Genomic DNA, 211,197 nt, shown 5'->3' on the forward strand with positions numbered 1-211,197 from the left:
TTTTCCAAGAAACATTAACATTTCTGAGTTTCAACATTGGATATGTTGTCTTTGTACTATTTTTCCATTGAATATAGGGATTAATTTATTTGCACATCATTGCATTGTTTTTCTTTACATTTTACCCAGCATCCCAACTTCTTTGGAAACAAGATTGTATACGTTGCTGGCTGAAGGAACTGGAATCTAGCGATTATTCCAGCTGGTCTAAACCGAGAATCTTTTAGGCAAAGTGTTTTGGTCTACTAGAAGTTCATTACTATGCAGAAAATGTTGACAAAGGAAATAACATTGTCACATTTTGGTCAGCAAATGAGCTTAGGGCACATATCATTTTATGCTTTTGGCACATGTTCCATTAGTCATGTGTGAACATGTTTTTAAATGGCAAAACCAACCAATCTGCCTTAAATCCAAGAACTCTGCCTTATGCTTCCTCATAAGTTACTTTATGCGTTATTTGATAGTTATATACTCACTCCTCGCGGAGCGGTGGGCCTATATACGTAGATAAGAGCATTCCAAAAACTAATCTGTCGTAATTAAAAGGCTGTTTGTGCTAAAATGCTTGTAGTAGAGTATGTGCAAAATAATTCACTACAAGGCTGAATATTAGAACTAAAATGTTTTAAACCAAGTTGAAGCAGTGTAAAGTTTTTGTTAACATTTTTGTTTTAAACCTTAAAAATATAACGAAGTATCCTTTCCTGCCAAATGAAAGTAAATGATATGCTGAGCTGCTATGCTGACCAAATTGACACCCATAATTTGGCTTCCATTCAAACAAGGATTATTTTGAGCATTGTACCTTTGGACTCCACAGCAAAACATTATACCACAATTTCCTCTGTATAATTCTTCTGTCCAGTTCTGTTAGCCAGCTAGATTAACTCTGGGTGCATATATAAATGCGCACATGTGTACAGTCATGGCCAAAAGTTTTGAGAATGACAAATATTAATTTTCACAAAGTCTGCTGCCTCAGTTTTTATGATGGCAATTTGCACGCACAGGGGGGCATCTGCACGCACAGGGGGGCAAAGACTTTTAGAATATGGCCTGGTGTCAAGAAGTGCAGCAAAGAAGCCGCTTCTCTCCAGGAAAAACATCAGGGACAGACTGCTATTCTGATTGTTTGGGGCAAGCTTATCCAGAGAAGACAAGGTGAGCGTTACCATCAGTCCTGTGTCATGCCAACAGTAAAGCATCCTGAGACCATTCATGTATGGGGTTGCTTCTTAGCCAAGGGAGTGGGCTCACTCACAATTTTGCCTAAGAACACAGCCATGAATAAAGAATGGTACCAAAACATCCTCCGCGAGCAACTTCTCCCAAGCATTGATTATGCAAGAAAGGGCTGCTATCAGTCAGGATGTGGCCCAGAAGTTAATTGACAGCATGCCAGGGCGGATTGCAGAGGCCTTTGAAAAAGAAGGATCAACACTGCAAATATTAACTCTTTGCATAAACTTAATATGATTGTCAATAAAAGCCTTTGACACTTGCTTGACATATCTAAAAACACTGAAGCAGCAGACTTTGTGGAAATTAATTTGTCATTCTCAAAACTTTTGGCCACGACTGTACACCACATTATAGAGATGTTATATTAAATATATGGTTATAAAACAGTATAGATAAAAATGTCAAATATGATATTAATTATATTATAATGTGATGGCCTAAGCTGAGGAAGCTCCTGCACTTTTCAAATATGAAATGGATATTCCATTAAAAGGTTATTTAATACTGAGCTAGCTCATAAATACATGACTTAAGAAGCTGTTTTTTTTCAGCAATATTGAAGATGACAACGGAGTGTTTCTGAATGTCATACTTGTGACATAGGTTATCCTTATCTTTCTTGTGTAGAGTGGATGAGAAAACGTGAGGTAAATAATGCTTCGCCCAACATTAGTAATCATCCAGAGCTAAACATTTGATAAAATTCCATTTGTTACCTGCATTATTTTGTCTATAATGTGGATCATGAATATTTCTGTCACTATAGTTGTTTTTGTTGAAGGGCAGGTTACACAAATATGAACGAACATTGTGCACAGCATGTTATTAATAAAGGTTTTCATGTTTAGATTTTGTTAACCAATATTTAACCAGCTTAGTCACTTAAACAATTCTGACTTGAGGACGACCTGGTCGAAGTTACTGGACTGAAAAACAACAATAAAAAAAACATGAAATAAATATATGAATGCAAGCAGCAGACTGAAAATATGAACCAAAGAAATAATAGGCTTTAGGAATTACTATTGGTCTTATAAATGATGTCTTTGTATAGTTTGTCTTAACCCCTCATTTCCAGTGTTGTATGTGTTTTTATTGTTGTTATACAGGTCTTTCTTGATTTCGGTTGCAGTTGAGTTCTCTGTGTAAATGAAGGTGACTAAAACCTAGAGACAACATTTACCTAAAAGTAATGTATGAATGAAGTTGATGCCACTGAGTCTGGTGTCAAGTGTGACGGGAGGGCCAATTAACCAGATTGTAAAGATCACTGTGATGAGTGTTCAAATAGGCGGAGATTACTAAAATAGTGGTAAATTAGCAGCAAATCTAAAGGTTACTTTGCTGTGGTCATTTTTAGAAATGTATACTTAGCATGTGTGAAGGATGCCTTATTCCTGTACAGGAAACCAATTCAGAATTTTGGAATGCATGTGGGTATTGAATGAGAGTGAGCAGTCAAGCCAAATTCTAATATATTTATAGGTATGCATATAAGTAACTGGGTCCCAACCAGCGCAAATATGATTTTGGGGCAAGTATATAGCAGGTAGATTTTTGTATTAAGGAATAGTTTGAGGCTAGTGCCTGCATCTTAGATGGACAGATGAAATGTTTGAACAAGGAACATGAACAGGCCATGCATCTACATCCCTTTAAGCACTTGTGTTTAGGTAAATCCTATATCGTACATTGTCTATACCTTAATGCATTATAATGTTGTTTTTTAATGAAATAAAGCAATAAAACAGAGTCAGGTCAGTCTGACTTGATGTACCTCATTCAGTTTGTCAAAGATTGTACATCCTTGAAAAAGATGAACACAAAGTGACTGTGCAAAATAAGTAATTGCAATACTAAGATTCACTATGCAAAGAAGTTGTGAGATTATTTTAAAGTTATTGAATTTCTCAGAATGTTTAGAAATTCTGTTCCAAAGGTATCTCAGACTGCACATTCACTGAGTTGTTCTTTTATGGACTGGATTCCTGGCTAAATCTAGGTATTTGCATTCACAAAGATTTAACATAAAACATGCAGAGGAACTAATGAAGAAGCTGAGATTCATGGTAATGTTGCCTCTTTGTTGAAGAAGTTTACTCTTTTACAACGGAGTGGTTCATCAACATGAAAGTGGTCAACCATGTAACCAGGGTTTAGTTCTTTAAGCAGCCATTACAATCTTAAGTTAAACTTTTCTCAGACAGGTAAACATCTGTGCAAGTGATGGGGACATCGGAGCATGTTTTAAATGTTTCTAACATTGTTTTAACGTTTGTTGAGTGCCTGAGATATTCCCTATTTAAACCTTCTCACCGGTCGGTCAATCACTTTGCATTGGCTTTTAGTCTCCACATAGTCCTGCTAACATCTGAAGTGAGTATCTAATAGCTGGATTAGCTAATATGATTACGGTCTTTATTGGTAAGAGAAGTGGAGGAAACAAGCCATGTTTAAATTGTCTTGTAGACGCAGGCTTCAACAGTGGCCCCTTAGGTAACATTTGTGTGATAAAATATAATAATGGACCAGGGTTTTCCATGGTGGCAGTGGCTCTGGGTTCACATGGATCACATGGATGTCACCTCTATCACATGGATCCTCCCAATAGAATAATTTTCTTTAGTGTTTAGTTTATTGGCCTGCTAAGTACACACAGCAAGAGTAGAGCATCTTTGTACCACTTAAACATAGCAATTGTGCTATGCCATTATATCAGCATTGCCCAAAATCTCTGTATTAATCCCTGTAACATTTCTGAATCCTTGAAGAAGCCATGCACTGAAGAATTCAGCCTGTTATTCCTTTAAAAAAAGAATAATAATAAAGGCCACTGACTGCAGCATTTAATTATGTTCCTTGTATAGCGGCATTGACTGTTTTTGGATTTCGCACTGTGGTCAAGAAATAATTATTTTCTACTCTAATTGGTAACTAAATCAAATACATTTCTTATTTCATATCTTAATTTTAAATCCAACATTCATTCAAAGCTGACAAAGTTGCAAAATATTCAGTGAGAATTCAGGAAAAAAATATTGAAGACATTAAAAAACCCTTATTGCACAACACTAGTTTCTACAAAACAATGCAGGATAGGCAGGATATGTGCAATAGGTGATGTAACTCCTTAGTTTAGATGTAACTTCCTTAGAAGGTTTAACACAATCCATTTTTTTATTTCATTTTGTCAGCAATAGGTGACAGCTGTGTAATGGATGTACAGACCTTCACTATCCTCTCTGTTAAAATGAACCCTTTCTAGAAACATTATTTGCGCCATTTTCTAAGTGCTGACAAAAAAGTAATACAGTCTTGTCTTCCTACCCAATGACTAGCTGGGTGTCTTCTCAGGGCTGCAATGACCACCACAGGACAGTTGCATCCATTTCTGAAAACTGGCATCATACTGTCAGTGTACAACAGCAATAACGTCAGTCACATTCATTAAACATGGGATTAAAAAGGAAAGTTTGTGGAAAGTAGCAACAAATTTGAGCTTTTTTAGTAGTGAAATCTGTACGACTGAGTGCAGCCATGCTCCCTCCCTCCAGAGCATTTACTTTAAAGACTTATACACGTCCTCATTTCTTCAATCACAACATCACAAATGTGATTGTACAACATAAAAAACGTGGAGGAATATACAACCCCGTTTCAAAAAAGGATGGGATGCTGTGTAAAATGTAAAGATCATTTCATTCTGTTTATGTGCAAATAATTTAAACCCTATGTCCAATAGAAAATATTACAAAGGCAACATATCAAATGTTGAAACTGAGACACTTTGTTTTTTGAAAGATATATGTCCACTTTGAATTTGATGCCAGCAGAAGTGAGGATGGGCGGGTCAGAAGTGAGAATTTTACCACTGTGAAAGACTGCATGGGCAAACAATTGGGAGATTTTGCAACAATTGGGAGATTTTTCTCAATGTAAAATTGCAAAGAGTTTATAGAGCTCATCTAAAGTACATCATATAATTTCTCCAGATTCTCTGAATCTTTTAATCTCTTTAGGCAAGGGACTAGGGTGAAAATCAATATTGGATGTCCATGATCTTCAGGCCCTCAAGTGGCACTGCATTAAAAATAGAAACAATTCTGTAGTGGACATCACTGCATGGGCTCAAGAACACTTCTGAAAACCACTGTCTGTGAACACAGTATGTCACTGCATCCACAAATGCAAGTTAAAATACTACCATGCAAAGAAGAAACCATATAAAAAAAGATCCAGAACCACCACCACCTTTTCAGGGCCCAAGCTCATTTTAGATGAACTAAGGCGAAGTTGGAAACTGTCCTGTAGTCTGAAGAATGTTTAACTATTTTCAGTAGTCTGAAGAATGTTTAACTATTTTCAGGAATCATGGACGCCGTCTCCTCCAGACTAAAGAGGAGAGTGACCATCCGGCTTCTTATCAGCACACAGTTCAAAAGCCAGCACCAATGATGGTATGGGTGTGCATTAGTGCACATGGCAAGGCCTTGCTTATTTCTGCACAACACTGCCAAACCACATTCTGCACATATTACAACAGCATGGCTCCGTAGTAAGAGTCTGGGTGCTAAACTGGCCTGCCTGCGGTCCTAATCTGTCACCAATTGAAAACATTTGGTGCAATATGAAACCAAAAATACAACCCCAAACAGCCGAAATCCTATATCAAACAAGAATGGGAATACATTTCACCTTCAAAACTACAGCAATTGGTCTCTTCAGTTCCCAAACGCATAGTGTTGTTAAAAGAAGAAACTTAACGTGTTGCTGGCCTCAAATTTAAAATGTGTTTTTTTCCAAAAACAATAATATTTCTCAGTTTCAACATTTGATAGATTGTCTCTGTACTATTTTCAAATACATATAGGGATTAATTATTTGCACATCATTGCATTCTGTTTTTATTTCCATTTTACACAGCATCCCAACTTTTTTGGAAACTGAGTTCTATTATATATATATATAAACACTTGACTTAAAAACCACAGACAACACACACAAGAAATATCGGTTGATCAACCGTCCATCTCTTCTTGCAGTGAACACATTTTCTTTTGAAGTCATCAACCATGTCTCTTTAGTTCATTGATTGGAAACATGATGGTTATAACCAGTGAACACATTTTCTTTTGAAGTCATCAACCATGTCTCTTTAGTCCATTGATTGGAAACATGATGGTTATAACCTGTGAATGTCACTTCCCCCTAAACTGGCAGAATTCCCCATGAGTGTATCTTCACCTTGAAGGCAATTTACCCTGCAGGCATTACCTTCACAAATGACATTTGAGAGCACTGTAAAATTGCTGTTTCAATTGCCTCTGTGTGTGTAACTCCCACATGTCTTTGGCGATTAGTGATGTCTCATGTACTACACTGTGAGCAGCTAAACACATTGAGTGCCAGTCTGATCTGCTCGTAATGAAGATCTTGTTGGTGCATCAACAACTTAAGGGTTTCTCCAGATTACACTGCCTCGGGTGTTCAGGGTTTCCCATTGTTGGAGGTGGTGCTCTTGGTGCGGCCCAGCCAGGAGAGGAGGTTGCGCGGGCGGGGAGGGCGGGTGTTTGTCTGAGCCATGCGGACCATGCGTGGTGAGCGCCACACCTTGATGGTAGAGTCATCGCTGGCGGAGAGCAGCAGCTCCTGGTCAGATGAACTAAAAGCCACCGAGTTGACCACGTCGTCGTGCTGCAGCTTCGCCAGGCAGATGTTGTAGTGGCGGTCCCAGATGTAACCGTGTTTGTCCTCTGCACCACTAGGGGGAGGCAGAGAGAGCTCTGCTGAATTAATAGCAAATCAGGTCTATTGTTTCTCTTTAAATAGATATTAAAAAATATATTTTTGTTGGTATTTCTACCCCCTTTTCCTCCCTGATTTAATGATATACAATGTAATGAATGCCTTGATTCATCGACATATTCATGTGGTCAATCTAAGCGTCTCCCAAAGCACATCTGATGGCGTTCTGGTTCTGAGAAAACTAACCCCTCATAACCGGATTGTACTGGCCTCGTACTGCCCTCATGAGACCCCAGGGCTAATCTGCAAGAAGGCAATTACTTTACTGCTGTGCCATTCACTGGTCCTTATCAACATTTTTATGATTTGAAATGTGTGACTACAGACTCTTTGCAGCAACTCTCAGTGGGCTGAGGAGAGTAGAACATCAGGACATCCTCACAGACACATTCCGTCAAAACCAGGCCGCTGCTTATCACGCTGCTCACTAAGGATGCAATGGTACAGTGGGCTCACGGTTCGATACGTACTTCGGTTTGTGGGTCACGGTAACGGTACGGTTTCGGTATGAATAACGTCATCAAGTTACAAGTGTTTCCACTTGAGTAGGTGACAATGGAAAAGCAATGCTTGCAGACAGTATTATATTTTTTTTTTTTACAGTCTTCTTACCCTAGTCATCATATTGAACGCTGAATCCAAAATGTTCCCACATAGCAACACGAAATACAGTGGTGCCTCTTCAAATTTGCTTCGCTCTGTCTCGCTAGCGCTCATCCCTGGCACGTTGGAGCTGAGAGAATAATTGTTTCCCCTCTCTTCAGGGGGCCAGGATGTACGCAGGTCCTTAGTGTCTTAAATTAATGTGTCTAAATAAAAGGCCCTGAAAAGTCTTACGGTCTTATTTAATCTTTTTAAAGGTCTTAAAGTACTGTTAGTATTGTGAAGAGGCGATGCAAAAGATAATGTGTGGTTTGTTAGCGCGTTGTAGTTCTGGTCACACACAGTGAGAAACCATGATGTCAGCCAGACACTCGTGACAGTTGGCTGCTTTTCTCCCAACTTGGCTGTTCATGAGGTAGATAGCTAGCTAGTACCACGCTAGGTCATTTAGCTAGCTACACAAAGGACATTGGCAGTTAAACTTCCCGCAGGTACCATGGGAAAGTGCAAATTCAATCCGAAGTTTAAGACAACAGCAACTTTGTCCTTGTTTGAGGTGTTGTTATGAAATTGGTCTTAAATTTAATTTGTAATGGCATTCAAAAAAAAAAAAAGTCTTACATTTAACTTCCTGAAACCTGCAGATACACTTTGGGGTGATTTTAGGGAGGTTTCCTACATCCATTGGTTGTTTAAGGGGGAGCAGGTTTGCGATCACTGCAACTGCCACTTTTGAGACTGCAGTGGAGTAAAGTTTGTCAGCCCTCAGGAGCCCCCTAACGGCATGGGGCCTCAACCAGTAGTGCCTTACCTGTTCACAAGCTACGTGTCTAGTTCTGTGGATCTGAATCTGTAGTATGTATGTAGTCTGCAGCGCGATAAGTATGACCGGCATATCGTAACTCTGCAGTTCACGTGTGCGTATTGTTCCGAAGGGCGTAGCGAACGATGCGATAACATACCGTGTACTGTTGCATCCCTAATGCTCACTCAGTTAGGTCAGCGTGGACCTACAGCTGAAGACAATCACCGCCTAGAACCCAACCTACAACAAGGAGTGACTATAGCGAGACATCACAAGGCAATCCTTCTTGGCCATTCCTCCCTCCAACACAAGTTTCTAGTACATTTTGCTCATCAAAATTGTATGCTGAACAGGATTAGGGTATTATAAAATCTGAGATCTGCATAATAGAATAACATGCCTATTAGCATCTGCCTAATAACATTTCACAGACAAGGGTTTGGGATTCATTCAAAAGGAATCCAAAATTCTTTATGAGTAACATAACCAGAGTAGTGCCATATTGCCTGTATTTGTTAGGATTCATCTTTTATAAAATGAAGTGCTGTGATGTTTTGGATGAAGGACTGTTGACATACAGTGAGCTCTGTTATTATTGGGAAAGTGTTTTCTTTGGCTGTATACTATAAACGTTTGTACTTGAAATCTAACATTTACTATAAGGTTAAAGTATAGATTCTCAGCTTTTTTACATCATCACCATTAAGAAACAACAATTGTTCTATATTTTCCCCTTATTTCAGGGTACCAAATGTATTGGGATAGATTAATATTTTTATCACAGGCATTGCATGAAATAACCCATTGACTCCACTAGATTATCTTTTCTGAGGATGTTCTGACAGACGTACTGCGGCAATCGTCTGTTTTAATTTGTTTTGAGGTATTTTCTTCCTTACATTTTATCTTGCACAAATTGAAGGCATGTTCAATTGGATTATAAACATTACACATTTTAGTCCAGAAAAATGTGCTAGTTGCTATGGCAGTATGTTTGTTGTTTATTCTCCCCCCCCCCATTTGATTGTACTTTAACAGACAAGATGTTTCTGTTTATTTCAGAATTTGTTCTGCTACAGCTGTCAGCAGTTCTATCATCAATAAAGAAAAAGGGTAAAGTTGACAGCCATGTGCCCAACCCATAATGACCCCTCCACCATATTTCACAGATGAGGCATTATGCTGCAGATCTTGTGCCGTTCCATCATTATGGCACAATCTCTGTCTCATCCAAAATGGGGAAGTATGAATACGTTGATTAATTACTTTACAAAAGTGCTTTCAGATACAACTGTCAACAACTTTCCTCCAAATCACTGTTATGTGGATTGTATTTCATGATAATCCAAGACATCACTGTCCTATTTGGTTGGGAATTAAAACAAAAATCCCCCTCCAAGTACCTGGCCACAAAGTCTCTGCTGACATCCAGGAAGATAAAGAAGCACTCGTCGTTGGGTGTGAAAGCTCGGTGGGCCCTGAGACTACGCCTCTCCTCCCGTAGAGTCTTCAGATCAATGACATGCAGGTCGATCTCCTCTGCAATGGGGGGCGGGGACATGGGGTCGGAGATCACGCAGCCAGCTGGCCACGCCCGACTGTTTACATACAGATACCTGGACAGACAGATAGACAGACAGACAGAGAGGAATGGGGGTCTTCAACATTTTTTGTGCACGAGAGCAACTTAAAAAAAAGAAATTTTGCTAACTACTTTTCTAGTGCTTTGCACACTAAATGTGCATACTTCTTTCCCTGGAAACTATTCCCTAGGTCCTCACTGTACAAGAGAAAGTACTGCATCTGAAGTACATTTCTCAGATCCATGTGTAAACACAATAGAAACTACCAGGAATAATAGATTTAAAAGGTTTTTATGAACGCTAAAAACATTCACTTAGCTTTGTACAACATTCACTTAGCTTTGAAATGCTGTAACAGTAGCATTAGCAGAAGTTCCAGGCTTCTTGTCAAGAAAATGTTTTAGCCTATTCCTCATACTGAATTTGTTTAGCATGCAAAGTACATACAGATATCCAGCTTAATTATTTGACTACATCCCCTCACCTATATTCGCAAGTCGATAGAATTTGACTACCCTACCAGCAGATAGAATTGCTAAGCTGAGGTAAGCACACACAAGCCCGGTGTGTATCCTATCTGCTGATAATGAAACAAACACACCACACAGACGGGGCAACATTCAGAAAATGATTTGTCCAGGTACTCAGTGAAGAGGGGTGGCATTATTCAAGTTTGGAGTTTTTGCCAGGGAACACGTGAAAACTGTGTATACTTCAGAATTGCTTCACAAGCTACCAGTAGCTCGCGATCACAGAAGAGCTAGCAGAGGCAGTCAATGCAACCAAGTTATCCAGCCACTTCACAATGCAGGCCCTCACCTGTGATCTGGAGAAAGGCCCATCCCGATGATGTGGCCGTGGATGTCGATCACATGGTCCAGAGAATCAAAGAATTCGTCTGCGCTGCGCTCCTCCCCTAGAACAGGCCCGGATGTGGTCATCTGGTCAGGCATGATCCGCTTAATACCTATCTGGTGGGGGGAGTAGGTAAGGCTACCGGTGGTAAAGAGCAGGTAGGTCTTGTCCTCTTCTTCCCCAGGGGCAGAAGAGAGCACGTTGGGGTCTGGGGCCTTTGTGTGGGCTCTGCCCATGTGCTGTGCCCATCTGGTCTCCAGCTTCCTGGCCTCTGATTCTACACTATGCCAACCCTGAGGGCACCAGAGGGAGGAAGTCTCTTCATTTCATGCCAGCTTCCTCCACTGTATCAAACCATTTGTCAGAGTGCTCACCTGTATGACGTGCTCCAGCCCAGTGGTGAGGTGAGGCGGGTGAGCTGCCAACAGGCCTTGTGGTCTAACCTCCCTCCGACACTCTTCCTCCTCCTCCTCTTCCTCGTCACTATCAGTAGTGCCCAGGTCAAACAGTAAGGGCTGGTGGCTCTGAGACTGGGCCCTGGCCTGGGACTGGGCCTCATAGTCTAGCAGCAGGTCTGGGGAGTCGTGGCGCCGGCAATGGGCCACCATCACTGTACGAATAGTGCTGGCATTAATGTTCTGGATCTTAAAGAGTCGTTTGACCACGTTAACGTTCTCCGACTCCACGTCCTGGAGAGGAGAGAGGATTTGTGTCATGCGTGAACACACAGCAGAGTAAATGGCTTGTGATGAGCTCCATTTTGAAAACCACTGGTCTGAAAATATACAAAAGCTCAGAAGAAGTCATCTTCAAAGGACACAACCAGCCCATTCTAGTCAGCACTCAGTGTCACTCATTTAGTCACATCAGTTATGGTTCTGTGCTTTGGAATGAGTTAATGGGGATACAAATAAATAAACGAAATTACAGTGCAGCAAAAACATAATAATTCAGTCAGTAAAAACATTTTGCTTCAACACTTCAACGCTATTTGGTAAACAAATAACCCAAATAATAAAAGTAATTATTAGGCTTTGCTTCATGGCAGCCTATGTTCTCTCACTCCTCCACAAGGCTACTGGCTTTACTTCCTAGGGTAGTGTAAAACCTGCCCGTACACCAGCACGTCGACCGGCGTCAACCAAAACCTGCCCGTACACCAGCACGTCGACCGGCGTCAACCAAAACCTGCCCGTACACCAGCACGTCGACCGGCGTCAACCAAAACCTGCCCGTACACCAGCACGTCGACCGGCGTCAACCAAAACCTGCCCGTACACCAGCGCGTCGACCGGCGTCAACCAAAACCTGCCCGTACACCAGCGCGTCGACCGGCGTCAACCAAAACCTACCCGTACACCAGCGCGTCGACCGGCGTCAACCAAAACCTACCCTTACACCAGCGCGTCGACCGGCGTCAACCAAAACCTACCCGTACACTAGCGCGTCGACCGGCGTCAACCAAAACCTACCCGTACACCAGCGCGTCGACCGGCGTCAACCAAAACCTACCCTTACACCAGCGCGTCGACCGGCGTCAACCAAAACCTACCCGTACACTAGCGCGTCGACCGGCGTCAACCAAAACATACCCGTACACCAGCGCGTCGACCGGCGTCAACCAAAACCTACCCGTACACCAGCACGTCGACCGGCGTCAACCAAAACCTACCCATACACTAGCGCGTCGACCGGCGTCAACCAAAACCTACCCGTACACCAGCGCGTCGACCGGCGTCAACCAAAACCTACCCGTACACCAGCGCGTCGACCGGCGTCAACCAAAACCAAAAAAAGGCAAAGCAACCAAGAATTGGGACAAAAATCGAAAATTACATCTTTCAACTGACCAATTCAGTTAAAGGCAAATATTTTGTCCTCAACTATCCACACTAAGTATAATCGTGTATGGCACCAACCTGAAAGGCTTTGTTAAGCCAAAGCACAGAGCAGGAGGTCATGTTCCCAATCCAGTGCAGGTTGCCAGAGATGAGGTGGGTTTCATTAAGCCAGCAGCCAAATACATCGTAGGGCTTGTTCCTTACACGGGACAGAAGGCTGTAGTTCTCTATGGGAGAGAGCACATGCATGGTAATCTATGCTAGCCACATCCAATACTGATCAATTAGAATATGGCACAAGCAAATATGATTGTTAGGTCTTAAAAAACCTATTAAAGAAAATATAGATAATGTTTCATTAATACAGGTAGTCCTACTTTATATGATGTTGCAGCAGTTCTGTAATGTGTTGTGGTGATATTTGTATTTTTACCAATGCAATTAGAGCAAATTAGTCATTTTTAAAGGCAGATTTTGAGCTAAGAAAAAGATAACAGCTTTAAACTGGTATGGTAAGGTATGAACATTCATGTCATTTTTTTTAAACAAAAATCTGAAAATAAATGGATGAAATAGATATTTTACTACAGAAGTTAAATGTTTTACAATTTCTTTTCGAAAGATTATCCTTTCAAAATGATGGATACTAGGACTGCAACTAACAACTATCTTTATAATCGATTAATCTGTCGTTTACTTAAATTAATCGGATTGAAAAAAATACATCATTAACAGAATTAAATGTGTTTTATTTAAAATAATTTCAGTGTTTTTCTCATCCTTTTACAATGTCTTCATTAAAACAACTGTAGGCAGTAGCTATAAAACAAATAAAAACATGCAAAAACTAAAAGGTTTGTCATAATACTTTCAAGACTGTTGGAAAAACATTCCAGGGTACTACATGAAGCTTTTTACTTTTTTATTTTTGATACTGTAAATGTTAATGCAAATTGTAATGCTTTCAAATACCTCAACCTTTCTCTTGTGAAGAAATGCAGAACTCACCAAATTTGAAACTAATGGGTTAATTAATCAGTAACGTTGTGAATGCTATGCTAGCTGGAGCTGCTCAACTATACATAAACTCATGCTCAAGTGTTTCATGGGTTTGGTGAAACACTTGAGCATGAGGTTGAGTTAACTTTAATGTTAACTCAGCCATGCATTCAAGATGATCTATTTCTCAATTAAAAAAAATTGACTCCATGAATACAAACTACTATTAATGACGAATTTGTATTAACTTACCGTACTGAGCCCTCTTCATCTTTAGTCAAAGGCTACAACGTGTTTTCTCCTTAAATGTTCATGCATTACGGTTGTGCTCCCGTGCCATGAGAGCTCTGCTTTGCAATTTTTGCAATAAAGATTGACAAATTTTTCAACTTCCCTTCGGTGTGTCCTCCGCCATCTCAGCCTCTGCTATCTTTCAAAATGTTTTTCCTGCGCCTTATCGATGACATTCGTTGCCAACAACTTTTATTATCGACATTATCGACTTTTATCGATTAGTTGTTGCAGCCCTAATGGAAACAAATACTGCGTCAGATACTATAGGGCTCCCATGCTCTGTCTCCCTTTTCTTAGATTCTGGTTTTCCTATTTTATTGCCAGTGGTCTGAAATGGACTTGAGTTCCGTCATTAGCTTACCTTCATTAAACATTCGATGAAAGTGGCCAATGAAAATACACAGGAAAGAATAATAGAAGGATGACAAAGATTTAAAGAAAAGTGAGAAACAAAGTGTGTGTCCTACCAAGGCTGATGACGGCGATCTCCCCAGAGGAGGCGTTATGAGGGCCCATGTAAACTCCAGACACCAGCAGCAGGGTGTCATCAGCGTTGAACTGGGAAAACTGAGTGTAACCCCAGTTGAAATGGCGCATACTGGAGCTATGCACCATGGCAATGGTGCCATCGGGTCGCTCTGTGTCCCAAAGCTGACCACCGCAAGAATGACAGAATTAGAACATAAAAATGGGAGATTAAATGTCAAGTTAAGAGCTATAATGAACATGTAGAATTGTGATCATATAAACCGATATCCAACAAAAAGTCTGTAGAGTAATGCACAATAAAAAATACATTAGAGCCATCATATTTATGAACTTTTACTATAACATTTTATAATATTGTAAAAACTATAAATACCCATTTTCTGTCCATTAAAATAAGATCAATTTGATCAGAAACAGTGTAGAGATGTTAATGTTGTAAATGACTAGCTGGAAACAGCAGATTTTTTATGGAATATCTACATAGGCGTACAGAGGCCCCTTTTCAACAAGTATCAGTCCTATGTTCCAATGGCATGTTGTGTTTGCTAAAGAGGCGACTCCGGGGTGCCATATCTCAGACTGGCCAATAAAAAGAAAAGACTTAGATGGGCAAAAGTTCACAGACACTGTACAGGGGAAGTTTGGAGTAAAAAAAGGTCAGCATCCCGGAGTTGCCTCTTGACTGTTCACATTGAGACTGGTGTTTTGCAGGAACTATTTAATGAAGCTGCCAGCTGACAACTTGCGAGACGTCTGTTTCTCAAGCTAGACACTAACTCCTCTTGCTCAGTTGTGCACCGGGGCCTCCCACACCTCTTTGTATTCTGGTTAGAGCCAGTTTGCACTGTTCTGTTTAGCTCGTGTGTGTTTGCGTGTTTTTGTGAATAGGCGTCTATGCCTTTGATGACTAACAATGTTTATGTAGTGTGTGGCTTTGTCTCGGTCTGTGTGCATAAACAGGTTGAAGAAAAAGAAAGGGTGTGGGAACATACTAATACTATGACGACATCAACATAGACTTCAGGGTGGTGCACTGAGAGCATGACCAGGTGAATGCAAGTGAATGGTTTTACTTATTTCACTTTATCTTACAACTCCACACCTGCCCCTCTGGACAACAGGTGGGTCTAGATCCTCTCACATAGCCCAATTTAAGATGAACTCCTGAAAATTAAGCATTTTCTGGAACTAAAATAAAATGTCACATATTGACTCTGATATTGATAGTATTTCTAACATAGAATATGTATCCAAGCTGAAATTAGATCTTACCAGAAATGTTAGGTCTTACTGGTTTGAAAATGTTCTGCAGAAACGCTTACTGGTTCCTTGGAGTAACTGATATCTTAACGAAATATCAATTACATGTAGACATCAACTAGAAGCATTCACTAACGATTTGACAACATTAGGCTAAACAAGGATTTGTTTAGCTTAGTCTCTTAATCTCAGCAGGAATTAAAGTGATTTTATAAGGGCAGAAACATTATTTGAAGGGTGTTAGGCCTAACTATCAACTATTGCATGATGTTAGATTTGGCTTGTTTTAATATAAAGAGTATAATTATGCTGCTTAAAGCAAGAATAGCTTTGCAGACGTTCTGCTTTTTTTTTGCAGTGTAGGATGTCTCATTGGTCAGCTGCTCACATTATGGAGACATCACAGCATTGGTCTAGTTTAGCTCAAGTGTGAAGTTATCTGAACAGTACCGATGGTTAGTGTTTTCATTACATATTAGGACAGGTTTAACAGGTCTTTGAATCAACAGAGGCAGTTCTTTTTCCTACATACATTTATAAGAGAGAGTTGGTCTACTTTAACAAGGTCGATACAAAAGCTGTTGTCTTCCCCAGTCATATAATGAGGCAGACCTTGACAGTGCAGTCTTTGGAACAGGAGGAGAAGCGGTGCCCGTGGTGGGAGAAGGCCAGGTGGAGGACTTGGTCATGGTGCTCTCTCAGGGTCTGGACCTCCACACAGGGAATACAGTCAAAAAGACGCTTGAACTCCCTGTACCATGACACAGCAGCTGAAGAAAAATGTGAGGAAAAAGTCAAATATATATCCTCTAACTCAGTGATGATAAGCCTCTAAGCAAAAAATATGAAACTGTTAAGATAAGTCATTTGTAATAATGTATACAACATTAAGCATATTCTTCAGATGAAAGAGACAATTGCATCATTCCATGTTGAACACTCAATTTGCATTCAAATCAACTATGGCAAAATTTGCTTAGCTGAAAGCCAGCTATTTAAAACCAACCTCTAGGCTGGTAAAAACATGTTCATCCAGTCATTTCATGAGACATTGTTTTTAGAGAGCAGAGGCTCTGGACAGCAATAACTGTTACTTTATACATTTAAATGTGTCCACCTATTGTTGCGCAGCTACCCTGGCCGTGACTTCAGTGTTGAGCTGGCGCTGCCACAAAGGTAGGTTCAAGGCCCAGTAGAGTGCACACAGGAAACCGTCTCTCAAGGACAGAGGGGACATGAAGGCAGCTGTCCTTTTTAGGTCCATGGATAAAAGGAGCCCAACGGGAGGTGAGAGGAGATATAGAAACTGAGGCTAACCGTGTGTGTGGTTCAAGCAACCACACAACAGGAGAGAGAAAAGGCCTACGGTGGAGACATCCTTAGGACAGCCGGCCTGCCAGCCTCTTTTTAATTGGGTTTCAATTAACGCCATTGGGCAACGTTTTCCCTTTTAGCTCCATATCTTATGTTCTCCACACACTACACTAAAATACAATTATTCAACAGTTATTTGAATCTCTATATCCTCTGAGTTAACGTTTTAAAATGGAATTAACAACCCTGTGGCTTGTTGTTATAGGTGACCTACCAGGGTGTCTGGGTACAGCACGGGGGATGCGGTAGTAGCTGTAGAACAGCTCCCTCCACAGGAACTCATCTCTGGACACTGCTAGCCACTGTCTGCAGGCTAGACCAGCGCTCAGCACTGCATCATGGGGGAGACACAGGAAGATCTCCAGCACCAGGGTATCTGGTAGGGATGGGCCTTCGTCCATCCTGACATCCTGAATAAGGATAGCAAAGGGAAAGACTAGCGCTAAATACTTTAGATAAATCTAATGTACATTACATACCCAAGTTATTTAGCAGACACTTATCCAGAGTAAAGTTGGTGCTTTCCTCTTAGCTAGATGAGACCCACATCACCTTCATAAGGAATAAAATATTCCCTTAAAAAAGTCATTAAAGTCAGTGCTTTTACTTGCAAGTGTTTGTGCAAGAAAGACAAGGCTGTTTGTTTGATAACAAGAGCTTGGACTAGGTCCTAGTTATCCTGCTTCAAGTGAGGAAAGATCGTACAGATAATGTACAGCATGAAAGTGCATAACGAGACCGTACTGTAACACATGACTTACCCTAAAAAAATAAAAATAACCATCTCTCACTCTCTCGTTCTATTTTAAGCATGACAGCTGAGATTTTGTCACATCACCACACACTACCATGGATGGCATGGTTTACCCACTGAGGTCCATCAACCTCTTCACTGACACCAGTTAAGTTTATAGAAGTTGAATTTAACCAGACTGTTTATTATGAAAATATATGGGCAAATTGAACAACAAGGAAAAGCCTGTGGTACAAATCAGAAAAATCTAGTAACGCATATGACTAAGATGTTGTCACGCTAATCTTCTGAATAAGTACTGTACATAGCTAACGTTAATCTCGCACTGCAGCCGCTTTTCTGAAAACGTTAACTCGCTAGGTTGTAACGTTACAACAATCTGCTAACACAATGTTCTACGTAGCTACCTTTCCTTCAATTGAAAATATTTCACATAGTTAAAACTGACCATATTCGTAAGCTATTGTGTGATTCATATCTTGAAAACTAACTAAACGATTTAGCTAGTTCAGATTAACAGTTGGTTACAGTACTAGCTAGCTAAAAGCTAGCAAACGTTTTTGGCTAAAGTGAAGTTAGCTGGCATTTGTTCCATGGCTAAATGCAGTGTTGCTATGTAGTTACTGTACTGTAGCTAGCTTAACTAGTTAACTGACGTTATGACAGTATGTATACCTTCCATAACAACATCATTAGCTACATCAATTTAAATATATATATATATTCCCTAACATAACTTAAAACAATATAAAATAGCGACCGACCTGCCCTTTCGTCAATCTTTAAGGATACAACCAAAATAGCTAGCCGAGGAGGTTACGAAAAATAACAACTGTAAATTTCAGGCAGAGACACTTTTGAGGAGATGGGTAATAACCACTGACGGGTACGTTATCAATGAACCGTGCGGTGCATTGTGGGTGATCAATTGACAAAATTAGAAGCTACCTGCTAAACAAAATGCACCGCATTGTAAATACTGTCGGATATATGTTAACATACTTTTTGCATAAGTTTTGGGAAAAATGTAGCAGTTTGTCGACTCCCTGACTTCTGATGAGAGCATGCCTATCCGGGTACTTTTCCTTTGGTCATGCTACCGCCCCTTTTGCGGGGTAAGCAGCCCATTTAATTTGACTTGCGGTGAATACAAAATCCGACGTCTTTGCCAATTCATTCATACAAAATAAGAAAACCATATTGCCTTTTAGCTATTAGGAGCACAAACACTATGCTCAGTAAGGCAAAAAAAATAAAATTATGTCATTATTTTTGAGAAAATAAGAGAGACAACTCAAGAAATAGGGGTGTCCATTCAGTCTGCCTCCATCAAAGTGGACGAACGAACCAACCCAGTGGCCGTAGCTGTCATATCCTGATATATACAACTATGATATAACTACCTTGAATCTCAGAGGAATGTATTTAAGACATCTGTCACTTTTTTTGCTGTTTTGGTAGTTTGTCTAATGTGACGTTACTGTAAACTAATTAAATCACTAACATGTTTAGCACGCGAACTAGCTAGCACTCTGCAATAAGGGAAGTTAATTTTCTGATTGTTCTATGTACTGCCTTTTCAATGCACTTGGTTTGAACTCTGCTGGCAATACTCTGCCCTCATTTCAGGGTGGTTGCGGTTGGTGGGTGTCCCTTTGGTTGATGCTTGATGTATGTGGATTGATTTCCTGCCTGTTGGGCCCTGTCAGTGGCCTCCCCAGGATAGGGCCACAGTGTCACTGGACCCCCTGTCTCAGCCCCAGGGTCTTATGCTGCTATATTATTGTGCCGGGGGAGTAGTGTCTGAAGAGGACTGGTCACCCATCTGAGCCTGGTTCCTCTCAAAGTTTCTTCCTAAATTTCAGTCTTCTTAGGGAGTTTTTCCTCTTAAAGGAGTAAGAACAGAGACAAAATTCAATTGGCACAATTTAACCATTTATTAATTATTTGCAAATAAGAGAGACGCGTCAAACACTTACAAACATAATCATCCGAGGAGTCTCTGACTTAATACATGAACAGTCCGTTCAAAAACAATTACTCGATTCACTGAAAAGTCCTCTCCATGGTTCCAATCAAATGTTCTGCTCCTCCAAACGTCCGACAGTCAGTTATGAACCATTTCTTGGCAGGCCGGTGCAACAGAACGTAAAGGTCAGATGTATATTCCAAGGTGTTGTCCTTCATAGCTCAAATGCAGGTTACCATGACACAGGTCAGGAGAATCTGTGTGCTCTCCTTTGTGAATGCCAAGATGACCAGTTTTATCTAAGGGCTCTATAGCTGCAGGCAAGTGATGGTTACTAGCACCAGAAAATTCATTTTTCCCTCAATGACTTCAATTTACTGTGCCTAACCTTTAAACACTGAAGCCCTCCTGTACAGTGTGTCGTCAACCCCAGGTTCCCCTCTCAGCAACCTGGACAGCAGATGAGATGTACCTGGTATGGACCCAATCAGCGTGGCATGATGTCCTGCAGTTGGTCTTTCCGCGCCCCCATAAACGTTGTCCAGAACCGGAGCTTTCCTTTGCCTCCATCCTCTCGGTTGGAGGTTGCCTTCTCCATCTCATAGCAGAATCGTCAGGACTAGAATTAGTCCAGCTCAGGAACCAGGCATTACTGTAGACGTGCGGCACCCCAGGGTAGAGTCTGCTCGTAACTGTAGGACAGTCTGTGTGTGTGTCTGTGAGATCCATCTCATCTCAGCCCATCTCACAGTTGTCCTTTAAGCCAAACTCAGTCTCTCTGGTTCTCCAACCAGTCCTTTATCGCTGAATTGCTTTCAAGTGTCCTGTACCTGTCAATTAATTCTCCTTGAGAAGATTAGTTGCAACTGCACAGTACACAATCAGAAATATGTCCATTACATTAGCTTGCTGAATCTTGCTAATGCATTAGAACCCAGACCTACCAAATACTCAAAACCCTATATTTCCAATGTCTTTCTACTTCCATTGTCTAAATAGATTAGAACAGTTGTAAACAGTAACAGTATCGTTAAAACATTTCTGGTGCTTCTGTTCTGTTAGTGTAGCAAAATAATTCCACTCTTTCCTATAGTTGGTTTAACAACCAACAAATAACAAACCAACACAAAGAACAGAAGAACACAATTTCCCATTACTGTTCCAATTACTCAACAGTTAAGACAGTTTGCTTACATTGAAGTCTCACTCTCAAAGAGTAGTTCATGAACAATTCTCAGTTCACCATCTAACCAGATCACAGTTGCTAAATAATTTACATCTGATTGTGTTGTCTCGGAACAACAATCAAATTCCCCATTGTTTAACATAAATGATCAAATACCGTATTGCCTCTCAAACTACATTCCCTTTGGGGGCATGGCATGTTTAACTAGTAACCCATTTATACATGTATAGGACCAAGTATACATCAGTTCAAGAATTTCCACAACACTTTGGGGTTTCAGGCTGGGTCTTTTGTAAAAGCACTTTGACAAGGGCTTTTAACATTATAATTGTTGACCTTAGCATCACTGTGATTAAGTGTTTGCCACAGACGTAAACGAGTTGACTGGACGGGTCCCATATAACAATTACCCTCTGTGGATGGCCAGAAGAAACAAATCTCTTCTTTTGCTGTCCTTCGCTTTTTTGAGAAATAAAGAAAGCCTAAACTAGGTTTTTTTCTCTTATTCGACGCTCAAAATATTCCAATATATTTCCAATTCTGCGCCGTTGTCTTCTACAATTTCACAGCGCTAGCGTTCGTCCAATAGGGGCGTGGTCGTTCGGACGAGAGGAAAGTGACGTAGAACTGCTCTCATCTATAGAGTTTGTGATGGTGACCACCATAGATAATGGCCACTATCTGATTAACTGCGTTACGCGGCATGACCAACTGAACGCGACTGGTTATCCGTTTCCTGGGCGGCAACGTTATGCACATAGATATAAAATGTGATACACCTATAGATATTCACTACTATTCTTAAATCGTCTCTCTGTAATATTTTCGTTTTGGAACATTCGCTGTCTCTTCAGAAGGCTAAACCATTCAGTTTACAAAGCAGCAATAAGTCCCTATAACAGAGTTTATAATCACAAAATAACAGTAAATAAAAACATTTAGCAGTGTATGTTCAGGAAAGGAGGGAATACTATTTCTTCTTGGGTACATGAAATTGGAATGGTCAAAATCATGGATTTGTTGACCGTAGTTGAGAGAATTTGATGACAGTCTAGTAGTGTCATCTGAATTATTCATCCCAAACTGCTGGTGCTGGCATCTATGATTAATGTAAGATCTCTCTTTGGATTGTCTGTGCAGTCTACCACCTCCGATAATTCACTGAGCACTTTTCTCCAGCTCGTTGGACTACAAGCTACCCACGCTGTCATGTTCTGACTGATTTTCACTGGTAAGAATATTTCTTAATTGTACTGTAAATCAAACAATAAAGCACAGTTGAAGCGTTTTAAAAATAGAGAATTTGAATAAACTATTGTGCAAATGCAATACACTGCCACTGTCTTAAGAGTAATGTTTCATTTTCATAATAATAAAACACAGATAAAGGAGTGATGGTTTTTAGTTTCTTCATTGTGCAACATATTTCCAACCTGAGAAGTAATGGGGAGATATGGTTTTACCAGTACTCCACATAAGTATTTTTCTCCTGTGTTGTTAATCATCTCAATTTTAAACTATTGTAAAGGTCTACAAAAGTTTGACAAGGCACATTAAAACATAGAAGAGGTGATTATAGATGGTGAAAGATTGTCAGACAATTTGTGCTCACTATCAAGGTAAATTAAGCATATTTGCTCTAGTGAACAGCCCTAATATGCATGTTAAAACAATGCGAATAATTTAAAGATAATGAGCTGACAGAAAAGCATTGAGACAACATTTAATAATGCAGGTAAAAAAAAAACTGTTCCCCTTCTTAGTGCTGTCTTATGTGGGTGACAGCATGTTTGCCTGCTGCTGCTCCACAAAGACCAAATCAGCTATATGACAATACCAGGATAACCGTAAGTGTTTTGACTTGCTAAAATGTGTATGGTTTGTGTAGTTTCATGGGTTTAGTTATCTTGAAGCTGTAGGCATGTGGAGGTACAGTGTTCATGTTCAAACCTTTTTATTTTTTGCAGGGCAGGAAGTATGGACAATCTCCAATGGGACAGTATCCATTCAGAACCAACTATGCAATAACATTATCACTTAGATGGCTTTCACATGGTTACCCAATACTATCTGTCTGTGCTAATAATGAAGACCTGTCTGTAAACTCCTTGTTTGGGAGGTGGATATGTCTGACAGAAAGTTGATGATCAGCGCAGTTAAGTTTTGGCTAACTGCAACACCTACTGCCTGTACTATAATAACTGAAATCTAATTAAAATCTAAAATGACTTAATGAAGTATATTTCAGACTTGATTATATCTTTAGTACTGCCATCAGACGACTATCTCCTCTCTTGGACAGGGGATTTTACCTGTCCAAGAGAAGACAGCTCTTACAACAACTATTAAATGTCCATAACCAACTCAAGAGATGTTATTACAAATATTTAAAACATGAAGTCTATGGATACAGAAGTCAAATAAAGGCCCATAATTCATCCATAATTATTTTAATAGTAACGATAAAAGAAATGCTTGTTAAAGCTAATGATATTTACCGAAGTGTTTACTACAGTAGCTATAACACTGAGTTAGTGATCATTTATGGTTGATGCACATAAAGGGCAGAAAGAGAATCCTATTATATGAAGTTACAATACTATATTGAAAAAAAATTATGTAAATGAATGCATGAACATTCATTGCATCATGTCAGTCTGGATTGAGTAGACTTGGTTCATTTTATCAGTTCCTCTGCAACTGCAAAATAATTTTTTGAAAACAATCTATATTAACCTCATTTATTGATTTCCTGCTCATTTCATTTGTCCATAAAAATCACAATTTTATTGCATAAAACTGACATACTGAAGTAGAAGAACTACAAAGAGGGGTTGCATTTTCTATGAATCAAACATTTTACCCTGTAGGCACATTTGAGCCATGCAAAATATAATTGCTGCAGAAAACACTGCCTTTTTCCCCCTTGATATCACAAACAATCTCAGCAGAGTCCTGGAGGGACTGGTCAGTGTAGCTCAGCCTTGTTAGGTAAAAAGGAATTGACCACAAGATCCATCTCTATGCCTATTCGTAGGTCCATCCAGTTACTCTTTCAGCCAATTGAGAAGTTCAGGAGTGTAGTAGGTGATGATGATGTCAGCCCCTAGAGAAGAAAGAAGAATACGTAGCTAGTGCAGTATTTTCTTTATAGAGAACTGAGTGCTGTTCACAGGAAACCTCTCGTCTCACCTGCCCTGCGGAAGGCAGTCATAGACTCCAGTACAGCAGTGCGCAAGTCAAAGGCTCCAGCCTGGGCCGCATGCCATAACATTGCAAACTCCCCCGACACGTTATACACCGCCAATGGGTGTGTTGGGTGCTGAAAGGGAAAGGAGAAGAATGGTAAGAAAACGTTTGACTGTGAATACTGATGTTTTCAGAACAGAAGTTTAATAGGCAGGTTTTTACCTTAAATAACTTAAAATTCAAGAACCCCTTAGAAATAAACTTAATATTGCTTGGTTATTTAGCTCATACTGTCCGTCCAACTCCTGAGCCTGAAACTCGGTGAACAGAAAGGGAAAATTAGGGAGAACACACAGACCTTGTCTTTAACCTCCCTCACAATGTCCAGATAGGGCAGTCCTGGTTTCACCATCAGCATATCTGCCCCCTCCTTCACATCCCTGTCCTGAGGCCATGACAAAACAAAAACTCAGTGACTGGGTAAACAAACACTCGGTCTTCCTATCCTATTGCCACATCAGAGAAACGTTCTTACCACTGCTCGCAGTGCCAGGCCCCTTGCACCAGGGGGCAGCTGATAACAACGTCTGTCTCCAAATGCTGGCTTGGACTGTGCTGCATCCCTACACAAATATAAGAATCTAGCTTAGAATAACTTATTAAATGGTAACTTGTATCCTATGTATTGCATTTTACATACATTTTAAGTTTAATAGTCAATAGGTACCTAAATGGACCATAATAACAGGAAGCAAATTTGGCACTGTAGCTGAGCACCGACACCTGAAAAGGAAGAAATGCCATATCACAAATAGGGTTTCCTCATAGCAAACGCTTCCCTTTCTTGGAACATCATTTTTTTGTTCAAATTAAGAATACACAGAACTGGTTAAAAAGTGTCAGACAGCGCATACACAGATGTGCATGTGCTTGGCCAGTGAGCGTGTTTCCTAAAGGTAAGCCATTGGCTAGTGAGAGGATGCACTAGTAAGTACAGTACACTTGTATAGGACATTAACCTGATTCATTAATGTGTAAACCTGCTCTTCTATTGATCCCCAATAATGATGCTCGAGCGGTTGAACAAAAATAGGAATTTAGTAACTGCAACCTTTTTCATACAGTCCCATTATTTCAGGGGCTCAAATGTAATTGGACAAATTAACACAATCATAAATAAAATGTTAATTTTGAATACTGTTGAGAATCTTTTGCATGCAATGACTGCTTGAAGTCAGGAACGCAAGGACATCACCAAACACTGGGTTTTCTCCTTTGTGATGCTTTGCCAGGCCTTTACTGCAGCGGTCTTCAGTTGTTCGTTCATGTGTCTTTCTGCCTCAGTTGTCTTCAGCAAGTGAAATGCATACTCATTCCGGTTGAGATCAGGTGGTTGACTCAGCCATTGCTTTCGCAGTATGTTTTGGGTCATTGTCCATTTGTAAGTGAAGCTCCTTCCAATCAATTCGCTGAAGTTGGCGGAATCTGAGCAGACAATATATCCTTACACACTTCAGAATTCATCTGGCTGCTTTTGTCTTCTGTCACATCATCAATAAACACTAGTGACCCAGTGCCATTGGAAGCCATATACATGCTCATGCCATCACACTGCCTCCACAGTGTTTTAAAGATGATGTGGTATGCTTCAGACCATGAGCCATTCCAAATCTTCTCAATACTTTTTTCTTCTAATCATTCTGGTGCAGGTTGATCTTAGTTTCATCTGTGCAATGAATGTTGTTCCAGAACTCGGCTGGCTTTTATAGATGTTTTTTGGCAATGTCTAAACTGGCCTTTCTATTCTTGAGGCTTATGAATGGTTTGCACCTTGTGGTGAACCCCCTATATTTGCTCTTGTGAAGTTTCTCTAAATGGTAGACTTGGATAATGATATGCCTACCTCCTGGAGAGTGTTCTTCACTTGCCTGCATGTTGTGAAGGGGTTTTCGTTACCATGGAGAGGATCCTATGATCATTCAACACAGTTGTCTTCTGTGGACATCCAGGCCTTTTTGTGTTGCAGAGCTCACCAGTGCATTCTTTTTTTCTCAGAATGTTCCAAACTGTTGATTTGGCCACTCTTAATGTTCCTGTTATCTCACTGATGTATATATATATATATATTTTTTGCAGCCTAAGGATGGCCTGTTTCAATTGCATTGAGAGCTCATTTGACCGCAATAGCCCACACCTGTCCATGAAACAGCTTTTGAGTCAATTGCCCAATTACCTTTGGTCCCTTAAAAAAGAGGTGGCTACATGTTCAAGAGCTGTAATTCCTAAACCCTTCCTCCAATTTGGATGTGAACACCCACAAATTAAAGCAGAGAGACTGCACTTTCAGCCCATATTCATCAATGGGTACATTCTTAACAAAAGTGACCACTATACCTAATTGATGATATCTTACAGCCTACAATAGCAATGCATATTCACCAACTGGTAAAACATGGGAAATTCCTTACAATGATAACATCTGAAATGCTTAACTTGGTTTTTGACAGTATTACACATTTAGAAATTTGACAATGGCCTTTTCAATAGCCTACACTGTATAAACATTATATCATTATATATTTTCATTATAAATTAAATAAACTGCACTTCCCTAACAAGAACAATAGCCCTATAACCCTACTACCATACCTTGTTTCCCATTTCATTGGACATTAGTGACTGTTTGATGGCTCCCACTCGCCCATCCATCATATCAGAAGGTGCAATAATGTGACAGCCTGTAAAGAACAACATTATTAGACTATTGACACAAGAGTGACACCCCATTAACAGCATTAACCCTGGTGTTGATTTCAGAAAAGACTAGATAACCGTGGGATGACCAGACTCACCAGCGCGGGCGTAGGCCAGTGCCACTTCAGCCAGACGCTGGCAACTAGCACCATTGTCCAGAGTCCCGTCCTCCTGCAAGATTCCTGAGGAAGAATCAGGGGCTTTAATACTGTAATGTCAATAGACAGTAGGTAAGCGTCAGTTGAGACCTAAAGAAATGTGATGGAGTGACTGACCACAGTGTCCATGGGAGGTGTAGGGGCAAAGACAGACATCACAGGCCATCAGCAAGCCGGGAAAAAGAGACTTTATCTTCTTGACAGCTAACACTGCCGGAGTATCGTCTGTGTCTGCACCCGAACCCCTCTCATCCTGAGAGGATGACAAGGAGAGCAAGAAAGCTGGCATCAGCCTTTATAATACATACTGAGGAAATACAGCCGAGTGCATATCTTACTCTACCTTAGCAATTTTTGCAGGCACTCCAAAAATCAGTACACACTTCAAGCCGTTTTCTACAAGGGGTCGTAGCATGCCTTCCAGTTTATTGACTCCATACCTGAGGAAAGAAAGAAATTGATGGGGACACAGAGAACTACACTGTTCAAAATAACAAAAATAATTACATGGTGGCACTTAATTGGCAATACATTATAATTGATTGAATCTCAATAGTCGAAATGTGTTTTAATAAGTGACATAACTATTGACAAAGTAAGTTTAATACTGATACACAATAGTAGTCATAGCCAAATGGTGTTTTAAGGAGTGATGATTGTGAAGGACAGAACTAACGGATTCTCCTTATCTTGGCCCAGTCTTGGCTCTGGATCCACCCTGCTCCACAGTATTTATCTGGAGGTCACAGCCTTGCTCTCAATGGATACCATCCCCCTCTTATTATCACTCAACCAGATAACAATGCGAATTTTCATTCTATGTCCTTTTGTTTCAAAGACATTTAAAAACAAAAAACACACTGTGGGTATTCAACTACTCTATCCAATGTACAGTGGATAAGTTGTTACTATACACTGCAGTCTATAAGTAGTTAGTGATACAAGTGTTATTTTTTTGTCTCTGTGCTCCAGCACTTAAATTATACAATGACGATGTTGTAAAAGTACAGGCTGTCAGCTTTAATTTGAGGGCATTTTCATCCATATCAGATACAGTATTTAGACAGAACATAAAGTTTTGTACATAATCCCCCGATTCAAGCGGACCAGAATTATTTGGAAAAATGTCATCATAAAAGCATGCACACAAGAGCAATTAAGGTCTCTGCATTTGGAGTTGGTTGTTGGTGTCTGACAACACTAGGACCAAAAAAGTGTCAATGCAAGTAAAGCTGGTTCATCGTGATGCAGAGTAAAACAATAAGACACATGGCCAAAATATTAGGTGATCCACACTTAGGTACATTTAGGAGAAATAAGAAAAAAAACACTAGTAAACTCAACAATGGTAACAGAAAGGACCTGCTAGACCAAGTAAGACCTCTACAGTGGATGACCAACAAACGCTCACCATAATGAAGAAAAAACACCAAAGAACTGACCAACAGGTCAGGAACACACTTCAGTAGGTATGTGTGCACCTGAAACCTATGTAGCCCAACTAGACTGGACTGCAAGGCTGGACTGCAAGGTGCAAAACACAAAAAATTGCCTGAAAGAGCCTGCAGACTTCTGGGAAAAAAGGTATTGTGGACAGATGAAACAAAGATCAATATGTACCAGAGAGAAGGTATGGAGAGAAAAAAAGCACTTGGCATACCAAATTATACGTAACATATTGAACGTTCTTGACTGGCCAAGTGAATGGCATGTGTTTTACTTGCTAAAAACAAGATTGAAGGCAAAAATGCCCTGAAACAAACAAGAACTGAAGGTGGCTGCAGTAGAGGCTTGGCAGAGCACCTGGTGATGTCTATGGGTCACAGACTTAAGGCAGTCAAATGCAGAGGATTAGCAACAAAGTATTATATATTATGTTTATTGGTCTAATTACTGTTGAACCCCTAAAATGGCAGGAGACCATGTATGTGAGATATTTTCAAAATAGAAATCCTCTTAGATAATTTCTACATAGCTGTTACAAACTGTTTTTTCTAATCATATATTCATTCCTGGATTATGGCTGTAAATACCCTAAAATTAAAGATATACTTTATCCACTTCGCTTTTTGTTTAATTTCAAATCCAGTTTACTTCTAGTACAAAGCCAAAACAACAAAACACGCATCCTTGTTGAAATAGGTATGGACTGCACTGTAGATGAGATTATCAACCACATGAATAGGTAGTCTCAAATGATTACCTGGCCTGGCGTGGTAGGCTAGCAATTGGCTCCACAGCATCAGGACTGTCACTGTTGGAGAAAATAACTGTTGTATCACAAAAATACATAACCACCCAAATAAACGTCTGACTTAGACAAAGATACATCTGTCGTTTGTATCACAACATCCATAAGTACTTCTGTCTGTATGGTAGAGGAGAGCAGAGACATTACGTGACAAAAATAGGGTAGATGAGGTTCTCAGGTCTCAAGTCGGAGGCACAGGTCTGCCAGTATCTGAGTGTTGGATGGAAATAACCACTGTGAAGGAGAGACTCTGGCTGCATCTTGACCCTTTGGGAAAGAGAAAAAGAAAATAAGAGGTTAGACAATTGCACCTTCATTCACCCCCACATTTCTTAGATGCACTGAATTGAATTAATGATTTACTCATTCATCCACATTACCTGACCAAGCATGCGTGAAACCTGACTTAACTAAACAATAGAATGATCCTGACTGAAGTGATAATGCTGGTTCCCACACAGCTGGAGCAAGAGTAATTGCTCACATTAATGAAAGCACATCCCAACATTTTCTAAAATTTGAACACTTCAAGATTATTTACATGAAATGTCTACGTATAGGGCCTATATTAAAATGACATTTTATTCTGGTAAGATAATTATATTTGAATCAAACCGGTGATTAAAGACAGATGAACGCAAAAGCATGCTTAGACAATACCGAACCTCCAAGCTGGACACATACAGAGCTAAATATTACCTGACAAACTCGTTTTATAGGCTATTTGGCTGATTGTCAAAAAGACAAAAGCTTGTTGGCTTAAACAACTAACACCGATAATAGTATGTATGATTATTATTTTAAGCACCATGTTAAGCATTATGACTTGTAAAACGTTTTTTATAACTGTGTCATAAAAACAGAAAGCAGCAAGAATCGTGGTCAAATTTACTAATACTTCATGTCTGCGACGTGCGTTACCCGACTAAAGCACCCTTGCAACATACATACACTCAGATGTAAAGTCGACTTGATAACTTTGAAACATTCCAAACATTTCAGCATAAAATAACATTTACAAAGGTACATTTTACCCAAATAAATGAATGACAGTATTCTTGCCTTTCAGATAGACTACTTCCGTCCGCGTTCCTTCGCTGGCGATTGCACTCAAAACATTATCTTACCAGCCACCGTACACATTCTGTATTGTGAAGCTAGCGACAATATGGTCACGTGTGTATGTGAGATATTTTCAAAATAAAAATCCTCTTAGATAACTTCTACTCATCTGTTACAAACAGTTTTTAGCTGTTTTTTAGCCGTTTTTTTCTAATCATATATTGAATTTACGTCAACATCATACTGAAAACCCAAACACTATGTTATGGAAATTTTAATATTATTTTAAACAAATAACACATCACCAATCATACTCCACATCATCATACAGTTACAGTGGTTATTAATGGTGTCGAATTCAATTCAACTGTCCAAGAGGCTTTCCGGATTTCTGGGTGCTGCTGGTTCTAAAACATAAGCAAAATGGGTTGGCGAAAATATGTCATAACAGCAATGTCATGTATGTGCTCATATGTGGCCAATGTCATCAAAATCACCTGCTTTCATAATTGGAATTTCATGTCTAAGTGGATTATGATAAGTGATTGTACATATGGAATATGTACATATAAACAGCATATTACACATATAGACCAATTTAAAAAACATTGTTAGTCAATAGTCATGGACTGTATATTGAACATGTTTTAAAAATTTCAGCCCTGGTTAGATTATTGCTTAAAAACAACTTAACTGGATTCTTGTAGTGTTTGAAGATTTTTATTGTTTCAAATGTAAAATAAAATGCAGTAGCTATAGTATTGTAATTAGGGAAGCCTTTTGGGCAGTAGACTGAAATGTATCCAAGTCTGAGTGATACATCCAGAATCAAGTAAAGATTGTAATGTTCCTCCAAACACTTTACCAAGGGTTCAGTGAAAGAAAAAAAAATCAGAGATGACTTGAAGAAACATCTCTGATTGTAAAATGACTAACAACTTCAACAGGACCACTGTAACCAACATATACATGCTGTTGCTTAATCAATCAACCAAATGTATTTTATAAAACCCTTTTTACAGCAGCAGTTGTCACAAAGTGCTTTCATAGGCATCCATCCTAAAACCCCAAAGAGCAAGCAACAAGAGTTCATGTGCATTGGCTAGGAAAAACTCCCTTGTAGGGTCCAAAATAATGAAGAATTGACATGGCCAGTACTCTTCTGACTGTACTGGGTGAAGATAATAAGAGTACATAACTTTATGGGCCAAGTCAATGATTTTGCATAATCAGAAGACTAGCAGATCAATAAATGCATGTGTGCTGTGATCAGAGTCCTTAAACAGAATCCAAGTCCACAGCATAACCAAGTGGACAGGACTGGAACAGTCAGGTAGGGTGAGGACAGGCCACAGGAGTCATCCAGCAGCAACCTGATAGGCAATTACAATCAGGAGAACTTCGGGCAGGGACAGCTTCAAGTAATTTATGCCAAGTAGATCTGAGGCATGATCCAAGTCTTCATTTCCTCCTTAGGTCAAACAGGACACTAGGAAAGTTAGAGAGAGCATTCTTAAACTCAAACACTCCTTGGCCTGACTACACTTAATCTTATGATCGATTACATTACGTAGTTTGTCAGACTCCTGGAATTTACATTTGACTGGAGAAACATACCTTATTTCTATATCTCATTTCTATTGGCTATTCGATTAGTCCCTCTTTGTGCTTGGTGTATCCAGATAGTGGATATAAGTGCAATATATAGTGAGAAAAAGCTAAATAAATACATTAAAAAAAGCCTTTCGGAAGGACCACAAACATGAAGTATGTTCTCTACTCAAGAATTTAGGAGTTTCTTTGCAGTCTCCGTTCACTGTAGATTGTCTTGAAATATTCAGTGCACTTTCAGAGTGGAAGGGAAACAAGTGAGTGGAACGAATCGTGTGTTAGAGGAGTTGCTGATACCGAATATTGCGAACAGTCCATGTAGATTGGTTAGACTATCAGTATGCCTTGGGTTTGTTTGGCTCATTTTGTCAATGTCATGAAAGGGACTGGTTTTGTGACTGGTTTTTCTGATCTCACCAGAGTGGCTCGATGATATTGAAGTCAGGAGACTAGGATGGCCACTCCAGAACCTTCAACTTTTTCTGCTGTAACCACTGGAGGGTCAACTTGGCCTTGTGTGCTTGGGGTCATTGGCCAGCTCAGTGTTGCTTTTTTCCAAGGCAGTTTTCTCTGCCACCCTTCTCCCTTCGGCTTCTGCAAGCTCATTCATGAGCTGGTTGCAGAAAGTCTTCTTGGCCATCATCTCTTCATCCAAGGCAGCCATCTTTCCTTCCAGCTCAGCCGTGAGCTGGTCAAACAAAGTTGTCTTTGCCTGCAACTCCTCCATTTTGGACACATTGGCCTGGTTCTCCTGTCGCAGATGGTCGCAGTCAGTCCTTACGCTCTCCAAATCGAGCTTTGCCCTGGCCAGGTGGTTTTCTAGCTCCATCTTCTGTAGTATCATTTTTACCAGATTACTTATTGTCTGGTCGTGGGCATTCTTCCTTTCCATAGCACTGGCTAACTGAGTGGCCCTGCATTCATCACGGTCCACTCTGTTCTTGGCATTGTCAAAAACATCTCTGGTCTCAGCCTCCTCTTTGCTAAGCTTTGACTCCATCTGTTTTATGGAACAGTTCATCTGGGAGGCCGTGGACTGCTCTTCTCTCAGCAGGTGGCATTTTTCTGCCAAGTCGCTCTTCAGCCTAGAGACTTGGACCTCCAACACCTTCACTTTTTTCTGCCAGTTTAGAATCTCCCTCTGCTGCTGTGCTGCAAGCAACCAGGCTGTTTCTATGAAGGGCCTTGATGTTTTCCGATTGTCCGCTCAGAACAGAAACCTGAATCTTTTGAGACTTGAAGACACAGAAGTCTAAAGTACCTAAGGTACGTTTAAATGATTTTGCCTCCAAAACGGAATGAGGTCGGTGTCAAAATGGTACCCCATTCTCTTCATAGGGCATTACTTTGGAACAGGACAAATGGTCAAACGTAGTGAAATACTTTTCTGCATAAGTCCTAGTCCACGTGTACACGGGTGTTTTTCTCCTTTGTTTTTAAAAATCCCTTCCATACATGCACTCTTTTAAAAAAATAGGGGTTTCTGTCAGCCAATCAGTCAGTCAGGCACTCAATCACTCACTCAGTAAGAGACATTCGCTCTTCTTAACCGGCTCCCTTGTCGCGGTCCGGCAAATACCCGTATGAGGGTGGATACTAATTGAAGATCATATAATGTCTTATCAGAGAGGAGCATCTAATCTTGAATTAACAAAAGCATGGATGTGCTTTTCTAAATAATCTTTTGATAAACATTTTTTAAATGTTCCAAAGATGGAAAAAAGCTGCTCTTGAAAGATATTTTATATGTTCATCGATAAAGAGATCAGGGTCAAGGGGAATGTCAAGGTTTTTCAAAGTTTTTTGGTATGTTACCGTCGACATTTACTGTGAGATCAGACAAAATATATTTATCTGATGCCATTAAAACGTCTTTAACCATTTTCACGAGAGCAGTCTCAGTGAAAGCGGTTAACGACCTTATTTCTCAGTGAAATAAAAATTATTTGTCTTCAAGAAGGCATTTTTCTACAATGTTTGTGAGTAACAGGAGGTTCGATATTGGCCGGTAATTGTCTATTTTATCCGGATCGAGATTCGATTTTTTTTTTTTGAAAATACTTTATTTCTGCCACTATTGGTATGTACGGTACACATCTGGAGGATAGGGAGAATTTATTATGGTCAAAATAGGTGGACCAAGCGCAGGATGTAGCTCCTTAAGTAATTTAAATTGTATAGAGTCAAGTTGACAAATGGTGGGTTTAGAGCTCAACTGTTTTAATGAACGTCAGCTATTCAGGATTTCTTACAGTTAAGCTTCCGCTGTCAGTACGCCTGGGCCCCCACTTAGACCAAACTTGTGGTCCTCTGGTTTGTCTTTGGAATCAATCGCCGGACAGTAGGACTTGGTTACATGTAGAACATTTCTGATTTATACAATAAAGTGTAGTTATGTTGTGTAAAGTGACCACGACCATCTGTGTTATGTAATTGTTTTAAATGTATGTAAATGTATTCAGAAAGATAGACTGGGAGGGGAAACAACAATATTCAGAATAAAGTGGCTGGTGCATCCGCAAAATCGTAGTGGTGTTTGATATATATTTTAACAAAATAATATTCTAAAGTAACAGTGAAGTGTAATTAGGTTATAACAATGACTTTTATTTTGAAGGTATTTGCTGAGACCCAATATAATAATATTGCTGTTTTCACGGAGGTACAAATTATTCCGTGAACATACAAGATCTCGCGTTAGATCACTGTATATTTGGGAGAATTAAGGAAAACACTAAAACGTTATCTGACAGTTGAAGTGTTTCAATGAATTAAGGTAAACCAGAGATTGTTGTTAAAATCCTCTCATGTGCTACAATTACCTATATTTACTGACACCTGCACAGCAGGAATAGTTCTGCGCAGTATTGATGGTAAGTTTTAGCTAACTAGCTAGCATTAGTGTACTGTGCGATCTGTTGTGAGATGGAAAAGAGCTACGAACAGATGGCTAGCTAGCTAACGTGTTAGCTGACTGATACTAGCCTAATTATCTGAAAACACAGTTTTCTACAATGCAATAAAAATATCTATAATAATTTTATAATTGTGAGACCTTGCAGTTGTCATTAACAATAATGTGTAGCCAGCTAACTAGCTACGATTTAATGTCACTACGCTAGCCCATAATCATATACATGTAATGTAGATACAGTACTTGCTAGCTTTCGAAATCTCCCTTGCTATACTGAAAGTATATTTAACACAAGCATGTGAATTGTTGGTGTTATGTTTCATAAGCTAAAATAAAATATCCAATTTAATGTTCCATTCATACAAAAATATTATTTTGTATTACTTTTACCTCTGTTAGTGGTTAGCATTGACGTGTGTCATATGAAGCAGCTGATTAAACAGTAAAGATAATTACACAGGACAGGTGCACCTTGTGCTTCCAAATGAAAAAAGCAACTCTAAAATGTGCAGTTTTCGAAACAACCAATCTATTTAACAGTACAACCATTGATTAAGTGTTAATATATTGAGAGAAGATGCTCAGTTCAATAACGTTGAGATCACATAGTAGGGTTAGTGTTATCAAAAGGCTATATCTCCATGTTTAAGTGCTTGTTTACCTTTGCTGAACAACAGTAATCTAATGGAAACCTAATTAAAATCTTAATACTTAAATCATAAGCTTAACTGGGGCAGATGTATAGTTTTTCTGTTGACTTGATGCACACTTCCTATAGATCTGTGGAAATATGCTACAGTATTAGTGTATCTTCTCTTTACAATATTTGTTCATGCTAACATGAATGATAATGTCAATATGTTCAAAAAAGTAGCTAATTTTGATCATTGACATTCCTATATGTTGAAGAGTGTCAGTATTATAGTTCACATGGAGCCAGGTGTTTGTGATGCAAAACCCTAAGCAGAAGTCTGAATGCCAACTTGCTTTTTTGAGAGCTACACTATTGTTAATACATTGTATTTGTGACCATTATCAATTTAATCTGGTTTTAGTGTAAATGTTACTGTACAGAATGAGAATGCAACTGTTTGGGCATCTTTCAAATAACTTCAGTCTTGTCACAATGTAGTCTAGTAAAAGGGACGTAAAGTAAACAACGTTAATGCCACATTTAGATGTTTACTGTAAGTGTAGAGTCAGTTCAATAAATGCAAGTAAAATGTTATTGGCCTGCTCTGAATAAAATGTCTCTGTTTCTAAATAAAGGCCAGACTCCTTGAAGACATCCACTACATGTGAAACTGTTCACTGGCCCACACTATTCCGTCTGCTCTCTCTTCAATGATGTAGGTGAGCTTGATCATCGGTGCAGCAGTTCCTTGTAGAGGACCAGGCATTCCCTATCGCCTTTGGTGGATTCCTGTCCAGAGATCCATGTCTCTCTTCCTTCACTCTTTACCACCCTGACTTAATACGCCTCTCCTCAGTAACCAGTGACTTTAGTGTGTCCCTGGCTGAACAGTCCTCCTGCCCATTCTCCATTCACCCTAAGGCCATGCTGTTCTCTCTGCGAGAGCTGGTCCAATGGCTTGGCTTTGCCACATTCGAGCTCTTCCTCCACCTTGGGGCGTTGTTGGTCTTCAGCGTGCTGGTAGCGCTGCGGGCAGATCTCTTTGTCCCCGGGATGAGCTGGTGGCTGGTCTTCGTCCCCCTGTTCGCTGCCGACGGCCTCAGCACCTACTTCACCGCCATCGTGTCCATCCGGCTGTACCAGGAGAATGAGAAGCGGCTGGCGGTGCTGAGGCTGCTGTGGGTGCTGACAGTGCTCAGCCTCAAGCTTGTGTGTGAGGTGCTGCTGTGCCAGAAGCTGGCTGAGCAGGAGCAGGCGCGCGACCTGTGGTTCGGTCTGATCGTCTCGCCGCTCTTCATCCTCCTTCAGCTGCTGATGATCCGTGCTTGCCGCGTCAACTGAGGCCAGGGTCCGCTGTGACATTGAGAGCATGAGTCGGTTATCGACCATAAAAGGTCCGGGCTCATTAATGCTAAGTTACTGTTTTAATGAACTGACTGTTGGGAAGCCGTTGATGGACTTGATGACTGGTGACGTGAGGGTCATGAGCTTCCATTCCGTTTCTGACCGTGTCTGGACAATGTGACCGTTTGTTTCCCATGATCTTTGTCTGCATGGCTCTCGGCTAAACACTGCTGCCTCTGTGGATAAAATGTATCATTATTTGATGTATGTATTCATGACATTTTATCCTGCAATGTGTCATCTTATTCCCACCTTGAAATGTCATTCTAGGGAGGAACATTTGGCACGTTAAGTTGTTTTTCTTTTGAATTTGGTAAGACTGTTGCCAGCTTCATTGATGATTTGCCCAATTTCCTATTTGCTTTTTGGTACCATTGTTGTATGTGTTGATTGTGTATGTAAATAACCCTTAAACCTTTAAGATGGTTAAGTTCATAATGTAATATTCTTAATAAAAAAACCTGATATGTAACATTAATTCTGAAGACAATAGTGCTATGGTAGACTAAGATTTTTAGTTTTCTTAATACCTGTGATGATGATGTTTTTCCACAAGGTGTTGCTGTTTTATGGAAGTTGGGTGTTGTGACCCACTGCTTTCTTTCCAATACCGAAGGCAATATGGGAAGACTGTTGAAATGAGAACAGTTCACAAGCGAGTGAATTAATATAATTATAACTAAAATGAATCTTTAAGGTTGCAGGAGCTTCATTTTGTGATATGTTAGATTATTTTGCGTCCATCAAGCACTAATCTCATTTTATTTTCCCGTTGTTATGTTAACGACTGGATCCAACATCATTCACTCACCAATAATATCACAAGATTCTATGTTTTCCTTAAATGATGTGTAGAAATGATAGACCACTTGACCAAACTAAGAATATTCCACTGTATTCCACCATTTTCTCTGCTGGAAAGGCAACCGCAAAAACTTTTATTTTAGGCCCATGGCTGCAGATATGATTTTTCTTTTTTGCCTGACCTGTAGAGAAGTTCCAGAGAATCAACACTACATGGGCTAATTGTGACTGTCTGATCTACAAATACTATTCTGCTGTATTTTATGATGCAAGGTGATCTATAGATCATCAATTGTCAGTCAGCTTAAGTCTTTTGACCCTGTTGAACACAGACTATGGGCTTATTTGAGTGGTAACCCACAAGCAGCTGAAATCAGGGGTGGGGCTTCTGTAACAGACTAAAACACTACTGCTTTAAATAAGGCTCAGGTCAACATGGTGGCGTTGCCGAATGTTAGTGTTTCTCTATAAATTGTTGAAATAAGTCTAACTCATATCACACATTAAACTTTGTTTATTTGTAAACATCCGTTGGTGAGAGTTCTGATGTATGTACTGTTTACATGAATCATGAAAAAGTTGGTTGTAGTTTCACATCTTTGGTCTCACAAATAGTGCCTCCTATAAAACAGGCGAATGTTGCATTGTGCCATTGGCAAAAATAAACTTCAGTCAAAACATAATGTCAATTGAACTTATATGGTGTTTGGAATATTAATCCAAAAGGCGCACACTTTTTATCAACAGGATTGAAAGCCGCAACCAACATTGGTCAATTACCAAACAATTATTTTGAACATGAACATGCCTTATTTCTTGTTAAATATCCAGAGGTTTCTATAAGTGTCTATCACGTTCTGTACATGCATTTATTTTCTATGCACTTTCAGTGATGATGGAAGTGGGTTCTAAGTGTTTGATTGATATAACATGCCTGACATCTGCCAGAGTTCCATTTCTGTCCATCCACTCTTTAGCCATTGTTACCAAGAGTTTGACAGCTGGCATGTTGAGTCCTGCTATAAACTATATCCAACAAATGTTTGACTGCATCAAACTGACTGTCAATTGACTAAATCCAACAGCTTGCATCATAAATAACAACTCATTAATATTTGTAGATCAGTCAGTCACAATTGACCTATGATACATGATAGTTTGACACTGAATCCTAAATTCAGTGACACTGAATCCTGCTGCAGCGTCCGAGGAAATCTATTTGTAATAACATCAGTGGACGTGAGCAGAACCATTTGTATTCTTGACATGTTAAGGGCAGAAAAAAGTTGGATCTGCAGCCACTCCTCTCTTTTATGGGTCTTAGACATTGCTCTCTTTCTCCATGCATCCGTCCCCCAGAGGCACAACCTAGAAACAAAACATCATTTCCTTATAGGGTGAATTTTACTAATAACTCCTTCACAGGATGTTGTTGTCTCCTTCGGTGTTTGTATTTCAAGTGGTTCATTATGATTAATCACTTGTAGGGATAGTGCAGTGATAAATGTTTGATGAGCGCAATAGTAATTTCTGTCTTGTACTCAGAATAGGATCACTAATGTGTGTCCTAATGTATGTATCTCAGCTGGGCAATTTGTCTAGTGGTATCATCGACCTTCCTGCTCAGTAAATATGTGTAGCTCTGTTTCCTCTTCATGGGTCAATATTCCATAGGGTGCTTCAGTACCTCTGCCTCTCACTATACTGTGCGGGTCCCCAATAAGTGGAAGGTCCATGGGAAAATGGAAAGGGAGCAGGTGACTTCCACTTTTGGACATGGAGTTAATTTGACACTAATATCTTTGAGATGTATCATATATATTACAAATGTTGTTTGTGTATTGATTTACTTATGTATAGGTTCACAAGAAGTTAAAGAAAAGCTATTGTTTCAACTACTTATCCTGCAGCTTAGTTTTGCTTGCTTGAAAATGTATTCTCAAGCTGGGGATTCAGCGGTTGATAATAACCAGTTGATTACAGTCAGTTTAATTTATTTGTATATCTTCATTCTTTTATTCTTTCTCAGTTTTTTTCCACAACATATCTCCTACCAGCATGTGTGGTGGGAGATATGTAGTCATCTTTGTAGTTCTAATGAACTGTGGAAGAATAGGCTAACTGTGAACATTTCTACTAACTGTGGAAACGTTGCAGCTTCCTGCTTATTGTTGGCCTCATCTTTCTTGAACTCCACAGATTACTTTTTAGTGAAGACCAGTATGTGGAAATGTAGTTTCACTTTTATCAACGTGACATCAAACACGACACTTATTGGAGACAATTGCTTCGCCCTGCACCCGTACATACACAGGCAGTAATTGAAAGGATTAACATCAAAATATGTCATGGAATAATTTTGATATGAAGATCTACGAATAATAAGGAGTCGTTATTCATGAGTATATTTCAGCTGCAGTTACCTGTGACTTTTCGAACTCAAACCTTTCATCTTTTAAAATATTGGTAACCTACGTCCATGTATAACTCATGATTTCAAATGAAATACATGTTATTTTAAAACAAATTGAGCGGACCATAACGGGTTTCAAGGAGGAAATAACATTCACTGAAAGGGTTAAACAGCCAAAAGGGGCTGAGCGCTGTTTCTTGACTGACAGTTCCTTCTTCCTTACTCAACAATAGAAAGAGGAGGGATTTCCTTTGCTAATTGGAGATCTGTTTGGAAAAGGGGGTGTATTCTAAATCGATATGACCAAATGGGGTTGCTTCTTGGGCGTAGCTGTGAAGACTGAAGTATGACGTTGTAGGTTTACAGGTGCGGAGGGCGGGCCAGGAGTCGCTGGCAGGAGATTAGCATAGCAGGGAGGGAGGAGGAAGAACGTAAAAAGACAGAAAGAGATCGTGGGGATGAATGTATATATGCGATAATCGGCGCTGCAGGTACAGCGAAAGACAAGTGGATACAGCTTTCCGTCCCAGAAGGGGAACCCCATCTCCCAAGCCCCGGAGAAATTACATTTCTCCCCACAATGTCTGGTGGAGGAGAAGTTCGTGTACTCCGCCAGGAGGCTGGGCAGGAGAGCCCAATGATGCCGGCCTGGAAACGAGAGATACTCGAACGGAGGAAAGCAAAGGGCGGCGGGTCTGGAGCAGGTGCAGCAGAGCCTTGCTCTAGTGCGAGCTCGTCGCGGGTTAATGGCGAAGTAACGGGAAATAGCAGCGCCTCCAACAAAGACAATGGAATCAACGCTAATTCAGGTCGTAACTACACCATCACTCCAGCGAGCCAGCACTTCGCAAGCAAGCGTGGCAGCTCCCCCACCTCCCCAGAGCTCTCGCCGGTGAAAACAAACAAAGACCCCTGGACTGCCACCGATCCTTATGACTTAGAAAAAACGGTAAGGGATGACGAGGAACATGAAAGCCTGGTTCTGCAGGACAGTCTAGGCCCGTTACAGGAAAACCCCTTCATTAAACTGGAGAAGGAGCGAAAGAAACGTCAGGACAGGGAGAGTACCACTCGTCCTGTTCAACACATATTGGAATTGTATGGCAGTGTTCCTGGAATTCGGACTATACGCGCTGAAAATATCATTATCATAGAATCCGATCCGGATTACTTTCCGGAGGCCAGTGGAATTAAAAGCGGGTCTTATTTGCAGCAGAATGGGGTGAGCAGTTACAGCTCCCTCAACGACCTCTTGGACCGGAGAGGCAGTGGGGTTACGGAGATACGGGCTAAGGAGGTGGTAATTTATGACACCGCATTAAGCAGGAGCGAGGAGAACTTGAGCACTCTGGGTCGTCCTGGTCACGAGGGTGCATTTGAGACAGGAGAGGGTCAGGGCAGGGTAAGCCGCATGCTGCAGAAATTCGACAGCAACTACGGAAAACTGCAACCAAAGTCTCGCAGCACAGAGAACCTGCTGGACTTGGAGGCCAGTTCAAGCAGGCCAAGACATCGGCCCAAGCCACAACCTGATCTGGTGCCAAAATACAAGTCATCCGCACAGCCTAGCTCACCAGTCCGCACCCTAAGCAACACACAGTTGTCATCCTCCGTCTTCCAGAGCTCCCAGTCTTCCAAAACAAAGCCACAGCCCTCTCCCTGTGAACCTGACAGCAGCCCGTGCTCTGACGGACCCCCTCAGTCGGTGTCTTCCTATCGCAAGCGTTTTGAGGTGAGTGGGGGTCTCAATGTGGTGGTCAGTTCCAGAGAAGAGGCAGCGGGGCCCCAGACCAAGCCCTTCAGAGAGAGAGACTGGGATAGCACAGAGGTGCCCCCCAAACCCAAGGTGCCATGCTCTCCGGATACCCGCAGGCCCTCCGCCGATTCTCCCGCCGGTCCCTCCACACCACCTGTTTCTCCCCCTTCTGGATTTGAGATCCGGCCCTCACCCCAGCCTGACCTCTCCCTGCTGCCCGCTGGGGACATCCAGGCCCGTGCCCTTGCCAACCTTCGCCTCCAGTCCCGCAACTCGTTCACTGTCATCCCCAAACGCCATGAAACCGCCGCCTCCCCGGGCAGCACAGGCCCGCCTAGCCCTGTCAAGTCTCCTCCCTCCCAGAGAGTGGCAGAAATGCCCATCCTAGGAGTGCCAACACCCATCACCCCTCCACCCACTCCAGCAGCCTCTGAAAGGAAAGAAAAGGAGTGGGTAGAGGTGAGAGTAGCCAGGCTAACCCAACCAGACCCCCCCCCACCGACTGGCACCAAGACCCCTGTGCCTTCCCCTCCATCCCCAGTGCCCTCTGTCCAGTCGCCATTTCCAGAGGAGCCACCCAGTGACCTACCGGTTACCAATATAGATGACATAGACGTGGACCCCTCTCAGCCCGTCAGCCCCAGCCCCACTCCTGCAGTCCTGAGGCGGAAGGGGAACACCTTCACTGTGGTACCGAAACGAAAGTCCGAGCCACAGCCTGGCTCCCCGGAGCCCCAGGAGCCCTCGGCAAGGTCTGGTCCCCCCTCCACGCCACCACAGGCCCCCTATGCCCAGCTGGGCTCCCTGCTGAAGAAACGTTATCCTGCAGCGGAGGATATCGAGGTGATTGGTGGGTACCAGTCCCTGGGACGCTCCTGCCTCACGAAGATGGGCTCCACTGGCAAGAAGGTGAGACATGATGCTGAGAGAATGTCAACAGAACCTCTATTGTAACGGTTCCTTTTCTATTCGTGCTTTGTTTTGCGGAGTAACTAGTGGACTGTGCTAAGTTTCTGATTTTTGCGTGGCTTTTCTTCCCCTCTCATCACACCTTCCCTGCTGGATTAAATTGTTTAGGTGGGCACTTGCATTTAGCTCTGCTTTAGTTATTAATTTCTTTGTTGGGTTAGTCCCAGACACCCACCTCTCTCAACTATGGGACTGAATTGGCCTTCTAAGTAGGCTAAGTAGGCCTGTCTAATCCTGGCCTTTCAGTATACACATGTTCATAGAAGGCCTTGTTCTAAGTAACCCTTTTTCTGTCCGACCGAAGCGAGGGACAAAACAATAGTACTCTGGTCCCTGTTGTGAATGATAGAGTTTTTAACATTAAGTTCAACCTGCAAAAAGACAATCCAGTCGTTGTGACTTTGAGCAAGGCTCTTAATCCTAATTGCCCCTGTAAATGACTAAATGGCTCCGGGTTAAGGATGTCTGCTAAATGATTAAAATCCATAACCCAGCCCACAGATTAATGTGTATCAGCATTTCCCTGATATCTAGGCTATATATTTAGCAATGCAGCACTGTCTCTGTCATAACCTAATCCTCTACCAGTCTCAAGCCCCTTTCAACCACAGCTCCAGTCACCCCCACGCAAGCTGTGTGTGTGTGTGTGTGTGTGTGTCTGTGTCTGTGTGTGTGTCACTGTGGTTGTCCCTGGCCAGAGGACAGAGAACACAGGCAGTAACGAGGCCAGGCCCCTCAGAAGCATTCACTGTTTTTGTCCCCGGGAACGCTACTAAATTCATTAGGAACGCTATGTTTGAGCTCACCAAATTCCTCCGCCTTTGTTGTTTGTACATGCATGCTTTTCTTGGCCATCATTTCACCACGGGGCCAAGTTTTCCCTGGTTTAACTACAAAGGCAGGGCCACCCTTACAAAAGCATCATGGGTTGACTTGGTTAGGCTGAGTCCTATGGCATTTTCCTGAAATTCTTCGGCTAGGGTTCTGTGTGAGACTAGCCTGGCTGAGTTTAGTTTCCTTTTCAGCAACTGGGTTGGGTTTTTCGAATGTTCTTTTCCGTTTTTAAATCCTTATAATATGAACTGAGCTTGTCATGTGCGGCGTTTTCAAAGGCATGAATCTGACTTTAATCTTCAACCGAGTATTGCCAACTATTGGGCTCTTATGATTCTGAAATTAACGTATGCTTCCTTACTCGTTGGCCATGGTTTCTTGTTCAGTTGTGATAGTTGTATTTCCGGCATTTTGACCCAGTATGTTGGATTAAAACCTCTGCATTTCTGTCACTGACTCTCTGAAATGATACTTCATGTACAGGTTTTCCACCCAGCCCTTGTATCCCTGTATTTACCAGGTTTCTTTATCAAGATTGTCCTTTGCTCCTTCGCTGTTTGCTTGTGATCTTCAAGGAGGAATAGCTGGATATATATAGGTCAAGTGGAGCTCTTGTGCGGCACAAGCCTTGATTTGCATAAGGCAAAATCTTGGAAGGACTTCAAGTATTATGTATGCCGAAATGTAATGTATTATATGGTTGGCCTACATTCTCTCTGAATAATAATAGATGTGACAAAATGTGTAATAACATGGTTTATATACTACCTTGAGAACATCTTTTGGTGTATGTCTCTGTTGTGGTACCTGGTACTTCTGTCGTGGTATTCATTTTATTGTATTTGACCAGGATGTCATTAGGAACACTTTCTTGTTACAATAACGACCAATCCAGATTTATTACTGTGCGGCAAAGCAGAGAGGTGACGACAATACAGACAGTGTTTTTATAAAAACTCCACACAGTAACACAAAAGGCTTAATACGTATTTATAACACATTATTAAAACACAGAGGACAGAAGAAATGGCAATTTATTCTCTAAATACAGTCACAGAGCTAGTGAAACTTGGGAGGGAGTTGTGGCTGAGTTTTAAATCATGTTGGAGTTTAGATTTAGATTGATCTCACAGGACAGACCAGGGTGGAGTAGTTGGTTGTTGTTTTTTTTTTTAGGTTTGTGACTAGTTATTACAGGAAACAGTAGACGGCCCATGTGCTTGTGACAGAACTACCAGGGACCCGTCCTGCTATTTGTGTTCTTCCTGCACTTCCTGCGCGTGTTTGCTTAGAGTGAGGCATCCAGACTCCGCTGAGTACTTCTTCATTCAAGCTGATGATTTAAAGGTTTGGTTACTATTAGGTTGTTCACTCAAGTACAGTAGTTTTGTAATAGTAAGTCCTGATCATTCAAGACTAAAAATAGTGCACTCAATCTTTAATTAACCTTCATTCTGTTGTAAAAGTTTATAATACCCCCAGTGGAAATCATGGAAGTATACTCCTGGCTTACATCACTGACTGGTGACGTTCTGGGCATAGTCCATGGTCTTCATTTGTTTTCAAATGTGCTTCCTTCTCATCGTGAAGAAACGTATACATTTTTCAAAAACCTCCAGCAGATAACATAATGCCTAAACTATTTATTTAAAATGTTATGACCCTCACACATTCTTAGCACATTCATGGGTCCTCCCGTTTGTCAGGAAATCATAATTATTCCTCTCTGTCATGTCGTAACCAGGAACTGAGTGGAACGGCCTCATTTTTGACTGGCTGTACATTCATAACTTCGGTTTGTATTTCGGGCTGATCCAGCAGCAGCAGCTCTCTGTCAGTTCATTGTGTGTTTTGGGCCTGTTATCCGGCGACGGGACTTTTGATGATGAGTATTTGGGCTGCTGTAGTTTGGGCCAGCATGTTAAACTGATCGGCCGAAATGAAGTGTTTCAACAAAAATAATCCCAACTCCTCACCTGCGTAGACTATCTAGACATAATTCCAAGAACGGGGTCAAGATCTGAATTTTACTACTGTATTTTACAGAGGTTGTTGTAGCATAACAAACGATATCACGCTGCAAAATCTCAAACTGAATCCTGGCAGCTGTCATAGTTTACAAAGTGACATTCCTCTGTCTAATATTTGAAGAAACGTCACTTTTTTTTTTTATTGGTCATGAGAATGTCATCCGCAAGGGATGATAAAAATATCCAGACTTAACTAAGGCCCAAGCACCATGTCTGTCACACAGGAAGGCCAATCAAAGGACACTCCTAGTCTTATTGTGTTGCAGGTGTGAAAGTCCATTGTGTTCAATTATTTACTAACAGCCATCATTCCCCATCCCTCATCATGGCACTTTCTGTAACCACACCTTCCCTCCCTGTCTGTCTGTCTGTACATGTAGGATCTGTTTGTCATGTTTCTGATTCTCAATGCAGTTTAGATGAATCATAAGCCACTCAGCGTCTTGAAACGTTCATCCTGACTGTGATGTGACCATTGTCACATGCTTCTGTAGGTTTTAGTATGTCTTTGGTGTCTACCGCAACAGCATAGACCAGAGTGATTCCCCTCGGTCCTGTTGCCAGATGAAAATATCCTGTTGGTTCTGGGCCTGGAGCTTAGTTAGAGCTTGTTTGCAGCACATTGGCTTGTGAGTGTCATCGGGCTGTTTGGTTCTGACTGGGGAGAGAAACAAGGACCATTTGAACAGGGCGGTGCCAGTTGATGATGGCAGACATGCATGCTGACAGACCAGACACTACACAGGGAGGGGAGAACAGATTTAAGGGTACGATTGATTGAATTATGCTGGGTGGTTTCAGAGGGGTGTGAAAAGGTCACGTGATGGAAATGTGCCTATTAATATCACCATTCGCCGTCTGTCTGAGTGCTGCTGTAGGACGTTGTGTAGGCCTCGGCAGCATAACACCATGGGAGGTTTGACTGTCTATTTATATACAAACAAATTGTATTTAAATGTTCCTCCCGCCTGTCATTGTGACTGTCATTGCAGCAGACACATGTAGGAAGTATTTCTCACTGATCCGTTTCGTGTAGGTGGGAGCTGCTGACATGGTTTGCTGTGGTTGGTTTATTCTGCTCTGTTCTATTTGTTTCCTGTGGTCCGTACCTGAGTTTATGACCAGACTTCATTCTCTCTCACACAACGCCATAGTTCCCCACTTTATAAGCGTATAGAACAGGATCGGTGTGTCTGTTAGCATGTCTGCCTCTCCCCCTCTCAGCACGGCCTGTTTCACTTCCGCTCTCCCACTTCTCTCACTCCCTCACATATATCCATGGCGCCTGTCGCCCCAGCAACACAAGCAGCAGCCTTTCTATCCTGCCATTAGGATTCCAGAGTAAAGGAGAGTTCCACACTCATGCTTTTCCCTCTCGCTCCGTTTTATTCCACTCAGCTTGGACATTGAGTGAAAAGTAATAGATAATTAATCTATAGACACATTGTAGCATATAATTACTCTTTATTAAGGCTGGGTTTCTGGGCACAGCATCTCATTATTTTTCATTTGACAGGTCTCACCGGTACACATTACTCAGATTCTCTGTTGGACTGTATCTAAGAAACGGCTCACAATGTAGCAAACAAACACTTGGCCTGTTATCTCGGTCTGACTCACTCAGTTCAGCTTCATAACTCTGTAATCCTTCTCCGATAGCATGAAGAGTAACACCTTACTACTGGCCCAACAAGTGTACACACACACACACACGCTCAGTCCCACACGCTGAGAAAAAGGGCACACTGTGGAGGACTCACCTGACATACAATGTAAACAGATTTCACATGTTGTCTCGCTCCCCCACGCGGCCATGTGAAACTGTAAGAGATTGTGCCCACATGTTTGACCCTGTGTGAAGAGTCTTCACCTGTAGTGTAAGACCTGTCAGTGAGTCAGTTCACAAGCCAGTGTTTCCTGCTGCTGTGTTGTACTGCTACTTCGGTAGAGCTGCAACTGCTTTGATGCTTGCGTAACATTAGCAGTGAACATTTTAGGTTGGCGTTGGTGGAATATTTCCAATTCTTCTGACGGTGTACATGATAGTGGCTGCTCCAGTCTAGTGGCATTCTATTATTAACTGGCTGGCAGGAGATTAGCTTTAATCAGGCATCAGCTCTTTGTGTCCCACACCTCAATGACAGCATTACCAAGACTCTCCCTCCATCCCTCCCTGTCCTACTGTCACAATACACAGCCATGGGACGGGAAACTACACAGACAGGTATACACAAAACACTGCAATTTGTGTTTGGGAGTGTGTGGTTTTGTTTCGCAGATGATTTAGGACCAAAGGTCTAGTAAAGCATCAGAATGTGGCCTTATTAGGAGCTTATGTCTAAAGGACGTGTGGCCACTAGAAAAAGTACATTTCCGGCACAGGGTTTCAGTTTAGCGTAAAGCTTACAACTGTATTAGAGTCTGGGTTACTTTTAGGTTTTGGGTTAGGCTTTTGTGTCTAGGTTTAGGGCATAAGTGTATATCGAGGTTATGGTAATGGTTGTGGAACACATATATATTTTTTAATTTCTCATGGTCCCCCCATTGATATAAATAAAAGGCTATGTGTGTGTGTCGTTCAGTCTCTTACTCATTCTGTGCACACCATGTCTGGACCCCCAACTGAACTAGGACAGAGCATGCTGGGTGGAGTTTTTCAATTCAGGCTGGCTTCCCAGCTCGCCTATTTGCAGGGGCACATTCACACAGACACGACACTCTGGCTCGGGGTTTGAGCCTTCTCTCACTTTCCCACTCTATTGTAATAGTGTATACCACACACACCGCGGGGAGAAATCAGGCAGCACCAACAGCAGACACACTCGGATGTGCCAGTCATTTCTGTTTCATTGTGTCAATTACTGGAATTCAAGAGAGTCCTCAAACCACCCGGTCCTGTGGTATCTGTTCTGCTTAAGTGTGCGGTGGTGAATGGGAAGAGCCCGGGGCCTGAATCAGCCCTCTGTTGGCCTGTCTCCGTGCCCGGGGAGAGGAGAGCAATCACTTCTCCTTTCATAATACAGGCCTTCATAGCCCTGGGTTGACATGGCGGAGGGAGAGGGGGGCGACGCTGAGGTCTCAGCCCAGATTGACACACACAGAGGAAGTCAAGCCAGCGGCGTGTCCGTTTTGTAGGCATGGAGCTCCTAACGCAGGAAATGGGTCACGTGGGGGAGATCTTCTCTGAGATGATGTTGACGAGGGCAGTGGGAGAGGCTTCTACACTTACAGTACCACTCACATGTAGGGATGTGTCTGTGGAATGAAAAAGGAATTGACCTTTGCACCCCAATATAGTATTTGTTCTCCCCTTTTCGTGCTAGTCACTGAAAGGCCACCGCTGTCACATAAGATCAGCCATGACCAGGCCGAGCGCAAAGTGACTTTGACAGGATTTAGGAACAACTTTCTTAGGCTTCGGAATAATTTGTACCGAGAAAGCTGTTAAAGGGGTTTGTGATGGGAACTGTAATTGTAGTGCTTAGACTAATGGAGTCCTCTTTCACACTTTCCCCTCGCTTAAATCACGTGTCAGGATGATGAGCAGAAAATGCACCACAAGTGAAAATGAAAGCCCTGTCTAAATCAGCGATGACCTCTAAGGCAGTAAGCTTCAATGGATTTTTGTTTCATCAAAGTATACAGTATCATCAAGGTTGAAATCAGTCTTGAGAAAGTATTGAGTTATTGGATGGATGACAAATTACCAGGCCATTTTCATTTTGATTAGACTTGATTATAACATTGATCTAGGAGAGGAATGTTTTTGAGCGCATTCTGGAATTTTATCTAGCAGAGAATATTTGAAATCTCTTGTGATTGCATTGACACAATGCTTTGCCATAGATGCCTGTGCATTTAGATTTATCTGGTAGCCCAAGGACTTTGATCCTCTCTGGACATCTAACATCTATAGGCCAGACTGGAGCTGGGCTAAGGGCTGAGGCTGGGCCTTGTAATGAAGATTAGGGCAGATTTAGAGTAGGGCCTCCTGGGGGACTTAAAGCCAAGAGGTGAGTGGTACATCAGCCCCCCCAGACTGACAGCAGCGAACCTTGGGAGGCAGGTGCGTGTGTGCGTGCGTGCGTGCGTGTGGTGACAGTCATGGTTATGAGGTTGACGGTTGTGTTCCAAAACATGTAGCAACAATGTCTCACAAGGAAATAAAACTCAAAGGTCAAGCTCAGGTCCTTATAAACTACAAGTTACTTTACGGTAACCCCAATAAAGATAATGTGTCACAGAAAAGTTCAGTTTGGTTCACATACTGTAATGCAATCAAAGGCCAGCCGGAAATTGTGATAAGCCAATTTGCATTTAATGATACTGAAATGAGGAAACATAATGCTTTGTTAATGTTTCTATGTCTAGGGGATTCATGTACAATAAAGTGCTTGCAGGTCTGAATCGTTTATGCCATTAGCAGTAATTTCATAGTTAACTGGTGCTGCGTTCCTGACCAAGAAAATTTATATTGTGGCAATTATAGCTAGGTGAAATCCCAAGCATTAGGTTAGCCTTATCATTTCTACAGAACTTGAGGCTTTGTACAATAATTAAACCGGAGGCCATTTTCCCCCTGGCACATGTTGTAATTGAAAGTGCTGAACTGACCTAGATAAATTCAATTAACTTCATAGCACTCAATCATTAAGAAAATCACAGAATACAACTTCCCTACCATTTTACCACTGAGCCTCATATTTTAGTGTTCAATAATGGATTTCTCCTGTTACCCCTCTTTACAGCTGAAGATCTCGTTTAACGAGTTGAGCCTCCAGAGCACATACGAATACCCCTCAGAGAGCAGCGTGTGGGACAGCGGAGATGAGGAAGAGGAGGAGGATGGGAATGGAGGAAGAGAGGAGCACGATCAGCCTAGCATGGTGGGACGCATCCACATCCCTCGTCCAAGCTACACCACCTCCTCCAGCCACACAAGCAACAGCACCGGTGAGAAAATGACAGGGAACGGGGGAGGGGAACGAAAACAGGAAATGAACAGAATGAAAGGAAGAGAGGGGATGAAATTGGAGAAATGTGAAAAGGGCCAACAGTTAAACTGAAACCAAAATGAAACCCATTCAAATGGTAAGTGGTGGATGATAAAGATCCGTCCAAGCTATTAGCAATGTGGAAATGACTGAATAGTGTTTGGGGTTGACCCCGGCAACTGGGAATGATGTAGCATGGGAGACACCTGCTGGTTGCTTTTAGCATTGACTCTACTGGTGGTGATCAGTTAAGCTGATGAGATCAATCTTTCAGTAACTGTTGTTGGTGTGTAGAGAGGAGCCAAGCAAAATTTATCACAAATGTTTAAGCAATCTGGACATGAGCTCATGCTTATGTTCTTGCAAAAAAAATTGCATTCACAATAAATAACCAATGTGCCCTTCTGCTTTCAGATCTGTCCACCTATATTCCCAAACACACTGTGGATTTTAACACCTGGCAGGAACATAAGCTCGATGACCCTGTTTACCAGGGGGACACCAATTCCCAGCACACACAGATGTCAGAGGAAGTTATGGTGTGTCTGCTTTTCAGTTTGCGACACATTCATGTATTAACCTCAACTGGTGTGGGGCTTATTAGAATGATGGGACAACAGTTGATTTATTTTGCTCCACTGACCCTTCTCTTTATTTCCTGTCTTTCTCAGCTCACCCCAGCAGACACCTCCTCCCTGTCAGACTTCAGCAGTGAACCTGCTCTGTACTTCTGACCACCCTGGACCCAACATGAACCACTGCTGCCCTGTAGTTCCAGTACTACGAACGACAATAACACAACCCCCCGGCCCAGACCAGACTAGTACCAGAGCCCGTTGTGACTTAACGGAACTGGATGTCATGTCACACTCAAACACATTCAAGCAGTCCTTTTTATTTTTTTATTTTTTTACACATTCTTTAGTTTGACATCTGTACATCATCCTACTAACCAACCGCCCGCCACAGAACCCAAGCAGCTGGACTGTCATCACTTGTAGGGTTGATGTCTTCCCTAACCCATCCACCATTTCCTCTCACTGACAGCCAATGAGCAGTGAAATAAACACCCAATCTGACTGACTGAATTTGATTGTTAAAAGAAATCCAAGCTTTGAAAACGACATTATAATTCGGTTTTCCAGGCGTACAGTCTAGGCCAGAAGCCAGTATGGCACCCCTCTGTCTGCTTTGATGTGTCTGTGTCTCCATCAACGATGTCATGTTAAACATCACGTGTATTTATGCTGTCTGTGTTCTATGGTCCATGTGTCCTTGTAAAGGTGATGTACGTAGTGGTGGATCACCTTCTCATAATAAGTGACCAAATTCCTTAAAAACAAGGATGCCATTAGTGCCCGTCCCTGTAATGGCTCAGTGTTATTGTGTTCTGGAGTCCCGAACTGTAGGCCGAGGACTCCACACAGGGAATGGCAGACTTAAAAAATGAACATAAAATGTAAATAGTGAAAGGGTGCCACAATCCTAGTTCTGTGTGTTGTTTTTGTACTTGCACGTTCTGATTTCTACTGACTTGGTTCTCCTTTACTGTATGCTTCTTCTGTATGCCTTCAGTTTTTGTGTTTACAGACAACAGTGCTGTATTGGAGACTTTGCCTGAAGAGTCTAAGAGCATGCAAACATCAACAATTCTTCTGCTCTGTAGAACTGCTCAGCTTAGTGTTGTCATCATCTAAGATCTGTGATGTACTGCTAATAAGATTGCCTTGGCAGCTCATGAACATTTGACTATTTGAAAATGTTCTACTAGAAGCTTAAAGATGCATTCTGTGACTTCTGGTCGCTAGTTGTAAAAACAGCTTTGACCGGTCCCTGAAAATGGTATAGCGTGTATGTGCCGATATGTGCGCCATGTCATCAAAACCCCTTTCAGACTTGGAATGGCATGGGTAACTGATGTATTATAGTGATTCTACTTAAACAGTATGCACATATAAACAATGTTTTATTAATGTAGCCCAAAATGTAAAGTTAAAGTCTTGAATGCATCTTTAATATCAAGGGCATATTATAGAGTATACATGCCTTGGTATAGCCTGGACTTAGACCATTGGCTAAAATACTATTAGAACAATTGCCCATTTTCAATGTCCATATTTGAACACGTACAAGTGGTAAAAATAACATCAACCACAAACTTTAATATAGAGTGAAACCATTCACCAGCATGTGTGTTCCTGAAAGGTTGAGTTTTCTTCCCTTAAAGTTCAAGTTTGCTCCTGGCAAGCTTGTCCATGTGTGTATTGTATGGATCAGATAGCTGGCATAGACAGGGAGGCGGTCCTCTAGGCCATGCCTGTTTGTTTCCTTTAACATGGATCAGACTGAATATTTTCTGACCTTTACAGCCAGACCTCATAAACTTTGACATTCCATAGAGAGCGAGCTGGCCCATTGTAGTAATGATAACATTTGATTCTATTATGTATGAGTGGGTGTGTGCACAAGGGTGTGTGAATCTGAAGCCAGTGGTGCAAGAAATCAAATATTTTTTTCTTCATCTTTTCAACAAGGATACTTTGTTTTTCTAATATTTTTACTCATAATGCCAATTGACTCTTGCTGGGGTGGCCACCCATCTCATCATTCTCTAATGTATTTCGGCCAGTATTGATGTACAGTTTCTATACTTCATGTTTTCATAAGAATAATTTATTACTTGCATCTTTTATTGCTTATACAGGAAGGATAGGACTTGCAATTGGGAGGCATAAAATGTTCCTGTATACTGTAACTATCATGATTTGAGAGACTTGGATTGTTTTATGTAAGATTTTTATCTAAATTTGCACTGTCATTGTATTAGCTGTTTTGCACTTCATAAGAAATACAGGCAAGATAGAGGAAAGGGGGGGGGGGTACTCATCAATCTTTTATTGGGTAGATGAGAAACAAGAGATGGGTGAAAATGAAGCAAACACTGCCCAATTACACCATTATTGTAACATTTTGCCACAACCATGTAATGCTTTTCTTTGCCCAGAGAATGAGCACTGGTTTGTGTCGGCTGTGGATTTATTCCATGCCACAGACAGAGCCCAACTGCTATTCATCTGCTAACAGCTGTCTTTCAGGACCAAGTCCCTAAAGGGGCTAACCGCTCTTCCTGGGAATTGTGTACTTTTAATGGTAGCTTTTATTGAAGTGGGGGACCAACAGCCAGGACTTTACACAGGACGGTCCACTGTTCCATCATACTGAATGGCCATAATCAGGATAGACTGATTCACTTGAAAGAATATTAAGCCTGGGAACATTGTATTTTCTTATCTGTCTTGTCTACCATACTGTAGCTAGAAGTTCCGTCTTGTTCTTTTTTTTCCCTTCCATTTGTCTATTAAGATCCAACATCAAAGATGTTTACTGTACAATTTGTACTCGTCAATAATTTGAAGAAAAAAAAAGATGTCAGACCTGTACAAACAAAAGCTCAATAAATAGATGACATTTAGGACAGCATGAAATGTCTCTTAAGAGTGTGACTTCTCCCCATCCCTAATGCAGATCTCTCAACTAGATTGTTAAACCCGACTCAACTGAACTTCCTCAAAGCAGACAAAAAGCTGCTTTGTGGAGGGGATTTACCAGCAAATAGAAGGTATTCACCTAAACCAGCATTGAGTTACTTATTATGGATTTACATATCAAATGTGCATGTGTGTAACATTTTTGAAAGACACAGCATACAAACAAATGGAATTACATGTGCATGTCCCTATACTGCAACTGTAATAGGGAAATGAAGTGAATCTTCACAGAACCTTTATTAAAATCATTAAATTCATATAAAATGTGTATGCCAGTAATGAGCAGAATTAGACAACATAATATATACACGCAAATATATAAATAGTCCACAGTTCTAGATAAGATGGTAAGGGGAGGAAGTTGAGACGTCAGTGGTCTTTCCCTCTGGGTTCGGTGGCTTTGCCCAGGTTTCCTGCCTCCTTCTTTAGCACACTGAGTAATGTCTGAGAGCTCTCCAGAATCTGAAACGGAAGACTCGTACTATGAAATACCACAGACAGGCCTATGCGAACAAGATCATGGCAATGTGTTGTGCAAAAACATGAAAGGAAGAGTGACCCTGAGCCCACTGTTGTTTTTAAATTAAAACTTGCAGGCCTTTATTTTCTCTGAAATGAAGGTCTTCGCAACACCAACAGAGTTGTATATACAGACAACAGATGGGATATATGCGGTCTAGAATATTAGAAAATGATTTTCAGAGAATACATAAAAAAAAAGTGCAACATTCTATCTGTGGTGAAATTAACATGAGGTTTCGTAAGACCCATATAGCAGTGAACCCCCTAAACGTATAGTACAGCAAATGTAAGATTATCATTGTACTTCTAGCATACCTACAAGCATAAAAGAAGTTAAAGATTCAAATATGTTTCTACATAATTGTTCAGAGTGCCCGAGGTATTCCCCATATAAACTTTCTTGCTGACCGGTCTATCAGTTTGCATTGACTGCATTCTGGCTTTAGTCACTCGCAGTACTATCCCCCCACTCTAAACCACCCTGGACTAATAGGATTCCAGTCTCGTTCAGAAAAGGAGACAAGGCATGTTCTTTTTTTTAATTCAGTCTTAAACATTTGAGGGAGGAAGCTACACAGTGACCCTTTAAGCAAAACATTTGTAATAAAACAGAAACATATACCCTGTGCTCACCTTCATATAGGCAGCTTCTGTCTCTGCGATGGTGCGGTCAAAGTCAGCACGGGCAGCGAGTCGCCGGGCCAGGCTCTCGTTGACACGGCTTAGCTTCTCGGTGAGGATACGGATATCATGCTGCAGACGACTCTTTTCCTCCTCCTCCTGCTGGATCTGACGGTTCAGCTCATCCCTCTTAAAACACAGCTCCTCAATACCTGGGAAGAATTAAACACTGCTTAGGAAATATGACTGGTGTTCATTCTACATTGTTTTCAAAAGAAAAATGTAAAACAGTAATATGAACCTTAAAGCTCAGTTGTAACCAATTATCTTTAAAATCACCCACAGTGTTCAAGTTAACTGGCCTCCACCAATCAGTTGGATAGTGAATTACAAAGCTTTTAAAAAGCTAAGGGGCAAGGTTGTGGACAGACATAGATCAGGGCATGGGTATAAAAATATTTCAAAGGCCTATTAAGATCAGGCCGTCCCTCCAAGCCGGGTGCCAAGCAAGTAGGAGTCTAATCAGAGAAGCGATAACGAGGCCACAGGCTCTTATAGCCAAGACTGGTCAGTGTGCATAGGACAACAGGTACTGTATTCTGAAGAGAAAACAATCAGCCAGAACTCTTAAATATAATTGTTAAACCTCCTGTTCACTATGCAACAACAGGAATACATTTTTCCATTAATTGGCACCACCCTGACAGCAGGGTTAAAAGGAAAAGAGCAGGTGTCAGCTGAGGTCTCCCACACTGAACTGCCTTTTCCTGCTGAATCATCCCGTTCCAGCCTGTGATGGATAAAGGAGGTTAGTGTGTGACAGGGAGTCAATCCTACATTCATTAAATCCCACTGCCCAAGGACTCGTCTAAATTAAACCAAGCAACCGCCTAACATCTTCACAGTTTAAGAGAGGCTTCATTCACACCAACACTCGATCAAACTAGCTCCATTACCCTAGCATAGGCTATATTTTAAAAGCCAGTCAAAACAAACTATAAAACAGATTAAGAACCAAGGATTCAATTTATCTTTCAGACAATGTCAATTATTGTTGAGACGTTACGATCAGGATTCTCATCGCTATTCACAATTCATTCTGGATTATTAAGTGTTTTTTTATTATTTTAAATAAATGACTTCAAGATGACACTGTACATTATTTAAGTTGCCTGACTGCAAAATAACAAAAATGTGAAAAAGATTGAAGAATAATTTCTATACAAAATAATCTAAAAAACATTAGGTGTCAAGGCATCCAACAACTATGGGGTCACACACTTCGAGTCCTTGTGTGCTATATCAGACCAAATACTAGATTTTGACTATACACACGCGAATTTGTTCCAGTACTTTTGCCCCATACAGTGGTTCCCAACCTTTTTCCAGTACCACTGACAAAATTTTGCTCTGCTTGGAGCACCCCCCCCCCCCCATGTTAATTCCACCCCCACGTTAATTACACTAGCAAGCCTATGGTGAGTGTTTTCAAGTACCCCCGGTGGAGAAGCCTTGTACCCCCAGGGGTCCTAGTACCCCTGGTTGGGAACCACTGTTAAATACAGGGAATGCAGTGAATGACAGTCTGCAATTTATTCTCAGATTCATTTTTATAATTTCAGATCCAAAGTGCTGGAGTACAGATTAAATGTAAAAATACTTGTGGACCCTATAATGCCATGAGTTATTATAATGGGCTCCTAGTAAAAATACACTTATTAGCGAGATAGATGTACTAAATTGTTTAAAGCAAATGTTTGAAAGAAAATGTACTTCAAACTAAATATAAGTTAAGTCAAACAAATGTCCAGAGGGCCCATTTACAAATACAATGTAAGGAGGGCCTTGATTGTGCCTTATGTAATTCCCCTTCCTATCCTTTCAACGAATTTATATCACAGACAGTAATGTGTAGCGAATGGAATGGGAAACAATAACACCGTATGCACGTATACCTATACAGTATAGGGAATTAATCTGTTCCTACTGGAAGAAAATCTACACAGCATCAGAGACAGCGTAGTATAGTAGAAGATGAGGCTGAATTCAAAGCAGGGAATAGAAGCACCATAATCTTTCTAGGTTAAATCAGATTCACTGTCACACGTGCCTACGTAGCAAACTACCGTACAGAAGCTAGCTAGTTAACTGCTGTCAAAAACTGAATATGGAACATGCCCGTTAGCACAACAGTATTTGTACAGCTGTGTTATATACAGTACAGCATTAGTTAGTTAGCTATATAATTAGTAGTTTCTAACTACTGCTGCTGTCTTAAGTTGTGGTACTGTAGCTTTTTTTTTTTTTATCACAACTGTGTCAAAATACATTGTTAGCAGAAAAATAAACGAAAATATAAGAAATGTCACCATCGCTTACACTTAACAAGCTCATTATTGTAGGTTTGTAGCGCTGCTCCCTGTTGGGTCATGATGCTTCCTCCTCGCCAAATTCTGAAGCAAAGGAGTCGTAAACTAAAGGAGTTTATTGCAATAGCCTTAGTCTTTGCTCAAAACAAACACTCTGTCAAGTAACGTTAGTTAAATCTGGCAAGAAAGAAAGTTAGCTTTAGCAATAACTAAGCTTACAACTACAAAGTTACCATTGAGTTGCTAACTTAGCTAGCTAGCTAGCTAACGTTAGTTGATTGGCTGTGCCTGCGCGGGCAATAATACTGAAGACAGCTAGTCGTTTCCACGACAACTAAAGAATACTGTCTTGCATACTTCCGCCACAAATTTATAACTTCCTCAACTGTGTATACGTCATTACTATGCGCCAGCGGTTTCAGCGAGAGCGCGATTACTTCAAATGTCAACTACAATTTTAGATATATATTTTAGTATTTTCTGAGCTACACTACATACACTTTAATATGTGTAAACGATAGCTTTTGCACAGACGACAACTTTGTCAATGCACAATCAATCAAATGGTAATTTAGTTAAACCGGGATGATGATGGAATCCGCTGAGATATTTGTCTCAGTACCACAGGGTCTACCTTCTGCTTGGGACACTGTAACTGCAGCCCTGGTGAGTGGTCTAACTTGCCTACGCCACGGTAGCTTGCGTTGTTAAAATGGCCTGCCTACACTGTATGTGAGAATTAGATCAATTTAAACACTGGGGTTGACTGGGCTTTAAGCTAAAGTTATGGTTCATCACATGTTAGTCAACTGTAACGCCAATGTACATACACTATGTAGTCTTTATCTTTTCATAAGAAAATGTTCTTCTGTCTGTAGGTGTCTCCAATGTCCAATGACGTCACCATGTCTGATGAATCTCTCTCTGAGGGGCTTAGTCTGCTGTGCTCTAACGGCCTGGGTCAGTTTCTAGAGGGGTGGCTAATGGAGACTCTGCAGGTGCGTCTGACCACTGCTATGGCCCCTGAGTTCTGGGCTGGACTAAAGCAGCCAGAAAATGAGCTTGAAGAGAAGGACAGGGCCAGAATCCTACTCATGGCCTTCCGTACTCTTTTGGACAGACTGGAACCTTTTCTAGGTGGGTTAGGAGATACAGGTTACAGTTGATTGCATTCCTTTATTCTGACCGTTTCACTGAACAGAATGCTGTCAATGTGCTTAAAAAAATCCCTCTTTCCCCCAGGAGGGTTGGAGAAGTTGGGTACCTGGCAGGATGAGGGTCGGGGAGGTCTGTGTGGCCCCGGAACTGGGGGTCTCCGGGAGAGGGCTTTTTCCATCATCAGGGCCATCCTGCTGTTCTCCCCCTCTGCTGTGCTTCAGGAGAGAATACTGGAGTTCTACAGCAGAACGTTCTCTGTGCACATGAGCCAGGAAGGTGAGGCAGGGGAGGCTGAAGAGGGTGGTGGGGGGCCTGAAGTAGGCATCTGTCAGGGCTGCACAGTCCCCACCCATCAGTGCTGGTGTCAGGAAGCCCTGGAGCAGCTGCAAGAGCTCAGCCACATACTGTGAGTGTATCCGATATATATTCCACATGATTGTGAGGATATTGTTTACTTTGCTTGCTGTTTATGAAACGCATACTTGTGGTTGTTTGTAGGTTTGCACAGGTGTCAAGCTCATTCCTTGGGAGTCTGAGTGTCTGTTATTCTTTCTTCTCCATTTTATTTGATTGATTTATTCATTTCTTTTAATAATTACTTTGGAACTCCCCACATCTGGTTGTCTAGGTCTTAATTGAAAGAAAAAAAACTACCACCAGCAGACATTAGGCCCACCATGGAATATGTTTTCCACCCACATGCTAAAATGTTTTCCCTCCCCAAGGTCAAGGTTGCAGCTGTTGGAGCGGGTCAGCTCAGAGGCAGTGACGTCCATCTTGCACAAGCTGATTGAACAGCGGATGGAGCAGCACTGCAGAGGGGAGTACGAGAGCTCTTTCCTATTCGACTTCCAGGAGGTAGATTTAAGGGCCTGTGTGTGGGAGGACCACCTCACATAGTAAAGTGGCATGAATTATCAACAAGTTCTGCTTTTCTCACTTGTCTAACTCCAAAGAATTTGCTGAATACTTTTTTTCTGAGAAATATATTTGTCTGGTTAACTCTGTTCTTTAGCCTAAAAATGGCCTCTCATTGTGTTCTCTCTCTTTATCCAGTGGCTGGAGCTGGTGTTGGGCTGGCTGAGCAGGGTGTTTGCCAGTGAGGTCGGTGGAATGGGCATGGTGCCCAATGGCACCAGCAGTGGGGGCGGAGTGATGGGCCAGCCAGCCAATGCTGTGCTGCAGCGCTGGAGGTGTCACATGCATCAGTTTTTCTGTAGGATCTACGTCAACATGAGGATTGAGGAACTCTTCAGCATCATCAGAGGTGAGCAGTAGGGAAATGGAAAACGCAAAATCAAGATCAGGAGCTGATGAACAATACAGGCAATGAGAAGACTAAGCATCCATTTTTGAGTGCTTCACAGGGAAGAGATTTGGTGTGAAGAGAATGAAATCACCTCTTAACATTATTAAACCTCACATGCTATGGTTGGTTGTAACCCGGTCAGATTTCCCAGAGTCAAAGCCTGCCATTGAGGACCTCAAGTTCTGCTTAGAGAGAACCAATCAGAGGCAGCAGCTCCTCACCTCCCTTAAGACAGCTTTTGAGACACGTCTACTTCACCCAGGTCAGTGAACACATGATGGGTTAGGAATAATGATGGTCTCTTTGTTTGTAACACATTTGAAGTGAAGACTTAACCTGATCTTTTGCCTGTAAGTGAATATTGAGATAAATTATGTTGCTAGCAAATCTGACCTAGAGATTAATACAACTTTGTTATTTATTACCTAAAATGCATAAAGGGGATTTCTTTATACTGGATATTAATAGAATGTTGACTCCGAGTTATACTAAATCATGTTTCTCTATCACAAGTAGAAACCAAGATAGCGTTCACTATCTATCTCTGAATAACCCCTCCTCGTAAGTTTTTCAGTGGCCAATGAGGGTTACAATGCCTGTGAGACCAATTAATGAAAGGGAGAGGTGGGACTTGCAGCTTGTCAATGTCAACTTTATTTATAAAACACATTTAAAACAACTGCCGTTGACCAAAGTGCTGTACAAGACAAAATATCAAAGTATACAAAATATATGAAATTTACAGGTAAAAAATTACATAGATAAACATAACAAGATACAGACAAAATAGCAGCACAGACATTTAATGCCAACTCAGCTAAATTAAAAGCCAGAGTAAAAAGGTGCGTCTTTAACAATGACTTAAAAGTGTGTATAGTCTGGGCATTTCGAATATGCACTGGTAGGCTATTCCAGAGGATGGGACCACCCACCGCGAAAGCTCGATCCCCTCTAGTTTTTAGCTTGGATTTTGGGACAACTAGAAATAACTGGTTAGCTGACCTCAGTGTTATGTGCTCCCATTTTCTTATACCGGTTAAAAGTAGAGCGGCTGCATTTTGTACTAACTGGAGCTGGTTTTCTGATCTACCCCCTGGTACAAGGAATTACAGTAATCCAGCCGAGGCATAATAAATGCATTGGTAACTTTCTCAAAATCCCTCGGAGGAAGATAGACCTTAACCTTTGCCAAAGCTCTTTGCTGAAAGAAGCTAGATTTCACTACTAGACTTATTTGCTTATCGAGTTTGAAGGAGATATCAAAGATAAAACCGAGATTCTTAACAAACGGTCTACTATAAGAGGCTAGAGGGCCTAGGGTACCAAGAGGATCACCCAGCAAGTTACCTTGTCCACTCATAAGAATCTCTGTCTTACTTTCATTTAAAGTAAGAAAGTTTAGCATCAACCAAATTTTGATGTCCTTTAAGCAATCTAAGATGTTGTTTTTATCTGCATGTAAATTTGTACATCGTCTGCAAAGCAATGAAAGGAGATATTGTCTTTCTTAAAAATTGACTCCAAGGGGAACATATATAGTGAAACAAGGAACCAGGCAAGCCTAGTTCAGCCGGCCCGCAATAGAAAGTGTGGCCATCTTGAGATTTGAACCTGGGTCTCCAATGTGAAAGGCTGTGTTGTGAACCACTACACCACAGAGCTGTAAATTTGCTGGATGTCAGTATAGCCTTTATCCTGAACAAATCCTTTTTTGCCACTGGCTGTTTTAATAGTTAATTGACCATTCGTGACTAACATTGATACAGTTAAACTGACTTACATTTCTTACTAGGTTTACCGCCACCACAAATGGCGGTAATGTATGACGTTTTCCACCAGCCGCTTTAACAGTGTTTTAGCCAGTAATAAGCTTTATCGGTATCTACTAACTTACTGGAATAGTCATTAGAATTGAGCATTTGCTAGTGACTCTGCCAAAGCTATTTCATTTCATGGCATAGGAACGTATTTTTGTATTTCATGGCAAAACAACGCACCTTTCCTTTCATTCGTGAATTATATTTATACAATAACTATCAATAAAGGTAACGATTAGTAACTTTTTCATCAAGTGAAAAGACGAGAGAATCGTGGAATCTACCAGAAATAATTAATAAACGTTGTTTCTCTCAGTAGATTCGAGCTTAGGTCTTCCACATGAGAGGCACGGTCTTTAACCACTACGCCATGGCATTACATGTTTCAGCAGTCGCTAGACTCCATTGAGGATTATGTTAAAATGACTAATGTTTCTTAAGTTTACCTCCAGAAATTGCTTCTATGAACTGTATTGCTTTTGCCACTGGCCGTTTTAACAGCTTATTAGCCAGTAATAGGCTTACTAGTATCTACTAACTTCCTATGAATAATCATAAAAATTTTGCAATTGCTAGCGAGACTGAAGATTAACTATTCCATGCCAGAAACAGTCGAAATATAACCGTATACAGTTTCAGGTTTTAGCCAGCAAAGTTTTCGTCTATACGAATTAATTCATAATGCATACTTCACTTCGCCTGCGAGGAGATACAAACTCGGGACCTATAGTTCACAAGTCCGCTTCTCTAACCACTACGCTATTTAACAAGGGGTAATAAGTCACTCACTCCAGTCAGTCAGTCAGTAAGAGACATTCGCTCTTCTTAGCCGGCTCCGCTTACGTGGTCCGACAAAAAGGATGGGGCGTAAAATGGAGACTTGGGGGACCCCACAAGTGAGAGGTACCGTGGTCGGCTAGGTGGACCGAAAAACCCCTATCAGTCAGGTATGACTGGAACCATTTTAGGACAGTTCCTTTGATGCCAATGGACTGTTCAAGGCATTTCAAGAGAATCCTATGACCCACCATATCAAAGGCAGCAGACAGGTCCAGAAGAACCAGAATAGCAGGGTTCCCTGAGTCAACAGTTTCAAGGAGATCATTAAAAACTCTTAAGAGTGCCGTTTCAGTACTATGAAGTTGCTTGAAGCCAGACTAACTTTTCCTGGATATCATGATTTTCTAAAAACATTGTCAGTTGGTTAAGAACTACTTTCTCTAGTACTTTAGAGAGAAAATGTAGCTTAGAGATGATCAAATTTGAAAGAACATTATAATCCAGGTTTATTTTTTTAATAAGGGGCTTTACTGCAGCAAGTTTTAAAGTAGCTGGAACACACCCAGAAATACGGCAAGTATTAATCAGAATAAGAATACTGGGCCCAACCGTATCAAAAACATATTTTAAAAGACGAGCGGGAATGGTATCCAGGGGACAGTTTGTGTGGCGCATTGTACAAACAGCTGAGAAAGTAGCTTGTCTAGATTCTCAAATGGAACTACTTTTATTTTGCCCTAATTCTCCCCATTTTCTTCAAATTCTGTGGTAACCAATTTGTAACTATGGCCTTGCCTAATTGCAACAATTCATCACACTGCTTGACCGACCGGGATGTCAGCCAGAACCAATGCGCTTGGAGGGTCACTGTTCCTCAGGCTAACAGCCACAATTAGCTGGCAGGCACCCGACCACCACAAAGTATTGCAACAGAGTGAGATGAAGGAAGGAATCCATGGCTGGCCATGCCGGAAGTTTGTTAATCCCTTTTCATCAACATCCTTCTCTTTCCCAAGGAGTCCATACCTCTGACATCATCACAGTGTACATCTCGGCCATAAAGGCCCTGCGGGAGCTGGACCCGTCCATGGTCATCCTGCAGGTTGCCTGCCAACCAATCCGCAAGTACCTCAGGTGGGTGCAAATGGTGACGTTGTTGTTCTACATGAATGACCTAAACGCCACAGAAAGTGGCTGTTGAGTTGCTGTGATGGGAAGTCTGTGGTGACTTGACAGGACGCGGGAGGACACCGTGCGACAGATAGTGGCCAGCCTGACTGGCGACGCCGAGGGATGCAGCGATCTGGCCAATGAGCTGTCCCGTGCCGACCCCGTGACCCTGGAGACTCAGGATAGCGAGGACGAGGGCAGCGATCCAGAGGAATGGACCCCAGACCCTACGGATGCAGTCACAGGTCCGAAACCCTGGTGGTCCTGTCTAACACACACTGCGATCTCTAACTCAGTGGAGATTTGGTGTATGAGTATCAATCAAAAAGGCAATGTGTGGTCGACATCACAATAGACTAGACAGACTATGTCAGTGTGTCTGTTGCTTTTTCCTGTTTCTGCTGTATGGAACTAGAATTGCTTGAAAACAACAGTTAATGTATCTATTAAGTCTCTTTAACTAATAAATTTTTCTTCAGACAAGACGGGTTCAAAGCGCCGTTCGTCTGACATCATCAGTCTTCTGGTCAGCATATATGGCAGTAAAGAGATTTTCATTGACGAGTACAGAACGGTCCTGGCAGACCGACTACTCCATCAATTCAACTACAACACAGCCAGGTATGAAGAAGTCATTTATACTGGCTGATACTAACCCCAGAAAACATTTCCCACTCCTTCCCCACATCCAGAGGCAAATCACACTTGTCTGTTGGCACTCAAATTGGGGAAAGAAACAAGTCCAACACATAGTTGGCCTTTTTTGTTCTTTTAAATGCTCTGAACATGTTCACTAATAGGGGACAGTGGTTCCCCACTGGGGATGCTAATCACTCCAGGGGCTGCAGGGGATACATGAGAAGACTAAAGGCCTGCTGGTTAAATAACTGGCTGATAGGATGATATATGTGCCCACCTTTCTAATTATTCATGAACCATTGTGAACGGGTCAACTTCATTGATCCAATTCCAAATGTTCCATCCAACCTGAACAGATTGAAACTCTACGAATTTGTTCAAATGGCTCCTGCTCAAATAAAGCAATATCATCAGAGTATTATTTCCAACTCTTAGGATAGAAATCAAGAAAACAAGGAAATTATGTAATGACTGCACTGGGTCTTTAAAGAGAACTTTTCTCATGTACTTTCAGGGAGATCCGTAACGTGGAGTTGTTGAAATTAAGATTCGGAGAGTCCCATATGCACTACTGTGAGGTGATGCTGAAGGTAAAGGATATTCAGTATTTTATTACTTAATTCAGGAAACCAATTCAGCACTTCAGGACCTCCCATCTCTCCTCCTCTATCCACCCACCCACCCACCCACCCATCCCCAACCCCCCCCCCCCCCAGGATGTGGCCGACTCACGGAGAATCAACACCAACATCCGCGAGGAGGAGTCCAGGCTTGCTAAGGAGGAACAGCCACCCCTGGCCCTGTCAGCCATGATCCTGTCCTCAGAGTTTTGGCCCACGCTGAAGGAGGAGAAGATGGAGCTGCCGCCTCTGGCCTCCCAGGCCATGGAGGCCTACACACACCGCTATGAGAAACTCAAGGTACCTGAAGGGGGCGCTGTATCCTAAGTGCAAATATTCCTTCCATCACAGTTTCATGAAATCCAAATTGTTGCAGCAAGCCCTGGCAGGCTCAGGAGAGTTCTGATTTAAAATGTCTGTCAGCCGAAGCACATCTCACCGAAGCACTTATGCTTCCTATCACGCTGTTCGCACAACCAGGCAAATTGGCCATAGTGTTTGAACAAAATGGCCCCGTAGCATAGATATGAAATTTGCATATTTGTAAAGATGTTTGCAAACTTGTCATTAAATTTGTAGTTGGAAGATAGTTTTGCATACTTTTATCTAACTTGATATTTGGAATCATGCAGCTAATTAATTACACTGGCGCTGCATGGTCCAGAATCTACTGGATTGGTTATAATGAGAAAATGTGATGCGCTTACCGTGCACTCATTGGTCAGAAATAGCTATGCTGTGTCAGATTGCTCATGGGTATATCCACTTGCAAACGTTTTATAACCTACCACTGCAGATTGTGATTTATAAGTACAAATAGTTTTGTCACAGGTCTAGCGAATTTTTTGTGACAAAACCTGTGCGTGTTTTTTACATTGGCAAGAGTAATTTGAGTTGCATTATTCCCAAATATCAAATTAGTATGCAAAACCTTTTTCAACTACAAAATTCATGATATGTTTGCAAAATCATTTTTACAACGTATAATATCAAACATGAAAGTACTTATTTAGACGTTGATCTAAAATGGCTGCATTGAGCCTTTATAGTTCAACCACAGTGGATGTGTTATTTGTAAGGGTGTGTTGTTTCTCTCTCTCCCCAGGCGATGAGGACCTTGAGCTGGAAGTCTCATCTCGGCTCAGTGACCCTGGACGTGGAGCTTGAGGACAGGACTCTCACCAACCTAACTGTGTCCCCCATCCATGCTGCCATCATCCTGCACTTCCAGGACAAAAGTTGGTATTCTGGCCATCACAGGCAGCTTTATGTACTACATAACAATGCATACAAATATTATGAGCTAAGATGTATCACCTCAACTAACCTGGTTCTTGGCATCCTCTCTCCCTCGCCTAACTGAAGGCTTATGGACTCTAGAAGATCTGAGTGTGGCCCTGGGTGTGCCCCAGGAGATGTTGAGGAGGAAGCTGACACTTTGGCAGCAGCAGGGGGTTCTGAAGGAGGAGGCAGGGGGACGTTACTCGGTCCTGGAGACTGGCTCATCCCGGGAAAGACCTGAGAGAGGGGTGATGCTGATCGACAGCGACGAGGAGGGAGACTCCAACACCACAACTCAGTCAGAGCAAAGGGAGGAGAAATTACAGGTGTGGTGCCAACACATGTACACACCTGCACGTACACACCTGCGCACACACACCTCCACACACACACACCTACACACACACACACACACACACACACACACACACACCTACACACACACCCACACACACATACCTACACCCACACACACCTACACCCACACACACACATACACACCTACACACACAGAGAGCAAGTAAAACAGTCCCAGTTATGTCTGTGTAACCCCACTTTTGAATTGGTCAGTAGGGTGCCAATATTACTGCATACATTTTTGGTCCACTGTTGGCTTCTTCAAACAGTGAGCAAATTTGCATTTGGACAAAAATAAACCATATGAAAATTCATGTTCCTGTTTAGCATGAAAGTACATGTTCCACTGTCACTCTGTTTACCTACCGTGTCTACTGCCATGTGTATGGAGGAGAGGATGATGTGTTCCCGTAAGCCCATGACTGTTGACCAAAATGCGATCACGGGTTTTAAATGCAACTACTAGATTCTGTGATTATATCATTTACTTCTCAACCGTTTAACCGTTCGTTCGTGGCACCACTTTACAACTGGAGAGTTAGCTGGGCTGTAGTATATAGTTTTGATGTAGAGTGCGTAATTTGTAGTGAAGGTTGTTGTATATAGCATTTATATAGCATTTACTGATATGAATTCACTACCCTACATGACAGTTTAGCAACAAGGTACATGAGAGGTAGGAACCTAGCTAAGCTGTTTTGAGTTACCACTTCTTCTGGTCAATAATATAGACTTGGCAAATTTATACAAAGATATCCCAATATATTACGGTCCTATTTTTGACAGATAAACAAAAGATTTATCACTAATGAATTCCCTTAATATTTTGGATGAAATAATGCACATATGTAAACCAAAGCTATTTGGTACTGGAAAAATACTACATATATTTAGCTATCTAAATGGGTAACATCCTATTTTGAAAGCAATCTAGATATGAAAGGCTTACTTTACAAACACAAATGTCTGACCTTAAGAGAACAAGTATTAATTTTGCTTAAGATCCAGAAGCTTCAACACGTGCAGATCAGATTCTGTAAATCAGGTTCCAGTTGAACTGCCTTTGTAGGCCTGTCGGTATGCGGCTAACTGGCCTCAACAAGGTCAGTTACGGGGTAGAGCTGAAATTGAACGCTAAGGAAGTGTAGCGAAATCAATGTAACAAAATGTGAGTCAGGGGCCTCGTAACAGAAATGTCCTCTCTGCCTGTGCTTGTGCAGTTGTTCTGGGCCTACATTCAAGCCATGCTGACCAACCTGGAGACCATGACTCTGGAGCGCATCCACTCCATGCTCCGGATGTTTGTTGCCACAGGGCCTGTTGTCACAGAGATGGATGTGAACGAGCTGCAGGCCTTCCTGCAGAGGAAAGTGCGAGACCATCAGCTCATTGTGTCAGCGGGTGTCTACAGGCTTCCCAAATCCACCAACTGAGGATGAGGAGAAGACAGCAGGAAAAAGGAAGAGGCGCAACTTACAAGCGTAGGTGTCTGATTAGTGTCCGGACGTTCACATGATGCAGAATTGCAGTCAGAGACAGTCACAGTCTCTCCGGGGCAGAGTTTTCCAAGGCCACTGAAAGTACAAAGCTTCGTGCTGAATTACTATGTTTTTCAATACCCAGTGGCTATAAACAGCATGAACCTCTCATTTTGACATTGTTTTTGACCAACCAGGTTGTTTTTATTTGTCGTGAGTATTGGAGGCCTTTACAATTCTTCTGCCATTGCGTTTCAGTACCCATTGTTCTGCTGTCTTTCATTTTTTTCAAACACATTTAATGTTTTTACACATTGCATAAAGACATGGTTGGAATGTATATTAAATTGGATAAGATGCTGATTGTTTAAGTTAATAAAAATATATAAATATGTCATTTTATTGTGTTTTCAGCTGACAGTGGCCTAGGATGGGCACTACATTATTCATGTTCATATTACTTATTTTATTTCTCAAGTCAGAAAAGGTTTAGGTGAAGAAGACGATTAAGGGCAGTTTTGTCTCCCTTTGATTGTATTCTGCATCATTACAGGCTTTAGAGTGAAGTCCGTGCTCAACTTTTTTAAATTCACAATGCTTGGAACTCTCACACTGATCTCTGAACCTGGAGGCTAGTACCACTCCATGTTGTTTATTGCAACCATCTAGCCAGGGACTTATTTAGACTTGGGAAACCAGATGGGTGCAATTAATGATGAGGTAGAACAGAAAACCAACAGATTCTGTACCTAGTAGTGTACGTGTTGGATACCCCTGGTTAAAATATGTTTGCTGTTGGGCTGCCAGTATGTCAAATTGTGAAGTGCCAACATTGGTTTTGTTTTGAGCACACGGGTCTACATACAAACATTAGGTAGACCTGTGATCAAGAATGAAACCTACAGACAGCGTTAAGCCTAAGATAAGTAAACAGATAATTGTATGCAGACGTTTTTTTGGAGGAAGACAATTGCTGTATGAAGGATAATGGCACATTTGTTTAAATTTAAATCAGTGTCTTCGTTTGGCATGTGTATCTTAAAATGCTTGGATTTCTTTTAATTCAACTCTTACGTAGTTTAAGGCTTTCCGCACCACACCTGAAATTGCTTCATTCGGATTATTGTTAAAGCTAGTTTTCTTTAGCTCCGTTGGTAGAGAATGGTGCCTGCGTTGCCATGAAAAATTATTTCGATCACCGGGATGACCCATAACATTTAATTAACACCTTTATTTGTGTTAGTGGTACAGCTGAAAAATAAAGTTTTTGCACTCCCTGTGGGTCTTAGGACCAGCGGACAGGGGGCGCCACTTTTCCATCTATCAAGGACGGACGGACCTGCAGTGATATGACGTGTGGGGGCAGGTCCGCTACTGAAGGTTGCTGTGATTTAAGTTTAAGTCATTTGGATGGATGTTATCACACTCAGGGAGTCAAGGCAATCAGTGAACACGGCAACGGAATCACGCTGCTGGATAACATAAAGCAACGTTATAGAGAATGGATGACACATGGATTACCTAAACATATATTCTATTGACTGAAGTTGAATTTCAGCAGAAACCCCTATGGTTTGGTTTCAGTGCAGTAAGTCGTTTTACCAGTCCAGGTGAACTCGATCCGTCTTCTTCGATTTCTTTTAAACTTCAAATTGAAGCAATGGGATCAAAAACGGAGCTTGGATACTGTTTCTTTGTAGTATTCATATATTCTCTCATAACCAGGTGTCGAACGAATACGGGAAATAATATCACAGTTGCGGTAATGCTTCCCGACAATTACCACACGTATCCCTGGGCTTTGCCTCGGGTTTTCCCTGCAATTCTCATGGCGAATGAGAATCTCCAGAAGAAGCACGGACTTCTCCAAGGCCACTCTATTCAACTCTTGAATTTCAGTACGGAGGATTCAACCGGTGTTTGCGCTGAAAATAAGGCACAGATTATCGCTGTAGATACCAAACTTTATAATAACCCAGATGCTTTCTTTGGACCTGGGTGTGTGTATTCAGTCGCCTCAGTTGGAAGATTTGCATCCCACTGGAAACTCCCATTGATTACTGCGGGAGGACCAGCATATGGGTTTGATAACGGGGATGAGTACAAAACGATTGTGCGCACCGGACCCTCCACCACGAAACTGGGAGAATTTGCTTACATTATTCACACGCACTTTAATTGGACCACTCGTGCCATTCTGATTTTCCACGACTTGAAAAAAGATGACCGACCACACTACTTCCTCTCTGAAGGAATTTACGTTGTTTTGAAGGAGGAAAATATCACAGTTTATTCATTGCCATATCAAGATTCACCAACGTATAATTATAAAGAAATAATTAATTCCATGAAAGACCACGGAAGAAGTAAGTCCATGATATGGCTAGTTCCACGTGTTGAATATGAAATGTGGACATTGTCATAATTATATAGGCTTACGAATCTTATCAGATACTGTAGTTGTTGTCAATCCTCTCCTCCGAGATCCCCACACATGTGATCATTTTGTTTTAGCTCTGAACCTCCTCAACGATTCACCCATTTAAGGGCTTAATTACTATTTAACATGTTGAATCTGGTTTGCAAGCTATGTAATAGATCTTATACATGTAACGGTTGCGGTCCCGGAAGAGAGTTAAGAACCTGTAGCCTAAATAAATGATAAATCATTGATTTAATAAAATCACATATTAGCACGCGTTATTAATCGATCATTAATTCCACAAAATGTGTTAGCCTACTGGTTTCCATGGCTCTACAGTGGATTTAAATCAGATTTTAACCTTTTTATCATATGAGCACACCTTTAGAGCATATGCCTAGAATATATATTCAACGGTATACCTTCAGAATACACTTTGGATACACAGGTTTATTGCTGTGGACCAGGTGCGAATTTGGGTAATACTTTTTGAATGGATTATTTTGGGATTATTTTAGATTGTCTGCAGGTGCTACATAACTAACATTGTTGTCATATGACGCTTTCTACTTGGTCTTTAATTTAGACTTTTTAAGGAAGCGTTCTTCAACAAATGTAATTAATTTAGAAAAATTCAAACTTGAGTTCAACCTGACTATTGAAAATGTCAGAACTGTAAAAGTAGTTCTGATGTAATTTATGTCATTACAAACGTCGGTATTGAAATTGATTTAAAATCACCTGTGCTCTTCTACAGATTTGTAGAAGACAATGATACAAATAAAAGTTGGGCTGTGATTGGGTACACTGCCTACTATGCCAGTTTCTCTGTATAAAATGGGCCTTGATTCCAAAAGTAGCAGAGACCCCATTCTGGAGCTTTCATATGCCAAAGAAGGATATATTTTGTTTAACAATCTAAAAAAGTTAAATGAAAAGGGTATACTTTCCATAACCATTTTATGCTATACGTTTTCAACTTTAGTAAATAAATGTAAGAACATTGTTATTCAAATATAAAAAATACTTACATTACAGAGCATGTGGTAAAGATTCATATGGCACCAATGTTAGCCTTGTAGTATTAAAGGAGGCCAAAATGTCATAAATATGCCAACTTTTATTATTGACCACTCAGTTATACCTATAAATACAAATTCTTATATATAATGACCCTTCCTTTTTTGTTTCTTGTTTAAAAAGTAATCACCTATTCACTGTGTGTGTGCTCTTGCTTTGGTTCTTTTTCTTTTCCAGTCATTTTTACTTCAGCCTTGAATTGTCTTGTAAACATTTAGTTTGACCTATAATGAATAATTGACTAGCTTCCAATGGCCCCAATGTTCTCCATTTCAATCTAAGTATTGCGTTCACAAAGCATTAGGTTTGTATCTCTTTCTATTTAACATTTAGCCAGCCATGTCCACATTATAGCAGTATATTTCTTATCTCAGAACAATGTATAAAACATATTTATCATTAAGAAATTATACATCCACCTACTGTATATAAAAAAGCAGACATTTTTATGAAACCTTAAAAGTTTGATAAATAGTTTATTAACCCACACTTGAACTTTGTTGAAAAAAAGCATATTGAATGAATCTGTACAAAATCATCACATCCTACACACTCAAAGTAAAGTGCACAATTTCTGAAGTTTTTGATAAATGGCAAGATATTCTTGTTATTCTTGAGAAAGACATGAGGCTTGTAGAGACATTAACACAAGACAGCGGATAACATGTACTTTGTTGTGTTGATCGAAGTAAATACCAGTTCATTATTTGTTTGCCGTAAGTAATCTCTCACATCAGGAACAGCTCACAGTTGTTCTTCTGGTTGTTAGCCTTATCCACGAAATCAAGTGACATCAATCAATATGGTTTGAGAACAAAAAATATTGTTACCATTTGAACTTAATATATTTTAAATTGATGGTTGAATATCAGTAATATTTGTCTTTAACAATGATGTTAACATAAACTTCACTGACATGTTTGCATCAGCTAAACAATCGCCTTGGACAAGAGCATTATAAAGTCAGAACAAAATATTTATAAAATACCAGAAGATGCCAAATGCAAGTCCAACAGAGAAACATCCTTACTTTTAAATCGATGTTCTGAAGCAGGCAGCCAGAAATGTGCTCTTTGTAGGAAACATCAAATTCTCTATGCTGATTAGAGTGTGTCTGGAAGGAGTAAGGCATTGAACTCACCCAGGGTCTGGTAAAAGATATTGGCCTTTCTCATTAACCCTAAAACATTATAACCATGTTGAAAAATGTTACTGATCATCCACTTTAAAGTTATTGTCAGGTACTAATTACAATTACAGTAAGTGGATCAGAACATGATCACATTTACTGTAGTGACTTGGTACTAACCAAAATAGTGTGGATGGATTTGCTGCCAATGAGTGACATATATAATTATTTCCCCTGCAGTAAGATTAACAAATAATGCAATAAACATTGTAAATGGTTCTCAACCGGTTGTATCAAGAAAAGCCATTTAAAAGCTGCCAAACCTCTTAGCTGAATTATGGTTCTACCATGGTGAGGTTAGGGTCATAGAAGCTAATGGTTTTGTCAGGGCTTGTCAAGGAATGGAGTTCAGATTTGACATTCCATTCACTTCTCTCCCTATGAGACCCCAGCAGATAACCCCCTGGGCTGTCAAACTGTTCCTCAACTCTGTGGACTTTCAGTTTGGTTGCAGTTTTGGCAATAATGTTTAGTGTTGAGTTACATTGTTTTTCAAGCAATTGTTGTCAGTTACATATGTGCAGTTTAGAATTTGCTGAGAAAATCTATCATATACTGTGTGCTGCAGAGAAAATCTTATAACTTTATTGTATAATTGTTTACCTACTCTCAAAATTGAGATGTGTAAAAACACAGATGTGTTTAAACAAAGGTCAATGGTCATTATATGTAATACCTACGAAAACCATTACCTTAATATGGACAAACATAAACTATGAATTTGAAGCAACTTATTTTTCTAAATCCTACTACGATTGCTTCTGAAAAGCATTTTAACGTATACATAAGAAAAAGAAAAAACACTAAAGGGTTAAAAGGTAGACAACATCAAGCAGTTGTTGTTTGTATGAAGGTACATACATACAGAATGTCGATTTCACGGAAGGGCCATATAGGCCCCTCAGTACGCATCACAGTTGTTTGTTACACATTACAAAAAACGCAATTGAAGTTAATGGAATTTACAATGTTATTGGTCTTCTTTCAAAGGCCACACCAAAAATTCAAGATAAATTAATTTAAATGTCTATGATTTGGCTATGATTTGTACTCAGGCACATAATATTTAACATAATCGGATTCATTCAAAAGACAGCATTTAGCTTGTCTGCGTGTAGATGTTTTGTGAGTCAGGGGGAGATAATGCAGCCTTGTACTAGAAATAAATAAAAAAAATCATCCAGTCTGCCACTAAGTAAAATAAAATCTACCAAACAATTTGATTTGCTTTGTTTTAAGTTAAGCCCAGGGAGATCTTTATGATTTCTACAACACAGGAGGACTATTTCTCTGCCTTTTTGTACATTTGTTTTGGACCAAGCCCAGGAGACAGCAGGACTACTTGGCATGACTCGTTGTGAGCTATGTTGGAAGAGATGAGAGTTGGGGTCTGAGCGGCGGTCTGTGCCGACTTTGGTCTAACACTTGAGGAAATGTCTGCTAACTAGGAGTACTGCCTTGGAGTTGGCAGCGGTCACTCTGACATATGTGGTGGATGGAAATAATGCCTACAGACATGCTGTCCATGGAGCAGACGGCATGTAAACAGAATAAGATTGTGTCCTGTAGGCAGGCACCGACAGCTTGACACGCTGTTACCACACACACAGACGTCCCCCAAACAGCAAACACTTTCCGCAGGCCTACCTGCACGTAACTGAATCTCTGACGAGTTACTGATTTTAATTATTTGATATCTGTAGATCTCTCCAGATCTTTACTAATAGCGATAAGAGGAGCAATCCAGGGAATATTGATATGTCACAAGGAAAGGTCTGACAGCTGAACAGTTTTAGGTTGTTTTTAAATGCCCCATAGATGACCGTTAACCAGTGATACGTAGATAAACCTCTCTGCTGTGTTTCTTGTCCTCCCTACAGTTGTGTATATATGCGGCCCTCTGGACACGTTTCTGAGTATCATGAAGATTTTTCAGAGTGACATTCCAGATCCTGAGAACTACGCCATCTTCTATCTCGACGTGTTTGCTGAAAGCCTAACAGAGCGCAAACCCTGGCAGAACAATGATAGCCTTTGGGTTGATCCAATCAAGGTTTTCAAGGTACATTTCTCTGACAAACAGACAGACAGGCACAGACTGACAGACAGACAGTGAGGGACAGAGATATAAATATTCCTTCTGTTTATCCCTTTCATAAATTATTTTTGATTTATTTAATTCATTGCAGTAACCTTTTTGAGGAAATATGTCCAAATACTCTGTCAATTAGTTTAGTGGTGAACTGTCAATGTTTTTCCCTCTACGGTAATTGAAACCAGACAGGGTTATGAGACTAATACTGCCATTTGGCTTGTGAAATGGATGCCTCTTTCTGAGGAAATTCAATTTAAAGCCTTTTCTTTGTGTGTGTGACACCGGACTGTCCATTTACAGAGTATTTGCACACCCCTCTGTTCCAACTGAAACTATATCAAACAGAGCACAAGGTTCACCCATTTGCCTTAGCTGACCTATGTGTAGTCTGCTTGCATGACTGAGACATTTCAGATGTTGCACAGTAAACGATTACAAATTATATGCGGTACAATGTATATTTTTGTTTCTCAGAGGAATAGATGTTTACCAGACTTATTTTTCACCAGTCATTGAGAAACATCTTGGGGACAATTTTGGTTCACTGACCCATAACGTAATGGCAGTTAAGCAAGCTTACCCCACCCAGCCCTCCATGGTAGTCTGTCATAGCTACAGCACATTTATCTAACCCAACCCAACCTCAAAGCATTGCCTAAAACATATCAAATTTACTGCATACAACTAAGAACTGACCTGTGTTTATGATAATTTGTAAAATTGCTAACATGCAGAAAGACACTTCAGTGTGAAGGGCCGTGTTTCTTCTCGGATAAGGAGATACCTAAGCACACATCATGTTGGTTACAAATTGGTTGGCAGTAATCTGTAGGAAGGGAAGCATTTCCTCCCTGCCTTCCCTATATTTCTGCTCTGACTTTAATTATTGAATGGGTTTAATGAAGGAGAGCTTGGGTTTTCAGTTTTACAGCCACTTAGTCCTGCATATTGATATGTTAAGAAATGAGTGAGTTACAAATGCTTCTCTGGTCCGGTCTTTTATGTTACTGATTAAAATACAGTTACTGTAGTCACATTGCATTGGACATTTCGATTCTGGCGTTGAATTCCAAATGAAAGACACAAAAACATTTTTACATTTGAGTTGATAAAATCATGTGTAGCATGCGTTTGTACATACACATACAAATATTTTGTAATGTTGGCCTATTGATTTCTGCAACAGCACACACATTCTACCTAGTTACAGTGCATCAGAGACATGACTGACATCACTGATGTTCTTTATTGACCCAAATCATTTTTTAGTTATCTGGGTTTTCCTTGATCTGCCCAAAGTTGACTGGCAAAAGTTTCCATTTTGTTTCTGAAGTTTCTTTTCTATTTAAGAGCTAAGTGCATACAAAAATATGAGAGAATGTCAGGTCAGGGGGAACATTCTATAATGAGAAAATATTGAATGTTATCTTGAGTGTAGAACTGTAGCTAGGTAACTAGATGTTGCTTTATAGGAAGTAATGGGTGCTTGTCAACGTATTTAGGGTTTTCTAATCACCTGAAATTCACTCCGTATTTATTTTGATGGTAACCAAAGCTGATTTGGCACTAAAAACATGGTCAAATTTTTTTCAAACAGTTTTTCTTTATTTTTGTTCTTATTTAATATGTTTCTAGAAACTTGTATTGCACTGTTATGTCCAACTATTGATAGAAATCAGGATGTTGGCCCAATTTAAATTTTTCACAGTTCAAGGTCAAACTCAAGTGATGACCAAAGATTTATGTCAGAAATTGAGATTTCCCTCAAGACATAAGTGTGCATTTAAAGGCAATTAGAAACAAACATTTGTATTCTTGACCATATATAATGTTGTTATTGTTTACAAAAAGGCTTTTAATAAGAGTGTTTATATTATTACAAAGGAAGAATCTTCACAACTTATCCTACTACTGTTGTTCACAACATGCTTTAAATGTAATATTACTCACTGACATTTTCACACACTAGGAAATCATTCTGCATGCCATTCAGTAATTCATCATAGTTGGTAGCGACATGTTTATGACTCTCTCTGTGTGTAATTTCCCAGTAATTATCCTATTCATTATTGTATCTCTTTTTCCCACAGTCTGTGTTTGTTATGACATACAGGGAGCCTGATAATCCAGAATACAAAGACTTTCAAGATGAGCTTCACATTAGAGCTCAAAAGGACTTTGATGTGAACATAGAACCTTCACTGGTAAGTTGGTTGTAACCCTGTCACAGATCAGATCACTATGTTTATGAAATAACTAAAATAACAAATATTTGAAAGGACCTGAGCAATTTCAGACTTGCGTCAGTATTATATGCAACTAAGTAAATCTTAGACTGCCATAAAATCTGTGAATTATACAAATGATTATTGACTGTATTTGATTAATAAAAAAACGCCTTATTTCAAAAAATATTAAGGCAAAAAATCTGTTCAAGAAAATCAATAATGCAAGTCTTGGAGATCTGCTCCTATAGGGTAGATCACTGCCACTAAAAACCACCAGTATATTAAAAAAAACGACAGGCATTGAGTGCAGTTAGTTATATCTGCAGGTAAACAGAAGTTGACAGGTTGAAGCAGAGGTGGTGGCGGGAGGGAGAAGGAAGAATGCTAGTAAGATATAACATCGACTGTCAGCAGATGTGCGAGCAGAAACTGTCATCTAAAATAGACCTCCATATTTATGGTTGTTTTCATCTGATTGGCAGCCCACTTTTTCTTTCTGAGCTGGCTTTGCTATTCTTCAGAATGAAATATACAAAAATATCTAAAGAATATTAAATGACCTGTGAGCATGGCAAGCTTAGCCAATACCCCAAAACCAAGAGCCAGACGGTTATGTGTAGCTACAAAAGAAGTGTTGTTAAAGATAATAACAATCGATTGTTATGTACCCTGCTTGAGACAAGATGATTAGTCGACTTGTTGCATTGGAAGTGTTCCACCTATTGGCTACACTCTCAAAAGAAAATGTGATTGGAGGATCCTTTAAGGGTTCTTCACAATGAAACTGTAAGGGAACCTATACAGTGAGGGAAAACAATATTTGATCCCCTGCTGATTTTGTACATTTGCCCACTGACAAAGAAATGATTAGTCTATCATTTTAATGGTAGGTTTATTTGAACAGTGTGAGACAGAATAACAACAATAAAATCCAGAAAAACGCATGTCAAGAATCAGCCCAGAACTACACAGGAGGATCTTGTCAATGATCTCAAGGCAGCTGGGACCATAGTCACCAAGAAAACAATTGGTAATTACGCCGTGTAGGACTGAAATCCTGCAGCGCCTGCAAGGTCCCCCTGCTCAAGAAATGTACAGGCCTGTCTGAAGTTTGCCAATGAACATCTGAATGATTCAAAGGAGAACTGGGTGAAAGTGTTGTGGTCAGATGAGACCAAAATCGAGCTCTTTGGCATCAACTCAACTCGCCGTGTTTGGAGAAGGAATGCAGCCTATGACCCCAAGAACACCATCCTCACCGTCAAACATGGAGGTGGAAACATTATGCTTTGGGGGTGTTTTTCTGCTTAGGGGACAGGACAACATCACCGCATCAAAGGGACGATGGACGGGGCCAAATCTTGGGGAGAACCTCAGCCAGGGCATTGAAAATGGGTCATAGATGGGTATTCCAGCATGACAATGACCCAAAACACACGGCCAAGGCAACAAAGGAGTGGCTCAAGAAGACGCACATTACGGTCCTGCATTGGCCTAGCCAGTTTCCAGACCTTTATCCCATAGAAAATCTGTGGAGGGAGCTGAAGGTTAGAGTTGCCAAACGTCAGCCTCGAAACCTTAATGACTTGGAGAAGATCTGCAAAAAGGAGTGGGACAAAATCCCTCCTGAGATGTGTGCAAACCTGGTGGCCAACTAAAAGAAACGTCTGACCTCTGTGATTGCCAACAAGGGTTTTGCCACCAAGTACTAAGTCATGTTTTACTTATTTCACTAATTTAAATGCAAATTAAATTATAACATTTTTTACATGCGTTTTTCTGGATTTCTTTATTGTTATTCTGTCTCTCAGTTTTCAGATAAACCTACCATTAAAATTATTATTTATTTGTCATTGGGCAAAAGTACAAAATTAGCAGGGGATCAAATATTATTTCCACTCACTGTATAAGGCACACACTTTGTTTTTTGAAAATAATATTTGAAACATTAACCTTAAGCTATTAATTTCAGATGTCTTCTTGTAATTTATGCTTGTTCTTATGCTATTAGTACAGTAAAAATCCTACATATACTATCTGAAGAACCATTTGAAGTAAAAAGTATAGATAGGTCTTGAAAGTCTGACATGCTTTGACATTTTTACTTGAAGAGATTATAGGGGTACCATCTGATTTTAAAGTAAAGGATACCCGAAGAAACTTTTCTTTTTATTGTAAGAATCTTAAACAGTATGGACTGTCGCCCTAGACACAGGGTGCTACCGCATAAACATAAGTATTCATGTGGCAGGCCTAAACTACAACATGTAGGCTATTGAACATGGCTAAAACAATCATAGAATACTAATATTGAGGCATATTGTTTAATTGGCTGGTACCTCTTTGGCTTTTAAGCCTCTCAATTGACCAATAAATGTAATTCTAACATTGCAAGATGCCTACTTGGGTATGTTTGTAAAACAATGAAGCAATGAGGCCTGTAATCTTGGCATAAAGAAAATGTTATACCTATAGTACTGTAACCATGCAACTATGAGTAACTTTAACTGCCTGTTGTGCACCTAGCCAACCGCCTGCAATCCGGTTGTGCCCTGGGGTGCATTGCTGAGGGGAGATAAGAATATGAGGTTATTGTTCTTATGCAACATAGCTACTGCACCACAAGGCTAACACAAATTACGATCATATTAGAAATTCAAATAGCTCCATAATATCAGAATAAACTAAATGTAACTTTAGGTAAAGGACCATGGCTCATGTACTTGAGGGTGAAGCAGGTACCGGCAGTGCTGTCGAAGGAACCAGAATTGTAGCTTATAGTATCTTGCATTGGTTGCCAGCTTCATTGTAAAGACTCAGCAGGTGCTCCCCATGCTCAGCATGCATGAATGAGGGGACTGGCCAGTGTAAGTTCTGGCGATGACCACTGATGTTCCTCACAATCTCATTTAGTGTCAGTGTGTTATTTAACCTTTAGTCTGAGTGTCAGTGTGTTACTTAACCTTTAATCTGAGTTGTGTCCCATGTCCCCAATGCTCGAGTCCCTATGCCAGTCTCAATGAAGTCACCAATGATTGAGTCCCATTGCCAAGTCTCAATGAAGTCACCAATGGTTGAGTCCCTATGCCAGTCTCAATGAAGTCACCAATGGTTGAGTCCCATTGCCAAGTCTTGAGTCTCTATGGCTGAAGAGTCTGGGAGCTCGAGACCTGGTCCACATTAACTCAAAATATTTTTATTTGCCCAGTCAAAAAGTGTAACAGCAAGTGGAATGGAATAATTCAATATTTTTCTATTCCTTTTCCTTCCTGCACTTCTAAATGTTTACAATGCTCCAGGCAGTGAGAATTTTACTAAGCGTGTGTTCTTTATGCTAAAGAAAATGTTTTAGCTGCAAAATTTACACTGAGAAAAGTTCTAATAACAAAAATTGTAAAATGTTCTAGTTGTAAAAATAATAATGAATGTTTTATGTTTTAGATGCAAAATAGTGCTTATTTGGCAGTATGAATAAAAACCCAAGCCAACTTAGCCCTAAACTTTTGATGATGTCTATAACCGCAGTTCCCTTAAGAAGAATAGAATGAGGCGCAAAACATAATGGGGTCATGCACTCTCAACACTTACACATCTGAACTCTGTATACAATCACGTCTTTCAAGGCCACTGAAACCCCACAACTTCCATGTCACATAATTACAGCGGATCCCTCACACACTGTGCAGGTCCATGCTTTATCGTGGCTTGACTCCCTTCCTCAGGAAACTGTTGTTATAGACATATCCTGAAGTTTATTTTCCGTCTGTAATTATGGCACACATTATGGGGTAATACAACAGCCCAAGCCAGGCGGAGCACTGCACGAGACAGCCCATGGCACCGCACCCAAAGGAAACGTGTGAACATAGATCCTGTCCCAGCCGACTGCACACTATGTGCTAACCTGGGAGCTGTGCCAACAAGGCAATTAACCGAAACGTGTGAGGTCCTTCCCAACTCGTCGCAGCACAGATATCAGCCACAGTCAACCCTTTGACTAGTGCCCAGGATGCCGCGACACCCCATGTGAAATGAGAGTGCACCCTGTTAGGCAACCCTTGCCCTTTTGTGTCGTATTATGAGCTGGCATGACCATGTATGTGGGCATATACATTACTTTAGTCGCAAAGGCTGCGTTCAGGCTCAGCACCGCTCAGTAAAGGAGGGGTCAAAGGATAGCATGTGATCACCCGTGCGCTGAACTGAAACTAAAAGCATGGGTAGGGTGGTTTTGGTTGGAGAGGATCCTGTGATCCACAGTCTCAAAGAGTTCCCCGCACGGTGTGTAGAACCAGAGCCAAGTCCCAACCTCGCTGCAACAGTTAACTGGATTTTGGAATTGTTCTCACCGTCCAGGGCAACACTGCACATTCACACCGAGTGTTACAATGGACAGCCAGCCATGAAGAATGTTTAGTCAGGATCCCGTTCTTGTTGGGTCAAGGAACACGGAACCATTTTGACGTTGTTTGTGGCATATCATTTTTTTTCTCTCGACAACAATGTGCCACTGCTGTTTACCAAGCTCACATGGCAAGTGAACAGGGACCTGAGCTCTTGCCCCCACCCGAAACTCCACGTTAGGTACGTTGGTTTCCCAGTCACCTCCTTGCGGCAGAGGAAACCAGTGTCACCCCCCGCTGGATGAGGCAAACTGCACCTGTTGAGCATGACAGCCTTAGTGCCGGTAAAGAAGGGAGAAGGCAAAATGCACATGGGCTCCATTGGTCCAGATGGCACCCTCTAAAGGGAGACAATCTTGAAGTCCTTTCTCCCTATTCTGCCTGTCCTCAAACAGATCCTGCAGGAGTGACGAACCATATAGTGCATGGGGGGAAATCAGCTCGTCTCGCTCTGGTTTCCTGCTTTTTCCGATTTTCAGTGCTAAACCTCGGAACATATGAAGGGTAAAGTTGGCCTGGCACAAACGTCTCCCAGGACTTCCATATAAGAGCCACTGGCACTTAGAACGCTGTTGAATTTGGTCAACAGCTCTGTTCGGTAGACCTGGTGATAGTATTGAGGGAATGCACCATTCCTTTTGTGCTACATGTCACCGGCCTACCCAGAAAAAACTGTTTGATAAGGAAGGGGGGCTGCGACTAACCTTGTGATTTGCCTTTGGCGCTAGGTAGCTAGCTAGCCTCTCATCTATTGGAGAAACACAGACCAAACCAGCCTACTCTATACTAGTTGAGTAGTTTAGCTGAGTTAGGCTACTACCAGGAACCTCTCAGTTGGTCCATGAAGTCAGGAAACATGGGAAGACACCTTTTGGCTGAGGTCAAGACCACTGGCAGGAAAAGCCAGCTAATTCCTGGGCTGCTTTTGTTGAGGGGGATATTGCCAGTCCACCGATAAATGCCCTTCAGAAATTGTATGGCTTCCTTAGAGGTATCACCTCCAATTATTGTATTTACTGTTGATACTGAAGAGAAGCATGATATCCTTCCTACCTTGCTTGTAAACATTGAAAAAGCCATAACGGCCAGGCAGTGAAAGAAATAAACACACTGAGAAAAAGTAGAAGTAATCTAAAATAGATCGCCATATTAACAGTGCCTTGTTAGCGTCTGATTAATGCTGATGTGTCATCTAAGGCTACACACTCGGGTTTCCTTTGTCAACTGCCTTCTCGTTATCAAAAACAATGTTGCATGTGTACATGAAGGTCATGAAGTGGTCTCGGGCTGGCTGATGTATATGTATATGCCTTTCCTTACAGATGGATTTCATTGCTGGCTGTTTCTATGATGGCTTTGTGATGTACGCTCAAGCCTTGGAAGAGACGCTGGCCGAGGGTGGCTCCCAGAATGATGGGATCAACATCAAACAGAGGATGAAAAACTTCAGATACTGGGGTAAATATTTTGAGATGATCAGTGTGTTGCTTATGGTTGACTTTGCATAATCCCTTGCCAGTTGTAAAGAGAATACTTTCTTGCATTGGTTAAAGTCATTTTTGCATTATAACTCAAATAACTAAATGTTTATGTTTGCTGTGTTTAAGGGGTTACAGGACTTGTGACCATGGACAAAAACAATGCCAGGAACACTGATTTCAATCTCTGGGCAATGACAAACCAGGAATCTGGAGAATATGGGGTAAGTTATATGTCTGAATGTAGATCCATTTAAGCAAGATAGCAAAAGCGTTGCTATTTATGAAGTGACTTAAAGATGAACAAAACTCAGTTAAACCTTTTTCTTTATTTTTTCCTGGCAAATCAAATATACAGTTATGTTAAAGTCATGTCAGTATTCCTTAAATAACTGATGATTATAAACATTACCCAATACAGTACATGTGGCACAAATTTAGGGACAGTTCACAATGTACCCAATTTCACAAACATTGCAAATATTTCTCTCCCTTGTTGTGGAAATTACATACACACTCCACTCACAAAATTTACCCACAACTAATAACAGCAAATAACAGTAAATGTGGCTACACAATTTTTCTGAATGTGGATATTGACTAAACCACATCAGTATAGTTTTGTGGCAGAGTCAGTGCCAAATAGGATTATGTGTGACTAAAATATTCATATTAAAAATAAGTATTTATGGATTTATAAATTAAAACATCTCATATTTTGAATTTCAGTAGTCAAAATAAATCATTTTTATAAGTGAGAGCAGTTCTTTACAGTCATGTTAAAACATGTCAGGTATTCCTATTCTAAAAATGACTGATCATTAATAAACATTACACAATAGATGCAACGCAAATATGTACCCAATATTACAACATTGCAAATGTTTACACATGACTCTGCCCCTTGTCCTGAAAATAAATTTACACAGACACACACAGACACACAGACACACACACACACACACCCTAATAAAATGTACTTACAAATAATGATAACAAGAAATAACAAGAAATGTTGCATCACTGTTTTCCTAAATGTGGATATGGATTTAACAACATGGCACAGTCATTGCCATATAGGGTTAAGGGCCAGAAGGTGGAAGGTTTGCATCATCGACGAGCTCACTCTCTTGCCTGTCTCATTACTTTGTGATCGGAGCCAGCTATAAACAATGATAAGCTAGACAAATATCAAAACACTTCCAGGGCTTGAGGCTAAATTCCAATTTCAACCATCCAAATGAATAATAAGTCATTGCAAATTACAATACTGGCTGTAAAAAGTTGTAATGTAATTAACATTACATCTGAAGGCATGATGCTGTCAAAATGCTCAATTCATGGTTCATTCTGATTAAATGGCCTGAGCGAATGTCCACTGCCTGTTCAGCGCTGTACACGTCAGCCACCTTATAGTGTGCGCATAGACATTTTGAATCTATTTAATAATACAATTTTTAAAACCTATTTGTGTTATCTCCTTTTATGACGCATATCTACATTGACACATACAAGTAGTCTAGGTAAAATCCACCCAGAGAATTATGGGAATTATTTTATGAACACATCCTTGGTAATGGCATTTACCAGCCTTCTTTTTTCTCAGATTATATTTGTTTAATATTTGTTTAGGCACAATCCTAGACAAATTAGCATCCCATGCTAGACTGTTGCATCAACAGCTTAGTGTATGTTTTATTACCATTTTCTACGTGTTTTCATTGTTGTAATACAGGGCTCAGCTGTAAAAGAGACTCTCAGTTGATTTCTCTTTATAAAAAAAGGTAAAGGGCTAAATAAAAATAGATCACCCTTCTTTCAAAATATCCAACAGATGTATTTATCCAAAGTCATATTTAACTACTCAGATGTGTGTTGAGTTTTGACAATGCTGTTTTACCACCACATGCATTGTGGAACATATAGTACATGCATAGCCTTCTCTGTGTTCATTGCTTTCCTTAAATGCACATAAAGACAACAGTTCTTCATTTTTAGAAATGTATATTATAGAGCTAATTCCCAAAGCAATAGAGCCCTTCCCAAAGCAGAAATAAAGTTTATCCACCATTTTAATGCATTGTTTAGGCATAAGAGTCTAGCCAACATTTCCTGACAAAATACATTTCTTAACTGCAAAAATATTTATAGTCCAAAGATACATTTGTACACTATGATTTGTAAATAAGAACATGTCATGATATATTTTGGATTTCAATAGTAAAAATAAATCATTGTAATGAGTGAGAGCAGTGCTTTCAGAGACTGGTCTAATCCATTCCACATGTTGCAGTTGCTGTAATTATTGTAAAAAGAATTTCCCTTGAAATTCCTCTCTGCATAGTGAATTATGTGGAGCTGAAAACCCAATGCTTTGCTTGTGTAGTGCCAATATGCCTTAGATTTAATTAAAAGCAAATGTTCAACATCATGCAATGGCTAAAGTCTATTACTGTTTGGGAAATTTTGGGGTCCTGATTTTGTGTAAAACCTCAAATGTTCATGAAATTCAGTGATTTATGTAGATTGTGCTTTACAAACACTTCCATGACTCTCTGGACTGTTCCAGAGTTCTTCTCTAGGGGACAAAAATGTGCCAGATCAATCAGAGTTAACACTAACTAAAATAAATCTCAGTAATGTAGATAAATCTCTGATTAGAAAGACAAGTTTGTATAGAAACCAACAGCTAGTGAAGCCATTAATGACTGGTTGAGTAGCTTCACAACAAACTGTTACAACCTGTAGTGTTTTCCGGCATCTCAGTGGGGCGGCCTTTTCCCTTTATATTCTGGCGAGCAGGGAGGGCCCAACCCGACATGCCTGTCTGACCCTCTACTATGGAGGCAGGCTAAATTGACATTCTCCAGCGGCTGGTAAGAGACGGGGAGAGTCATGTTTCACAATGGCCTTCTGTGACAACAGAAGGTTTTGACAGGGGATGGGAAATGCTATAGCATGAAAGAATATAGGTCTCGTCACAAGAGCTGAAAGGCCACCATTTCTTGACAACCTTTCCCAAACTGCTAATTGTCTGAGAAGTGCAGTTGTGTTACATATGCCCTGTCTTGCTTTACACATTAGTAGATGTTAATGTTCAATATTTTAGTACATGTATTTTGTTATGGGCATTAAATATCCGTCCAATCTTATGCTTTATTTGCTGATGGGCTATGTATATTTTAAAGGACATTAATGGAGAGTGGGTACTATTTTGATATGAAGGTTAAATGATGCTGTGGATTTTAAACGGTCTCCAATTGCTATAAAGCTGTGCTGTGTGGTCTTTATTTGAAGTAGGAGGGTAAAAGGCTAATTTTGATTAGGTAACATGCTTTATGTTCATCCCTCTGAGTGTATCCTTTGGCCATGGGAATTTTCTTGGTGTTTTGCAGCTTGTGGCCCATTACAATGGAACTAACAAAGAGATAATTTGGTCTTCAACGGAGAGGATTCATTGGCCCAAAGGGAGCCCACCTCTGGATAACCCACCGTGCATTTTCTCTTCTGATGACCCCAGCTGTGCTGACAGTAGGTTAAGTATGCTGGCTCAAGTCATTCATGTTGGATAGGAGTACAGCACTACCTCTGTTATATCTTGTACCCTGTCTGTTGATACTGTCTCACATTTAACATTATTTATTTTATGGAAATAATTTTTAAGCACACTTATGGCGTAGAAATTTACATGGATTAGCTAATGAATAATAATTAGGTAGGCCACCGCAATGAGGGGAGATGGTATCTGTTGATAATTAATGAGTGGGAAGGCCATGACGGGTAAGAATCTCTACAATAACTTGTGCGTTGTAAGTCTGGCTGTTTGTTTCCACTGATAAAAGTGGAAGCCAGACACTTTGATATACTGTGAATTGTGGCTGGTGAACAAGGTTAAGGGACTAAAAGGATCCTGCATTATCTAGAAATGCCCTTCTGACTCAGTTAGCATGAGTTTAACAGAATGGTACCTGTAATGGAGCCAAACAGAATTCTAGAAGATTTTGTATTTTCTAGAATTTTATGATTGTGTTACTGGTGAATTATAGCATACCCAAATAGAGAATATATACATTTCAGGGATGGCTTTTTCAAATGTCATACTATTGATTTTTGAAAGCTTTATTTGGTTTTTGGAATAATATACAGTATGCATGAAATTGTAGGGCCATGAGATGTTAACAGAAATATGTATATTGATATGCTTCCCTGTATTTTCCAGCTCTTCCAGTGCTGGGGACTTGTAGCTGTTGGGTCCTGGTTTAGCCCTCATCATTTTTGGAATATCCAGCTTCCTTATTTACAGGTCAGTTGTTTTGTTCACTCAGGCTAATGCTCTGAAGACGGAACGAGGGACAGTCACATTTTATATTGGAGGAAGGGAAAAATTGTGAAGGGGGAGGGAGGACGGGAGTTTGAGAGAGAGCAGTGGAATCATTGCTTTTACTAGAATTTCTTTGTTATTTTTATTGTTGTTATTTTTATTATTTGTAAATGATACCATGTTATTTCATTGTTAATATTGTATTCTTTCAATAAAAGTAATGTATATGGTATAGTAGATCTGGGGAGTAGTCAACCAAAGGTATTTCAACTAGTCATTTTTCTGCATACTTGCAGCTCGGCGTGCTGAGCTAAATTTTAATCCAGGTAGTAGTTCAGTAGTTATCCAAGTAGTTGTTCAGCTAGTTTAATCCAGGTGGTAGTTCAGTAGAAGATCCAGGTAGTAGTTCGATAGTTAATCTAGGTCATAGTTTGCAGTTAATTACTTGGTTACATAGGCCTAATTACTGTACTAGGTTTGTTGTCATATGTTCCAGTAACTGGTGAATATGGAAAAAAATATTTACCCAAAAAATGTGGTTGTAATGAACTACTTTCTTGAAAGAAATTTAAACAATTTGCATTTTATATTTTCCTTATATTTCGTAAGGGTAGCTTTAGTGTTGTTTAACTTGTTTAAATATGAGGTAATTAGCAGCTTGATAAACTCTCTTTTGAAATAGCATCACCAGCACTGATGTATACACTGATGCTTTGGGAATATTGACACAATGTTTCTAATAGCAATGAAGCAAATTGATGTGAAGTGACAAAGAAAAAGAGAAAGAGAGACATAGAGACAGACAGACAGAGAAAGAAAGAGAGAGAGAAAAAAAGAGAGAAAGAAACTCCAGTTGATACAGTGGGAGAACCAGTATTTGATACACTGCTGATTTTGCAGGTTTTTTGGTTTTTTATCATAGGTACACTTCAACTGTGAGAGACGGAATCTAAAACAAAAATCCAGAAAATCACATTGTATGATTTTTAAATAATTAATTAGCATTTTATTGCATGACATAAGTATTTGATCACCTACCAACCAGTAAGAATTCCGGCTCTCACAGACCTATTCGTTTTTCTTTAAGAAGCCCTCCTGTTCTCCACTCATTACCTGTATTAACTGCAACTGTTTGAACTAGTTACCTGTATAAATGACACCTGTCCACACACTCAATCAAACAGACTCCAACCTCTCCTCAATGGCCAAGACCAGAGAGCTGTGTAAGGACATCAGGGATAAAATTGTAGACCTGCACAAGGCTGGGATGGGCTACAGGACAATAGGCAAGCAGCTGGGTGAGAAGGCAACAACTGTTGGCTCAATTATTAGAAAATGGAAGAAGTTCACGATGATGGTCAATCTCCCTCGGTCTGGGGCTCCATGCAAGATCTCACCTCGTGGGGCATCAATGATCATGAGGAAGGTGAGGGATCAGCCCAGAGCTGCACAGCAGGCCCTGGTCAATGACCTGAAGAGAGCTGGGACCACAGTCTCAAATAAAACCATTAGTATAACACTACGCCATCATGGATTAAAATCCTGCAGTGCATGCAAGGTCCCCCTGCTCAAGCCAGTGCAAGTCCAGGGCCGTCGGAAGTTTGCCAATGACAATCTGGATGATCCAGAGGAAGAATGGGAGAAGGTCATGTGGTCTGATGAGACAAAAATAAAGCTTTTTGGACTAAACTCCACTCACCGTGTTTGGAGGAAGAAGAAGGATGAGTACAACCCCAAGAACACCATCCCAACTGTGAAGCATGGAGGTGGAAACATCATTCTTTGGGGATGCAGGACGACTGCACCGTATTGAGGGGAGGATGGATGGATGGGGACATGTATCGCAAGATCTTGGCCAACAACCCTCAGTAAGATCATTGAAGATGGGTCGTGGCTGGGTCTTCCAGCATGACAACGAAACACACAGCCAGGGCAACTAAGGAGTGGCTCCGTAAGAAGCATCTCAAGGTCCTGGAGTGGCCTAGCCAGTCTCCAGACCTGAACCCAATAGAAAATCTTTGGAGGGAGCTAAAAGTTCATATTGCCCAGCGACAGCCCCGAAACCTGAAGGATCTGGAGAAGGTGTGTATGGAGGAGTGGGCCAAAATCCCTGCTGCAGTGTGTGCAAACCTGGTCAAGAACTACAGGAAACGTATGATATCTGTAATTGCAAACAAATGTTTCTGTACCAAATATTAAGTGTTGCTTTTCTGATGTATCAAATACTTACGTCATGCAATAAAATGGCAAATTAATTACTTAAAAATCATACTATGTGATTTTCTGGATTTTTGTTTAAGATTCCGTCTCTCACAGTTGAAGTGAGATAAAAATTAGATAAAATATGATAAAAATTACAGACTTCTACATGCTTTCTAAATGGGAAAACCTGCACAATCGGCAGTGTATCAAATATTTGTTCTCCCCACTGTATGTTCCAGTATGGAATTTACATGATTGTTGCCAGGAGCAACCACTCAGCAGGTAATGGTGGAGAGTTATGAATCACAGAAGCATGTCAGTTGCCAAGGCAAACTTGGTTACACGACACTGCCAAAATAGCAGAACACCTGCATAGTTACACTCACATAATTATCTTTAACATTTTACTTTTATATTATTTTTTCACACCGAATGTAGACAAGACACATTTGGTCATTTTCCACTCACATTTCTATTTACTTTCTATGAACATATTTGTATACTGATATCATGTTTGGTTAGTGAGCTTTTGGAAATTCTTTCTATTTTTTTGTAACTGCTTTTTTAATTGTGATATTTAAAAAAAACGAATGTGCATCTACTGAAAAAATTATTGCTTTTAGTTTCTTTTAGAAATCAATTGATGCATCTACTGTTACCCCGAATATTGATGTTACTGTTGCCAGTCCCAGCTGGAACATTGATATTTCATATTATGTTTAATAACAAAAAATGTATTGGTCTCCCTCGATATTCTAGGACTTACATTTTACTTAATGTTATTACTTCTCACACTTAATTACTGTAAAACATAAAAATAGCATTGTTGAAAAGTTAAGCAGAAACAAATGCATATAGACATATCTTTAAGGTGTTGGATCTAAAAGAAACTCCATGGTTTTATTGTAGGAGTTCTCTCAAAGGGGTTGTGAGCAAACAATCTCAGAGGCATTACGATTTATTGTGTTTTAAACAACATTCAAGAGGTTCACTTTGGCCTTCTAAGACTGACTGTGGTTTAAATGAGTGTCAGTGTGTGAGGGATGTTGAGCAGAACCTACAAGGCTCTGTAGTTTAGTTGCGGGTTGGTCCAGCAAAGTTCTTCACAAATTCGTTGAAACAATAGAGCTCCTGTGGTGCCCGGTACTTGCTGTGGCTGTGGCTGCCAGAGGCCTGCAAACAAATGCCTTTAAATAGAAAAACACTTTTCGGGGCAGAGATAATTGTTTTAATGGTGATTCCCGCTCTAAAAATTCAGTGCTGCGCCAGGCACTGATGTGACCTCATTCCATTCTCCCACATGGGCTTGACTCAGAGAGTTGATGGACAAATTACATTACACAAAGTTTTTGTCTGTCTTTTGTTTTACTAGCAGATCAGATGGTAACTTAGCTACCCCAGAACTTAAACTATGTATATGCAATACACTACATTCACTCTCTATTACTCTCCCTGCATTTAGATGTATTATACTGATACATGTAAATGTATACTCTACGTTAACTGTGAAGCCATGTATAAGCCATGTAAGTCCACTGCTCATTATTTCATTATATTGTAGCACTATGCTCACCACTCAATTGTAAGCCTATGGGTACCAGTCTATTTAGCAAACATTCCAGTTTTTGCCACAACTCGTCATGTAGTACAGAGAGTGGAATGGAAGCTAAACAGACCTTTACTCAAACTTCTTTGTATATAATGTGTTTAAACTTTGTGTAAACTCTGTGTATTCTGTCTCTAAAATTGTCTGCTTCTAGCAGGACCATTTCATTTCATATGCAAATGAACTCTAACGAATAAAATTGATTCTGATTTTGAGTAAGATGAGGTTTATATTTTATATGTTCAGGACAGCTTTTACCTTTTTTTGAAGTTTCTTAATTTTTATAACATTATTGAACAAAACATTTAAAAATGTCCTTACAGTTAAAAAGGTTTAGTAAAAGGAGTCACTTTAAAGCCCAGTGCCTTTCCTTTTGTACTCTGAACTGGCTAGTCGGAATGCAGGGCGATGGAAGTTAGTTCCTGTACATACACTTGAAGACCCAGGTAAATGTTTTCGCACTGTTTGACTTGTAAATATGCTCCAGAGAAACAATTAATTGAGGTTGTTTTTGATCCAGTTGGGGTGTTTCAGTAAAGAGGTAAAATCCTCCAATATGCAAGCACTGCAATAATCCACTGCCACCATCTGGAAGTGTTTTACACCTTTTAGATTGGCCTGGAATGTGTGGCCTCTGCCCGCCCCCCTTCTACACACACACACACACATGCACACTCGAATGAAGCTAATAATGATTTCCCACTCAAAATGTTCACTCTCTTAACATTGAAGCCAGTTTATAAAAAAAAAACATTTAAAAACAAGGCCTTCATACAGCAAATGGTCGATGTTGAGAAACACCCGAGTCCTGAGAGATCTGCTCCAGATGTGTTGATTCACTTGGATATTTTTTTCCACGTCTAGGAGTGACTTGACTGCCAGTTATACAAGTGTTTAAAAATAACCCCCCCCCAAAAAAACGTCCAGACTTCAGTGACCTAAAAATGTAAAAGTCGATACATTTTCAAGTGGTCTATTTTTGGTCACACAGTATTTAGTTTTGGTCTGGTAACTTGCGGTTTGATCCACATCAGGGATGTAGCATTGTAACATTACCTAATTACGGAGTTATTATTTATAAAATAAGTTCGACAATTCTTTCATTTTGTATAGAACTTTGGATGGACAGTTCAAAGAGTAATTTCAGTCTTAAAGAATGCTCAATCAAAATCCATTATCAACTGAATTTCTGAGGAAATTTCCCCCTGACACAATATGAATATTTCCTTTGAAATGGCATGTTTCAGTTACGTTGAAAGATCACATACAAATGACTCAGTGATAATATTTTGGTAGTATTAGACCACTTCTGTGCCTTTGTTGTAAACCCCTTTTACAATGTGTCCTCCTGCTCTTCCTGTTAAAGGAAACTGAAGCTGGAGAAGGAGCTGGCTGGAATGCTTTGGAGGATAAAGTGGGAGGACCTGCAGTTTGAGAGCCCCAACAAATACCCCAAAAAAGCAGGCAGCCGTCTCACCCTATCTCAGGTACACTTATCTCAAAATGTCAAGTCAATATTCAAGGTCAAACCAATTAATGAACAGTACTATGTTTTTCACTAGTCATTCAGAGCAATCTAATGTTATGGTATGCTTAATACATTTCCTCACAATTTGAGCTTGATTTTGTCAGTAAACCTAGTCCTGGCACGACTATGTGCAGGAGATTAAGACATTGTTGTTTCTCTGGCAGATTAGAATGCCATGTTTTCCAGTGGGAAAAGAGAGGCTGAACACATGCTGTTTATCTGTCTATGACTTGTATTGTTTTTAAACAGCCTTTGAGATTATCTTTGTAATGAAAAATAAGTATAAAATAAATGTATAATTACATGCAGTTCTTGAATAGATATTGGTCTCTACAGTACAATTAATGACGTCAGTGTTGTTTAATAGCACACAGAAATGTGCCATAACAACACTGGTATTGGAATGTGTTTAGTGTGTTAGTTATATGTTGGTGCCTGTAGATACTTTTACATTGAGACAGAAAGAGGGTCCAAGTCCTTTGTTAGATTACACATTCTTGAAAGACTTCCCAGTGCTTTATTGCAGGTGGCTGGGTTTGTGGTGGCAGACATATTAAATTATTGTTAAAATAAGCCCAGCTCTCACAGAGCACGTGTGCAGGCATCCATTCACGCACCTTCTTCCTGACACATTTTCATTCTAGTTCGTGGGATAATATTGTAGAAAACATAAACTTTGCAGAATGAGGTTTGGTGCATATATTTGCATTATCTACACATGTGTAGTGCTTCCTGACCCTGAATACATGACCCTTGCACTCCTTCACTCTGTGTGTATGCCCATTCCTACACACACTTCTATCCAGGTCTCTGTTTTGCATATGAAAACATGGCAATTCATGATTTACCAGGCACACCCATTGCACATACTACATGGGAATACAATATTGAAACTTTGAACATAACTGAATTACGAAAGGAGCTTTGTATAGTTGCGTTGTGTAGTTGTATATGCAATGATAACCAAGCTGAAACTAAACAATCATCTTCACATTAGCATTTTTTCAAATGAATACCCATGGGTTTAAAGCATGCCTGAAATAAATGGTTTAAACATTTGATGAAAGCCGAACACAGAAAGGGGTTATGTGCAAGGATCATGGGTTTTATTAAATGTTTAAACCATTTATTTTAGGGGTGCTTTACAATGTTGTTTTTTGGGGCTAAATATTATAAATCATTTGTTTAGCTAGAATGGAATGGTTATGCACTGTACATTTGACTGTGATACAGGATGTGGTTGTCTCATATAGCTATACATTTTGTTACAGTATATCTACATTTCACCCTAAAAATGTGTTTTGTTTTGGAAAGAAACCCTTCACTTGCAGTGTACCTGAACATCTTTCTGACTGTATCTTATCTGACAAAGGATACTTGTTCCTCCTTCCAGAGAGGCTCCAGCTACGGTTCCTTGATAACTGCCCATGGAAAATATCAGCTTTTTGCTAAAACTGGCTATTTTAAGGTAAGGCTTTCTGAATTCTGACATTCTCAACTCCTGCTCACTCCTTCACACCCACACATGTGCATGCTCACAGAGGAGGAGAGGAGAGTGGGCGAGCTCCACACAGCTCCACACAGCTCTGCTCAGCCGGCTGCTTAATGTGATACACATAGTGGTTTATATCACACCTAGTCTGGACACAGCTAGCATCTGGTTGTTTTTACTATCTCTGGTTAACAAGTCTAGCAAGACGGCTGAGAAATATTTGAGAAATGTTATTCCTTTCAATTCAAAAATATATTTTTGGCTACGTGTTGCATGCACTTAAATATATCCCCTTCTATAAATGATCAAAAGTGACAGATATAACTCACGAAGGAATCAAATATATGTTGAATATACCCTGTCACACAGATACCGTATGCTTTAATAAATCTAGTTTTCCTGATGTTTTCCCATTTCCCTTTTGCGTAAGTGTTTGGTGAATAAGACTGAGATATATCAATGTTATCATGGTCACATTTCGTTCTCGGCTATTTGATTCTAACATAGAAACTTAATAAAATACATTTTTTTCTTTTGGACACCACACAGTAGTCTGTCACTCAGTGTCACTGAAGGTTATTCATGTCTGTCTCTTTGACATAGGGCAACCTGGTGGCCATCAAGCATGTGAATAAGAAGAGAATCGAGCTGACCAGACAAGTGCTGTTTGAGCTCAAACACGTAAGTCCTGACCTCTACCCGATGTTCTCGCTGTGCTGTTATTTACTGAATGTCTGCTGTGTTGCTTAAAACCGCTGGAGGGGACTCGTAAGATGAGTCCAGATAGTGGTCTTTTCCCCCTTAAACCTCATTGGGGATTCAGTGGTATTGGCTGCCATTGAGGCAAGTCACCTGATTTCATCAGTTTGTAAATGAGTCACCTCTAAATGCCCCCGCTTCAGTGCCCTGGCTTGTGTTGTTGAAGGGAAGCCTGCCCCTGTTTATGACCCATCTACAGCAGCGGTAGAAGTCCCTCCCTCTGAGGTGCTTAAAGCCATTGGGGGATGTAAAGGGGATGTGTACTGAATCATTACCAGGTTGTTCAAAGGAGGGCGTCTTTCATTCCGCTGGAGGAGGTTTCTCATTACTGAACCTGCTGCTGGTGTGGGGGGGGGGGGGGGGGGGGGGGGTGGTGACAGCAGCGGCAGTTAGGACAACAAATACGTCAGACTTTGAACATGATGAGGTAACGGCTAACTTAGTTGAAACGCATTCTTTACGGGTTATGGGAAAAGCCAGACAGCACTTCCATGTATTTGATCTTATCCCGGGGTCTATATTAGTTGAGTTATCGGCTGTGTGGTGGATAAGACTCTGGGATCTGTCTCTGTCTGTCTGTGTCTGAGCTGTGGATATGAAACATGCAGGCCATGGATGCCTCTACTCAGTGGCGGTGGGCAGGCGGCACAAACAGAAGAGGACAACCAGTCTGAGCGGGCCGATTCTCAGACGCCCCATGGGCCTGATCGGCTGTCAGGCCCCGCTCATGAACAGAGGCCAACCAGATGGGAAGAGTGGGCCTGCCAATGAAAACTTAACTGCTGTCTTCCAGGATCTCTCCTCCCCCTCTCTTCTCCTTTGCTCTCCTTCCCTCATCCCTTAGCTAGTATTCGGCAGGGGGAAATGATTATAGGCCAAAGTGGTATCCTAACTTCTCCTGAGCCGTGAAACAGGAGTGACTGACTCCCTGGTTTTGGTGTTACAGCAACTGTCACTCACTTCTGTTTCTGTAAAATGGCCCCCACAACCGAACACTGTGCAGGTTATGCTGACTGTTTTTGGAAGTTTCACGCTGCTTTGTGATATTATGTACATCCAGCCTGCCAGGGTATGGACGCATTGAAGCAGAGAGGATGACTACTGGATTCAATTTCTGTGTCTTTTTAAAAGATTCCTTCACTTTACATACACAGCTCACAATGCTTTCAGAGGGGATTTCCATGACAAGCCCCAAAATGTAGAGGATTTTTACATTATTAAACATGATATCATTTTTGGACGAGAAAAGAACAACATGGGAAGTATCATCGTTTTCCATTGTGGTGCATTTTACATTTGCCCGCAGTGCTTTCATATTATAGCGCCAGGTAATGTTACATCCTTTCAACACCTCACATTTTTCACATGCTGTACATCTTCACAACACGGCTTTCATTTATAACTCCTGGTCCAATTTATTCACACGCATGTGGCAAACTGGATGGCGTTATGAGGGGATGCTATATTTCAACATGTAGAAAACTTGCTGGCTGTAAATAAACCTTTTCTGAGGAGGCAGTTTTCCTTGAAAGGAAAAGCTAGTGTTCAAGATCAAGGGCAATGCATGTACATGTGAATGACGTACTTGACTGAAATTGTATTTGTTTGTTCTGTAGATGAGAGATGTGCAATTCAACCATTTAACCAGATTTATTGGAGCCTGCATTGATCCTCCTAACATCTGCATAGTGACAGAATATTGTCCCAGAGGAAGTCTTCAGGTAAGACCTCACAATCATCCTGTTCAATGGAATTTCATTTGTGTTTGCATGTTTTTGTCAAGTTACAATCACTAGGATCAATAGGAATATCCTAACAATTAATTCTTCTTCATTCTTTTTCTGTATTAAACTGTACTTCATGGTTTATGCCCAGAGAGATATTGGAAATGTACTCTTGGCTTTCACGTTCAATTTGAAATATCAGCCTGAGGCACTACCCTTTAACTGCCAACCATTTTAAAAATGTGACTACTATGGGAACATTTTCCAATGAAGCTTATTATGTGAAAGTCTTCATACTAATACTGTTACTGTTAACTGAATTACCTGTTTAAAACTGAAATACATATATGTGATGTGCAAAAATTATGCACCCAAATCAGGATACTAGTAACTTAATTTATCAACCGCACATACATTCCTCACAAAGTTATTTCTCACATGGAGATCCTAGGATTTTGTGTCTGCTTCAAATTATTGGAATCTGTCAAAGTGTTTCATGCAGTATGTTTGTTTTTATTTGATGAATCTGAGATAATACTATATTTCCTTGCAGGTGATCAAGTCATACAATCTAAGCCCGGAAAACACCCAGTATTCACCCTTTTGTCCTAACTAAAAGACCATAATTTGCTGTATGATTTGGTCATGTTGGAAACTCAGCACCTGTCTGTGTCTGAAACAGCATCATTTATATAATTTCTCTAGTGGTATGGGCTGAAAGTATACATTTTGTGCAATCCAAAATGCCTAAAACCTGTACAGATTGACTGTCAATTTTAAAGTAAATGCTCAAATGTTTTGTCCATTTAAGGTGTTGTAAAATTCTTATTAAATAGTGTATAATGTTGTGCTACAGTACTATAGCACAGCAGTACTGTAGCCCAGAAATTCCTGAACCTCTTTTGCTTTGTGGCCAACCAATTGAGGTGTCTTTTGAGCAGCAACCAACCATAAGTATTGACTGGTGAAAAAACATACCAAGACTTCCAAATAAGTTTAACATTTATTAACAATTATTAATAATACTATTGTCTTAAAACAAATTATTTCATATATATACGTGTATGGTTTGTTAAAAGATATACTGTAGTTATGAATCTATTTGTAATTATATGTTATTGGACTGTTTGTTATCTATAAGGACTTTTTTAAAGGGGAAAATTCCATGTCCTGGCACCTCATTTTGACCAACTAAGGTCTATTCCATGAAGCTCAATAAAAAAAAAGAAAAAGAAGAATTCCCCTGCAATGCTATGCATTTTAACATGGTAAATGTTCTCTTAAATCTAAAAACTATGGGAGCTTAATTGTGTGGTTTTTATTTTGGTGATTGTAAATTATTTACGCCCATTATTAAAAACAAAATGATACGTCTAATATATTTTTGCATACCTTGTTTTTGGTTTTAAAACATGACACTGCATTGCTGTAGCCTATGCACTCTCCTCACTATATGAAATTGCATCCATTTTATGAAAACTTTGTAATGCATTTATCAGACCTACCATTATTATCCAATTCCTGTGGATCAAAGATAATAATTTCTGAGAAGTGCGATTTCTGTTGACAGTATAATTATTGAAGACACTGTGCCCATGCTAGTGCTGACATTTTCAAGGAGAAACCCAAATTGTAAATGTTGTACATATATTAACCCTCTACTCTTATCCTTTTAGGTTTAGGTTCAGATTTATTCTGGAAAGGTTAATAGTTCACATGTTATTACCAAATATTTGCCATCATTTTCTATTTGAAATAATGACTTTTTGTCTCACAATGTCTGTGTTTTTCACCATTTACATGTTGTGAACATGGTTCAGCCCTGTCAAAACAATTAGAGATGCTTGTTGAAAATTATACTTCTACTTCCAGGACATTTTGGAGAATGAGAGCATCAATCTTGACTGGATGTTCCGCTATTCACTCATCAACGACATAGTCAAGGTATGTGTCCTTCACCGACTCTACTTATGCTGTATATTGATCTATGAAATATAAAAAGGGAATCCATGTGTGTAGCCACGTCGTATGTTGCTGTAGAAAGCAGCCAACAAGTTCTATGTTTCTAATGGCAGTTTGGTTGTTTTTAAGACCACATTGGTACCTTATTAGTGAGAGTAGGTTTTGGCATCAAACGTAGTATGACCTAAAACTTGGACGGCAACATAATCCCAATCTCACCGCAAAATTCCTTCCGCTTAATCAAAAGTAATCATCCATGTATTTTAAATACTTATTTTTAGCTTGCTCTAACAAAAGGGCTTTTTGTTCAAGATCACTATCTTATGAAGATACTGTAGTGAAGTGTATTACGTTGATCATTGAGTACATCAACCAAACAGCTTCTAAAAGCCATCTTGTAAGCTGGTAAAAACAGGGATCTGTAAAGGAGCCCAGGTTCTGCTACAGAGCTGCGTCTCAATAATGGACTGATACCGGAGAGAGATGGTTTCTGTGGAATTTGATGGTCTGTTATTCCAGTTTCAATGTGACACTTGACTCCATGGAGAAGATATAAGTTGGCCATTTTTGCTTTATTTAGACAGATCATAAACGTGGCGAGACGGCCTAGATGAAGTGGGAAAGGTTGAGATGCGGATTGAACCCAGGGTCCTGGGGTTGCATACAAACGCTTGTACAACCAGATTGTTTTCCAATGTGTATTTAGGTCAAACTGAAAACACATAATTGCAACATGACGTAAAAATATATTGAACAGTCCCTTTGATATCTGCTTTCCAGGGAATGAACTATCTACATAACAGCTACATTGGCTCCCATGGAAATCTGAAGTCATCTAATTGTGTGGTGGACAGTCGATTTGTTCTGAAAATTACAGATTATGGCCTGGCCAGTTTCCGTTCTTCATGTGAAAATGACGACTCACACGCACTCTATGCAAGTAGGTCAACATAGTCGCAATGTCGCCTCGCCAATGGAAGAGAGCAAACAGAATTGGATGGAGATGTTCCATGTGTTTGTTGTGTTTCCAGAGAAGCTGTGGACGGCCCCAGAGTTGTTAATTTACGACAGACATCCCCCACAAGGCACCCAGAAAGGAGATGTGTATAGTTTTGGCATCATTCTCCAGGAGATAGCCCTGAGGAACGGACCTTTTTATGTGGAGGGCATGGACCTAAGCCCTAAAGGTAAAACCTCCTATGCAAAAAACACATTTATATATACATGCCTGACATATAGATCCTTCAGTTGTAAGTACATGTTGTGTATGTCTCCAATGTAGGCAGCAGCAGGTCTCTTTAAATCATGACTAAAGTGCCATTAGGGTCTTATGCAATTATGTTGACGGCATCTTCCTAATCGATTGGGAAAAGTCTACACCGTCAGAGTTAGGCAACACAAGTCCTCCGCTCAAGGGCTTCACCACTGCTGGTTTCAGTTCTCCCAGGGACCTAGTTGAGGAATACATTCAGAAGGTTTACACAGAATGCAGTACGCACCACCATAACCCTAACACTCCCCCGTCGTGCCTGTTCCAGAGATAGTGCAGAAGGTGCGTAACGGCCAGAGGCCTTACTTTCGGCCCACCACAGACAACAGCTGCCACTGTGAGGAGTTGACCATCCTAATGGACGGTTGCTGGGCTGAAGATCCCGCTGAGCGGCCGGACTTCAGCCACATAAAGATTTACATCACCAAACTGAACAAGTGAGTAATGAGCACTCTCATTCACCTCTATGGGCATCTAGTTTCAATAAGAATTATATTTTATACTATAATAAATTTTTTAAAGAATGGAGGACAGATCAATTCAGTTTGTGTGTGTGTTTGTGCGTGTGTGTACGGTATATATATCTGTATATGGAAACAAGTACATGTAAAAAAGCACCTTTTCTTTGAACTAGGCAGACCTGTCACATAAATAACATTATCTGATCTACCTGCAAATGAAAAGCCCCCAAAATATTTGGCCCAAAAAACCGCTGTGACCTTCATGAGCTGTGGAAGACCATCAGGCCCAGGTTGTTACTTTTTCAGGTGGTTATTTTGTGAGGTGGTTATTTTGTTAGGTGGTTACTTCGTTAGGTGGTTACTTTGTCATTAGATCAAGCTGTACTACAATACCCAGATGTTCAGATCCATCCCCTAGGTGCAACAGTTTGGCTTTTATCAGTGCTTCTGTATGTCTTACAAGTACAAAGGCTGTTTTAGGTAGACATCATCTTTTTGAATTATGTTGTGTCCAGTTGAATCCAGTTGTGACTGGAAAAACTATGACAAATGAATGGGATGGTTTCTGGGTGTGTGAGGCCTTGTACATGAAAACGGACCCCTGCTAATGTTTTGCTGTATAATTTTCATGATGTAAATGTATCCTAGTGACATGCAGTGATGGATGGTGTGGTATTTTTGTTTGAAGGAACAAACAAGGTCTTTAGAAGGGCTCATATTTTGTGAGTCACATACAGATGAATTAAACCCCTGTACGTCAGATGCTTAAGAGACACTGCACAATCTCTGTGATTACCATTCAGCTGGGGGAAGGATGTGAAAACTCTCTTCTTCTATGGGTCTCCTCAGTCCTGTGTTAACATCTACTTATGATGGATCTCCTTATGTTTTCAGGGCTGGGCCATTCAGACCATATTGTAACAGGACGAAGAATGAGCTGTCAGCCGTGAAATCCTTCACATGACTACCCTGTTGCATTGTTATTCATCAGACTGTCATGTCTTGCTTTAATGTTGTGTTCCCTCTGACTTGTGTGGGTGTATGATCTATGACCTGTTATGGTTGTGGGAAAGACTCCAAACAATGAGTGTAGGTCTTGTGTTCAGTACAGCTGTATCCGTGGATAACTAAACCACTCTGATTCTACTGTATAGGCAAGGCCATCTGAAGAATATGACCATGGAGTCACTTCTGAAATACTTTTGAACAGTACATATTAGGTGAACTGAAGAGAGTCCTTAATGTTCTGAATGTTACATACACAATGGCAGCACATGAATGAATGTTCTGTCTGTTTGAAACACAGGGAGGGCAGTACCAGCATTCTAAACAACCTGCTGTCCAGAATGGAACAGTACGCCAACAACCTGGAGAACTTGGTGGAGGAACGAACACAAGCCTATCTGGAGGAGAAAAGAAAAGCAGAAAATCTACTTTACCAGATCTTACCACAGTAAGAATCATTATTATCCAGATGTTCGGTTTCTACTGTTTTCCTTATTGGTCTGATCTTTTGATTGTCAAACTGGAATTGTTTAACTGTTTTCTGTGTCTTGCTCTGCAACCTAATCATTGTTTAAATTCCCAGGCAGCAAAGTATGTGTCAGCTTTCTATTTCTGTGTCTCACACTTTTAAAAAGATACACTGTTATATAAGCAGAAGAGAGATGAAAGGGCAGCGCGAGCTGGGAACTGAGAAGCAAAATTCTCATTAACCAGAACTAAGGGGAGAAATACGATAAGGTGTTAAGCACCTCTGATAACTCGAAAGCAGGAAACTGAGTCCTCCGTCCATCTAAGCATTCTGTCTCTGTGGTCACACTAATTTATCCTCCTATTGTCTGCTCCAGTTTCTACCTCACCTTGAGCCTTTTGAACAGACAGAAAAGGGTTTGAAAGAAGCGAAACACCCCTTTTCACTGCAGAATTGAGACAATTTGAACAAATCCTTTGCTCAATGCTATTGCATCACCATCTGTAATGACTGTTCCTTGTCCAAATGAGGTCTTATTAAGCACTGTAACAGCGTTTTGTTGTATATGATTGAACTTAATGTGTGTTATCTTATCCACAGCTCTGTAGCAGAGCAGCTAAAGCGAGGGGAGACCGTCCAAGCAGAGGCATTTGACAGTGTCACAATCTACTTCAGTGACATTGTGGGCTTCACGTCAATGTCAGCTGAGAGTACACCACTGCAGGTATCTCATTTTAACAGCAGCAGGTACATACAGTAAATACACTCAATGTTTACTGAATCAAATGATTCATTCTCCATGGGAAATTAGAGACTTTGTGTAAAGTCTCTCGCAATATACTTACTGGAAGCTGATTGGAGAGCTTGAACATGCGCATTCCCACACAGAGTCCACAACTCAACATCGTTCTACAATGAGTGATGAGAGCACTGACGTAAATATTTGAGTCACTGGATGCTCTAGTTGGTATGGCATTCATTACCCTCAAGAAGATTTCAGGACAACAAATATAATTGACGCAGCGTTCACTGGGGTACTGTGTGACGAATGGCTCATGGGATGTCTGTAATGGTTGCAATGTTTGGAGTCCCCCAAAAAAAAAAAACCACCCCATTAATTAATCTTGAGGAACTCAATGTTCTTCTTGATGCAGCTTGTTCCAGGAATTCAAAGTCTGTTCTTATTCTAAAGTAATGAAGTTACTACACAGTTTTCATCTCATCTAAAAACTCTGCACTAGCGAGAACTTGGCGAGTGGTACACCCAGACGGATTTATTATTTTCTGCCAGCAGTAGCTACTTACACATATAATCATACATCTGACCTTTCAGCAAATTTATTTTCATATAACTCAGAGCTAACAATCCTTCCACTTGGTTTTTGTGGAGATGTTTTATGTGTAAAGGCCAGTTACATTCTACATGTTCGATTAATATTACAGAGAAGAGGGGCTAAAGTGTTATCTCACTACCAGTTTGGGTAAAAATAAAACGTAGTTAAATACATACATTTTCTCCCTAGATGTAATTGTTTATTAAATAACTAAAATTAACTTAGATCTAAAACTGTTTCCTGAGCCTTATTTCTTTCTCTGCGCATTGAATCTCTGAATTTGACCAATAGCCCCTCAAAATAATTTCAATTTATACTGATTTAACTTAGCTATTTATTAATAGCTTTAATGTTCCATAATGACAATAATTCTTCCAAAATGTTTTCCCAGGATTTTTGCTGTTGCCTTGTTTTACTCTTCCAAATGCATTACTCAGTAAGCTGAGGTTCTGGGCACAAGTCCAACAAGGGGGGAGCAAAAATATTTTAATTTGAGGGGGAAAGTATTGGGGCTTCATGCAGAAACACATCTCTTCTCAGTCACATCTTATCACTGGGGCAAACCAAATGGAACGTGCCTCATGAACTGTCACAGTGGAATTTCTTTTGGAAACAATCTTTGATATTAATTTAGTTTTACACTAGCTAAAGTAGTACAGTATTTGAAAAATACAATCCGGGTGTCTCGTTTATAAACTTTACATACAAAATATAACCCCAAATGTGTGCCAGTAAAAGTACTACTTTTTTAAAGTATGCTTAGAAAATATGCTTAGCTTCTCACAAAGTTTAAGCTAAATAGATAATGAAGTATTTTGCTCTGTGCATCCTAAAATGAATTTGTTTTTAATATATGAAACAATTTAACAGATAAACAAATGTTCCCATTAAACCATACATACTCAGTTAGGGAAGCCTAGTTTAGTTTCTTATAGACATGTTATTAAATTGTTTTATAATACAATTGGAATTTCATCTTTTTACACTATGTAGCTTACTAATGTTTTGTAATTACATGTTTGAATGTTGTTCCATAGTTGTTACATTATTGATAAAAAATTATAAAAAATATGACATTACATAATATGTAGTTGCTTGTTCATAGGTAAGTATATTGTAAATACACTCATATTCATTATGAGAACATTGTAATGATGCACTTTGTTACAGAAGATTCATTATACATCAGTACGTAGTAACCCCTAGTGGGTTTCACTTTACATTGTTTGCTTGTCACTGGGTACTTATAAGTTCATCCAGTGTAATAAAATTGTTTTTACATTCCACTTGATTTGGTTTTTACATTCCACTTGAGCCAGGATGTAATAAAAAATGTGTTAGTGGGTGTGCCCTGTTACAATTGTTGTTACCAGGTCCTAGCCTATTCATCAACCCTATTGTTAGATGTAGACCTGTTACAATGTAACAAGGTAACATTTTGGTATGAGTTATTAACATGGTTACTAACATTCAAACATGTTATTATATGGACCTCCACTTCTGACCACCATTGTACTGAAACTAGTGATTTCACCACAGCCACATTCAAGAGCCTGCTTCCTTTTTTTGCTTACCAGACAACTACTGTACCTTGAAAGTTTGGACTTCTGTTTTGAAGCCGGAGATTGAGACTGTCAAGGACACTGTATCTATATATACCATCTAGATGGTTATCATTATTAGTTATGTCTTGTGTAGGCTGCTATTATACTTGAAATGAAATCATAGGCGGGAGAAATGTCCATGTTAGCTATCTCTGACTACACCATGGAACACAGTGGCAGTAGCTAACATTTACACTGAAATCATTTAGCCAATGCTTTTATCCAGGACAGTTTACATTAGTGAGTTCGTATACTTTCACACTGTCATACAGACCTTTTGTGCCGGCCTCATGCCTCCGTGTAACCAGTACACTGGAGTTGTATCAAGATACCAGACAACCTGCTTCCTGCTGGGCATATGTGTAACAGTAGGTTGTAGGTAGGAGTTCATTTCAACAAAGGTAGTGGGCCCACTCAGGGCTGCAGCGCTCTTTCTGGAACAGAAGTGGCCAAGCACTGCAATACAACACACCGGTCCACTAGTCATTCAGTTAATCAACTTGTCATGCAACCCAGTCAGCCTTGGAAAACCTGCCCAATTATCTCGTTCACTTTTGACACACCCACCCGCTTATACTTTGGTAGCCAACCTGAGCTGCTCATACCTTTGCCTGGGAAAGTGGTGATTCTATTGGTTTATTGGATCTGATTACCTGAAGTATTTTCTTTTTAAATTCTTCGTAGGTGGTGACATTACTCAACGATCTCTACACCTGCTTTGATGCCATCATTGATAACTTTGATGTATACAAGGTAAGTCAGAGTAACAGTCAAGTAGTGTAACTATGGTTTCCACCTATTTGACCCGTTTTGAGCCACTAACATTTAACCTTGTTTGTCAGGTGGAGACCATTGGGGATGCATACATGGTGGTGTCAGGACTCCCAGTCAGGAATGGTAAACTCCACGCCAGGGAAATCGCTGGAATGTCCTTAGCCTTACTAGAACAGGTGAAAACATTCAAGATTCGACACAGACCCCAAGACCAGCTACGGCTAAGAATAGGAATCCACACAGGTATGACCTTACAGTTCAAATGTAGTTTGAATGTGTTGTTGAAATGTCTCTTGCCTACTGTTGGAAGCTAGTTGTTTTTTGTATACAATTATTTTGTCACTGCCCATCTGCACTCCCAATGGCTTCCTCTTTGTCCACACAAAACATGTCTATTTTAGTCATTAAGCAGACACTGTTATAAATTGACTTACAGTTAATATTACAATATTTCAATGCACCCTAAGCAACTGAAGTTTGTTATGAAACATATTATGGTAAATAGTTGGCTAGTCAAGGAGTCATCAGTCATTCAGTTGCCCACTTACTGTATGTCCTGCCACATGATTGCATAAGGCTTTTTCCTTAGTTTTCATTCTGTGCATAAGTTCTTTCTATGTTCTTTCTGAATTTAATACTTTTTTTTATCATGCTTTTCCATGTAGCAAATTTGAAGTATATTTCCCTGCCTTTCATTGTCTACAGGACCAGTTTGTGCTGGGGTGGTGGGTCTGAAAATGCCCAGATATTGTTTATTTGGGGATACTGTCAATACAGCATCTCGGATGGAATCTAATGGAGAGGGTGAGTGTGAGATTCAAATCTCAGTTTGTGTATTGTGTGTTTTGATGGGTGTCAGGCTTTAAGACTGAAACCTATTCATACTGGAATGTTCTCACATTCTGAAACCCAATTGGGGAAATATTATATGGAATAGGGTTTGCTTAGTCTTGTGTGTTTCTTGTTGTATTGGGCTACTGGTTCTAGGGATTACTTGTCCACACTAAATCTGACTTAAGTCTGGTGTGTGAGAAACCCAGAACATCCAGCTGTGAAAATTGGGGACTAGCTTCATAGAAAAAAAGTGTCAAGGGATAGATAAAGTGGTGCTGTACCAGCCTGGATGATTTGTGATTGAGTCCTCACATTATTGATTAACTCATTTCCTGCTCAGTTTTTGCACTGTCCATTGATAAATAATTAATAACACTTATAGGCCACATCCATAGCATAAAGTGTAAACCATAAAATATGCTATAGTGGTAGGGAGACAGCACTTTCAATAACTCTTTCTAGGGACTAATTTTACAGCACCAGGCAGATTATCATCTAAAAAATTATAATCTTAATTTCTATTTTTGGCTTTTATCTGACATGGACAGATCATCCACTTGGTTGTCATAGTCATAATCTGGAACTGTTTTAGTGATGCAGCTGGGGGGTCCTCCTCATAAAGCACTCACTGTGATTGGCTCTTGTCCCACTGATATGTTTTACAGCCTTGAGGATCCACCTCTCCTCAGCCACCAAAGAAGTGCTGGATGAATTTGGCTATTTTGATCTTCAATTACGAGGCGATGTTGAAATGAAGGTAAGGCCGTGTTGTTGATAACGTTATCTGTCATGGTGTCCTGTATTCAAAACTGTCTGTTGTATTACGGGATACGGTGGAAAAATGGAATGGAAAAATATGTTATTGTGATTCCTATACTGTCTGTCTCTCTGTGGAAGAATGTCATGCAGGTCAGTAGCATTCCAGTTCTGGACCTCTCAGATTACCACTCAGATGTTATAAAAAAGACGGCTGTACATTCTTGTCAAACCAGACGAGAACCATAAAGTGTGATTACAAATATCATAGTATGCCAGATGAGTTTTAATAGGCCCAGCAAATGTCAGGGTGACCCTTTAAGGAAGAAGAGCCTTTTAGTGCATCTTTCACTCCCACTCATTTCCATTGATGAGCCTATTGATTTGTGGAGCCTATTGATTTCTTTTTCAGGGCAAAGGTAAAATGAGAACCTATTGGCTTCAGGGCGAGAAGACGGATGTGTACGTTATCTAAGATGTCTGTTGATAGCGTGTCACCACAGTGGAGCCGAACACAGAGTCCACTTCAGTGCAACGGCCAGCTATTCCTTTATTTGTTCTAGAATAAGTCCTAAAGGTGATTCCCTCCTATAAAGCGGAACAACAGTATTTACTGAATTAGAACTTTTCGGAAAAGAAAGGATGTTTAATGGTATGTTTAATACCTGTGTACGGTTACTGCAAAAACCTGTAAAGATGTTTTGTATGGAAACTCTTACTGTCCTGAGAGTGAGTACTTTTCCATGATGATAAATTCTTATTTTTTGTGCTTTCTATATTAAGATTTGTATAATGTGTTTGGAAGTCAATGATGTATTCATATTTCCATACAGTGTTCATAATGGATGGGGACACAGTGTAATGATCAATGTCAAGGCGGAGGTCCACAGTGGGGTTATACAGTAGAAGATGATATATGTATATATGTATATCCAAGATATTGTGAAATATTTTGTTCAATAAACTATGTAAAATACAACTGTATCAGTCACGTTCAGATGGTATTATTTTACTTTGTGTTTTTTATAATCCGGTGAGAGTCTTACAAAGCATTGTAAATATTGCTTTTATGTTTCAAGTTAAGGTTATTAGTCACATGCCCAGGACTGTAGAGGTAGAGTGAGAATCCTGTGGTCCAAATAAGGTTAATGGGGGTTGTTTAACAGCCACGTTAAATCTTATGACTGACAGTGGAAGGAAGGGGCTTTTCTAACTATTTATGTCGGAACATTTATAACAAGGCCATATTCCCTTCAGAATGGTTACCCAAATATTTTCTCCTATATGTAATTCAGACATTACAGTGTTCTAATGTCAAGCTCTACACATTTTAAAGAACTGCTTTACTTAATGCTTTTGGGATCTTTAATCACCCTTTAGACCTAAATATCTGGATTTTCCTAAAGCTTCTTCACTTGTAGATGACGTCATGTGTTGATTTTCTAAGCATAGTCACCTTTAAAGCCTACTCTGGCAAGTTTAATTAAGTGTGATTAAGGCTAAATCAAGGTCTGCTATAATTAGTACAAGTAAGAACCAAGTATAATAGCATTAGATAATGTTATGTAAGCCTGTCAGCCACAGCATTAAATGACTGCATGAATGATAATTCTTCAAGTTTTACCTGTTAAACATGAGTGTATCATCATTCTGCATTATAACCATTACATTGCTATCATTATTTATTCTTGGGTATATACTGTATATTTCAATGTGGAATTAGGTGTTCATTCAAAGTAGCCTACAGTGGTGCTTATTACTGAACAAGATCCAGCAAATGTCCAGCATCCACTCCTTTATTGATGTCAGTAAACTGAAAGGAAAACGAACCAGTTGTTTGCACGCAACATAGCCTGTTGGGAATCCTGAACATCACTTCTGTTCAAATTGCTAAGATATCTTAGAGATCCTGAAGTCAAACAATGGTGTTGTCTCAATGCTTTGTACCTTCAGTCCATTACGAGTGCTTCTCAAACCTCTCCCGGGGACCCCCAGCCATCTCAGAATGTTGTTGTAGCCCTTAACTAGCTCACCCTAATCAAGCAGTCAAAGTCTTGATTAGTTCATTCCGGTGTGCTGGTTCTGGAATAGATCTAACACATAGAACGGCTGAAGATACACAGGAGAGATTTGAGAACACTACATTACAATACCCTCTTTGATAGGTTTATATATCAACAGCAGCAATAGTATTTCACACATGGATGACAGAGGTTGTGCAGAGCTTATTTGCATTTAAGGTTGATTTTACTTAATTAAAGGCCCTGATACATGATATCTGTAGCCTACTATTTCCATTGAATCTGCCAGTAACAGAGGCCTTCTGTTAAAATCAATCTAGAATACATGCCTGCATTGGAACCTCCTTCTTTGTAAAAGCTCACTCCCTGAAGGGGAGAGATCGATGTGACACACTTGTTTAGAATTTGGAGAGGCTGAACATTTTTTTACTAAGGATCCTTCCAACATCTCTCTTCACTGTGTGACTTGCTAAGGCACACTGATTGTGGCAGCAAACCGGAGCAGAGTGGGAGGTAATTAAGGGACGCTGTTCACCTGCAGTCATCGGCAGACGTGATGCATGCGTCCATGCCAAAGCTGATAACGGACACCTAATGACCGGTCATGTCATGGCAGCCGACCACGACTGCAGCCTGCACACACTGTTGTTTATAGTTTTTGTCACTTCTGTTGTTTTCTCACTGCATCTTCATCTCCCGCTGCACCATGTGAATTATAGATCATGATGGACATCACTAATCTTATCAAGGGGAAAAGGAACAGTCAAGTTAACTCAAAAAGGCCACTATTTACTTTTGATTTCATTTGACTGGAAGTTGCAAATTGGGGTCAGTTTCAGACACCAATTGTTTACCCCTCTAGTTCCATGTGGTAAATAAAATGTTTCGGGAAAAAGCTGCATGAAAATGACTTGTTGCCATAGCTACCTCCTAATCTCCGCTGAAAGTAAGAGAGAAACAGTGTCGAAATGCCTTTTGATTGACAGAAAAATAATTTGAACCAGAGCCATGGTTTCTAAAGTAAGGAGGACTGCACTAACATCAATGTCTGATATCTGTATGGCGGAGTCTTCTGTGGGTTAGAGAAAACCTTTCCACATCTCAGGAAACAAATGGATTTTCTTGTCATTTGTCCAAAGACAAAAGCCAGATACATGCTTTTGAGAAGAGAAAGGTATCTTTCAGTAGTGCAGCACTCCTCGTCGTGGGAATTAAGGCCTGCAAAAAGTGACTGCAAAAGTGGAGGAAAAAAAATACAAACAAAAAGCACTTGTAATATTATGGATAAAAGGCTTGGTACAAATAAAAACTACAGACAGTCTGCATTAATTACCAAATTCAATACAATATTTTTCCCTCTGCTGTGGGTGTTTAATCATACTTACATACTTATAAACATTCAACAATACGAAGTCATTCAATTCATTCAATTTATTATATCCAAAGTTTTATTGTAATCTCATAATTGCTTGCTTAGCTATGCAGTGAAGGTAACTAAACAATCTATGCAGTGCAGACAATACATATCATTTATTAATAAAGAGAGCAATATTCCCACACAATATTATGTAAACATAATAGAATATCACTGTTACATTCTGCATGCTACCAATGCTCACATAACAAACCGGTTAATTCTCAGAGGTGTACAGCATAGGCTTGTCATCCATGTGTTCACCGATAGGTGTGCTGAAGGTGGCGTTCTTCTTGAACAAGGTATCCCTGGTTCTCACTGCTGTTCCACCCTGACATGGCAGAGACATGAAACAGGACATATGCAATGTTATCTTTCATTTGTTTTAGTGTACACCATAGAGTATCTCTCAAATGTATTCACCTCCCGTGGACCTCTGCACAGTTTTTATTTTGACTCAATCAAATGTGGAAACGTCCAAGGGGATGCATACTTTTGAGAGCCACTGTATATAGATATTATTACAGTATCTCCAGGTTGTTCAAGGCTTAAATAAACCTAAATTAGTTGAAATGAGATGTGGCATCTCATTCGAAATTGGACAATACAGAGTACAACCTCCAAAATAACTGACACCATTGGTGAAGATAAACAAAAAGGGCCAAGAAAAAGTGTTATTGTTTTTATCAGCTTGATCATTTTGAGAAATCTAACCTTCAAAAAACTGAAAATTGTTCAAAAAACAATACAAATGCTTAAAGAAATATTGTTCTTAAAAACGTGTGGAATGATAATAGGCACCATTAACATTCTCATGAACCAAATTGAATAGAACTATCATCGCATTGATACATGTTTTTTTCAAGATCTAATATGTCCATAGGAAGTTTTAAGTGGTCATCCGTGACTTCCTGTTTAACTGGGGGATATATATGACTTGACATACCAAAATCCCTTACTTATGTATCAACATGGGGAACTACACAAAAATTAAATCTATAAAAAGTTGTTGATCTTCATATACTAGACCATCCACTATTAGTGCAATAAATAAGAGGGTTGTGATGTTTAACCAACTCCACATGCTGATGTTTTAAGTCTTGATGAGAGTATATGCTTACTTCTGGCAAGACATCTGACTAGATGGTTGGCATGCAAGAATGGTCATGCCACACTTTACAAAAGGAACCCATTGAGATGTTTTGAGGAAATATTGAAAAATAAATGAAGGGTTTAATATTGACATGGTTGTATTTACAACTCGTTTAAATCCCTATAGGAGAAATGAATGGGATGGATGGACAAAGAAAGTGTGATAACACACTGAAAGCTTGTATTGCTACACTGCTATTACATTCTTTCCAATCTTGGGAAAGAGGGCTTTAAAAAAATCACTATAAGATATGTTCACTTTAAGTGAGCCAAACAGACTCCCTTGACTCATGGACTATTAAGTAAATGGAGGTGTAATGGAATAATGAGACCAACCTGAATGTGCTGATGATTCTCGCTCCAAAAGGTAATTGCCTGATCCCTTTTGTTGTCATGTTCCTAATCACAGCAAAAAAAAAATGCATTAGAGGTAACTACTACTGATGTCAGTTTTATATGGGCATCAGAAAGAAAAATGATAACGCTAATTATTCCCAATGCAATGTGACTCTTAAAGTGTATTATTTTGTAATCATAATTATAAGGATATAATGTAAAAGGTATATAAAAGACCTTTTGTGGTGGAGGCAAGAAAGGCTGAAAGTCTTTGACTCTGTAGTCTTCTTTGGTTGTAGAGCAGAACTCTGTATTGGGAGGCTCCGGGTTAAATTCTGCAAGTGTCTGCTCACTGTGGATAGAGGAGGAATACCAACTAAGCTTGACAACCTACAGAAAAAAACCTAATCAGTCTCTGTTGATCGGACATTGTCCCATATTTTCAGGGAAAATCATTAAATTCTTTCTCTTTTTGAATCATAAGATAGCTGAATTAATATGCATAGGCTATATGTAGTAATTATTTGTGGTGTATAATCCCTATCCTAACATTTCCTAAATGTTATCCACAAATTCTGATTCAATGGTCAAAAGGACCAGCTTCCAAGAAATGGTGCTATGCTGACCGTTACTCATACTGTTTTCCTACATAGGATTGTCATGGAAATCAACAATGCAACACTCTCCTAACCCCTGATATGGCTAGAATCAATTTAAGGAGATATGATACTGATTAAACTGCATGTTTCTTCTGACATAATTAACTGTCTAGTGTTCTTTACATTCAACTTTGAGCATTCAGTAAAAGTCTAGCTCAGTTTTGTGACTGTGTGTGGTGCAGGCCAAGGAGTTGATCTCCCATAGAACACCCACTTTCCATCTAAATATGCTGTCTGGGACTTTTGACATTTTGGGATGGGGTGTAATAGGTTGTTTATATGTGTTTCATATTCAAGTATAATCAATAATATGCCTCATTAAGCCATACATTTCTAAGTTTGAAAATGAGCACAAATTGGCACATGAATGAGATTTTGGCTTGACAACACCACTTTCCAACCAGTGGCCAAAGAGCTTTATCTTTAAAATGTTTTTTGGGGAATGTTAACCACATTGTTGAGATGCATTCTATTAACCACATTGCAAGTAAATGCGTAAAGTATATTCACAAAGCAGAACATGTTCATGGAATTATAAAAGTAACCACAGCTTGCAAACAACATGCCTCTCCTCTTACCAGTTCTAATCAAGACAAGGAGTGAACATGGACTAAACACATATTGTGACACAATCATAATAACTGTTGTTAATAATAATATTAATAATAACCTTATTTTCTTGAGAAGAGACTTTTCCAAGAGTTCGCCCCTGATGCCTGAACAGATAAAAGATAACACACTTGTAAAAATGTGTTTTCGCTTTGACATTATTGGGTATTTTGCATGTGTGATAGCAAAATAAAAAATGTTTTTATCAATTACAAACTCAGTCTATAACATAACAAAATGTGGAGAAAATGAAGGGGTCCTTTTAAAGCCACTGTATGACAGCAGAATTCTTAGATTTCTTTACAGAATTATGTCCAAGTATTCTTTGATTGATTTATTTAACTGTTATTTAACCAGGTAAGACAATAGAGAACAAATTCAATGTTTTTATGACAACCTGGCCAAAGGCATTTAATTGCAAGGTGACAAGACAACACACAAAAGAACATAAATAATATAAAATAGAAATGCCTACAAATAAACAATATAAAGTAGGGAACACTGAATACAATGTGAAACATATACAGACTTGATGGACTCAGCAGGTACAAGCTTTATGGATTCAGTAGGTACAGGTTTTATGGATTCAGTAGGTACATTATTACACATAAAAGTTTCAAAGTTAAGGGTCTTTTGCAATTTATTCCAGTCACTGGCGATAGCTAACTGAAGTGAATGACAACTAAATCTAATAGAGTGCAGATTACTACTGGATTAGTAAATGTAAAGGAATGAGCTGAGGTAGAGAGGGAATTTACTTAAATACTAGTGATTTGTTGGTAACAGGGAGTCCGGCGTTGTGCATGTTAACACGTATACATTCAAGATAATGCTGTGTGTAGGAAGTTTTGCGGTGTTCAGTGTCCATACATTGAATGTACCTACCTCTTTGTCTCACCCCATGACCCCTTGGAGGGGTGAAAGCAGCTTTCGCTGTTGTGACACCTTGAACTCCGGATGACAGATCCATAGTGAGAATCCCTGTGTGTCCATTTTTGTGGATGTGTGCCCTGGGCTTGTTGTTGTCAAGGACAGCAGTAGCTCGCTGAATTAATGTAATTCCAAAGATGTTAAAAGCTGAACCAGGTGTGACAACACGTTGCTTCGAATTATTTGTAATTAGCTAGAGTGACTTTTACTAATGATGCTACACAGTCATATCATGACGGACAACATGTGATCCTTAATATCTGCACATATCTGGGATTCATTCGAAACCACCATCCATAGCAATGTTTACACAGTGTCTCTATTTACAATACTCATAATTAGGAAAAGTGAAAGCATAACTTTGAGTGGGGTCGCCGGGTAGTACTTTAGTTGTTAGTTATTCAGTACTCTGTGACTATTTAACTACAATATAACGCGAAGTTTGGAAAGAAACTGAGCCCGAAACGGCATCTAAGTTTGCAGTAGTCCTACGTCATACATAAAAACACATTATAAACACGTACGTTAAACTCACCTCCTCTACCCAGTTAAAGAGCAAACATTTTCCGTTAGATTTTGTTTCACCTGAAGCATTCAGTGTCAATGAAGTCATTATATTTCCATCACAATACACAAAGGAATTAGTAGTGTAGTAGTGATTTATCTTGTGATAATAGATAATCAAGGTAGCGGCTTGCTAGCTAAATAGTTAACGTTCTGTTGTCGACGTGTAACCATAGTAACCGTTGATATGTGACGTCTTTCCGCATTAGTTTGCGTTGTTGCTGCTGTATATTGGATGTGGTCTGCTTCAACTAGAATAATTGTTTCAATTACCACGTTGCTGTACAATAAACAGGTTTTAGGCTTAGGCATAGGAATTGGTAAATTATAATGACTACATTTTCTCAAAAATAAGGAGCTATTTCAGGTATTTGTGGCAACACCCAATTTCAAAACTTTGTTTTCAGGATTTAGACTGTAAAGCAGCGACATGGTGAACACATGCTCTGAAAAAGATGGATGGATTCGTCCTTAGATGTGCCCGTTGGTTGGGCACAAAGCAACCAGTCATGGCACGTTTTCTTCGAGACCCTTGGGATGTGGGGAGGGATGGTAGGGTAAACACTGATTCCTAACAGCTGTCCAAAGAATGGAGAAAGTTTATACGTTACTTCCTGTCTATTCGCTAGACAGCCATTTCATCTGAAAATGCCAACAGTTTCTGCTCTACAAGAAACTACTGTCCTAAAAATTTTAGTCTGTGGGTTTTCTGTCTGTGTTAATGAGTGTTCGTGGAATGTAATTGTTACAATACAGAGTTGTCCGTAGACAAGAAATGGATATGAGAACATAAGGTATGGCATGTGAAATGCATTGTTTCTGTTTTCAAGTAGTGTACTTGGAGAAACAATGTATGCATATGTCAAAATATTGACATTTGAGCAATAGTTTGTCTCCAGTATCTTCCCAAGAATGAAAATAGAGAGAAATGTGATAGCACCTTTAGACTTGTTCTTACATTAACATTGGTCATTAGACATACAGTATGTTATCCAGAGCAACTTACATTGAATGCATACATTTTCATACCTTTTTGTTCTTTTCTCCAATCTTTCTCCAATTTTTCTTTTCTCCCAAGATTTCTCCAATCTTTTCTCCAGTTCTTTTCTACAATTGCCTGAAAAAAAGAGAAACTTGTGTCATAGAGTAAATTCCATTGGAAGCTTTATCCAGCCCAGGTGCAAGGCAAAACAATTACATTGTTAAAAGAAATATGTGTCTGCACGCTTTTAATGGCCCCCATGACCCTTTACAGCTCATTCATCCCCAAATGACTAAGCCTTCCAAATCCCTGTATGAGCAGTTTCAGGGAAATATTAAATATCTCTTTGAGTGAATGGATGTTTGTAAGTATATATGGTAATTTCATAAATATGATATACTTTATGCTGTTGACACTGTATATATCATACTGTGTATACTATTTCCTCTACACAGCTGACCAGGCTATATTGGAGCTTCGGTTTTTCTTTTATTGCCCTGCAGAAAGCCTTTGTTCAACCGATACTGGTACTTATGGCAGGTAAAACAAGATACATGTTATTTTCCAAATCTCATAAAAACATCTGATTATTTATGCATATGTACATTGAATGGTGCCCACATTGACAGTGTCCCTGCTTATGAATATAAGAAATAATATCTAGACATCTGAACTGAGCGTGGACTCAAGCAAGTTAATTAGTTATCTAAGAAGTTACTAACAATGGGCTTCTTTTGTGGGAATAGGTCATACTTTTTGCAACAACAAAAAAAGAACTCAATCAACTTTCCTCACGATTTTAGATGATGGTGATGTTGTCTCTACGAATACAGATTACACAGTATTGAAGCCACTCGACACAGTTTAAAGGGGTTACATTTTAGTATATCCACATCTATCTCTTGGAGCATTCTCCTGACCTGTCTGACGTTTCATTTTTCTTCAGATTATGGTCATTATTCTTAATAGGTCTTCATTGGATTATTCACTTTATAGGTCTTCATTGGATTGTTTTGGTTATTTGCCAAGCTAACCAATGCTTTCTTTTTAAAGTATCAAACCGTGTATTTTACCATGCCTAATGTTTCTGATTAATTTATTTAATTTGTTCTGCCTCATGATGACCAGCTTGATTAGCATTGACTAGCATCTCTTTGGTTCAAATTTTTCTAACACCTGCAACAGACCACAAATACCAATGCAAAGCCTAGAATCATGACAAGACATTGACAGCTTTGTTGTGCATGTCCTAACAATGCAAACAAACACACTTGCCTATTGAAATAGAACAGCTGTAAAGCCAATTTTCTATGTACTTCTAAGTGGTTCATCCAATGTAGCTATACATACCCTCAAATTAAAGTTGATAGTCTGCACTTCAACCCCAGATCTTGAATACAGAGACAAAAAAGAAAACGTGTCACGGTCTAAATGCTTTAACCACAATTCAGGGAGCACACAAGCCAATCACAGGAGTTTTAGAAGTAATTTCTAAGCCCATAACTATTTTCCTCTATTCCATTTTTTCTGGTTGCAAGATCATTTTTGGGTCATCTTTTTAACAGGTGGTCTCATATTTTCCTTAGGTATTCTTTGGTACAATGTGAAGTTAATAGTTGACTCAGAGAATTTAAGCTGTCTCAGCATTCTCAGCCATGTGGCAGAACAGCAGTCCATCTATAATGCCCCTGCCACCATGCCTTACATTTCATCTGTTCAAAAGCAGTGGTTTGTTTTCGTTCACCATAACATCTGGCATTGCGGCAAATTATTTGAAAATTGTCCCGTTTGTTCAGAGCACATTGTTCTAGGAGTCTTGTTCTCCAGCCAGGTGTTTTTTTTTGTGCAAACTTCAGTTTTAGATACAGTGCCTTCTGCTAGTGTTGGGACACTGGAGATGTTTTCATTTTGGATAAAATTTTGGATATGAAATCAAATTGTTAATATGAGGTTAAAGTATAGATTGCTGACCAGGTTTGTCATCTTAAAGCTGGACATAAGTTGCTGTCTAAAGATTTTCTTGGGTGATTACCTCTTTTGGTTCACCCAAAAAGTATTATAATGGGTATCCATAGTGGGTGTTTAGTAAGACCTTACCCTCCCCATGAAGTGTTTTAGTACCCCTTTTAAAACCTGTCTAGTTGTGTTTATTTGTTCCTTTTTCTTGTTGTACGAAAATAAGTTTGGATTGTTTTGGAGGAATGTAATGATAGTTTTCAATATCTCTGTCTAAATATGTAAAAGCACAACACTTTTCAGGGGATTGACTTACTTTCTCATAACACTGTATATGTATAAATGTTACAAATAAGTCGTATGACCTTTGTGATGTTACAATCATCTATTTTCTGTAAGTGGCAGCTCCAATAAACATGCAATGGAGTATAAGAAAAACATGTGCCAAACAGACAAATTATTGAGTTAGTCGTAGTCAGTCAAGACAACTCAAACAAAGCTCCCGGGTTCTTGTTACTGACACAACACAACAGAGGGGTTTCTGGTAAAAGCTTCACAGCTCAAGTCTTTTTACACGAGCCATCAGACAGATGTGTCTGGAAAAGTCTGCCTCTATAGTAAAGTGTGATCAGAAATCTAGTCAATGATTTTTTTTTAAGCTAGACTGCAAGCGGAGATTTTTTTATATGGCGCTGAATGATCATTATAACGAGATTGTTAAAAATGTTATCATCTTTGTTAATTTTCTGGTTCAAATCATCAGTATTTCTTGAGACATCCCTTTGTGTAATTTCAGCATGGGAGCAAAAAAAATATTGGCAACATATTATAACATAAACTGTGCATCACTTTATTGTAATTCATTAATTAAAATGTTTATTTAACACATTGAAAAATAAGAATTTTGAGCTAAAATTCGATTTTTTTTAAATTAGAGTAAAAAGGTTGCACACTGTACAAAACTATTTCTCAGTTAGAAATAGCCAACTCTAAGAGCAAGGGCGTTTTGAAATACAACATTGTCAAAAAGGCTTAGAACAATATTCCCCACCCAATATTAACAGTGTGGCTTAAGTGTGGTCACTGAAGAAAGTGTGATTCGGAAGGGGATATGATTCTTCTGAGTAGGGCTACATAATTGATTATTTGATTGCTTCACTAAGAAATAATGTGTCACTCATATAACTTTCTCTTGCTCACTCTCTCTTTCTCTCTTACAGAACACTCATGGATCTTTGTGTTGCTATTTATACACAGCATCTTGATTATATGTTTTCTGGCCATCACTATGGCTACTGGTATCTCTGCAGATCTCTTTGTGTGTTTTGTGTGTATGTGTGTTGGAGGGGGTTACATCCTTAAGTGCTCAAAGATGAGAAGATGTTTTTGCCTCTGCTTTTGCATTCAGCAACCTTTTCATGGCTCAGACAGCTGTTTGGGTCCATACGAAATGTCTGCACTGTATCTAACGACTGCTTTTGGTTGAAAGTGGCCTCAGGTCTAGGATCGACTTTCATCCACCGACATTCATCTAAGCCTCACCTTACCCATTAGGTATAGAGTGAAAGTGACCATACATCAGACCAGAACTTCTATCCTCCATTCAGACCTTAATGAGCTCCTGCCTCAGAGACCTGTCTCTACAGACATACACCAAAGCCCTGGCAAAGTCCTTTAGATTTGGCTCTAAATCCCCACATAACCTGCATGCAACCAGAATATTTAGTTTGGCACATCCTTATGTCCTCTTCTTCCAATTATTTTTGGAAAAGGTCACTTTTCCAAAGTAAACATTTCACTATTAGTCTGCACCTGTTGTTAACGAAGCATGTCACAATGCAATTAGATTTGATTTTACCTTGCTAGGCTGTCTATACCAAGGATTCACTAGATTACATTCCCAAGGTGCTAGAGATGGCCAGAGGAAAATGCCCTCCCTAGTGGTAGCTTCTTTGAAAACCACCTTCAGAAAATCCATGATCAGACTGAAAGGGGAGTCCTCTTTTGCATGTCTTGGTTCAGATATCCTCAACCAGTAAGCAGAAAGGCCCATGGATTTCAATCACTTCAACCTCAAACTGGCCAGCATAATGCACTGCCACGGAATTTCAACAACATAATTCAATTTGTGCCTGTTAATATGTGCCATTCATCACTGTTAGTTCTGTGCCCTGTATTTACCTAGCTGGAAAAACACTTGAGCCTGTACGGTGCGTCCTGCCTCTCTGTGTTGTTTTAAAGAGGTGCGCTGCTGTGTGCAGAAGGGCCCCACGTTATGTGAGAGGCACTGTCTCCCCTCGCTGTGCGGCTGGGGTCTTTTTCCCCCCATCAAAACCCTGAGCTGAGGCCTTGTGTTTGGTTTGGCAGCAGTCAGCGTAGTCAGCTGGTCTGCACATCTTGGTCTTGCACTTTTTTTAAGGAGGTGTAGCAGTGTTGCAGTTAATGGGCAAGTCTCTGTAACACACCAGCACCTTGAGCGCTGCCCTGGACTTGCTTCTGCTCCCTCTCCTTACTCAAGGGCCAACATGGGAGGGGTATCTAGATTATTAATCAATCAACTGTATTTTATAGAGGCCATTTTTAATGAGAGGTTATCCCGGTTTGCTCAAACAAATACTCAGCCTGTAGATTTTATTTGAAATGCATAGAGAGGAGTCTGTTTATTTCATCAAGCATTTATAACAGAAGGAAATTGTTGTATAACATTGTTAATTTGCTGTCCCCTCAAAATAACTTAACACACAGCCATTAATTTGTAAACCGCTGGCAACAAAAGAGAGTACACCCCTAATTGAACATTTCCAAATTGGGCCCAATTAGCCATTTTCCCTCCCCGGTGTCATGTGACTCGTTAGTGTTTCACAAAGTTCAACATGGCACCTCATGGCAAAGAACTCTCTGAGGATCTGAAAAACAGAATTGTTGCTCAACATAAAGATGGCCTAGGCTATAAGAAGATTGGCAAGACCCTGAAACTGAGCTGCGGCACGGTGGCCAAGACCATACAGCGGTTTAACAGTACAGGTTCCACTCAGAACAGGCCTCGCCATGGTCGACCAAAGAAGTTGAGTGCACATGCTCAGCATCTTGTCCAGAGGATCTCTTTGGGAAATAGACATATGAGTGCTGCCAGCATTGGTGCAGAGGTTGAAGGGGTGGGGTGTCAGCCTGTCAGTGCTCAGACCATACGCCGATCACTGCATCAAATTGGTCTGCATTCTAAAGATGATGCACAAGAAAGCCTGCAAACTGTTTGCTGAAGACAAGCAGACTAAGGACATGGATTACTGGAACCATGTCCTGTGGTCAGATGAGAAAGTTATTTGGTTCAGATGGTGTCAAGCATGTGTGGCAGCAACCAGGTGAGGAGTACAAAGACATGTGTGACTTGCCTACAGTCAAGCATGGTGGTGGGAGTGTCATGGTCTGGGGCTGCATGAGTGCGGCCGGCGCTGGGAAGCTACAGTTCATTGAGGGAACCATGAAGGCCAACATGTACTTTGACATACTGAAGCAGAGCATGATCCCCTCCCTTCGGAGACTGGGCCGCAGGGCAGTATTCCAACATGATAACGACCCCAAACACACCTCCAAGACGACCACTACCTTGCTAAAGAAGCGCAGGGTCTCTGACATCCACCAGCTCCGTGATGTCGTCATGGAGGAGTGGAAGAGGACTCCATTGGCAACCTGTAAAGCTCTGGTGAACTCCATGGCCAAGAGGGTTAAGGCAGTGCTGGAAAATAATGGTGGCCACACAAAATATTGACGCTTTGGGCCCAATTTGGACATTTTCACTTAGGGGTGTACTCACTTTTGTTACCAGCGGTTTAGACATGAAGGGCTGTGTGTTGTGGTACTTTGAGGGGATAGCAAATTAACACTGTTGTACAAGCCGTACACTCACCACTTTACCTTGTAGCAAAGTTTCATTTCTTCAGTGTTGTCACATGAAAAGATATAATCAAATATTCACAAAAACCTGAGGGGTGTACTCTCTTTTGTGAGATACTGTATGTTGTGGACATGTGGTGTACAGCTGTACTCTAATAACCACACAAATCACAGAGCAAACACCTGGAGGGAAGTCCCTGAAACACATGGGCCACCAATAGATAAACACCCTCTCTCTGTTATAACTACAGTCTCCACAACACCATGGGACTGTGGCGAATACACTCGAATGCTGTCAATGAATTACTAGTTGGGGTTCAGACTCCTCCACATGTGGTCTGGTGGGATCTGCTGCTTAGGCTCTTTGTTGTTTTTGTGATTGTGATTGTTTTTGTGATTGTGATTGTTTTTGTGATTGTTGTTGTGATTGTGCATCAGAAGTTTTTCACTGACAGTCACCCAATTAGCAACTTTAGCGAACATTTCTTAGATAGGTAGTTTGTCTAAAGGATTATTAGGAACACCTGTTCAATTTCTCATTAATGCAATTATCTAATCAACCAATCACATGGCAGTTGCTTCAATGCATTTAGGGATGTGGTCCTGGTCAAGACAATCTCCTGAACTCCAAATTGAATGTCAGAATGGGAAAGAAAGGTGATTTAAGCAATTTTGAGAGTGGCATGGTTGTGATGCCAGACGGGCCGGTCTGAGTATTTCACAATCTGCTCAGTTACTGGGATTTTCACGCACATCCATTTCTAGGGTTTACAAAGAATGGTGTGAAAAGGGAAAAACAACCAGTATGCGGCAGTCCTGTGGGCGAAATGCCTTGTTGATGCTAGAGGTCAGAGGAGAATGGGCCGACTGATTCAAGCTGATAGAAGAGCAACTTTGACTGAAATAACCACTTGTTACAACCGAGGTATGCAGCAAAGCATTTGTGAAGCCACAACACCCACAACCTTGAGGCAGATGGGCTACAACAGCAGAAGACCCCACCGGGTAGCACTCATCTCCACTACAAATAGGAAAAAGAGGCTACAATTTGCACAAGCTCAACAAAATTGGACAGTTGAAGACTGGAAGAATGTTGCCTGGTCTGATGAGTCTCAATTTCTGTTGAGACATTCAGATGGTAGAGTCAGAATTTGGCGTAAACAGAATGAGAACAGGGATCCATCATGCCTTGTTACCACTGTGCAGGTTGGTGGTGGTGGTGTAATGGTGTGGGGGATGTTTTCTTGGCACACTTTAGGCCCCTTAGTGCCAATTGGGCATCGTTTAAATGCCACGGCCTACCTGAGCATTGTTTCTGACCATGTCCATCCCTTTATGACCACCATGTACCCATCCTCTGATGGCTACTTCCAGCAGGATAATGCACCATGTCACAAAGCTCGAATCATTTCAAATTGGTTTCTTGAACATGACAATGAGTTCACTGTACTGAAATGGCCCCCACAGTCACCAGATCTCAACCCAATAGAGCATCTTTGGGATGTGGTGGAACAGGAGCTTCGTGCCCTGGATGTGCATCCCACAAATCTCCATCAACTGCAAAATGCTATCCTATCAATATGGGCCAACATTTCTAAAGAATGCTTTTAGCACCTTGGTGAATCAATGCCACGTAGAATTAAGGCAGTTCTGAAGGCGAAAGGGGGTCAAACACATTATTAGTATGGTGTTCCTAATAACCCTTTAGGTGAGTGTATATAAACTCATTTTAGTCCTGTCTGAAATTCTGACCAGGCATTGCTGAGCTAGTGCCTAGGTGTCCTTACCTCATTGGGGGCCCATCATAACATTTTGTACTTCTCACTCAAATTCCAAAATAACATAATCAAGTATTTTGCACAGTCATGTGATGTTTTGTCTAATAACATATTACATGTAGGCTATATACATGTAAATAGCCATGTAGCATATTTTAGAAAAGTCTGGCAAAAAGTCTAGCAAAATATAGGATAGAAAACAAAAGTCCACCTCACCAAGAGATTTTAGGCTTTTGGTATTGTAACAAATGGTGGGGAATTAAAATAATTGCCATTATAATGATTTTGGAGTAACAGACTCAGGCACCCCATAATCCACATGGCTAGAAGAAATTTGAATAACACCAAAAATGTAAGTAATTGTCTGAAGATGCTGATTGACCATTTGACTTGAACATAATATAGGACAATTGGATGACAAACCTGAACCAGTCCAGGCATGTCTCATTATTACAAAACCACAGGGTCCTTGAAGGTCATTGTAATGTTTCTGGTATCTATTGGCAACATCATAATTCAGTTTTCCACAACTTTCATCATGTCTGTTTCTGTTGTTTGTCCAGTTGTCCTGATTTCGGTCGCCCTCTCTGAATGCTTAGTGATAGCTTCTTCCATCTTCAAATTAAAGGAGATTTACGATATCCTGCTTCCCCTTCATTTGGTTGATCCTTGTTCTGTATGGACCAGGAGCCCTGTGAAAAATGCTTTACTCCAACATGCATTTCTTATTTACAAATGCATGAGATGAATATCACCATTACAAACTAAGGTCCCAGAATATAGATAAATAAAATACACAAGTCTAAAGTAGTAAGAAAAACAAGCTCAAATGCCAGACGTAAGACTAGTCATCACAGATTTGCCAACGTTGACAATGTAGAACACAGACATGCTTTTCAATAAGAAATGGTCCATGGCACTTACCATCTGTTCACACCAGTGCTACATTTCAAACACTAAAATAACCTATGCAATTTGTTCCAGCCATTTAAGGTAATAGTTTTGAGGAATTGCACATACTGTATTTCAAGGCGGCCCTTGATAAATTGTTGACCAAACTAAAAATAATTAATTCTAAGAAAGTAGTATTGAGGTAGCTAGATTTTGGAATAGTTTTTTCTCTTTTTGTTTTAAAAATTAATTTGATATACATTATAAGAAAATTCATTTAAAAATGTTTTGCCCCTTTTCTCCCCAGTTTTGTCCAATTTGTGATTCATGTCCTGTGTTCATATCCCGCTGCTTGCTCTTCCAGAAGGTGTAGAGCAGAATCTTTACATGCCCAAAGGAATACACTGTCTTCTAACTCATTTGAGCTCACAGAAACCCAGTCCACCACAAGGAGTCACTAGAACATGCTATTCGATTATTTCTTTTATGATAAACCTCCCCAAACTCAAGACAATGCTGGCCAATTGCATAACCCTCTGCATGACTCCTGGGCTAATCTGCAAGCAGGATTTTAACCATGGTCTCCCAATGATGCAACACACTGTGAAGCAGAGACTTTACAGCAGTATGTTTATTTTGAAGGAAAATGATCTCCTTAAAAACAGAACATTTATTCAATATCTTGTGGATTGACATTACTAGAATGGTGTAATTGGACATTAATTGTATGGAAAATATGTATTGTATATGTATATAAATCCTTAAGAAATGCAGATTTTGTTCTTGCCTCTTTTGCAATATGAGTTTGCAATTTGTCCTCTGTCCATGCCAGTCAACACAAACGACCACATTGTTACATTTAATAATCACCTGCAGAAAGAAGCTTTGAAAAGCTAAAAACAAAACATTTAAACTTTTACATTACATTATTGAAGGCCATTAAACAGTTTTTCTTGGATGTAGCAGCAGAGACACTCTAGTGTTTTCCTCTAAATGGTGAAACTGTGGGAGACTTTTTTAAATGGTCATTTTTTTAACAGTGAATGGGTGCCAAGAACAAATCACACTTTTATCTTTAGTGATCATTTTCTTTACAATGTATTGTAAAACTATTCCAAGATGGAAAAACATCTTACACTTTCAAGTGTGTCAAAGCTAAGTTCAACCTTTGGACAAAAACCAACACTTGTCAAACAAAAGCCAAGACTTACAGCAAGATATGAAAGTATGAATAAACAGGCAAGATTTCCATGATGTACTATTTACAGAACAATAATAACATATCTCTGAAATGACAGACTTCTTTGGACAAAAATCATATTTGAAAAGTGGTTTCAGGAACATTACTTGAGGTGACTGCTATAAAACACATCAAGTCAAACAAAACCATCGACGGTCACCAGACAAGATCTTTTTTGTCCATATCTCTAAACAATCTGACTTTGATCCAGAACAGCATCACACCAGAATTCTATCCATTTCAAGAGAGCTATATGTGTGCTATATGTGAGTGAGTGTTTAACACTGCAACTCTCTCTGGTATCCCTAGAAGGAATCTGTAAATATGCTCAACTGTAAATGAAAGTATAGGGTATACTCTTACTGGTCACATCCCTTCATCTGCTCACCACATAATGCATTGTACATAAATGCTTATCAACTTTAAATGTATTTTGTGCATTTTGCCTTATATTATCTACAACTAGCTTCAGTTCTATTCTGTGTAAATGTACGTAGCAGATAAAGGGGTTTCTGATTTTAATTACGTTGTGGCTTATACATGAACATCTTGGTAAGTGAACAGTCTCTATGTGAGAGCACAGGCAGCAGATGTAGCAGACATGCTCTAAAATAACGGATATATCTTCACCATACCCTTAAATTTGTGACATTGTGAATTTCCTCTCATCGAGCCAAAACACAAAACACCATGCTAGTTTTCCCAGTGCCACATACCCACCATGCTCTTCAATGGTCATTAGTTTACTTTTCAACTGTAATCCTAGCTGAAATCCCTTATTGGACATCGTTATAAGATACGTATGTATCATTGAGTGTCCTTTACCTCAAGGTAGTCAACAGGTGGGTAATCCACTCTAGTGGTTCTAAAGGGCAGGTTTTTGGAATGACGTCTTTCCTTGTGTCACTCATTCAATGAATTCCCACTGTTCAATCCTCACAGACCTTAGAAAAACCAGCCACGTTGAAGATAAGCTTGATTAACAATTTGCCAGACAAAACACTTAAACACTGTTAGGGGTCTCATCAACCATGTCTTCACACTGTTCTTTAATATCCTGAAACACAACAAGAAAGGAAGCAGTGATGAAACAAACGTCCAGCGTGGCAAATCCTGGAAGTCCGAAGGGTATAAAAGAGGAAGATGGACCTCTCAGAACCAGAAAAGCAGAAACAAGCTTGAGAAAGCAAATTGAAACAACCCGCAATATCAACCTTTTCAGAAATCCTCATTCCCCAAGATGAGAAACTCTGTCCTCTCCCTCTTCTTTGCTGTGGCCCTGTTTTTGGAGTGCTCCACACCATCCACGGCCATTCCTATGAGCAAGACGGAGGACCCTGACTCGGACCAGGACACCTTAGACTCCCTACTGAACGAAGAGGTGGCCGAAAACAGCCTTGATTCAGTCAGGGGTGGGAGCTCCAAAATTATTGTGTTGGCGGACTCAGGCATGTTGAAGAACCTGAACAGAGGACTTCCTTTCTACAAGTTCAGGGCTGCAGCCACTGGGTCGGAGAGAGCGCTGACCCTGGACCGCAGAAACGTTGGCCAGGACCTGAGCCCGTACATCTCTGTCGTCAGGAGGGACACCATGAGATGCATGGTGGGAAGGGTGTACCGGCCTTGCTGGGAGGTGTAGAGGAAGCTGACCAAAGAAATCCTCCCATATCGTCGTTCATCTGCCTGTCCGACCACTCTTCTGCCTCTCACTCTAATCCTGAGCTGTATACAATTATGTTTCGCTTTTCACTATGTATTAATGAAATTAGATGAATTGATGTCTGCATTAAAAAGTCAGAGAACTGAATTTGACTCGTTTCGTTTTTTGTATTTACTGTATGTTATTACTTCCTGCTCAAATCAGCTTTAATAACGTTGTGACAACCAGTGAAATACAACAGGACTTGCCTTTTTAAATGTATTTTTATAAGACACACAGACACAAAACCAAAACACTAAAGTTACATAGATAAAATGTAAAAATGTATACTAATTATAATAAATATAATAAAAAAATATCAGGGAAGAGCCTCTGCAACAAATGAAAACATTCAATAAAAGGACACCATTAGTGTAAAAAAACACGGGAGCTCCGGAGGGCATGCTTATTTAAAAAAACATAACGTCACATAGCCATTGAGAAACAGTAGGGGGGTGAACCCATTTCCAGTTCAGGAGACTCCTGCGTCGAGCCAGTAGGGAAGTCAAAGCCACAATGTCTGCTTGGCTGGGGGCTGATGTGGACAGGTCCTCTGGAATCCCAAAAACAGCTATCCTGGGGCATGGTTGCAGGTTAACATTCGGCACTTTTGGAAAATGGAAAATGGATTCCCAATAGTTCCTAAGGGCACAGAGCGAACATATGACTAAGATGACATGGGAAGACATGACATCTCATTCATCATTCACAGGACTTCCATTCCAGTCAGACGTTAGCAACACTATTTAATCTACAAACGCCTTATTCTTTAATTTTATTTTTTTGCATCACCTTGGTGTGGGAAGTGTGAAGTAAATCAATAAACTACACAAGAAACTTGCATCATTCAAGGAATAATCAACTGATGTCTCCTGCTGTTTGTTTAGCTTTGAAGGAATTCTGTTCAACATTAAAAAAAGAAAAAGGAAGTGTATGTATTACTGTTTTTTGTTATGGAAACCATTCATGATCATTCCGTTTTGTGGATGTTGACATTACTCTGCATGTCTCCGAAGTTCCTAAGGTGAGCTGAGAATTAACATGGTAATGAGTTTGCTCCAGGAAGCAATTATCTGGGTTGGCAAGTTTTACTCAAAGTTGGCCTTTAATCACTGATTATGAGACATGATAAAATACTTGATTTATTAATTGAGAAAATAATAATTACAGTGGGTATAGAAAATAATCACCACCCTTTAAAATAATCACATTTTGCTTTGCTTTGCAGCCTGAAATGATAACGGACAAAAACAATTTTTGTTTTATTCAGCTGTATTTACAACTTATAACATACAATTGAAAGATATAATATCAACTTGTCAGAAAAAAAAATTACAAATTAAAAAATCACTGAGTTGGAAAAAGAATCACCCCCCTCCTAAAAATGACTTGTAAACCCAACCAGGTGTAGTTAATCACCTTCTCAATAGCACACAAAGCCAATTGACTTTCAACTGTGATGAGCTGTGGTCATTTTGATTAGCTCAGCATGAAACAAGCTTTTCCTGAAGCATTTCAGTCCTTGGTAGTGCAACCGAAGAAAACAATCAACTGTGGGTGGCAAGGCATTGTCAAAAGATCTCCGGGATAAAGTTTGTGGACAGGCACAGGTCAGGAGATGGACACAAAAAAAAATTATCAGTGCCTAGAGGCACAGTGAGGTCTATTATTAAGAAGTGAAATGTATTTTGTACAACCCAGAACGTCCCTGGGTCAGGATGTCACTCCAAACTGGATGAAAGAGCCAGGAGAAAACTGGTCATAGAGGCTACAAAGAGGCCTACAGCAACTCTGAAGCAGTTGCAGGAATTCATGACAAAGAGTGGTCATGGTGTGCATGTGACAACAATATCACATATTCTCCGCAAATGTGGCTTGTATGGGAGGGTTGCAAGAAAAAAGTCACTCCTCAAGAAAGGCCACATGCCACATGCTTTGCCAAAATGCACCTTGAAGATTCTAAGGCCACATGGAAAAAGGTGTTATGATCAGATGAGACTAAAATTGAATTATTTGGCCTCAACGCCAAATGATATGTCTAGCAAAAATCCAATACAGCTCATAATCCAAATAACACCATTCCTACAGAAAAGCATGGAGGTGGTAATATCATGTTATGGGGTTGTTTCTCCGCAGTAGGGACTGGAGCACTTGTCAGGATAGAAGGAAAAATTGATGGGGCAAAATACTGTCAAATTCTTGAGGAAAATCTACTGTTCTCTGCCAGAAAGTTGTCAATGGGTAGAAGATTTACTTTCCAACATGACATTGACCCAAAGCACACAGCAAAACTTACCACACAGTGGTTGAAGGAGAAAAAGGACTTAAACCCCATTGAAAATCTGTGGAATGACTTGAAGACAGCAGTCCACAAACAGTCACCATCAAATTGACCTGTGCTTGAGCAGTTCTGCAAAGAAGAGTGGTCAAATATTGCAACGTCTAGATGTGCACATTTTGTAGAGACATATCCCAACAGACTAAATGCTGTAATTAAAGCAAAAGGTGATTCAACAAAATACTGACACAAGGGGGTGATCCTTTTTCCAACTCAGTAATTATGTTTTTAATTTTTTTCTGACATGTTGGTTTTTATATCTTTCACTTGGATGTTATAAGTAGCACTGAGTACATACAGCTGAATGAAACAAAAACTGTGTCTGTCTTCATTTCAGGCTGCAAAGTAACAAAATATGATTATTTTAAAGGGGGGTGATTCTTTTCTATACCCACTGTATGGTTAATCCTGTTGGTTATCAAAAAACATTACTAAAGTCCTATGCAGTTTTCTTAGTTTTTTATACATTATCACATGTGTAATAAAACACTGTGTTTGATAATCTTTTTAATATTGTTCCAAACCTTTCCCCTTTGGCCTTTGAAAACCTCAGTCTGATCAAGGGGACGTTAGGAAAAGTGAAAATATACTCACAGACCTGACTGGCTGATAGAATTGTCTAGAGCCCATCCAGTTATCTAGATGAACAAGTAAATCTATATTATAACCTCATTATATCACCTTATTTCAATAGCTCTTTTTATTACCAGGGAATTATTTTACTTAGGAACAGATTGGACTGAATCCCTGTAGGAATCTCTGTTTATAATTTTATAAAAAATATTTACCCACTAATACACTTCCCTTAGGTATCAGTGGCACACTGCAAACAGCTCAATGACACTGATGAATGTGTTGTGTTGCTGGATCATTGTTTCTTGACATTGAACATGAGGTCTATGTAGTCTGCAGTCTGCAGTGTACACTTGTTTTGCACACTTTCTCTGGCTGATAATCTGAAGAAATAGGGTGTTGCATTCTGTCCATGCACCACACAAAGCTATACTGTACTAATCTCCAGTAACAAAGTGCCAGGGTTTAATTACTAAAGCCTAGCTCTTTCCAAAGGCAAATTACAAAGCCTGGCTGTTTTTTTTTTATTTACATACCTCGTCATCACATACACAATGTAGATAAGGGTTTTTTGGGAAAGCGTGGTTTATATACACATTAAAGAGACAATCTGCAGTTATACTCTGTTTTCTAACTTTAAATTAACATGATATACCAATTGAGTCCAGCATAGAATAATTTACCATGGAAGCACACAATTAGTTTTTAGACATATAGTATTGATTAAAAAATACATTGCAAACACTGCACAACAGCTTTCTCGATATATACCTACTGTTTATTATTAAAGATAATAATGTATAATTACCTCATAAGCTTAATTTAATATCAAACTGCCAAATAATACCTTCTTTTACTCAAATGTTAGTAAACAATTCAAGTTTAAACACAACCTAGCTTCAAAACATTGTTAAATGTATAATTTTGATATCCTGTATGTTCAGTCCTTGCATCCATAACAGGAATTTAAAAGTGGTTACAGATCTCCAGTTCTGTCTCTCAGCTTTTTGCCAAAAGAGTGGCAGGGTAACCACTTTGCTATTGTTTGAACTGCAGATTTCCACTTTAAGCCTTGCTAGAGAAACATCTGGAAACTGTTGAATTGGAGGCCGCAAGAGTCACTTGCAGGGATGGTAATCTTTTTTTTTAAAAGGGCTCAATTTAGTTTTCATTGAAATTACTGTGGATGTTATTACCCCAACAGTTCTCTAGATTAACACTAAAATACCTCTGTCTGGAAAGATTGTTGTTCATTTAAATAATTAGCTTAGTTGAATCAGGATCCATACACAAAGGCCTATGGTTTGAGGGTCATCTCCAAAGGAAGAAACTCAAGTGTCAGATCTTACATGTACTGTTGTTCTCGTCATTTTATATACATTTTACATACATTTTTCAAATGTCATTTTATAACACATTTTGTGTTTCATGTTTTGTTTACACTGTAAATAGATTTAAATAGAGAGACACAGATCTTTCTTAGATCTTACTAAATCAATTTTCTGGCCTTCTATTAAAAAATGTATAGATCTTTTATCTCTTCTACATTCTTTCTCCTTTTAGACATTCAAGAGTAGGGATACAAACTGGTAAGAGACAAAAAAGTCCACATTGCTTAGCATTCTGTTTATCCTGTCCCCCAGGACACCTGTTGCTCTCTTTGATCTTACAAGAAAATCTGTCCCTGTTACTCTTCCAAGAGTTACAACACATGGCATTTAACAAGACACAGTCCAAGTGGACGATGCACACACACAAATGTTGCCATTCAAAGATTGCGGAAGTGGCCACCTGGTTACAGAGATTCATTTGATATTAATCTCACATCACGCCCAGGAAACTACAGAGGGTGGACAAAATAACATAAACACTTAATATATTAATATCAAGGACCAAATAAGGGGAAGGGCCAACTTTTGCCTTCGGAGCAGCTCCAAAACTTAATGCAGTCATAAGTCCTGAACAGTGGGTAGGGGGATAATGCAACATTTTTCAAGAAGAAAAGCTTCCTGTTCTTTTTGGGATGAAGGAGGTGGAAATCAACTGCGTTCTGCATTCAGAACTTCCCATAAAGGTTTAATTATGTTCATATCTGATGATTGTGGAGGCCATGCAAGGCATTTGACATCATCCTGTTTGACATAAAACACACTTGAATTTGTTTAACAGTGTGTGTCCCGTAATCATCCTGGAATACTGGAACATGATGATGGAATGATGTTGGCACCACAGGTGCATCTGGTCCTTGTAAATATCCTTATATTTGTTATACCACCATGCAGAGCAGTCATCTGACATATTGACTACCATAAGATGGCTGCCCATACAACTCTGGATCCCCATGTTTAAGATTTGGCATCAGAGGTTGTGGGCTGATGGCAACTTTTAGCCTTCTACAAACGTAAATCCCTCCAGATGTAGGGTGAAAGATGACTCATCAGAATACATTATTTCTTCCATTGCTCAGGGGTCCAGGTTATGTGCTCCTTATACCAAGTTATGTTTCGTACATTGGCCTCGGACACAAGCAGTTTCGGAATGGCAGCCCTGCCATAAATTCCAACTTTGTGAAGCTCATGGTGTAAAATGTTTGTTGGGACACAGTGCTGCTAATTTGATTTTCAGGTAATTATCGCAGCTTTTTGAGCAACTATCCTGTTAAATCTCTGTCTATCCCTGTCAGTCAGCTTTGACATGCAAACACTGTTTCAATTTGATAATGCAATTTTCCATGACATACAGTGACAACCGCAGCTGGAATTTTGATTTAGTTACTATAAAATAACTTTTCCTTTTTCCTTTTCCATGTGGTGTTTCTTCAATTTGCCACCTGCAATTCTCTGACCAACCTTCTTGTTATCTGTCTTAGAACAATCGCCTCAACCCTAATCAATCAGGCTTCAAGGTATTTACTGAACTACGACGTCTCTTCTATAACTCAGAATACGATCCAAAATTAGTTACCTGGTTATATAAATGCTAAATAACATAAATGTACTGCCCACCTGTACTGCCCACCATATAGAACAGTGGGCAATGAACACAGACAAGATCAAAAGACCTATTTGAATCTCACTAATGCGTTTGTGTTGATAGTCAAAACATTGGCAAATGAGGAGGCTTAACATCTTAATCAGGAAATGTCATCATGTGATCTAGTGTTTAAAATTACAACCACTTAGCCCAAGTGTTATGTTGATGGAACCCAGAGTGTTGACCCTGGCAGAGTTTGTCACAACTACAGTCCCACACAAACGTTCAATGCTTTCATAACCGTCTGCTTATAACAGACCAGTGCTATCTAACATATCGTGGTGGTGCTTTCCATTGTCATATGTTTCACCTTAGAATAATAAAAGGCTGCTTTTTATTGTAAAAAGAGAATTCCGCAAAACGAGCGACCTGTTTTTCATGTAAACAACAGTTGACGTAGATAACATGAACCTACAGTCATTCATTGGAGGAATGATGGACAACACTTGTTTTTTGAACCATTTAGAACCATTTTCATGAACACATTTTTTTTCAAACCTTTGCTGTTAAATAACAGATTGCAAATTTGGATACAAACTGAACAAGTGACAGTGGCAGAAATCTCAAGTGTGATGCTCATATTTCCAGGTTTCAGGGCATTTAGGTCTAAACTGGTTAAAGAGAAGGTTACCAGATTACAGGTGAAAACCGGATGTAAATTACTTTTTGGTTATCTTAAAGTTCAATTAATTTCATTTTGTGGACCGGTGTAGTTACTATAATGGTAACGTTATGCAATGAAACACTTTTTGGCCATGGTCATGGTTTTTAGTGGTTAGAATGACCCATCATAGAACTTCAAAGTAAAAATTCTGTAGAAGCAGGGGAATTTGGTACACGGTTGGACAATTTGATTAGATCATACACTATATTTACAACCCTGTTTCCAAAAAAGTTGGGACTCTAAAATGTAATGAAAAACTGAATGCAGTGATGTGCAAATAATTGAAAGCCTATATTCAATAGAAAATAGTACAAAGACCACATTTCAAATGTTAAAACTGAGAAATGTTAATGTTTCTTGAAAAATACAGGCCCACTTTAAATTTGATGCCAGCAACACGTTTAAAAAAAGCTGAGAAAGGGGCAACAAAAGACTGGAAATGTTGTGTAATGCTAAAAAAGAATTCTCACAACTAATTATGTCAGTAAACAGGTCAGTAACATGATTGGGTATAAAAAGAGCATCCCAGAGAGGTTGTCTTTCAGAAGTAAAGATGGGGGGGGGGTTAGACTGTGCAAGCAAATTGTCCAAAATATTTAAGAATAACGTTTCTCAATGTACAATTGCAAAGAATAAGGGGATCTCATCATCTACGGTACATAATATCATTAAAGGATTCTGAGAATTGGTTATGTAAAACAAGGCATTTTCTCCCTCTTGATTACACAGTCTAAAAAAGTCCCCTTGGGGATTTTTGTTTTTCAGTAAAGTTGGAACCATGATCCAGTCTGAAATGGTTAAAACATTTCACATGGGGAATAAGACAGGACAATAATAGTCTTTAATGGATTTCTCCCAGCTTTTGTTTGTTTAACAATACAGATTTTGCAGTTTCAAACACTTTTTTGAGAGCAAGGTTTTGCCCTTTGTCCGGGGGTAAAAAATCTATAGTTAAATGAATTGTCTGTCTAAATCCTAAACAGATTTTTGCAGCAGCTACTCTTCTGGGGCTCCACTGAAAGCATAAGATATGACAAAATATAGAACTTCTGGAGATAAGAAAAGGAATTAAATAATTTAAAGGCAGAACTTCATATACTCAAAATGACAATACATTATCATGCTAGTTCTGTGCACAGATGGACTTATACAATTAAAATGTAAAATTGTTAACAGATCCGGCCTGGGTAGAGACTCCCAGTTACCTGTATGTTTGTGAGACCAGGGTTTTTTTTGACAATCAATGGATACAATCCATTAACTCAGAAGTCTATACACAGAAGAAGCAACTGCAGACTGCCTTGAATATTTATAAAGGCTTATAGGGCCGGTCTTCTTTTTCAGAGGGTACATTTTGTCTGAATGGAATAAATGTATAAAATTTATAAATAAATTTTGATTGATGTAGTTACCTTTTTGTAGAAATGACTTAATAAAAAGTTAATGGCACCGATTAGGGGATATTAGATGTATAGCCTGCTTAATGAAGGATTCATCCGGTCCTAATTGGTATTTTGACTGACCAGATCAGCTCTGAGAAAGAACGGTTTCGAAAAGATCTGATGTGATTAGTTATGACAACAATTAGTGGATAATTATATCTGAATTAGCCTGCCAGTGTAAACTCAGCCTAATAGTTTTGACAACCTGTTACACTGTAGCTGGCGCCAAAGGACCAATTGGACTGTGAGTGCCTGATCTGTTCATTGATACCGCTTAATCGGTTGAAACAATCAGTGCAATTGCTTAATATATTTCAGCTTGACTTATGTCTGATTAGCTTTTCACATATCACTATAGGGTCACCAGATGAAACAATCTTGTCCACATATGTTACATTTGTAGAGTCTGAAATCAAATCAAGAGAGCATTGCCCAAATATCCCAAAGATTTTTGCAAACAATATCTTGCATGCTAACCAGAGCAAGCAAATGTAATGATCAGAGCTGCGAGGAACTTTCTATAGCCCTCCTGAAGCTGTTCATAGCATGAAGGTAGCGTTGGCAATGTCTTCCCTACCCTTTTGGATTCATTGCAGAACATTGTTGATTTTCCACTGTGTTTCTACTGTGTATACTTTCTGCTGGATTTCCCAGAAATGAGAGAGAAGCAGACTAGCAGTAGAGCGGAAATACCTCACTCTCTTTCTTTAAATACGCAATTTTAGATTCACTGTGTTTTTAAAAAATGGACAAAGGGCTGGGTATAGTCTGGATTTGCCCGCCTGTTTTAGTCATAGCCAGCTCAGCTGTTGATGCCTTGTTTGGTCAGGCTGCGCTTTAACATTAATGACACATGAACATGAGAAAAGCCTGGATGTAAAACAGGCTATTTCTAATCCTTACTGATGAGTGGTCAATTGCTGTTGCTGTCCAGAGGTTGATGGGCTTCTCAAAGTGACTCTTAAAGATATACGAGCCGCCCTAAGCTGTGGCATGAAACATTCTTAGCATATTTCAATCAGCACATGATTTTTTAGATGTGTGCTGTTCCGTATGACAGTGAATGTCGGCTATTATATGGGTAATAATAACCATAACTTTCTATATATTCTAGATATGAGATATATCTTTTTTTTTATTATTAAATATTGTCACGTTCACTTTATAGTGGTCCAGTACTGGAATATAAAAGGTAATTTTTTAAACCAAATGTGTTGTTCTACTCATAAGTGGTACTCTGTGACAAAAGCTGTCAAATTCAGACCGATTTTCCCAAGTTCTCCGGTCAAACTCAGTAGAAAGGGCTGCAGAACTTTTTACTGACACCGCTGCAGTCCTTCGTTCAAATCCTTGCTGGTCTTGACCTTAGCATATGAATGAAGCACACCCATCTCCAAATCAGTCCCGTCTGTATCATGGAGAGTCCACAACTGGCACAATAATTCAGTATCCGTCCCAGGTGCCCTTGTCTGGCTCCACAGGGCTGTGTGACATCATCGCCCACCCCTGCCCGTTTCTAATGGAGGCCTCTGCTGGTGAAGGGGCTTGTGAATAATTTAGGAGCTCTGGGGTACTTTATAACCTGGCCTGTAAGGCGGCCTGCCTAGGACATTCTCTCTAAGTGCATTAGTATAATAGTAGAAGGGGGAAACTAGGCTTTATTGACTAATCTGATCAATAGCACCACTTCTGTTCATGAGGACTGGGGGTGCACTGGACCAATGATCATTGTGGATAAGATTAACTGCAGAGCATTGTTGGCAGTGAATGAAACAAATATCTAGAGGGGACATGTTTTTCATATTCTTTCTACCTATTATTAGCCAATGATGTGTTTGTGTTGTCATTTACAATCTGAGGAGCCCTCACACACATCATCCTCACGATAAGTGGGTGACCTATTCTAACAAGGACAACAGGTAACTCCCAATTTCAGGCTTCATGTAAAGAAACGTATTCAGGATAAAGTTGTGGGTGGGTGTAATTGTTCATAAATATTTAGTATGATGGTGGGCAAAATGTTACAAGTGCTAGGGGGACTTCAATCTTCTGTTGATCGAATCTATCTGAAGATGAAATCTCTGGTTAATTGGAAGAAATGTTTAGTAGTTGGCCCCATGCATCAGCTGCTACATTCACTATTGACAACTTTGACCCCAATCTTGGCAGGTTTTCTGACCCCTCTAGAGTTTTTTATTTTGTAGAAGAGTGTAGGGAAAAATTATGTTACTTTTTAAGGATACCCAAGAAAACCCCTGTTTTTGTGTGTCATTCATCTTTGGGTAGCTATTTGTTTCCAGTAAGCAATTATGTGACCTTTTGTGAAGGACCAAAAGGTAATGCACTGCTTGCATGAAAAAAAAAAAAAAGATCTAAATTGGAATACAACTACACTAAGCAAATTGCTTGCCCCTATAATGTTGCTCTCAAACATCCAAAGCCAAGTCATGCGCAGTCACCTTCTGTTATTGTGAGTCTTGTGGTGATATTATCCAGCAGTGAGAACCCCTCACATGATTAGAATGAAGCAACTTTGCAATGTGCCTCAACATTTCAATGTTTTAAAAAAAATATCCTCACAGAAATACGCACCAGGCATTTTCCACAATGTACATCCAACCACGAAATGTGAAGGATCAGCACGTGTGAGGAGCCACTCATTTGAATGACGACATCGGTTAGCTTTTTGCAGGTGCTCAACCAGCCCTCTGCTAAACATCCAGGGACTGTCAGTATGCCAAGACCAGTGACGCAGTACTGTGAGACAATGACTTAGATCACTGCCCAACTCTCATTTCAGTATATGACGTTTTATTTAAATAGACCATGGCTGTAGATCATTTTCTCTGGATCTTCAAAATGCTAATTACTGAGTTATCTAGTTCACAAGGTACAACATTTGATGACATCAGCAATGGATAGGCACGTGTGGTCATATTTTTGGGCATTGAAACAATCACCATCAAATTAGGTGATCATGCTCACAGGAACAATGTCCTGGTGCAATGACCTTCTTTGTGAGTCCACTGCCACACATACATACACAAGAATGAAGGAGATGTCGAACTGACCCCAGAGATAGATTTACAATGTGTCAGCAGCAGCCACCCCCTCCTTCCTACATGCCCTGAGGATTTATAACATGACTAGTGTTGGCTTGGCTGACTGACTCACCCAGGTCAAATTATAACATCTTGTAATGTGCCTTAGCGAAATGGTAGAAGAGTATCTATACAATAGGTATCTGTGTACTTTCTATTACATCTGTAATTTTTTTACATAGGATAGAATCGAAATGCTAGAAAGTTAAACCCAATAGCTAGTTTATATTGTATACAGAATATGGTGGTGATGGAGAGATAGTACAGAAAAACCCATACTACAAATCTGCCATTTTCCATTTTATTCTGCACTTCACATGAACCTTCTAACATGATAACAGGGATCAAGGCCAGTTTACAGAACTGGTATTGTTTTCTTCAAGTGATTAATATTCTACAAGGATAACACATACACAAACAGTTATAGCCAGTCTGAGTTAAAAAATGTAGTAACCTTTTTCTTTACAGAGACAATCTGCAGTTGCTACATCCATTCTGAAATTCTTGATTTCTTGAAAAACTAGATTTTCCAGTTTTCTTGATATTTCCACATTTTAAGATCAAAATAACAGCCTTTTCAGGTGGGGTGGAACTTCTGGTCTTCTTCTAATGCCCAAGTAATCAAACTCAACCTTTTAAAGCAAAGGGAGGCTCAGGTGTATAAACTATATTTAAAAATCCAACAATATGCTTGTGAAATGCACACTGATGTGTCAAAACATTATAACCACTCTCATGTGAAGCAAATAACGTTGATCATCTCCTAACAAGGGCACATGTCAAGGTCTGGGTAGATCAGATGGTAAGCAAACAATCAGTTCTCATAGTCTATATGTTGGATGCAGGAGTTAGGGTTATATTTGATTTGACTGACCAGTTATAAAGCTAACTGCACGAATAAAAACATCAGAAAACAATAACAGACTTACAATTTCTAACAATGTAGTAACATTTAAAATATTTTCTTACGAGTCTACGATGTCTACTAAGTCAGATGTCTTGGAAAACGATGAGTTCTTCTGTACAGTTTATCCAACAAATATTATGGCATGAACAGGGTAAAGAGGATGGAAGAGAAATCCCTATTCTATTCTGACACAACCCCTAATGTGGTCCAGTTTTCAGGTCACAATGGGTGCCTTTCTTTCCTTCATGTGCCATTGAGCAAAGTTCAGGAAACACACCGATTTATATTTGAAAATCTATAAATTGTGAAAATGAATGCCCCTGTGGTTACTTGTGCTTCTCTTTCAGGCCCGGAGACTTCAGTCCAGTTGCCAGCTTTGGACCTATTAACACCCCACAGAGACCATAACATCAGCACTAAGGCGTTGTGTTTGTTTGATTTTGTAATTATTGGATTCAGACATTCAGCCACAGTGGATGTGAATGTAGAAGTCTAGCGACTCATTGTGAAAGGTGCACTTGTTAAGTCATGACCATCTTGAATAATGTTTCAACTGAAAAACATTTCAAACATTTCCAGACTTCCGACACCAGATAATTGGATAACTCAACTTCGGATGAGTTTATCTCAAAGATCTGAGTGGGGTTTTGGAAGCCAAGTTGGACATTCTTACTGCCAGGGAACTTAATGCTGACTCTTAAATTCACTTATTGAGAAGGGCTTGAATAAACACAGTGCCGTGAATATGATTCATATTTTTCAAAAGTTACTTTAAGGGGTCATTAGAGTGTAATTTGATGTAATTCCTAGGTGTTCCGAAGGTGAACTTCACAAATTGTAAATTTACAATATGCTTGGTTATCATTCAACAGTCAAAAGAACACAGGGTAATGAATGAGTGTTTCAACACTACGGTTCAGTAGTCACTATCATCACTGATCTGGATCCATCTGCTACTCCATTATGTCATACAAATGCTTTCCCTGAAACAATCCACAAAAATCTATGGTTCCAGGCTGCTTCAACCTCCACACAAGGAATCTGTTTTGTAAACTGATCTGGCGGCCCAGTCATGACCTCAGCTATAAAGAATGAGTTCTAAGCAAGGGCCAAGGTTTAAAAGAACAGATTTCCAGGGTAACTGAGACTAATTGTCATCTGGAGAGCAGCAGAAGGTAGAGCTGGAAAGAAGAACCCATAGATGCTCTTTAGGCAGCATCCTATGATATCAGGAAGGCTGTAGAACATACAGTGCTTTGCGAAAGTATTCAAACCTCTGACCAATTAAATCTCTCATAATGAATTTACATGGGTCAGGCATTTAATCTGAAGAAAAATTAAGACCAAAGAGCCTTCGACATCCGATAGAGGTAAAGTAATACAAATGCATAGATTCAGGTACACAAAATAATATCCAAATGTTCGGATATCCCAGTGAGCACAGTTGGATCCATATTCAAGAAGTCGAAGCTACATCACACCATCCGGCACTAAAACAAGAAGTGTCAGTGCAATATGGATCATTTGGGTATCCCTATGTTGCATTTGCATTAGAAATCACCCACTCACAGTTCAGCAGCTGACTTGAGCACGGACTTGCTATGTTTTGATCATGTCAGGCAAGCATGTTAAAAGAAATCCCAACAGTAGATAAAGCGAAATTGATGAATTGTTGATTTCAATGCAACATTGGGTAGATTTGCTTCAGCAAATATAATGAAGCATTTATTTAAAGTATGTAGTTACATTATATATGCAACCATTTGTTTTCATATACAAAGCTATAACCCATTGACTTGGTATGACATATTTGTCGTTTAGCTGTGTTATTTGTTCAGAGGACATGAAATATGCACCCATCGGAGGCTAATGAACGTGTATCTAGATCTGTCATTGTTCTTTTTTTAAACTTTTGATTCACACACCATCCCTACAGTGAAGTAGGGTGGCGGCAACATCATGCTATTTGGATGGTTCTCATCAGCAAAGACTGGCCAGTTTGTTAAATTTAAAGGAATAATTTAGCTAAATACAGAGAAATACTACAAGGGAACCTGTTTCAGTCCACAAAAATCAGAAGCTTGGGAGGAAATTCACCATTAAGCAAAATAATGATCCAAAGCACAATGACCAAGCAACACTGTAGTAGCAAGAAGGTGAATACAGCAGCCCAGTCAAAATCTTGATTGCAACTCTATTGAGAATCAGTAGCAATATTTGAAAATTGAGGTGCACATGCATCTTCCAACCATCCTGAACAACCTAGAGCACATCTGCCAAAAGGACACTATGTGCAAAGCTGGTACATACCCCAAAAGACTTAAACCTAAAACCTTATTTCAGCAAACAGGTGACTCTACCAATAATTGTGTGGGTGTTGAATGAAAGCATCAAAAAGTAATGTGCTAAAGCAATTCACTAAATTCCCAACAGATTCTATATAGTATGAAATTAAAAAAGATGGTACCCTACTACCAAGCTGCAGACACTTTGCATTGATTCATGCTGGATAATTCTGAACAGCTATTGTGGCGTAGCAAGTGTAAAGCACAGCAGAACGTTCAACGAGAAATAAAAAATAATATCTTAAAATGTCCGTTTCTATTAGCATTGTAAGTTCCAGAAATGTTAAAAAGCCCACGTTTATAATGGGCAATATCATATTGCATTGTCCCCTTTCATAATGTTGCTAGGTGTTCAGTGAGAATGTTTACTAAATCAACATTTTAAAGAAAATGATCAGAATCTGACCATGTGGAGTTCAAACCCAGACTACAGCAAACCAGCTTTTTCAATGCAATATAATAAATGTGGTCAGAGCTTATCACAGTATGCTACCACACTGGAAAACAACAAACAGATGGAGCTCTGTTTGTCAGCAGACCAACATGATGGATACAGTGACAGGGAGGGACACCGTGGGGTGACAGGTGGCCTTGGAGGCTACAGCATAAGCTCTGAAAACCCCCTTGGGTGTCCCATTGCACAAACTCCACTCGGCCCTCAGCTGTGAACGGGCTAAAGTAATAACGTCTTCCCCTCTGCTGTGTCCATTAGCCTTAAATACTGGAGGCTCCATGTGATCAATTGTAATTGATGGTGCTTACTCCGGGACAAATTCTGTCTGTTCTTTTAATGGGATTCTCATAAATCCTCTTGTACAGAGCCCCATAGGGTCATATGCGTCCCTCCATTGTTCAAGTAAGCCATGGTGGTGAAAGAGGGGTAACACGTCTAAAATAACTGGGTTATCAATAATACATTCAAAGAATATATTACATCTTATTTCCCTAGGTTGTCCCTAACATTGCAATATCCAATTCCTAATTATAGGCCGGCATCATTGCAGAATCTGCCAGCAGACTTGAGACAGTCAGTTGAGATGCCTTTGGAAGCACATCCTCACTCAACCACGACACGTGTCGCCTAACCAAGACAATGCTGGGAAATTGCACTGTCATCAGTGGGACCCCTGACCTAACATGTAGTTCAAACCCGGATTTAGGTAGAACTCTAGACCATGTAAGATAATGACAGAACGAGTGCAATTCAACAAACCCCCATTTTGTGAAATCCTAATGCATCTATGACCCCGTCTCATCCTAACTCCCAATGTCTTCTGGAAAGTTGAAGATCACAGCAGACCTCCCACATAGGAACCAAGGATATGCAATTTGATCTATAAAAGGCTTCATCCGTAATCAAGGATAGGCCATTATTCTGAATGCTCACAAAAGGAGCAACCCAGACAAAAATATTCAAGATGGAACAAAATGCAGCAGCAGAAACAACAGGGAGACATTTCTATAACAGAACATGAGGTCAAACAGTAAACCCATCGGAAAGCCTGTTAGGGTGAAGTATAGGAAATGTCACTACTCTTGAATGTTGATCTTCACAATTACAGAACTTAGTCAAAGGATATTACAGTTTATACTGGAAAAACCAAATCAGACAAGCGTTATGAGAAGTTGAGCATAGGATTCAAGGCTAATTACTGTTGTCAATGCATTTTACTATGGTGTTGAATGTAAGTGCCAGCTATACAGGCAGATGACTGCGGCCCATGTGAATACTAAATTAGTTGAAGACATTTAAGATCCGGGAAAGAGCAGGTGAGGGGCGGGACTATGGTTACCCTGTTAGGAGCTGGGAAACCGATCCGAATAAAAGGTGCAGAAGCCCCTTGCCGGCAGTGAGTGGGCCATAGAGAGAGCTAGAGGACATGAACACCACAGATGATCCAACAGCTGACAAGTCTAGAAGATATGATGAGCATTTCTATAAAGCATGCCTAGTTCTGAATCTAACGAGGACACAAGCCAAGAAGGTCAACGACAGGTAATGACAAAAGCAAAGTGAGGTTGTGTGCGCTGCGAAAAAACCCTAAAGTAAACTGGAAGCACATCAAGTTGCAGGCCTCAAAACAAAATGAAGAACTGGCTCCCTCTACTGCACACAAGGAGCTAAGACCTAGAACTATAAGCAGACCAGCATTGCTGAGTAAAACAAAACAGAAAACAATGAATTAAAAGGCTTAAAATGTTTATTGGCATTACTTGATCATATACACAAGCTAGATAGGACCCACAGAACACCAAGCAGCATTAATACAAAGAGTTTAAAAAAAGCCAAAGTACAAGATTAATATAAAAATACGAAGCCTGACATGGGGACAGGCACCATGATTAAACAGTCATGCATAGGAATTAGCCTGTTGATGACTTGTCACAGGTGTGGGAACACAAGCTGTACATTTCCCCAACACTAACCTCCCACAAGGGTTAAGCTTGTAAAAACAACAATTGCATAAATTACATTATGTACAGTACAATCAGGTATCTCATGAGGTGACTTGCTTGGCAAGATCCTTGATCAACGAAGACTTCAACTGCGAAATGGAGGCGATTCTCATCTGCTTCTGACTGGAGTACTTGTTTTTCACCGCCTGAAATTGTGAACAAATTAGGTTGGTGTCAAAAAGATTAAAAAGGAAGTGTTTAATACAGGTTCCTACCTTGATCTCTACTCACCATATGCTTTGTTTGCCCCTCAGTCACCTTCACAACATTTTTTGCAATATGCTGCATCACCGGGATCAGGCAGTCTTCTGTGTAGTTCATGTAATGCTGCAGGGTGGCGTTCTAGGAGAAGTCAATGCATAGAGATTACGTTACTGCAGCACAGGGACCCAGGCTGACTCTTGAACGGCCGCCGTACCCAAAATAAACTTCAGAGAGCGGAATACAAAATGGAAGCAACTCCGTCTCAGAAGCTGACATTACAGCTTACCCATTCGCCGCAGTCGAAGACCTTCAGGGTGAGGGCGAAGGCCGCGCTGGCCACCTGGGATGGGGGGTAGTGCACCATGTCGTAATCCACCATAGTGAGCTCCACAAAGTACTTTGCCAGGGTGTGGTGCTCAGCAGTCACCTAGAGGGATTTCAGTAGTAAGCATTTAAAGGCTGCTACTGATTTTCTGCTGGATTGGCTTTTAACTTTGAGAGTTAGACTTAAAGACAGAGCTGCAGTTAAAGGCCTGTTTTTTCATCAAAGAGTAGTGAACATTGCTACCTTTGATAGGTCACCATCCATACAATAATGTGTTAATTTTTCCACCTGCAGCTTTTGCGGAGCAGGACGTATGGTATTAAGTCAGGAATTTGGACTGTGCTAATATCGCGAATACCAGGCAGGGACAGAGGTAAATGTCTAGATGCAAAGGCCTTTAACGTCGCAGTAAGCATAAGGTCACAAACTGTTGGCTTTAACCTAATATTTGCCACACTGCAAACTGTCTTACCCATTGACAGTGTCAACAGTCTCAAGAAGTGTTAAGTCAGGAAACCTAGTTAACATACCTCCCCAATCTTTGAGGCCCTGCGGAGAAACTGAAGAGGAAGAGGGCGGCCGAAGCTGAACTTCAACACCCTCAGGATCTTCATCTCCATGTCCCTGATCTGGGCAGTGGTGTAGGCCCTGTCAGTCACAAATGCAAAGTCCGCAATCTCTGGGGGGTACATCTCCTCGTATTTGGAGGCGATGAACATGGCAGTCACACCAACCAACTGAAGTTGCTTTTTGGGCACTGGGTTATCCTGTTGAGACGGGACACTACAGTTAGTAGACAAGGGACTGGCAGTAGGCATCCGGCCCGCTGCCATTCGCGGTTGAGAAACTGTTGCAAGATGGCAAAAATGGCAGGTCAGGGGGTAAGCAGTCAACGGCTCATTACCTGAAGGAAGCGGTCAATGATTCCCACAGTCATATACATGGTCTCTTGCAACAGGCGGAACTTAATTTGGACCTGGACAAGCCAATCAATAAGGATGGCACGCATGCTGCCTGTAATTTCCTGTCCCTCCAGATACTTGGGTTTAACAGCCTGGTCAACCTGAGGGAAGGCAAAAAGACACTGTTGCAACAAGCCCACCCAATAACATGCAGGAGCTGGAGGAGTTTAGATTAGGTCAAACCAAACCTCAAGCTGCTGGAGATACTTGTAGATGTCCTTCACATATTCACTGCAGAGCATAGGGTTGTCATAGTCATCAGCATCCACATCCTTGATATTAAGCAGGACATCAGAGAAGGCCTGGCACAAATCATTTGGTGCACAGCCAGAGGTCTCCATTGGTGTGGGAGACATTGGCTCAGGTAAAGCCTGTAAAGTTTGAAAAATAAATATGAATACACTTAATATGGGCTATTCCTTTTTAACACTTAAAGGTATAGACAACCCCACAGCCTGCTAGCAGACATTGCCTTCACTAAATACACAAATAAATTAAATGACAGTTACGGCCCCTGTTCAAAAGTGTAGTCATTTCCCCTATAATGGTTTTGGCTAGCATAAGACCATGGAGTTATACTAGAAAATTACATAGTTCAGTAAAGGGATCTAGAATGAAAAAAACGCTGAAGAATCGCGAAGATGAATGACAACAGCTCAAACAAAGAATTCTAGCTTACATTTCCACTCGCAGCAAAGAACGGAGAAAATCGACGCAAACCAATCTCAAATAGACAGTTAGCCCAGAAATCTCACCTGGACATCAAGCTGAACAGGGGGAACAACAGCAACTGCTTTAGGTTGTTGGACTTCTGGGGCCTTCCCCACCCGTGTAGTGACTTTCTTCTCTACCTTGGCGGGATCTACCTTGGAATCCTATAAATGGGAGTTCAAATCTTAGTAGGCGAAATTGGGATAAGTAGAAAACATGTAAGTAATTTATGACAAATCCCACCTTTTTCGAAGCCTGTCTGGTGACTCCGACATTTCCTATTTCACCGAGAGCAGCTCGTGGTCTCAGTGTAGGTTTGGTTCCCAGAGTAGTTTTGCCCGGCAGAACAGTTTGGTTCTCAGAGGAAGCCAAGCGATTCTACAGAAATAAGTGTACATCGTAAATACATTAGAAATGGAACACAAGATCGAATTCAGAATAAACTTCACGAGAAAACAGCGGGCCGACATTTTAGGGTACGAGGCGACTCACTAGTCCTCAAAATTAACTATTAAAGCTATAAACAAATCTAAAACAATGCCCATGCAACAAGTAATAAAACAAACCGTAAAAAAACACATAAACTTACTCTAGTCATACGGAGGGCCATTTCGAAAGATGCGTGGCTTTGGTTGAAACAGAACGCTTGAAATGCTGCAATGCAAGATACCAAAGGGTGAATCACGTTGGTTTAAATCCTGTGTAACTCGAATCTCATTCGCTGCGTTCCAAAATGCACTGACATTTGATTGGGTCATACGCAGCTGCTTGGAATGCGTTCCTAGGACGACCTGTAATCACATGACAGGATCCAGCTTTCTATTTTAAAGGGATAGTTAGTCCAAAATATCATATTTGTGTAAAGGTCCACTTACTCCAAGTTGTTGTTGAAGGCACATAGTCATTTTTTTTTAAACAATCCATTATTCAGCTCTGTCCCAGTCCGTAATTAACATTATTAGCTTCTGCCGAACTACAACTGAGAAAACGGCATGGTTCATGTAACATTTAGTTAAGGTTTTTCCTATAACATTAACACAGTTTCAACTTTTAATTTGATCCTGTCTTTGCAACCGTCTGCAGCAAATGTCTCCCATTGACATACCCTTATGTGCTTTGCTTTTGTATGCCCACACTGTGGTTTTATACAATTCAAGTGGACAACGCAGTTTTTTGGTATTTGATGGCCCCATTGCACAAGCTGTCCGATACTTAGTGTCCCAAAAAGACCAAGAGAAGCTCATCCATGCTTTTATCTCTAGTAGGGTTGACTACTGTAATGGCCTCTTAACTGGACTCCCCAAAAATACTATAAAATAGCTGCAACTCCTTCAGAATGCTGCTATTAGAATGTTAACCAGGAACAAGAGAACAGATCACATCACTCCGGTTCTTACATTTTTGCACTGGCTTCCAGTCAGTTACAGTTAAAGTGGTACTTTTAGTCTATAAATCACTGAATGGTTTAGGCCTCGAATACAGTTCTGAAGTTTGAAGAGTGTAAACAAAGCTCTTAGATCCATGATCTCAGGACAACTAGTAGAGCAGAGTCCAAACTAAACATGGCAAAGCTGCGTTTAGCAGTTACACTGCACACAACTGGAATCAACTTCCAGATCGTAGACGTGCCCCAAACATATCCATTTTTAAATTCAGGTAAAAAAAATACTTTTCTTTTCACACACCTGTCTGAGCGCTTCAACTTAACCACTGTTCAGTCTTATAGGTTTTATAGCTTCCTCATGATATCAACCAGTTATGTTTGTACTTTGTTTATATTCTACATCTATTTTATTATTCAATGTTTTATTATGATGCTTTATTGTTGTTTGTTTTTATTCTAGTATTTTTTTCTTTTATTGTATTTTCATCTCTCTTTTTCATTGTAAAGCACTGCTTCTGTGTATGAATTGCTCCTCTGTATGAATTGTGCTATATAAATAAACTTGCTTTATTGTTATTTAATCAACATCATGATTAAGCAATACACAATTATTAGTACTATAAACCTTTTAGATTGTTTCTCATTTCACTTTTCTAGTTTTGTTGGTAACCAGTATACAATGGCAAAAAGGCACCTCTGAGGATTGTGAGATATTATATCCATAATTATAAACTAGGTGGTTCAAATTCTGAATGCTGATTGGCAGGTAGTCGTGGTATATGAGTCCGTATACAACGGGTATGGCATTACTTTATAAAATCTATTGGCCATATACTAAACACAGTCTTGCCTAAACTAGCCATGGCATATTGTCCATAAACTACAACCCCTGAGGCGTTATTGCTTGGTTAACCACTGAAACACTATTACAGCCAGCTCCCCTGTAGCCAAATATCTATTGCATTTATACTCAAAAATAATATTGAAAACACCAGGTCTGTGGTCCTACTAGCATTAAAATGAATGCAGTCATGCACTAAATGCTAAAACGTATATATTCCATTTTTATTTCACAAGAACCGCATACATACAATGAAAAAAGACAGAATAAAATGTATTAATTATATTTGGTCCCAAACAGAGTTACATGATACATGTTCCATCTTTCAGATATTTCATGGATTCCATTTGTTGTGTCATTGCCAGAACCTCATGGAAACCAGTACTAAGGCCAGACATGTGTTGGAAATAGGCCTCCTTCTCCACCTGGACAGACAGGTTGTTCACCCCAGCATCTTTCAGAATGGCAGTCACCTATAATGAACAAGAGGAAAATGGCCTGAGATTCAATGTTCATAAAAAAAAAAACACGAGAACTGTGCAGAACCATAATCCAATAAATAAATATTTTCTACTGGCCTGTTGTATGATCCTCTGCTCCACCACACCCGACATCAACTGAAGGTGAATGGTTCCTGCGACCACACTGGCTGAATGTCTCCAAAAGTGAGGGTCACGGTAAGACAGCACACCTTCTACTTTTTCGATCTGACAGAATACAAAAAATACCCAACATCATTACTCATTGTGTTACACTTCAACCACTATCAAATAATTATACATAAATCAAATGTATTTACTAGCACCATTCAATTGTTTTCACTGTGTTAGAGATTTTGCTATCCAACCTTTTCCAGGGCTATGTTGAGGTCCTTCTCATGCTCCGGAGGCGTCCTCAGAAGGAGGACCTCAGCGGCGTCGGTCAGCAGGGGTATAACACTGAGGAAGATGAGGGTGGAGATGAATAGGGAACAGATGGGATCAGCGATCAACCAACCAAACTGACGAATGAGGATTGTGGAGATGATTACACCAACACTGCCCAGTGTGTCAGCCAGCACGTGCAGAAACACACCTGAAAAAAATAAAATAAAAGAGGCATTTAAAATTCGCCCAACATTTGGACGTAAATGGACAACACCTATTCTCAGCCCTAGAAAGAAAGACAAAACCTTTTTGTAATGTGGACCACGGTCTGATTGAAGAGCATTTCTCTGAAAACGGGTGAACAGTCCTCTCACCTCTCATGTTGGCGTTCATTCCTCCACCATGAGAGTGGCCATGGCTGCTTCCATGACTATGCCCGTGACCGCTCTGCCCATGTCCACCGTGACCATGTCCCCCATGAGAGTGCCCGTGGTTGTGCTCGCTGTGCCCGTGCCCGTGGGAGTGGCCATGGTCATGTGATGAACAGTTGCTTTTAGCGGCCCCGTGAGAGTGGGCATGGCTGAAAGCACAGATACCCACCAGGTTGACGAGGAGTCCACCAACTGACACAGGCTGGGGAAAACAATGAGAACAGGCTTTGGAAAACAAATGATGAACAATAATAATAATAATATTATGTAGAGAGACTCCAATATGATTGAAAGAAATGTTCACAAGCTAATACACTAAACATAACAATGACAAGCTGTTGATGTGGTGTACTTACTGTCAACATGTCAGTGTTAATGTTGGGAGGGTCTACGAGCCGTGTGACCGACTCCACAAACACAAAGAAAGCTATGACCATGAGGAACAAGCCATTGATGAATCCAGAAAGAATTTCAACTCGGCCATATCTGCAAAATGAAATAGACGAGTGCTCACTCATCAACAGCATTTGAAATGTCTTACTTGACAATATTAACTCCAGATCAGAATAAAGAATTCCGTTAGACTGAGCGTACCCATAAGAAAATATCCTGGTTGCTTTCCAGCGTGTCATGAGGGCTGCAAAAAGGCCCAGCACCAGAGCAGAGCAGTCAAAAAGCATGTGAAAGCCATCAGAGATTAGGCCCAGGCTGTTGGTCCAGACACCATAGAAGAGCTCGACAAACGTGAAAGCCTGTATTAGAGAACGAAAAAATTTCAGAAACAATTCTACTTCATCATCAGACCCTACAAGTACCTCTGTAGATAAGAAATGTTCAGATCATCATCACAGTCCATTCATCTAATTTTCATCCTGTATATTGCCAAACCTGAGGCTCTGCTTACCAGATTGAGACACAGGAAATAGAATATCTGTCTGGAATCATATTCCTCCAGGATCTGTTTAAGGGATTCTTTGATGAAGTGGGGCAGAGACTGGGATGTGTGCTGCAGGGCGTCCCCCATGAAGTTATAGAGAGGGGTTCCCTCTGGGGAATAACCAACCAGGGTCCCCTTTTGACCCTTCTTTGAAGGGGATGACAAAATACTGTCAGCTGAAATCAGTGAAAGAAGAAGGGAATTATACTGCATGCTTAATGTCAGTACGCCTCAATCACATCTACAATATCATTAAGGTTTGGAACCATTGAAATTCTGCATTTCAGAGGCAGTAGCACTGCATTCCAATGTGCCGAAATCCAATGTGGGTGTAGATGGCTTGGCGGAAATGTTAGCAAAAGCTGATGTAAAGGTATTCAGTTGAAACACGCATGTCATTTTGTGTAACAACGATGTAGGTGAGATAAAGGCTTTAGTTTGAGGGGAAATAATGTAATCTCGCAAGCCACTGTAAAGTAATCTCACTACAACCACTAGTTCTCTCACTCACCCATGATGAAGAAGACTGCGCTGACCAGCACACCTCCAGACAGCACGTGTTCCGTTTCTGTGCTGTCTTGCAGGTGGGGCTTGCTCATGGTCCGAAGCTGGTCTGTTAGTGGATGGGTCCAGAAGTTGGCAAGCAGCAACCCACTGAGGAAGAGGAAGATGGAGCTGTACCGGGCACACCTTGGAGCCTCCATTTTGGTGAGGCATATGGACTCTACATAGAACTCTAGGATCATGACCGAGAAGATGATCATCCCAAACGGTAGGATAAGAGCCGACCATGACTCCACCTTGCTCTGAGGATTCAGAACAACTGTTAAGGCTTTCTACACTTTCTCCTGTGACGCAACCAACTGGTTGAGCTTTGAACGTTCATAGAAGTCGAGATGTATACCCATACACATTGTTTACCATTGACCATCTCTTACCTCTGTGGTTGCTGAGAGCACTATAACCCAGGGCAGCAGGACAACTGAGGACACCAGGTTATCCAGAGCGTAGAGGCGCTTGGCTCCACCAATCTCTATGGACAACTTCCTAGAAGCTGTGTGGAAGGCAATCTTCAGGCAGAGGGACACTACCAATAAAACAACCCCACCCTGAAGGAGAGAGCATCCTTAAGTTTCTCAAAGAGAAGGTAGAACATGGAGTTAAGGCAAAGGGATAATTAAATTAAACACTTCACTCGAAATATGCCTGGCTGGCTTACCTTGTGATCTGCCACACCCAAGAATGCAATAGCAGTGTAGAGAGCATGAGTCAGGGCACTGTCGTGGTGACCTTCAGCTAGAAAACCAGACAATTAAGGAAAACCCCCTATAAAGGTTTAACATTATGATACTGCTTTCAGAGAGGGAAAAGAGCTCCTGCATACCTCTATTCTAACAGAACATTTCAGAAAGGATACGATGTTCAGCCATCTTTGCCATGAGGTCATCATTGTCAAAGAGGAGAAGGCAGATGACAGCAACAATGAAGAGAGCAGCACCTCTAGTCTACAAGACATAAACATGCTGTCATTCACAATATTCACATTGGTTTAGATGAAAGACATTAAAATGTGGATTGAAGAGTGCATTTAGAAAGAACATTTGAAAATCACATTTCTACTTACCTTGGAGGGGCCCCCACCTGAGCTTGTGAATAGAACACTAAGGAGCGCGATGACCACCACATCACTGTGCTCAAATAGCAATAACGCCCTGGATAAGAAAGGAAGAACGGGATCTTATCAAGGAGCTTATCTAAGGTAGAATAACTAATTAAATCCAAAAATGTATTCCTGTATTTAAATAACACAATGATTAAATATAATCGTACCTTAAAGGTCCACAGAGAGTGAGACCAAAGAATCCCAGAAGGGAAATTATACAGCTGATGACAGCATGTTTAAGGAGTTTGATCCACTGAAATAAAGATTGATAAAGAGTGAGGATCACAATTACTATTGGCGAGGGTCCTTCGGATAATCTGGGTTTGCAAATGTTGTTGATGACATTATTTGAGCTGACTTTCATAAAGTAAGACCTGAAAAGCAAAGTAAACATGTACCTGTCTTTTTGAAATTGCTTTACCAGAAGAAAATGGTTTTTGAAAGAACACCAAAATCACAGCACACCTACAAAGAAAAATAAAATATACAATTGTATTCCTATGTGTTACAGAACATACTTATATATATGCCTATATTTGATTAAGAGAAAGGGTACTGGGACTACTTACCCCAATTTTAGAATAAAGATGAACTGAACAATATGGACAACTTTAAGAAGGTCATATGATTCAAAAATTCCAAGTGCCTTCAACAACTTGGACACCAGTAGTAACACTATGTACCTGGTTAGCCTGAAATAAAAAGAGAGAAAGAAGTCACATGCAACACGAGAAAAGGATATTCCCCACCTACAGTCCAGCTAGAAGTATTTTCAAATAAACACAGCGATGGTTAAACATGTGCCTCACATCTGGACTATTGCCCAGCCAAAGATTCTAAACCAATCAACTAATCTGGTTCATGGTGTCCCAATCTAACTTCCAACCAATAGTTAGCTTGACTACACAGTTTACTGTAATCTGCTACGACCAATACTGATTGTAACTCCAACAACTGGGTAGAAAGCTAGCAAGTGTTTCGCTTACCTGGCATTCGGAACTTCAACCCTGCCCAGTTTCCCACTGGAAAGCACATTGCTGCTGTATTTGTCATCCATTATATAGGTTCAAACTCAACAAATGTAATAATCCATGCGACAAGACTAGTTGTGGCTACAATACGTAACGTTAGCCTTGTGTCAATGAAAATGCTCACGGTAAACAAACAGTATATACTGTTTTAGTACTGTAGCTAAATAGCGTTAGCCAGCTAGCCGGCTAGCGCTTACAGTATAACTTATATAATTCAACAAGACATCACAGTTACCAGGATCTCCCATTTACAACACAGACAAAGACAATGTTTAATGACGTTTTGGTCAACTAAGAGTATGATATCAAACTATTACTTCTAGTACTTCAAATGAAAATCATGCCAATCATTTTCATCCTAGCTGGTTGATGCCACACTTCCGGATACCGTAAACATTACGGGGTCAGTTTTCATTCCTTCAAACAAAAGGTTTAGTAGCGAAACGTTTAATCAACATAGAGAAGAAGAACCTTTCAGAATTTTGTCCACTAGAAAATCGTAATCTTCTCCTGAAGAAACGTTTTGCTTGCAACCGAAACGTTTTGTTGAGCTGGATGAACGCACCCGGGGTTGGAACCAGGTTAGAACGGCTGAGGAGAGGCACAGACTTAAAGGCGCCGGGGCTGAATCTCAAACCGCATATACTTGCATGATATATAGTACGCAAGATTAGTATGCGAGAAGATTAATATGTCCCAAACCATAGTAAGCTGAATATAGTATGCAAAATGTTCCCGGATGGTCTAATAATCCTGGTGGATTTTCGAAGTATGCATGCTTTTTTGGGGCAATACAGGCCACAACCCCGTGTGCAGTAATATGAGGGGTTTCCACGATTCTCTGGTCTTTTCACTTTACGAAAAGGTCCGTTATGGTCACCTACATAGTTACTGCATCAGTGTCATTAACGTATGAAAGAAAACGTTGTTGTGCCATGAAATGAAATACCTTTGGCAGAGTAATGCTCCTCTTCAGTCTCACTAGCATAGCCTAAATTCTTATGATTCTTCCAAGTAGAAATATAATAATACTGGCTTGTAAGCTATTAAAACGGCCAGTGACAAAATACATACAGTTGATTGATGCTATTTGTGGTGGAAGTACATTTCACAAGAAACGTTGGACCACATTGTCAAACACCCAACCCGGGACCAAGTGTATCGCACATTAATGCACGCGCACCTGTATGCGCTTAAGCACGCATGTTGGTCTTCGTGCTGCCTTGATCTTTGATGAGAGTCGTTGCTTTGCTAAGCAGTTCGACGCAGTTGTTTGTTTGTCTCCGACTCGTATGTGGAAACATACTATTACTATTCTAATTATGGTGAAAACCAGGACAATTTGGTAGTGAATGTCGAAAACTGGGACATTTAAGTGTTTTACATCTGTCGGGACCCGGGACACGCAGCTTGAAACCGAAACAATCTCGGGCAAACCGGGACGATTGGTCACCTAAGTCTACAGTAGCAAAATATTCAACCTTGGCGTGATGTTAATCCGCGAAAAAAATATAACAACACCTATATGCACGTTAGGTCAGATGGACCATTTTCTTTTTATTTAAAAGATAACATTTCACTGAGCCCTGCGTTTGCTTTTTATATGCGTTTATTACGTTTTAGACACACAAAAAATATACATTTATACAAAATATTATAATAAATGGAAATACAAGCAAAAACATCAGATTCCACATTACACGCCATTACCCGGTCTACATTCCATTAATATCACTGCGCCACTACAGTCAACATAGGATTCTGATCTGATAAGCACCAGAACACCAATTCACTGGAAAGACTACATGCTAAATGTTTGAAAGGTTAGAGGTACAATCAAACAAGATAAATGCAGGTGAAATGAAGAATAACCAAGAACCATGTAAAATCAGTCATGAAGGAACATTGATTTTTAGGTTCTCATCAATTCAGTTAAGGAAGTCTGAACTGTACACTTGCCCCTGAGCACAATTTGGAGTGTCATGACAAAGGGTCTGAAGGGTTTTTCTTTTTCAGTAGATTGGCACACATTTTTTAAAATCTACACATTTTTCTCAATTTATAACAAATACATGCCAGAAATAGAAAATAAATGCAGGTGTATTCATCCGCTTTAGTCAATATTTGGTAAAGGAACCATTGGCAGCAATTACAGTAAATGTTTGCTAATTATTTCTTTCCAGAAATGTTCAAGCTCTGTCAAGCCAATGGGGACTTGGGTGAACAGCAATTTTTAACTCTTCTCACATATTCTCAATTGAATTGAGATCTGTACTTTGACTGGGCAGTTCCAGGATATTGACCGTGTTGTTTTTAATCCATTCCAGTATGGCTTTGGCTGTATGTTTGGGGTCATTGTCCAGCTGGAAGAAAGCTCTTCTCACACATCAATCAATTGTTTTATATATGTAATTCATTTAAAACAATTGGCACGTTGACATGATGGACTTTTTTGTGCTGATCAGTGTCAAAAACTCAGTGGCCTTGTTGATTTTTTTAGTAAGCCACACATTTGGGTTGCATCACATTTAAATTCATGATTTTGGGAAATTGGGGTGGTGTTACATGGGTTTTTATCAAATTTGGCTTTGGTAACTTATCTCTAAAAAGCATTTTCTAAACCTCGTTAGTTACTAGTACACTCACTTAGAAAGTTGCTAGTTAGATTCACTTGTATCAACATATATTTCCCCGTACTTGTTACCTCATTAGCCAGGATGTCTGTTATCTGTGCAGCCCCACCTAATATTTAAAAGTTGCAAGCACAGCGCTTTAGTTAGGAGAGATGTGATAGTTGCTCTCTTCCATTTTGTGTTTACTGATTTACAAAGCCTAAAACTTGTTTTTTGTCAGTAGACTTTTGCTCTATTTGCTATTTTACTCCCTGTTTGACATTGATTTATTTTGGTTTTCCATTTCTGGGGAACTTTTTTGTTAAATATTCATGGTGGGTATTTTCAGGGCATATTTATTAGTTCAGGACACACTGCAGATGCCTTCTCCACTTGGAAGTAACAATGTTTAGTAACAAATGTTTCATAACACACTGTAATTACAGGAATAATTACACAATAATACACAGTGTAATGTAACATGTAATGAAAAAAGTATAATTAGAATATTGCTTGAATATTATTAATGTTCTGAAAGTAAGAAACCTTTACCTACACACCTGAAGAGATTTCCCTGAGACAGTGGTCTTGATTATGCTTATCACCACTTAAAAAGTCACCTTGCAGTGTCTTCTACCTGTTAACTATCCTGACATACCAGAACCACTTTATCTTCCTCAAGCAAACCTGGTTAAAAGACCACAGATTCATCAGACCAGTGCCTCTTTTACACAGTACAATAAGAAGCAGAAATGCAAATATACAATTCTCCAACAAAATGGTGTGAAGTTCACATCACACAGTACCATAAAAATGTATAATGTTAACAAAACATAATGACAAATCATATTAATTGAAGTATGTACAATATGAAAATAAAAGCTTGAAAGGTGTTGTTTCAAATGGTTCCAAACACAAAGTCAAACTTGAAAACACAAACTCTACAAAGACACAAATGCAGTGTAGTAATAGTAAATATCTATTATTTAGTCAAACATTTCATAGGTTCATAAAAAAACTAGACCTTTTCTTCTGGGAGCTAACGCCTTGGAGGTGGCTGTCCCCTCCCCCGTCCCCGCCCTGCCCCTGTCCCCAGTGGACCATTCCCAGGAAGAGGTCCAGGCCCTCGGGGAGCAGGTGGGCGGGTAACAACCTCTCGATTGTTAGGATTGGGTGATGACAATGACACATCTTTTTGCAGTTTCACATCCTTGCCTGCAGTTCCTGGCTTCACCTTTGCAGACTTTCCACCTCGGTCAGCTTTGTCTGATCAGGAAAGACATAGTGAGTGTGTGCTGTCTCAAAGTGTACGCAAGTACAACCTTTTAGCTCATGATATCCGTTTTCAGCCTTATTTTACATTAGGTAAAATAATGTTACCTGTGTGGCACCTTCACTTTAATACATTGTTGAATTAAAGGTATAATGTTACCTGCATTAGTCTCTGGTGGGGGAGCTGGTGGAAGGAGAGAACGATTAGGTAGGAGATCCTCCAGGTCCTTCATCACCTGGTCTGTGCTTTCAGTGTTATTCCTCCGGTTCTTCTCCTCATCTCTTGCCTAAAAGGAGAAAGAATGTGAGATTAGGAGAGAGGGAGAGTGCAATACATTTTTACATCGTTTTATGTCTGTATTATTTGGAAAACATTGTCACTGACCATCTGCATCTTCTTCTTCAACTCTGCATTGGCATGTTGGTACGCCTCAGACACAGAGTTCAGATAGTAGATAGCCAGTCTGTGGAAAACAACATATTAGCAGCTCTAGTTTCCATCAAGCATGTAAAAGGTCTGGAGTTGATTCCAGGTGTGGCATTTGCATTTGGAAGCTGTTGCTGTGAACCCACAACATGCGGTAAAATGAGCTCTCAGTGCAAGTGAAACAGGCCATCCTTAGGCTACAACAAAAAGAAATCAGAGAGATAGCGGGAATGTTAGGAGTGGCCTGATCAGCAGTTTGGTACATTCTGAGAAAAAAAGAATGCACTTGTGAACAGTGCAACACAAAAAGGCCTGGACGTCCACGGAAGACAACAATGGTGGATAGGATCCTTTCCATGGTAAAGAAAAACCCCTTCAACAACATCCAGTCAAGTGAAGAACACTCTCCAGGGGGTAGTCATATCATTATCCAAGTCCACCATAAAGAGAAGACTTCACAAGAGCACCCTCCAGGTGTCACTGTTGTTGCCCACGTGGGCGTTGAAGTCCCCCAGTAGAACGATAGAGTCCCCAGTCGGAGCACTTTCCAGCACCACTCCCAGAGACTCCAAGAAGGTCGGGTACTCTGCACTGCCATTCGGCCCGTAGGCACAAACAGTGAGAGACCTATCCCCGACCTGTAGGCGCAGGGAAACGACCCTCTCGTTCACCGGGGTAAACTCCAACACATGGCGGCAGAGCTGGGGAGCTATAAGCAAACCCACACCAGCCCGCCGCCTCTCACCATGGGCAACTCCAGAGTGGTGAAGAGTCCAACCTCTCTCAAGGAGTGTGATTCCAGAGCCCAAGCCGTGCGTAGAGGTGATCCCGACTACCTCTAGTCGGAACCTCTCAACCTCACGCACAATCTCAGGCTCCTTCCCCGCCAGCGAGGTGACGTTCCACATGCCTAGAGCTAGTTTCCCTGTCCACGGATCGGGTTGTCTAGGCCCCCGCCTTCGACTGCCGCCCGATCCTCTCCGCACCGGCCCCTTATGGTCCCTCCTGTGGGTGGTGAGCCCACGGGAAGGCGGCCCCACGTCACTCCTTCGGGCTGAGCCCGGCCGGGCCCCATGGGGAAAGGCCCGGCCACCAGGCCCTCGCGTACGAGCCCCAACCCCGGGCCTGGCTCCAGGGTGGGGCCCCGGCTGCGCCATACCGGGCGACGTCACGGACCTCAACATTTTTCTCATCATTAAGGGGTTTTGAAGTTTTTTCTTCATGCATGCATGAACTCATGTGTAAAATAATCTAGTCTAAAATATCTAGAAAAGTTAGGCACCTCAGAGGCTATATGACTGTTTAATGGCTGCAAAACCTTTACTAAGTTACTGGAGTAACTGGACTATATGCATGGTGCCATTTTGCACTGACTTCATCCACACAAAAGCACACAGGCACAGCACTCATATGCTGATACTGTTCATTATCTCCTCTGTTGCCCAGTTACCCTACCCTTGCCTATATGTACATGAACTGCAATTATAGTAGCTTCAGCACTCCAGATAGCACAGTGCTCATTGCAGGCTCTGTGTCCGCCTTCCCATGGAGCAGGGAGGAGGTCAGAGAGAGAAACAAGGTGAGCCAGTCACACAAGTCAAGGAAATCATTATGAGGCAATATACATATATATCTTCTCTGTTGATGCTGTAACAGGCCTGTAATGTAGCATTTTGTTTCTGTTTAAAATATATATTTCAGTCAACCATATTCAATTGCTAACCAAACCAGGGTGGTTCTGGTATATTGCACAGCTCTCTGCGGGATCCCAGGTATAATCTGCATTCAGAATTGAATCCTGGTCTCCCAATGACGAATATAACTGCAAGCCTAATTTCTTTTCTAAATGATGAAACTAATATGTACACAAATAACTGCATATAAAAACTGTGAAGCTATCATTTAAACACATAACTCTTTGATTTAAAATCCACATTGTACATATGGGGTATGTACTCTTTCTGAGTGTGTGTGTGTGTGTGTGTGTGTGTGTGTGTGTGAGAGAATGTGTGTTTGTCTGTATTTGTAGTTATATGCTTTACTCACACCATCAGTAGCACAGCTGGTATGATGAGGCCAGGGTTGGCTGCATAACTGAACAGTGTACCCAAAAAGGCAGGCAGATCCAGATCTATAGTCTCCATGATGACATCAAACATTTTGGCCTTCCCACTGTTAGGATGACATATGTGTAAGTCTTTATTTGTTTGGGAGTTACTTACACAAAAGTGAGTACACCACTCACATTTTTGTAAATATTTGATTATATCTTATTATAATTATAACACTGAAGAAAGTACACTTTGCTACAATGTAAAGTAGTGAGTGTACAGCTTGTAGGAGTCCCCTCAAAATAACTCAACACACAGCCATTAATGTCTAAACCGCTGGCAACAAAAGTGAGTACAACCCTAAGTGAAAATGTCCAAATTGGGCCCAAAGAGTCAATATTTTGTGTGGTCACTATTATTTTCCAGCACTGCCTTAACCCTCTTGGGCATGGAGTTCACCAGAGCTTCACAGGTTGCCACTGGAGTCCTCTTCCACTCCTCCATGACAACATCACAGGGCTGGTGGATGTTAGAGACCTTGTGCTCCTCCACCTTCCGTTTGAGGATGCCCCACAGATTCTGAATAGGGTTTAGGTCTGGAGACATGCTTGGCCAGTCCATCACCTTTACCCTCAGCTTCTTTAGCAAGGCAGGGGTCGTCTTGGAGTTGTGTTTTGGGTCGTTATCATGTTGGAATACTGCCCTGCGGCCCAGTCTCTGAAGGGAGGGGATCATGCTCTGCTTCAGTATTTCACAGTACATGTTGGCCTTCATGGTTCCCACAATGAACTGTAGCTCCCCAGTGCCGGCAGCACTCATGCAGCCCCAGACCATGACACTCCCACCATCATGCTTGACTGTAGGCAAGATACACTTGTCTTTGTACTCCTCACCTGGTTGCCGCCACACACGCTTGACACCATCTGAACCAAATAACTTTATCTTGGTCTCATCAGACCACAGAACATGGTTCCAGTAATCCATGTCCTTAGTCTGCTTGTCTTCAGCAAACTGTTTGCGGGCTTTCTTGTGCATCATCTTTAGAAGAGGTTTCCTTCTGGGACGAAAGCCATGCTGACCAATTTGATGCAATGTGCGGCCCATGGTCTGAGCACTGACAGGCTGACCACCCACACCTTCAACCTCTGCAGCAATGCTAGCAGCACTCATACGTCTATTTCCCAAAGACAACCTCTGGATATGACGCTGAGCACGTGCATTCAACTTCTTTTGTCGACCATGGCAAAGCTTGTTCTGAGTGAAACCGGTCCCATTAAACCGCTGTATGGTCTTGGCCACTGTGCTGCAGCTAAGTGTCAGGGTCTTGGCAATTTTCTTATAGTTTAGGCCATATTTATGTAGACCAACAATTCATTTTTTCAGATCCTCAGAGAGTTCTTTGCCATAAGGTGCCATGTTGAACATCCAGTGACAAGTATGAGGGAGTGTGAGAGCGATAACACCAAATTTAACACACCTGTTCCCCATTCACACCTGAGACCTTGTAACACTAACGAGTCACATGACACAAGGGAGGGAAAATGGCTAATTGGGCCCAATTTGGACATTTTCACTTAGGGGTGGGTACTCACTTGTTGCCAGCGGTTTAAACATTAATGGCTGTATGTTGAATTATTTTGAGGGGACAGCAAATTTACACTGTTATACAAGCTGTACCCTCACTACTTTATATTGTTGCAAAGTGTCATTTCCTCAGTGTTGTCACATGAAAAGATATAATCAAATATTTGTTAAAATGTGAGGGGCTTTTGTGAGATACTGTATATGTCTTTACATATTTCATATTGTGCTTTGTCTATTTTGTTCCTTTGTTGTGGTGCGATTGCGTTGGCAAGGATTAAGGGAATGTGTTAATGTGTAAACTGTGAACACGTCTGTTTGGGAGTGTTACCTGAATGGCCCACAATCAAAAGAAGGTGGAAGTGTCATGATGGTGTATACCACAGGCAGCAGACTGAGGAAAAGGATGAGGAGGAGGAGGCCCATGTAGAAGTTGTTGGACTTGGAGGCTTTGAAGACCCTCTCATGGGGCACATTAGTGGCCATCACGGCCCAGCACTGGTAGTACATGGAGGAGAGGAGACGCAGGACATTTATTCCTACCAGACCTGGAGCATAGAATGCCCCCATCCTGAAACACAAACGCAAAAGAGTCAGTGAAGGGGACATGGAATATACTGTACGAGTTCTATAGATCTGCAAACAGAATAGAACTTGCTCTAACCAGATCATTCCTTGGTTGAAAACCAGACCAAGAACGTTGCCGCTGATGTCAAACTCTCCATACGATGGCTATAGAGGGAGATACAATCGAGATCACAGGCAGTGGTTCCAACATGTTGACATGTGGAATAAATATCCCCACTGATAGTCCAATAACATGTGTAACAATGGCACATTCTGTAGCCCTTTGTAACAATAGACAGTAGAGCACGTACATATGTGGCTTCAAGGTCCCAGCACCAGCAGTAGTTGAGGAACCTGACAATGACAGCCCGCGCAAAGTCACCAATCAGGATGGTCAGGTAGGTCACCTGGATGTCTGATACGGTCAGTTTCACAAACTCCTGTCACATGACAAAAACAACACACACACACATACATACAGACAGAGGGCTTTACAAAGGTACAGTACACAAACCACAAATATACCAGAGATGATATCAGCAAGGTTCTATTACTATGCCGACGGCGGTTTCCCAGCATGGCCCTCTAATGACATCAGCTGGGTCGATGGGGGGTGCGGTGGCTTCGGAGTCGTTGTTGTGGAGAGTGAAGTTGGCATAGTATTCCTTCAGGGCCCAGATAGAGGCGTTCCTAATGGACTTCTCCTCCTCCAGCTGATCCAGCGAATCACAAGTCACCCGTTACTACGCAATACATTATTCTGTAAAGGCATATATTTTCACACATTTTACAGTGAGGGGAAACATTTGTTGGTCCCCTGCTGATTTTGTACATTTGCCCACTGACAAAGAAATTATCTGTCAACATTTTTTATGGTAGGTTTATTTGAACAGTGAGAGACAGAATAACAACAAAGAAATCCAGAAAAACAGATTTCAAAATCTTTGCATTTTAATGAGTGAAATAAGTATTTGATCCCCTCTCAGTCAGAAATATGTCTGGCTCCCAGGTGTCTTTTATACAGGTACGAGCTGAGATTAGGAGCACACTCTTAAAGGGAGTGCTCCTTATCTCAGTTTGTTAACTGTATAAAAGACAATCAATTAGATTCCAAACTCTCCACTATGGCCAAGACCAAAGAGCTTTCCAAGGATGTCAGGGACAAGATTGTAGAACTACACAAGGCTGGAATGTGGTACAAGACCATCGCCAAGCAGCTTGCTGAGAAGGTGACAACAGTTTATTCGCAAATGGAAGAAACACAAAAGAACTGTCAATCTCCCTCGGTCTGGGGCTCCATGCAAGATCTCACCTCGTGGAGTTGCAATGATCATGAGAACAGTGAAGAATCAGCCCAGAACTACAGGGGAGGATCTTGTCAATGATCCTAAGGCAGCTGGGAACATAGTCAACAAGAAAACAATTGGTAACACACTATGCCGTGAAGGACTGAAATCCTGCAGCGCCCGCAAGGTCCCCCTGCTCAAAAAAGCACATGTACAGGCCTGTCTGAAGTTTGCCAGTGAACATCTGAATGATTCAGAGGAGAACTGGGTGAAAGTGTTGTGGTCAGATGAGACCAAAATCGAGCTCTTTGGCATCAACTCAACTTGCCGTGTTTGGAGGATGAGGAATGCTGCCTATGACCTCAAGAACACCATCCTCACCGTCAAACATGGAGATGGAAACATTATGCTTTGGGGGGGTTTTTCTGCTTAGGGGACAGGACAACATCACCGCATCAAAGGGACGATGGACGGGGCCAAATCTTGGGGAGAACCTCAGCCAGGGCATTGAAAATGGGTCATAGATGGGTATTCCAGCATGACAATGACCCAAAACACACGGCCAAGGCAACAAAGGAGTGGCTCAAGAAGAAGCACATCAAGGTCCTGGAGTGGCCTAGTCAGTCTCCAGACCTTAAACCCATAGAAAATCTGTGGAGGGAGCTGAAGGTTCGAGTTGCCAAACATCAGTCTCGAAACCTTAATGACTTGGAGAAGGTCTGCAAAGAGGAGTGGGACAAAATCCCTCCTGAGATGTGTGCAAACCTGGTGGCCAACTACAAGAAACATCTGACCTCTGTGATTGCCAACAAGGGTTTTGCCACCAAGTACTTAGTCATGTTTTGCAGAGGGGTTGAATACTTATTTCACTCATTAAAATGCAAGTTAATTTATAAAATTTTTGACTTGCGTTTTTCTGGACTTTTTTTGTTGTTATTCTGTCTCTCACTGTTCAAATAAACCTACCATTAAAATTATAGCGTGATAATTTCTTTGTCAGTGGGCAAATGTACAAAATCAGCAGGGGATCAAATAATTTTTTCCCTCAATGTATATATCTTACATGTTTGTTTTTGCTGGTAGAGCAGTAAGCCAGATTCAAATGAGTTTGTATTTCAGTCTTTTCCTGTAATTGCAAAGGAATGCTGAAGGAAGGTTGGCTGCAGCAAAATGTTTACATATTACAATATATTACTGAATTATCAGTGTTTTATATCATTTGCATTTCTAGAGGCCTTAATAACGGATTCCAATTCAGGGCAAAACAGACCAATGGTATACAGCAAAATCCTCTACATTCAGGTTTAAGACAGGCAGCTACTCAAATCTGTCCCCTATTTTAATTGATGGGGCATTATACCCACATGATTATTAAATGGGTACAGTATTCTCATTCCCACCACAAACCTCAAATTATGTGAAACAACACTACAATAAACACACTTGGGCAAAGTGTTTAAACGCTCCAAAGATACTGTTCAGTTAAGAAAGACATCAATTGCCATAATAGAAAGATATCAACCCTCACAAACGATAAACACTTGCAAAAATACATTCATTATAATCCACATTTCCTGTTTCTACAGATCAAGATTACGTTTTATCTGTGAGAAACTGGGTCCAAAGGAATAGCATTTATAGTGTACCTTGTTGTTGACCTCGTCAAATAAGGCAAACAGGAAGGTGTAGAGGTTTCCCAGGAAGAGGGCAAAGATGCGTCCCAGCTGCCATTTGAGGGCGATGCGGGGGTGGTACTCCTCCAGCTCGGCGATGGTTTCAAACAGGGGAGGACACACCAGGCCCAACAAAGACATGATGAGCTCCAGCTACACAGAGGGAGAACAGGAGAAATCTCCCCATTAAACCAAAACTTTACACCACAACATATGATCGAACATCTTTCAGTGATAAAACAGGAAAGCGTGTGTGTTGAGGATAAACACTTCACTTCTGTAACATAATGGGTCGGTCGCTTGGACACAGGTGTGCCAGTCCTGGAATAAAAAATTACAAATCTCTGTTACAAAATAGTGTTTAGAAGCTGAACTTGATTTTTAGTCAAGGACTAGGCTTAATCTGTGACCTTGAAACTGTGGAAATATAAATTTTATGAAATCATAGAAACACGTTCCATTGATTTGGATTCACTTGACATCAAATCTTTCTTTAGCCTTACCTCATTTTTCTCATACCAGCTCAGGTCATCCCTGTTGGCAAACTCCTGAGACCTTTTCACCACAAAGAAGATGAGGTAGCCACTGCCTCCCAGGCAACAGATTATCATTAAATTGGCCAGCACACGCAGGAACCTCCTCAAGTGGATGTTCTCATCTTTCTGGTTCTCCTGCTCATCCACAATGGACTCCTTCAAACAGAAATATTACGGACAACTTACAAGTCCTGATGTAGATTAAGAGGGAAGTTCCATGTCAGTATTGAATTAACTCTGCACTGTCTATGACAAACTAAAGTTCCAGTTTTGAAGGGAACTAGAAAGTGATACCCACCTTTGGATGTTAACATTCGATAATTTAATCATTTAGAAGAGGCTCTTTTTTGGAGCGACTTACCGTCAATAACGACTGACTTGAACTGGAATGAATACGATAAAGAATGTCCAGAAGAACACAGAAGAACAGACATTGTGATGACTGGTTGGGTCACTGGGCTTGAGAATGAGAACAGTTCACAGGTCTTCATGGTTACCTTGAAGCTGGTGGTGATGGAAGCGTACTTGTTGTCGGCAGTTTCGGCGTTGCCAATGAGGTAATCCCAGCTGGTAAACATCTTCCAGGAAAAGGTAAACTCCCCTTCATCTCCATCCCCTCCCCCAACATCAGCATTCTTAGCCATTCTATTAAAAGACACAGGAATGACAGTGGAAAAGCCAACCATTTGTTTTCAGACATATAGCAATAAAAAAACAACCTAAATCTTTTCTGTTTAGCTGTGATGCAGTTTTGATCATGTTTCACATGTGGGGGACTGGGCTGAAACTCACGTTCGTATCACCACCATCAGGCTGTAGCCAAAAGTCCCCACTCCTACCATGAGGTACGACAATGGGAGGCGGAATTTCAACAGCCCAATGGTCCTCTGATTGTTGTAGTAACCATAAAAAAGGACTGAATATTTGCAATAACCCTGAGAGAGAAAGAAGTGATAGTAAGTGATGAAATGTCCCTTCCCAGGTGTACTGATCAAGGTGTGTCCTCTGATCTCAGTGGGTCCCTCCAGACCTATGCTGATCATTTAAATAGCACACTATGAAATATCATATCAGCCTGCATATACAGTGTGGTTTAACCCACGTTGAAGTCCATGAGGACGGAGTAGTCTTGAGCAGTGGCCTGCTCTGCTCTGGGCACTGTCTTCCTGGGAATGGATCCATAGGGAAGCCCCATCAGAACCTGGAGCCATAACACATTTAAAACATTATGGGCTGACTACTTCAAACTGTATAATCATTGAAACTGGCTGTGATAGTTTTACCTCTGGGATCACAACAAGTCCAAAGGTTAGGCCAAAGAGGACCATGTTCATGCCATACATCCAGCGCAGGAAGATGAAATATGAAGCGACAGAAGACCCAAAGTGACCTGAGGGGGGAGATGGAGGGGGCTGAGTTGTCACCTTAGATGGTAGAGCTCAGTTGTCTTCAAAACAGCATTTTTCAATCAGTTAGGAATTACCGTATCTTGTGTTGTGACAAATATTTTTTGCATAATCGGTGTGTCTAAAGTGTGGCGTGCCAGCTAACTCACTTTCAACCTCTTTTATTTTTCGTTCCCATGGTATGCAAGTTGTTTTGAAATTCTCAAAATCTCTTTGGAATTTGATCCATTTCTGGCAAAAACACAAAGACAATATCACACTTCATTCTCAAATGTCTTAAGAAAGAATACTTTGTGCTCACCAAACCATACAGTACCTTCGTCATCATGACTTTATAGGCATAAAACTTTTTGCCTTTTCCTTTGCCCAGGGCCCCCTCAAATTTATCCACAAACGCTTGACATTCTCTGGAATCAGATCAGAAGACAGCTACAGTGAAGCTCAAACAAATAATAAAATAATCTAATAAGAAATCACACTAACTGAAGGTATAAAACGCACCTTAAAATAGGGTTCAGAAAACCCATCTAATGGAATGAAGTGAATTATTATCTGTCTGCAGCTTATACTAGTGCAATCACTTTACTCCAAAAGGTAAACTCTTTCATTACTTTAGATGTACCAGCCGCCTCTTCATTCGCCATGGTTTGTTCCTCATTGTAGCTATGATCTTCTTCTTTTCCTCCACCTCCTCCTTCAGTCGTTCCATCTCTCCCTCTGACATGGATTCTTCCTCTGAGTCTGCATTAGAGTCTGTGTCTGAGCTGGGAGACAGGTAAAACAGGCAGAGGGGGAGACAGAGAAAGACGCAGACAGACAGGGAGAGAGAACAGTGGGAGAGGTCAGTGGAGAGGGAGGGGGACGGTGGAATGGCATTAAAAGGGGCGTCATTCCATTTCCCTTGATGCCAAGGTGACAAACACTGTGTAACCCATTTGTGCCATGACTCCTGTGATGCGTAGTGCTACGTTCCTAATCTTCTCTAATGTCATGACTCATTCCTCTCTGTTGGTAGAACCTTCATTTCCATCCAACATACCTACTCTCGTTCTTCTTTTTCTTTTTCTTGTCCTTTTCGTCTTCTTTTCCATTTCCTTTGCCCTTCCCCTTGTTTTCTCCCTTTTTGTCTTTCCCGTCCTCTTCTTTCCCCTTCTTTCCTGGGGCTCCCTTCTTGTTTTTCTTGTTTCCCTTCTCCTCCTCCGTGTCATCCTCACTGTCCTGGGCCTTGCCTCCTTTTTTTTTTTTAGCTGCTCCTCCTCGTCGCCTCTTGGGGGCATCGTCCTCACTTTTTTCATCGCTATCATGTGAGTTGGCGGCCTTCTTCTTATTGGCTCCTCTTCGGTTTCTCGGAGCCTCTTCCTCGTCATCTTCATCCTCACTGTCTGGCTTTTTGCTCCTGCCACGGGCTCCTCCTCTGCCAGCTGCCGGTCTTCTGTTCCCTCTCCTTTTATTAGTGTCTTCTATACACACACACAGACACATACACACATACACACAACAGCTCAAACACTCATACAAAAATATACACGTTTAGTGTGTAAAAAATAAATTAAAAAAACTATACAATTTGAGCAGAAGACCTTCAGTGTTGGTCTACCAGAAATACACACAGATATAAGCTTTGTGTTATATGGGTGAGAGGTAGATAATAGATTTCCACTTGCCATCACTGTCACTCAAGTCTCCGTCAATCTCGATTCCAACTGAATGACAACATAAACAAACAAATTCAACCACATAAGCTGACCAAACAGCCCAATCAGAATTTAGCATTTCCAGTCATATAAGACTTCAAATCACCCACGTGCCAGAGTATTAAAACATAGCGCTAACATTCTGGATCAAAACTCACCGTCTTCCATCTTTGCCACCACATCACTCTTCCTAGGCATGCTGGTTGGCGTGAGGTATTTTATTAAGGTACCAGGGCTTTATTCTGACTGACTGTGCTGTCTAACTGTGGACTGAACATACTGATACCTCCTCAGGTACACATAGCCACAGCTATACCTGGACCCCTCTCCAGTGACTACTACTACTCAAGTAACACCCCCCCCCCCACACGGTTACTACGACAACTACAGCATATGACCTGCATTCATAAGTGTTACAACCTTGACAAATGTGATTCTGGAAACAAAAAACATGACCAGGATTCGTCAATGCTGAATGATATCAGGAAGTGTAAAAGTTTTCACAACTTAAAAAAAAGGTACCAGAATGATCTAGTGGTGGTTTTCTGGAAATAAAATTACAGAAAGCCTAGAAATAGCAAGGAATCCTTTCACTGTGTCAGGTAGACATTAAAGAGAGTGGAGCCTGTCTCTACAGTCCACAGAGCGGCAGAAGGAGCAGAGCATTTCACTCTCACTAGTCCGGAAACCAGACACCACGACCACACATGGAGCAAGGTGAACAGCCTTAAAGATTTAATGAAGGCCTCAGTTTCCCTTTCAAGACCCATTAGGCAAACCTCAAATGCATTTGCACATCTTACATATTCAATGTGCTATTGACACAATACAGACAGAATGGAAGGACTATTAACCACAAATAGCTGATTGACTGAGTGAGATTGCATCATAAACTGAAGTCTGTCTGTCAATCACTCTTAAATAATGAAAGAGGTTACCTTCCACAGATGTCTTATGTTCAACACGCACACCTCAAAAACACAGCAAACATAGTACTACAACCTCATTATTTGCATAATATTACCTCACCATTATTATATTATTCATTAAATGACAAAATCAACCTGATCATAATTAACAGCTTTTGTGCAAATGCGCTCATCATAAAATTATTCAATTTTGAGTTCTAAACATTTTCAGATCATTCTAGGGTCCATATCCATTTTGAATGCATTCTCTCCATGAATTGTGCATGCATATTTTAATGCATTCTCTCCATGAATTGTGCATGCATATTTTAATGCATTATCTCCATGAATTGTGCATGCATATTTTAATGCATTCTCTCCATGAATTGTGCATGCATATTTTAATGCATTCTCTCCATGAATTGTGCATGTGTATTTAAAAGGTAATGCAGCTAGCCTGAAGGAGGCAGTATGACATACAGGACAAGGAAGAAAGTACAACCTTTAGGCTGAAAAGCCACATGTATAGCAATCTAGTCTAACGGTCCTTTCCATTTAGGTACAAGTACTAGCCATCTGGAGAAAGAAATGTAGACAACAGAATGCCTACTTAACTGAAAGTTTATGAAAAGTCCAAAAAATATAGCGTCTAAGCCAATTTTGCAGATGTGTCTAGCTACATGTTGACATTTGCACAAGTCCACATACAGCCTAGATGCAGTCTCCAGCCTGCCACCTACTGGACAGAGCCATATAAGAATTCAGAGATGGAGATAGGTGTTATGTTTGAGCAGAATCCATACAGCCTAATGAGCAGCAAATGGCTTTTCGGTCATTACGAAATATTGCCCACTCATGGAAGGATGAGGAAGTTGAACTGAACAATTGGGGCCCAAAAACCTACCTGTGTCATGCCTTGTGTTTCTTACCCACTTTGTGTTACATTAAACACATTACAGCCCTTGGAAGTACGCAGATTAATAAACCTATGGGACTAATAGGTACAGTATATATGTTTATGCTGTCAGAGAACTAGCAATAGCAAGTCATCCAACTCATTGTTTAAAATTTTCTTTGCCACATGATGTGTGGGGACCTTATACACAAATCCACAACTTGTGTTGATGGACCTTTGAGTTGTTCAGTATCTGAACATGAGGAACATGTTTGAGGCTGGGTATAGCGGACTGCCATGTACACATCTAAACCAGAGTAGGATGCAGGACATATCCTTAGAATGTTCTAGTTATGGCATTTGTGAGTGAATTCAGGGCTTCTGCCATTGTAAGCACACAAATGGGTGACAGACTTGACTTTATTGGCTGATAATGGACTCATTGGGTCATGACCAAATTGGGTCATTTGGAGTTATCCACCAACATAACACAAATCTGGAAGTCCCACCCAGTTGACTACATTAAAAGTGAAAACCCAGAATAGCGATGTCCACAACAAAACTTCCATTTGGCCACTAGAGGCCTTTATGGGACTCAAAGACATAAAAAAAGCATGGGTATATTTGTGATGAGGCCACAGAGACAATATCAGGTTGCCAGTCTCTATATTTACCCACAGACAGAGACTACTACCACAAACAAGCAGCATCTCTACAAGCTGTCTGCATTAAAACAAGCATTTATCCACAGGAGGTCCTTCCTAACAGTTTCAGATAAAGAAAAACAAGTTTACAATGTAAATCCACTTACAAAAGCCAAAAGAGGGCATTAAAAATAAATTGCCACAAGAGTACACAATGCTATATCTCTGTACATAATTTTATTTACATGATACAGTTTTGCAGTAATGTTGGGTAACAAGATTATATGCGCAGTACATAAATATAAAGATGGTTTGTACAAACTTGCATAACTAAAAGGGGTTAAAATTAAAACACATTAAAGTGAAATCTCATAATCCTACATAAAGAACAGCGCCAAGCAGCCAGACCAAAAAAAATTCAAACAACTAAGAAAACCTAACTCAAGAGTCCACGGGATCAGCTCTGACTACTGAGGAACAAGCACGTATACTTGCATACATACATAACTCAGCCAAAATCCATCCAAGCCTACTGAAAACTGCCTACCTCAAGACAATTGTTTATAACATAGCAGATGACACACACGCCACTATATCAGAAATCTCAGCACAAATACATTAAAAATGAGAAATAGAAAAACATTAAACAAAAGCAAAATATAGATTAAAAGATTAGTGAAACTAACCCTTCATACCTCAGCAATCAGGTTTACTAAGGCTATGTCATTGATACAACAACCCATGCAAAACACTAGCTACCGGTTTGAAACGGGATAGTGATGAGCTCCCTTACCAGTTATCGGGCGATCCCGTTAAAGCAGCCATACATTTCTCCTACCAACCTGAACATGGCTACACTGTTCAAGACGAGTCACCTAAACACCTTCGAAGCATCCATGTCCAGTTACAGGTGGTTTAATAAAAAATAATAATAAAACACACTAGATACTTAGAGAACTTGTGAGAAAAGCCTTGTGTAGTTTTTCTAACGCCATCAACAGCTACACAATCTCGCAAATGTGCTACAATAAAATACCGGAGGGACACTAACAGATGTTTTATTAACATTGTGGTAATTTTAATGGAAACATGGGGAAAAGCCATTTACAGTAACCTGGGAGGAATGGCTGTCAGTTGCTGTGCAGATTGTTCACCTTGCTGACTCAGGGATTTCATGTAGGAACCTTTCCGTTACTGGTCAGAGGCTGTAACCCTTCATATGATAGAGCCTACTGACACAGTACAAAAACAGACTTAACATCACCTTTCTCTAGAATCCCCTGCAGTAGGATGTATCAGTAGATACATCTTCAGGGAATTTGAGCACAAAGACTGAGTAATCGAAGCATCACGTCATCCGGTTTCAAACTGGTAGATAGGAAACACTCCATATCCACAGGAACAAAAAAGAAACAAAAAAAAAAAATACAGGAAAAAAAGAAATACAGCACAGAATGTGCATGAGCACTGTCACGTGACCTGGATGGCTGGATGACTACGGCCAAATTAACTTTGACCTTCATCTCAGTAGCAGGAAGTTAGAAGTCATCCTGCAGTCACCCATCCACAAAAGCCAGAGACAGCACCAAGTTTCCCTTCAAACGCACATCACAGCATCAGACCTAAAAAAAAACTGTTTTAGGAAAGCATCTTAACTGGATAAACGTAAACCTAACTAAAGTTGTGTGCATCGCACGTGTGCAGGATGGACTAAAAATACAATACAAAAAACAATAATCGTCAGTGGAGCAGGCTAGCATGACCACACCGATATTGTGGTTGATTCAAATGAATCTATAGGTTTGGAATAGAACACGCCATCCTTCCTCCCTAGTGTCAGGGTCTGGCTGCTTTCACCATTCACACAGGACCATCATTCAAGAAACTTTCTGAACATGTTCTTTAGGTGACAAAGCAATCAAGTCCTTTTTTTTTTGTCACTTCACATCTGACGTCACAATAGAGATGTGCTTGGGGGGTCTCCCCTGAACTGAGGCCCCATGCAGCACAGAAATGACATCCAGTAGTAAGCCTACATATTAACGGACTCCACGAGGACACCGTGACATCCAAAAAAACGCCATTTGCTACATAAGCCAGCTTTGACCTGCCACTGCATTGTGATATGGTCAGGCCTGTAACAGTCTCATAGTCCCATAGGCTAAACTACAGTACCCCTCTCCTCCACAAAAAATAAAATAAAAAAAAATCTGAAATAGAGAGAAAGCTCTTGACAATCACAACACATCAGACCGCCCACTACACAATCAGATTCCTGGAAAACACTAAAAACTAAGCCAGGTCCAGGCGTCCCTGGGAAAGGGTGTCCTAGTCAGTTAGGTCTTAGACATTTATGTTCATTCTTTTTTTTTCCTCCCATAAAATTGTAAGCTCAGACACCGATTCAAAAAGGAAAAAGGGAAAAAAAAGGACAGACAAAAGAAAATTTGATCGTTCATGCATTGCAGAAAATTGGATTTCCCATACTGTAATTTAAAAAAACTAGTCCTTTAGAACGCAGGTGCAGCGCGAGTCCTTTTTGTTTTGCCAATCACTCAAAGTGTTCAAGGTCAAAGTGAGACGCGTTTATATTCTCTGGATCTTGTCAGCCACAACCACTGGGTTCTCCTTGCGGATCTTGGCAGCGGCCTCAGCTTTGTAGTCATACGGGCAGTTGTGCTTGTCTGAGTAACGGTGGAGTCCACAAAACAGGTTCCCACAGCGGCAGTCAAAACCTGTAGGAGCAAAAGGCACATAGCATTCCAATTTACACCTCAGTGTTTCCCTCTAATTGTTATCAGAGCGGCGCACAGCCAGTGCTAAATTGCGATGGACACCAAAAGGAAAAAAAAAATGCATGAGACTTTTTTTAACCAAGCTGTTTGTGTGGATTACATTAGCAAAAACATCAGAGCCAAGCAACAACATCCTGCACCCGACCTTCCGAGTCTGTGCATGCACACGTTTCTGTTTAACTACAACTAAGTGGCAGTCAAATTGATATAAAGAAAGTAGACAATCTAACGACAACCAAAGGTAAGAAGCTAGGGGTCACAATTCGATAGCTACAATAGGTTAGCGGCATGCAGGCAACAACATGACTCCTGGTTTTTGTATTTTGCCTTCAAAATAAATCTGTGTGAAACGCTGCGTGGCATTAATTCATTTTTGCAGCTTTGTGTAGAGCGTATTAGGGAAATGTTCAATAACCACCTAGGAAATAAATATTTAACCAAATTATTAGTTAACATAAGTCAAAGAAAATTATAAGGTGGAGCACATTGAGGAATGTTAGAGAAAAAGTCAATGAACAGAACAGACCTAAAAAAAATTACATTGCATATTTGCCGCTGCTCATTCGCGTTGGAAAGGGAGTGTGTTCTAGAAACCATTACCCTCCACTAATATATAAGGGACACTTTTTGCCTTATTGAGGAAATACTATGCTGTGTTGGAGTGAATGTATTGTAAGACATACTCAGCTGTGTAGAGTTGAAAACATGTGAAATCATGGTGCAGTGTGCGCTACATCCAGCAAAACTAGATTGATATTAACGGTGGTTAACTGAGGGGCAGGATTTATGTTGGTATTATGCAAATATTGAGATAATGTTAAGAAGAGAATGTTGACCAGCAAGAGAGACTAATGTACAGGGATTATGTTTTTGACCATTTGCAGTAGCAGTTAACATATCCAGCCTTTTGTTATGATGTTTGTGCGCAAACAACACAAAAAAGAAGCCTTGCAGCAATGTTTCCGAAATACTGAAACGTTGGTCCACACCTGTAAGGCCAACCTTCTTGCGGCACATGAAGCATCGGTTCTTCTTGGGCTTTGCAGGTTCAGGTGATTTGGATTGGTCACTGCCGGCCGCACTGGGAGGGGAGGCGGAGGCAATTGGCTGAGTAACCACTGTAAAGACAGAGGACAGAGAAATGAGACAACACAGGACCAGAATATTTTACAACCCACACCTCAGCACAGGACTGAAAGATAGGACTGTGTGAGAAAACTATTGATTCAAAATAACAATTTGTATTGTAATGTGGTATACTATAACAATACAAGCAAATTCTGCATACCCATTATGACAGACGACACTACATGTTTTTATTTTATTTTAAATTGTCAGTAGGTACAGTTCTTAAAACTGCTTATGGCAAATAGCTCTAAAGCCGCCATATGGACAATGCAGATGGTCAGCCTCTTAGAGACAATGTGCACTTGTCTGCCCACAACTGTAGCTGGTAGCAATAATGCTAATGTTAAAAACCTTTCAGATCTATTTGCTTGTTCAGAACCAAAACGTTGTACGTCTTTACCAGTAATCGTTTATTGTGTGCCGACTCAGGGAGTCATATGCCCCCCGGTTTTGAGTGACAAAAACAGATCAAGAGGTACAATTCGGTTCACATGATACACATGAAACAGACACCTCTGCCAGAACAATGACAGGCAGAATCTTGGGCCTATTCCCCACTTCCCACATCCATGACCAGACTGTCGCCTGACTTCAAATTGCCAGATGAGTCACTCAAAAAACCAGTCTTCAACATAAAAGAGGCACTATGCACCACGATAGCACAGTGTCTCTTGTTCTCATCCTCATTCTCCTCCTCGAGTGAAAAAAAATCCACGGGCGTGACCCTGGACAACCCCATGTCATTCCCAGCAAACATCAAGGCAATGAATCGCACCTGCAGGTTCATGTTCCACAGCATTTTTAGAGTATGACCTTATCTTACACAGGAAGTGAGGCAGTTACTAATCCGGACTAATCCTGGTCATCTCACGTCTGGACTACCACAACCCACTGCCGGTAGGCCTTCCAGCTGAAGTATGCATCGACTCTTGACCATCCCACCCCTACAATCCTGGCCAGCCCTACAATAACAAAACCAGAAGCCTCATAAAGCTAGCAGAGATGTTTTTCAAAAAACTCTCTCTCCTTATTCAAGGCCACCACTACCTGCAAGCGATTCCAGGTAAGAGCACCGGTTCTGACTAAAATGGGTTCAGCAATAATCGGCAATCACTCAATCCCCAACGAGGCACCAAACTCATATGAAGCATAGACACCAAACTCATATGAAGCATAGACACCCACCGGGTTTAGCAAGCTCTGCCTTAGGAGATCCTCCTTCCTCGTCACAGGAAATGCTCATCTCGGTCATCTGTTGTGTAACAGGAAGAGCCGCTGCCCCACTATAGTGACAGACAGGTAAGACAATGAGGATGCCGGCTGCAGGCTACAAGGCTTTACAGGGAATCTTCCAGTTATAACAAATAATCTCACTCAGACGTAACGAGGTAACAAACGCGGCGCAGGAATTGGTCTTGGTGAACGGGTCTTAGCGGCTCCATCGCCGGGCACCAACAGCCACTCACCTGGCAGCCTCGGCAGCTGCGGCAGCATTACTCAAGGTCGCCTCGATTCTCTGGATGGCTGAGGCGTCCATTGTGGGGCTACCGGACACGCTGCCACCTGAATGAGACAGTACCTGATATAACTAGAAGAAAATGCACTGGCATCTTAAACCGGTGTTAAGGCTCAACGAGATCAACATTAAGAAAAACAAATAACCACGTAATGGAGGAGCGGAGACGCCTACCCATTGCGTTGAGAGGGCTCACACCTCCGTTGTTCTGTCTGGTCAGGTGATCCTTATAGCAGACTGAGCACATGCCACTAGTCCTAGGGTTCCCATAGAAACCACAACCGGTGGCACAAAGCATGGGCGCTTGGCTCTGATTGGTCTCCTGTGCCATCGCTGTTGGTTTAACTGTTTTTTGACAGAAACAAACAAACAGAGATACTAGTTAGAGTGAACCATCTGTGCTAAAATCGGAATTGCATGGCCATCCGCCTGACAGAGTTACAAGTTTGAGTGTATTAGTCGCATACACATCATAGGAGAGGTCGCAGGTGCAGTTAAACACAGGCATATCGACTCAACAGTGTAACATGTAATAGTACAATTATCACTAATAGAAGATAAACCCCCGACATACAGGATTTTCTGGACAGGGTGATCTCATCTGATCGGTCAGTCCCAGCATCACAGCAGCCTTGGGCTGGCTGTCCCAATTCCAAACCACTGCTCTTTCATTTAAGTTGAATACAACTCAACTCCCTCACTTATCACAAGACTGGGCTGATTTATGTCAATCTCTTAGAATGTTGCATCCAAGAGATTTAATCCCAGGCTTTTAACAGACCCCATCTGCAGTTTCGGATAATTGTGCAGTGTTATCAGTTTAATCACAAACTGATTCTAGTTTGTCTTACAGTACTAGACAAATGGACCCACTTAGATTATGAACAGCGACAGACCCACTGGGGAGTGCATCACAATCAATGTCTGCCTGCACTGTTTGTTGAGAAGCAAGGCTACTGCAGCTGGTGGGATGTGCAAGAACTTCTTAATCATTGAACAACCAACCAGTAGCTCTGATTGCATCAATCGTTATCACAACACACAGAAAAACCTGACCTGCTACCTCGTTTCTCACTAGCCTTTATGAGAGGAAAGCAACAGAACATACTGGGCACCTGTACAAGGCTTCGCAGAATCAATGGGCCTTGTGCAAGGAAACAAATTCACACGTCAACAATCCACAGCAGATTTCCAGAAATGCTTCAGAGGTTTTCCCCAGAAAGGCACTGCAATTGTCCCATCACGTGTATGGCTGCTGACTGCAGTGTTATTCGCCATCCCAGACTCACATGGACGTGGGTATAAGCTTTCGCCTGTCACAAGGGTGCAATGTGACACGCTGATCTCAAACGCGCGCGCGCACACACACGCTTACAGAGCAAGGCTCGGGGCGCAGCTGACGCTATTTATAGGCAACCCTGAAAACCCTACTAAGGTTCGCTTACATCACAAAAAGCCTATTCAAGCCTCTCTACAGGAACGTGTGGAGGGCGGTCAATGAGACATTACTGCAATGCATGTTTACATAGCTGCATACAGTTGCACACACTGTACCCGTTAATCTTGTCGCGTGGTAGACTGATAAACCAACAGACCCATATAAAAAAATGTATTGAACAGCGTTCTACATGTCTAGTTAAACCTCCACCCCCAAGCTCCTAATAATAACTGTAACATTGCTTACAAAATAACGTCGGCCTCTTGACAACGTCGAATTGAGGAGACTAAACTAAAATGCAGCTTTAAACATCTAACGCGATTTAATGAATCCCACAACCAGACTGGAAAACAAACTGAAACCGGGGAAACGATTCAGACAGTGGAGTGGAGGCCTTGACTGCTTTTTAAATCTACTGAGTCATGCTAGGCTAACGAAGATATTGTCATCCCAACTGTATCTAACGACTACTGTAGCCTACTACAACACTGACTAGCAATTAATGCCATTATACCACACCAGAGATTATACCGACCAAACGACCATTACTTATAATATGATTCAAGATGGTACTTGAACTAAGGGAATATAGCCAGTTAATCCCAAATCACGATGGTTAGCTTATTGGCTAGCTACCATTAGCGCTTTGTCTTTTCTTTGTTCCTTCTAGACTGAACACGTCATTTAAACAACTAACGTTAGGTATTAATTTCGTCTATTATTACCGACACTTGTATTTAAAGTTAAATAAAACGTACACAGAATTGTATAAGCTACAGTAACTACTACATACGTAATTTACCCTGTAAAATATTCGATGGTTGGTGTTGTCGCTCAGTAAACACCGATCACCAGTTAGCCAGTCAACTTCGCTAACCATCATCGTCAACGACGCATAAATGGCACCCACATATGTTTATCGTAGTAGTTATGGACTAATGTCATTAATAATGATTGATGATAACTAGGCATGCTTAGGTAGCTACCTTACGTAACACTAATACCATACCTACAGTAACAAGTTACTAAATCAACGTTCGTTAGCTAGCGAGCGGTTGAAATAATCATTCATCAAAAGAGTTACTGCTGACTCTAACGCCACTGGATAGCAGTAGTTTACGAACTAGCTACATTTGTTTCGACCGAAGTGTAACACATTTAAGATCTAACACACCAGTTAGGTACTACAGCAAACAAATGTTAACTAGCGTAATAAAAAGTCGATACAGAATACAGTAACCTCTTTCACAACCAGTCAGACAATAATGAAGAACCTAGCTAAGATACTATAATAATATATAGCCAGCTAACGTCGTGGCAAATGTTTTTGAAACACCTTTACTTACCTTTTAGTTTTTACTACTAGTGTAGCTAACTTTAGCTCGTTTCACAGTAGCTAAATTTAACCAGGCTCTTTTTTTCGCTCAGTAGTTTATTGTACCAGAAGTCCTGGCAGACTCTCCGTTTCCCCCTTTCTGAGATTCCAATGACTCCGTAGGAGCTTAATCCCACCAGCTGGCTAGCCAAGCTACTCTGTTTTCCACCGCCTGGGTGTTTTTGCCTTCTTTAGTACGGAGGCGTGTCAGCACACGTCATGGAAAACGGCTAACCACTGATTGGAAGATATAGGTGTTGGGCCGCCTACTCTCCTTCGTCCTATCGGTCAAAACTGGTCACAACTGACACATACAGGAAGTGACAGCAACAATGAGTTGCAGGGTTACCCCGACGCAAAGAGTATAGCTGAACGCAATGCCAGTGTTATACAAACTTCTACAAAAAATAGTTCAAAAATAAAAAAACTGCATAAATATGATTTTTTTATGAATAGTGCCACATCTTTCAAGATTGTCCAATGGGAGCATCTGTTGTATTCTCGCCCATTAGTGCTGTCAATCAATGTGACCCAAAGACGGCCAATAAGAGCTGCTAAAACGGACAAACTGTCTGCATGCCTATCAGCTCTTAAACCACAGATGAGATTGCACTGGGTAGTTTGTGTGCAACATTCCAGTAGTTGCTTATTTTCTGTGAATGCTCCCTAATAAAAGCAAACACATCAAGCAAAAATGCATTAAGATACATTTTCTAGATGCAGATGTTTGTTTTTGAGTGACACTGTCAATCACATGAAGTTACTTAATTTGGCAACTACAGTGGAGGGATGAAATGGTAATGAAAAAGATTCAAAAATAGCCAGCTTTAATTCTGTGACTGCTTAACATCTGCAAATAAAAAGAGAGCAGTCTACTTTCATCTAACACAAATGGATATAGAATAAATTGGACCTAGAGTGCAATGCCCACACTGGTGCAAAATCACTCTGGTCTGAACAAATATTCACATTCCGATGAACAAACAGTTCTGGAGAACCTTCCTTATTTCCCTGCTGTGAAGAATCAGTGCCATTAAGAGGGTATTCCTCCTACAATCTAGCTTCATCAGAATATCCCAATTTGTTCTTAAATCCTTTTATACAAAAACTGCACACAATCAACAACCCATTCATCTGGGATCACCAAACACAGAAGGTGGCAGCTCAGAAAATCCAAATGGAAGGGAGGACTGGCTCTCCCAAATTGTATACCTTACTATTGGGCTGCTAACATCAACGCTATTAACACATGCTTTGGGTTGATGCTGCTCCAGTTTTGTTGAACCTGAATAGTGAGGATTGCCATCCCTTTTCTATTGGTTCAGTGTTCATGTCTCTTGTTAATCTAGATAAATCACTTTCAATTCCCATTATACTTACATAACACACCCCTTACCTGTAAGCAAATTAAAGGTAATTTTCACCTTAGTAACTTTCATTCTTGCTCCCAATAGCAAGAAATCACACCTTGCCCCTTCTAATCTTGATAATGAATGGAGAAACCTTAGGATTCATACCCTTAAGGAATGTATACATAGAGAGAACCTTTATCTCCTTTTAATTACTAAGGGAAACCTATTACTCTCCATATAATAATTTTTGACACAGTTATCGACAGAAAAGAAAAACATCTTGTCATACACATTTTTCCTTTCTGTAAGATTTCCGTTAAATAAAATGTATTATAGTAAATATATATTTATGCCTCAATGAGCAAGAAAGCGTTGAAATATTTCTTTTGCTGAAATTGCAGTTAGTCAAATGTGAACATGGGTACATAAGGCAGCTGCCAGACAACCCTAGACCACATAATATGTTAACTAAAACTTTCTTGAAATATTACATAATTATAAAGGAAATGAGGGCAGCAAAGATCACTCACCAATGTTTTACACAAAAAACACCCAAATTGATAAAAAACCATTGATACAATGGGAGAAAGGTGTGGGAAAAGCCTGCCAAGCTGACATTGTCAGTGATTGATCTAATATCCTAAGCATTCTGCCAAGCGCATTCACAAAGCAAAAATGTGTCCATGCAAAAAATATTCTCAACCAAAACTAGAACAGAGCTTGCATCTTAATTGGTAAACAACTTTCCTTAGCAGTCCTACAAATCTGAAAGACAATTTTATCTGTGTATATCAAACATTATATACAAAACATTTATTAATTTGAAATGAGTACATAAAAACAACTAACAAACAGTGTTAGCGGGACCACAGCATAATATCCAACAGATTGGGCCTGTACATAAGAATTTTGGCACTAGATGGCGGAGAACTCTGGGAGAATCTCAACTTAATAAACCTTTTAGTAAGTCCTTGAGGAAATTAGGAGGATGCAAGAGATTCTCCCTCAGAAAAGCACTGGCTGATGACTCAACTCCTCCTTCACTGTTTGCCTTTGCGGCGGAGGCAACGTCTAATGAATCCCTTCTCATCCCACTTGTAGGGGGGCAGCATGTGAGGTCCATTGTGGACACACAGGACGGTCATCTCATCTGCATACTGGAGGTTCTGCAACAGCTGGACAGACACACAAACATTAATTCAGAACACATACATAGAACCGTCACTCATCACTTCTGCAGTGTGACATTTACCTTGGGTGTGATGAAGAAGTACTGGGAGGTTGTCTCCTTGCAAGCTGTCCGTACCACAATGTCAAAGACTCTCCTCTCATTGACTGGGTCCATACCCTGAGTTGAATGGGGAACAAATGCAGCCCTTGTGAATAAAGTATAAATGTGCAGGTGATTTTACAAACAAACAGCAGTTGTGCTGTGATGTGTGTGTGTGTAGGGGTCCAAATCAAACGTTTCACTGTTTAAACTAAAAATGTTGATGCACCAAAAAAAATTCAGATACAGCCCATATAGTGCCTATATAAATTGTAGCTACTTTTGAAGTACATCATGGGTCCTAGAAAGTAATATGTACACTACAGATATTTTTTAATTATGAAAGCTAAAAGGTTTATACAATAACAGCCACTGAAATAAGTCATATTAGGGTTTTACAGTGTTTAAAGGCACATTTGTTCTACTGAGATGTATTTCATAGAAAGCAAAAAATCTCTTTCACAATGTCAGATTTTTGATGAGACATTCAACATATGTAATTCCTTCATAGCCATAAGCATTCACTTCCTGAATGCTTTTCTATTCATTCCGGTGACTAGACTTGAATCCCTAGTCACCATAGAGAACACCTTCTCCAGTTCCTCCTTGATTGAGCCCACAAAGAATCGCTAAAGCACGAGGCCCTATTGGATAACTAATCCCTGAGTTCAGATACATACAGTGTACTTTGAGATGTCTCTACAACCTGACTATAGTGCACTTGTTACTTCCTAGAACTCCGCCAAACTAAGTAACCAGGCAACACAGGCCTTAGTCAAGGAGGTGACAAAGAACCCGATAAGTTATATTCACTAATGCCAAAGACAACAGCCAAAAGCCTTTCAACTATCATTTTGAAGTCATGGATGGTCAGTTCCATCGCTCTGTTATTAAATCTCTAGCCACATCCCACAGGATTCTACAGAAATCTGCGATGACGAAGCTTTGCTTAACTGCATACTCCCACTTAACCTTTGTTCACATCGATCTGGCTGCTGACCCAGAGGACATAGTTTGAGCCCCACTGGCTCACATAGGCACCGAGTCCTCTCTTTAGAGCCTTGACCATGCACGTCTCTCCTACCTGGTTGATCTCGTCCACCACCCGGAAGGGGCAGCGATTCAGCTCTTGGAGGGCCATGAGGTAGAGCATGGTGGACACGCTGCGCTCACCGCCACTCTGGTGATGGGCGGTGAGCTCGTGGAGCTGCGTGTTGCTGCGGAATTTCACCCGGATCCGGATCCCGTACTTATCATACTCCTCCTGCAGGGGGCAGACACCAGCCAGTCAGAGCCCTACAATCGCTGCCCTCCACAAAACATCAGACTGATTCCGTTGAAGGCTGAGGGTCAGCGTGCCCGTGCTCATCCACTGCACTTGACTGATTAAGGTCAGAAACAACTTGAGCCCTCCGCACCGCTCTGAATCAACCCAAACCGGAAGAAAAACGGTCTAACGGGAAGAGGATCTCTCGCAAGGAGACGAGAAAAGGAACAAGGTGTGCTTGTTTCCTCTTAGAACATGACAGAACAGATTGGGTGAGTCCGTACCTCGTTTTCTGAGTGCAGGTCCACCTCCCCGGCGCACTGCATGGAGCAGAAGAAATCGCTGAACTTAACATTGATCTGCTCTACCAGTTGCTTCAGAGGGTTTAGCCAGCGCTCTTTAGCCTGTCAACAGAGGAACAGAGAAGCCATCAGGTCCAAGACAGCACACCTGCACATCCACTGTCATGCAACTCCACTAGCAAAAACATGTCCATTACAAGCATGTGTGATACGAAATGTGATATTTCTTTTCATAATCCTTTTTAAATAAAAAAGGATGGAAACACCAGATGGTCCCTAAACAGAAGGACAGGGACATTGGTCACAGCCCACATGCATTTATTGACCTGCTTATCTTCTCATCATGCAACAACATTGGCTTAGACCAAAAGGTCATGTACTCTTATAATCGTCACCCAGCACAGCCAGAAGACTGGCCACCCCTTAAAGTCTGGTTCCTCTCTAGGTTACTTCCCAAGTATGTCCCTACCAGGGAGTTTTTCCTAGCCACTGTGCATTAATTCTTGTTGCTTGCTCTTTGGGTTTTCAGGCTGGGTATCTGTAAGAGCACTTTGTGACAACTGCTGATGTAAAAACGGCTTTATAAAATACATTTGAATGATTGACTGATCTTGCACCAGGGCACGTAAATCTTGCCTGTGACATTCATTCAAACACTAAAGTAGAGGGACAAATGTGGCACAGACTGATTCACCGGTCCCTAATCCATTAGTACAGTACCTCTGATATGTTCCGTCTATAGGTGTCCAAGGCCTTATTTTTGTCATCCAGCTCTTTCTCAAGGTTCTTTATCTCTTGCTCTCTCTTGTTGTACTCATCTACCACCTGGTGAATAGGGGGTTGAATGGTTGAGAAAATGCACACCAGGACTGTCATTGACAAAAACAAATATTGGTTATGCTATAGTGATCATTCCTTTCAACCAATCGGTTGAACATAACATTTATTTTCCCATGTTATGTTTCATAAAATGCAATAATAGCTTTATGCATTGAGCGTGTCTGATGCTTTAAACGTGCACGAGTAATGAAATAACTCAAAAGGAGACGTGACTATATTCGGAACCAGAGTTAACCAAAAGAACCCTTCACAGATTCTGGCATCATGTCCCTGAAGTTGCCAGTCATACACACAATCGCTGCTCAAATGCAGACTAAACAGTCTGCCATAAACTGTGATGCATTTCCAGAACGCAAGAAGCATTTTAGACCTGTGTTTGTTCTCCAAAGTCATTTTAAGCAGTCTATATATATGAATACCATGTCACTATCAGAATCATCCAGCCCAGCTACATGGAGCAGAGGTTTTAGATTCTGCAATTTGGAATACACTCATTTCAAGTTGGAGGGCAGTGCTAGATGCCAATTAGGCAGATCCACCCTTTCGTTTTCACAAATCTAATAAGATTATTTTCCATAGACACAATACATATAAAAAGGACCCATTAAATGTACAGTGAATTATTTTTCAGACTGCATTTAAATAAATAAAGGTAGGTCTAACCTGTGTCTTTCAGAGAAAATTAAACAATTGCTTTCAGCTCATTCATGCAGATACAACTACACAACTTTGCTGGCCAATGTCGATGATTGGTCAAATGTGTTTTTGATTCAGAATTAACAAAATGTTTGATAGGTCGCCTATTAAAGTTATAGGGAGCCTGCTTAATTCTGAGTTAGGCTACATGATTCCATTTCTTTTCCATTCAATATTAGACATCACAAGTTACTGCTCAAAACCCCCTTCACTTTCAAAACCACTGGTCTGGACAGACTATCACATACCTGCGGTATCCACAATGAACCCACGCATTACTCCAGGCAGAAATTAGACAGGTTATCATGTAAGAAAATCAATCATTTAAACTAGTAAAATATATTAGTAAAACAATAAAAATATCAGTCAACAAGAAGTTGAATGACCAAACAATCGACCAGTTGGCTTAATGGGGTCTACCGTAACGCACAGAAACACACAGGCGTGCGTTCTGAGGAGCCATCAAACTTACATTCTCACTGAGGCCAGTGAAGCACTCGGCTCTGGACCTCTCCTCATTCAACATGGAGTCTATCTCATCTAGAGTGTCAGGCAGCTGGCAGAAAGCCTGCACAATATAAAAGAATATCCAAATCAACTAATTGACAGATTAATGTGTGAAAAATTGCAGAATTCTTGGACAAGTAATGTGCCAAGGTGTAATGCACTGTTCTATACTGACCGTGTGTAGGTCTTGGGGTACAGCGCTCTCTCCTGGGTCCATTTTACAAATTTCCCTGGCCGTCCTCATCAGGCCCTTACACGTCTCCAACAGGCGGGCCTTACGCTGGTCCAGCTTTGCACATGCTTGCTGAGAAGGGACGTATGTGGAGAAAAAGAAACAGTGAAGTACACGGACAAAATACTGAAGTGTTTAATAGTTTCAGCGTGTTTGTGACCTGACCTCTAGAACTCTGAGCTCTGCTGAGCCTTCCCTGCAGTCGTTCTCCAGCTTGGTCTTCTCGGCAGTCAAACCCATTGTCTCTAGAGCCGTGTACACCTTCTCCATACTCAACTTAGCCCTGAGCTAAAAGAGCGGGACGGAGAGAGAAGAGGAAAAGGATGACAATAGATTGCAGCAAGTCAGAATAAACCGTAAACCGACACACACCACATTAGTCTGGTTGTGTATATCTGGCCTTAACTTGTACAGTGTACCTTCATATGGGTCATAAACTCAGCCACGATGGCGACCTTCTGGGAGTTAACTGCTGAGATCTGGGTCTTGGTCTCTTCCTCAGCCTTTTGTAGGTCAATGCCTCCCTGCTCCATCTGTCGAAGACTATACACACAGAAAAGGATATGGTGAGAGAATGAACACACGTCAAAATCCTAGTCAACAATGTGAGTAGGGTTGCAACTAACAATTATTTTGAAAATTGTTTCTGTCAATAAAAACAAATCATTTAAAATATAATAATTAAATGCAAGTGTTTCATTTGAAAAAAAAAAACTGATGTTTTGAGTAGTTTTCCTCATCTTGCATGATGCTTTCTTTAAAACAACTTGAGATCAGTTTGAGAGCAAATTGAGGGCAGTAACTGAACAAACCGAACATGTAGAAAAATAAAGGGCTTTATAAGGAGTATATAGTAATACATATTTTTACAGGGTCCCCAAAACAGAGATCTGGTTTACTTTTCAGTTTGAAACAGAATGAACTCCAACAAATCAGTAAAGACAGCTTATGTGTTTTGCTCTAACAAGTGAGAATTCATCCACAATTCAACAGTGAGCTTAATGAATCTGTACAAAATATTGACAAGCAAAAAATTAAAAAGGCATAATAAGTTATGATAATCTTCTACCAGGCAACTCTAAAATAGCAAAAGAACCTGAAGTACACAGACAACATCACTATAAAGATTTCAATAGCGGTAGACTTGGGAAGCATTTTGCTCTGATTTCAATGGACAATTCTAGGATTAGTCAACTTTGTCACCTAATGGCGGAATCCATCAGTAAGTAAATAGGGAATACGAAGTTACAAGGCTGATTAACTGGCTGATTAACATGCACACTTAGCCCACTTTTTTTCTGTTGCCAACTGTAGCTCAACTAAAGAAAAAGCATTGAAAGGCTGACTGACACACTTGTTTAATATGAACTGCTTAAACTCTGCCGCCAACTTGAAATGTTTTTCTTATTATTATATATATTTTTTTACAAGACTTAATGACTAGATAATGAACATGGGCCTAAACTGGATGTAATATTGGGGTTATGGAGTAGGCACCTGTCCTGCTTGGCGCTGATCTTCTGTTCAAGCTGTCTCTTTTTGCCCTTCAGCTCCGACAGCTCCTTTTTCTTGGCCTTCAGCTCATTGTCACGCCGATCCAGCTTCAGGACAGACTCCCGCATGGTACTCATCCGGGAATCAATGGCCTGCATACTCTTCTCAGCAGCCTGGGCATAGTCAAAGTTCAAAGGTTATACTTGACCTTGGTGATATACTGTAATGTAGGCCAAAATTCATCATTGTGTCCTTCAGTGGTATTACTGTGATCTATAAGGTGTTAGGTCAAAATCTGGAAAACGTAGTCTCTTGTGTAAAATGTAAAGCATACACCCATCAGCCATAACATTATGACCACCTCCCTAATATTGAGTAGGTCCCACTTTTGCCGCAAAAACCGCCCTGACACGTCAAGGCATGGACTCCACAAGACCTCTGAAGGTGTGCTGTGGTATCTGGCACCAAGACGTTAGCAGCAGATCCTTTAAGTCCTGTAAGTTACTAGGTGGGTCCTCAATGGATCGGTCCTGTTTGTCCAGCACATCCCACAGATGCTCGATTGGATTGAGATCTAGGGAATTTGGAGGCCAAGTCAAGACCTTGAACTTGTTGTCGAGTTCCTCAAACCATTCCTGGACCATTTTTGCTTTGTGGCAGGGCTCATTATCCTGCCATCGGGGAATACTGGTACCATGAAAAGGTGCACATGGTCTGCAACAATACTAAGGTAGGTGGTACGTGTCAAAGTAACATCCACATGGCAGGACCCAAGGTTTCCCAGCAGAACATTGCCCAAAACATCACACTGCCTCCGCCGGTTTGCCTCCTTCCCATAGTGCATCCTGGTGCCATCCAGGCAAGTGACGCACACACCCGGTCATCCACGTGATGTAAAAGGAAATGTGATTCATCAGACCAGGCCACCTTCTTCTATTTCTGATGCTCAAGTGCCCATTGTAGGCGCTTTCGGCAGTGGACAGGGGTCAGCAAGGGCACCCTGACTGGTCTGCGGCTACGCTGCCCCATACAGCAATTTGAGCTACAGTAGCTCATCTGCTGGATCGGACCACAGGGGCCAGCCTTCGCTCCCCACGTGCATCAATGAGCCTTGGCCGCCGCTTTTCCTTCCTTGGACCACTTTTGATAGATACTGACCACTGCAGACCGGTAACACCCCTCAAGGGCTGCAGTTTTGGAGATGCTCTGACCCAGTCGTCTAGCCATCACACTTTAGTCCTTGTCAAAGTAGCTCAGATCCTTACGCTTGCCCATTTTTCCTGCTTCTAACACATCAACTTTGAGGACAGAATGTTCACTGCTGCCTAATATATCCCTCCCACTTACAGGTGCCATGACAACGAGATTATCAGTGTTATTCACTTCACCTTTCAGTGGTCATAATGTTATGGCTGATTGGTGTACTAGTATACTGGTGCTTATGCAAATCTGTTTCAAAAGCATCCTTCTTTCTCTTAATGGGGGTGGGGCCTGCGGAAAATGATTGACAGATGTCCCTGGGGTCACCTTGATTTGCAACTCCTTCTGACGTTTGTCCTCTGCATCGACCGCCATGGTGAGATACTGGGAGGGACGCACGGCAGAGTTACTGGTGCTGATTTTGCCCGAGTAAAGAGACTTCTTCAGGGAGTACTTTTCCTCAGCTGTATAAAGCACCTTCAGGTAGGGCTCCTCAATCACCTGAGACACACGTGGTCCAAGGATTATTACTGAGGTCAAGTTTGGACAGGTTTACTTTCTTTTAAGTGAGGACGCTCCATCCCAACAGCCACTCTAGTGTGTGAAACTACCGTCTTGATCATGGCTTTGGTTCTATCCGTTCCCACGGGAACATCGTGGACCTTGTACTGGTTGCAGAGGTAGCTCATAACCTCTTCAGGAGCGTCAAAGAGCTCCCGCAGGTATGCAAAGAACCCAAAACGCCTACAAACAGGAAAGAGAAATGCATCTCAAACATTCAATAGAAATGGATGGGTTGGTGCTCGGTATATGGTCGATACACTTGACAGGATGTGACAGGATTACTCACTCGAGCGACTCAATGGGCCGTGAGGGGATCCGTGTGGCACCGGACCCGTCTGGAGCGAACACTGCATTCACCTTCAGGTTTTGTTTGTCACGCACCTGTGCACAAATCCATTCTCTTATTTTTCACTGTGTGCAGGTCTGGAATGAATACCTTTAACAAATGGCTCATGTGAATATCTCATGGCTCAAATCACTTTGTACCGAGGATTGTGACACTAGCTAGATCCAAGCAGGATCATGTTATTTTCTGATTTCACAACAGGTTGTGGTCCTGCACGCTCATTGGCTACCCACCGAAATGGCTAGTAAGATGTACTCGCCATTAGCAAAATTTACCTGCACTAGGTGGATGGCATATGTTAAAATTGTGTGTGCGTTCCGGCACCCCAAATAAATAAATAAATAAATAAAATATATATATATATATATCTCTATCTATCTATCTATCTATCTATCTATCTATCTATCTATCTATCTATCTCATATCCTATCAATGTTAGTTGCCTACTACTTGGCATAAAGTCTTGTCAGTTCCAAATCAACAAAATATTAGGAATTGACTCTTAATGGAACTGAACCCCAACACCCAAAGATGGGACAGGGCATGCAAGGAGTCACGGTTTGAGTTTGCACTGACTCTCCATCACTCACAAACCAAAAGATGGCAGATTGTGCAGCTGGGCAGGTTGACATAAAAACTGGGCCATAGCAGGAAATGTACACATCATCAAGTGGCTTCAAGTTTACCTCAATATGATGATTATTACATCCTTACTTGTGCATAAGGCATTAAAGACTGAATAGAAACCTGGTTAGAATTAAATTGGCTGTTCAGTTCCTTCATTTCTGGGCCACACTCACCTCTGCCATGAACTTCTCCATGTCCTCCCTCTTTTGGAAGACAAAGGCCCGCAGGTCATTGAAAGGAATGTGGTTCTCCACATACTTGGCATGTTCAGGGTTGCGGACACTGATCTGAGAAATCAAAATTACTCCCATCAACAAACAACATAAAAGGTGTTTCTTGACAGAGGAAACAGAACTGGAGTCTTTTGGTTTTAGGTTCAAATTATACAGTTCCAGTGCTAAAATGCTGTTTTCAACATTATAATTAGTGTCTATCAATAATAAGCTATATATATATATATATATTCTTGTCTGTAGCCAACCTAATAAACCTTCACATCTATAAGTTACCTTAGAGAAAACAACATGGTTCATTTAACATGGTTCATTTATAACAGCACAAAGGAATTGTAAATTAACATTCTTTCCGAATGGAGATTTCTGTTACAGAAAAGTGTGGAAATATCTCTCTGAATCGCAGAAGCTATTAGCCAAAATAGTGGGCTCTCACCACTAGCATCATGGGTTCATAGACATTGCCACTGAAGAGGTTTTTGTTTTGCCGCAGCCACTGAATGGCACTGTAGGTGTCCCTGGAGCGCCCTCTCAGCTTGGCTTCTTTGATCTTCATCATGTCATCCAGACTCCTGAGCTGGTTCTTCAACACTGCAGGAAACAAGCAGAGTTAAACACTGGCATGTGTAATCTCAGACCACGGTGCATTGAGTAGCTGTGCCAAGACAGAAGACAGTTTACAATATTACTGGCATTTACGAAGAAATCAAGAGAAAAAAAAGCCACTTGAGGATCCATTACCAGAACACTAAATACTGATGACATTGCAGAGGTTTACAGATGTTTACTTAAAGTAGACATTTCCTGTCAGAAATGTCAACAGTGTTGACAGCACTGAAAACCATTCAGTGGCTCTATGTAAATATTCCAGCGCAAGGTGTATCTGATATACCAGCCATGCTCAGTGCGTCTCTTACATGCACACTCTGCCATCAAGTTGTCCTTCTCCCTGCTCAGGTCGGTATTCTCTCCCTCTATCTCGGCTTTCTCCGCCTGGATGCGCTTGATCTCGCTGTTCACAGCATCAATCTGCGGAGTCACATCTGACACGTCGCCTATGTTGGACAGCTCGGCCCGCAAGTCATCAATCATGCGCCGGGTGTTACTGATTCGCTTCTGCCGGTCCGCCTCTTCCGTCTGCTTTAGGCTGAAGGCCTGCTTGATGTCCTCAATCTACAGGGAAATGTTTGACATGTTGGCATTTGTCGTCATTGGTTTCCAGGGGATATCACATTAGGCAGAAAACAGAGGACAGTGCCATACCTCTCTGTGCTTGCGGTCCAGGTGGTCCTGTTTCTGTTTACACTTCTGAGAGGCCTCCTTGATCCTGGCCGTCTGGAACAAACCCACAGAGTAAATATAACCCGTGCTTTAACGCAGGGCTGCGTTTCTAAGGCCTGTATGCCGTGACGATAAACGGACACCGCTGTGTGTTACCTTTTCCTTCATCTGGTTCTCGATAGGCCTCAGCTGGCTGTCTATGTGCTGGATCTTCTTCAGCATTGGGGCCTGGGACTCCCTCAACGTTTTCAGCTGCTTCTTGGCATCTTCCCTCTCCTTTTTCACCCCCTCCAGCTCCATACGGGCCGTTTCATACTCCTGGAGAAGACAGAGAGGGCTTATGAAGATTGTTAAAATGTCACCCACTCCTACATGCAGAGGATAACCTCCCTGTCCGGGATCTTCGAACACGCTTGTTCGGGCAATGGTCTCCGTTTTATTTCCCATTGTAGAGTGATGAGTAAACTGTTAGTAAACACGATGATAATCTCTCACCACCCAGGGTTTCTTCTTCTCCAGCATCTCGATCATGTCCAGGTGTCTCTTCTTCTCGTAGTAGCGCTTCACGTCGTGCTTGTTCCGTTCATTCCTCTGCTTAAACTTCTCCAGAGCACTGGCCTTCTCTTTGCACACATTCTGCCAAAGGATTAACAAGCTCAGCAGCGAACACGGTTTCAAAAGCTTATTTAAGAAAGAAGGAGTTGATAGTCATTCATCTGTACAGGTAGAGCTAGAACAATGTTCACCTCCAGTTCCCTCTCCTTGGTGCGGAATGTTTTTAGCTCACAGTGGAATTCGTACATCTCTGGAGGACCCACAGACTTCTCTGTGGCCTCTAGAAGCTCAGTCTTTGACATCTTGGCAAACTCCCCCACCTTCTCCTGCAATGTCACAGGGCAGGGGTCAAAAGGTGGTCAGATATGTCAAAGTATGTTGTTGTGTTTGAATTACAAAGAAAACGTTTATATGGCAGACACAACCTCAAAGTTTACACTCACCTGTGGCAGAAACTGGCAGAGGTTGCTCACTTGGATCTGTAGCGCCTTAACCTCCTCCTCCACAGCCTTCTGGCTTGAGTGTCTCCCATTCAGCATCCACACTGACTGGTTATTCTCCACGTGGATCTCTCTGTTGATCACTAGGTTACCCCTAGGCTTGTACCTGAGAACACAGATGGGGGTTCCATTCATGTAATTATACACAATATTGGAGACTGTCGGTAAATGTGCTGCTTTTCTTGATTCATCATTTCAGACTTACAATTCAATCTCAATTGATCCTTTGTTGCATCCTCTCTTCACATAAAGCCCAACCTAGACAGAATTTAACCAGGTTATGAGTTGAATAGAAAAACTATGTACAGTAGACAAAACTGCAAAAGGGTGTTTGCTGCTGACATATCCCAGACATAGTTCACTATTACACTTGTTATAGCTGGTCAGGAACTTCACCTTGTCTCCTCGGCCCAGGATGGCAGTCTTTCCTCCCAGACCCAGACATATGGCACAGACAATACTGGACTTCCCAGTTCCATTGGCTCCCACGATCATATTCAGGTTCGGCCCAGGGTAAACAATAGAGTGATCATAGGTTCTGCAGGAAGGAGAGAGCAGTGTCAGTCAGCTTAACTTTGGTGCAACATTAGCCGGTTAAAATCAACTGCACAAATTAGGATGAAGCCTAGCGGTGATGTGTCAGTAGTCAGTAGTAGTAAGTACACTGTTCAATAAATTAGTTATTGGTAAATCAGAGCTGGAAAGAACACAAAAAGAATATACATAATGCTAAGCAACATTAGTGTTGGTTTACAAAAACAACATAAGGGATATTTGTAGTTATTTTAGGTAATTGTCATACTATTCCAGAAAAAAAGCAGTAGAGTTAAGCATTCAAAGAATAGCCGGCATGTAGGGCTGACCCCATTTTATTTCAGTGGAGCCTGGTTCTCACCTGTACCAGCACCTGTATCCGGACTGAACATTTAAGCCCAACCTAAGCCTGGTGAGCTGAAAAAACAATAACCATAGACACCTGTTCCTAAACGAATTTGGCAGCTATTAAGTTGATAGCACATGTACCTACTGAAACCAGCTGACATTGGTTAGTTACAATACACAGTTCAATTCATTATAATATATTTGGAGTCAGTTTTAACTTTTTCATGGTAAATTATCTGTCTGCAAAAACAGCAACATCCCTCTGCTGGCATTAAAAATACAGACCTGGATTTCTTGCAATTTTGATCTGGATGTGTAATATGTTGCTTATGTGCAGCATCTATTAGTAGAAAAACTATCATAGCATCTCTTAACAATGTACGTTTTAAAGAGAGTAGTTTTAATAACAAGGGGAATAGGTACATACGCCGGGACGGACAAAATAAAAACCTAACAATATATATTGCAGAGCAATTATCAGACCCAACGACTCCCAGAAGACGACGACCTACAAAACACCATAACGGATCGCCCATGTTTAACATTTGGCAGCTTAAATTGTGGGCTGAAGGCATCCTTTGGCTTTCTCTAAACGAAAACCCGTCCCGGTGTAGGAAATAGTTTGAAAGATGACTCATCAGATCAAATTACTTTCTTCCATTGCTGAGGGGTCTTCGTTTTGTATTCCTTACACTAAGCCGGTATAGCTGACATTTAATATGTATTGCTAATTGGCAATCAACTCAATGTGATGTCCGCATCTGCGTTTGTGATTGCTGTGTAACTTTATAGCAACAGTTCTTTTCCATGCGCTGTTTATGTTATTTTGGCCATCCACTGTATATGACATACACAATCCTTGGCTTCGGGGCAAGTTTTTGGCTCCACTTAGCACTACTTTTAGATCCAGTGCCCAAAAATCCCGCATGGTATCTTTATTTAAGAGGCATCGATTATTAGCTAGCTAGCTGAATCAGCAGACATCAACCCTATTTAACAAACGCTATGCTAGGAAATAAGAGACCTGTAACATCATTTTGTACGTCACTATCACGTAGCTATTGTAACCATGCACGGTCGATTAGATACATAGGTTATTGTGAGTAAGCTATGCATTTTGTAGCTAGCTAGCCATCTTGGTTTTCTTAGAGTTGTACTGGATGTTTTACTTACAGGAAGTTATGCATTGTGATTCGAAGTATTGATCCTTTGACGAATCCAGTCTCTTTGCCATCTTGACCATCATGCGGGTCAGTTTGAGTAGCATATGAAGAACATGCTTCATTATTTGAAGATTGTGTGTTCTTTACGTTACTTATTCGTTTTCTTTTGCCCAGGGAAGCCATAATTAGGACTTTTCTACTTGAGGAAACGGGTGGCCGCGCAACAACTCGCGCCACCACTGTTGACTAGTGATGAGTCATTTGGGAACGAACATTTTGAACAGCCGAATCGAATAGGTTAAAGGAGCCGTTCATTTTGCCCCATGATTAAATGTTTTGATCAAACATGGATTATTAGCAAACAAATTACAATAATATCATGTAAAGATTACATCTCCGCAAAGAAGAAACAAAAACTGTGAATTGCGCATTTCGGTGTTCAATACGCTTTCTTCCTGGAGAACGTCATCAGGCGATCTAACAGTGAGCACAAGTACGATGTTTAAAATAAATTATAAAATAAAGAAATATCCATAATATATCTGCAGTAACAGCGGAAGGATAGTATTTCACAACATTTAACAGAACTTATTTTGGGTCCATACAAAAGCACATCCTAAAATGCTGAATTTATTTTGATGTAACCTAATGGAACATGTATTTCACGATAAAACATAGTTGTAGCCTTTGCATTGGACATGTGCAATTTATGTCACATTTCTTGGGTTATTTTTTGTAATTATTTAACAAAGAGCCATACGTAAACAATTGAAACGTGTTTTTCAGGTGAACAGAGCCACTAGAGCCGGGTCACCGAAAAGATTCGGAGTGGTGTGGACTCTTTTCGATTGATTGGATATTCATCTTTTTCGCTGGGGTGTGTGGTAGGTTAGCATTTAACGTTGATGGTGCAGTACCGCCACCTACTGCACTAGTGTAGGTCTTCTTCTTCTCTTAAATTAGTGGCTGATCGCATCCATTGAAGGTGCATATACCACCACCCACCGTAACGGAGTGTGAGGCCGCTCACGGCCTGCCTTTCCTATATCCTCCCGCTCAGACCTGTAGCCCTGAGAAATCGACGTACAGTCTTAGCTACCATCCCACTCCCCTTCCCAACCCCCAGCAACCCCTCTACATCCCACTTCCCCCCTCCCCTCTAACCTTCTCATACAACCTTTCCCTCTAAACATCATACTGCTCACAATACATCAACACATGTTCAACCGTTTCCTCCACTCGACACCCATCACACAACCCTGTTTCATGCTTACCTACGACCTTCAATGACGTGTTCAGTCCTGTATGCCCTAACCGTAGTCAACACCACATCACCTTTTCTCTCCTACACCCCATATTCCTCACCTCGACCCTCACTGTCCGCTGGACCCCATAATACCCTCTCCCCTTCCTGCTACCATCCCACTTCCTCTGCCAACAGTCAACACCTACCCCCTTTATCAACGTTTTAATTTCCCCCCGTCCTAACGGTACCTGTACACCTACTCTCTCCTTCCTGCACCCACTCCTAGCCAACCTATCAGCCCCTTCGTTACCATCCACACCAACATGAGCCGGCACCTAGCAGAACCGAACCACCACACCCATCCTCTCCAATCCCAACAACACCATCATCTCCACCAACAAGTCACCTCTGTCTGATCTTCCAGTCTGTAAGCTGCCTAACACCACCACTGAGTCAGAACACACCACCACTCTCAAGGGTCTCACCTCCTCCACCCACCTCAACCCAAGAATCATCGCCACCATCTCTGCCGTATGGACAGACACCTGGTCTGTCAGTCTCTGAGGCATCTCTACACTAAATTACACTAGTGTAGGTCTAAGACCGGAAGCAACTCAATCTTACTTTCCAACACTATTAATAAACGAGTGGAGGTTTGTGATAGTTATCTATTATTCTAAAAGGGATTTATGTTTCTAATAGGGATATCTCAGTATATTATTTAAACTCCTGTATGTCCTTCTCCCTCATACCAGATATCAGTCTTTTTTCTTCATACTGCCCACATCAATGTGATGTCCACACTTGGCACATGTCAATGATGAAATGCCTCCTAAATGAACATTTTATAGGGGCATTGTGTAGATTTGTTTACATTATAAAATAAGGAAATATCCATAATATATCTGCAGTAACAGCGGAATGATAGTATTTCACAACATTTAACAGAACTTATTTTGGGTCCATACAAAAGCACATCCTAAAATACTAAATTTATTTTGATGAACAGAAGGTGTGGACCTTCAGCATGCACTGGGACGGTTTGCAGCCGAGTGTGAAGCGGTGGGGATGAAAATCAGTACCTCCAAATCCAAGGCCATGGTCCTCAGTCAGAAAAAGGGTGGCTTGCCCACTTCAGGTTGGTGGACAGTGCCTGCCTCAAGTGGAGGAGTTTAAGTATCTAGGGGTCTTGTTCACGAGTGAGGGAAGGATGGAACGGGAGATTGACAGACGGATTGGTGCAGCTTCTGCAGTAATGCGGTCGATGTATCGGTCTGTCGTGGTGAAGAAAGAGCTGAGCCGCAAGGCGAAGCTCTCGATTTACCAGTCAATCTACGTTCCTACTCTCACCTATGGTCATGAGCTTTGGGTCATGACCGAAAGGACAAGATCCCGGATACAGGCGGCCGAAATGAGCTTTCTCCACAGGGTGGCCGGGCGATCCCTTAGAGATAGGGTGAGAAGCTCAGTCACCTGGGAGGAGCTCAGAGTAGAGCCGCTGCTCCTCCACATCGAGAGGGGTCAGCTGAGGTGGCTTGGGCATCTGTTTCGGATGCCTCCGGAACGCCTTCCTGGGAAGGTGTTCCGGTCCCGTCCTACCGGGAGGAGACCCCGGGGAAGACCTAGGACACGCTGGAGGGACTATGTCTCCCAGCTGGCCTGGGAACGCCTCTGTGTGTCCCCGGAAGAGCTAGAGGAAGTGTCTGGGGAGAGGGAAGTCTGGGCATCCCTGCTTAGACTGCTGCCCCCGCGACCCGGCCCCGGATAAGCGGAAGAAGATGGATGGATGGATGGATGGATGGATGGAGAAGGTTCACTGTATTCTGGTGTGAAATGGGAGAGCAGCACTCTCTTGCTTTGTCATCAATTGCTTTGTTAATTACATAGAAAACATGTTAGGGCTCGTCAAAAAAAAGAATTTCTCATCTATAAAGGCATGTGTCTAATCTCTATAGTCTCTGTGGACATCATGAATGAGCTGATACAGATAATGTCTATACAGTGGGAGCAAATTTGGGATATCCACTCTAAATGGAGTGAGGTTTATTTCTTTAAAGAGTGGATGGATTTATTCATTTCAATTTAAAGCCTGTTTATTAGTTACAAGTTGAACATGAATAGCATAATTTAAGTCACAAGTATGCCTCAAAGTTAATTAATTTATTGATCTCCTCACAACTCTTTGGAAGTCAGACTCTGTGTTGCATCAGCAAAACATTTAACAGTGGAGTGCATTTAGCTCAAGCACGTAGTACCATGGTTTGAGCTTCAAACCAGACCCTCATCCCGATCGGCTTGTTCAAAGTGCCCTCCATGGTACTGTATGGAATAAAAGTAATGCAGTGTGTACAGTGATGTGATAAATTGGTAGGTTGTAAATACAGAATCTCTTTTACAAAAAATTGCAACTTTGCATACTCCTTTTCACAATATGTCTATTTATGTGAAGAACTTATTTCTAAAACATATTTCTACAGATCTTTAAAAAAAGATGCTATAGACATTTTAGTACATATGCAATATTTTTTTGTGTGATATTTGGCTGTCTGATCAAACTATCTTATAGTTTTAGAGTTGTGATGTCCCATGAAACAGTTGTGATGATTGCACTTACAGTTCAGAGAATGCTAAGACTTTTTCGAAAAATTAGCCAAAGCGAAAAACTGAGAAAAACTGTAAGATCAATGAACTGTAACTAGCTCTGGATAAGATTGCTAAATGATAAAAGTATATAAAGATATTTTAGAAAGGAATCTCATTTTATAGGATTGATGAATAGATAGATGTACAGTCTTCATATGCAAAATAATTGAGTGCAACTGAAAATGACATATGAAAATATGTGCAAATGTTCTGTCGACGTGTGCAACAAAGTAATGCTAGAAGTATGCATTCATCCTATCCAGCACACTTCCTGTCCTCTGTTTCTTCACTCAATGTCATTTGAGTTGCCAGGGGAATGGGTCGTTTTTCTCACTTCAATGTCTGTGCAGAAAAAATAAAACCAAACATAATGATTTGAAAAAACTAGCAGCAAAACAATGTAGTCCATTTTTGTAGAGGTTGTATAAGCCTAATAGGGCAACATATACAGTACCTGGGCACGGCCCACCTTCAAACACAATGTCATCGAGGGCTATGTCACTCCTTATGGAGGAACCTCTGATGGCCTCAAAAACAATCTACAGCAATCAAAGAAAACAGTCGACAAACCGTGACTCATCAATATCTGTCCTGAACACATTTTCAATAAGACTCTTCAAACTATTCCCCGATCGGCCAAAGTGGGGCACTGTAGTGATCAAGTGAAATTCATTAGTCACATGCAATATATTAATTTACATGTTTTCTGTTGCCTTGTTTAAGGGTGGTGTTCATTTACCGAGGAGAAAAGGGATTGTAGGAAGTTAGGTTTTTCATCACTTGCCTGATGCTGTTGATCGCTTTGGTATTCCACGGTGGCTCTCAACCAGGTAACGCTCTGCTCGCCAGTCCGTTTCCATAGCAACACATCCTCTCCATTCTTTCTCAGATAGACGCTAAGATTGCCTGTACTGGAGCCGTACATGTGGTAGAAGAAATGCAGACACAGAGGACCCCTGGACCCCCTCAGAGGACTGGAGAGTAACCGGGCATTCTGACCAGGCAGCATGTTAGATGCCTCAATGTGCATGTAGTACCCTGACAAACAGAGTTCAGCAGGGTCTAACTCCAACTGTCACAATATTACATGGAGACTACAACGATGGCACAATTACACTACAGTCACAGGGATTGTTGAAGGCTTTCTCACCGAGCCCTGTGGTGTGATCTCCCATCGGGCCAGTGTAAGAGGTTGGGGTTGGCCCTCTCATCATTACCCAGTCCGCCTGGTCACCTTCCTTGTCCTGAATGTACCCACAGCGACCCGCCTCAAAATCACAGTGCCCAGGGACAGTGAGTGGAGCACCTGCAGATGGGCAACAAAATTACTTTCAAGGGGCTAAATGTTTATTACAGAGATATGACTGTATCCAATATCCCTGGGCCATCAGTGATCAGTAAGCACCTGTTTATTACAGAGATATGACTGTATCCAATATCCCTGGGGCATCAGTGATCAGTAAGCACCTGTTTATTACAGAGATATGACTGTATCCAATATCCCTGGGGCATCAGTGATCAGTAAGCACCTGTTTATTACAGAGATATGACTGTATCCAATATCCCTGGGGCATCAGTGATCAGTAAGCACCTATTTATTACAGAGATATGACTGTATCCGATATCCCTGGGGCATCCGTGATCAGTAAGCACCTGTTTATTACAGAGACATGACTGTATCTGATATCCCTGGGCCATCAGTAATCAGTAAGCACCTGTTTATTACAGAGATATGACTGTATCCAATATCCCTGGGCCATCAGTAATCAGTAAGCACCTGTTTATTACAGAGATATGACAATTCGATATCCCTGGGGCATCAGTGACCAGAAATTACCTGCTGTAAAAAAAAGCAGCAAGTTACCTGGTGTAAAATCACAGTACCCAAGGGTCATGCTGATGTCATCCAGAGCAACTGACCCACAGTCCCAGAAGTTTATACAAGTGCTGACAAACACCACCTGTATAGGAGACAAAACAGAAAAACAGGTTTTAAGTTCAGTAAGGGGTCACCATATTTACATCATTATAACACTTGAAAAGCTGACTAATGTTAATCGAAATTTCTGCTTTCTGAATAAGAATCCTGTCTTCTGCCATTTAAAACAAAGGCACCATGAGTCAAAGGTAAAGGTTTAAGCGAATTATGAACCCAGACACATTCCCCTGTCTGTTTCACCCTGGTGGCCTGTGGGCCCTGGAAGGTGATCCTTTGGACTTGTCATGGAGTTAAAGGGATTTACAAACCAAGAGAGAATATTGCTCTTTGACACATTTTAATCCATTTTACCCTGCTAGTCTGTGGACTCTGGAAGTTAATTTCTGTTGCTATCCAGACTCCTCTGGACTTATCATTTTGGGTCCATAACTTCTCCTTTGTGATTCCACTCTGATCCTGAAGGTAAACAATGAGAGCCTGTTCTGTCTGGGTGAATCCCCGGAGTGAGTAGTGGAACCTCAGACAGTACTTCATGTTGCTTGGCAAAAGAGGCCCTAGCAGGCGACTAATATAGCCTGAGCTTCGACTCAGCCAGGAGTGGGCCAGGAGGAAGGACCCTGTGGGGAGACTAATCATCAAACACAGGAAAAACAGAACACGAAGACATAACAGATTTTTTTCAGTCATTGTACTTGTGGCATTTCTTTGTGATGAAAAAGTTAGCTTGTCTTACCTGCCCCTGTGGTGTGGTCGCCAGTCCTGTCGATGTTGGGTTTGACTGACACTCTCTTCCACGGGAATCCTATGTGATCCTGGGTGTAGCGGCAGAAACCCACCTCAAAGTCACAGTTGGCTATAGAGGTGTCAAAGGTCGGCTCTGTGGCAAATATGGGATGTATTTATAGGATGAATCCCAACACTTTTTAATAGCATGCTTTTCACTCCATAGCATTCATGAGAGGTGTGATACAAGGAAAGATAAGGAGGGAAATGTGTGATGGAAACTGAAAGAGACGGATCAAACAGATGCACCTGTCTCCTCACTACAAAACTCAGGAGAGAAGGAGATGTCATCGAGTGCCACATAGCCCCCTCTAGGGCTGTTAAATCCCACTTCAAACACCACCTGGAAAGAGCAGGCGCAGAGTGTTTTCATTCAACATGCAGCTTCTGCGCAGAAAGTGGCCATTTCTAGAACCAGCCCAGACTTTGCATGCATTCAGTCCCCTTCACATCACAAGTGGCTGAATATAAAACAAAACTTTTCAGCCGTCCCACCTTTTAGAGGATGGAATATCTCTCTACAGTGCCCAGAAGATTTGAGCACAAGAGCAGATTGGGTTTACGCCCCAACAAAGAAGTGAACCCCACCACAGGTGAAAACCCCAACTGACCTGCAGAGGGTAGGGGGCCTTGAAGTCCACCTGTACAGGTATCCACTCGGCAGCGGCAGCAGCCCAGTCATTGAGGTTCTGGTTCCCTGGGTCCGCTTTCCAGAGTTCCTGGTATTGACCCGCCTGGTCCCGGGTGTAGACGGAGAATAGATTCCCTCTCTCCTCACCCCGTTGGTACTGGAAGCTCAGGCAGCCCGACATGGGCACTGTTGTAACCGGAGTAACCAGTTTGGCTACGTCATGGAACGTCTTGGCGTACACCGAATCCACAAACATGTAGTGGCCTAGGAGGGCAATGACAGCTTTGCTTTTCCAGCCAGGATGTTACAAACAAACATTCCCTTGTCCATTGTACTTTGTAAAGTGTCCTTAGGAATACAATTTTAAGAGCTTTTGTGAACCATATCACATGCCCAGTTTAGAGGGTCTCTTGTTGAGTGTACATGTTGCTCGGTTCAGCACATTTCAAAGTGTTTCCTGACTATTAAGCTGAATTATCTGGTGTTAAGTCAAATTCAAGTGTGAGTTGCGATGCCGGCACCTTTTCCGTTGCCCTCCGTGTGGTCATCAGGTAGGTTTCTGTGAGGGTCCCGGGCAGACCCTCCTCCTCGGTACCAGTTGACATTAGTGTTCCTCTGGTTACTGTATCCACACATGTGGGAGTCCTCGAAGTCACACTCTGGAGACAACAGGGTAAATCATTAAGAGAACACTCCACAGCGTCTGGCAAGTGATGATTTTTAATGAAGGGCGCAAGGGACAGACTGCACCACTCATTTAAAATGTAAAATTTTTATTTATTTTTAACTTTTATTATTAAATGAACAAAATAAATGTGAATAGAGCATACATGCCATTCAAAAAAATGAATTCCTAAATGTGAAATAGAAATGATAAATTAGTGCATATTTTTGTAAGTACACATACGTAAGTTATTGTAAAGTGAAATAAGTGGCTCCATTTTCTGTTTAGCACATTCATTTCCATCTCCATCGAAATGTTCCGCATGTAAAAAACCCTGTACTTTCTGTCCCGGGCAGGGTGGGGGGGTGGGCTAAGCCCCAAATGTATTTTGATCCTAGCGACGCCTCTGGCGAAGTCACTGGCTTGTTGTTGTCTCTCTGTTGCGCCCATTGTGCAATTGGGGTGATCTCTGCTGGCAATACTCTGCCCTCATTTCAGAGGGGTTGCGGATGGTTGGTGTCCCTTTGGTTGATGCCTGGCAATGTGGGTGGATTGACTTCCTGCCTGTTGGGCCCTGTCCGGGGCCTCCCCCAGATAGGGCCACAGTGTCACTGGACCCCCCTGTCTCAGCCCCAAGGTTTTACGCTGCTATATTATTGTGCCTGGTGAGTAGGGTCATTTCTCCTTCTCCACTGTAAATCCTTGTAAATCTAAGGAATGCACTGTCTAAATTGTCTCCTGCTCCATTTAAACTTAGGAGGACATGAGGTCTTGACCCACGCCTCGAGTACCAGGCTCGAAAGACTTGTTGCTGCCCCTGTCCAAAGTCCTCCATGTTGTGCTGCAGATCAAGACGATACTTGACGATTCCAGCTGCCACTCTGCTGAAACCTCTGGCACACTTGCTTGTGCAGCAGTCATGACAGTCAGAGTAAATAGTCCAATACAGAGTAATTCATTGTTTCATTAATGTGACATGTTCTATGCAGTACATTGTGGTGTATTGACTGTACATGCTATGTCCCCCAGTTCTGATTATACTTAAAGCTCCATTAATTAATCAGTGGCTTGTGGCAAATAGCAGATGCTAATATCAAGGAACTTGTCAGAGCTTGAATAGTTTTCTAAATAACAATGCTCAAATATTGCCAACAGTTGGTAGAGACCTATCCCAACAGACTCACAGCTGAAATTAATCCCAAATGTACTTCCACAAATGTTAACTCACAATTATGATATTTCCGTTTTGTGTTCTAAGTAACAGAAATATGAAAAAGTCTTTATCTGAAATAGTTCTGAAATCCCTTATCTGAAAGATTAATGCTGTGCAACGTTTAGAACCATTTTGGTGTTTGACTGCTAGGTTTTATTAGTTAAGCAATGACTGTACTCTTGAGCAAAGAATGTATTATTATTTCTGTTGCCTTGTTAGATTATTTTAACAGGCAGACGATAGAAGAAAAATGAGATATTAACATTTCATAAACTGTACCTTAGATGAAAGCAAGTGCTGTATTCACATTTTAAACATCGTGTTGATTCAACTTTTTTTGATAATAAGACAGTACTGATACGGAATGAGTCATCATGATGTCATGCCATATGGTTTGTGTTTTGTGTGTGTGATCCCGTACGACAGTGTGTACATATTTGATGTGTGTATAATGTAATGACATACTAACCTAAGCAGTATCCAGGGCTAATAAGTATCTCGGAGATGGCCACATTACTGCCTGGGAGCTCACTTAGTTTGCCTTCAATGACAATCTGATGAGAAACAGAGGTTCAGTAATGGCCCTCACTTAGTAATGAAAGAGGTGAGGATATACAGCTATTACATGTTCATGTTCAGTAGTTAAGGTAGAAACTCCTTAGTAGAAGCTCAAGTGCAGAGTTAGTCCCTGTAATGTGCATACCTGACTGCCTCTGTGTGCACCAAGTTTATATTATGCTTCCTAATTCTCTATCAAACTAGTCAGGTTTGCAGCAGGAGGAAACAGCTTTCAGACCAAACCAGAGATTGAACAGCTGATAGAAGACATGCATGTCATTCCGGGTTTGGACACATGTTTATCTTTTGGGGGGCTCTTTAGAATACTCTCCCGGCAGCGTACCACCACATAAGTACAGCAGGGTTTAGATTAGCCAACATGATTCAATAGTATTTATGTGTCTTCCATGTTCCTGGGAGTGTATTTAAATTTTTTTACCCTGTATGGATCAGTGCTGTTCTTGAGGTCAATGTTGGAAACGAGCCAGCTGTCAGAAGTGGTCTGGGTGTTCCACAGGGCCCGGTCAAAGCTATCTCCCTCCCATCGCTGCTGGACCTGTAGAGCGCTTGAACCTGAGAGTTGGTACACCAGCCTCAAGCAGCTCCAATCTTCTTGTGCCAAGGCTGGGCCCAGCAGCACCGCTTTGCCCTCCCATTCAGGCCTGGCCTCATATCCATCCAGGTCCTCTAGGCCGGGGCCCACTGAGATGAAGGACTCTGAGAAGAGAGAAATAGTTCAGCGTAAAAAAAAACCTGAAAGAAAAATTATAATAGCGTCTAATGAATTCAGTGTTGTTGGCGTTTATTTACAAAGTATGCCTAGAGGGAAAGTGGCAGGATGGGAGGGTTGGAAGGAAGAAAGGAAACAGATGATGAACTGAGAAGAGGGCAGACAGTCCAACACAAACACATAAAACATTCAGCTTCTCAACAGTCTACAGTTTACATCTACCTATCTCAGAGCAAATAGAAGGATTACAGACCAGTGACGAATACAAGGTTGTCAAAAAAAAATTATTCTTATGTGCCTTTTGGTAATTATCCTGTAAAGCTGAGAGCTGATGGGGTAAAATACATAACTGGCTCACAATAGTACCAACTCTAAGACCTGTGAATGCTTAAAGCTCTTCTTTCAATGTCTCCAGATGTGTCCTGGAAACAACACAGTCCAGATGTTTCTCCCTCTGTCTCTCTCCTCCCCATTTTTTTCTATCAAAGCAATAACAGTATACATCACATCTACTAGTATAACAAGTAGACCTACTACAGGTAATACAGTGATAGCTATTGATTAGAGGACACTATTTTATCATGTTTTCTATTAAAAAAAACAACAACCAGTTGTCATTTATTTCAAGCACTTGAAATAAGGTTGCAAGTAAAGGTATTTTAGAAACCTTAGTGACATTAGAAGGAATTGCCTTCCTCGTTGCATTGGTCTCTTACCTTCTTTGTTGAGCATCCAGCTCATAAAGCCTGCATCTGACGTGTATTCGCAGGTGCTGGATTCAAAGTTACAGGAGCCTGGCATGAACTTGGTCTGCGCTGGTACTGTGGCTGGGAAAATTAGAATGTGGTGATATCAATCCTACCTACACAAAAAATCACAACCACACAAAATAAAACAAATATTCACAGGAAATTGCAATACTCACCAAACAGGAGAAACAGGTAGAATGGATACATTTCAGTCTTAAATGAAAATACGTCAAAACCAGGAGAAAAACGTAAGTGGCGTCACTCTAAGACAATTGCATGTGCTAAATAAAATTAAAGCCAGTCCTGAATCCACACTGTCACTATTTCTGGGTCTGTATGCATATCAATCTAAATGAATCTGCATCAGTGGGTTTGTCAGTGTCTCTCCAGTTCACAGACTGGCAGCACACTAGAGTCATAGAAGAGAAGACTTCGGACTTCAGTGCTGTGAGGAGGAGAAAAGAAGGGGGTGGAGGACTTTACTAATAATTTGTATCAGACTCAGACTACAGAGCTACAGAAATATCTTTGATCATCTCAGTTTCCCATTAAATGTTTAAATATGTTGCTATATATATTTATATAGGTATAGTGAGTATATTGTATATATTGGTATATTGATGTAGCCATTGAGGTACATCGCTTTTGTGTGCATATCTGCTGTTTATGTGAAGTCTCTCTCTGGAACAAAGATTTTAGGTGAAATTCCCCTTAAACAGACCATTACTGTAAAGACCTAACCCCATCTGTTCACCAGATCCGTCTCAAATGCCTAGCTGTTGGCCAACTATGACCCAAATATAGACTAAAACCTGGCTACCCTTTAAACCTCCCACCAGGCCTGGAACCAAAACACAACATTTCTTATTTATAGACTCAAAGGATCTTCTTGAGAAAGGATGAATCCATCAATAATGGGAAAATATTTGTTTCCTTAAAGAAAGGGACATTTCTTTTTTGATATTGCCATTCAGTTTCTTATCGTGCTACTTCCTGGGTTCCCTGGGCTGATCCGCAAGCTGAATTAGAATGCCACCTGTCTCACAATGGTGCAGCTAAAAAGGGTTATTAAATATAACCATTCAGAGTAATTCAGAAAATGCAATTAACTTCAAATTATCATTAGGATGAATAGAATTTGGTATAAATGTTTTCCTATCATATTGTTTTAATTGAGGTTTAGGCTAAAGTTTAGGTATTTTAGCAGATGACTCACACATGTGCATACTGCTTTTTATTGAAGCTGTTGACCTCACCCAAACACCTTCAAAAGTATCTACCAGTGACAAAGAAAACCTAGAGATTAATATAAAATATTTTTGAAATGTATGGCCCAGTAACACACATATTATGTTACAGAAGTTACCAATGACCTTACTAGTTGCAACATCTATTTATTTCATTAATTAATCGTCCTCATTGTAGATGCAGCCTTTTAACTACTGACCACCATATCTTTCCCAGGTACTTAGAGACACATTTTAGTCTTGGTGTCAGGCACTTTTAATACATTTTTTTGACAGCCTCCAAATTATACATTTTGACAATGGCCTGTAAATAATGATATTGGAGTCATCTTAAGGATTTTTGATCCCGTTATTATTTTCTCTGTTGTTGTACAACTTCTGTTTTGTGTGGTTGTCCTCAGTACTTGACTTGGGATAAAATATGTGCAGGAATGGACAAATTGCACATTAGACTATGTTCATCTAAATGTGTGCGTTAATAAGGCTAGCCTAACAAAGGAACTAGAACGCTGTTTGCCTAAAAATAGAAGCACCGGAACAGCACCAGAGTCAAGAACTGGTTGTCCTACATAACTATATTAAGATTATGTGCATTGTAAAATGCTATGGATAAGAGTGTCTGCTAAAGTTCTCTATTCAAATGACTCGACAGTCAACAAAAACAGTACAAATAACATAATTTCTCAAGCACCGTGTAAATATTGGGACAATGGTTTGTAAACACCAATATGGGTTTGAATGATATGACATTTGTAGCCTTGTTTGGGTAGACACTGTGCAGATGTGTGTAAGCTGATACCCTGACGTATTCTGCCTATCATTTGGTAAGGGGCCAGAGGATTTATGGGATTACTATAGGTCTGAACCCCACCCCTCCCTGAGACCAACGAAACCTAGAGGTTTTCTTTTAGACCACAGTTTCCCAATCCTGGGCCCGGGGACCCAAAGGTTGCACATTTTTGTTTTTGCCCAAGCACTCACACAGCTGATTCAAATGTTGCCGTACCTCTTACACACTTGATTGACGTAATCAACCTATCATCAAGTCTTTAATTTGAATCAGTGAGTGCTTGGGCAAAAACAAAAATGTGCAACCTTTGGGTCCCCAGGACAAGGATTGGGAAACAGCTCCCCATTCCAGAGCAGAAATCCACAAAAGAATCCCCAAATCATTTTAACTCCCTGTTTTTTTGCAGACTGTACATATAATGTTTTGAGAAAATAAATAGTCATGATGCACCAACATGATGGGCCTGATTCGTTTTGCAAATTAGACATTATGAATCTGAATGATCATGGCCATGGTTTGAGTGAGCTGGCACTGAATGATTGGCTGTGACTAGGGGCTGGGCCCAGATCAGTATCACCCCAGGAGTCATAGACTTAGCAGAGACAAACCTAAACAAATGGTCAGACTGGCAGCATGGTGAATGAAATAGTGTCCTGGAGCGCCCTCAGCAGTTTGAGTCCCGCAACTGGTGAGTTTTTCTTATGGGATATGGTTTGATCCTTGCAGAAATCTACATATTCTATAAGCAGTGGAGATTGATACAGTTCAGTTTGCCACTTCGCTGATATAAAAAAAAAGCGGTTAATAATTTTTCTTTCCAAACAGTGTTTTCAAGACAGATCTACAGAATTTGGCATTTTGTAAAACAGAAATGTGTTTTCTTCCAAAACATTATATCATCAACATTACACATACATTAATCAAAGGAACATGGCTGTATGCAATTAAACTGACACAAACAATATTTCCAAAACAAATCCAGTATCCCGTTTAAATACCCCTGTAGATCAACACATTTTTATTGCTGTCAGTAAATTACAGATTTGCTTACTCATTTGTTAATTTGGTTCCCCATAAGCTTCTCTCAAAACAACTTATCTTCCTGGGTTCCACAGAAAACATAACAAACAACAAAACCCTGATACAGTGATAGAACAGTCCCAGAACTTTCAAATCTGGTCAAAAGCAATGTGTATAGCTTTTGTGAGAGTTTTTTCACAGTCCGTATTCCTTTATATGTTGTTTTATCAGATATTTAAATGTAACTTTTTGCTTAACTTCCTTTTAAAGAGTAATTGAGAATGGAATAAAGCAAATGATGAGGATCTAAAGCAGACCGTACATCTGTCCAACTAAACAATTAGACATATACAAATATAATTTCTTATTCAAAACAGGAAAATATCTGTAGCATCAGAATCCAAAAAAGCCCAGTCAGGACATTTTTAAATGTCCTGTACTGTAAAGAAAAACAAACAACAAATAAAATGAAATATTGATTTTGGATGGTTCTCTCATCTAATGTTTCTCTTAATGATTGTCATTCATTTTATGCTCAAACTTCTTCTGTATACGAGAAGTGCAAGAACTGCCATGTGCAGTGTTTACCTTCCCAGTCACTAATGTATTCAAATCCCTGGCACGCTCGCACATTCCTCACTTCAGCCATTGTTGTTGGCCAGAGATGTGTAACAGAAACGTTCAGCCCAAACAATGGGAAATACTGTCTTTGTGGAACGCTTCGTTTTTTAGTTTGATACATGCTGACTGTCCTTTTGCCCACTAGTTGGGGAGGAATCCTAACCAAAACAATGAAAAGGTTTGTTTTTGGTCTCACACAACACCATTGTGCACCAAATGTCTAATACTGCTGGAAGAGGCACATGGTGCTGACTAGAAGACTATGTGAATCTCATAAAAAGCGGTTGTCCTAATTGTCATGGTTGGAGGGGGCTCAATAAACTTGTCAACTTAGGTACGCACTTTGATTTGAATAATGCAATTCCTGAAACAAGCATGAAATTCAAATGAACAAATCGTCCTGTTGTTAAAACGCCGTAGATTTTTTTCCTGTGTGTTAAACTCGGTTTAGTGAATGATTTTAGAATTAATCACAATAAACCTTCTCTAATTTTCTTCTTACAGCTGGAACTATCACAACCAAACCGTTTATCACCTCTATCACCAAGTATACAGGATTCTCTGTTATGCAGACAAGCGTCAGAGGAACCATTTGATAGTAGGCATGTGCTATATCATTTCAATGCAGGGGTTTTATTACCGATAAAAGTATGGATATAGGTACATGGTCACATTTTATATGTGAACTACAGACAGTAATTCACTTGAAATAAGTGCAGGAGCACAACTGGCAGCATCTATTTATAGCCCATGCAAACCTAAATAGAAGGTAGCTGGTCTCTGACTGTGAAATGGGGCCTTTGTGGGATGCCGACCATGCCCATCTAGAAGTAAGGGAATGCTCTTTGTGTTTATCTTTCTTTTACTGGCCAATATCATGTTTCATATTTGATCAACTTCTAGATATGTGCATTTGTTAATCATTATACCCTAAATAGTTACCCGTAAGTATGTTTATGAATGCGAGTATATCATTTAATTGTCTTATTGGTTTGTTCTATACATGTCTTTCTCCTCCCCCCTGTTTTTCTTACAGGTGATGAACTGCACCTGCAATAGCAGTAGGCTATATAGGGGCAAGGGCTGGGCAGTGGGGCAAGACAGACAGGGCAGCCAGGCAGGCAGTGGGGCAAGACAGACAGGGCAGCCAGGCAGGCAGCGTGGGCAGGGCAGGTTGGCTAGCAGGCAGGCAGGAAAGGAGGATCTCTTAACAGAAGAGAACAACATTAGAAATAGTAGGGAAGAACAATAATTCAACAGATTTACTCAGAATCGAGGGACAGCGCAGCCACAAATATTACTACCAGGCAGTGAACAACAACAATCCGGCGATGTGTGGACGGTAAACTATTAATTTTTTAGCAGCAAGGTATTTAGCAGCAAGCTGATGAGAGCAGGTGTGGA

General features: G+C 40.6%; 15 protein-coding genes and 2 long non-coding RNA genes across 23 annotated transcripts; 6 read left to right on the forward strand and 11 right to left on the reverse strand.

Annotated features, from left to right (window-relative positions):
* Nucleotides 1–6,182: 6,182 nt before the first annotated feature.
* fbxw5 (F-box and WD repeat domain containing 5) lies at nt 6,183–18,794 on the reverse strand. Its single transcript, XM_010877851.4, has 9 exons — nt 18,672–18,794; nt 17,368–17,563; nt 16,392–16,549; nt 14,498–14,681; nt 12,816–12,964; nt 11,271–11,585; nt 10,861–11,189; nt 9,862–10,074; nt 6,183–7,006 (listed from the first exon to the last, which is right to left on the reverse strand). Exons 2-9 carry the CDS (start codon nt 17,552–17,554, stop codon nt 6,733–6,735), a joined length of 1,809 nt encoding a protein of 602 aa, XP_010876153.1. The 5' UTR covers nt 17,555–17,563; nt 18,672–18,794; the 3' UTR covers nt 6,183–6,732.
* On the forward strand, nt 17,996–23,243 carry LOC105015036. Its single transcript, XR_828354.4, has 4 exons — nt 17,996–18,054; nt 22,242–22,293; nt 22,826–22,909; nt 23,030–23,243. It is a non-coding gene; the product is annotated as an uncharacterized LOC105015036 (long non-coding RNA).
* A 546-nt stretch (nt 23,244–23,789) lies between these two features.
* Nucleotides 23,790–30,561, reverse strand: alad (aminolevulinate dehydratase). 2 transcript variants are annotated; one of them, XM_010877852.4, is made up of 12 exons: nt 30,477–30,561; nt 29,562–29,681; nt 29,367–29,417; nt 27,507–27,603; nt 27,281–27,416; nt 27,104–27,187; nt 26,901–26,989; nt 24,979–25,034; nt 24,787–24,874; nt 24,610–24,696; nt 24,255–24,384; nt 23,790–24,168 (listed from the first exon to the last, which is right to left on the reverse strand). In XM_010877852.4, exons 2-12 carry the CDS (start codon nt 29,672–29,674, stop codon nt 24,110–24,112), a joined length of 990 nt encoding a protein of 329 aa, XP_010876154.1. In that variant the 5' UTR covers nt 29,675–29,681; nt 30,477–30,561; the 3' UTR covers nt 23,790–24,109. The 2 variants fall into 2 exon arrangements, with proteins under 2 accessions (XP_010876154.1, XP_010876155.1); XM_010877853.4 differs by having other exon boundaries at nt 30,449–30,520.
* Nucleotides 30,562–34,769: 4,208 nt separating this feature from the next.
* tmem203 (transmembrane protein 203) lies at nt 34,770–38,370 on the forward strand. 4 transcript variants are annotated; one of them, XM_010877857.2, is made up of 2 exons: nt 34,770–34,863; nt 36,355–38,370. In XM_010877857.2, the coding sequence occupies exon 2, from the start codon at nt 36,560–36,562 to the stop codon at nt 36,974–36,976; it is 417 nt and encodes a 138-aa protein (XP_010876159.1). In that variant the 5' UTR covers nt 34,770–34,863; nt 36,355–36,559; the 3' UTR covers nt 36,977–38,370. The 4 variants fall into 4 exon arrangements, with proteins under 4 accessions (XP_010876159.1, XP_010876156.1, XP_010876158.1 ...); XM_010877854.2 differs by having other exon boundaries at nt 34,776–34,960; nt 36,271–38,370; XM_010877856.2 differs by having other exon boundaries at nt 34,776–34,960.
* A 2,226-nt stretch (nt 38,371–40,596) lies between these two features.
* Nucleotides 40,597–54,311, forward strand: tprn (taperin). Its single transcript, XM_010877859.4, has 4 exons — nt 40,597–42,921; nt 50,594–50,798; nt 51,254–51,378; nt 51,511–54,311. Exons 1-4 carry the CDS (start codon nt 40,837–40,839, stop codon nt 51,571–51,573), a joined length of 2,478 nt encoding a protein of 825 aa, XP_010876161.2. The 5' UTR covers nt 40,597–40,836; the 3' UTR covers nt 51,574–54,311.
* A 294-nt stretch (nt 54,312–54,605) lies between these two features.
* Nucleotides 54,606–58,241, reverse strand: ssna1 (Sjogren syndrome nuclear autoantigen 1). Its single transcript, XM_010877860.4, has 3 exons — nt 57,910–58,241; nt 55,543–55,742; nt 54,606–54,849 (listed from the first exon to the last, which is right to left on the reverse strand). Exons 1-3 carry the CDS (start codon nt 57,959–57,961, stop codon nt 54,757–54,759), a joined length of 345 nt encoding a protein of 114 aa, XP_010876162.1. The 5' UTR covers nt 57,962–58,241; the 3' UTR covers nt 54,606–54,756.
* Nucleotides 58,242–58,299: 58 nt separating this feature from the next.
* On the forward strand, nt 58,300–68,883 carry anapc2 (anaphase promoting complex subunit 2). Its single transcript, XM_013137137.4, has 14 exons — nt 58,300–58,565; nt 58,778–59,036; nt 59,142–59,463; nt 59,783–59,915; nt 60,114–60,324; nt 60,509–60,628; nt 63,980–64,097; nt 64,200–64,378; nt 64,613–64,754; nt 65,287–65,362; nt 65,489–65,692; nt 66,498–66,630; nt 66,758–66,999; nt 68,251–68,883. Exons 1-14 carry the CDS (start codon nt 58,485–58,487, stop codon nt 68,461–68,463), a joined length of 2,433 nt encoding a protein of 810 aa, XP_012992591.2. The 5' UTR covers nt 58,300–58,484; the 3' UTR covers nt 68,464–68,883.
* On the reverse strand, nt 67,126–73,758 carry LOC117595557. Its single transcript, XR_004576788.1, has 4 exons — nt 71,962–73,758; nt 68,508–68,604; nt 68,287–68,388; nt 67,126–67,452 (listed from the first exon to the last, which is right to left on the reverse strand). It is a non-coding gene; the product is annotated as an uncharacterized LOC117595557 (long non-coding RNA).
* On the forward strand, nt 69,913–108,488 carry LOC105015043 (atrial natriuretic peptide receptor 2). Its single transcript, XM_010877865.5, is given in 23 exon segments — nt 69,913–70,874; nt 75,080–75,261; nt 77,385–77,498; nt 83,248–83,383; nt 83,533–83,627; nt 86,799–86,934; nt 87,623–87,648; nt 87,651–87,706; nt 92,899–93,019; nt 94,454–94,528; nt 95,156–95,233; nt 96,928–97,032; nt 98,908–98,979; nt 99,778–99,937; nt 100,029–100,184; nt 100,536–100,704; nt 102,035–102,181; nt 102,803–102,926; nt 105,825–105,893; nt 105,983–106,157; nt 106,620–106,718; nt 107,414–107,505; nt 107,917–108,488. Coding segments are annotated over 23 exon segments (3,156 nt in total). The 5' UTR covers nt 69,913–70,168; the 3' UTR covers nt 107,980–108,488.
* Nucleotides 108,489–110,394: 1,906 nt separating this feature from the next.
* Nucleotides 110,395–115,345, reverse strand: spag8 (sperm associated antigen 8). Of its 3 annotated transcripts, none has more exons than XM_010877869.3 (7): nt 115,161–115,345; nt 114,581–114,740; nt 113,757–113,802; nt 112,665–112,779; nt 112,428–112,490; nt 111,154–111,270; nt 110,395–110,756 (listed from the first exon to the last, which is right to left on the reverse strand). In XM_010877869.3, the coding sequence occupies exons 1-6, from the start codon at nt 115,236–115,238 to the stop codon at nt 111,157–111,159; spliced, it is 576 nt and encodes a 191-aa protein (XP_010876171.2). In that variant the 5' UTR covers nt 115,239–115,345; the 3' UTR covers nt 110,395–110,756; nt 111,154–111,156. The 3 variants fall into 3 exon arrangements, with proteins under 3 accessions (XP_010876171.2, XP_010876170.2, XP_010876168.2); XM_010877868.3 differs by having other exon boundaries at nt 111,145–111,270; XM_010877866.3 differs by lacking the exon at nt 110,395–110,756 and having other exon boundaries at nt 110,949–111,270.
* An 11,760-nt stretch (nt 115,346–127,105) lies between these two features.
* pmchl (pro-melanin-concentrating hormone, like) lies at nt 127,106–127,727 on the forward strand. The gene has a single exon (XM_010877870.2). It carries the CDS (start codon nt 127,171–127,173, stop codon nt 127,567–127,569), a length of 399 nt encoding a protein of 132 aa, XP_010876172.1. The 5' UTR covers nt 127,106–127,170; the 3' UTR covers nt 127,570–127,727.
* Nucleotides 127,728–144,215: 16,488 nt separating this feature from the next.
* Nucleotides 144,216–147,390, reverse strand: ccnb1 (cyclin B1). The gene is made up of 9 exons (XM_010877871.4): nt 147,281–147,390; nt 146,935–147,069; nt 146,736–146,855; nt 146,169–146,351; nt 145,923–146,081; nt 145,549–145,785; nt 144,980–145,120; nt 144,721–144,831; nt 144,216–144,635 (listed from the first exon to the last, which is right to left on the reverse strand). The coding sequence occupies exons 1-9, from the start codon at nt 147,299–147,301 to the stop codon at nt 144,531–144,533; spliced, it is 1,212 nt and encodes a 403-aa protein (XP_010876173.1). The 5' UTR covers nt 147,302–147,390; the 3' UTR covers nt 144,216–144,530.
* A 1,729-nt stretch (nt 147,391–149,119) lies between these two features.
* On the reverse strand, nt 149,120–154,410 carry slc30a5 (solute carrier family 30 member 5). Its single transcript, XM_010877874.5, has 16 exons — nt 153,800–154,410; nt 153,383–153,505; nt 153,212–153,278; nt 152,981–153,066; nt 152,775–152,862; nt 152,568–152,655; nt 152,370–152,446; nt 152,089–152,259; nt 151,662–151,956; nt 151,118–151,326; nt 150,808–150,965; nt 150,570–150,699; nt 150,157–150,415; nt 149,764–149,990; nt 149,495–149,623; nt 149,120–149,389 (listed from the first exon to the last, which is right to left on the reverse strand). Exons 1-16 carry the CDS (start codon nt 153,868–153,870, stop codon nt 149,219–149,221), a joined length of 2,349 nt encoding a protein of 782 aa, XP_010876176.2. The 5' UTR covers nt 153,871–154,410; the 3' UTR covers nt 149,120–149,218.
* Nucleotides 154,411–155,455: 1,045 nt separating this feature from the next.
* On the reverse strand, nt 155,456–169,244 carry tmc2a (transmembrane channel-like 2a). Its single transcript, XM_010877875.3, has 20 exons — nt 169,108–169,244; nt 168,920–168,958; nt 168,295–168,715; nt 167,867–168,019; nt 167,572–167,662; nt 167,405–167,486; nt 167,133–167,239; nt 166,952–167,050; nt 166,642–166,784; nt 166,347–166,494; nt 165,817–166,005; nt 165,287–165,466; nt 162,909–163,067; nt 162,666–162,794; nt 162,452–162,519; nt 162,119–162,358; nt 160,202–160,327; nt 158,114–158,192; nt 157,889–158,015; nt 155,456–157,722 (listed from the first exon to the last, which is right to left on the reverse strand). The coding sequence occupies exons 1-20, from the start codon at nt 169,145–169,147 to the stop codon at nt 157,496–157,498; spliced, it is 2,847 nt and encodes a 948-aa protein (XP_010876177.1). The 5' UTR covers nt 169,148–169,244; the 3' UTR covers nt 155,456–157,495.
* A 2,370-nt stretch (nt 169,245–171,614) lies between these two features.
* zfand5b (zinc finger, AN1-type domain 5b) lies at nt 171,615–179,821 on the reverse strand. The gene is made up of 6 exons (XM_010877876.3): nt 179,620–179,821; nt 177,010–177,180; nt 176,786–176,882; nt 176,505–176,602; nt 175,181–175,309; nt 171,615–174,131 (listed from the first exon to the last, which is right to left on the reverse strand). Exons 2-6 carry the CDS (start codon nt 177,164–177,166, stop codon nt 173,983–173,985), a joined length of 630 nt encoding a protein of 209 aa, XP_010876178.1. The 5' UTR covers nt 177,167–177,180; nt 179,620–179,821; the 3' UTR covers nt 171,615–173,982.
* A 1,977-nt stretch (nt 179,822–181,798) lies between these two features.
* On the reverse strand, nt 181,799–195,338 carry smc5 (structural maintenance of chromosomes 5). The gene is made up of 24 exons (XM_010877877.5): nt 194,970–195,338; nt 193,311–193,452; nt 193,120–193,172; nt 192,858–193,020; nt 192,606–192,740; nt 192,355–192,495; nt 192,016–192,177; nt 191,842–191,913; nt 191,496–191,751; nt 191,015–191,169; nt 190,519–190,632; nt 189,659–189,753; nt 189,420–189,552; nt 189,136–189,309; nt 187,612–187,781; nt 186,534–186,657; nt 186,280–186,402; nt 186,058–186,186; nt 185,848–185,943; nt 184,560–184,664; nt 183,822–183,941; nt 183,355–183,534; nt 182,253–182,348; nt 181,799–182,175 (listed from the first exon to the last, which is right to left on the reverse strand). Exons 1-24 carry the CDS (start codon nt 195,140–195,142, stop codon nt 182,041–182,043), a joined length of 3,246 nt encoding a protein of 1,081 aa, XP_010876179.2. The 5' UTR covers nt 195,143–195,338; the 3' UTR covers nt 181,799–182,040.
* Nucleotides 195,339–198,247: 2,909 nt separating this feature from the next.
* mamdc2b (MAM domain containing 2b) lies at nt 198,248–206,494 on the reverse strand. Its single transcript, XM_010877878.3, has 14 exons — nt 206,292–206,494; nt 206,083–206,193; nt 205,076–205,353; nt 204,548–204,632; nt 202,723–202,860; nt 202,182–202,465; nt 201,820–201,913; nt 201,521–201,664; nt 201,139–201,404; nt 200,713–200,809; nt 199,999–200,154; nt 199,633–199,886; nt 199,303–199,387; nt 198,248–199,190 (listed from the first exon to the last, which is right to left on the reverse strand). Exons 1-14 carry the CDS (start codon nt 206,320–206,322, stop codon nt 199,135–199,137), a joined length of 2,079 nt encoding a protein of 692 aa, XP_010876180.2. The 5' UTR covers nt 206,323–206,494; the 3' UTR covers nt 198,248–199,134.
* Nucleotides 206,495–211,197: the final 4,703 nt, after the last annotated feature.

This window comes from Esox lucius, chromosome 14 (assembly GCF_011004845.1).
Source record: "Esox lucius isolate fEsoLuc1 chromosome 14, fEsoLuc1.pri, whole genome shotgun sequence".
NCBI lineage: Eukaryota > Metazoa > Chordata > Actinopteri > Esociformes > Esocidae > Esox > Esox lucius.

What these genes read in the sequence shown, in the direction of transcription:
- mamdc2b (XM_010877878.3), bottom strand. Translation starts at nt 206,322, where the DNA reads ATGTATCCATTCTACCTGTTTCTCCTGTTTG. An exon ending in CTGGATGCTCAACAAAGAAG is followed by an intron (nt 205,354 to 206,082) that starts GTAAGAGACCAA and finishes CTCTCTTCTCAG; the next exon opens with AGTCCTTCATCTCAGTGGGC. An exon ending in CGACCACACCACAGGGGCAG is followed by an intron (nt 201,405 to 201,520) that starts GTAAGACAAGCT and finishes GTCTCCCCACAG; the next exon opens with GGTCCTTCCTCCTGGCCCAC.
- fbxw5 (XM_010877851.4), bottom strand. Translation starts at nt 17,554, where the DNA reads ATGGACGAAGGCCCATCCCTACCAGATACCCTGGTGCTGGAGATCTTC. An exon ending in GGCTGGAGCACGTCATACAG is followed by an intron (nt 11,190 to 11,270) that starts GTGAGCACTCTG and finishes TGGTGCCCTCAG; the next exon opens with GGTTGGCATAGTGTAGAATC. An exon ending in AGCAGAGACTTTGTGGCCAG is followed by an intron (nt 7,007 to 9,861) that starts GTACTTGGAGGG and finishes GCCTCCCCCTAG; the next exon opens with TGGTGCAGAGGACAAACACG.
- ssna1 (XM_010877860.4), bottom strand. Translation starts at nt 57,961, where the DNA reads ATGACCCAACAGGGAGCAGCGCTACAAACCTACAATAATGAGCTTGTT. An exon ending in CAATAATGAGCTTGTTAAGT is followed by an intron (nt 55,743 to 57,909) that starts GTAAGCGATGGT and finishes AATTCTTCCCAG; the next exon opens with GTATTGAGGAGCTGTGTTTT. An exon ending in CAGAAGCTGCCTATATGAAG is followed by an intron (nt 54,850 to 55,542) that starts GTGAGCACAGGG and finishes CTTCCGTTTCAG; the next exon opens with ATTCTGGAGAGCTCTCAGAC.
- pmchl (XM_010877870.2), top strand. Translation starts at nt 127,171, where the DNA reads ATGAGAAACTCTGTCCTCTCCCTCTTCTTTGCTGTGGCCCTGTTTTTG.
- slc30a5 (XM_010877874.5), bottom strand. Translation starts at nt 153,870, where the DNA reads ATGGATGACAAATACAGCAGCAATGTGCTTTCCAGTGGGAAACTGGGC. An exon ending in CGCAGTCTTCTTCATCATGG is followed by an intron (nt 151,327 to 151,661) that starts GTGAGTGAGAGA and finishes CACTGATTTCAG; the next exon opens with CTGACAGTATTTTGTCATCC. An exon ending in AATGAACGCCAACATGAGAG is followed by an intron (nt 149,991 to 150,156) that starts GTGAGAGGACTG and finishes TATTTTTTTCAG; the next exon opens with GTGTGTTTCTGCACGTGCTG.
- ccnb1 (XM_010877871.4), bottom strand. Translation starts at nt 147,301, where the DNA reads ATGGCCCTCCGTATGACTAGA. An exon ending in TGGCCCTCCGTATGACTAGA is followed by an intron (nt 147,070 to 147,280) that starts GTAAGTTTATGT and finishes TTATTTCTGTAG; the next exon opens with AATCGCTTGGCTTCCTCTGA. An exon ending in AGGGGCAAACAAAGCATATG is followed by an intron (nt 144,636 to 144,720) that starts GTGAGTAGAGAT and finishes TCACAATTTCAG; the next exon opens with GCGGTGAAAAACAAGTACTC.
- tmc2a (XM_010877875.3), bottom strand. Translation starts at nt 169,147, where the DNA reads ATGCCTAGGAAGAGTGATGTGGTGGCAAAGATGGAAGACG. An exon ending in CTGATGGTGGTGATACGAAC is followed by an intron (nt 166,495 to 166,641) that starts GTGAGTTTCAGC and finishes GTCTTTTAATAG; the next exon opens with AATGGCTAAGAATGCTGATG. An exon ending in TGAAGAAGAAGATGCAGATG is followed by an intron (nt 158,016 to 158,113) that starts GTCAGTGACAAT and finishes TTCTCCTTTTAG; the next exon opens with GCAAGAGATGAGGAGAAGAA.
- alad (XM_010877852.4), bottom strand. Translation starts at nt 29,674, where the DNA reads ATGCAGCCAGAGTCTCTCCTTCACAGTGGTTATTTCCATCCAACACTC. An exon ending in TGTTATTATGGTCCATTTAG is followed by an intron (nt 24,875 to 24,978) that starts GTACCTATTGAC and finishes ATATTTGTGTAG; the next exon opens with GGATGCAGCACAGTCCAAGC. An exon ending in TGAGGGAGGTTAAAGACAAG is followed by an intron (nt 24,385 to 24,609) that starts GTCTGTGTGTTC and finishes TTTCCCTTTCAG; the next exon opens with CACCCAACACACCCATTGGC.
- anapc2 (XM_013137137.4), top strand. Translation starts at nt 58,485, where the DNA reads ATGATGATGGAATCCGCTGAGATATTTGTCTCAGTACCACAGGGTCTA. An exon ending in TTCAACTACAACACAGCCAG is followed by an intron (nt 64,755 to 65,286) that starts GTATGAAGAAGT and finishes ATGTACTTTCAG; the next exon opens with GGAGATCCGTAACGTGGAGT. An exon ending in CCTGCACTTCCAGGACAAAA is followed by an intron (nt 66,631 to 66,757) that starts GTTGGTATTCTG and finishes GCCTAACTGAAG; the next exon opens with GCTTATGGACTCTAGAAGAT.
- tprn (XM_010877859.4), top strand. Translation starts at nt 40,837, where the DNA reads ATGTCTGGTGGAGGAGAAGTTCGTGTACTCCGCCAGGAGGCTGGGCAG. An exon ending in CCACACAAGCAACAGCACCG is followed by an intron (nt 50,799 to 51,253) that starts GTGAGAAAATGA and finishes TTCTGCTTTCAG; the next exon opens with ATCTGTCCACCTATATTCCC. An exon ending in AGATGTCAGAGGAAGTTATG is followed by an intron (nt 51,379 to 51,510) that starts GTGTGTCTGCTT and finishes TGTCTTTCTCAG; the next exon opens with CTCACCCCAGCAGACACCTC.
- smc5 (XM_010877877.5), bottom strand. Translation starts at nt 195,142, where the DNA reads ATGGCTTCCCTGGGCAAAAGAAAACGAATAAGTAACGTAAAGAACACA. An exon ending in AGAACCAGATGAAGGAAAAG is followed by an intron (nt 191,914 to 192,015) that starts GTAACACACAGC and finishes GGTTTGTTCCAG; the next exon opens with ACGGCCAGGATCAAGGAGGC. An exon ending in CAGAGCTCAGAGTTCTAGAG is followed by an intron (nt 186,187 to 186,279) that starts GTCAGGTCACAA and finishes GTCCCTTCTCAG; the next exon opens with CAAGCATGTGCAAAGCTGGA.
- zfand5b (XM_010877876.3), bottom strand. Translation starts at nt 177,166, where the DNA reads ATGGCACAGGAGACCAATCAGAGCCAAGCGCCCATGCTTTGTGCCACC. An exon ending in GAGCCCTCTCAACGCAATGG is followed by an intron (nt 176,883 to 177,009) that starts GTAGGCGTCTCC and finishes TGTCTCATTCAG; the next exon opens with GTGGCAGCGTGTCCGGTAGC. An exon ending in GGCAGAGCTTGCTAAACCCG is followed by an intron (nt 175,310 to 176,504) that starts GTGGGTGTCTAT and finishes CTGTCTTTACAG; the next exon opens with TGGTTACTCAGCCAATTGCC.
- tmem203 (XM_010877857.2), top strand. Translation starts at nt 36,560, where the DNA reads ATGCTGTTCTCTCTGCGAGAGCTGGTCCAATGGCTTGGCTTTGCCACA.
- spag8 (XM_010877869.3), bottom strand. Translation starts at nt 115,238, where the DNA reads ATGACTTCATTGACACTGAATGCTTCAGGTGAAACAAAATCTAACGGA. An exon ending in TCATGGGGTGAGACAAAGAG is followed by an intron (nt 113,803 to 114,580) that starts GTAGGTACATTC and finishes TTATCTGTTCAG; the next exon opens with GCATCAGGGGCGAACTCTTG. An exon ending in TCTCTTCTCAAGAAAATAAG is followed by an intron (nt 112,780 to 113,756) that starts GTTATTATTAAT and finishes CTCTATCCACAG; the next exon opens with TGAGCAGACACTTGCAGAAT.